The 288,358-nt window shown below is 41.7% G+C and overlaps 5 protein-coding genes and 2 long non-coding RNA genes across 12 annotated transcripts; 4 read left to right on the top strand and 3 right to left on the bottom strand.

The window, feature by feature from the left end:
• Positions 1–24,315: 24,315 nt before the first annotated feature.
• C2H1orf116 (chromosome 2 C1orf116 homolog) lies at positions 24,316–58,836 on the top strand. Of its 4 annotated transcripts, none has more exons than XM_072137445.1 (4): positions 24,316–24,456; positions 44,125–44,287; positions 55,084–55,264; positions 56,080–58,836. In XM_072137445.1, exons 2-4 carry the CDS (start codon positions 44,174–44,176, stop codon positions 58,083–58,085), a joined length of 2,301 nt encoding a protein of 766 aa, XP_071993546.1. In that variant the 5' UTR covers positions 24,316–24,456; positions 44,125–44,173; the 3' UTR covers positions 58,086–58,836. The 4 variants fall into 4 exon arrangements, with proteins under 4 accessions (XP_071993546.1, XP_071993545.1, XP_071993547.1 ...); XM_072137444.1 differs by having other exon boundaries at positions 24,448–24,586; XM_072137446.1 differs by lacking the exon at positions 24,316–24,456 and adding an exon at positions 24,728–24,858.
• A 45,163-nt stretch (positions 58,837–103,999) lies between these two features.
• On the bottom strand, positions 104,000–213,009 carry LOC140118957 (uncharacterized). Its single transcript, XR_011853290.1, has 4 exons — positions 212,831–213,009; positions 199,391–199,457; positions 106,696–106,802; positions 104,000–104,869 (listed from the first exon to the last, which is right to left on the bottom strand). It is a non-coding gene; the product is annotated as an uncharacterized lncRNA (long non-coding RNA).
• On the top strand, positions 134,712–179,184 carry LOC140118956 (polymeric immunoglobulin receptor-like). Its single transcript, XM_072137441.1, has 7 exons — positions 134,712–135,042; positions 135,155–135,475; positions 139,682–139,768; positions 166,355–166,520; positions 167,723–167,838; positions 168,576–168,704; positions 179,052–179,184. Exons 1-7 carry the CDS (start codon positions 134,817–134,819, stop codon positions 179,057–179,059), a joined length of 1,053 nt encoding a protein of 350 aa, XP_071993542.1. The 5' UTR covers positions 134,712–134,816; the 3' UTR covers positions 179,060–179,184.
• On the top strand, positions 147,806–162,164 carry LOC140119989 (uncharacterized). The gene is made up of 13 exons (XM_072139409.1): positions 147,806–148,308; positions 155,253–155,290; positions 155,464–155,562; positions 155,637–155,744; positions 155,846–155,962; positions 157,924–158,025; positions 158,097–158,204; positions 158,299–158,415; positions 158,504–158,599; positions 160,215–160,334; positions 161,053–161,154; positions 161,245–161,331; positions 162,118–162,164. Exons 1-13 carry the CDS (start codon positions 147,806–147,808, stop codon positions 162,162–162,164), a joined length of 1,644 nt encoding a protein of 547 aa, XP_071995510.1.
• On the top strand, positions 207,349–252,204 carry LOC140118955 (polymeric immunoglobulin receptor-like). 3 transcript variants are annotated; one of them, XM_072137439.1, is made up of 11 exons: positions 207,354–207,494; positions 216,554–216,646; positions 219,289–219,630; positions 238,014–238,346; positions 241,285–241,611; positions 241,703–242,014; positions 242,127–242,208; positions 246,899–247,011; positions 248,703–248,822; positions 248,947–248,969; positions 251,556–252,204. In XM_072137439.1, exons 2-11 carry the CDS (start codon positions 216,592–216,594, stop codon positions 251,631–251,633), a joined length of 1,785 nt encoding a protein of 594 aa, XP_071993540.1. In that variant the 5' UTR covers positions 207,354–207,494; positions 216,554–216,591; the 3' UTR covers positions 251,634–252,204. The 3 variants fall into 3 exon arrangements, with proteins under 3 accessions (XP_071993541.1, XP_071993540.1, XP_071993539.1); XM_072137438.1 differs by having other exon boundaries at positions 246,896–247,011; XM_072137440.1 differs by lacking the exon at positions 216,554–216,646 and having other exon boundaries at positions 207,349–207,494; positions 246,896–247,011.
• A 9,673-nt stretch (positions 252,205–261,877) lies between these two features.
• On the bottom strand, positions 261,878–267,315 carry LOC140116662 (uncharacterized). Its single transcript, XR_011852891.1, has 3 exons — positions 267,231–267,315; positions 262,526–262,600; positions 261,878–261,940 (listed from the first exon to the last, which is right to left on the bottom strand). It is a non-coding gene; the product is annotated as an uncharacterized lncRNA (long non-coding RNA).
• An 11,481-nt stretch (positions 267,316–278,796) lies between these two features.
• LOC140117071 (interleukin-20-like) lies at positions 278,797–286,647 on the bottom strand. Its single transcript, XM_072133500.1, has 5 exons — positions 286,546–286,647; positions 284,365–284,427; positions 280,564–280,716; positions 280,207–280,281; positions 278,797–278,880 (listed from the first exon to the last, which is right to left on the bottom strand). The coding sequence occupies exons 1-5, from the start codon at positions 286,645–286,647 to the stop codon at positions 278,797–278,799; spliced, it is 477 nt and encodes a 158-aa protein (XP_071989601.1).
• Positions 286,648–288,358: the final 1,711 nt, after the last annotated feature.

Raw genomic sequence — 288,358 nt, 5'->3', positions numbered from 1 at the left:
GATCGCCACGCCCCCGAACGTCATCGGGGGGCGGCGATCGGTTACCATGGTAGCCTCGGGTCTTCTCTTGACACGAGGCTACATGGTTTATGCAGGTTCGTTACAATGAGCCAGTGGCTCATTGTAATGTAAGACCTGCAAAAACGCCATATATTGCAATACTGTAGTATTGCAGTATATGGTAGCAGCGATCTGACCATCTAGGGTTAATGTACCCTAGATGGTCTAAAAAATAGTGAAAAAAAAAAGAAAAAAAAAAGTTTAAAAAATAAAAAAAATTAATAAAATATTAAAAGTTCAAATCACCCCCCTTTCCCTAGAACGGATATAAAACATAACAAACAGTAAAAATCACAGACATATTAGGTATCGCCGCGTCCCAAAATGCCCGATCTATCAAAATATAAAAACGGTTACGGCCGGCGGTGACCTCCGAGGCGGGAAATGGCGCCCAAATGTCCGAAATGCGACTTTTACACCTTTTTACATAACATAAAAAATGAAATAAAAAATGATCAAAATGTCGCACAGACCTCAAAATGGTAGCAATGAAAACGTCGCCTCATTTCGCAAAAAATGACCCCTCACACATTTCCGTGCGCCAAAGTATGAAAAAGTTATTAGCGTCAGAAGATGGCAAAAATTTTTTTTTCTTTTTTGTACACATTCGTTTAATTTTTGAAAATGTATTAAAACACAATAAAACCTATATAAATTTGGTATCACCGCGATCGCACCGAACCAAAGAATAAAGTAGGCGTGTTATTTGGAGCGAAGAGTGAAAGTCGTAAAAACTGAGCCCACAAGAACGTGACGCACGTGCGGTTTTTTTTCAATTTTTCCACATTTGGAATTTTTTTTCAGCTTCGCAGTACACGGCATGTTAAAATAAATAACATTACGGGAAAGTAAAATTTGTTACGCACAAAATAAGCCCTCACACAGGTCTGTACACGTAAAAATGAAAAAGTTATGGATTTTTGAAGTTGGAGAGCGAGAAATTAGCCGAAAAACCCTCCGTCCTTAAGGGGTTAAATATATTATACCCATGAGGACACAGAACACATGTCTTTCATCTGTGTTTTAAAAAACAGTTAAAATAGTTTCTCATTATCATGAGCAAAAATGTCTCTTTCCAGATACAAGGACATGTTAGCTAACATTCATATAAAACAAATCACTTTATTATTGTTTGCATGAATACACCCCATGCACAAAATATTTTTTTTATTCAGCTGTAAAAACAGAAGTGAAAATATCAGGAATTTCCAGTTTGAGATCAAGTTTGAAGCTGTCACACCCTGTGTTCAACAATGTTAAGGCTACTCAATATATATAGAGAGAATAAATAATGTAATGCATGATTATTAATGATAATCAATGAAAATGGCAAGTATTTAATCAAAATATACTACATTTACAGCAACAAGAGTAGCCAAAATAGGCTAGTTGTGCTGTGGAAATACTGTGTGTTAGGCCTCATGTACACAAACTGTGTGTGCTTTCAGTATGCAAACAATGAGCTGTGGACTGTTGTTTGTTGCCTGTGTGTCATTAGCGTGTGAATTCCCTGATGCACCGATGAGAGTAGGAAAAGATTACCCAAGTAGCAAACTTAGACAGGAATAGGCATTGTTTTATTATTTGCTGTGGCTTCAATCACAGCATAAGAAGACATGAATACCATCATTTACCATGAATAGCCATTTTACAGGATCTTGCCTCAGTGGGCACATATCTGTACTCTAAAGGGGGCGGCAAAATATAAGACTATGATGTGGGTGCTTTGGGTGCCCCTTCCTACCCTAATCGCCCAGATGTAAAAGCAATTTTGCATGTATCTTTAACCCCTTAATGACCGCCCTCTTGGGATTCTACGGCTGTCATTAAGGGTTCTTTTTCTGATGCGACGCCTTTCTACGGCGGCGCATCAGAAGAAGATTTCAGGACATCGGGTTAGGTTGGTGCCGGTGATATCACAGCCCAGACCCGGCACTTTCACCTGGGATCGGAAAAATTCAGATGCCGGGTGTTTAACCCCTTAAACGCCACGGTCAAGAATGACCGCAGCGTGTAAGTGTCCCCACCGTGGATCGGACCCCCCCCGGTTTGCTTACCGGAGGGATCCGATCCCTCCTGCTGCAGCCCCGGGGTCCGGCGAGTGCCCCTTCTCTCTCCGCCGGGTTCTGCCTCCTGGCAAGACCCGACTGTATGTAACAGCATGCTCAGCATGCTCAGTTACTTACACTATACACTGCGATCAGATGAATGCTTGTTCAAGCCAAAAGGTGGAAAATGTAGAAAAGTTAAAGGAAACCTACCACTTGAAGTGGCAGGTTTCCGATGACAATACCGGGCACCAGCTCAGGGTGAGCTGGTGCCGGAGCTTATTTTAGTTAGTGTTTTAAACCGCGGTATCGCGGTTTAAAACACTTTTTAAACTTTATAGCCGGCGCAGGCAGGTACGCGCTCGGCGCTTACCATGCGCGCGGCTCTCATTCACTTCCTATGTAGCCGTGCGCACGGTAAGCGCCGAGCGCGTACCTGCCTGCGCCGGCTATAAAGTTTAAAAAGTGTTTTAAACCGCGATACCGCGGTTTAAAACACTAACTAAAATAAGCTCCGGCACCAGCTCACCCTGAGCTGGTGCCCGGTATTGCCATCGGAAACCTGCCACTTCAAGTGGTAGGTTTCCTTTAAGATTAAGTCATTTTATAATTATAATTAAATAAACAATTGAAATTAAAGTCCCATAATCTCCCCAGTTACACATAAAAGGCAAATAAAGTATATAAAACACAAAAAAACTTACATTTTTGGTATCACCGCGTCCGTATTAGTCTGTACAATAAATCTAAATCAATATTGAACCCGCTTGGTGAACGACGTAAAAAAAAACACGAAAAGCTTCCCGTAATATACAATTTTTCATCAAATACCATCACAAAAAATGTTCTAAAAAGTGATCAAAAAAGTTACGTTCCCTAATATGATACGACCGAAAAGAACAACTCTTTATGCATAAAAAAATGAGCCCTCAACCAGATCTGACAACAGAAAAATACAGAAGTTATGGCCCTGAAAATTTGGCAATAGGAAAAGCAATGCGATTTTCTCCTATATTGGTTATGCTGAGTAAAATTGAGCAAAGATAAGAAAAACTATATAAATGAGGTATCACCGCAATCGTAGTGAACCAGAGAATAAAGATAAAAATTTTATGTTACGGTGAGCAGGGAAAAAAGAGTGCTAAAAATCCCAAATAAAAATTGATGATTTTGTTTGTGTCTCCCTTGAAATAGTTAATAAAATCTCACGAATAAACTTTAGACCCCCAAAAATAATTACCTATACATTGTATCTCATCCCGCAAATAATAAGCCTCATATGTTTGCATTACCAAAAAAATTAAAATTTATAGCTTGTACAATGTGACAATATAAATCTGCTGTGAATGACGCTGCTTACATTCTATCCCTGGCCGTGAGCCCATACAGCAGTTTACCACCACATATAGGGTATCAGTACACTCTGGAGAATTTGGGCATTAAAAGTTGCAGAGCATTTCATCATTTAATTTATTATGAAACTCTCAGTTTTGGCCTAAATGATTTTATTTTCCCCAAAAATTCGAAACCCATGTGAAACACTTAAAGGGTTAATAGGCTCAATAGGAGTTGTTTTACATACGTTGAGCATGCATAAAATATCATCTCAACATAAAGCAGACATTCCATAATTGTTAATTATCAAGCTTTTTGGGTAGTTTTACTTCCTGTCTGAAAAGCAGAACATTTCAAACTTGGAAAATGAACAATTTTTACAAACTTTTGCCAAATTTTCACTTTTTTTCAGACCGAAACTTATCACTGAAATTTAACAACTAACATGAAGTACAATGCGTCACGAGAAAACATTCTCAAATTCACCTGGATATGTTAAAGTGTTCCGAAGTTATAACCAATTATCGTGAGACTGGGCAGATATGAAAAATCGAGTCTGGTCATTAACCTGAAAACTAGTGTCGGTGATAAGGGGTTAAGATACAGACCTGAAGGATGTACAGAGCAGCACAGATTTGTTTGTCTGTGTTGCTCCATTGCTCTGCGTGCCTGCGCAGAGCAAAAGGCGGGAGAAGAGCCGGGAAGATGAAGAGGATGCAAGCGGCGACATGGGAGTTTGACTGGAGTTGAGGTAAGTAACTTCTTTATTATTTTTAGAAATGGCCAAATTACTACATCAACTATCACAAAGGGCTGCAAATTATAAAGTGGGCTGCATATTATGTAATATGGGACTTGAGCTGGACATTATATGACCCGGGGTTGACGTTATAAAATGTGACCATGGGGGACTTAATATTATAAAATCAGTGTGGGCTGAATAAAATATAACTTGAGGGTGAGGCTTTATATCAATTTTGAAGGGTGCTGCATATAATATAAATATAAGAAAAGGCTGTATTTAAATGGGAGGGGTGTTTACAGGGGTTACCGTTTGTAATGGGAGTGGGGGCTCTATATAGGGGCACAATTTAAATAAAATTGTATAGTGTATAGTTGTATACATTTGGGTGAATATGTATATAGGGGTCAGATATATATATATATATATATATATATATATATATATATATATATACATGTATATATATAGTGATAGTGATATTGATATAGTGAGGGGGGTATTTAGTCAGCCACCAATTGTGCAAGTTCTCCCACTTAAAATTGAGAGAGGCCTGTAGTTGATATTGCAGGTAGACATCAACTATGAGAGACAAAATGTGAAAACATATACAGAAAATCACATTATATGGTTTTTAAAGAATTTATTTGCAAATTATAGTGGAAAATAAGTATTGGGATTAGAGATGGACGAATCGATTCGAACGAAGTGGAATTTGATACGAATTAAACAGAAAATTAGATTTGTTACCAATTTGAAGTTTACGCTGATTTGTGGGAACAAAGTTCCCCCCCCCCCCCCCCCGCTTTTTTAGCTAAATGGCTGCAAGCACAACGTGTTACATGGGGCAGAGAACTCTGGGAAGGAGAAAGGAACACCTGTATGACCTGTAAGCCTATCAACCACCGGCAGGCTTATGTGAAGTCACATCCCTATAAAAACTGTCAGCAATTTGCAATCTCTACATTTCACACTGCATGTGCTGTCTGTCTGCACCAACAGGTGGTGGCCTACTTGGGCAGCACTTTACCACCCCATGAAGAGAATCCCCTGGACTACTGGGCAGCCAAACTTGATTCGTGGCAGCAACTTGCGGAGTTTGCAGTAGAGAAGCTGTCCTGCCAGGCCAGTAGTGTGGTATCAGAGTGGGTGTTCTGTGCGGTGGGGGCCATCGTGATTCCAAGGAGAATCAGCTTGTCCACCCATAATGTGGAGAGACTGACCTTTGTCAAGATGAATTCAGTTATTGTATAGTTATTGCATGATTGTATAGGTGTAAGAGTTGTGGTCACATGACCTTCCCTCAGCCAGGCTGCCTGGAAGCCTCTAGAATCTTCTGAGGGAGGAGTCGTCCAAGTCAAACCTGTGAACCAGAGGGAGGAGCCAGTTGTGACTAGATGCTGAGTAGATTTTTAGTCAGGATTTTGAGTAAACAGCTATTTAGACTGCTCTTAACATTCAGCCTAGGCCCCAGCTTCCAATTCCCTGATCTAGATAGAGATCTGTATTAAACAACACCAACATCCATTCCCAGCATTGGAGCACCAAGGTGATCACAGCACTGTGAAAGATTTACCTCAGAACGCAGCAAGCTGCCTACAGTCCATTCCTGTAGAGCGTCCTCATCTGTAACCTCATATACCAGAATAGAGAACGCTGTACAAGGATCTTCTGCTCCTCTCAGCGCCTGTAATGGTTCACTGTTGCTTTTATACTCCTCCAATGCCCAAAAATTTTATATGTTTTCAACAATAGGGGATACCAAAATAGTATTACTGGAAAATACATCTCATCCCGCGAAAAAAATTTTTCCCACACATGGCCTCACTAACGGAAAAAATAAAATTTTATAGCCTACAAAAGGAGGGCAATGTCTATAGGACAAAACTACAGGGCGCTTCTTCCCTCTGTGCTTCGTTGTGCTCCCCTACAGCAAGTAACGTCCATATATGGGGTGTTTCCGTACTCAGGATAAATTGCATAATACATTTTAAGATGGACTTTCTCTTTTTTGGAAATGTGTAAATTTATGGCTAAATAAACGTATTACCAAAAAAATAAGACCATTCTAAATGTCATCTCAATTTTGACTTAATTACTATAAAGATCTCAAGGGGTTAACAACCTTTCTAAAAGCTGTTTCTGATAGTTTGAGAGGTGCACATTTGAAAATTGGTTGATATATAGGGGATTTATAATATTTTATATTTCAAATTTCATTACAAACAATTTCATCCCCAAAAAAGTCAATTCTGAATTCTCTTTGAAACTACAGAAAACTGATGTATGATTTGTAAGCCGCGTGTCATTAAAATATATTGGGCACTTTTACTTACCCCGTCTCGTTGACGCCTCCGATCTGGAATGTCCAACAAGGATTGGGAGCTGCCGCGCTTTACTAAGATTGTGCATCCAATTTCCTGCATGATTTCACCATCTTCTTCCTAGTGCATGTAAGTGCTGATCTTGCGACACAATTTTGAAAGTTAAATTCCGTGGTTTGTCCGAATCAGTCGCACAGATGGCCACGCACCTGATTTGTGTCGCATGGAAGCCGGCTCCACAATCCGATTGCGTGCGCCAAAAACCCGGAGCAATTCTGTGCAAATCAGAAAAAGTCGGGAAACCCGACGGAAATGCGTCCAATGTGCCCCATTATCCAGACATTTAAAAAATCTTATGATATGTAAATCAGACATATGGGAAATGTTATTCAGCAACTTATTTATCTGCCTGAAAACAAGATAGTTTCAAATTTTGAAAATGGCAATTATTTAACTTTTTAAACACAAAACTTATCAGCCAAAATTTACCACTAAATTAAGTGCAACATGCAACGGAAAAACAATCTTAAAATTGTTTTGATAAGAAAAAGTGTTCAAAATTTATAACCATATACATCGACGCAAGTCAGAATACAGCAAATGGGGCTGAGCCTTAAAGGGGTATTCTCGTCTGGGCATTCACATTCAGTTTCATTAAACTGCCATAAATCAACATTTCTTCTTTAAAAAAAAAAAATGTTCCTGTGTGAAGATAAATTCTGATAAATATAGTGATATGGTCCCTTTGAAACAAGACTGTGTGCTTAGATACGGCCACCTCTGCTGAAAAAGTTTCTGAATATTAAATGTCCGAGGAGTTACTGCATGTCCCACAGCCGTCTCGTGGTAATGAACGCTGAAGCCAGGTGGTCAGGCAGGATTCAATACTCAGGACTCATGTCTGGCCACCGCTGCCAAAATGTGAGGTGATCGTTTCTAAGGGACAACATGGCTACATTTATGAGAAATTATCTTCACAGAGGAACATTTTTTTAAATAACATCCAATTGAAGAAATGTTTACATATGACAAATGAAGTTAATTAAATGTAAATGCCCAGATGGGAGGCTCAGTCGGCCCGTGCGCACATTCATCATGCAAAGTCCAGCAGAAGCCCCATCTTAAAGATGTACCAAAAAAAAAAGTTATGCACTCTGTCAGAGAAGTGCAGGGAGCGCCAGAATCTTGAGTAACATGCACCAGAAATCCTGAATCTGGCAGCCTCTGCACACTACAAAGGCAAACTACATATAGTGCAGACTGCACTGTTCTTAGTAAATGTGGACCAATATTTTCTGGGATCCCTTGCAAAAGAAATATGTGATTGATAAACAAGGATGCAAGCATTTTGGCACAGGAAAGCTGCTTTAGAGGAATCAGAAGACACATTTTAGAAAATGTATCTCATAACACCCAGATTACAGTTTTCCCATGGGTATTAGGGAACTCAGTTATACAGTCCATAGATATATATTTTGGGGAAGAGTTAGAGGATGAAGGAGATCCTCTGGAGAATGACAAGGTCTTTCTGGACATCACAGGACCATGATAGCCACCAATAGGACCTTGACAACAAATATATAGATTCAGCAATACCCGGGTGAACACCCAGAGAAGACCAATGTATCTCTTCAAGGACACAGAGTCGGAAATTAGGGGGAACAAACAGTTTCCCAATGGGTAGATTGTCAGGGCAGCATCTTGAGCATTAGGAATGGCAGTGGCTAAGTCATGGTCAATGACAGAAATTAAAATACTCTGCTTAAGGCAAATAAATTTGTGTGTCACACTACGTTCACCTCATCTTTTGTCCCTCTTCATATGGGCACAGAACTGAACTATTGGTGTAGATGCACCTCCTTGTTCAACTTTTATAGAAAAAGGGCCCATTTGGACCATAAACATCCACCTGCTGCTGTCATCATGGAAGGTTGACATGTTGGGGCTTATTTACTAAGGGTCGCGCTACCCACTTTCATAGTATCATAGTATATACTGTAAGGCCGGAAAAAGACACAAGTCCATCAAGTCCAACCTTTAAAGGGGTTGTATCACCATAGCAAATGGCTGTAATTGGGTCCAATGCATTGTAACAAGTACTTTCACCATTTACACTTATTACAAAATATGCAGGCTTACTGAGATAACTCCTTTTGTCCTGGTTGCTGGCGCACCCTGCTGGTAGCTGTGTCCCGTCCTGAGCTACAGCTGATCTGGCCGAGTCTGCGCACAAACATTCCCCCAGCTGCTCTGTGCTACAGATCACTCCACGGGCTCACAGCTCCTTTCCACACCGAGAGATCAGCTGACACACCGCAGCCAATAGGAAGTGAGAGAGGAGGAGGGGCAGAGATTATGCTGTGATGGCCACTGCTTACCAGCTCCACAGGAGCCTACAGCTGCAGATACAAGGTAACTGCCGCCAGACATGACTATCTGCTGCACAGAGGAGTCCTCCCCTAACATGGATCATAGCAATATAGCAGCCCTTGCTCCCTCCAACATTAGTCAGGTCACACAGGTGGCTGCAGAGATAACACAAGTAACAGGCTGAGCTCCGACCTCTCCTGATGCAGTCCTCCACCTGTACTCTCCTCCATTCACTGTCCCTCCATGCTACACTGCTGTCCTGCAAAGGGGCCCCTGTGCCTGACTAGCAGGGAAGTCGCTAAAGATCAGTAACATGTGAGAAGCTGTCACCTATTTATCTATCCTATTATCTATCTATCTATCTATCTATCTATCTATCCATCTCGTATCTATCCGTCCATCTATCTATCTATCTCTCTCCTATCTATCTCTCATATCTATCTATCCATCTCAAATCTATCTATCTATGTATCTATCTATCTCCTATTTATCTCTCATATCTATCTATCCATCTCATATCTATGTATGTATGTATGTATCTATCTATTTATCTATCTATCTATCTATCTATCTATCTATCTATCTATCTATATATCCATCTTCTATGTATCTATCTATCTCTCATAGTTATCTATCCATCTCATATCTATCTATCTATCTATCTATCTATCTATCTATCTATCTATCTATCTATTAGTAGAAAGTTCAAGCAGCACACAAACAAAGGTGCAGGTGGGTGCAAGCTCGCTTAGACCAGGCTCCAGGTGCTTCAAATGTAATACACGAGAATTAAGCAGCACTTCAGGGCGTCAATAGTTAGGTGAAGAAAGTGAAAATGCTTTATTCCATGTTCAGAAGTACAACAAGGTACAGCAGCAACGTTTCGGCTCCAAGGAGCCTTTTTCAAGCCAAGTGACATAGGTGAACAGGATACATGAATACCACAAGTAAGTGATCACATGATCAAAATGAATCCCACCCCCTGAATTCACATATCGTGTCTGGATGTCAAAACATAATCCCCCTTACATTGCATAAAAGATTATATACAGAAAACTGGATATAGTGCATACATATACAGTGCTAGTGCATACATATATAAATTATTTTTGTAAACTTGTAAAGCACCTATTGTGCAAAGTGCAAATAAAGTGACAAGTGCAACAAGTATAATTCAAGCAGTGTACAAAAAGAAAGGGTTAAAAACACATGTATCGGGTATCTCACCACCTCTCAGCCGCGATAGTGCACAAAAGGGCAATGTAGACGCCTAGCGCGGGCCGACCAAAAACGAATCAGGAACGTAGGTGGAACGCAAGCTGCAAAAAAAGGGGGAAGTCTACTGCGCATGACAGGAGCTGTCAAACACAGCGCTGCTAGAATGAGGATGGTCTTCGTATAACAGGGGCCGTGCCGCGTTGTCTAGGGAACCACCTACGTCATGTGTAAACATACACTGACATCCAGAGCGTCCCGGACACCGCACCAGCCATCTGTGTACACTATGGCAGAGAAGGTAAGCATGAAATGTGTATGAGAAGATCAATGGCACAGCGGAGCTTTGCAAAAACAAAGGCAGTGTGGGCAGTGTATAATTGGGGTTCACCCCCGTAAAGAGTGCAGGCATATAGCCAATGGCTTAGAGATAATATCCCTGGCACCAATTGTGGGTCCATTAGGGACTATAGATGTGTTGTCACAATGCCCCAACGATATTCTGCCGGAAATCCAATAGTAGCCACTCCCATGGCGCATATTATGATCTCTCAAAGGTATATTAATAATATAATCTTTAATGCAGTATAACCATAAAAAGAGAAGAAAAAGCATAATTTGAGCGTTCCATAAAAATGGTATTGGCGGCCGTTGGGCAGAGGGAAGGCAGCATCAGCAGGAGAAGGGATGGTTTTGTCAAATGATGCCAATAGGGCATTGCTGGGTATCCATGATTCTACCTCCTCGACCTCTGGTTTATCGTATGTACAAGACACAACAGATTTCCTTAACAAGCTCAAGGAGGTAGAATCATGGATCCCCAGCAATGCCCTGTTGGCATCATTTGACGTGGTCTCCTTATACATGTCGATAGACCACCATAGAGGCTTTGCTGTGGTTAAACGCAAACTAGCAACTATGCATTACACACCGAAAACACAACAGTTTGTCATAGACCTTTTGGAATTGGTATTGAAAAACAATTATTTTCTTTTTGGTGATGAATTTTATTTGCAGTTGATGGGTGTGGCAATTGGGGCTAATATGGCACCCACATATGCCAACATTGTCATGAGAGCCTTGGAGGAGGACGCCATCTATGTCTCCACTCACTTCAGGCATTGCCTGCGGTGGTGGAGGTACATGAGCCTGAACTCCTTGCATTCCACTCCTTCCTGAACACCATTGATGAATCCATCAAATTCACCCTAGTACATTCTAGAGAGTCTATTCAATTTCTAGATGTCCAAGTTACATTACATGACGGCATGGTAGAGACTGATCTCTACGTAAAACCCACAGATAGGAACACCTTACTTAGGTATGAGAGCCACCATCCTCGTGCGATGGTAAAAACATTACCCTATAGCCAGTTACTGAGAGTCAAAAGGATTACAAGTGACCCACACAAGACGAATACTAATTTAACGACAATGGCCAATAAATTCTCCGCACGTGGCTACCCCCGCAGAATAATTTGGACAAAACACAGCAAATCGACAGTCTCCCTATTAACTCCCTCCACTAAAAATTCCAGTGCAAATAGAATACCATTTGTGTCTACATACAATGAGCAGAGCACTGCTATTTCCAATATCATCCGGAAACACTAGTCTAAGCTGTCAGGCAGTCCTGTCCCGATCGCAGATCCCAATCCATTAAAGACAGACTAGTAAAATCCGATGTGGGCCCGACACGCATTAACAGGCAAACTTCCATATTTGGACAGTTGAACAGGGGATCTTTCCCCTGCCGCAACTGTATCGACTGTAAACAGATGAACAGAGGCTCCTCATTCACTCATAATAATACTGAGTATCGCGTTAAACATTATCTCAACTGTGCTAGTTGTTTTGTGATCTACATGCTGAGCTGCCCGTGCGGCCTTCTTTACATTGGGGAAACGACCTTTGAATTTAAAGTCAGATTCAATCAACATAGGTACACAATACGCCAATCCTAGAAGGGATTTACCGGTGTCTAAACATTTTATTGAGGCAGGACATCTCGAAAGAGATTTACGTTTCCAATTGATTGATCATGTGCCCCCATTACGGAGAGGTGGAGATAGGGAACGCATTCTCAAAAGAAAGGAATTGCAGTGGATCCACACTTTAGACACTTTGAGACCCAAGGGGTTAAATGTCGACTTTAAATTGAGTAACATCTGATGGGTTAATACTATGTATAGTTCTGTGTCTTAACTTGCGGAGTTTCCTCCTGCCCTTACTGAGATATAGGTTGACAGTGACTATAACCTGTTTTACATATCTCAATATTGTTACATGTATTTCAATTTTGTCAATTAAATTGTCATTAATTATTTTTTCTGCTTTTGCAGATTGTATCACGTCTTAAAGGCCACATCGGGACCATTCTCACCATCCCTTCTCCTGCTGATGCTGCCTCCCCTCTGCCCAACGGCCGCCAATACCATTTTTATGGAACGCTCAAATTATGCTTTTTCTTCTCTTTTTATGGTTATACTGCATTAAAGATTATATTATTAATATAGCTTTGAGAGATCATGTTATGCGCCATGGGAGTGGCTACTATTGGATTTCTGGCAGAATATCGTTGGGACATTGTGACAACACATCTATAGTCCCTCATGGACCCACAATTGGTGCCAGGGACATTATCTCTAAGCCATTGGCTATATGCCTGCACTCTTTACGGGGCTGAACCCCAATTATACACTGCCCACACTGCCTTTGTTTTTGCAAAGCCCTCCGCTGTGCCATTGATCTTCTCATATACATTTCATGCTTACCTTCTCTGCCATAGTGTACACAGATGGCTGGTGCGGTGTCCGGGACGCTTTGGATGTCAGTGTATGTTTACACATGGTGGTTCCCTAGACAACGCGGCACGGCCCCTGTTATGCGCAGACCATCCTCATTCTAGCAGCGCTGTGTTTGACAGCTCCTGTCATGCGCAGTAGACTTCCCCCTTTTTTTGCAGCTTGCGTTCCACCTACGTTCCTCATTCGTTTTTGGTCGGCGTGCGCTAGGCGTCTACATTGCCCTTTTGTGCACTATCGCGGCTGAGAGGTGGTGAGATACCCTATACATGTGTTTTTAACCCTTTCTTTTTGTACACTGCTTGCAATTATACTTGTTGCACTTGTCACTTTATTTGCACTTTGCACAGTAGGTGCTTTACAAGTTTACAAGTTTACAAAAATAATTTATATATTTATGCACTAGCAGTGTATATGTATGCACTATATCCAGTTTTCTGTATATAATCTTTTATGCAATGTAAGGGGGATTATGTTTTGACATCCTGACACGATATGTTAATTCAGGGGGTGGGGTTCATTTTGATCATGTGATCACTTACTTGTGGTATATACACTCACCGACCACTTTATTAGGTACACCATGCTAGTAACGGGTTGGACCCCCTTTTGCCTTCAGAACTGCCTCAATTCTTCGTGGCATAGATTCAACAAGGTGCTGGAAGCATTCCTCAGAGATTTTGGTCCATATTGACATGATGGCATGACACAGTTGCCGCAGATTTGTCGGCTGCACATCCATGATGCGAATCTCCCGTTCCACAACATCCCAAAGATGCTCTATTGGATTGAGATCTGGTGACTGTGGAGGCCATTTGAGTACAGTGAACTCATTGTCATGTTCAAGAAACCAGTCTGAGATGATTCTAGCTTTATGACATGGCGCATTATCCTGCTGAAAGTAGCCATCAGATGTTGGGTACATTGTGGTCATAAAGGGATGGACATGGTCAGAAACAATACTCAGGGAGGCCGTGGCGTTGCAACGATGCTCAATTGGTACCAAGGGGCCTAAAGAGTGCCAAGAAAATATTCCCCACACCATGACAGAACCACCACCAGCCTGAACCGTTGATACAAGGCAGGATGGATCCACGCTTTCATGTTGTTGACGCCAAATTCTGACCCTACCATCCGAATGTCGCAGCAGACCAGGCGACGTTTTTCCAATCTTCTACTGTCCAATTTCGATGAGCTTGTGCAAATTGTAGCCTCAGTTTCCTGTTCTTAGCTGAAAGGAGTGGCACCCAGTGTGGTCTTCTGCTGCTGTAGCCCATCTGCCTCAAAGTTCGATGTACTGTGCGTTCAGAGATGCTCTTCTGCCTACCTTGGTTGTAACGGGTGGCGATTTGAGTCACTGTTGCCTTTCTATCAGCTCGAACCTGTCTGCCCATTCTCCTCTGACCTCTGGCATCAACAAGGCATTTCCACCCATAGAACTGCCGCTCACTGGATGTTTTTTCTTTTTCGGACCATTCTTTGTAAACCCTAAAGATGGTTGTGCATGAAAATCCCAGTAGATCAGCAGTTTCTGAAATACTCAGACCAGCCCTTCTGGCACCAACAACCATGCCACGTTCAAAGGCACTCAAATCACCTTTCTTCCCCATACTGATGCTCGGTTTGAACTGCAGGAGATTGTCTTGACCATGTCTACATGCCTAAATGCACTGAGTTGCAGCCATGTGATTGGCTGATTAGAAATTAAGTGTTAACGAGCAGTTGGTCAGGTGTACCTAATAAAGTGGCCGGTGAGTGTATGTATCCTGTTCACCTATGTCACTTGGCTTGAAAAAGGCTCCTTGGAGCCGAAATGTTGCTGCTGTACCTTGTTGTACTTCTGAACATGGAATAAAGCATTTTCACTTTCTTCACCTAACTATTGACGCCCTGGAGTGCTGCTTAATTCTTGTGTATTATCTATCTATCTATTTATATAAGAAAGCGGGCAGCACTCCGAATTGTGGTAAAAAATAGTAGTGTTTATATATATTGCTGAGGGACTTCAGGTCCAGTCCCAGGACGCCTGCACCCACCACATCAACGGTTTGTGCTGCTTGGACTTTCTTTCTCTATCTGTCTATCTATCTATCTATCTATCTATCGAATTAGTTGCAATTCCTTACAAAATACACAGAAAGAGATGCAATTAACTGCCCCAAAGTAACATACAAAAATACAAAAGTTTATTAGTAAAAGTCATAAAAACAACTAAAAAGGTCCATGTTAATGCACCTAATTTTGTACAATCAATGTAGAGGTCTAGAAAAATGCAGGGACGGCAAACTCCATGCGTACCCTCACTTCGAAGTGACTTCCTCAGGGGTAAGTGGCACTTACCCCTGAGGAAGTCACTTTGGAGTGACGATACACGTGGGGTTTGCTTCCCCTGCACCCATCTAGACTTCCGCCATGCATGTCAGCCTGACCGACCATGATGCTGTGAGAATACATACTACATGTGTACTATGTGCAGTGACCTGTGTAGTGTGCAGGGGGCGCCAGATTCAGGATTTCTGGCGCCCGTTCTTCATGAATCTGGTGCCCCCTGCACAGCTCCGACAGAGTGCACCAACTTATTTTGGTGCACTTTTAACATGGGGCGTGTGACACATTTCTATTGGACTTTGCATGTTAAATCTGGAGCACGGTCCGTCATCGGCACACACTATGATATCAGGAATGATGTATGATGTTTGCATGTCGGCTGACGTCATGGTGTATGCAATAGGACAGCGCGGGAGCTGAAGACAGAAAGAGACAGGCCTTGCTATAAATGAAGAGACAGGCACTTGCTATAAATGAAGAGACAGGCACTTGCTATATACGAAGAGACAGGCACTTGCTATATACGAGGGGGCGTGAACTTGCTATATACGAAGAGACAGGCACTTGCTATATATACGAGGGGCAGGCACTGGCTATATACTGGGGACTGGCTGGCTATATACTTGGAGGTTGCTGGCTATATACTGGGGGCAGGGGGCTATTGGCTGTATACAAGGGGCAGGTGCTGTCTATATACTAGAGGGTAGAGGCTGGGTATATACTGGGGGGGGCATGTGCTGTCTAGATATATACTGGGTGGAGGCTGTGACCAATGCATTTCCCACCAAAGGCTTATACTTGAGTCAGCAGGTTCTGCCTGTTTTTGTGTTAAAATTAGGTACCTCGGCTTATACTTGGGTCAGCTTATGCTCGAGTATATACACAGACACATTATACTGAGCTTTTTATTTGCTGTGACTGATTGCTATGAACAACATAGACTGTGTTATAGTTTTATAGATGAGGCTGATATGAAAGTTTCAGAATATGTTTTTGAATATATAGGTGTACATGTACAGATATATATATATATATATATAGAGAGAGAGAGAGAGAGAGAGAGAGAGAGCTTGAGAAAGGCTCACTGTTTGGAGCCGAAACGTTGCTCTTTCACATGGAATAAATCCACTAATGTTTTTTTCACTACAATCTGGTGTGCTGCCTTTTTTTCCTTTGTCTCTATAACTGAAGGACCTGATGCCCGGCCTTCATAGGCGTGCACCCGCTTTTTATTTTTGTTCACCCATTTTCTGTTTTGATAGTGCTGCTTGGATCTTTTCTTACTGTGTATATATATATATATATATACATATATATATATATATATATATATATGTATATGTGTGTGTATTTATTTTCTTATTCAATGATATTGACAATGATTAAAAGGAGAGGAAGCAGTGTCAGGACTTCGGTAGGTTCCTACTGTGCTGGGGATCAGTAAATGCAGGGACTATTTGAGCACAGCAGGTGGAAGGAGACTCTGAAGGCTGATCACTAGGCCCCTCCCACATCTGCTTCTGTGTGGAGCAGACTAGAGGCTGAACAAGCATCATAATAACAAATAGAAAGGTATTTTTACTCCTAGGTAACCATTACAAATAGATTTCTGAAATATTTTAACCTCCTTGACAGCTTTTTGTAGTAAATTGTTTCGTGGCATAGCCCCTTTAAGAATGAAATAAATGTTTTATCCCCATAACCCGTGATATTTTTTCTCTCCAGAAAGGCATCCAGGCCCGTACACGTACATAGAGTCCGCCATAACAACCTCCTGCGGCAGAGAGTTCCACAGTCTCATTGCTCTTACAGTAAAGAACCTTTGTCTATGTTGATTGCCTCTCCTCTTGGTGTAGAGGATGCCCCCTTGTCCTGGTCACAGGCCTAGGTATCAAAAGATCTTTGGAGAAATCCTTGTACTGTCCGTTCAGGTATTTGTACATTGTAATGAGGTCTCCCCTCAGTCGTCTTTTTTCTAAACTGAATAATCCCAAATTTTCTTAATCTGTCATTGTATTCTAGTCCTCCCATTCCCCTAACAATCTTGGTTGCTCTCCTCTGCACCTGTTCCAGCTCTACTATGTCCTTTTTATACACTGGTGCCCAAAACTGTACACAATATTCCATGTGTGGTCTGACCAGGGATTTGTACAAGGACAAAACTATGTCTTTTTCATGAGAATCTATTCCTCTCTTGATACATCCCATAATTTTATTTGCTTTAGCAGCAGCCGCCTGGCCACTAAAATTAAGTTTACCATCCACCAATACCTACAAGTCCTTTTTAGCTCCAGTTTTACCAAGTAATTGACTGTTTAGAACATAATTATACTTTTTGTTTCCATGGACTAAGTGCATAACTTTACATTTATCTACATTAAACATTTAGCAACCATTTCTCTGCCCACTCTTCAAGCTTCCACAAATCCCTCTGTAATGCTAAACTATCGGCCTCAGTATTTATTACTTTACACAGCTTAGAAAAATAGAGAAAATAATTTCACTATGACCGGAGCTCCAAATATTCTTCTACTCCCTCCTTATTATATCTTAAAACATTGATGAACAGAACCAATCTTCAGTTTCTCCTGTATGTCACCATTCAGGCTAGCCCCATCGCACTCTCATTCTCCTCCTTTAATTATATTTGTAGCTGGAAGAAAAAATGCAGGCAGATGGTGTGGTACGTTCCAATAAAGTTAAAATTAATTTCAGTTCATCATACTCACAAGAGTCCATTAAAAATGTACTGAAATAAATTTTAACTTTATTGGAACATACCACACCATCTGCCTGCATTTTTTCTTCCAGCTACAAATATAATTAAAGGAGGAGAATGAGAGTGCGATGGTGCTAGTCTGAATGGTGACATACTTTCAACAGGAGAAACTGAAGATTGGTGCTGTTCATCGATGTTTTAAGATAGAATAAGGAGGGAGAAGAAGAATATTTGGAGCTCCGGTCATAGTGAAATTATTTCCTCTATTTCTGTGGACTTTTCAAAGACTGTGTGGACCGGTCTTATACCGTGAGTAGCTCCTTAAGGGGCAAACTGTGCACCACGAACAACTGTGTTTCTGTGCTACTTACACAGCTTAGTATCATCTGCAAATATTGAAAGTTGACTGTGTAAACCCACTACAAGGTCATTAGTAAAAATATTAAAAAGAAGTGGCCCCAATACTGACCCCTGTGGCACTCCATTGGTAACGTCAACCCAATCTGAGAATGTGCCATTAATGACGACCTTCTGTTTTCTATCAATAAGACAATTACTTACCCAAATACACAGATTTTCCCCTTGTCCCAGCAGTCTCATTTTATATACCAACCTTTTATGTGGCACAGTGTCAAATGCCTTTGAAAAGTCCAGATATTTAACATCCACAGTGTCCCCTAGATCCAGTCTGGAACTTACTTCCTCGTAGAAACCAATCAGATTAGTCTGACAGGACCGGTCCCTTATAAACCCATGCTGACGCTGGGTTATAAGGTTATGTACAGTGAGATACTTCAGGATAGCATCTCTAACAAACCCCTCGAATCCCCACCGCAGAAGTTAGACTCACAGGTCAAAGGACTGATTCGGAGTGCGGAATTTAAGATTCAAATGTCGCAAGATAATGCACTTACATGCACAAGGACGCGAGCGGGGAAGCGACACATGCAGGATATCGGGCGCATTATCTCTGAATTATCGGACAATGCACTTTAGGAGAAGTCCGTCGGACGGGTAAGTAAAAGTGCCCCGTTGTGTCAAAAAATTTACATTTTTGGGAATATTTTTTAGGGAATACCATATGAGTTTATGATTTCATGTTTTATATTTATGGTTGAGGGAAAGGGGTTTATTGGAATTTAAATTAGTTTATATTCTTTTTACAGGCCTCATAAGATGATAGAACTATAGGTGACGAAGAATCAAACAGAAGCCTTCAGGATTACTACACGGCTGATAGGAGGAGCTATGCACTTTGAACTCTGTTGCATGGAAAAAAATTTTACACGATGACATCAAACAGTAAAGTCATCTGTGTCCTAGAAACCTAACCTTGGAAATACAGTCTGCACACAGAATTTTTGGATTATGATTATTCTTCTATTGTACAGTACAATTCAACACAGGGACATTTCGAATTATTATAAAATATATTAACATTTTGATAAAAAAAATACAGACATTTATTTAGGATTCATATCAATCCTTTTGTATCTAAAATGTGTTTAATTTACATTTATTTACTTTATAATATTTAAAATAAACATTTAGCTAACTGTTAAATTTGTCAACCTGGACAGACTATTTAGTAAAAGATCTATTTGCTCAACCCCTTTAAAAAACTCAGAAACATTTTGACCCAGATTTACTATGCAGTCTGCTCCAGAATTCTGGTGTTAACTGTTCAGAAATACATGTACAAACTGGTGTTTGTTGATGTTTATTAAGTGTCTGTGCTAGTATTGTGTTGCGGCTGCTCTATGTACACAGTGGGGCACATTTACTTATGAGGTCCGCCGGAGTTCACCTGCTTCTTCCCGGTGCACGTGAGTGCTTGATCTTGTGACACAAATCCTTTCTGCGGTTTGTCCGAATCCATCGGGTTGTCCGACGGTGCGCCCCCCCCCCCGATTTCTGTTGCGTGCAAGCCGCCGCCGATGCGCCAAAATCCGATCGCGTGCGCCAAACTCCCGGGGCAATTCAGCGCAAAATGGAAATCGTCGGAAAAACCAACGAAAACGCGTCCGACGGACCCTTAGTAAATGAGTCCCAGTGACACAATTCACATAGAAAGGGGCATTCCAGTGTGTATTTGGTCAGTAGAAAAATACAGCACCAGAACAAAGCTCAGTACATAAATGCAGAACCAAAGACAAAGAAAACTCAGGACTTAAGAAAGCATCTGAACCAAGCTCAGTGTATTCAAATTGAGCAGTAGACTGATGGAGATGTACAGCAGGAAGCCACCCTGATCAGATGTAATCATTCATAACATGTCTGTTTTATTTAAGTGAAGTAAATAATTTAAAGAGGATCTGTCACCCTAACTAAAGTAAGCAGCTCCTAGTGCTACAGCATTTTTAGCAGTGTTAAACTGCTAGCTTTATCGGAACCCGCTCATAAAGCTAGCAGACACTACAGCACCGTATCCTTGGAGTACCCGACCAAGCTCACAGCGGTCCGGCGTATTAATGAGGGGGCGGGACTAGGAGGTGGTGACTGTCACATGAAGCCTGCCAGCCACCACTGGCCTATTGCATGGGAGGAGCAATCTAGGGAAGAAGCAGCGCCTCGGACCGCCCCCTCATGACCACTGTGAGCTTGGTTCAGCGTTCCTAGCAGTGTCTGCTAGCTTTATCGGAGTGTTCCGATTAAGCAAAACAGTTTAGCACTGCTAAAAATGTGGTAGTGCTTTTTTTGCGGTGACAGGTCCTCTTTAAATAATTTTTTCTCAAAATTCCAAATTGTGCTTCTGCTATTCCTCTGTATTTTCTTATTACATTGACTACTAGGTATCACAATTTCTTGTGTCATGAGGCTGTGCATGATACATACTATGCAGGGGTGTACACAGCCTCTCTGCTGCCTGAGAAAGACGCCCCTCCCCCATCACCCCCCCGAACGGTCAAAGAGTTATATACTGTGCTTAGTGGTAATAATGAATTGGGGAACCTAAGGATCACATAATTGATAGAGAAGCCAGTTACACATGCTCCCTGCCATATAATGTGCCATTTGCAGCAGCTCTCAGTCTAAAATGTCCCCTTTCCTGCAGCTGACCCCTTTTCTGTAGCCCCTCCTGATAGTGTTCCATTTTTCTGTTTGTCTATAAATGAAGGATCTACAGAAAAGGGGACACTTTATACATACTGTGTATACATACTACTATACATACTGTTGTACATACTGTATACATAAGTATAAGTCAAAAACTTATTGGGAAAACTTATTGACTGGTGTAACAGTCTAGGGAGGGAAATACAGCCATTACTCATTAATAAAATGTCCACAACAGAGCCCCTGTTTGATGTAATGTCCACAGCAGAGCCCCCTTTAATTAAATGTCCACAGTAGAGCCCCCCTAGAATGTAATGTCCACAGCAGAGTCCCCCTTTTAATGAAATGTCTACTGCAGAATCCTCCTTTAATGAAATGTACACAGCAGAGTCCCCCATTTAATGTAATATTCACTGCAGATCCTCCTTTAATGTAATGTCCACAGCAGAGTCTCCCTTTAATGTAATATCCACAGCAGAGCATCCCTATTAATGAAATATCCACTGCAGAGCACCCCTTTAATGAAATTTCCACTGTAGAACCCCCTTTTCATTAAACATCCCCTGCAGAGCCCCCTTTAATGTAATGTCCATGGCAGAGCCCCCCTTTAATATAATGTCCCCTGCAGAGTCTCCCCTTTAATGTAATCTTCACTGCAGAACCCTCGATTTAATGGTATGTCCTCTGCAGAGCCCCCCTTTAATGTAATGTCCCGTGCAGGCCGCTCCTTTAATTTAATGTCTCCTGCAGAGCCCTCTTTAAATGTAATGTCCCCTGAAGAGCCTCCCTTTAATGTATTGTCCACAGCAGAGCACCATTTTAATGTAATGTTCAAAGCAGAGCACCCCTTTAATGAAATGTCCACTACAGAGTACCCGTTTAATGAAATGTCCACAGCAGAGTCCCCCTTTAATGAAATGTCCACTGCAGAACCACCTTTAATGTAATGTCTCCTGCAGAGCCCTCTTCAATGTAATGTCCCTGAAGAGCGCCTCTTTAATTTAATGTCTCATGCTCATGCCCCGGATCTTTTGGCCGGTGCCCCGGATCTCCCCGGGTCAGCAGGACATCAGCCCCGCTGCCTGGGAGATTCCTTCCCTCTCTCATCACAATCTGTATCCTCGGGACACAGATCGTGATGAGAACATTTGCACTCACTGCTTTCCCTGGAGGCTGAAGGACCTTTGATGATGTCAAGGTCACATGACCTGCCGGGGAAAGCAGTGAACACACAGAGAGAGCTGCATCAGTGAGGTGAGGGGGGAGACATGACAGAGGCCAGGGAAGGGGGAGAACATGGGGACTGTGTGGGCACATTACTTACTGGGGGGCTGTGTGGGCACATTACTTACTAGGGGGCTGTGTGAGCACATTACTTACTGGGGGGCTGTGTGGGCTCATTACTTACTGGGGGGCTGTGTGGGCACATTACTTACAGGGGGGCTGTGTGGGCACATTACTTACTGGGGGAAGTGTGTATACAGGAGGGGGGGGGGCAGGGTGTATGCAGGGGGAGGGGATGGCAGTGTGTATACAGGAGGAGGGTGGGCAGTGTGTATACAGGGGGAGGGGGGATAGTCTGTATACAGGAGGAGGGGAGGCAGTGTGTATACAGGGGGAGGAGGGCAGTGTGTGTATAGGGGGAGAGGGGCAGAGTGTATACAGGTGGAGGGGGGATAGTCTGTATACAGGAGGAGGGGAGGCAGTGTGTATACAGGGGGGGGGGATGTGTACACGGGGATGGGGGGCAGTGTGTCCATATAAAACCCCTCCTTAATTTTATCCTCCCTTTACATTTGTTTTTTTTTATTTATCTCCCCAAAGATAATAATACTATCTGAACTCCTACCTATAGCCTACTGTCATCTAGCCTCCTCCTGTAGCCTCCTGTCCTCCAGCCTCCTCCTCCAGTAATCCAGTCTCTGCCTGTCCTCCAGCCTCCTCCTCCAGTCCTCCAGCCTCCTCCTGTAGCCTCCAGCCTCCTTCTGTAGCCTCCAGTCCTCCAGTCTCCTCCTGTCCTCCAGCCTCCTCCTTCAGTCCTCCAGCCTCCTCCTGTTGCCCCCTGTCCACCAGCCTCCTCCTCCAGCCTCCTCCTTTAGCCTCCTGTTTTCTCCTGTTCACAGCCTCCTTATCCTGTCCTTCAGCCTCCTCCTCCTGTTCTCCAGCTTCCTCCTGTTGCCCCCTGTCCCCAGCCTCCATCTTCTGTCATCCAGCACCCTGCTGTTGCCCCCTTTCCCCAAACCTCCTCCTGTGACCGCCTTTTTCCAGCTCCCTCCTGTAGTCACCTTTCCTCCAGCCTTTTCCTGTGTCTCCCTTGTCCTGGAGCCTCCTCCTGTCCTCCAGCAGCCCCCTGTCATCTATCCTTCTCCAGTAGCCTCCAGTCCACCAGCAGCCCCTGCCCTGTATTCTCCTCCTGCCCCCAGCCTCCTCCTGTTCTCTAGCCTCCTCCTATAGCCTTGTGTCCTCCAGTAGCCCCCTGTCCTCTATCGTCTTCCTGTCCCCCATCCTCCTCCAGCAGCCCCGTCCTCTATCCTCCTCCTGCTCCCCAGCCTCCTCCAGCAGCCCCCTGTCCTCTATCATCCTCCTGTCCCACATCCTCCTCCTGGTGCCTCCTCACATCTATCGTCCTCCTGTCATCCAGCAGCCCCTTGCCCTCTATCCTCCTCCTGTCCCCCAGCCTCCTCCTATAGCCTCCTGTCCTCCAAAAGCCCTATTTCCTCTATCCTCCTCCTGTCCCCCAGCCTCCTCCTGTAGCTTCCTGTTCTTTATCCTCTTCCTGTCCCCTAGCCTCCTCTATCCTCCTCCTGTCCCACTTCCTCCTTCTGTAGAGGACAGCAGGCTGCTGGAGGAGGCTGGGGGACAGGAAGACTATAGAGGACAGGGGGCTGCTGGAGGACACAAGGCTATAGGAGGAGGCTGGAGAACAGGAGGAGGCTGGAGAACAGGAGGAGGCTGGGGACAGGAGGAGAATACAGGACAGGGGCTGCTGGTGGACTGGAGGCTACTGGAGGAGGATGCTAAAAAGCAATAGCCAAATTTTAGTGCAACTATAATTTGTAAAGAAGATTACATGGAACAATATTCTAATAATGTAATAGTATGCCAAGGTATTTTTGACTTTTAGGTAGATGTTAAAAAGTTCTTATTAACTTTCTGCAAACATATGTCACAACCTCACTTTGCTGTACATACTGTACTAGTGGGTGCGTTGGGAGACATCTTTATTATATAACAGGAGTTTAAACAAGGATCATTAATGGGCTATAAAACAAGCATGTCATTAACAATGCTGTGGGCTGTAATGAGTTAACTGCTGGTAGCATTCCTGATATACCTGCACATGCAGCAGGTCCAGGCTGGAGAGCTGTGATTGGTTGGTGGCATCTTTCTGTCCGCCCCTTCCATGACCAGGCTCCAGGAAAGAGAGCAGGTTATGGAGGGAGGGACACAGACAGGTGAGTTTTAACCTCTGTTGTTGACTTGTGAAGAACTCAGAGTGTTCTGAGCTTTAGGAAAGGATTGCTTCTTTTGTGGATCCTCTGATAGTCCAAAACCCTTTGTCTAAATACCCTGCTCCTGACTGTGGTAAGTTAATAAGTTTTACTTTATGTGTAACCTCTACCCCCAGTATATATTGGGAGACCACCTGTCAGTAGCCCTTGATGTCTTATTTGTAGGAGACCAGACAGTTTCATTTCTTAGCAGAAAGGACATTTCTGAGAAGTGAAATTCCAGCCTCTCAGCATTTTATTCAGATACTTGAAGTTAGTGAATAAGTTCCCTGTCTGTAAAGGGGATAGTTATGTTTGTGAGAGAAGTCTGTGGTTTAACCATTTCTATCCTGGAGTGGCGTTCAGGTAAGATTTCTGACACTGTAAAAACCTGACCTCACTTTCAAAATTTTATTTCTTAAAGGGGTACAAAGCTTAGTCTACCTTTCCTAATTAGTTTTCATTAGCATAGTGTAATCTATTGTTCTCTGTAAGCAGCCATTTTATACTGGGGAAGGTTGGCTTGTTCCTTCCTGTAGCTATATTCAGAAAATTGTCAATTGTATCTCTTGTTATAGATGCCTTCATAACTATTACATGACTATTTAGTGACTTACCATGTTGTGTGTAACAGATCTAAGATTTAGAGATTTAAATTCGGTTAATTTCATTATACAGTCTTGGGGTATGTTCACACAGGCAAAGTATTTTTTTTTTCTTTTTTGGGCTTTGGAGTCTTGGGTTTGCAATAACATCAACAGATTTATATTCTGATGTGTTCATTTTGCATGGAGCTTATCAATGTGTGACTGTTCGCAGCAGTTGTGTAAATTGCGACAAGATCACTTCCAGTATGCTGGAAAAAAAAGGCCGTCGCTGTATTGCATTGGAAACAGTGTTTTTCCATTGTGTTTCTGTTGTGCATTTTGTATGAATATATCCTTATACCTACAACACAACAGACTTTATTTTGGAAGTGAACTGTACTATTATAACCTATGGTGTAGCTGCAGTCGTCTTGCGTACAGTAAGTTGGCAGGACTACATCATTTTCATAAATACTTGGAATGTTGAATTCAGGAATGGTCTGGAAACCTGCAGGTAGATCTTGTGTAATCATTTGGAATAGAGACAAGCAAGGCGGGTCACTAAATTGCTATCTTCCATTAAGCTTCCTTACAAACAGGTGACTTTATAATCCTAAACACGTCTTTCCTGAAACTTGATCGTCCACATTATTTCAAAGCACTTTGTGTAGTCCATGTCTGTAAGGCATGTGAATAAGGCCCTATGCGATATATTGGTTACCTTCACATATGGATTTTACATTACAAAAACCTTTTCAGCCATATGATATGTACAGTAATGCTCCTCTGGATGCCATCAGTCACATCTTGTGACAGTCTGAATTCCATACAGTTAATTCATTCTACTTATGAAATTTTCATGAGATATTTTAAGTCTGTGATGACTTGCTTATTGTCCTCTCTGCAATGTTCTGTCTGGTGACATTATCCTTTAGCTCGAAGTACCTGATGGCTGTTACACTGCATGCCTTTCATATTCTGTTATTTAAAGTTTGCTGAACATAGTATGTAGACAAAGGCACACTTATATCTACCATATGCTTAAATACAGGCCACGTCACTTGTCTTCAGTTTATCACTGGGCTCAGCACTGAGCAAATTTACACCATAATATTCATAGACCAAAAGGTTAATACCATAAGACCATAAAGGAGCAGGATGGTTGTGTTATTTCAGAAAGAGGGCTAAAAATAGTGTCTTATATGATTTGAAAATACTTATCAAAGTTGAATCACATATTATTGCAGACTCTGTTTCAGCTAATGTGCCTGAACTTTTTACAATCTGCAGTGCTGCTTGTTTGTTTGTTTTTTTTCAATGGATGGATAGGAAGGTTAAAGATATTTTTTTTATATCTATTCTATTTTGTTAAAGTTAAACACAGTTATTTACTATCCTGTGTGTGTGCATTGGCCGGGATAGTAAATAACTTCTTGGCATAGCTATGCCTGTCTCTCACTCACTTACTCTTCCACTCACTCATTCACTCTCTAAGTCTGTCTCTGTCTTTCACTCACTCACTCTGTCTGTATCTATCCATCTTACATTACACATAAGATGTCTTATACTCATTTGCTATAGTAACCAATCAAAGCCCAGAGCTCATATTAATGACCTGTGGCAGAATAGCAACCAATCACAGCTTCTAACTGCCACAGCAGCAGCAGACAATGACAACAGTATATGGTGGTTAATAACTGGATTTTAGAAAGCGTGGGGTGAAAATTTTTTGTCTCAAAACCTAGTGTGAAGTTCCCTGAGTCACAGCGAGCCGCTGTGCAAAATTTGGTGATTGTAAACACGACGGTGCAGATTCCTTTAGCGGACATATACACACATACACATATATCTCACAATGGGTATGTAAAGTATTGAAACCCCTTCAAATTTTTCACTCTTTGTTTTGTTGCAGCCCATTGGTAAGATAAAAAAAATAATATGTAGATATTTTTTTCTAAACAAGAAAAACTGAAATATCACATGGTCATAAGTATTCAGCCCCTTTGCTGTGGCCATCATTTTTAAGGGTGGTTTATTGGCTTTTTTTTTTTTTTTTCTTTTACATTTTGTGACTTTAAACTGAACTCATTCTGGCTTATGAACACATAGAGACTGGTTTTCTCTTCTTGGTTTCAGTGATTATTATTATTTTTTTATGATGCCTTACTTGAACCATTCATTTCAATGCGTTTTTTCACACTTCAGTTTCTTTTCAGTGATCAGTTTAGAACTGATCACTGCTATCTGCTAACACTGCTATCTGCTAACTGCTATCTTTGTGTTCACTAACAACATTGGAACAGTGGAAAAAAAAAAGGAAGTGTGAAAAACCACATTGAATGGGTCAGTTGGGCATCATTGAAACATCGGTGAAGCCAAAAAGAGAAAAATGATCTCTATGTGACCATAAGCCAAAACGGCTTCAGTGAAAAATCACGGATGGGGAAAAAAAACGCTAGTGTGAAACCACTCTGAGGCCGGCGGCACACGTGGCGTTTTGAACCTGTTTTTAGGCAGTCCGCTAAAAAACGCCTGCAAAGATTAGACAGAATTAACAAAAAAAAAATATTCAATTTTTAAGAGATATGTGTAGAAAAAAACGGGCACTGCTCATCACCTGCCAAATCATGCTGTGGGGGCATTTTTCGGCTACAGGGACAGGATGACTGGTTGCAATTGAAGGAAAGATGAATGTGGACAGGTACAGAGAAATTCTGGATAAAAACCTTTTCCAGAGTTCTCTGGATCTCACACTGGGATGAAGGATCACCTTCCAAAACGACAATGACCCTAAGCACACAGCTAGAATAACAAAGCTTTGCTTTAGAACAACTCTGTGACCGTTCTTGACTGGCCCTAAATTGGCAAAAATATCTACATTTCAGTTTTTTTTTATGTCAAGATGGGATGCAGAGTGTTCATTAATTGATCTAAAAAATGAACTTATTTGTTCTTGCCAATTGGCTGCAATGAAACTGAGTAAAAATTGTAAAAGGGTTAGAATACTTTCCTGTGTGTGTTCGTTTAGTTACGTACAAGATAGGTTCTTTAGTTGAATTTGTATGCAAGTTTGAAATATATATATATATATATATATATATATATATATAATTTTTTTTTTTTTTTTTCTGTAATAGGAACAAGGATTACTAATTATACCTAATTACAGAAACCTTACAGCTGATCATTGCAGGCTGGGAATAAGTGAAGCATCCAGAGAGCTTCACTGGAGGTCAAAGTGGACAGGTGTGTGTGTGTGTGTTTACACTAGGCCACAAAGTGATTCTTGATGATGATTATGCACTGTCCTAAAAATTTAGCACACTGAGGACACAGGGAATAATCTACTTTGAGTCAACTTGAGTTGAGCCTTTAATGCATGCTCCCCATTCCATTTGATATGCCATAAATGTATGATGGGTCTCCGAGGCTGTGTCCTCCCTTGGTCACATCCTGACTGCCATTGGTTGTTTTAGACATGAACATGTTTTCTATAACTTCTTCCTCTCCCCCCCCCCCCCCTTTAATACCCATTCACTTCTATTACGGATATGTAACAGTGTAGCTTAGTTCTTCACTGTTTATGTAAAGCAATACAGGCGGTCCCCTACTTAAGAACACTCGACTTACATACGACCCTTAGTTACAAACGGACCTCTGGATATTGGTAATTTATTGTGCTTTACTCCTAGGCTACAATAATCAGCTATAACAGTTATCACAGGTGTCTGTAATTAAGATTTATTGTTAATCCTGGTTCTTATGACAACCCAACATTTTTAAAATCCAATTGTCACAGAGACCAAAAAAGTTCTGGCTCGGATTACAATGATAAAATGTATAGTTCCGACTTGCATACAAACTCAACTTAAGAACAAACCTACAGACCCTATCTTGTATGTAACCCGGGGACTGCCTGTATAGAACTGCTAACAAGTCTTCATTTGACAAGGGTCTGCAGTTAGTGGCTTAGGGGTGTAATTGTGGAGTTTGGTATATGTCCCAGAGGTAGGACCCACATCTGACAATTGTCAGATTTCGATGTGTCAAGAGTGGAACAAAATACAGCAATTGTCAGTCCCAACCAACACCTAATGGGTTCTGCCAACGTCAATGTTTCTTTTTATTTTTTCTTCTGGACATTTTGTCATCTGTATTTTTTCCCACCTATATAGCATTATGGGTTTTTGTAACAGAAGTTCATATTCATATTCTCTTTAACACTTTGGGTGCTTAACACCCGTTTTACAGTCATTGTTCATTTCCACGGATGCCTGACAAAACCATTGTGGTCAATTGATGTCTTCACATTGGCTTATTTTTTTTCACTGATCCATTGCCTGTGGAAAGATTTTGAAACCTGTCCATTGATCTTTCACTGATGCGCATCACAGAAGGCAATATAAGTCTATGGGTCTGCAAAAAAAAAAAAAATTTGTTTTCAGGGGTTCTTTTCACTGATGAGGCTGATAAACCAGGTGTTATGTTTTCAAAGCAATGTTAAACCTTCAGTTTTTTATTTTTGGAGAACCAATGTAGGCAAAAACGCTACGTAAGCAGAGCACACATGCCAATGTGAAACCACCCTGATTCACGCTCTGAGAATTGAAAAGAAAAAACTGCACAACTACCCTGAACCCTTTAAGTGTATTTTTACAAAATTACATAACAGATAAGGTTGGAAAAAAAAAAAGCGTCCAAATCAAACCTTTAAAGGTGTCCATGAACTTAGAGTATTACCTTTAGATTTGCTGCATGTGCTTTGTGTGCTACCATGTTGATCTGGAGAAAGGGGGAGGGGAGAAAACCAACTGCACCATAACTGGAAATGGTCAGTACATCTGATTTACCTAGTTTTGCTCTTGTGCACACAAATGTTGTCTTTGTCAGTGTGCTATCCATTTATTCAATGGAAAGCACACGAGCCACTGCATTTGTATGGGCTTCTATGCATGGCTGGGGTTTTGGAGGCACATTACGGGAGTCATAATTTGGAGCACGGGAGTCATAATTTGGAGCCATTCCTATTCCTGTCTGATTTTGCAGCTCAGCATGTTAGTAGACTGCACGCCAATGACAACAAGGTTGCAACAACGAACCGTGGAAGCAGGATTCCTACAATTCTTATCTAGCTATGGTTCTTTATTGTAACTGCCTATGGCTTATTGCATTACTTAGAACTTGTACAACCATACCCTCTGAATTATCCTTCTTATAAATTTGTTGTTTGAGGTTCATCTGTTTTAGGATTGTCATAAACACCTTGCCACTTTCCAAACGACAACGTTAAATAGAGGCAAGGTCATATAAACTTGAAGAATGTAAAGCTGGCACCACTTTTGGTTCCTTTTACTAACATTCTGAAACGTATTGCTTATTTAAAGGCTCCTCCACCCTAAGTTAGTTTTTATATGCGACTATAGCAAGTCTTCTGCTCCACTATGCAGCTACACCTTTATTGTTGTTAGGCTTTCATTTTTCATATGAAGTTAAAAATTTCCAGGGTTCACACTAGGCCTATCATGACCATATTGTATGTGTTTTAATCAAGAAAGTGCACTATTTGGCATTGCACAAGCTTTTCCCACAATACCTTGGTGAAAGTGAGAATTAGAATGTCTTTTTATTTTCATTGCTAGTATTAAGCAGTTACTTTAACTGATTTGGCTAACACATTGTAAGATGGAGCTTACCTTCTGCCACATGCAGTCACATTGGTTCTTTATGGATTTAAGGAAACCAGCTTGATCACCTTTTATAATTTGTGAATAATTTTTCACATTTGTTTTATTACAGGTTAGTGTCACATCTTCCCATGGGTAGTTTCTAGCATTGTTACTTTTCCCTTACTTGGGTGAATACTGCAATAATGGACTCAGGCCATGGATAGTTGAGATGCTGGTTCTCAAAATTGATACTTTTTTTTTTTTCTTCCTAATCTTGGGCAACTTCTGTAAATACTTTGCTCCTCTAAAGTTGTGGGTGGTAGCAGAAAGTAGCAAGCAGTCCTACTATTTGGCCAAACTCCGGATGGCACTAATGGCTGACATCAGCTGTGTGGTTCCATAATGCACTTCACACAGTAAATGTATAGAGGATCTCGGCCATGCAACCTATGTGTAAAGATTTTAACGTATTTGAGGTATGTTACATAGGCACATGTATTATGAGCATTTATTTCTGTTTTAGGTGCCATAAAATGTGAGAAATGTGTTCTGCTTTTGTGACATAATGACTAACAGCAAGTTTTTGTCAAAAGTCACCGAACAACTTGCAAAATGTTCTCCAGTTTCAAGACGCCAAGCGTTTCCACACTGTATGACAACAATGTTTCAACTAAATGTTGAAGTTATGGGCGACCTCCCAAAAAATCAATCATTTATCAATCAATACATTTTTTTACATGTAATAAGATCCATACTAGAAAGTTTTAAAAATTTCCTTGTATGTCTGCCTCTCTTGCTATTTTAAAAGTGGGTTTATAGAATTTAACAGTGATGTGTTGGCTTTACTTAAGGGGGCATTTCCTTCTGAGCATTCATATCTAATTTAAGCTACTATATAGAGGGGTAGGATTCAAAGTTAAAAAAAAGACCTACTTTAATCAACACCTCCAATATTTTAAAATGAACTATATATTAATATACCATTTAAATATAACATATTAACTCGTATATAGACTTTTTTTTGGCGTAAGAAAGTCTCAAAGTCACATTTGAGGGTTTTTGAGACTTTTTTTCACTGCTAAAAAAAGATAATCCATATTAGTCCCACAGTTGGGAGATTCACAGTTGCACTATATACACCTATTCATTTAATCTGGCATAAACATAGAACTAGTGCAATACTGTGAAAAGCCAGAAACATGAATTGAGATTTTTGCAAAAAGTCTCAAGTTTCATAGTTACTCTAGTTCTTCCCTGCTGTTCTATGTGCTCAGACTTTTTATGCATTTTGATACGTTTTTGGGACTTTTTGAAAAAATCCAGAATGTAGAACGCTTACAGGACCAGAATCAAGTTAAATAAAGCATTGAGGGCCAAGAACATACCATAAATATAGCCGCATTACCAAGTTCTTTAAGTATAGCACCGGAACAAAGCCCAATACTTCGAGTAAATACAGCGCATAAACAAAGCCTGTAAACATTTACAGCACCAGATACAAGTTCAGTACATAAAAACAGCACTAGAACTGTGATAAGAAAAAATAAAGCACCAGAACCCAGCTAAGTACATAAAAATAGAACCAAGCTCAGTGTAAAAGTATTGTGTGCAGAATAGTTAGCTCAAGTACAATAGAATTCAGATAAAATCAGTTTGGAGAAGCCTCCTTAATCCTCTTCTACTTGTCTGCCATTTCATCTACTTCTAGTCACGACTCCTCTCTGCAGATTTAGCCACACAAAAATTTTAGGCTTCTCGTATCATCATGTCCTCTTCATCATCATCACAAACTTAATGCTATTCAATTTTTTTTTTTTTTTTTTTCCCGTACAGATAATTTTTATGTCCCCACAGTAACCAATATAGTAAAGGTGCCTCCACACAGTCACCAATATGGTAATGGTGCCTGGAAATGGTACCCAAGTCACATAATCCAAAAATACATTCATTCTTTTTTTCTATCTCTTGATTTATTGACCATAGTGTTACTGTGTTTTGTGTTCCATTCAGATGTTGCAACTGATGATTGCCCCCACACAGTTATTAATAATCACAGCCCCAAAGTAACACAACAGCAGCCCCGAGCAGTCAATAAACAGTGTCTGCCTCCCAGTACTACCTGGGCGGTAGCCAGTGGTGTTATGTGCCACGGTAGCCTCCAGCCCTTTCTTTCACTTGGTAACCGTTTCTCCCCCCTTCTCCCTAGACTTTTGTCACCTCCCTTTGTTTGCCTTTACATTTTACCCAGGTTGCGATCCATATACATGGTTTTGACCATATTACTGTTTTCTTGGTATCTTACCTAGGGCTTTTGTGGGTGACTCTCACAGGGACTACTGCAGAAGTCTCTGTTTCTCTAGGGCATATAGACACTAGATAGTTTATTCTTTCATTGTAGGGATTGACCATAGATATTTATGGCTGTATGTGGATCAACTTACCCGGTCTTGATCCACTTGTTGTTTGTGTATGTGTGTTCTCACACTTTTTAATTGTTTTTAAGGTTTACCTTAATGCATGTCATGTGAATAATGCTTCAATAAAATTTGTACCTTTTTTTCATGCCAGTGCATACTAGCTTTCCTTCTTTGTTATATACAGTCAATAAACACAGTGTCTGCCTCCCAGTACTACCTGGGCGGTAGCCAGTGGTGATATGTGCCACGGTAGCCAATGGTATTAAAAAAACAAAAAAAAAATGTCCTGCTGTGGGACATTCACTAGCTCCCAGACAAGGACAACAATCTCGCACATTTTTATGTGTATGTGTAATATATATGCCCAGATGAGAATACACTTTTAAATGTGCAGTATAGGTCTCTGATGGTAAATGATTCATTTACATTGTGTACTGTACATCCTATGTTTGGACATGCAGAGAAAGTTTTAAGATGCTTGTCACAGAGTGCTTTGTTGGATGAGTAATTGGCTGTAGATACACGTGACTGTCATCTGTACATTGAGCTCTTAGGAAAAAAAATGTATCTGATTGACTCATATGCATTATGTTTTGACAACCCTGTCATCCTGGTTTCATATATTACATTAACTATGAGTAATGCATGCAAAGATATTATTGTACTATTAGTTTGCATTAGGATGATTTTTAAATATTTGATTTTTTTTTCTTGCACTTTTTAAAACTTTTGTTATATATATATATATATATATATGTTAAAATTTGGACACGGATTATATAACTTCCTGTAGAAACAATTAGGTCTGCAAACTTGGGCTTTTATATAGGTCCATTTATTGTATGTGTGGTGTTGCTTTTTTTATTTATTTAATTTCCCTTCTTTTTTTCATTCCTCATCCACAAAAATAGAAGTATGTCCTCCAATTTTGCAGGTCCGCAAATATGGGAGGATGGCTTAAATAATTAGCTTTTCACTTCTATTTAGACTTGGTCATGTGGTGATTTTCTGGATGTGCATTGAAAAAACGCATAAACCTTAATGCAATCCACAAAAATAAGACTTCAATGGCACTAGGAGATTACAGCCATGCAAATTCAGAACTAGAAAAAAAAAATAATTTAAACAAAATGGAAAACTCAGTTATCTGCAAATCAGATTGCAAAATAACCCTTTGAATATTTATCTATCTTTGCCAAAGCTTGAGCTGGAGAACTCTGTACATGTGTTAGACCCATTTATCAGCCTTGAACTGACATGTTGTCTCCCTATTCTGGTTCCCCAAACCTTTAAGCCACATATGAAGGAATGAGCCCTTTAGTAATATGATGATTAGGTTGTATACAGTAACTTTTGGGCTCACAATGCTCCTTTGGGGAAAAACTATGCAAAATGGCTCAGCACAATACATTTGTGCATCATGAGTAAATATGCCTTTGTTTTATTTGTAAGTAAGAATTTATTGGGTTTGCCACTTTTCACCTATATTTAGATGTCCCACCCAGTGAGAGTACACTGAGGACTTCCTGCTATTTTTATAACTTGTAAATCCAGTCTTATTTCAGTTATGTAAGCTGACATATTTTCTTGTTTATACCTTATTCATGATGGAAGCCTGTGAAGAGAGAGTTGGTGGATAGAAGTTAAATAAGTAGTTTTAAAGAGTATATACTGTAGTAAGAAAACCCCTAAACCCCTAACCCATTACTTAAGACTTGGCAGTAGATGGATATCCCTAGTCCTCCATCACAAATTTACCAGCTACTAGGACACTATCTTGGTCCTATTTACATCAATGAGCCACAAAAGCAACCAAGGCACTCAATGGACTTTTTAAGTGTTTACTTTATTGAAGGCTATGAAGATATAGAGGAGTAGAACAAAATGTAGAGTTGTTGACAGCTGTAATCTAAAAGCTTGACTACACGTTCACAGGAGACTCATTTCAATTCTTAAAATGAACTACACTGATAACCCTTTACCACATTCCTCGAGGCATCACCTTGTGTAAATTTGAAACTTTTCATCTATAAATGGAGATGCCATCTATGCTGGGCTGTAACATGTTACGGGCGCTCCTGCGACCCATATGCCAGGTCCTTGTGCCCCCAGAGCCAGTCTACAGCCTTGCTCATCTTCCCTGGCTCCAGCGGTGGTCCCTGTGCTCCAGCGCACAACCCCATCTCCTAGTGCGTGAGCTGGCTTTCTAAGATTTAAAGGGCCAGCACTGGTCGGCAGCCTGCCCTGATAATTGCCAGCCCCTTCCTGTGTCCTCTTCCAGATATTTGTGCCTTTGCGCCTTAGAAAAAGCTTATTCCTATGTTCCTGTGCATTTATAGTGATTTCCCGTTGTGACCTCGATTTGATTCCTGACTTTGCTCCTGTGCCGCCTGTCCTGACCTTCTGCTGCGTCTCCGACTCTGATCCCGTGCTGCCTGTTCTCCTTCTCTGCCTCACGATTCTGCACCTCTTCTTAGCTAACACTAAAAGTCGTGCCTGTGGAGCGACCTGGTGGTACCACGGCGCAGCAAGTCAAACCCGCTTTGTAATGGGATCTGGGGAAAACTGGATAATACTTAGACTCTGCTCCCAGGTGTCGGTTTTCATCATCGTCCGCTGTGGTTCAGTGGGTCTAGTACCCCTGAATCCTGACATATTGGTTTCACAATAAAAATAAGTTATTAATAAATGTCTCAGATTTTCACTACATATCCTGCATCATCAGGTGCATCAGAGAGGGGTTTTAAAACTTCATTCAGTTGTAGCAGAGAATAAACCTTCTCTGAAATTTCCTGAATTAGTCACTGTTGCAGCAAGTTTGCTACAATATCCACTCGTAACTTACCGTATATACTCGAATATAAGCCAACCCAATCATAAGCCGAGACCCCTAATTTTACCATTAAAAAAAATGGTAAAAAATTATATATATAAAAATATAATATATTTATTACTCAAGTATAAGCAGAGTTTGGGGTTTCAGCACATTTTTTTTTTTTTTTTTTTGTGCTGAAAAACTAGGCTTATACTCGAGTATATATGGTACTCATCTTTTGTCATGGATTTGTGGCAGTTAGTCATTCAAAGGGATTTGCCACTTGTGTAACCATATTTAAATTTATAGACTATAACACTTTGCAATGCAGAACCTTTTTAGTTGTCTGTCACTTGCCAAATGGCAATTATTTCTATACTGTGTATTGGTTATCTTATTATGGTTTATTGCTGTCCCTGCATGGTCAAACTAAAAAATAATAAAATGTAAGTGGGTTTCTGACTACGGAAAGTTTGGAATTCACACTCTTCTAATAAGATTAACACTTTCACATTTTCATGGTTAGAGAAAATCTTTAAATCCTTTTAATTCGCAAAAATATTCAAATATATTCTTTAAAATATGTATCCTAGATGCATAAAAGCAGATAAAGGTGGAACCTTTTAACCAGTATGATTGTCTCAAACATGTGCTAAGTGAAAAAAGAACAGTCTTGCCAGTGTAGTCAGGAAAAGGGGCAGAGGGTATGCTCTTTTATAGAGTAGTAGGACCAGTCTTTAGGTGATGAAGCTTACCCTGATGTCAAATTTGTCCTCACATCCCTATCATAGCTCCTGTCCTGACAAGAACTGTCCCTAACAAGTGACTACTGTTTACCCTAAGATAAATTGAGCTCCCTGTCTCTTCCCTACACCTTTACTCAACATTAGTAGTGGTTCATAATGGGGAACTTCTAGGACTATGTATATACAGTAGAATCCCCCTCAGCTATCACCACAGTGGTCTTTAAATGATACCCTGGGTGTGCCTAATGGAAACCTGCATTCTGGGCTAGTGGGCTCACTGCAGCTATTCTATAGTCACTGGACTGGATTCAGCATGTTATTTCAGCACAGTGACTAAAGGTTTGGGAAATCCTGTAAGTGCACAGAATATCTTGCTAGTGGGCATTTAGACTGGTTTCCTGTTGCTCAGGAGAACTGCAAAATGGGAAAAAATTGCAAGTGCTAGCATGTGTTCAACTTATTAACTCAATATTTATATTCTATTTATAGCCGCTAATAGCTATGTATTTTACAGGTCAAGGTACTCCTCTCAGTTGACAGTAGATCTTATTGTATTATGTTGATATAGCTTAGCTAGCTGATCTGACAGATTGCTGTGACAAGCATAAATTATGAAGCGTATAACTCAACTATTTGAGTTTTATAGGGTTATCCATGATTTGGAATACAAATTAACCTGTGCTCTTTATGTCTGGAGTTTGAGTGTGGTCTTGCAGCTCAGCCCTATTAACTTCAGTGAAAATAATGTAAGATTCAATTCCTGCCTCTGGTGGTTAACTAAATTCTTGTTCGTATTGTTATTTAAGCAACCCTTCACTGTCCGGTATTAGAGATGTGTTAAACAGAAAAAAATTGCTTCTTTCAGCTATATTGATTATTTTGACTTGTATCCTCTCATGAAACAAAAGAAATGTAAAAGAGTTATATGGAGAAAGTGAAAATGCTCTGGATTTGGAATTGAATGCAACGGAGTACCGTATTTGTTTCTAATTGATTTACCATCTGCCTCTTGTTACTACTTGTACATAACTAAGGATATCCCCAGAATCTGGAGGAGTTGGGTTTACATTAATGTTTATTGATTATTGACTCAAGGTAACTTGTTCTCATCCTTCTCAGATTTTGGGCATCCATTTGATCAGGTGGTGCTGGATTCAAGCTTTTCTACTGAAGACATTGAACCCCTCACATCACACCCAAAAGCCACATACTGTATTAATGTCTGTATGCCTAAAGACTATTGGGCAGCTGAAGCTTTTCACTGGTATTGGCATCAGTCCCCTAAATGCTCCTCGGCAAGGTCTGGAAATGTAAGGGTTGGGGTGCAAGCAGACACGCCATGATGATAAATTTCCAATTTTATATTCTTGGTACCAGAACTCATAGGTGCATGACTTGCCGGTGTCATCCAGAAACCAGAGAAAGTGTGCTTTCAACTAGTGGTTGGGAGGCTCCAGTTAAATATTAACATAGGACCATGATTTTTATCATGGATACCTCACTGACCTGCTTGCTTAATGCTTTACTTCCTGCCAAGCAGATAACACATGGGGCTACTTTATATTTACTTTAGTGGAAATTCTGAATTCTTGATCGCTTTGTCATATGCTACAATATTCTACCCTTAAAGATGGTCAGATGACTTAAAAGAAATCGATCATAAAAATCAAGCCTGGATAAACCAGGGAAGCTTACTTATAGATCCACGCAGGGTAACTGATTATCTTCTTATATTTATCCATGGCCTAGGTCCTTCTAAAATCAACTTTCACAATTTACACGCTTTTAGACAGTCTCACCATCCTCCTATGCTCCTGCTTGCCCCCCCTCCCTTCAGACTCCTTAGCATAATTTTAACGGTTGTATTCCGATGAAAGGTGGTCACGGATAACAAATATAATATATAATATTTTATATTAAATATAAAATATAATATTATCACAGTCACCATGCCCTGGATCTAAGTAGGTGCCCATTGTTTATCCATTCTTTATTTTAATGGTAGATTTCCTTTAATAGTTGTCACTACTCTAGTGCCCTGTTATTTAAACAAGGCATGCAAAGTGTCACTTGTTTTAAAGATCTCCAGAGACGGTGGTTATTGTATAATGTGTTGTCCTGAGAGAACTTAAAGGCCCAGGAACTGGACACTGCAGCATGCAAATGGGAGGGAGTTTAGCTGGGTAAGGTTCTGCCTCCAACACTTCCATACTCCCTCCTGAAAATTCTCATTGTGCACCTTTTACAGAAACTGATTGTCAGTAGTATTGGCTTCCACATATAAATTACAATATAAGATACTATAACTTTCCGTACTTGCCCACAAAATTTCAGCTCTTGCTTTAGTCTTGACTTGTGCCACACCCAATATAACATATTTGGCACACCTACATGTGGCAGCAAAAACGCGTGTGTAATAAATACATATATATAATGTTGCGCTCTACAATGACCGATGAAGCCATTATTTCATGTTTTCATCTTCCAACCAATAACTACTTTATTACCAGTTAAATAATCTTGGTCTGGCTTACATAAACAAGGATATTATAACTTAGACATGCAATACGTTTATTAACTTGAATTCACTTCAATGCACAAGTTACTTGTCTTGTAAAAACACCCATATATGTGTGCACAAGGATCATCAGTTTTCCATATTGAACGTGGATTATTGAGGTTTTAGTCATTTAGGAGGGGGATCTATACAAATGATGTAAGGGAGAATTCTGTAGTGGTCAGATGAATCAGAACTCCACCCTACTGAAAATCTGTTATTTCAAGCCAACAAAATGTAAGGTAATGTTTTCCTGTTGTCATTAAATATATTTAAGGAGGTTATTCACCTAATGCCTTTTTGAGACAAATATGATATCACAGGCTGAGACACTGTCGTGCATGCTTAGGCCTTATGCACGTAACTGTTGTATGTTCCTTATACTAGCCAGTGGTTTGAGGTTTAGCAAACATTCCTTTGTATTTCTATGGGCTTATACACATGGCTGTGTATTCTATGGCCTCTTTCTTGAGCAAACTACATGAGCCACTTAATTCATTGGTACTGCCTGTAGTGTGCACACACTGTCCTATGTGCCTTTTGTGGAATACGTTTTACGAACAAGCAGATTGATTGATTGATTGAATCCACATGTAGAGAACGAAGCAGCACTTTTATTTGGCAATAAGGCAGGCATGAGGTTGCCAAGACTTCAGGTGATGGCGCATTTCATGCTTTCTCAAGCCCATGATATGACATGACGTAAGTGGTGCGTTCTTTTATACACTGAAAAATGCATAGCTCAGTGCAGGACATATGCTTTCCAATTTTTCAGTGTTCTATCAGCGAGTGAGCAGACTTTAGACTCTGCTCAAACACAAGTCACAGACTCACAACAGGCCCAAGAACACATCGTGGTCATGTGCATGTAGTCTTAAATGGAGCAGAACACCAGGTCTCTGGCTAATAAATTAGTACAATTGAGCTGCCAGGGTTTACAGCAACAAATCTGGAAAGTTTGTTCCTATCCTTCAGTGTAGTGATAAGGTAGAACAAGGCTTGTATACAGGGCTTCTATCTAAAAGCTTGTATACTAGCAAAATCCACCCAGGTGAAACTGCATGTGTAATAAAAGGACGCTGCTGCCAAACAACACTGCTGATATCTCTCAGAAGAGGAATAAATAAGCTTGGTTGGGGCCAATTTTTATCTCCCTAAAATCTTGCTTGAGAGGGAGAGTCAGTAATCGCACACTGGACGGTTAGCCAGAATTTTTTTTAAATTGATGGCTGAAATTTCTTTTGGTATATACTGGCAATAGGTGAGGCTGCAGCACTTTCACACTTCAGTATTTGAATCTCCGTACTCCTTGCTTATGCAGGGTATTTAAAATTAGATCTGCAACACTGGCCTTGAGATATATCCCTAATAGAGATGAGCGAGCACTAAAATGCTCGAGTGCTCGTTATTCGAGATGAACTTTTCCAGATGCTCGAGTGCTCGTCTCGAATAACGAGCCCCATTGAAGTCAATGGGAGACTCGAGCATTTTTCAAAGGGACCATGGTTCGGGAATAAAATGTGTTAATTAATTGAAAAAGAATGTCTTCTGATAAGTTAGCAGATGTATACAAACATCTGCAATCTATTCTTCACTGTTCCGCGCGTATATTATCTCCCGACAAGTTAGCAGATGTGAAGAATAGAATAAAAACAGTGAACACAGGATCATTTAAGTGAAAAACACAGTGAAAAACACAGTGAAGAATAGATTGCAGATGTTCGGCACATCTGCTTACATGTCGGGAGATACGATGTCCCGGGATCCGCTGCTCTTCTTTCACTGAAGTCTCCCCGATCTCTCCGTGCTGCCCCATGTCTCCGTTCTGCTGCTCCCCGATGTCTCTGTGCTGCTCACCGTGTTCTTCAATGTGTTCTTTATACACATATATAGTGTTCTTCACATGCTATTTTGTTCGCACTGTTCCGCGCGTATCTCCCGACAAGTAAGCAGATGTGCTGCACATCTGTAATCTATTCTTCACTCTGTTTTTCACTGTGTTTTTCACTTAAATGATCCTGTGTTCACTGTGTTCAATGTTTTTATTCTATTCTTCATTGTTCTTCACTGTGTTTGTTTTTTTAATTAAATGCTCGATCTCGAGCAGGAGAAATACTCGTCCGAGCAACGAGCCGTTTCGAGTACATTAATACTCGAACGAGCATCAAGCTCGGACGAGTATACTCGCTCATCTCTAATCCCTAAATTTTTCAGCTTTTAACTTTTGTACTTATTTGGATAATTATTAATATGCCATATGTCCAGTTTTGTGTGTGTATGTATATTCATTATTACATTATATAGGAAAACTCAAATCGCATAACCTAGATCTGAATAAATGAAATATTGTCATTGAATACTTTGTTCTGTAGTTGAATGTGCTGACAACAAAATCATAAATGGAAATAAAATGTATTAACCAATTGAGGCTCAAAATGTGTCTCATTGTTGTGGGGCCCCCTGTGCCTGTATGACCTCCCTACATCGCCTTGGCATACTTTTGATGAGGTTGCTCCTGATGATGGTCTCCTGAGGGATCTTCTCCCAGACCTGGATTTGAGCATCCGCCAACTCCTGGACAGTCTGTGGTGCAACGTGACGTTGGTGGATGGAGCGAGACATGATTCCTCAGATGTGCTCAATAGGATTCCAGTCTGATGACCTAGTGGTCCCGTCCATAGCTTCATTCCTTCATTTTGCAGGACCTGCTCACACACTCTAGCCAGTTGAGGTCTAGCATTGTACCTCTGGCGAGCACATGGAGGGCTGTCCATTACTGCCCCATTGCTAAACCTGTCATGCTGAAGGGTATTGCAGGCAGCAGATTGCTCTCAACAGCATCCTCACTCTGTCACGTGGTCAGTTAATTTCCAATCCTGGTGTTCTCTGGCAAATGCCAAGTAACCTGCATGGTTTTGGGCTGTGAGCACAACCCCCCTCTGTGGAAGTCGGGCCCTCATTCCAGCCTCATGGAGTCTGTTTCTCCCGTTTGTGCAGACACTTGCAAATTTGTGGTTGCTGGAGGTCATTTTGTAGGGCTGCATTGCAGCTTGCATTGATGTGCCATCCTGGATGAGCTGCACTACGTGAGCCACTTGTGTGGGATATAGAGTCCGTCTCATGTGGAAACGCATATCGGTGTTCTTTCCCATGTGGACATGTGAACTTCAAACAATGTGGCCGGGAAAAACGGCTTTTATTTTATTCTGCAGGAGCAGTGGATGGCCTTGAAAGGGTTAATAGCGAAACTAATTTTCTAATAAATGCATATAAAGTCAAAGGTAGATAACCGTACAAAACATTATATAGTATGGGGAGCTGTCTGTATAGAAGTAGTGTGGTCAAGGGGCAAGCAAAATGTATGTGCAGCTGCACAGCACTCCAGTAAGTATGGGCACACCTTACTTTACATTAACTTGCAAGAGACTGTACTAATGTAAAAGTCCCAATCCTGGTATTGAAGTTTTCTTTGCCCCTGTGTGTAATATACAGTGATCCCCTGAGGAAGCCCGCTAGACGGGCGATACGCGTGGGGCATTCGTGGGCTCTCCTCCTCATGCATTTCATTAGGTAATATGACGCTTTACTTTGTTTCATTCATTTGATCCTACTTGCTCATATCTTTGGCTGCTCACACTTTGCAAACTCCGCGCTTTACTTGTGCACTTTATTTTGTGTATTGTATGTCATTATTGCTGTGTCTCTCTCACTTCATTTGATCTTTCCAACTATTTATTTGTATTAATTAATTTTTTACATATGGTAGAGACATTGTTAGAGCCTATTGGCCCATTGATGTTTGTGATTTTTGGCACTCTGCACTTTGTTTCTAAAGCATCAATTTGATATCAGTTTTGTGCATACATGTTGTATTAGCAGCCTTATTTAGTAACATATTTTTTACTAGTTCTGTTTTGTTATTTGAGGTATACCTTTTTGAGGAGAGTCCTATATTGTTATATCCCCTTCATTGGGTTTTTAAATGTTTTTATTGTATTTTTTGATGAATTAATAAATTGATTTTGCTTACACATCCGCTGTCTTAATATAACTAATATACAGTGAGGAAAATAAGTATTTGATCTAGGGTCAATTTTGCAAGTTTTCCCACTCGCAAAGAATGGAGGCCTGTAATTTTATTGTAGGTACACTTCAATTGTGAGAGACAGAACATAAAAAAAAATCCAGAAAATTGCATTGTGACATTTAAATAATTAGCATATTATTACATGAAATAAGTATTTGATCCCCTACCAACTAGCAAGAATACTATCTCTCTCTGTGCTGTTAGTTTTTAAGAAGCTCCTCCTACTTGGCACTTAATACCTGTATTAATTGTACCTGTTTGAGCTTGCTTCCTGTATCAAATACATCTGTCCACACACTCTTGCTTTGGGACAATTGGCATCATCCTTGCAGGGTTTTTGTCTCCTTCTTGATCAATTCAGAATAATTTAATTGGTTGGACTTGATGGACTGATGTTGTTGTCTTCTTCTAACCTCTTTTACTATGATACTATACACTACAACCTTATTGATCCCCGGGGGATAAATAAACGAAAGATCATTGGAAAACGGCAAAGGCAAATCTGGTAAATGTATAAAGTGTTCTACACAATGTCATTTTTACTTGCGCTTCAGTTGGGAGCAGATGGACTTTAACCCGGCCTTTAACCAAACTGAGCTAAATCTAAACATAAACATGCTAAATCTAAACCTGATAATCTATTCTTGAAAAACTGAATATTCAAGTGCTGTTTCTGATCTTAATCCACCCATCTAATGTTTACACTGCACTTCATTTTCTGTAAAATAAAGTCAGTTTTTTATGTTTTTCCTCATAGAGCCTTGATTGAAGTTACCACAAGCCTTTTCAGTGATCTGTTTTGGGTGATGCCTGAAAAAACCCTTGTGACACGGCATGTAGGAATGGAAGCCTTGAATAGTGTGGGCAGCACAGGCAGCTGTGACAGCATGGAGAGCATCTCTTCCAATCATTCAGCATTTGTAAGTGTTAAGCAATGATCTTTCCATTGTTCTTGTATTTTATATAATGCATAAAAACTAATCATTGACTTCGTTGGGCCAGTTATACTACTTGATAGTATACACTGGGAAGAAATGGTTTGCAGTCATATTGGTCTTGCTATACATGAAATTCTTTCCCTACCATAATTATAGACTTCTTTGTGACTTCTAGTGACCAATTGTTCAATTATCGAACACAAAATAAACTTGGTAAAACTCTGTCATCACTGAATGGTAAAGTATACCTAACTAATGTCAATAGGATATGCAACACTTTTGATTAAATGGGTTTTCCTACAAAACAAGTCAGGCCCTATCCACAAGATGGGGCTCAACTTGCTGATCAGAGGGGTTCTCGTTGATGAGGCTCCCACAGATCACGAGAACGGAGGGGCCAATGTACCCCTGTTGGACCACTAATCATTTCCCAAGATGTGATGAGACGTGCCTGGCTGAGTTCCCCCATTCGTCTCTATGGAGGTGCCAAAAATTGGGGAGCGCTGTACTCGACAATATCCGTCAGCTCCATAGAGTTGAACTGTGGATAGGGACTAGCTTATTTTGTGGGGAAAATCCCTTTACTGTGTAATAAGGTGATATGCGCTATCTAGGGCCGATTCTAGCATATTTGCTGCCTGAGGCAAATATTAAAATGGTGCCCCCCCCCCCCTGCTCCCTGTTAAATAAATGCTGAAAACTTTACTAACAATTAACATCCCCACAGGCAGCTCCCTGACACTGTGTGACTGACTACATGTTCTGGGAGACATTAGTGGCATCTAGTACCTTATAGATTACAATCTCTTCCATCAGGAGGACTTTATTCCGGGTTCTCCAATCCATGACGTATCACTGCTGAGGTCACAGCCGGATATCTTCAGCTCCGTGCAGCATCTCCACCCAGCGTCCCTAAAAATACCACAGTCACTTACAGTATAAAGTCTCCTGGATAACAACACTGCGCTCCTAAATAATATATACCCCTCACAACACAACTGACCACACGCTCCACACATATAAAACATCCCTTCATATATATATATATATATATATATATATATATATATATATATATATATATATATATATATATATATATATTCTACTGGAATTATAGCATGCACAGGACCAATCAATATAAAACACCCCTAATTTATTAATACAGACCCCTAACATTTGGTTTAAATGATGCAAAGTAATCTATTGTATCCTATAACTAATATATCCCACCCTGTTATTATGTTACATGAGTTTACATACAGTACTCCCCTGATCAATGTAAATATATAGCCCCCCAGCTTAGTAATATACTGTATCCCATATACAGCCTCTCAGCTTAGTAATATACTGTATCCCATATACAGCCCCCCCAGCTTAGTAATATACTGTACCCTACCCCGTATACAGCCCCCCCCAGCTTAGTAATGTACTGTACCCCATATACAGCCCCCAGCTTAGTAATGTACTGTATCCCATATACAGCCCCCCCAGCTTAGTAGTATACTGTACCCTACCCCGTATACAGCCCCCCCCAGCTTAGTAATGTACTGTACCCCATATACAGCCCCCAGCTTAGTAATGTACTGTACCCCATATACAGCCCCCCCAGCTTAGTAGTATACTGTACCCCATATACAGCCCCCCAGCTTAGTAGTATACTGTACCCCATATACAGCCCCCCCAGCTTAGTAGTATACTGTACCCCATATACAGCCCCCCCAGCTTAGTAGTATACTGTATCCCATATACAGCCCCCCCAGCTTAGTAGTATACTGTATCCCATATACAGCCCCCCCAGCTTAGTAGTATACTGTATCCCATATACAGCCCCCTCCCCAGCTTAGTAGTATACTGTATCCCATATACAGCCCCCTCCCCAGCTTAGTAGTATACTGTATCCCATATACAGCCCCCTCCCCAGCTTAGTAGTATACTGTATCCCATATACAGCCCCCTCCCCAGCTTAGTAGTATACTGTATCCCATATACAGCCCCCTCCCCAGCTTAGTAGTATACTGTATCCCATATACAGCCCCCTCCCCAGCTTAGTAGTATACTGTATCCCATATACAGCCCCCTCCCCAGCTTAGTAGTATACTGTATCCCATATACAGCCCCCTCCCCAGCTTAGTAGTATACTGTATCCCATATACAGCCCCCTCCCCAGCTTAGTAGTATACTGTTTACCCCCCAGCTGAAATCTGGCCCCGTATAAATATATAACCCCCCAGGAAAAGAAGAATCTGACCTCCTATAATATATACAGCCCCCCAGTATAAAATTATTCTGGCCCCATATAATGTATAGAGCACCCCCGCCCCGGTATAAATGACTCTGGCCCCATATAATATATACAGTCCCCCCCCCCCCCCACAGTATAAAACAATTCTGGCCCCATGTAATATATACAGTACCCCCCCCCCCCACAGTATAAAACAATTATGGCCCTATATAATATATACAACCCCCCCCCTGTATAAAATAATTATGGCCCCCATATGATATATACCCCCCCCCCCTCCCAGTATTAAACGTTTTATAGTCCCTTATAATACATACAGTACCCCCCCTCCCAGTACAACATGAAACCTCTCCACCCACTTATTAGCCACATAGAATGAGATTAGCCACATTTTTCATGAGTACATGAAAAATAATAAAATATATACTCTCCTGCAGGCAGACTGTTCCCTCGGCGCGCGGCTCCGTTCTTCACACGGCTCTTCTGTGAGCCGCGGCTCCGCACAGTGACACAGGCGGCGTGATGTCATGACGCCTGTGTCACTGCTTAGAACGGAGCGACGCAGCAGCCGGATAGGTGCTGTGTCGCTCCGCATATAAATCGCGTCTGTGTTTTAGAGACAGGTGCGATTTATTTAGCTGGTGGGCGTTAACGGGCGCCCGAATCGCCCACTTTAGAGCAGCAAATTTCGCTGCCCTTTACAGGGATTCGCAGTCTGCCGTCTGAGGTGAGATTTTCATCTCTCCTCATGGCAGATGCGGCCCTGGTGCTATCTGAGCTTTAGGTTGGGACCCCTTTTATATAGCTTTGTTATCTGTAAGGCTATATTCACACTGCCGTTGCCCGCCCGTACCGTAGCGGGCAACGGCAGTGTACGGGGAGAGGAGGAGGAGGTGAGCGCAGCTCACCCCCGCTCCTCTCCATAGCAACCTATGGCGCACGGTGCCGTATTACGGGAAAAGATAGGACAGGTCCTATCTTTTTCCCGGGTACGGAACGGTACGGTGCCGCACGTGTGCTGCACCGTACCGCTCCCGTAGGGTGCCGTGCGCCCATAGAAGTGTATGGGGGACGTATATTGGCCGTATATACGTTGGCCGTATATACGTCCCCCATACGTTAGTGTGAATGTAGCCTAAGTGTAATGCTTCCACTTTGGAGCTTCATTTAAACTTTAAAGATTAACTCTAAAGCTATAGTGATTTTTACCAAATTATTAAATGTGATTCCTGCTTTGAAAACAAACGAACGATGCCTACCTTGTACTGCTCGTCCTTTTCTTTCCAAAGTTATGGCATCTTCTGTTCTGAAAGTGTTTGACAAAACTTTCTCCCTAGGTGAAGTGGGCAGAGACTAATGTCTGTCAGTCTATGCCCTCAATCTGAGGCCAGTTAGGTTTCCCACAGATCCCATGATACCTTGTGTTCTCTCTCACAGTAATTTGGCAGTAAATCCATTCAGTTTCCCACAAGTAAATCCAGTGCACATACAGGATGTATATGGTGACTAACCTGGCAGCATCCATCACATGAGGAAAGAAGGGAACAAGTAGTAAGTGGTAGAAATTGTAAGCAAATCAGTTACATGAAGTCTATAGCCTGTGCTGTGTGAGCATTAAGGGTTAATAGCTCATCTGCACAGAGCTGATACTGCCAGGGTGGGGTCGGGAGCAGCATAAGGAGAGGATAGAGACAGAGAAAGTTCTTTAGAATCACAGACTGGGGTGGAGGGACTGATGGGGAACAGTGGAGATCTTGTAACTCACTATTCTGCACAAGAGACCTCTGCATTCACATATCCAGCTATGCTACATACACTTTTACATGACCTCCTCTGTGAGCATGGAGAAAAGCTCCTCCCCTCCCATGAAACTGTCTCAGAAACAAAGTGTAAACCAAGTATGGATTCACAGGGCTTATCAGCACATGGCGAAGAAGCAGCTATTGCAGTTCTAATCTGAGGGGGACAGCAAGGAAACTGCTGCATAGAGGCAACAAAGAACATGGGCAAAGTTGTTTTGCATCCCAAAAGCTATTGATTGTGGAAAAAAACCTTTACAGTAACTCTTTAAAAGAGCATGTTTTAATATAAACAAAAAAATGTGGTGGCGTTGTTCACCAAACCACAGCCAAAAAGCTGTAGTTAGTTTTGGTGACACTTTTGGAAAATTGCAATGTCCTTATTCTGGACTACTTGGTTACATGAAGCCATATGGTATACTTGTCCATTCAATTAATGGAAAGCTTCCTCTTATGCATGAAATTTAGTTAAAGGAAATCTTTAGTGATACACATGTATGTGTTTGAGCTCTACTCTACCTACCTGAATGGTAAAATTTCTTGGTTGTTTATCAATCTGTTTATCTCTTTGCTTCATTTAATTCCATGGAAATTTTGGTTGTTTTTCTGCGTCTTTTGAGCAGACCCATATCTTTTTTAAATTTCCGCCTTCTTATAAATGGCAGTAAACTTGGGCACAGATGTGTGTTCTGTGTCTGCAGCAGCCAAGAACAAGCTTTGTTGCTCAATCATTAACCTGTTCTGCAGAAGAAATTATCATAGAATAAAGTTCAATGTCTTCATTTTGTTTTCACAGTAATCTTTAATATTTAAACAAAACTAGACAGATTAAAACAGATTTGGTTACTAAAAATAATTTGCCTTTTGTTGACGTTATACAAATAATCTACCTGTAGATATGACCTGTTGTTTACACTGCTTAGTTGCCTTCAGTGGTCAGGTCATCTAATATACCAGTAGAAAGTGTAACTTTTATGGAAAAAGGTGTTTACATCTAGTTAAACTAATAGGTGAGTCACTGCTTTGGAGAGATTTGATGTGGTCCCCATTTTTTATTATTATTATTATTATTATTATTATTATTATTATTATTATTATTATTATTATGATAATGATAATAATATTTTTTTTTTTTTTTTTTTTTGTTATGAGTGCATCCAACATTTCACATGGTCATAAAATTAAAGGGGAATATTCACTACCTATACCAGCTTCAATGCTTTACCTCCTTTGACAAGTGCCACTTCACCTGATGTTGACATAGTTACAAGTCCCAATCGATCTTGGGCAATCATTGTAAATTTTTGATATTTCTGTTAAATGGGTCAGAGCCAGAATGCAATTGCCTAGGACTACCCAGCCGAGAGCGCAATTATCATATTTTGTAGTTCAACTACCATGGAACTATGCCAATTGGGCCCTCTACCGTCAGGTGATGGTCCTAAGCTCAAGAGAGCCAAACATGACATTGATTGTTTGTAAATGGTGTCTCCCAATATACACATAGGGAAAGACCTGTCATTCGTTCCCTATGAGCAAATGGTGACAAATAATTCGTTGACAGGATCTTTTTAATGTGAATATCACTAGAATTGGATTTATGGGTATATTTTCTTAATCCAATACCTGGTGTCTAGTGATAACCATCCTGTTCAGCATCCTATATTGTCTATATCCATATGGCAAGTCCACAGGTGCAGGCATTTGCCTCACTATGCATGGCAGGAGCAGAGAGCTCTATATTTAGGGAGCTGGTGTAGGTCTGCATCCTCCTTCTTGCATACATAAAACCCCCCAATGTTCCCCTCATTTCTTTGTCACACAGCTGGCACCTCCATGTCACCCTTTCATATGCAAAATCTTAATCGCCTACACCCTAATGTCCACTTTTAGCTCAAAGTCAATCCAATTTACTGGTAGCGAAAGAACCTGCAATGATTGTGATGGTCCGGAGATCATCGGTCTCTTTTAGACCCAGTAGGAAATTGCATCTACATAAAGATGCTTTTCTATCCGCAGCTGAAGTACTTGTGATGTACATGAATCAAAGTAAAAATCACATGAAATTGCCCCCCCCCCCCCAAGTTAAAGGAAGGCAGAGGCACTTTCGCATGGATCTAGGCACTGTGATTGTGGTAATCTTCTTCTATTTGTTATCCATAGCCTCCTTCCTTCCAAAACTAACATGTAAAATTATGCTAATGAGCCACAAGGGCTCTGGGTGAGGTGTTACCAGAGCCCCTCCATTATCTAGCTTCACAGGTTGTTACACTGTGCTGGAGCACATCTCGCTCTGCCATCTGGCTCTGGCAATGCCCCCATAAATTTTTAGACTTATATTTATTACCGATGTCCCCCTTTCAAAATCAACTTTAAAAATTATGCAAATAAGTTTTGCCACAGTACTTGGAACTATGAATAAGAGTCCCTGGTTTTATCATGCTTGATTTTGATTGTGGATTTAAGTGGTGGGGTGGATCACTAGATGGGCCCATTCCTGCTTTTTACCAATGGGGCTACATAGGGGTTAACCTTGACTATAAGCTCCAGCAAATCACACACACACCCCTGTGAATTGCAGCTCACTCCCTGCTCCCCGTGAGCAAGGCTATATTCACACAACTGTTCTCACCCTAGGCATATCTTGGGTGAAGCACATGACCATTTGGATTTGGAGTAGTGGCCTCACAAACCTGGGCAGCAATAGGACCCACTGTAACAGGCCAGAGTATTCCCCCAGCCCAGACTGTACTATACCCAGGGTATAAAGTGGCCTAGGCAAGAGTATACCCCCATTAGTATCTTTGTGATATACACAAGAATTTATAAAAAAAAATTACACTTTTAATGGGAGATTCAGCTCTGGTAAGTTAAGTGAGAAACCTAAAGTGTTTCTAAACGCATAACAGTCACTGTCGGGCTTCATTCCCACATTGAGGTTTTGTAGCAGGTGAGGATCCTAATGGGTGAGAACATATAATGGAGATGCTGCTGCTCCTCCTCTTTTATATTTGCTCCACTCCTGGTTTGGACATCAAAAAAAGCTTTCTTCTTTCATGTTTACCTTGGCTTTAAAGGGAACCTACCACCACGATTCTACCTATAAAGGTAGAACGGGTGGTAGGTGGATGTAAGGGACGTGAGGATAGCTCTTTTTTTGAGCTAATCTTCACGTCCCCGCTGACTTTTGGTAAACTTTATTCAACTAATATGTAAATTTTGTTATGCGGCTACTGGGGGGTGGAGTAGCTGGGCATGAGGCTACACGGCGCGGCTACTCCACGCCCCAGTAGCCACGTTACTCCTCCTACTGCACATGCGCAGTAGCTCCGGCCTTGGAGCTGTGGCTGCTCAGCCGCGGGCCTGCGTTCTGCGCATGTGCAGTTGCCGGCTTGTCGGACGAGGGCGCGCAGCAAGGTAGGAGGAGTAATGTGGCTACTGGGGCGTGGAGTAGCCGTGCCATGTAGCCTCGTGCCCGGCTACTCCACGCCCCAGTACCCGCATAACAAAGTTTACATATTAGTTGAATAAAGTTTACCAAAAGTTAGCGGGAACGTGAGGATTAGCTCTAAAAAGAGCTATCCTCACGTCCCTTACATCCACCTACCACCTGTTCTACCTTTTATAGGTAGAATCGTGGTGGTATGTTCCCTTTTTAACGTTGCCATATATAGACATATTTTTTTTCAATGACATTTTATTATTCATTTATTACATTTTACGATGCCCGTGTTTCGTAGAAATAGAGCTTTATAACATATTCTGCATTGATCACGCAGTGGTAGATGCAGTCAAGCCATTAGCTCTTGGCATACTGTTGGCTGGTCAATAGACCTTGGGACCATGTAAAAATTATCAACGGATCATTTGAATATGTTAGAAAGCTCTATTTCTATGAAACCCAGGCATTCTAAGATATTAAACAAGGTTATTGCCGCTCAGGATTAGACGGGATGTTGAGTATAAACATCTACCATGGGATATCTGATGGTAGATGTTCTTTATGGTCTGGATGGATAGGACCTAAGTTTTTATTATTTGACCCCTCCTTACATAGAGTTTATTCCCAGGGGTATAATGTGGCCTTGGCCAGAGGGGTATATCCCGGCCCTTTGGGGGGGGGGGGGATATACTCTGGGCTGACCCTGGGGCGGGGGGGATATACTCTGGGCTAGCCCTGGGGTATAATCTTGGACAGGATTATTCTGGCATGCTACATCACCCTAAATGTTGTGGCAGTGCTGACTGGCTCTGTCACGCTTTGCCGAGACCCTACAAATTGTGTGGTCGTATTATGGCCACAAATAGTTGTGTGAATGGGGTCTTACACTCGCTGCTAATGAGTGTCCTCATAAATTTCCTCTTCCATGCAGCAGTGTCAAAGAAAAGAAAAGATCTTGTGATAAATTTCTCAATGTATACTTGTATAAAACAGCAGAGGGCAGAATCTCTTGACATTATCTATTGATATAGTAGCTATCCAATGTGAATGAAGAAGGGAGGTAGAGTGCTTAAGAGATACAAACAGCAGTGGCAGAACTACTGCCATAGCAGCTGCTACAGGACACTCTATCTGCAAACTCTATCTGTGTCCTTTAGATGCAGAGCTGGCAGCAGTGGGGAAGAAGCTGAGTGATTGGCAGATATAGGTCTCCAGATTAATTATACCTGCATCAGAGAAATGAAATGTGGCTCTAGCCTGACATAGTTGTGTGCAATAAAGGTACACACATGGACAAAATTGTTGATGCCCCTAATGAAAAAAAATACCCACATTGGTCACAGAAATGACTCGAATCCGACAAAAGTAAAAATAGATTAAATTTCTAAGAAAATGAACAAGTGAAAGGTAGACATTACTTTTCAACCATGCTTCAACAGAATAAAAAAAAAAGTAAAACTCTTGAAACTTGCCTGGACAGAAATGATGATACAAAGAGATATGTTAAATCAAGGCCTGTCCACTAATTGGCAAAAAAAAATCTACAGCTACTCATTGTGCTGTTTGGTGACCATGGAGAGTAGAACGCTTAAAAGGGACCAGAGGAAGCAAAGGAAAGGGTTGTCTCAGGAGCTCAGAAGAAAAATTTTAGACAAGCATGTTCAAGGTAAAGGTTATAAGACTATCTTCAAGCAGTGCAATGTTCCTGTGACTACAGTTGCACATATTATTTAAAAATGTAAGATCTATGGAACCTCCCTTGGATGAGGCCGCAGGAGGAAATTTGATGACAAATGGTAACAAAAGAGCTTAGAAAAACTTGGTGATTTAAAGGGGAACTTCAAGCTCAAGGAATATCGATGTCAAACTGCAGCATATGTCGTAGTTTGAGCCAAAGTGGAATCAATGGAAGATGACCAAAGAGGACACAATTGCTTAAAACAAATAATAAAAAAATCAAAACTGGAATTTTGTAAAACGTCATGTTGTCAAGCCTCTGAGCCCTTTCTGTTGGCAGAGAGGCCATCATCCCAACACGGAGTTTGGCACACAGGACTCAGGGCTTCCTCCTGCGGTCCAATACAGCCCATGGCGTGCCATGCTCGGCACCATTTTAAACCAACATCCTTGGCTGCTAGGGCTACAGGAGGAACAAGAAAGTGTGGACAGAGATTATTGTTGAGCACCTGCTCTGGGAACCTTGATTGTTCCTCTTCAGGGGGACCCTGAATCCAAGTTCTTCATCTTTCTATTGTATTGGTGAACTCAGGACACCCATACGATTGAAACCTGTGATACAGCAGGGATCAAGAAGTTACTGTTTACATTGTCATGTTGGCACTTTGCAACATATAAGTAGCTTTTGATTGTTCTTTGGGCACTCTATCTCCAAAAGGTTCGCCATCACTGCTCCAAGCTTTTGGGAAAATGTCCTATGGACAGATAAGACTAAAATCTAACTTTTTGGCATGGCACATCCACTCTATGTTCAGACGGAACAATAGAGCATATCTTGAAAAGCCCTACTGTGAAACATGGAAGAGGCTCTGTTATGTTTTGGGACTGCTATGTTCTGCGCAGGGTACCATAAAATCTCTAGGTAGATTCTAGATAGAAATGTGCTTCCCAGTGTCAGAAAGCTTCTTCTTGGTCGCAGGTCATGGGTCTTGCAACAGGATAATGACCTAAAACGCCGAGGAATGGAAAAGAGGACAATATTGGACTATAGTAGCCTTCTATGAGCCCTGACCTAAATCCTATTGAGCATCTTTGAAAGGAGCTGAAACATGCAGTCTGGAAAAGGCACCCTTCAGACCCCAGACAACCAAAGCAGGCCAAAAGTCAGTTGGTCGTTTTTTTACATTTGTCAGTTTATGATTATTTCTGTGACCATTGTGGGGGTTTCTTTCACTTAAATGAGGGGTACAAAATGTGTGTGTATATTAATTTCTAAATCTCTCTTAGAAGCTTCCAATAGAATGACAGCTATGTTTAAGTCCTGTGGATAAAATTCAGTTCCTAGTCATGTTTGGTCACAAAGGTGCACAGCTCGTTTTAACACAGAGGGCAATCGAAGCTGTGGACTATAGACCACACATCAACAGGTTTATAATGGAATTGATACAATAGAAACCGTAAGAAATTGACACAAAGTTTATTGGAAAATTTTAAATTTGAACATTTTAATTAGTTGCTGACTTTTATGCTTGCCCAGTGTACAATATACCTCTTTAGAAAAAGTAGAAGAAAAAAATCTGACAGTTTGTTTCAGTTAGTACTTTTTGTTCTACAGAGTGGAGATGGATATGATCACCTTTCAGCTGAAGAACGGGAATGCCTGATGTTTCTGGAGGAAACCATAGATTCTTTGGATAATGAAGAAGATAGTGGGGTATCCAATGATGAACTGGAGATGAGTGAAAAATCCACCAGCCATACAGATGCAGAAACTATAAAGGTTCCAACTTCAGATGGTAAGGTTAAATCACTTATCTATGCTTTATGGCACTGTCCAGTAGACTGTTTTCATCATTAGAACCAAAGGTCCAAATGATGCACTTTAGGTGATTATTATATAATGGCATAATGTGTATAAATGTTCTCCTTTGCCCACAGGATAGGTGCATACATGTTCTATGCTGGGATCCCTAGGCTACTCTTCTACAGTTTTTCCAGCAGTCCAATCGAAAAATTGTAGACCAGCAGTTTGATTCAAATCAGTTTACTTGGCTTGGGACACTTATCATACATTTCATGGCTAGAGAATATTTCAGTAGGGTCATGGAATTATTACAATGATAAAAGTTGTGTGGACTGGAGGGTGTGTCACCTACACACAAGCTTTGTCGTTTTAATCCATGTGAGCATTCTCTGTCAAAGTTGAACCCTTTAACAATGTTGTGTTGCTGTGAAGTCTTACATAAGGTGCATATCATGTTGTTCAGAAAGCCTATGTGACAAATTGCAGAGGTATGAGACTTCTAAATATATCTGCCAGGGTGTGATTAAACACCCAAAAATTTCATTTACCATCACGTCATAAGGATCCTCCCTTCTTTATACATTATGTACTATGCAGTTTGGAACATTAAGTCCTAGAAATATCCATTATTGCTTTGTATTTTAATCTTCTGCATTAGTTATTGATAAAACAATTTTTGTCTAAATATTATGTATGTATATTATGCTAGTAGGTGAAGTAAAGTAGTGTTTGGTATGTGTGGGTATATAAAGAAAATAATTAAACATTTTACTGAACACAACATAATTAGAATTTTTATTTATGCAGGTAATGATAAAACAAGACCAATGAATACAACATTTCCAAAATTGGAAGAATGGGCCTCTGTTCCCAGAGTCCCCCAGGGATACCATAGTTTTCCAAGAATAGTACAAGTGTCTCGGGAGGAAACAACGAAACATACAACAGAATCTAAGCCCCCAGATTCCAATTCTGACCAAGCCAAGTCATGGCATGGGAAACCTAAAAGCATATCTACAATTAACAGACCTGAAACAGCAGAACCTAGCATATCTGATTTCCTGATTATACCACCACCTGAACCATTCAGAGATCCTCAAGTTATTATAGATAAGAGACGCTCTGTTACTGATCCCACTGACTCGCGTGAAATAAGATTTGACAAAGTGGTATTAAGACCAGCCACAATCTCTGAATATAAAGAGATACAACCTGTAAGACCATGTAGTACGCCAATACCATCAATGCTTCCAAGGGTCTCGTCCCCAAATTCACAAGATGGTGTTGGCCTGACTCAAGAAAAATCAGTCGATAGCAAACAAGGCCCACCAACAGCACCAAAGCCACGCACACTGCCACCCCACATAATAATAAAGTCGAGCTCAGGAGTAGTATCCAATCTAGACCCACAGATGAGACAAAGAACATATTCAGCACATGATCGGATCATGGCAGATCACAAATCTCATGAACCTACAATTCCAAAAGTTCCTCATTCTAAGGAACAAGAGCGTGCAAGGCTTGAGGCATTGCAAAAATTAGGATTGGATGTTAAATCAAGTTCACAGGAAAATATTTCAATGAGGTCATCAAAGACTGATCAGTCTCCAGCACAAAGTGTAGGTGACCAAGGCCACAATGATGTTATTAGGAAAAGTGATGCTCATGAGCAAGAATCAATGGGGACTAGCTCTGCAGCACCTTCAATTATTATTCATAAGACCGATGATGTAAGAAATGAAAGGTTGAGCAGAAACAGATTTAGTGCAAAATCGAACTCATTAGAAAAAGATGAACCTATGACTGGAAAGAAAGATTCTCCTGTGAAAATACCCCCACAGCAACCTTCTAAAAGTAGTGGTTTTGGAAGGAATAGAACCAGCATTAAGGTAAATGCTCAAGAAAAAGCAGATGACTTGGTAATTCAGCAGCCAAAGCCCTTAAATGAGGTTCAGACTGGTCCTAAAAGTTCCACTAAGAACATTGAAGGAAACGCTATGGAAAATGCATCATCACAATTGCGTACCCAGTCCAAACTAGATGTGACATCTGATAATGCAAACAATCATGCAGTTAATGAATTACACAGTGGACCACCTCTAAAGGGTCCAAAGCAAGATTGTGATAGAAGTTCATCAACATTAATAACAAACCATGCAGAAAAAGGAACTGTCCTTCCACAAATTTATCCTGTACCCGTACTCAAACCAACGGAGCATTTACATATAGGTGAAAAACCTGAGGAAAAATTGGGTTCTTCTGAAAATTTAAGCCAAATTAGTACTAGCCCTGGAAAATCCTTTGGCTTTCCCCGGCCAAAGGAGCTTCATCATAAGACAGAATCCACAGTAAAAGGAAATGATAAAGTTCTTGATAAAAGCAACCGCCACAGCACTCATTTTGAACCTCTCAATGAACCATACTTGCGCTTTCCCCAAGGCTCAGTTCCTGGTCTTAGACATATAAACATCAAGGCAAACACATTGGAACGGTCTGGGGTGGGTCTTAGTGGATCTATGTCTAGCATTGAAAAGGAATCTCAAAAAGCCAGCACCTCCTTCTTCAAAAAACCACTGTTTTCAGGAAATTTCTTGCGAAGTAATAGGCCTAGGCCAGCATCCCTTGGCACTGGAGCAGACTTTGCCAACCTGGAAGCAGCTACAGCAGATGGAGAAGTGACTGAGAAGCGATCTTTCTTTTCAAGGCCAGCTCGCCAATCTGCCCCCATTACTAGTGTTAAGATTACTCCTAAGGGGACTTCTGAAGAACACCGAAAAGAGGCCTTGAAAAAACTGGGAATACTAAAGGAATAAACTGTGTACATTGAACTGAAAGGTAATTCATAGTTACACTGCACACTTTCTGACAGTGTGATCTTATTTTAGTAGTTTTCTTTTCTTGAAATGGCAATTCATCTCAACCTGAAAAACCTAATAACTGCCATGTGAAGATTAACACCTAATGCATAGTTTTAAGTTAAATATTATTGAATAAAAACTAAAATATAACTCGGTGGTACAATGGAGTTTTACTGTATATTTGTATGCTACGGCAATCCCTCTGGCACATATTGAAAGGGAGATTACAATGTAAAGCACTTCTTAATGTTCTACTCTAGTTTTGTGATGTGTTAAATATTACAATATACGAAAATTACAACATAAAAATATCCACTTCTTTTGCTAATGTTTTCCCATTCTTCAGGAAACATTTTATTTAATATGTGAATTAACCAGCTGCTTGTTGGTGCTGGGGTACCATTCAGACCTCTGAAAAGTAGGTATATAAAGTGTTCTATATAGATGGATTATTGTTTTATTTCAGGATGTGGCTTGAATTTTGAATTTGTGTGACTCACGTAACACGCCTAACTGTAGACTTTCATCTGCCAAATTACTTTGAACTGTGAAAGCCCTTCACGTTTGTGTTTTGTATGTAGAGAGATGTCTGGTTACATTGTATTAGCCAGAGATGTTCTTGGTTTGTGTATCCATTTTGTTTTATTGCACACTTAAATTGCCTGTAAATTGCCTCATTAATAAAAGTTTTAAGAAATCTTACCAATTTTCTTTGTTTGTTAAATCCTTGTTAATATAAACATGAAGACAATAACATGGAATTGATCACATGATAGCACATTGAGAGGCTCTGGTCACCTGTTATATCTGGCAGCTGGGCACAGGCTAAAGATTGCATACGGAACAGGAAGCCCTGCTGGGTACCCTCTTTTACACCACCCCCTCCCAGGGGTATGCAAGGAATTGTGATTATTTCAAGGCTTCTACACCAGAGATCTGGCTTACCAGACTTGATAAATTTATCTTTATAAATAGCTGCATGTTTTAAGGCACATTAGCTGCAAGTTCTACCCCATGTGCTGCAATTGAAACTGCAAATTTAAACTCTACATGTGTTTTGTCTTCCTGTATCCGGGCTCGGACTGGCCCACAGATGAACAGTTAGATCCACCAGTGAGCCTCCATGCCTTGCATTAGTACTGCTTTACGGGGTTCCCTCATATTTTTTCATACAGACACTCGGCATGCATCTATCCTATGTTTCTTCACTATATCAATAGATTTTGTAGCTAACTGTACATGTAGCTTTACAGTGGTGGGCCCCAAAAAACAACTGTTACTGGTGGACCCTTGGTATCCCAGTCTGACACTGCTTGTCACCCACTACAGGTCTGACTGAAAAGGATAATCAGTCATGGTATCATCATGGTTTATATGGTTGAAAAAAGACACTTGTCCATCAAGTTCAACCAAGGAAGGGATTGGATGAGGATCGGATTTAGAGAAATTCTATATAACATTACCATCAATGTTATTTAGGTGTAAAAGACATCTAGACCCTTTTTGAAGCTCTGCTGTCCCTGCTGGGACCAGCGCCTGAGGCAAGCTATTCCACATATTTACAGTTTTCACAGTAAAAAAAAGCCCTGTCTCCTCTGGTGATTAAACCTTGATTTCTCCATACGGGGCAGTGCCCCCTCGTCTTTTGATTTGATTTAACCTGGAACAACTTACCACCATATTTTTTGTATGGACCATTCATATATTTATATAAATGAATCATGTCCCCTCGTAGTCGTCTCTTTTCCAGACTAAATAAATCTAGTTGTTTTAATCTTTCCTCATAACTGAGACCCTCCATACCCATTATCTTTTTTTGTGGCTCTACGTTGAACCCTCTCCAGCTCCAGGGCATTCTTTTTATGGACCAGTGCTCAGAACTGGATGGCATATTCCAGGTGAGGCCAAACCAATGCCTTGTACAGTGGTAATATTACATCCCTATCACGAGAGTCCATATCACTTTTGATACATGACAAGATCCTACTGGCTTTAGAGGCAGCTGATTGACATTGCATGCTGTTATTCAATTTATGATCTACTAGTACCCTGCTAGATACATTTTCCTGTAGGTACTCTAGGGTAGCATACACCTTTTTTTTGGCAATGGTCTCAATATTCAGTGGTATTACTGCCATCCTGTAGATATTGTACAATGATTGAAGCATGACTTTTTTTTTTTCTTTTTAAATATACATGGATATAAAGATAAAGTGAAATTAATGTGCAAAAAAATTATAAAAATTGTCATCATAAATTTACCATGGTACTAAGTTCCTTCAGAGACTCCTCACTTTGTTTACAATGCAGACAATCAACATAGAAATATTAAATTCTCTTGGAAATAATCTAATCCTTTAGATCCAGCTAGCAATAGGTTAAAGACCTCATGAATGTTACTATTTAAATCTTTTACTTCAGCGTTTCCCTCTGCCCTTCATACATGCCTGTTTGAGAGGAGGAAACACCTTTATTAAATATGCATTAGGGCCTGGAATTTTACTGACGTGCCCCTGGGCCAGAAACACTGGCTAAACTGCTCTGGCTGGTCTTGGGTGAATGTGTTTGTAGCTGATTTTACTTTGACTATGTCGTCATTACATACGCACACAGCCATGGCTGAGTTTTTAGTTTCAACCTGCAGCGCTATTTTTCTTGGCATGCACATGGAACTGCACAGAACTGCCATTTGCTAAAGATCCATGAATTAGACTGGAAAGAAAATGTACACATGACCATCAACTTGTCCATACCTGGGTTGTTGTAGGTAACTAAGTGGCTGGCAATGACCAACCAAGCAGCTTAGCACAAGATGGCCTCATTGTTGCTGAATAGCTGTGAGATAAATTCAGAGATAATGCCCCAGCCATTTCACAATTGGCTTGTTTCTGATGCGGAAAATGCCGCAATACTGCCATGGCTGGTGGGTGGAGATCAACCTTTGCATAGCAATGAACAAACCTAAATAAATGCTATGAGTTGCTCAATATGTTCCAAAGCACATATCGTTACAACATGGCCAAAAATTGCCTCTCAACCTCACAATGCACAAAGCTAAGAAAACGGAGGAAAAAACCAACAACAATTTTCTGTATTAAAAAATATAATCTTTATTAAATACATAAAATAGTATTTGCCGGGTGAGACAAATGGGACCGAGCCAGGCAATATGTCCTCGCTTATATACCTATAGTACAATAATTAAGCAGCAAAACAATTGTATAACAATGCTTGCAATAGAGAATAACTATAACAGTAGTAGTAATAATAATAATCCCCCACTGACGTTAGTACACAAATGTATACAGTAAACTGCCCCAGGTTACAAAAATGGATGTACACGTCATGGTATTAAGAGCCTAATTAAGTTGTAACAATATATCCGACCATATGTACAAGTGACCAGCATAAGCAACTGCAGGGCAACATAAATGGAAAAAATACTACCTGTCGTTCCACCCTGACACAAGTTTTAACCTCTGCAGGTCTTTCTCAAGGGGTGACTTCAAATAGAATACTCCAGGTACTTGTATCAGAAGGGAGTGATTTTTAAGAATATCACAACACCCTATTCTCAACCCATGAACCCACCTGTGATTGTAATGCATATACATGCACCCTCCATCTGAGTAGAGGAAGGTCTCACAATGACAGAACATGGCCCCCGCGCTTGGTGACGTCCAAACAATCAACCCATACAAGCCATGGGAGGCACAGCAGTATACTACGCATGCGTATCATACAGGATATCCTTCTACTAAAAGTGCATAATAACCAACAAATAGAAAGGTAAAATTTGTGATTGTACGCATGTATGCCAATAAACCGAACCCACCATTCATTATCACACAAAGATTTAATACTTTGCTTACTACAAAACTTATCCTATATATCCCAAGTGGAAAACTTAATGCGGCTATTGTTGAACTATTTTGCAATGATCTTTCAAATTGATCTAAGTAGGGCTTGGGGTAGATCTAGAGGGGGATAGAAATTGAATGCCATCAGATCACGTTCACACAAAGCACTTGTGTTTCCTTTGGAACCACAATACAAAGCTTGTGGGGTGGTGCTTAAACTGTGCCATGTAATTTCTGTGGGATGCCATGAAGGTGGGATTCATTACAGAAGTTGAGGGAAATATGAATACATTGAGAAAATTTAGAAATTGCTTGAGTGTTAGGTTGATGGAGATGGAGGAAATTTTAGAGTCCTTGAGGAGTTGGGCAGAATCTCAGACCTTGTGGGAATTGAAAAATGTAAAGGCAAAAACTTTAGTGATGCAGTCTTGAAAGGGTTAAGGAATTAGTAAGCTTTGCTGAAGTGCAAGGTGGAGAAGTGCAGAAAGTCATCTTGCTGGCATATCACCAGTGTTCATATCATACCATCAGCCACCTCGCTGTCTCTAACAGACAGAATCATCAACACTATTTGCATTCCATGCAAGCCAAACCTCAAAATTCTTGGATGTTGAGCAACATTAAACATTGTTGAGGACCACTCAAGCTAGTACAAAGTGAGAACACTTCACCTTCTTAAACATTTTGATATAAACGTATCAAGCAATTGGTTTCATATATAACCCTTTCAGGACCTGACTGCTTTAAACATCCAATTTGTTTTGTTTTTATTTTTCGTTTCATTTAAACTAAATAAATCAAATTCTAATTCTTGTGCTGATACGCAGGCCCCTTTTTCAATCTTTGTTTCAGCCAATTGCTAAGATCAAAAAAGTTTTCCCTTTATTAACCCCTTAGCGCTCTGCGTCCTATATATCTAATGCAGAGCTGATGCCAGTTCAGCTTTGATCTGAGCCGATCCTGCATTGGCATACATGGGGCGCCGGCTGTAACTAACAACCAACACCCCAGTGTAACGCCTGCGGTTGAAGTGGGCTCCGATTGTGGGTGTTTAACTCGTTAAAAGCCGCGGTCAGCGCGACCGGGGCATTTAACCTCCCTTTAGTGGTCTTTCCTCCCTGATTGGCCCCCCGCCATCTTCAGGGGGTGCCGATCGTTTCCCTTGCAGCCCCGAGGTCCTATCAGGACCCCAGAGCTGCCTGCTGGCAGTCCCTGAAAGATGGCGTCTCTGACACTGCTCAGGCTGACACTGCTTATACCCTGCAATACATCAGTATTGCAGAGTAATATCATGAACAAGCAATCATGTTCATGTCCCATGGTGGAAAAAAAAAGTTAAAAATAAAGTAGTAAATCAATAAAAATGCCCATAATCCCTGTCAGGGGTGGCCCATATCACGGGTCGTGGGCTTATCCGTCCTCCTCTTCCCCCGCCATCGCATCCCCCGCGCAGGTCACCTGTCCCATCCCGGCCACGTCCACCGCGTGCACACGTCCCCCGACTCCTAGGGCGCTCGCGTGCCGGCTTCTCTAAATTCAAAGGGCCATTAATTGGCGCTGGTCATTTTCACAAATTCTATTTAAGCATGCCTCTTCCTGCAAACCCTGCCAGATCTTTGTGCCTCGCACCCTAGAGAAAGCTGTGGTTGATGCCTTGCGCTGTCATTCCCAACTGTGATCCTGTGCTGCCCGTCCTGATTGCCTGCCGTTTCTGTACCTCGACCTTGGCTGTCACCTCAGAAAAGTCACGTCTTTAGAACTACCTGGTGGTACCACGCCGCAGCAAGTCCAACCCGCTTTGTGGCGGGCTCTGGTGAAAACCGGATGCCACTTAGACCCCGGTCCCAGGTGTTGGCTTGTGTCATTGTCCTCGGTGGTTCAGATGATCTACTACCTCAGAGACTGAGGTTCTCTACCTATTCGGACCAATCTTGCCACTTTCGTGCCCCAGCAGTCGCGGCACAAGGTGAACAGTTGGGACAAGTTACCGCCATGTTAGCCACTCGGTGTCAGCATCGGGTCCCTGAGACTGCTCCTGTGACTTGTGCTACATCGGCTTGTCCTTCTGTCTCTGAACCTAGGCTACGGCTGTCTATGCCCGACAAATATGATGGGGGAACCCAAGCTGTACAGGGGCTTTATTACTCAGTGCTCCTTGCACATTGAACTCTTGCCATCTCAATTTGTTACAGAGTGGTCCAAGGTGGCATTTATCATCGGTCTTCTCTCCCTACCCCTCTCTGGGACAGAAACAACCTGGTCACTGCTACTCACACGGCCTTTCTGGCAGAATTCCAGAACCTGCACGGCCCTCCTCTGCCGAGACTGCGTTGTTAAACCTGCACCAATGTGATTTGTCCGTAGGAGAATATGCTGTACAGTTCAGTACTCTGGCCTTGGAACTCTCCTGGAACAATGCAGCCCTATCCGCAACCTTCAGAAAAGGGGTCTCTGCTCAAGTTAAGGATGCTTTGGTCGCTTGTGAGTTGCCGTCTACCCTGAGTGGTCTCATATCCTTAGCCCCTGGGATTGACGAGCGGTTTAGAGAACATACCAAGGACGTCTACCTCGCCTGGCTCCAGCTCCCGGCCATAACGCCTGCAGAAGAGCCTATGCAGGTGAATTCGACCAGACTCTCTTCCCAGGAGCTTACCAGAAGACATCAGGGGAATCTCTGCCTGTATTTTGCCAGCCCAGAACATTGGGACTTGCCCTATCCGACGCTAGAGCCTAGAGTTCTTGGGAGAAGCCTCCCTTGGTATAAGCAAAGCTTCTCCACGTCTGACTTTTCCTTTGCTCCTTAGCTCTCTGCTTTCTTGGACTCCGGTTCCGCGGGGAACTTCGTGGATGCCACTCTGGTCTCCTAACACCACATCCCTGTGGTCCCTTTAGAGAATCCTCTGGTCATGTCCTTGGTCAGTGGTCAAATTCTCTCCGATCCGGTATCGCCAATTTCCCTGCAAGTTGGTGCTCTGCATAAAAAAAATGGTTCTTCTACGTGCTGCCATGCTCTACCCTCCTGCTTGGCATTCCGTGGTTGCAGCTCCATGCACCGGTCTTTAACTGGAAGATGGGAGAGATTCTTCGTTGGGGACCAGAGTGTCAGTCCGGCTGTATGGTGGCATCACTACCAGTACCCGTCTTGGCCTCCTCTGTGAATCCTAAGCCTTTGGAGGGCCTACCGACATGTTACAGGGACTTTGCCGACGTGTTTTCCAAGAAGCAGTCAAAAACATTGCTGCCAAATCTTCCCTACGACTACCCATTAGATCTGCTGCCGGGTACCTCTCCTCCTCAGGGTTGGATGTACCCTCTCTCCGTTCCCGAGACTGCTGCCATGTCGGCGTATATTAAAGAGAACCTGCAGAGAGGGTTTATACGTGAGTCCTCCTCTTCCAGGGTTCTTATTTGTGACCAAGAAAGACTGCTCTCTGCATCCCTGCATTGATTATCGCGGACTTAACAAGCTCCCTGTTAAAAACCACTACCCTCTGCCGTTGATCACAGAGATGTTTGACTGCCTGCACAGCTCCAAGATTTTCTCCAAGCTGGACCTTCGTGGGGCCTACAATCTCATCCGGATCTGCAAGGGAGACGAATGGAAGACAGCATTTAACACAAGAGATTGACATTTCGAGTACCTTGTGATGCCATTTGGACTGTGTAATGCTCCAGCTGTCTTCCAGGAGTTTGTCAATGACCTCTTCAGAGATCTGCTGTATACGTGTGTCGCAGTCTACCTAGATGACATCTTGGTGTTCTCTCCAGATCTCGAGACCCACCAGTCTCATGTACGGCAAGTTCTTCCTTTCCTTTCCTCAGCTACATAATCTCCGACAAAGGTCTCCAGATGGATCCAGCTAAACTGTCTGCAGGTCTGCAGTGGCCGTGTCCAGAAGATCTACATGCCATCTAGAGGTTCCTAGGTTTTGCAAATTATTACCGGCAGTTCATCTCACATTTCTCTACTCTGGTGTCTCCCATTGTGGTGCACACCAAAAAGGGCACCAATCCCCGCCTCTGGCACTCAGCGGGCTGAAGAGGTCTTCTCAAAGTTAAAGTTTGCCTTTGCTTTGGCTCCTGTTCTTGCTAGGCCTGATACGGAGAAGCCCTTTCATCTAGAGGTGGATACATCTTCCGTAGGTGCTGGGATGCTGCTCACCCAGAAAGGAACTAAGGGCCGTACACTCACCTGCAGCTTCTTTTCCAAGACTTTTTCTTCCACCGAGAGAAATTTTTCTATTGGGGATAGAGAACTACTGGCCATCAAGCTTGCCCTAGAACAATGGCGATACCTTTTGAAGGGAGCTAAGACGGCCCAACGTCTTAACCCTAGGCAAGCCCGTTGGTCTCTCTTCGTCTCATGTTTCAATCAATTGATCCACTTTTGTCCTGCAGAGAAGAATATCAAGGCAAATGCTCTCTCTCCTGCCCCTGATCTAAGTGGGGAAGAACCGACTCCTCAGCATATCATCCCTTCCGAGCGATTGGTTGTGGCCGCTCGAGTGGACCTCCGGCAGCTCCCATTGCTCTTGTGTGGCTGGGCACCCAGGGGTGCAGCGCTCTGTAGCCCTCATTTCCCGTTACTATTGGTGGCTAGATCTGGTCAAAGACGTGTTGGATTTTGTGGGTTCCTGCAATTCCTGTGCTTGTAATAAGCCATCATGTCTCAAACCTGCTGGTCCCCTGATGCCGTTGCCGGTACCCGGCTGCCCGTGGACTCGCATGGCCATGGACCTTGTCACAGACCTTCCACCTATCTCTGGGAATACCGCCATCTAGGTGGTAACCGACCTGTTCCCAAAGATATCTCATTTTGTCCCGTTACCAGGTCTGCCGTCTGCTCCTCGCTAGCTAGCCTGTTCTTTATCCTCTTCTTTCGGCTGCATGCACATAGTTTCAGACCGAAGTTTGCCTCCCGTTTCTGGTGATCTCTATGTAATCAGCTGCAGGTGAAATTAGACTTCTCTTCTGTGTACCATCCGCAGTCTAATGGACAGGTAGAGAGAGTTAACCAAACTCTGGGCTGCTACCTTTGTCATTTTGTCTCTGCCCATCAGGACAACTGATCCACTTTGTTGCTGTGGGCAGAGTTCTCCTATAACTCTCTGGACTCAGAATCTACTGGTGCAGCCCCATTCTTTGTTTAAAGAAAAATTCCACGCCCTCTGCTTCCTCTGTCCATTCCCACGGATGTTCCTGCAGTGGAAGAATTTGTGCAGGACCTCCTTTCCGTCTGGGAACAGACTCGACAATCTCTACTTCGGGTGTCTGCCCGCACCAAAATCTTCTCTCCTGGGAACAAGGTCTGGTTGTCAAGCTTGGCCCACGATTCTTTTCGAGGTCCTGACTCGTATCAAATTGCAGCTTCCTCCCAACATGCACATCCCAAACTCCTTCCATGTCTCCCAGCTCAAGCCTGTCATCCTTAACCGCTTCTCCCGGCAAATACCTCCTCCCGCTCATGTGGCTGACTCCACTGACACCTATGAGGTAAAGGAAATCCTTAACATGAAGCCGGTAAGGGGGAAGTGGTCCTTTTTGGTTGTCTGGAAGGGGTTTGGGCTGGAAGAGAGGTCTTGGGAGCCAGAGGACAATATACCGTGATCTCCTGCAGAGATTCCTACAGCCCAAGAAAAGGGGGAAGCCCAAGGGGGGGGTGATACTGTCATAGGTGGTCCCATATCGTGGGTCACGGGCTCACCCGTGCTCCTCTGTCTCATCGCCTACGAAGATTACCCATGTCGGTCCCGTCCACCGTGCGCGCGCCCATTAATTGGCACTGGTTATTTTCACAAATTCTATTTAAGCCTGCCTCTTCCTGCAAACCCTGCTGCATCTTTGTGCCTCGCACCCTAGATAAAGCTGTGGTTGATGCCTTGCCATGTTATTGTGATTTTCGGCTGGGAACCTGGTTCCATTCCTGACTATGCTCCTCCGCTCCCTGCCTTGCCCTGACCGTCCTGATTGTCTTCCGGTCCTCTACCTCGACCTTGGCTGCCACCGCAAACAAGTCGCGCTTGTGGAACGACCTGGTGTTACCATGTCGCAGCAAGTCCAACCCGCTTTGCGGTGGGCTCTGGTGAAAACCAGGTGCCACTTACACTCCGGTCCCAGTTGTTGGCTTGTGTCATTGTCCGCGGTGGTTCAGATGATCCACTACCTCCGAGCTTGCCAATCCCCAAAACATATAAAGAGACATATAACACAAAAAAGTCTAAATCATAACACAAACCACACATATATAGTATCCCAGAGCCTATAACAACCTGTAAAGTAAAAGTAAATAATTATTGAACTTGCACGATGAATGCCATTAAAAACCTGCCAAAAATAATTTTTTAACTTTAACCCCTTAACGACTTGGCCTTTTTTAGTTTTTTCACTTCCATTTTTCACTCCCCACCTTCAAAAATCTATAACTTTTTTATTTTTCCACTTAAAGAGCTGTGTTATGGCTTATTTTCTGCGTAACAAATTGCACTTCGTAGTGACGGTATTTAATATTCCATGGTGCGTACTGGGAAGCAGGAAAAAAATTCCAAATGCAGTGAAAATGGTGAAAAAACACATTTGCGACATTTTCTTGTGGGATTGGATTTTACAGCTTTCACTGTGTGCCCCAAATGACATGTCTACTTTATTCTTTGGGTTGCTACGATTATGTGGATACCAAATTTGTATAGGTTTTATAATGTTTTCATACATTTAAAAAAATTAAAACCTCCTGTACAATGTATATAGGGTTGGGGCAAAGTTTAGACAAACTTTTACCTCCTGTACAAAAATTTTTTTTTGATTTAGCGTCTTCTGGCGGCAATAACTTTTTCATACTTTGGTGTACGGAGCTGTGGGTGGTGTCATTTTTTGCGACTTTTTATGGCATTTTCATTGCTATCATTTTTAGGACTGTGCGACTTTTTGATCACTTTTTATTAATTTTTTTATATTTTCCAAAATGGCAAAAAAATTTCATTTTTGACTTAGGACGCTATTTTCCTTTACGGGGTTAAACGCAGCAAAAAAACGTTATTATATTTTGATAGATCGGACATTTTCAGACACGGCAATACCTAATGTGTTTATGATTTTTACTGTTTATTAATATTAATATCAGTTCTAGGGAAAGGGGGGGCGATTTGAATTTTTAGGCTTTTATTATAATTTTTTTTTTTTAACTTTTTTTTACTTTTACTTTTACTATTTTTCAGACTCTCTAGGGTACTTTAACCCTAGGTTGTCTGATCGATCCTACCATATACTGCCATACTGCAATATGGCAGTATATGGGGATTTTACTCCTCATTCATTACAATGTGCTGATAGCACATTATAATGAATGGGTTAAAACGAGACAGCTCCGGGCCTCCGTGAGGCCCGAAGCTGTCATGGCAACGGATCACCGCTCCCCGTGACGTCATCGGGGAGCGATGATCCGCGGCAAGATGCGGCGCCATCTTTCTGAAGCCTCCGGCACCTTTGCCGGCGGCGATCGTAGTGAAAGCACCCGCGATCGGTGCTAGGGTGGGGTGTTACCGGTAAGCCTTTGCTGCAATAAGCAGCAAAGACTTACCGGCTATGGAGAGGGCTCGGCCATGCACCCGGAAGGGGTTAAATCCCACGAAAAATGCAATCAAAAGTGATCAAAAAACATATGTACTCCAGAATGATACTGTTGCAAAGTACAACATATCTCACAAAAAACAAGCCATCAACCAGCTCCATAGCTAAAAAGGTAAAAAATGTTATGCCACTTGGAAGACGGCAATGCAAAAATGATAGTTCCCCCCCCCCCCCCCCCGCATTAGGGTTTTATTTGGCAAATTTAGTAAAACGTAAAAAACTATTTTCAAGTATGATATCCCCTTAAACTTATTGACCCATAGAATAAAGATAACAACATGAATTTTGGTTGGGCTAGACAGTGAACATAAAAAAAAGGGGTTAAAAATTCGGTTACAATTAATTGTATACAATTAATTGTAAGTGGTGTGTGTGTGTAGAAAACCAGGCACTGCTCATCACCTTCCAAATACAATGCCAACAGTGACACATGGTGGTGGCAGCATCATGCTATGGGGGTATTTTTCATCCGCAGGGCAGGATAACTGGTTGCAATTGAAGGAAATATTAATGCGGCCAAGTACAGAGAGATATCCTGGATGAAAACCTCTTTTAGAGTGCTATGGACCTCAAACTTTGCCAAAGGTTCACCTTTCAAGACAATGACCCTACACATACAGCTAAAATAACAAAGCCGTGGCTTCAGAACAACTCTCACCATTCTTGACTGGCACAGCCACAGCCCTGACCTAAACCCTGTTAAGCATCTCTGGAAAGACTTGAAAATATCTTTCCACTAACATTAACCCTGCAACTTGAGGTAAATGGAGAGGATCCCCAAATCCAGATGTGAAAAACTTATTGCGTCATTGGCAAGAAGACTCATGGCTGTACCAGCTCAGAAGGTGATTCTAATCAATATTGAGCAAAGGGTCTTAATACTTATGACCATGTGTTATTTAAGTTTTTTTTCCTTTTTTAATAAATGAGCAAAAATGTTTCTGTTTTCTGTCGAGATTGGGAACAGAATGAACATTAACTTACCAATTGGCTGCAATGAAACATTTAAAGGGGTCTGAATACATTCCATACCTACTGTACATCAAAAGTTGGAGTATAAAATGAGAATACTACTGGGTATATAACTGGGCAAATAACACTTGCAATTATAGAAAGACATGAGAATTGGGTCAGCATGCACTGTAAATGCGTGTGAATGTTAGTTTGCAGTTAGGCCAAGTCTCATTCTGCCCTGAAGAACTTAAAGGGACTTGGTCATCATCTTCTATATGACCACTCAACATACAGCACCCATAGGTAGGTGATAAAATATTATGTTTGGTATTCTCTCAAACATTGTTAAAACTCACCTGTAAAGTCAAATGCAAATGAGTTGAAAAGAGTCATTTTTAAAGTCTGGAAGAGGAAAGCTCTACTAAGAATCATACCAAAAGGTAGAAATCATTCTCAAGCTATTTTCCATGAATTTAAAGGAAATCTGCCATCCAAATCAATTATGATAAACCAGGGACACTTGCATACAGTCATGGCCGTAAGTTTTTAGAATGACACAAATATTATATTTTCACATGATCTGTTGCCTCTGGTTTTTATGTGTGTTTGTCAGATGTTATTATCACATACAGAAATACAAGTGCAATCATATTATGAGTATTAAGAGACGGTCCTGGCACTTGCTGGTCCTTCTTGGGCGTCCTGGAGCCTTTTTGGCAACAATGAAACCTCTATCCTTGAATTCCTTGATGATGCGATAGATTGTTGACTGAGGTGCAATCTTTCTAGCTGCGATACTCTTCCCTGTTAGGCCAGTTTTGTGCAATGCAATGATGACTGCACGTGTTTCTTTAGAGATAACCATGGTTAACAGAGGAGAAACAATGATGCCAAGCACCAGCCTCCTTTTAAAGTGTCCAGTGGTGTGATTCTTAATCATTACGGATTGATCTCCAGCCCTGTCCTCATCAACACCCACACCTGTGTTAATGGAGCAATCACTGAAACGATGTTAATTGCTCCTTTTAAGGCAGGCCTGCAATGAAGTTGAAGTGTGTTTTGGTGGAAAAAGTTCATTTTCTGGGCAAATACTGACTTTGCAACTAATTGCTGTTAAGCTGATCACTCTTTATAACATTCTGGAGTACATGCAAATTGCCATTATAAAACCTGATGCAGTAAACTTTGTAAAAATTAACATTTGTATCATTCTCAAAACTTTTGGCCATAACTGTACTAGTGTGTGAGGTAGCATCAGCGAAAGGGGTGGCAGCATTTTCAATTTTTGCCTCCGGCAGCAAAAATGCTGGAATCAGCCCTGGCAATAAGGGAACGAGCCTTACAGTTTGTGAGATGGCAAGCTTATCATACAACTAGCACCTCTGTACAATGTAATAACAATAGTGCATATGATTGGTCACAAATAGTACATATTCCTTCTCAGGCAGATTTTGAGCAGCTGTAGTACTAGATGACGACTTTGCTAAGGGAAAGAGTATAATACTTTTCCCTAAAGGGGTTGGCCACTCTTTAACATAAATTGCCCCTGTGCTTTTAATGCCTTAATAATATTCCTTGCATGTTCACCAACTTATCCATCATTCCCGATTCTTGCTTGGGTGCTGTGTGTAGACTATGTGGGCTCTGTAATATGTTCGTTTACATGTCTGAGATCTTATAAATAGGAGGAACCTGTAGTAGGAGTTTATGACTTTTTTTTGGTGTCTCATCCACTGGAGCTCAAGTTTACTCTGAGGGCGCCTAATTGTACATGAGGTCCTCAAATTATAGGCCACACCATGGACTGGTGGCACAACATGCAAGTTATGTGTCTGTCTTCTGCATTCTGTGAAAAAAAGGAAGCTATGGTGCAGACATCCTGTGGGATGGCCTTTGTTTCCTGGGTCCCTGGGTGCAGGCAGCAGCAGTCACTTGTTCTGTCAGTTGCCTGTGGCTTCATGGCCACCACATTGTATTCCGAAGCATCTTTGCCTTATCAGAAGAGTCATGAAGTACCTCTCCATCCCAACATAATCAATATACATATGGCGAAAATCCTTTTTCACAGCTCAACCACTTGTCTAATACAGCTGAATCACCTGGATTGCAGCAAAAACGAAGTAAATGACTTGAAAAGATTTGAGGTCTCAGCTACATAAAAATAAACTTTCTTTTATTGGAAGTCATAGCCTAGTGACATATGCATTTTTAGGGCATATGATTTTTCGTTTGCCCCAAATGCGTCAACTGTTTAGTAGGGGTAGTTATGTTGCTGCATTTTAATATGTTTCAATAAAAGAAAGTTTTATTTTTTATGGAGCTGAGACCCAAAACCTTTTCAAGTCGTTTAATCAATATACATATATGGTTATCAAATAATACCACTATGCCTGGTTTAAAAATTAAAAACTTGACAATTACCACACAATATTAACAAACACTATACCAAAATCAATACTAGCACTTTTTATAGTGTAAATCTAAGCAAAACTGTATTTACACCAAATTCATGGTCCACAATATTTCCCATTGGATACCATAAAATAAGTATGGATGAGTATTTTCCATTATGGTCTTTTCTCTGCTTCTCCCTATGCGTCATTAGATACAACAGCTTTATATAATTTTATATAATCATACAATAATCTCAGCCAAAGTATGACAAATCCATAGCTAAGAACAGCAAACAGTAAAAAGTGTTATTGTTGTTACTAGAGTCCTGAACAGGCTTGTACTGGTAAGGAGTTTTACACCTTTGGACTTGGCGCCAGCATATTACGTTACCAACATGTTTTCTAAGTAACTAACATATGATTTTTAAGCTCACAACTTGTTGCATAGACTCATAGTATAGCGTACATACAGTACAGTGGTCTCATACTATATTGTAGCTCTGTGGGAAGTAGAATTGTTACATGTTCTCATTTTTTGGGTCTTAATAACAGCTTTGTGTTCAGATGATGTTAACTGTAGTCATTGCAGATCCTGTGCTGCGTATCTACAAGATCAAAGCATTGACCGTAGATAACAGTCTCTGGTATGGATGCTTTACCAATTCTGTCTTAATGACAATACCAAAACTGGATACTGCAAAAAATAAATAAATATAGTAAAATATTAACAATATCACTTGGAGCCTTTCAGGTGGGTTTTCCATCCTAAAATGTACCAGAATCAAATAATGACCTGTCCTGTTGTGCTATTTCTACAAAAGTTAGTTTGTGAACTTTTAAAATCTTGGGTCTTTGTATGTAAATTTATCTTAACTAGTCACATGGCACTAAGTAGCAATATCTAGTCATGCAATCATGATATTAATTTATATAAGATTTGGCAAACAGTTTAGGAGGGCACCAGTCTTATGCCAAGATAGTGATGGAAAGCTTAGAGAGGGGCACCTTAGCAACAGTCATTACTTAAAGGGGTAGTCCCATGAGGACATTCTCTAATTCACTGTTATTAACAAAAATACAGCATTTCATAGATATAATTCCGACCTGTCTCTATCAGTCCAATTTCAGTTGCCCCTGGACACGACCCTGTAACTTCTGACTTAAGGGTCAGCTGCCATTTTGCCTGAGGCTTCAGGAGCTTGTCTCTCTCTGCTCTTTGCACTCTAGTCCCGCCTCCCTGCATTGCAGGAAGAGCTCTCACTGACTCACATTCACTGACTTCCTGCCAGCATGTACAAAGCGTGAGGAGAACTACAGGCTACTACAAAAGTGTAGATAAACTTGTACCCCGATAATCTAATGACATTGTCAGCTCACAGCACTAGAGAGATCATAATGTGTCTGTTTAGAGAGTCCCTGCCCACACCCTGGATCATCATTGAGTGATAGGAGCTAAAACAGCAATAAAAATGAGTAACATTGTAAAGGAAAGGGTTCAAAATTATCTTTATTGTGTAAACATCACTAGGGTACTAAGATTTGAGAATTTTCTTTCATTGCAAACCCCTTTAAATGGACTGACTAACAGGTGAAAAAGATGGCTGTTTTCTTCCAAAAACACTGCTACACCTGACCATTGTTTTTGCCGTTATTGCAGCTCAGCTTAGCAACACTAGGCAGTACCCATAGTTAGGTGTGGTATTGTTTTATAAAATGGGGTTAGAAAACCAAGAAAAAGGCTGGCACGGCGCTATTATGGAGAGAGTCTTCTAGTACGTTTAAATTGTTTATTCCAAAAACTGAAAAAGCGTTTCGGGCGGAACACCCTTCTTCAAGTACAAATGGAAATAGCTAATCGTTGTGCGCTGGATCCATTCAGTGCTGGAGCGCCTAGGTACATGACATGTGGGGTGAGTGAACACCGTGTGAATAAAAGCTCAACTGGCGGAAGTGTCGGAGGATGAGCCGGAAGTTTGAATCTCTCGCTACAGCAACAGGTTGCCTTGGAAACCCGAGATAATTGGAGAAGTTAAACGGGATGCGCTTTAACTTCTCCAGTTATCTCGGGTTTATATATATTTACTAAACAACCATTTCAAACTCTCTCTAGTGAGAGAGCCCATTTAAAGGTGTCTCTGGGAATCATTCCTCAAAGTATTTTGCCTCTTGGTCCTCATTTAGTACCTTTTTTGGCCAATAGCAACCATGGTTTCCAGCTCTCAAAAGAACTACAATCAGCAAGATAGAAGGGCAGGACCTAACTCCTGTCACCTCATCACATGCTATCTATCTATCTATCTATCTATCTATCTATCTATCTATCTATCTATCTATCTATCTACCCACCTACTTATGTATCTGTCTAGCCATTTTGGGGGGGCTTGGATACACCAAGTCTGTATCAATTCAAGGGTCACAGGAAAACAATTTACATTTACATTTCTATTGAAGGGACAGGGGTAACCAGTTAATAAGGGGGGAAAAGGGGATAAGAGAATAAAAGAAATCACAGTGGGGGGTGGGATCCGTTGCCCTACAGCTCAGGTATTAATTACGTTATCTTATAGGGCAAAGGTAACTTCCCCTTATCACCTATTATAAGAAAGGGACCTCATAACCCATACTTTATCAGAATTTATATTCACCAAGTCTTCCCTGCCTGCCTTCCCGTGCTCCCTCCTCTGCGATGCGACAGCTTTGAGCAGTGCGGTGTGACCTCTGTAAGTCCTCTGACCCTGGCCCCGCCCCCGTCGCTTAGGTTAAGGCGCAACAGTTCCTGGGACAGAGGATGCACTTGCCATAGCTGTCTGATCGCATAGGAGGGACCGTGGGAAGGCAGGTGAGTGTAAAATATATATATATATATATATTTCAAAACAAGGAGTTATCCTCTTCTAGACATATATATGTCCACCAGATGGCAGTAGAGTACTAAAAATTATATATACTTTATTGAACTTCAAAAATGTAATACATGGATTATTCACTTTGTTTAAAAGATGCCAGTCTATTGTATAGAGAAAAGTTTAGGTGAGTACAGACAAACACTTGTTAAAAACCATAGAAAAAGATGAGAAAAAAGTTAGGAAAGTTTAAAAAAACTTATACACTGGGCAATGGGGACTCCCAGCTGGTAAATGTAAACATTACTTATTGCATCATTGTTTGCCCGGCCAAATTGTAGTTATATCTATACCTTGCTATTGCACTATTTATTATTATATGGTTGCTCACTATGGAGTAAATGTTTTTTTTACCTTCTTTTTGGTGCAAGGACGAATGATATGTGCCGGTCACCAGCAAGGGAGCCTCCGCCCGGTGACTGCCTCGACACGCGTTTCGCCAAACGGCTTCGTCAGGAGGAGTGAAGTCAGGTGATTGTGCCCTCTTATTTATTTAATGTTTTACCCAATGGGATCAGGGAACACGGAGGGGTAGGAGGGGCAGGAATGATGTGACACAAGTGTCATGTTTGAAAGCTGCTGATTGGCGCATATCCAGAGATCAAGTTCCGCTGATGTCATTGGAATGCAAACAGAGCCAGCGGGGCCCACGCATGCGCAATCGACTCGGTTAGGGGAGTGTCCTCCCCTGCCTCGTCATTGCCATGGGCGGGTACCAGTTGCGGCTGTGTCGCGGTCCCGCAGAAGTTGGATATCGGTATGCGTCTGCAGTGGAATGGGGATCGTGTGCAATGGTGTGTATGTGATCTGCAGGAATGTTAGGCCTGTTAGTGATGGAATTGGGGATTGTGCCAGGTTCAGTGTCTTGTCCATATAAATAGAGAGGTGCTGATTGGTAATTTGTGCATCATTGGATGTTAGTGTACTATAGAGAAGTGACTATAATAGGAGGAGTGATACCCTGACACCCAAACAATGCAGTCTAAAAAGAAATATGGCGACTGCCATTGTATTCAAGTGATATTTTATATTAAAAAAACGTGTATGGAAAGAGGAACACTAGATTGTCTTGTGAATGTGAATATGTCGATAGTCAGAATTGTGTGAACACCTATGTGATTCTTTCCTCTTACCTCTGAAGTCGTATAGGAGTCCCTACAAGTAGTCCCAGGTTTCTACTCAGTCTTGTTTGGAAGCTGATTTATAGTAGAGTCCTCTGGATCTGGGATAATATCTTGTTTGAGATCTTAATTGTCTTTTTCATATTTCTTCTCGATATTGAGATCTATTCTTTTTCATAAATATTTTCTCCTCCTTCAAGCGGATGGAATGTGACATTCCAGATCGTCATAGGGCTCCACATTGCCGACGTCGATCCCCCCAATCTCAGCAGGTCGCTTTCCAGGACAAAGGGTCCTAAATATATATATATTTATTTTATTACCATGCTGGGTGGAGTAGGGTGGGGGGATTGGAAGCTCCATAGGTACCGCAGAAGTGCGGTGTGGCCAATTAGGGGGCAGAGTCAGCAGGGGGGTTTTTGTGGATACCGTGTGAAATCTTCGGGCCCTCCTTCTGGTTGTAAAATGGGGGGTGGCCCTGAACACAGTTCCACTAGACCCCCCATGATAGCAGCTATGCATGTGTATCATTGACCCTTACCCAAGATTGCACAGGGAGGGCGCATAACTACAATTGTGTGTTAGGACAGTGGGTGGTTTATTAGGTGACCTTTACCAGGTTCACCTTTCTGTATATAGTGTATATTACATTTTTTTTAATGAACATGTGTATATGTCTTGCATTAGTCTCTAAATAAAGATTGTGATGTATAGATATATTTTTTTCATACCGGAAAGCCGTATTTAATGCATTCTTTTGTCTAGTTTTTTGTTGATTTGCATATGGTTCATGTATTGGCTCATGTTTACATTTGTCTGTGCATGCCAACAAACTTCTGATCATCTTACCTGTGTCATGGATGCCCTTTCACACAGAGGTAGCGCTATTCAGGACACAGATGTGGGCAGTAACAGACTAAATTTATAAAGCTACTGAGCAGTATGAAAATCATTAATAGTACTAGTAAACATACTCAAAGATTGTGGCTTAGCAGCTGTCATGTGCTGATCGATACAACCTCCACTAACAGCTGATATAGAAACTTATTTTCCAATGTGGACTTTGCATTTGTGCACTTAATATGCTATCTTCACTTATTATTTCCATGATGCCATTATATCATGGATATTTTAACCCCTTCCTGCCAATGCCCTTTTTTGTTTTTGTGTTTCAGTATTTTAAACCTGTAATAACTTTAGTATATGTCCGTTTACAAAGAAGCATGTTTTTTTTCTTAGTGTAAAAAAATTATACCTCCTAGTGTTAGTAGTTAATATTCTATTCAATGTAGTGACACATTTATGCATTTTCTTGTGTTTGTTCCAAATGCAACCTTCCCCTTGGGTCAGTGCAACCAAAAAGATACTAAATTTTTAAAGGTTTTATTATATTTAAAAAAATGTTAAACCTCCACTATATACAGCTTATTGTTAGAAGATGTCACCCCGGGTAGGCCGGGCTTTATTGGGGCAAAGAAGCTCTTTCTGTTGAGTTCACAAATGCAGAATTAGATAAGGCTTTTCTATTTTCACACAAGATGCCGCTTCCTTGCAGTGCCCAGGAAAAGAATTATTAAATCTTGTCTAGGTGGTATAGATGCCCCTCTACTCCATAGGATTTTCCCAGAAGTTTCAGATTTGTGATGGCAATGTGGTGTGGAAGTGGGTGCCCTGCTTCATGTTTGGTGAAGCTGTCCTTCGCTCCAGCCTTTCTGGAGTAGACTTTTCAATACCTACCACCTGGTCACTGGCAAGAGGGTCACCCCATCCCCAAAATTGGCTCTTTTATCAATCATACCCGGCTCTATTTCCTCTGTTAAGAAAGACCTTCTTCATCACTTTCTGGCTGCAGCTCGTACAGTGATCCCAAGGCACTGGTAGAGCCCCCAACCCCCTACGATAGTTGAGTGGCTCCAGGTGCTCGGGTTTATTCATAGAATGGAGGAGTTAGTGGCCAATGATTCTGCAGACACGGGTAAGATGAATACTGCTTGGGCCCCATGGGACAGGTATTTAAGCTGCCAGTAATTCCAAGACTTGCTCCTATCATAGTGCGCGCCACTGCTATTTCAGTCCATAAAGACATGGTCTCAAGAGCTCCCCATCCCTTATGTGTATCCCCCTCCCTTCCCTGCCCCCCTGTTCTAATGTTTCCTTGTTTATTTCCTTGTTTATTTTTTGTTTCTTCGTTTATTTCTTTGCCAACCATCTGCACTTGGCAACGGCTACTCTGATTGAGATGGCATTCTGGGGTTTATAGGCCTATATGCAATGAATATACGATCCATACTTTACCTGATCCTGCGCGATCAGTCATATACTGCCATCATTTACTTCTTTTTGTGTTTACCCCAATAAATGTTGATTATACATAAAAAAATGTTAAACTTTTGTACAAAACATTAACCAGTTTTGGCCTAGTGGGGTGAGGCTTGACGATATATTCTTTTATTTAAAATGAACCTGTCACCATGGACCTCATTTTCTCTAAAGACAGATTGTAAAAGCCCATGACACCTGCAGTGCAAAAATGCCTCTCTGCTTTTTCTAAGCATTTGCATTACAATATAATTGTGTGTTATAACTTACTCTTACATCCTGACAAAATCCTGGGGTAGTCACAGGGGCTGGGCTTTGGTTTGGATGCATTTCAAAAAACAACATGTGCCTTGTCTGTGTTCCTCACTCCTCAGAGCTTGGCCCCCACCTTTGTGCTCCTGTACAGCTCCTCCTTCCTGCTCCTTCTCAGAGGTCACAGCATGGTCAGCCTGACATCAGTGGGGGAGGGACAAGCTGTACAGGAGCACAAAGATGGAGGCATCCTGTAGCTCAGACAACTCACATGTTGTTTTTTGAAATGCATCCAAACCAAAGCCCAGCCCCTGTGTCTACCCCAGGATTTTGTCAGGATGTAAGAGTAAGTTATAACACACAATTATATTGTAATGCAAATGCTTAGAAAAAGCAGAGAGGGATATTTGCACTGCATGTGTAATAAGCTTCTGCAACCTGTCTTTAGTGAAAATGAGATCTCTGGTGACAGGTTCCCTTTAAATCAGACAGCTTTACCTATGGCACTCAAAAGAGTAACACAACAATCGCGGTGTAGCAGTGGGTTTTTACAGGGCTATGCAGCAAACACCGATTTTGTGTGGAGAAAGTTCAGCCTGTGAGCCCTCTCCATACAAGCCCTGCCATATCACAACGTAATAGTGTAAAAGTATATGATTTTGTGTTATCGGATTAAACCCCAATCAGTAAGTTTACGATATGAAATATTATCTGCTATATGAATTAGAGTCAAATTAAGTAGTAGCGAAAGAAAAAAGCAGCACTGGCACTGCTCCTACATGCAAAACTGCTCCATGTGTAGATCAGTGTTAGTGGAGTATCTATTAGCACCTGCTGCAATACTGAGGAAACCGAAGGTGCTCAGCAGGGAGTATACCAAACATCATGTAGATAAACGGGAGAACGGAGCGGCCCTCACCGGAGTAATCCTTCAGGCCTTTAATGGGTGCACGGACAGTACAGGACACCGCAATGCGGCAAGACGACGGTCCGTTTGGCACTACAAAGCGTTTTCTCTAGCCTCTGACTTTAAATTCCAATCTAACTGCTATTATAAATGCAGGGAATATTAATTAGACATATTAGAGCAGTATAAATGATTCAAGCTAATATGCACAATACAAGCTAGAATGAACAATAAGTCATCTAAATACCATGAAAGAGTTCATATAGTTGTATGAAGTGAACTCTGTGTTTCTTAGATACTGTAAATGGGTCTATTTCATTTGTATATGGACTCCTCCAAAGTTTTTCTTTTATTCTACCATTATGTTTTCTTGGTAGCTTAGCTCCCTCTAATGGTTAGACATGGTAAATAGCAGTGTTAACTACTGTAATTTGATTGCAGACCTTTTTCATATAATGCTCATAAAGAAACTTTATTATATAATTAATATTCCTGATCCATGGGCATTAAGAACATAAAAGGAAAGTTTATAGAAAAGAAAATATCCTTATAAAACGAAATAAAATGAATAATATCAAAAGAGCTAGGTCAGTAACTGTGTTTACAAACATGTAGATATCAATATAGCTCTTCAACTGTTCAAGTCAATTCAACTTTGATCAGGAGAGAAACGTGTATGTCTACCACATTTCCTGGGTCAACTGTGGATTGTCTGAAATGAACACTCAACATGACTGCAGCTTTACTGACCACAAGTCCAGAATTGAATAGTAGAGGTCAGATTTTATTATTAATTTCTGTTTGCTCAGTTCAGACGATCTGTGATCAGACCCTATACATAGAGTTTACCTTAAACAACATGTATCATCTATCTACAGGATTGGTTATAAAGACCTCCCAATCATCTAAGATTCAGCCAGACAATTTCAGATTTTGGATTCTGTCCTGCTGTCCACAGCCGCGGGAAGTATATTCTGGTACGTCAATGCCAAAACAGGTGAATACAGTGATGATGCAGAGAGCCATCTACGGCTGTGTGTATACCGTAGAGGGCGGCGGGCACTATGTGGTGACGTTAACCCACCTGCTGAATTTAGAGCTACACATAGCAGGCAGGAAATGAAATCTGCTGTGGGGCAGCGGAGAGAAGTTAGTATTTGGTGTACATTATTATTTTTTTTTATTCAGTAGCAACAAGGAAGTTGTTGGGTGAAGCTGCTAGGGCCAGGGGGGGACACAAAATATCAGGGGTAGCTTATGGGGTGAACTATAAAATATCAGGCGGAGCTACGGGAGCTGCAGGAGGGTCACAGTATGAGGGAGGCTGGGGGGGTAAAATATGAAGGGAACTGGGGAACACAATATGAGAGGGAGCTGCTGGGGGCATAACAGGGGGCCACAATGAGGGAGACATTGTGAGGGGGACGGTTGGCACATGTCATGCACGCCATTAGTGCCTTCCTCTTGAAGACCAAGCAAGGTAAAGGTGGTGACCAGCAGGACCATGCTACCAGTAAGTACGATGTAGGCTGCTGGCAACTTTGCAAGTGTCATCTAAACAGTTAACATAAGTGATCATTGCCAGCACCAATTGCATTGTTACTGGTGGGGGATCGGGTTACCAACCAAGACCTGAAAGGTTTTTAAAATTCAAATTTTAACAGGTTCGCTCATCACTTGTTACTACTCAACACTGGTTTGCACAGTAGCAAATTCATAGGGAACTTGTCAGGTGGAAAATTTATTTTTTATTATTTAAAACTCTTCTCTCTCTTTTTTTTGCTCAATGGATAACCCTTCACAGTATACAGAGCACCCAATTCAAATAACATTCTGTGTTATAAAAATAAAATGCCACTTGTTTCCCCCCAAAGACTAAGACCTAATAGTTGACTGTACTGTGTGATGAAAAATATGTCTGTAATGTTAAAAACAAATACAAAAAAAAACACAAACAATAAAAACTTGAAAACAACATTGATATTGAGGTTCCAGCTTTTATGTGTGGATTGGTTAACTTGCTCATTTAGTATTTCTACCAAACTGAAAGAATACAATGAAAACATTAAATCAGAAATATTTAGCTTATTATAATAACAATTTATTGGGATAATTATATGCAATTATACAGAAATTGGTAAAATTTTGATAAAAAAAAATAATATAATAGATATAAAATAATATATATAAATAATGTATACATATATTCATTGTCCTTATAGAGGTATACATTCAAGTCCTTAAAGAGGTTTTCCTAGAAACAAATCTCCATATCCATAAGATAAGTGATAAATGTCCTAACACTGGGACACTGATCACCTGAACAGACTAATGTGTGACTTATGCCATGGTTGCACAGGTACACTAAGCTTACATTATCTCTTCATATGGGATTACTAAACTGAAAATGAACAAGTGACTGTCTCTGGTAAGACCACAGAGATGAATAGAGCTACCACAACTTTACAATCAGTTACTAAATGAATAAAGTGAATAATACTACATATACAAGACAATCCCCCCCAAATTTTATTTTGTAACATTTATTATAACTATCACTCCTTAGTCCAGGGCTTTAATTTGTTTCTTATCTTACGGTTGAAGACAAGAAGCACAATAGGGCAGGCAGAGCCATAACACATAGTGAAGAATACCCTTATGTCTGTCACCAGTGCTAGCAAATGAGTTGATAATGTTTGGTAAAACCAAATGGTATTATCAATCCCATACAGTATGACATAGAAAGTAACCAAAGTCACCACAGCTCTTGTGGCTTGACCCTCAGCAGATGCTTGACCCCTGTTTGTAGATGATGTTCTTAGGTTCTTCACTTGCATTCTGTGTCTATGAAGCACCCAAAGAATGTAACAATTGGCCACAGCCATGAGTAATACCAAAACTAGGTCCAGTGTGAAACTTACATACCCTGAAGCTTCAAATGAGACTTTGTCTGGATATACCACTATACAGTAACCTGGACCATAAGCGTATTTAAGACCAGTAGTATTGAAAGGCTTAGTAGCATACATGCCAAAAGGTGTGTTGACTATTATACTCATCACATAGAGAAAACCAATAGCTGGTAGCATTCCATCTTGAATCTTTACCTTCAATATAGAGTTAGCTCCAGCTGAGCTGAGGATAGCACCCTGAAAACAACTCAGCAAGCAAGTGAGGCTGATAGCCATCCCACGGAAGATACGAAACACTGCCGCAGTCACTTTGCACCCAGCATCATCAATATGTTCTTTAACGCCCATCTCATAAAGGATAGTAGGGAAAATTCTTGTCAAGTATCCAAGAAGATTTGCCAAGCACAAATGAAACAGGATAAGTTCTGAGCCTGCCAGTCTCCTTTCTTCATAGGCAATCATAACGAAGGATGACAGGATAAGAATGTTTCCAATAACACCTGTAAATGTTATTCCGCTATACGTCGCAACCTTTACCAGTTTGTACAATTCCATTACTCAATCTAAAAATACAAATGGTGAAAAGAAGAAATAAAGTTTTGGAATTTTTTACAACCTTGTTTTTGAATATGGTCAAATAAGGTACCTTATATACTCGAGTATAAGCCTAGTTTTTCAGCACAAAAAATGTGCTGAAAAATCCAAACTCGGCTTATACTCGAGTCAAAAAAATAAATATATCTAAACTCACCTTTCCGGCGACCCCTGTATATCTTCTGTGCTATCTTTCCGGCAGCGGCGGCAGGCTATATACACTGGGGCAGGGGCTGGTAGGCTATATACACTGGGGCAGGGGCTGGCTGGCTATATACACTGGGGCAGGGGCTGGCTATATACTGGAGGGGCTGTGACCAATGCATTTCCCACCCTTGGCTTATACTCGAGTCAACAGGTTTTCCCAGTATTTTGTGGTAAAATTAGGGGCCTCGGCTTATACTCGGGTCGGCTTATACTCGAGTATATACGGGTAATTGTGTTTCCAAAATGCACTGTATTTGAGTGGGCACCAATAACAAGAATTCTTTCCATTCTGAGTAGTTCTAGTTAATAATTATTATTCATTTTCTATTATGAACGAAGGGTGAATAATTGTTAGACCTGGGGACACAAGTGTGTTTTGAGTGAAATAGATTATATTAACGGTTCTTATAAAACGTTTGCATTTACCACTACCATATTACAAAATAAGCCCTCATGCACACAAACATAATTTTCACATGTGTGCTAGCCGTTGTTTTTGTGGCTAGCTCCCGTTCTCATGTATTTCTATAGGCACATACACACAGCTAGGGTTTCTTCAGCCCCGTGTATGAGCCTAGTGTCTCTTAGAAAAAAAATCAGAGCAGGTCCTATTCTTAGCCATGTTTCCAGCTGTACCCTCCCATAAAATTTTATGTAAACATGAAACAGAGAAATGCCACTCAGGTACTGTCCATAGTTGCAATTCACTTGCTAGGTAACACAATCATGTCACACTCTAAGTAGTTGGGACAGCTATTGATATCATTTGGGAGCCTTCTGTTTTTTGTATGCATTGGCAAAAATAGGTAACATATGACCATGTACCATTTTGTGGACAAACGCTCATAAATATAAAAAATAGAGGAAAAACAGTTGTGTGCAGGTAGGGTAACTGCCATAAATCCACAGCAAGACCACAGTATGTGAACATAGCCTGAGTTGTACTAAATTAACAAAAAATTAACAAAATGAGAATTATGGCATATAATTCATGTGTTTCCAACAGGATCTATGTCAAGAATTCAATGCTACAGTATAATTGTTACTTAAATTTACCCAATTTGATTATACTTGCCGATTCTTTTAGTTCCAATACTGACAACAATTTGTCAAAATTTTGTCCAGAGTATCTGAATGTTACGTAAAATATTTAAAACCTTCCATCAAGAATACACCAACTGTTTTGTCAGAAAGTAGAACTATTCTAGTTGCTCACAGCAATCAATCAGAGTTCAGCTTTCATTTCCCACAGCTGTTTATAAAATTAAAGCTGAGCTCTGATTTGTTTCTGTGGTCAAATAGAACTGTTTTATAGGCACATAAAGATCAAGGCTAGTTGCGTAGATATTGGGGGTCAGTGTAAACCCTTATTCGAGCACTGTACATGCGGACGTGTGAAGTACAGTCAACTAATAATCTCTATGCTTATGCATTAGCCATATATAGTAAGATGAACGAATGGCACTCTCCATTCTTAGTGTATTCTTTATTTGAGCATGAACAATTAAAATTGTAAGGGGATAGGGAGTGATGCAGAGGTGCTGTAGAAACAGGTGACAGCTGTTTTGCGTGTCTTATACTTCTAGAACTGTTTTAAATCAAACACTTCTGATATATCTCTCCCTTTATCTTTTGTTTATGTAAATGAACTTGAGTATCCCTACAGTGCTCTTCGGGCCAAGCATGTGCAATATCTTCCGGCTCCTGCTTTCTCCTCTTGAGCATGCTCAGAGTGCCATTGAAGAGAAGTGTGCAGGGAGGTGAGACTTCAGGGGCTACAACGGCGTAGAGTAGCCTTGGCTATCAGAACACGGCCAGGCTACTCCACACCCCAGTAGATGCTGGAGTTAATTTACATAACAGAAAGATAAACCTTTTATTTGTTAGGGCAAAAGGATTAGTTAAAGACAGTGTAGAGATTATAACAGAGAAAGGAATCTACCATCAGGAATACCTCAGTTAGGGTATTCCTGATGGTAGGTTTTCTTTAATATTTAAATATGCCCCTTTGGTTAAATCCTGAATATCAACTTCCATCAGTTTAATTAATAATTAGGATGTAAATTACAGGATGTGATTATGTACAAAGTATTACTCTAGTTTAGCAATAATCAAAAAAAAAAGCATTTTAAAAGTGTTTGTTAATAAACTTTTATATATTTGTAGGCAGGCACAGCAGGCATTAATTGGTTAGAAATTGAAGTTTGCAAGAAATAGCATATATTCAAACATATTGTATTTACATATTTTGGTAATTTAATTTCTGTGTGTTCTCCAGTGGTATCACAACAAGAGACTGATGATTTTGAGCACACCAAGCTGTTTTGTACCAGTGTACTTTGATCAGCCAAACTTTGTATTGAATATGTCTTTTTTGACAATTCAGCCATAACTTTCATAATAGCAGATTTAGTTTTACCATGACAATGAAATACAAAGTGTCTTATATTTAGTTGGGCTTTTGGATTAATTTAACCAAGGGTTAAAATGAGGCATAACACTGCCATAGCCCTGAGAAGTATAATACACAAATATGTGACTTCTCACATATACAGCTAATACTGAATACGTTTATCATGAATTTCCCGGAATCATTTTTTTGCAGTTATTTTTGGTTACAAGTCAGCCCCCAACTGGTCGAGGTTCCCTTTCTGTGTGAAAGAGAAAAATGCAGAACAAGAAAATACAAATTTAGGGATAGCTACCAAATATGGGTCAGAACCAGGAAGTAAATGTGGTATAGAATTGCAAGGCAAATAGATACAGGCAAAAGGGTAAAGTATAAAAGAAAACACCTGAACACAGTTAGTCAAGTACAACACTAATGCAGGCAAAGAGTACTAGTATAGAAAACCTTATATGAGATGTCAGAGCTGTGGTCCAGAAAGTGATTGGGTCAATTCAGCAAGCAGAGTGGGGAGAGATTCTGTCAATTACAGAGGATTAACTGTTGATGAAACAGAGCAGAGTTTACAGGAGACAGATGGGTGTGGTAACAATCAATCAAGGCTGCTTGGAAAAGAATACACCATTTTTAGACCAGCAAAAGACATGATACAAACTGACAGTTGCCAGTGTATCATCAGCAATACCTTATGGACTGGGGATGGCTCAGTCACAGATGAAACACTTTGGGGGACATTTATCAAACGCCTGGCGTAAAGGCGGCGGATTGGGGAAAATAATCGCAAGTGCGAACAATAAGCTAGCATTTGCGATTATTTGCGAAATATCCCCCTTTGAATATATGTTAGACACCTTTTGCGCCAATCTTGATAAGGGCCCAAGGTTCAGTGGGTACAGGGGCTTGGTGAGGGTTGTGGATTGACAGTTATCCTGTTCAGTGACATAGTAAAATTGATCACGGCACCTAACATGTCAACTTCTGGGTGCCACCATCTTTACATGCCGACTGGGCTTCTCTGTGATGTCATCAGAGAACGTCGATCAGTGCAATGACAGCTGGAAACCTGTCAAAGGCTCCCATAGTTTTCATTAAGAGATTTATATTACAGTCTGTTGAGTATTCACTATATACAGTGCCCAGCAATCACTATATACAGCTCCCCCAGCAATCATTATATACAGCATCCTGTATTCACTATAAAAAGCTCCTAGTTATCACTATATACAGCCCCCCAGCAATTGCTATATACAGCCCCCCAGCAATCACTATATACAGCTCCCCCAGCAATCACTATATACAGCCCCCAGTAATCACTACATACAGTGCCTAGTAATCACTGTATACTGCCCCAGCAATAAATATATACAGCCCCCCCCAGCAATCACTGTATACAGCCCCCCCAGCAACCACTATATACAGCTCCCCCAGCAATCAGTATATAGCCCCAAGTAAACATTATGAACCGCCCCCCGTAATCACTATATGCAACTCCCCCAGCAACCAATATATACAGCTCCACCAGCAATCACTATATACAGCTCCCAGTAATCACTATATACAGCCCCCAGCAATCACTGTATACAGCCCCAGTAATCACCATATACAGCTCCCAGTAATATTTATAGCCCCCAGTAATCACTATATACAGCCCCCCAGCAATCACTGTATACAGTTCCCCCAGCAATAACCATTTACAGCCCCAGTAATAACTATATACAGGCCCCCAACATTACCTATATACAATCCCAGAGCATTAACTATATACAGTCCCCCAATAACTATAAATAGCCCCCTATAATAATGATATACAACCCCCTAGAATAACTATACACAGCCCCCTATAACTATATACAGTCCTCTATAATAACTATATTCAGCCCCCTAGAATAACTATATACAGCCTTCCCTAAATAACTATATACAGTCCTCCTATAATAACTATATATAGTCCCCTATAATAACTATATACAGCCTCCCTATAATAACTATATACAGCCTCCCTATAATAACTACACACAGTCCCTCTATGATAACTATATACAGCACCTATAATAACTACATATACAGTTCCCATATAATAACTATATACAGCCTCCTTATAACTATATACAGCCTCCTTATAACTATATACAGCCTCCTATAACCATATACAGCCCCCTATAATAACCATATACAGCCTCCCTATAATAACTACATATACAGCTCCCCTTTAACAACTATATACAGCCTCCCTATAATAACTAACTATATACGAACTCCTATTGTAACTATATACAACACCACCCATAATAACTATATAAAGTCCTAGGTAAAATAATAAAATTGTACTCACCTTCCATAGTGGATTTTGGAGGTTCCAAGATGGCATCACCCTGTTGCAGGCGGCCCCATGACATCGTGGTGCTGTGACGTAACATGCTGCGCTGCAGTGCCGTCATCTTGTTATACCTCCGATCATCTATGGCAGGGAAGGGAACTTATTGTTCCCCCACTCTGCCACAGACTGAAGTCGGGTCACGTCTGTTGGTTGTGGCCTGAGGAGCCCGGACCGGACCCATACAGTGTGGGCGAATCGCCTACATTTGGTGGGGTCTCGGCGTGCACACCTTAGGTGTTCTCCTATAATCCAGCCCTGTGTATAAGTCATAAGATCCCCTATGGTTGAAGAACCCTAGACAGGCGGTTGTACAGTTTTTCAAATGGTACCAATGAAAACATTCCATCACACAAACAATGACACCTAAAACAGGAATGTACACTGAAGTATAAAAACAAAAATTCTGGTGTCAGAATATGGCGACAGAAGGCATTTTTTAAAATTAATTAAATTTTTTGAATTTGTTAAAAGCTTTTAAGACATAACTAAACTAGATAAATTGTTATATCTGTGATCATACAGATGCAAGAAGAGGTGTCATCTTGACCGTACAATGAAAGCTGTAAAAATAAATCTCATGAGAATATGGCAAAATTGTGATTTTTTTGACAATTCCATCATATTTGGAATTTTTTCCAGGCTTCCCGGTACACGGTACAGAATATTAAATGGTGACACTAGAAAGTACAATTTGTCTTGCAGATAAACAAAAGTCTAAAAGTTACATCTTGTGGAAGAAGTGGAGTGAAAAATGGAAACGCAAAAAAAACTAAAATTTAGGGACCATATTTATCATCTTGAAAAATTTAATGTGGTGATTACTAAAGTTACTTTTACATGTGCTGATTATGGGTTAATGATTGGGAATGACTATTTCTAGGATTATTTGTTCCTAATTTTCACATAATGTAAAGGTGACAGTGATTGCATTGTTTTTGGTAACGTATCACCCTTTTCGTATAATAATGATTATTGGGCCATGAAAATGCAGACATTGACCAGGCAATGGTTGTAAAAGTTTTCTTAGACTATGTCTAGGTACTATGTCTAGGTGATATAAGACAGACAGCAACCCACCACATTGGGACAAATTTATTAATGCTAAAGTACCAGAGGAAGTGGAGGCCGATGTCTGTGGTACCATTTCTGGGAAGGGAAGAATGTGGATCCCTACTCCAGTTTGTGAAGAAACCCTAGGTACTGTTACTGTTTGTTATTATGTGATTGTGTCCTGGAAATAACGTTGGTAGCAGAAAGGACAATTGAGTTATTTTCAAAGCTCCATTGAAATAAATGGCAGACATACTGAACACTATGTGGCAGATTAATGGCAGATTTCTTCTAAAAATCAACTTTTGAAAGTATGCCTATGAGCATGAGGAGTTACTGTAGCCCCAATGTGATCTGGATTTACAGACTATTACACTGTCCCATCCTTCCCCCTGCTTCCTCAGACCCTCCATCCTCAGCAGGAGCCAGATCACAGAGAGTAGCCCCTCATTAGCATACTTTTAAAAGTTGACTTTAGAAGGAAGGAGACCAGGGATATAAAGTACAGAGCAATTATATATAGTACAGACCAAAAGTTTGGATACACTTTCTCATTCAAAGAGCTTTCCGTATTTTCATGACAATAATAATTGTAGATTCAAACTGAAGGCATTAAAACTATGAATTAACACATGTAGAATTATATATATACTTAACAAAAAAAGTGTTAAACTACTGAAAATATATCAAGGTTCTTCAAAGTAGCCACCCTTTGCTTTGGCTGGTGACTCTGGTGAACTTATCCTCCGCAGCAGAGGTGACTCTTGGTCTACTTTCCTGGGACGGTCCTCATGTGAACCAGTTTCTTTGTAGCGCTTGATGGTTTTTGCAACTGCACTTGGGGACACTTTTAAAGTTTTCCCAATTATTTGGACTGACTGACCTTCATTTCTAAAAGTAATTCTTTAATTTGCTGCTTTTTTTAGCCATAATACAAATTCTAACAGTCTATTCAGTAGGACTACAAGCTGTATATGCACCTGACTTCTGCACAACACAACTGATGGTCCCAACCCCATTTTCAAGGCAAGAAATTCCTAAAAGGGCACACCTGTTGTGGGAAAACCTTTTCTGGTGACTACCTCTTAAAGCTCATCAAGAGAATGCCCATAGTGTTCAAAGCAGTAATCAAAGCAAAAGGTGGCTAGTTTGAAGAACCTAGAATATAAGACATATTTTCAATTGTTTCACACTTTTGAGTTCAGTATATAATTCCACATGTGTTAATTCATAGTTTTGATGCCTTCAGTGTGACGCTACAATTTTACAGCCATGTAAATACAGAAAGCTCTTTGAATGAGAAGGTGTGTCCAAATTTTTGGTCTGTATATAGATATGGGGATTAACACAGTGATTGTGCCTGGATCTATAAGTAAGTGTCCCTTGTTTATCATTCTTGATTTTGATGGTAGATTTCCTTTAAGTTTATCCTGTCCTTAAATCCTGCCACATAGGGGCTTATTTACTAAGGATCCCGCGGCCGCATTTCCGTCAGGTTTTTCAATGTTTTCGGGGATCGCGCCGCTGGAACAGGGATTTAGAAGGGGAATGTGTCGCACATGAACGGTTTTTGGCGCATTGGCACTGGCTTTCATGCGACATAGATGGGGGGGGGGGGCGCGGGATTTAACTTTAAAATTGTGTTGCTAGCCATGCACTTACGTGCACCGGGAAGAAGATGGTGATCTGCGCGGGGAGCGATACATGCAAGATATCCAGCGCACGATGTAAGTGAATCACGGCACAGTGCATTATCGGTGGACACTCCGGATCGGGGAACACGCAGGACCAGGTGAGTAAATGTGTCCCATAGAGTTCAGTATGACTGCCATTCCAATGCAGATGTGCAAATAAAACGGATACTTTAGCATTAATAAATGTGTTCCAATATGGTGGATTGCAGCCTGTCTTATTAACCATGTTTATTTAATTACAATTCTTTTTGTTTTTTCTTCCTATGAATATGTTATTACTGTTTTAAAATATTTTATAGTTTTTACTTTTAATTAAATTAAATTTAATTATGTTCAGCAAATGAATTAAAAAATAAGTGACTAATTATAAATCATATTATTTTATATATTATAACATTGAATACGTTTTTATAGTACATATTAAATTGGCATTTTAAATTGGTCTTTAAAATTGATTTAATCTTTGCAGTTTCTGCATGCTATCTTACCTTCATCTTTCCTCATCGTTTGCACATTTCTTAATGCTGAGTATTGGATACCAGTATATATAAAGGTATGGGGGGAGGATGGATTTACTGTGCTGATTATTTGGCAAAATCCATTGAGATTGTTTTTAATTATCAGAAACTAATGTATCATTTCAAACCCAAGGGATTCACATTTGATTTGCTGCTAACTGACCTCAGTCTCAGAAAATATCCCTTGTGGTCATGTTTTTCCCTTGTTGTAATATGTTATCGTAAATTGAATATGACTTTTAGGGGGGGGGGGGATAGAAGAAGTTGTGTATGTTTTAGGACCCAAAATAAATCATTTGCACTGAAGTCCTTATAACACTGTTAATTTTTAACTCAAAACAATAGTTTACTTAGATTTTAGGCAGAAAGCTTTATGGTTATGTTAGTCCTACAAAAAGCAAGTGGTTATAAGAGTTTTAGATGGCAGCTAGCTTGTAAGTTAGGTCTGGGATATAAAGGTCTTTGTAGAAGGCTGACAACCTGTCACAGTAAAACACAACCTCTTGTAGTTGCTTCAAGAAACAGCATATTTTTAGCCAAAGCTCAAACCATCTGAAGAAGACTTTACAAGAGAATTTGGGACTTTTACAGTTTAGGCATTTACAGTCAGATTGCTTTGGATGTCTGGAAGAATGCCTGAAGATAAGGTATTCCCTACCACGAGTCTTGCAAACAGAAAAGCCTGGGAAATATGCAAATACATTTTCCAGGATGGATTAAGAAAAACATTTGCTTTAATTGCTACCTTTAAACCGCTTCCCGCTCCACGGCATATATATATCCGACTCAGAGCTAATGCAGGCTCAGCTCTGAATTGGAGCCGAACTTCATCGGGATACACGGGTTGCAGGCTATATCTAACAGCCAACACCCCAGTGTAACACCCGCGGTTGGAGTGGGCTCCGATCGTGGGTGTTTAACCTGATAAATGCCGCGGTCAGTGAGACAAAAAATGGCAACAAAGGAATATTGAAAAACGCAATGTGTTGGTCTAAATAGTGACCTATTCTTGTCCTAGGTTCTGTGGAGATGTGCAAAATTTTGTGAGTGAGATCTAACCACCAAGCAATGGATCTGCTATATATTGGATCGTAAGGAACAAATAAAGAAATTTGGAGCTCACTGTGGGGAGGGGGTGATTTAGAGGAGGAACAACTGGAGAGATTTCTCCGATCGCGGGTGTTAACCCTTAACACGCCGTGGTCGCGCTGACCGCGGCGTGTCAGGGGCATTTAGCTGGAATCCGATCAGGGGCATTTAGACTGCTCCGATCGCGGCCCCGGGACTGCCAGCGCGATCTGCTTCCGGGGAGCCGGGTCCTGCCTTCTGTGTAGCATACTTAGTGTGTCACATAATAAAGTGTAATACATCTGTATTACACTGTATAAGTGAAGAATAGCTTGAACAAGCGATCAGTGGATTGCTTGTTCAAGCTAACCTGTAAAAGTAAAGAAAAAAAGTTAAAAACACTAAATAAACACACTTTTTAATAAAAAGAATTAAAGTTAAAGTCCCCTACACAAACATTCCCTATACACTTCTAATAAAGTAAAAAAAACATGAAAATCATCAAAATACCCCACATATTTGATATCTCCGCATCCGTAACAATCTGTACAATAAGTCAGAACCATCATTGGTGAACGCTGTATGGTGAACGCCGTAAAAAAAAAAACACGAAAAACTCGCCAAAAATGTAAATTTTCATAAAATCCCTTCACAAAAATGTTCCAAAAAGTGATAAAAAAAAGTTATGTGCACCAAAATGGTACCACTGAAAAGGACAACTGAACACATAAAAAATAAGCCTTAAATCAGCACTGTCAACCAAAAAATATTAAAGTTATATCTCCAAAAAGATGGCGATGCAGAAACAAATGAGATTATCTTTCTATTCATTTTTTCCTGTAAAATTGTAAAATATATTAAAAACTATATAAATGAGGTATCACCGTAATCAGAGAGATCTATAGAATAAAAATATTATAGTATTTTTAGTGTACGACTCCAAAAATATACAACCCCCCCCCAAATTGACAATTTTCTGTTCCTCCATACATTAAAGGGTTAATAAAATCTCATCAAAAAGCTACAGACCCACTAAAATGAAGTATTTGTAAAGTGCATCTTATGTCACAAAAAATAAGCCCTTATATGTCCAAATTGCCTAAAAAAATAAAGACTGTATAGCCATTATAAAGTGACAGTGCATAATCTGCTCTGAACAGCGCAGCTCCCCCCTTAATGCCCTGGTGTGTGCCCATACAGCAGGTTACCACTGCATATGGGGTATTATTATACGTGGGAGAGATTGGGTATCTAATTTTGTGGAGCGTTTTGGTATTTTATCCACTGAGAATTTGTACATTTTATGAAAAACACATTAATTTAGCCAAAAAAATTTTTATTTCAAAATTGTATCTGATTTTGTTTTAACCCCTGTAAACCAATTAAAGGGTTAACAAACTTTATAAAAGTTGTTTTACGTACATTGAGGGGTGTAGTTTCTGTAATGGAGTAATTTATGGGGTTTTACTTTTATTTAGGCCTCTCAAAGTGTCTTCAAACCTGAGCAGGTCCCTCAATAGCAGGATTTTGCTTTTTTTTTTGAAAATGTGAAAAATTGCACCTGATGTTCAAAGTCCCTTAACATCTTACAAAAATGATAGTATGTATAAAAAACCACGAAGGCATAAAGTAGACATTCGGTGAATGTTAGTTATTACGTTTTTTGGTGTTATGACTCATGTGTGGAAAAAGGAGAACATTTTGAATTTCTACATACTACCAAAATTTTTTAACTAACATGAAGTACAATGTGTCACGAGAAAACATTTTCAAAATCACTTGGATATGTTAAAGCGTTCCAAAGTTATAACCACTTATAGTGACACAGGACAGATTTGTAAAAATGGGCAGTGTCAGGAAGGTGAAAAGTGGCTTCGGCGTTAAGGGGTTAAAGTTGTCAGTTATCTAACCTCAATCAGTCCTTGCAAAGGGTCTAGCAGGTTTTATCTTCACTGCTAAGTTATGTAGTAAGTAATATAAGCTTCATAAAAAAGGGTATGGAGGGGAAAAGCAAACTTCTGTCTTGTGTGGAAAAACCCTGGACACAATATGGTCTTTGTAAAACAAAATAGTTGATTAAAATTTAACCCTTTTATGACTTCTCTCAGATACAGAAACTATATTTAGTTCTGGTAGCTGCTCCTACATGGCTGTAACTCACTACATTGTTAAAATAAATTAATTTTGATTATCTTGACTTATCATTTCATAGATAATAAATATGGAGCATCAAATCTGTAGCAGATGTTTTCTCCAGAGCATTCATTAAGTTGTTTCATGATGTGCTATTAGAGAATATGGTTAATGAGTATGCAGTGCAGTGAGAGTCAAATTTGTTTTAATAAGCTGTTATGCTTTATTGCTTCATTTCACATCAAGTTTCTAATGATACTCAAGAGAATACCATATCCAAATGGATGCAGTATATTTATAACCATGTATACTCTCACGGAGAAGGTAAATTGTGAGATTCACTTATTTCAGATATCCAAATATCGTTTCTTTGGAAATGGTGGGGTGACAATACTCAAAAATAAGAGGGTTTCATCACACATCTAGAAAGTATTGGAATCATGTGAGAGAAAAACGAGATGCGTATAGATGACACAATACAAACTTTATTAATATAACATTTAAAACATACTTAAAAAACCCAAAACAAAGGGATTGGGTGCATATCACAAAAGCTCCCCAGAGCGACCTCATACATAAACGGTATACAGACAGTACAGTACTTAAAGAAAAAGTTGTAAACAATGCACACAGATATGAACTTGGACCAGGGAAAATAATTGGAAATAAAGAAATATATCAAAAGTTATATATTATACAATCAATGTATACCAAGGTCCAATAGCAGCAGGTAAGTACATAAAGTGCAGAGTTACATTACCAATTATAAAGGTGCAGGCTGGGGAGAAAGGGATGCCTTTCTCCCCAGCCTGCACCTTTATAATTGGTAATGTAACTCTGCACTTTATGTACTTACCTGCTGCTATTGGACCTTGGTATACATTGATTGTATAATATATAACTTTTGATATATTTCTTTATTTCCAATTATTTTCCCTGGTCCAAGTTCATATCTGTGTGCATTGTTTACAACTTTTTCTTTAAGTACTGTACTGTCTGTATACAGTTTATGTATGAGGTCGCTCTGGGGAGCTTTTGTGATATGCACCCAATCCCTTTGTTTTGGGTTTTTTAAGTATGTTTTAAATGTTATATTAATAAAGTTTGTATTGTGTCATCTATACGCATCTCGTTTTTCTCTCACATGATTTCAGATATCCAAATATGAAACCAGTATAATTGTGTACACTATGCATGTACATAGTTCAATCTTTTATTCAGCATACATTGGAGATCAAAAGTTCCTAAATGTCATGGTCATTGTGTAATCCTATGTGAATACATTATAAGATGAGTGAAATAGCAGTATTTTTTAGCTTATTTCATAATATATTATCAGATACCTGCAAGTTATTGGTATTATCTACCACCTGCTGCTGATTTCCTTAATTATCTGACAACCCTTAAAGGTAACCTGTCACCAAGAACAGGCACAGTGAAACTTACTGTGCCTTTTTTGAAAAGTGCAGTGCAGGCATCCCAGCTTAAATTTGCCTCCTTCCACCCCAAACAGGAAGGTTAGAACAGGAAGATGACTTCTTGTCTGCTCAGGGCAAGATTCGAAGAGGCAATGAGCTTTTACTGAAAGCCTGAAATAGTGTTTCTACTTCATTGGAGTCCAGCTGTGTTTAATTGAACTGATTAGACTTGATTAGGAAAGGCACGCACCTGCCTATACAAGACCTCACAGCTCACAGTGAATGTCAGAGCACATGAGAATCATGAGGTCTAAGGAAGCTCAGAGACAGAATTGTGGTGAGGCACAGATCAGGCCAAGATTACAAAATAATTTCTGCAGCGTTCAAGGTTCCTAAGAGCACAGCGGCTTCAACGACCACAACTCTTTCTTAATCTCGCTGTCCAGCCTCACTAAGCAATAGTGGCAGAAGAGCCTTGGAGAGCGGTATAGAAGAACCACAAGATCACTGTGACTGAGATCCAGAGATGCAGAAAGGAGATGGGAGAAAGTTCCACAAAGTCACCTATCACTGCAGCCCCCCACCAGTTGAGGCTTTTTGGCAGAGTGTGTCAACAGAAGCCTCTACTCTGTACCAGATATATGAAAGCCTGCATACAGTTTGCAGAAAAACCCATCAAGGACTCCCAGACTATGAGAAATTAGATTCTCTGGTCTGATGAGACGATGGGTGAACTTTTTGGTGTTAAATCTAAGTGGTATGTGTGGAGAAAACCGGGCACTGCTCATCATCTGCCAAATCATGCTGTCAGGGCATTTTTCAGCTACAGGGACAGGATGACTGGTTGGAATTGAAGGAAAGATGAATGCGGCCAAGTACAGAGATATCGTGGTTGAAAACCTCTTCCAGAGAGCTCTGGATCTCAAACTGGGTAGAAGGTTCACCTTCCAACAAGACATTGTGCAACAACCCTGTCAATGCATAGGTTAGGTAGTTGCTGCAAACAGCACCCTCTCCAAAATGGTAAACTTTGTAATTGCAGCTGTAAGTCACTGCCTGGTAAGAGAAGATTTAACATGTAAAATGTTATTCACCAATGATATCCTTTGTACCAGTGTAAAGCAAGCTGTAGGCTGATTGTAGAGCACTGCCACCTGACCAGGTGAGTATAAAAACCTGGTGGGCGGGATCACATGGGGAGAGTGAGAAACTCCATTTTGGAGCACATGTCAGTTCCAGTAAGCAGAGGAGAGAGCAGCACATAGATGTACTACAACAGCCAGTGTCATGATGCCAGAAAGTAGAAGTGTCTCAGGCCACTGCCCAGACACACAATAGGGAAGCAGAGGTCCACCATCTAGACTCGGCTCTTTACCAGCTCAGCCTGAAGCTATTAACAGGCTGTGAGCAATCCTTCCTTCGGACTATCTTTTGCCAGCTTTGCTGCTCTGCTGAATCTTCTGCTGATGTTAAGGCCGTTTCCTGCTGTTTGATGTTGAATAAAGAACCATAAGTTGATTTGCAAAGCATGCCTCCGTGTAATCCCAGGATGAGGCTGCTTCACCATCATGGGTTCTCCATCCTTCACCCACGGATTCCCAGATACACCTTATGGGTTGCCCCAGGTAGAAATATATTGCATCCGCCTCCCCCTCCATATTGCTTGCCCACACCACCTATCATAGACCTGCCATGGCTGAGGATCCCTATATCCAGGTGTGAAAAATTTGTTGCATCATTCCCAAGAAGACTCATGGCTGTACTAGCTCAAAAGATGCTTCTACTCAATACTGTGCACATGGTTTAAATGGTTATGACTATGTGATATTTCAGTTTTTCTTGTTTTACCCATTAACGACCAGGCCCTTTTTTATTTCTGAGTTAGTTTTTCATTCCCCACCTTTAAAAATCTAGACCATTTTTTATTTTTTCATGTAAAGAGCTGCATGAGGGCTTGTTTTCTGTGTAACAAATTGTACTTCATAGTGACATTATTTAGTATTCCATACCGTGTACGGCAAAGCAGGAAAAAAAATTCCAAATGCAGTAAAATATTGGAAGAAAAATGCATTTGCACCATTTTCATGTATGCCTTAATTTTACGTTATTCACTGCGTACCCAAAATCTCTCCTTTATTCATTGGGTCGGTACGATCATGGGGATACCAGTTTTATAATGTTTTCATACATTTACAAAAATGAAAACCTCCTGTACAAAAAAATAAATTCTTAATTTTGTGATCTTCTGGTGCTAATAACTTTTTCATAGTTCTGTGTACATAGCTATGTGGGGTGTAATTTTTTGATAAATGAGATACTGTTTTCAATTATATCATTTTGAGGGCTGCATGGCCATTTGATCACTTTTTATAAAATTTTTTATATGTTGAAAAATGGGAAAAAAAGGCATGTTCAACTTTGGGTGCTATTTTCCGCTACGCGATTAAACGTTGGAATAATCAATACGCCCGTGTCAGGATTTGGGATCAGTGGATCCTCTGGACCACCGTGGGAGGTGGTACTAGCCGACACCTGGGACCGGAATCTAAGTGGTACCTGGTCTTCACCAAAGCGGGGTACCAAGAGGTCGTTCCACAGCTGCGACTAGCCCACGGTGGCAGCCGAGTTTGAGGTACCTTAGCAGAGGACAGTCTCGTGGACAGGTTCAGGCACAGGATCAGGGCAGGCAGCAGAGATGCAAGGTGAAGTCCAATCCGGGGTCAGCAGTGGGTGGTCCAGGCAGATGGGAACGCAGGAATGGACAGAAACACACAGGAGCATCGGAACAGGAACGCAGGAACATGGGAACAGCAATGCAGGAACACACAGGAGGACGGGAACTGGAACGCAGGAACACACAGGAGCCTGGAACAAGAACACAGGAACATAGGTACTCAGGAGCAGGAACACACAGGAATGTAGGAGTATCGCAGAAGAGCTTTCTCTAAGGTATAGGGAGTGTAGGAAGACGCAGGCTTAAGTAATTAGACCCAGGGGATTAACACACGGAGCTGCAGGTTGCAAGCAGTGATTGTCCAAGGACACTCAACAAGGACACAGAATCCTGAAATGATCTCTCATTTATAAACTTTAGACTTTTAAACTTTTTTAAAAAAATTTATACTGTATGTTTGTGAAGTGATTTTCTTTGTAATAGTGCAATGTAGAAAAAAAAATATAGTCATATTCACATTCAAGTGACTTATATGAATTTCCTGTGCTGGCTGTTAGTAAGAAAATCACGCTTAATACGTCAATTTTAGCACTAACCTAGGTTGGATGTTATTCAGATGCTGCTCCTTCCTCATGTCTCAGGGACGTTATCGTTGCACGTAGAGGGGATCCTTTCGGTTAGTTCCAACACGTCGCTGCTACATCAAGTGATGCTCAGAAACTTGGATAAGTCAAAACCAAGTTAAGATCTTCTCAAATAATCCTCTTAGCTAAATTGTTTTTCCTGAAATAGTTACCACAAAGAAGCCCCGGCCAGTGGCTTCACTGGCAATGTCGGAGGTACCTGTGACGTCACTTTTTTGGTACGGAGAGTTGGATGGAGCAAGAATCACTGCCACCTAACGCATTTTCAAGAGCTTTGGCTCTCTTCCTCAGGGTTGGGTACATGATCCTGTTTCTGTTCTATATAAAGACTCCGTAGTGCGGTAATTGGTTTTGATAGTCTTTCCTTTAGTTTAAACTAAGCTAACATTCTATTTGTTTTTTTTTAAACTATGTTTATAAGCATCTTAAAACCTTCTTATCTTTATTAATCTTAACTATAAAACAAATAAAAATGAAAAAGGAATTTTTACATTTAATAAGATTATTAAATGATTAAAAACATGATTTCATGCTAAAAACATATAGAAATACAAAATAAATTAAAACGCAAATAGCTCAATTTCACTATTTAAGCCTGTTGGCATTAAAGTGTCCAAGTCAAATATCCAACGTCTTTCTGCCCTGAACATAGTTTTTACAAAATCTCCCCCTCTCCAGTTTCATTTGACCTTTTCAATACCATAGATTTTGGTCCCCTCTATTAGTCCTGCATGTTTTTCTTTATAATGTCTTGATAGGGGGTGACCCACACATTTTTTATCAATATTCCTGAGATGTTCATTCATCCTTGACATTACTGCTAACATTTGTGTTTACAAAACCACAGCCTCATATGTTGTCATCTCCCTGGGGTGTGACTAGAGTGCTTAAAAATGCAGGCCAAGGCCTCAAATCCCAAATTAACAGTAATGTGCACTCCTGCATAAAACCCCCCTCACATGGCTTGTGTCCATGTGTATTTGAGATATTTGCAACAAAAAGTCTCAAAAAGAAGCCTTTGCCTTTGTTTATTACATAAGTTGTCCAAAGATGTTTAGGACCTTGACCACAAAAACCAACCCCATTGAAGTCCATGGGGACCTGAATCTTAACACCCAAAAATGGTTGTAAAATGGAGTTATTAAAGAGTTGGGGCTAATAATGGGGCAGTTGCCCTGACATACAATTTTTAAAATAATTACATAACATAAAGACATATTAAAAAATGTAATTAAAAAAATTCTGTTAATGTCACTGTTCCTTGGAACGGAGACAGCTAGAATGACAGTGAAGGGGAGATAATAATTGGATTTTTCAATGCAGTTTGGAGTACTGTTTTGTTCCCAGGATGGAGAAGTCAGATTAAATTGAGGCATTTCTGAGATTGTCCTCAACTCACTCCACCTCTTTTGAGGTGTACAGCCCTCAACTCACCCTCATTCAAAACAGCAAGGACGTCTTAGCCACATGTCATGGACAAGTCACTAGTAGAGATGAGTGGACCAATGGTTCAAGTTTGGCATTTGGGTCTGGCCACCTGACCCCGCCATATTGCTTTATTAAAATCTGTTCCATTAGACATGTCTCTGCACGTATATATACCTGTACATTTGACTCCTTTGAGAGCTTCAACCTTTCCCTGTTCTCACCATGCTGCCGTATACATATATACAAAACTTCATGTTTCTCAATCCTTCAGTCCATTCTAATGGTGCCACTGTGCCTCTATTTCTCTCAAAGTCCATCTTCATGACAGACACAAGGAGAACAGCATGAGTCATCATCTCCTTTTGCAAGCCTTTTCCTATTCATCAGTGCTCAGATATAGAAACGAAGATCCATGAAGAGTTTGCAGACAGCCCTAAAGTAAGTAGCAGGAATGTAGTATCACTTGGTGAACATTCAGGGATTATTATTAAGGCAGTAAAGGGACATGGGCAAGTAATTTAGAGTGACAAAACCCTTTAAGGTTTTACTATATGATGCTGTAAATACAAATAGTATAAGAAGACTGATCATTTAAGGTATTACTATATTATACTGTAAATGCAAATAGTACTAAAACTGGTGCTCTAATGGAACACTGTATGCTACAGATAGTAGTAAGACTAGTCCTTTAAATTATTACTATATGATGGTGTAAATGAAAATAGTACTCATCCTTAAAGTTATTATTATATATAACTATTATGCTGAAAATGCAAAAAGTACTATAATAGTAGCAGTTTACATCCATGTTAAATGCGGGCATGGCTGTAGTTTCTAAGGAGCGGAAAGCTGTTTGATCAACCAGCTTGACTGCATTTTCCCTAACAAAACCCCAAATCTGAATGGCTGTTCTCCAGGATTGTGCGTGCCAAGCCTGCCATGTCTCAGGTCGCGGGTACATCCATGTGACGGTACCTCTTTGTGGCGGCTGCAGGCATACTCACCTGTGCACACTCCAGCAATGGCTCTGTGGATTTTTAAGGGCCTCTGCTTCGTTTCTCTCGATTCTCGGCCGCCTGCCTTGACTGTCTGTTATGTTCCCGATCTGAGCATGTGTCGCCGGTCCTGACCCCCTGCCTGACTTGAACTCTGACTGCTGTCTCTGAACCTTGCCTTGGCCACTACTGTGAGTAAGTCATGCCCGAGGAGTTATCTGGGTGAATACTCAATGCCACTTAGACTACGCTCCCAGATGTCGACTTACTTCATCACTTGCGGCGGCTCAGTGGGTTCATCACCACCACTGATCCTGACACCATGTTTGGTAACAACCCAAATTTAAGGGGTTCAGGTTAATCATTGATTGAATTGCATGCTCCAGATTAAAAACCTGCATCATTCTAAAATGCTGGTTTTTCATACAGCATGAAATAGAAGATGAGAGACATGTATAAATCGGATTCATTATGCTGCGACTGTTCTGGCAACTTTAGATAAAGTGACAACTCTATTTTAGCAGTATACACTTTAGAGAACTATGAATGAAAATAATGAGGCTTTGTGAGTTAAATGCAATTGTCTTTATGATTTCATCAATACTGTTAGTGTAATAAACTCCCTACAGGAAAACCCCATAAGTCTGGAAACTTTTAGGAAGAATTTCAAAAGCTTCTTTATGTTAAAAATAATATATTTATCAGGGAATAGGTTCATCAGTCAAAATATTACCAAATCTCTAAAATAAAACAAACAGTTTCACAATTTATTAAAAAAAGGTTATTGTAAATGGTTGAAACTTGTATTGTGGCCCTACTATGTGAGTACGACATTTTAATATCTTCTTTATCTTTATTATACATCCCTTCTTTTTGCTTATGTTAGTTTTTATTAAGTACCGTATACACTCGAGTATAAGCCGACCCAACTATAAGCCCAAGACCCTTAATTTTAACACAAAAAAATGGAAAAACAGGTCATCTTCCAGCCATCGCAGCTCCTACATAGTGTGTGCCGATGCCAGCGTACATAAAATAATGTCAGCGTGCGGCTGATGTCACGATCCCTGCGACGGACAGCGTGGGGACACGGAGCCAATTTCGGAGCATCACTGTATAGAAGAGGGGCATTGACAGAGTGAGTACACTGTTTGTTATTTTTCTTGACACGAGTATAAGCCAAGCAGAGGTTTTCCAGCACACTTTTGCTTATACTCGAGTATATATGGTACTAGATATATGACTAGAGGTTATGCCTGTGTCAACTGTGAAAACAGTGAAGGAGTCCTGTTAGAAAATGTAGCATGTTGCACAACATAAATTTGAGAGATGCTACTACCAAAACATTACAAAAAGTTTTGCATTTATAAGTAATAATTTATTGGTAAGGTACAGAACCTTCAAAAATCCACTGCCCTAATTTGTTGAACCAAATCCCTTGAACAGTTATGTTTGTAAGTGCACATAATTCTTGTGTCTGCAATCTTCTTGAGCTTCTCCTCTGCACTATTAAAGGGGTTTTCCCACAAACTAAAGTTAGGCCCTATCCATGGGATAGAGCCTAACTTGCTTATCAGTGGGGGTCTCAGTGCTGAGGCCCCCACAGATCGCGAGATCGAGGGGTCCGTCAGTCGTCACTGTCTAATGGAGCAGATGGCTGCTCATGAACCTTCTGCTCCATTAATCTCTATGGAGCTGACGGACAGTTAATAAAATTCTTAGGTAATATTATGGATTAGTTTGTAAAATACATAAGACAAACAGCACAATAAGTAAGAGAGGCAGCCAAGCCAAGGTTACAACAGATAGGGAATCATAGTACAAAATTACTAAACTAGAGAAGGGTCAAAAGCTAAGGTGAAGTTAGGATATAAGAAACATGGAAGGAATTGAGCTGATGAGAATTCTTCTTTAATCAGCAAAGAATGCAAACTGAGCAGGAATGATATGAGATCTGGTAAGTGGGTTAGGCTCAGAGATCCAGACAGAGCAGAGGACTGTGGAGCTGTCAGCCATCAAGGGTTAATTTATGCTGGAGCAAGCTAGGCTTCAGGACAGAAGAGGTGTGGTTCTGAATCAGAGGGATTGATTGGTTCCAGAGGGAACCTTGAGACACATTTTTTTGTTGATAACCTCACTTGTTCCTCCAACATATACTCAGGACCTGGAGACTGTTTCTTATTAGCCTGACATTATTGTGCATCTTGGGGTTTTGCCGAAGCCTGGGTCCAGACTGTGCTCAGTTGTGGAATGTTGTTTCTGGAGAAGGGTTAACAAATGTAGTGTCCCTACAAAAAAGAGAATTTGGAGTTAAACCTTTAATTACAAAATATCTTAGTAGAAGAGTTTACTCTATTACTTAGAGCAAACAAAATGCAGTAGAAAGAGGCATAGCACTTTAGAGTTTTATTAAGTCTCTATGTCTGCCCATTCATCTCTGGATGGAATGCAGAGGAAAAAACAGAGGGAGCTACCCAGACATCCACAGAATTCTCTCCAAAATTTAGAAACAATATTTTAAGGAATACCATGCATACAAAGGATATGATTGGTATAGAAGGATGCAAGAACTTAGCACTGGGAAGCTCCTTTAGGGGGTACCAAATCACATGTTAGAAAATCTATCACAAACCAAAATTAATGTTTCACCCTGTGAATCAGGCAAATCTGTTTATGGATAAATGAGTCCAGCGCTTTTTGGGAAACCGAAGTGTGTGGAGGCATTCTGGACTTAGCTAACACCTTACATGCTGTCACAAAAATCATGTACATCATGAGACCATGATGGCCACCCGTAGGACCTAGACTTCAGATATTTGGTTCCAGCAATACTTGGGTGACCTACAAGTACAGAGCCATGTACATGGAGGCATTGATTGGAGGACCAAACAGACACACTACAGGAACATTGTTAAGAGCTAAATCTTTGTTATTAACTATGGTGGTCATCATCAATGGTCATTGATGCAATAACAATAACATGAAACTGCAAGAAAGAGCATCAGCCTTAACATTTTCAGTATGACAAAATCAAAGCAGTGTAACAGAATGGACAGAGGATGACACTGACATAGATATTACAAGGGGGTTTGTGGAATATGTTGGCAGGAATTGCTAGTCTTTATTTTTCATTGGCTCCTGGTTATACTGTTTTTAGGTGCTTTTGACCTACTATGTTTTGCCTGTTTCGGTTGATAATGTTATACAACACATTATTTATATCATTGTACATTTTTGATACAGGAATAGTGTCTATATTACAAGAAGTGCTGTAATATATTTATGTGACATAATTTGTATGTAAAACCTGGGTGTTATTATCATTTTTTACTTTATATAATTCTATCAGTATTGAAGACAAAAAATAATGTTATCAAAAAGTGTGCAGTAAACAGAGGAAGTAAAACAATTTATGTTTCGATTCTGAGTAGTAACTAAAACACATTGTCAGCATCCCTACAGGGAACCTGTCACCAGATTTCCACTAATAAGCCTAATAACAAGTTCCCATAGCACTACACTAACATGTGCCCACACTGCTTTTAGCTAAAAATGCACAGTTACTATTCTCCAGAAATGAAGTTTGTAAGCTTACCTGGCACCCTATCTGAAGGATCAGGGGCAAGGGCATGTGCTATTCATGCAAGACAGTGGGGCAGATTTATCAAACTGTCTGAAAGTCAGTTTTCTAGTTGCCCATGGCAACCAATCACAGCACCCCTTTAAAATATTTATGACCACTGGTAAAATGAAAGCTGAGCTGTGATTGGTTGCCATGGGCAACTAGAAATATTCTGACTTTCAGACGCTTGATAAATCTGCCCCAATGTGTCACTCGCTTCTTGTCTCCTCTTCCTCCCTCCCTCCTGCAGTGAAAACACGAAGCAAACATGAAGCAGACATTAGCAGAGAAACACTGCTTTGCGTGAATAGCACATACCCTTGGGAACACCCTGCTCCTTCAGGCAGGGTGTCAGGTAAGATTACAAACTCCATTTTCTGTGGATAGGAAATGTGCATTGTTTAGCTAACAGCTTGTTGTGTCTCAACTGAGGTTCCAAAATAGGGAGGTATGTCTTTGCTTTTTACTAAAAGATTGTTTTTTATTCATTACCTAATTTTTGAAACAGTTTATGATCCTCATTACAATTGTTCTGACTGCAATGGTTCTTGTTGGCCTTTCATATTCAAGTACATAATGATTCAAATTGTTGACTCTTTCTTGGAAGGGGGTAGAATAAAAAAAAATATTCAGTCTCTTGTATTTTAGTTAAAACATTCGCACAATTCATCATACATTATAAACATTTGAAAATAATTCTGTAGGTTAGCATGATTATGGAGATAGCAAATATGTACAGTTTTTTAATCTTTACTAGTTTAATTGAAAAAAAACACTTTAAGAAGAAGCCATATGTTTATGTGTCACCATGTTAGTAATTTTTTTTATTTATTATTTAAAAGAGCATTCTTAGGGCTTGTTTTTGAAGATAGCAATTCTGACATGAGAGCAAAGTGGAGATGTTTGACTAAAGTTCACAGCCTAATGTTTCCTTCCTCTAAAATAAATGAATGATTATTATGACTAAATAGGCAATGAGACAAAAATGTTATTATTAAATAGGCAAGGAGACAATTTTTTTATTACTGAATAGGCAATGAGAAAAAGTTCTATTACTGAAAAGGCAACGAGACATTGTGCCTTGAAAATATAGGAAAAGGAGGAAGTATCATGTAATGGAAACTTTCATTTTGCAGTCTATCAGTAATCTGTTGTAAGGTCACATGATAAAAATGAGAAGTTTGAAGACTCCCCGTCTCCCTTCTCATTATTACTACTTGAAAAATTTGCGTGTCAACATAGCAAAAATTCAAATATCAGCCGTGCCTGAATTTGCTGTCTGGTGTACATCACCATCTTGGCTCGTAAGGTAATTTAAACATTTTTATGTTATATTTCAATAAATCATAATGCATATGCAAGAAAAAATGACAGTACTGCAAGGTTCAGAAAATGAAAAAAGTATACTTTTATTCCCACATGGCTCAAGCCAAGGCTCCATGTGGGAATAAAAGTACACTTTTTTGATTTTTTTTTAACCTTGAAGTACTGCTGTTGTTTCTTGTTATATGTGGATGGACTTTTTGTCAAAGTGGTGCACCAGAGTATATACTTCATTATTTTTGCATTTTATATATTATATATATGGAATATATTGATATCTATAGTATGTATACTTAAGTTATTGATCTGTATTCTGAGGTCAATTGGCATACTACATTAAGGATAAAATGTTAGTCTTGCACCTTTAAGAACAGCTTCATCACACATTTAGAATTTATGGTGAGGGTTTTTTTTAGGGGGTACTGTAAGTTCTTTTGTGAAATGATGTCTAGTATGTATATATATATATATATATCTTATTGGGGTAACTAAATTCTGGGTCATAAAGTAGGGTCTGGGTAAGGGGTTGGTCTTCTGAGAGGGATGGTATTTTGGAGAGATTGTTATGGAATTTGTATCTTGTACTTAAAATATCTTTAGACCTGTCCATAATTTTATAAAAGTCTGTATGTTGTTAGTATAGAGACGCAGTGGTATACATGAATTTTTCCAGAGTAAGGGCTCACTAAGACTTGTATAGTAACTAGAGATGAGCGAGCACTAAAATGCTCGGGTACTCGTTATTCGAGACGAACTTTTCCCGATGCTCGAGTGCTCGTCTCGAATAACGAGCCCCATTGAAGTCAATGGGAGACTCGAGCATTTTTCAAGGGGACCAAGGCTCTGCACAGGGAAGCTTGGCCAAACACCTGGGAACCTCAGAAAAGGATGGAAACACCACGGAAATGGACAGGAAACAGCAGGGGCAGCATGCATGGATGCCTCTGAGGCTGCTTAATCGCACCATTATGCCAAAATTATGGGCAACAGCATGGCCATGACAGAGTGACAGAATGAAGCTAGATAGCATCTAAAACATCCAATAATTGACCCTGACACTATAGGGGACTTCATGCAGAGGCAGCGGCAGCAGCGGCAGGCTAGAGAGTGGCATGGCGACATACCCTAAATGGACTCAGGCTTCAAACCAATGGGTGGCAGAGAGGAACCAAAGGAGGTGAGCAAGAAACGCTCAAATAATATCGGTACATGATAAAAGTTTGCCAGTATATTTTGTGGATTACACAGCAGGGTGGCGACAAAGTTAACATGGAAGCCATGAAAACAACCCAAAATTCTGCCTGACACAGCTCGTTTGATAAGGGGACCATGTATGGAGGCAGTGAACTAGTAGTAGATTAAAGGTGCTGCAGTTAAAACTATGTTAGTTGGATCTTGGCATGGAGCTGGCGCTCCGCTGCCAGGCGAGCTTTCGCCAATCCAAGCCCCTGTCTCTAGGCTACTCCCCAAACAGCACTTCTAAGAACCTTTTGTATAAGATCAAGTGTAATAGCGTTCTTATAAGTTTAGGATATGGCGGGTGAGGGGAATGGAAACAGATGCGCAAGAAGCGCTGAAATAATATTGGTAAATGATAAAAGTTTGCCAGTATATTTTGTGGATTACACAGCAGGGTGGCGACAAAGTTAACAAGTTTGTTGTGGAAGCCATGAAAACAACCCAAAATTCTGCCTGACACAGCTCGTTTGATAAGGGGACCATGTATGCCTACAGTTCATGCCAGACGCTGCTCTGGCTGCCAGTCTCCTTTCGAATACAGTTTAAAATAATAACCCTCATCCATAAAACTCTGTATAATGCTGCACCCCCCTACCTCTCCTCTCTTATCTCAGTCTATCGCCCAACCCGTGCTCTTAGATCCGCCAGTGATCTTAGATCAACCTCTACCCTAGTGCGGACCTCCCACTCGCGTCTCCAAGACTTCTCTAGAGCTGCACCAATTCTATGGAATGCTCTGCCCCGGACTATCAGACTAATACCTAACCTCCAAAGTTTCAAACGTGCTCTTAAAACCCATTTCTTTAGGCAAGCCTATAACACTCATTAACTGCATGAAGTTTTAACTCTTCTACTAACCCGTCCTGTGTCGTCCTCCCATCTGTTATCCATCAACCAACAGGCACCAGACTTCTATGCAGTCCCATTCACCCTGGACCTGGTGACGGCTGAGTGGTTCAAGCGACAGCAATTCCATTTATTATATTTTGTTCTATTCCCTAAGAAGAATGGCTTGACCATTAAAAATTCTTTTACCTCGTGTTACCCCATCATCTTCATAAACCGTAAGCTCTGGCGAGCAGGGACCTCACTCCTGTTGTTCCATACAAATGTTGTGCTCTGTTACATTACATTTGTATTTGTTTCCTATGATTTGTAAAGCGCTACGGAATATGATGGCGCTATATAAATAAAGATTATTATTATTATTATTATGGAGGCAGTGAACTAGTAGTAGATTAAAGGTGCTGCACTTAAAACTATGTTAGTTGTATCTTGGGATGGAGCTGGCGCTCCGCTTCCAGGCGAGCTTTCGCCAATCCAAGCCCCTGTCTCTAGGCTACTCCCCAAACAGCACTTCTAAGAACCTTTTGTATAAGATCAAGTGTAGTAGCGTTCTTATAAGTTTAGGATATGGCGGGTGAGGGGAATGTAAACAGAAGCGCAAGAAGCGCTGAAATAATATTGGTAAATGATAAAAGTTTGCCAGTATATTTTGTGGATAACACAGCAGGGTGGCGACAAAGTTAACAACTTTGATGTGGAATCCATGAAAACAACCCAAATTTCTGCCTGACACACCTCGTTTGATAAAGGGACGATGTATGGAGGCAGCTATATGGACGACTTTTGGAGGAAGCAATGGAGACAACGTGTGGAGGCTGCTATGGAGACAATTTAATTTGGATAGTGCCTGTATGTGGCAGTCCAAAAAAGTTTTCAAACCAGAGGAGCAGGTAGGTGGCCCTCCAGAAAAATGGAATAGATTGAGTGCCTGTATGTGGCAGTCCAAAAAAGTTTTCAAACCAGAGGAGCAGGTAGGTGGCCCTCCAGAAAAATGGAATAGATTGAGTGCCTGTATGTGGCAGTCCAAAAAAGTTTTCAAACCAGAGGAGCAGGTAGGTGGCCCTCCAGAAAAATGGAATAGATTGAGTGCCTGTATGTGGCAGTCCAAAAAAGTTTTCAAACCAGAGGAGCAGGTAGGTGGCCCTCCAGAAAAATGGAATAGATTGAGTGCCTGTATGTGGCAGTCCAAAAAAGTTTTCAAACCAGAGGAGCAGGTAGGTGGCCCTCCAGAAAAATGGAATAGATTGAGTGCCTGTATGTGGCAGTCCAAAAAAGTTTTCAAACCAGAGGAGCAGGTAGGTGGCCCTCCAGAAAAATGGAATAGATTGAGTGCCTGTATGTGGCAGTGCAAAAAAGTTTTAAAACCAGAGGAGCAGGTAGGTGGCCCTCCAGAAAAATGGAATAGATTGAGTGCCTGTATGTGGCAGTCCAAAAAAGTTTTCAAACCAGAGGAGCAGGTAGGTGGCCCTCCAGAAAAATTTAATAGATTGAGTGCCTGTATGTGGCACTCCCAAAAATTGTTTAAAACAGAGGACCGGGTCGGTGGCCCTCCAGAAAAATTAAATGCATAAAGTACTATAGGTAGAGCCAGTGGGCCCTGTCAAAAAATAGCCAGTTTCCTCTGCTTTACTGTACAAAGAGCAGGAGAAGGAGGAAAATGAGGAGGAGGAGGAGGAGTGGATAAATTATTCAGGTTGAGCTTCCTTAGGAGAAATCCATGCTTTATTCATCTTGATAAGCGTCAGCCTGTCAGCGCTGTCAGTCGACAGGCGTGTACGCTTATCGGTGATGATGCCACCAGCTGCACTGAAAACCCGCTCGGACAAGACGCTAGCGGCAGGGCAGGCAAGAACCTCCAAGGCGTACAGCGCCAGTTCGTGCCACATGTCCAGCTTTGAAACCCAGTAGTTGTAGGGAGCTGTGTGATCATTTAGGACGATGGTATGGTCAGCTACGTACTCCCTCACCATCTTTCTGTAAAGATCAGCCCTACTCTGCCGAGACTGGGGACAGGTGACAGTGTCTTGCTGGGGTGACATAAAGCTGGCAAAAGCCTTGTAAAGCGTACCCTTGCCAGTGCTGGACAAGCTGCCTGCTCGCCTACTCTCCCTCGCTACTTGTCCCGCAGAACTACGCACTCTGCCGCTAGCGCTGTCAGAAGGGAAATACTGTTTCAGCTTGTGCACCAGGGCCTGCTGGTATTCATGCATTCTCACACTCCTTTCCTCTCCAGGGATGAGAGTGGAAAGATTTTGCTTGTACCGTGGGTCCAGGAGAGTGAACACCCAGTAATCGGTGCTGGAATAAATTCTTTGAACGCGAGGGTCACGGGATAGGCAGCCTAGCATGAAATCTGCCATATGCGCCAGAGTACCAACGCGTAAGAATTCACTCCCCTCACTGGCCTGACTGTCCATTTCCTCCTCCTCCAACTCCTCCAATTCCTCTTCTTCTGCCCATACACGCTCAACAGTGAAGGACTCAACAATGGTCCCCTCTTGTGTCTCGCCAACATTCTCCTCCTCTTCCTCCTCATCCTCCTCCACCTCCACCTCCTCCGATATGCGCTGAGAAACAGACCTAAGGGTGCTTTGGCTATCAACAAGGGAATCTTCTTCCCCCGTCTCTTGTGAGGAGCGCAAAGCTTCCGACTTCATGCTGACCAGAGAGTTTTTCAACAGGCCAAGCAGCGGGATGGTGAGGCTGATGATGGCGGCATCGCCACTGACCATCTGTGTTGACTCCTCAAAGTTACTCAGCACCTGACAGATATCAGACATCCACGTCCACTCCTCATTGTAGACTTGAGGAAGCTGACTGACCTGACTACCAGTTCTGGTGGAAGTTGACATCTGGCAGTCTACAATCGCTCGGCGCTGCTGGTAAACTCTGGATAACATGGTCAGTGTTGAATTCCACCTCGTGGGCACGTCGCACAACAGTCGGTGAGCGGGCAGTTGGAGGCGGCGCTGCGCTGCCCTGAGAGTGGCAGCATCTGTGCTGGACTTCCTGAAATGCGCACAGATGCGGCGCACCTTCGTGAGCAAATCAGACAGATTGGGGTATGTCTTGAGGAAACGCTGAACTATCAGATTTAACACATGGGCCAGGCATGGCACATGTGTCAGTCTGCCGAGTTGCAGAGCCGCCACCAGGTTACGGCCGTTGTCACACACAACCATGCCTGGCTTCAGGTTCAGCGGTGCCAGCCACAGATCAGTCTGCGCCGTGATGCCCTGTAATAGTTCTTGGGCGGTGTGCCTTTTATCGCCTAGGCTCAGCAGTTTGAGCACCGCCTGCTGTCGCTTAGCGACGGCACTGCTGCTGTGCCTAGAGCTACCGACTGATGGCGCCATGCCCACGGATGGTCGTTCGGAGGAGGAGGTGGAGGAGGGGTGGGAGGAGGAGGAGGCATAGTAGGCCTCAAACACCTGGACCGAGGTAGGCCCCGCAATCCTCGGCGTCGGCAGTATATGACCAGCCGCAGGGTCACACTCGGTCCCAGCCTCCACCAAGTTAACCCAATGTGCCGTCAGAGATATATAGTGGCGCTGCCCGGCAGCACTCGTCCACGTGTCCGTGGTCAGGTGGACCTTGTCAGAAACGGCGTTGGTCAGGGCACGGATTATGTTGTCTAACACGTGCTGGTGCAGGGCTGGGACGGCACATCGGGAAAAGTAGTGGCGGCTGGGGACCGAATACCGAGGGGCGGCCGCCGCCATGAGGCTGCGAAAGGCCTCGGTCTCTACTAGCCTATAGGGCAGCATCTCCAGGCTTAGCAATCTGGAGATGTGCACATTAAGGGCTTGGGCGTGCGGGTGGGTTGCACTATATTTGCGTTTCCGCTCCAGCGTCTGGGGTATGGAGAGCTGAACGCTGGTGGATGCTGTGGAGGATCGTGGAGGCGACGATGGGGTTTTTGTGGCAGGGTCCTGGGCAGGGGGCTGACTATCAGCTGACACAGGGGAAGGAGCAGTGGTGTGCACGGCCGGAGGTGAACGCGCTTGTTGCCACTGAGTGGGGTGTTTAGCATTCATATGCCTGCGCATACTGGTGGTAGTTAAGCTAGTAGTGGTGGAACCCCTGCTGATCCTGGTTTGGCAAATGTGGCACACCACAGTCCGTCGGTCATCCGGTGTTTCCTTAAAGAACCTCCAGACTTCTGAAAATCTAGCCCTCGCCGCAGGAGCCCTCGCCACGGGAGCTTCACTAGTTGACACATTTGGCGCTGATGCACCAGCTCTGGCCCTGCCTCTCCGTCTGGCCCCACCACTGCCTCTTCCAACCTGTTCTGGTCGAGGACTCTCCTCCGTCTCAGAAGCACTGTGTTCACCCGGCCTCTCAACCCAGCTTGGGTCTGTCACCTCATCATCCTCCGATCCCTCAGTCTGCTCCCCCCTCGGACTTCCTGCCCTGACAACAACTTCCCCACTGTCTGACAACCGTGTCTCCTCATCGTCGGACACCTCTTTACACACTTCTTCCAGTACGTCAACAAGGTCATCATCACCCACAGACTGCGACTGGTGGAAAACCTGGGCATCGGAAAATTGCTCATCAGCAACCGGACAAGTGGTTTGTGACTGTGGGAAGGGTCCAGAAAACAGTTCCTCAGAGTATGCCGGTTCAAATGGCAAATTTTGCTGGGAGGGGGCAGACTGGGGGGGAGGAGGCTGAGGTGCAGGAGCTGGAGGAGTGCCGATTTCGGTGACATGGGTGGACTGCGTGGAAGACTGACTGGTGGACAAATTGCTCGAAGCATTGTCGGCAATCCACGACATCACCTGTTCGCACTGTTCTGGCCTCAACAGTGCTCTACCATGAGTCCCAGTAACTTCAGACATGAACCTAGGGAGTGTAGCTCTGCGGCGTTCCCCTGCTCCCTCATAAGCAGGTGGTGTCTCACCCCGCCCAGGACCACGGCCTCTGACCCCTGCAGTAGTTGGATGCCCACATCCCCGCCCTCGTCCTCTACCCCTAGCCCTCGGGTTAAACATTTTGAAAATGAGAGTTATAACTTGAATTTTTTTTTTTAACTTTTTTTGTTTTTTTTTTGTGTTTTTTAGTTTTTAAAACCAAACGATGCTATCCTATTGCTATGGCTATTTTATAGCCAAGTATGAAAGCACACTGCTATGCCAGATGAGATGACGCTGAGTTATGAAAAAAATAAACGTAAAATAAAAAAGGAAATGGCAGACTGTGCCTAATTGAAATACAACCCCGGGCCCTAATAAATTTTCCCACTTCGGTCTTTGCGATGGATATGTGCGTCACTAAAACACAGTGGTCGCAAGTCTGACTCCAAATTGCTCACAATTTACTAGTAGATGCACTGCAACAACTACAGCCACCAGCAGATCAACCAGAAATCAAATATATATAACGCTACTGTAGGCGTAATTAAGCCGTTTGTATTCTCCTATGGCTATTTTCTAGCCAAGTATTACAGCACACTACTATGCCAGATGAGATGACGCTGAGTTATGAAAAAAATAAACGTAAAATAAAAAAGGAAATGGCAGACTGTGCCTAATTGAAATACAACCCCGGGCCCTAATAAATTTTCCCACTTCGGTCTTTGCGATGGATATGTGCGTCACTAAAACACAGTGGTCGCAAGTCTGACTCCAAATTGCTCACAATTTACTAGTAGATGCACTGCAATAACTACAGCCACCAGCAGATCAACCAGAAATCAAATATATATAACGCTACTGTAGGCGTAATTAAGCCGTTTGTATTCTCCTATGGCTATTTTCTAGCCAAGTATTACAGCACACTACTATGCCAGATGAGATGACGCTGAGTTATGAAAAAAATAAACGTAAAATAAAAAAGGAAATGGCAGACTGTGCCTAATTGAAATACAACCCCGGGCCCTAATAAATTTTCCCACTTCGGTCTTTGCGATGGATATGTGCGTCACTAAAACACAGTGGTCGCAAGTCTGACTCCAAATTGCTCACAATTTACTAGTAGATGCACTGCAACAACTACAGCCACCAGCAGATCAACCAGAAATCAAATATATATAACGCTACTGTAGGCGTAATTAAGCCGTTTGTATTCTCCTATGGCTATTTTCTAGCCAAGTATTACAGCACACTACTATGCCAGATGAGATGACGCTGAGTTATGAAAAAAATAAACGTAACATAAAAAAGGAAATGGCAGACTGTGCCTAATTGAAATACAACCCCGGGCCCTAATAAATTTTCCCACTTCGGTCTTTGCGATGGATATGTGCGTCACTAAAACACAGTGGTCGCAAGTCTGACTCCAAATTGCTCACAGTTTGCTAGTAGATGCACTGCAACAACTACAGCCACCAGCAGATCAACCAGAAATCAAATATATATAACGCTACTGTAGGCGTAATTAAGCCGTTTGTATTCTCCTATGGCTATTTTCTAGCCAAGTATTACAGCACACTACTATGCCAGATGAGATGACGCTGAGTTATGAAAAAAATAAACGTAAAATAAAAAAGGAAATGGCAGACTGTGCCTAATTGAAATACAACCCCGGGCCCTAATAAATTTTCCCACTTCGGTCTTTGCGATGGATATGTGCGTCACTAAAACACAGTGGTCGCAAGTCTGACTCCAAATTGCTCACAATTTACTAGTAGATGCACTGCAACAACTACAGCCACCAGCAGATCAACCAGAAATCAAATATATATAACGCTACTGTAGGCGTAATTAAGCCGTTTGTATTCTCCTAAGGCTATTTTCTAGCCAAGTATTACAGCACACTACTATGCCAGATGAGATGACGCTGAGTTATGAAAAAAATAAACGTAAAATAAAAAAGGAAATGGCAGACTGTGCCTAATTGAAATACAACCCCGGGCCCTAATAAATTTTCCCACTTCGGTCTTTGCGATGGATATGTGCGTCACTAAAACACAGTGGTCGCAAGTCTGACTCCAAATTGCTCCCAATTTACTAGTAGATGCACTGCAACAACTACAGCCACCAGCAGATCAACCAGAAATCAAATATATATAACGCTACTGTAGGCGTAATTAAGCCGTTTGTATTCTCCTAAGGCTATTTTCTAGCCAAGTATTACAGCACACTACTATGCCAGATGAGATGACGCTGAGTTATGAAAAAAATAAACGTAAAATAAAAAAGGAAATGGCAGACTGTGCCTAATTGAAATACAACCCCGGGCCCTAATAAATTTTCCCACTTCGGTCTTTGCGATGGATATGTGCGTCACTAAAACACAGTGGTCGCAAGTCTGACTCCAAATTGCTCACAATTTGCTAGTAGATGCACTGCAACAACTACAGCCACCAGCAGATCAACCAGAAATCAAATATATATAACGCTACTGTAGGCGTAATTAAGCCGTTTGTATTCTCCTATGGCTATTTTCTAGCCAAGTATTACAGCACACTACTATGCCAGATGAGATGACACTGAGTTATTAAAACAATAAACGTAAAATAAAAAGAAACTGGCAGACTGTGCCTAATTCTACTCAAACCCCTAATAAATTTTCCCACTTTGGTGTTTGAGGTGGATATGTGTGTCACTAAGAGCTAAACACAACGGTAGCAAGTCCCCCTGCAAATTCCTCACAATATGATACTAGCTGCAAATAAAAAAAAAAAAAATTATAACGTTATTGTAGCCCTAAGAAGGGCTGTTGGGTTCTTTTAGAATCACTCCTGCCTAACAGTAAGCTAATAGAACACCCTAACGCTTTCCCTGACCAGCAGCAGCTCTCTCCCTAGCGGCATCCAGACAGAGAATGATCCGAGCAGCGCGGGCAGCGGCTAGTCTATCCCAGGGTCACCTGATCTGGCCAGCCAACCACTGCTATCTACGTGTAAGGGTACCACGTCATGCTGGGTGGAGTGCAGAGTCTCCTGGCTTGTGATTGGCTCTGTTTCTGGCCGCCAAAAAGCAAAACGGCGGGAGCTGCCATTTTCTCGAGCGGGCGAAATACTCGTCCGAGCAACGAGCAGTTACGAGTACGCTAATGCTCGATCGAGCATCAAGCTCGGACGAGTATGTTCGCTCATCTCTAATAGTAACCCTTTCATGATAATGTCCTTTTTCTGTTTTTGGATTTTCACTTGCAGAAATCCATATCTTCTGAAATTTGTAACACATGCTTCAATGTACAGAGCTATGTAAGGTGTTATTATTTAGGGAAGGATCATTTCTGCCTTTCGTGGTATAACAATTAGAATGGGGTATTATAGAGGCTTTAGGGACCCGAAGTCCATGGATTGAATTTCAAAACACTTGTTCATGTTTTTGTTATCAGCATGTCATTTAGAAGACAGAACAAAATGGACAATGAAGTTCATAATACAGGCAAATAAAATATACAAAATGGAAACAACAATGGAACAAACTGTAAAAAGATCTGTTTTGTACTGTACTGCTGTATTTGACCATATATTATACACAATTGAGAATAAATCCTCACGTTTAACCCTGTAAGAACCATGCCCTTTTCGGTTTTTGCAATTCTTTTTTTCCTTTTTCCCTTATAAGCATTTTCATTAATTCCTGGTTAATGTTCTATGCCATGTAATGGTAAGTTGGAAAAAAATCCAAATGCACGGGAATTGAGATTAAACATTCTTGTGCCATTTTCTTGGGGTCTCCAATTTTATGGCTTTCACTTTAGGAAAAAATAACACTTTAGGTCACTATGATCAGAGACATACCAGATTTATTTAGTTTTAATGCTGACAGTAATAATTTTTTCATACTTTTCACTTGCAGGATGATCTGACACTTTTACTGAAACTATGCAACCTTTTGATCACTTTTTATTAGGTTGTATATAACATATGTTCCCCTTCAGGCTTCAGAATCATCCACTGCCTGGAAAGGATGGCAGAAGATGCACTGCTGACTGATTTTGTACTTAGTTTGCTTACTGTTCTAGACTGAACACTGCTTTATTTCACCCTGAGCTGTCTTAATTGGTGTTTACCTACCTGTCTGCGGTTGACGTTGTTCTGGACTGAAGACGGTTAAGCTAGCTGTGATTAATAGATGACTCCTCCACTCACATCTGGTTTGTCTGGATGACGCAGGACTGGTCAGGACTGACCCAATCACTATCTGGACCAGGACTCTGATATCTAATTGGAGGATTGTCTACCCACTTCCCAATGCTTGCTATAAGTCTTCTTTGGAGCTTACTAGTGTTTTCTGAACTTACTTATGTATGTGATGGCTTGACACGAACAAGGACAGTGAACCCTCGATAACCAAAGCCAGGTCACAGCAAAGGTAGTAATGCTGTACAGAGTCAGAGATACAAGAGAATACTGTATTTTTCGGACTATAAGGTGCACCGGAGTACAAAGCGCACCATCAATAAATGCCTGCTAAAACGTCTAGGTTCTTATATAAGGCGCACCCGATTATAAGGCGCACCTGCTTATAAGGATGAATGACCAGCAGGTGGCACACCTGTGCACAGCTCAAGGCAACTGTTGTCTGTAAGTACGGTTCATATATAAGGCGCAATGGACTATAAGGCGCACCTTTGATTTCTGAGAAAATCAAAGGATTTTTTGTGCGCCTTATAGTCTGAAAAATACGGTAGTCAGCAACAGGGGCTAAAATCATAAAAGGAATGCAGGGTAAAAGATAGGCCAAGATAAATTTTCATCAGTACTGGACAAAACTATTAATAGGATATTTAACAGAAACTCAAACACAGGTTAGTTTGGCAGAGCTCTATGAATCTCAGTGGGTTAACTATTGCTATTCCAGAGCTAAGCTACAGAGGAGACAGATGTAATACCGATACCGTATTTGCTTGTCTTCTGTACAACTGTCTGTCTCTTGATTCTTTACTGCAATGCCTTCTTGGTTTTGACCAATATTTGCACAACTATTCCTCTATTTCTGTTTGTCCTTTTTTGTCTCTGTATTTTCACTTTAACGCTGGAAAGGAAAGTCAACCAGTTGTCACCCATCTTCTTGGGTCAGATAGGCAAGTAAGTATGGACAACTGGTTGGGTCTAGCTTTAGAGCTCACTGTCCATTTCTGTCCCTTCTGATTCCATCTTATTGTCTTTTTCCAAACCACAGCATTACACCATAATTTCAAATAATGGCCATTGGAGCCTCTAAGAGGATCCAGGTTGACATATCATCCATTTGGGCACCAATTCTGTCATGCACCAATATGGAAGAACTTGCAAAATGTAAACTTTAGCTTTTGGGTTTAGCTAGCCAACTTTTTGCCAGGACCAATCACGGCATCTGTATTATATAGCCACCCCCTGCTCTGAATGGAGAGAACTCTTGATACACCTTGACATACATTTACATAATGATGCGCTAATGGGTTAAAGAGTTCCCCTTTAAATTATTGCTATTTCTTAAACTTCATCAGCACTGTAAGCAGAATTGTAGTAAACACATAAGACACTGTAAGCAGAATTGTAGTTATTGTAGTAAACACCTAGGATAACTCAAGTCTCAAACACACTTGTTCCTCAGCCTACTGCAGCTTCCACCAGCCCTGTAACATGAATCCAATTACGACTTTCACCTTGCATAACCATTTGTCGCATTTAGGGAAATGGCAATGGCAAATCCACTCTTGGAATTGTTTCAGAGAGTTTTTAGACACCTTGTAACTGATGCGCAAAAAGAGGCGTGTCTTCAGTTATTGAGTGTGTCATTGGGAAAACTAAGTTTCATCAAATAATACAACAGTGTTTTTTAATCTGGGATCAAATTTCCTCCTATCATACTCAAGAATAGCTTTTTCCTGGTACATCTCCACAAAGCAGGTCACAAAAGGGAACCTTTCTTGTTTTTTGGGAGGCATTTTTGGAGTTTAAATGTTTCAATTAAATGTTGGCTAGTGCAATATTGTCAAGAATAACAGTCCTTTATGGCATTTTTTTTAGTTACAGTATAAACGCAAAAAAAATTATTGTTGAGTCAAAAAAGACCATTTGGAAAGAAAGGAGAAGAGAGTAAAGGGCAGACAGAGACTACACTCAAATGTATGGGTATAGAAGTAAAAGAAGAGTGAAGAAATCAGACAATATCTTTTTGAGGATAACTGAATAACTTTGGTGGTGAGCTTTATATTTGATGGCTAACAAGATACAAATCTACAGTACTGAGGATAGAAGTACATATTCTAAACATTTACTTCAAATATACTTTCTACTGTCTTCTCTTTTGCAGGTATATTTTCATCTTAGCATATAAACCTGTGAAAAAACTCAGACTTTCCTGTGCTGTTGTTTTACTTCTTGAACAGTTATTAAACGTCTGACATCAATACTCCATTTCATCAACCTGATCCATCACATATAGAAGCCATGTCTATAGAAACAACACTAACCATGTTTTCTTTACTTTTGCAAGGCAAGTATTGTATAAGCATCAATTTCAATATTTACTTTAATAATTATATCATATACTTTATATTCTCCAAATACTATATACTGAAATATCATCCTGTTACATGTTATACTGTTATGTACACAAATATGTACTGTATATGCCTTGGATTGCAGAAAGCAATGGTGACCACCTCCAATATGGTCAAGCAGACCTCACAATCGGGAAGTGGAAGGGCAGTGTAAAATCGAACAACAATTATATCAGTATACTCATCTGAGACATTTATGGCATATCCAAATGTTGTAGCATTGATATCTCAGTGGGACTACCACCTCCCTTGAGAATCTGGGTCCCCCAACTCCTGTTTCATAGCTGCGTTATGCAAACACATTACTAATATCATTCATTGCTAATAGATCTTAATAATAGTTCTAAAATGGAAGTGGAATCTAAATTTATCATGCATTTATGTCAAACCCTTTGTATCTGATTTTGGTAATAATGGTGGCATAAAGTTTGCAGCTTACTGTATTAATTGAGCAATAAAGTATAATGGGGAAGGGGCACAAAGGGGGAAGGGGAGAGAGAGAAAAAAGCTTTGACACAAGATTGGTGTAAATATAGTAAGTGAAGAAGTCTGCAGTGGTTGAGGACACAGACAAGTTCCATATTCTTTCGAACAGATGGAAGGTGTCAGTCCTACTCGCCTCAATTTTCAAACAACATCAGTAGGTTAATTTTAAACTGTTGTAAAAGACAGAACAAGTGATTTCCATTTCGCCACTATGTGTATTCTTGTAGCTAGGGCTATGAATTGAGTTAGTAGATGGGTTTTGTTTATGACCTTTGCTGGCTTATCTCCCACTAAGAGAACCGCTGGGGTCAATGGAGTAGCATTACCTAGTAGGGTTTGAAGAAGGGCTTTGACATTGTTGCAGAGAGAGGCAACAATAGGGCATTGCCACCAGATATGGGCATATTGCCCAGGGCACTACAGCCCATATAGCATACATATCAGCAAAACAGGTAGGTACCATGTAGGCCCTATGTTACAATGTGAGGTAGGTCTTTGTCTGAAAAACCTGTTGGCTACCTTTAGCTAGGGTGGTGTAGCAGTGTCTCGATCTCAACAGCCCAGAACAGCATCCCGATGTTCCATAAAGCGTGACTTGACGATCGGGGGAGGAACATTGAAGATAGAATATAAGAGGCAGATCGTCCACCTACCAAATGGATCATTTAAACAAATATTTTCAAAAACTGCACAGGAGGATGTACATCGAGGTATAGAATCTACTAAATGTGACAGTTGATTGAACCTAAAGACTTCGGAGGGCGGAAGCTTATATTTTGCACTGATGTCATTGATAGATTAAAAGCCCAATCCTCCTTTTTAAAGCTGCGCCTCATGCAACATATTTATTATGTGTCAGTGCCACAAAAACCTGTTTTCCAACACACTCTTTTGCTGGTGAGTTCTGGTTATTCAATTGTGTGACTCTAAACCACTTCTTACACTGCACGACAATGTCAAAACACCACTAAAGCCAGGTACCAGAAAATAGGCCTTGCGCCACACACTAATCAATGTGTAAATGTTTTGATCCTGTGTAAATATCATACTTTAAAAAAGCATATACAAACTATGGAGATTATTTATCATTAGGACAGTTTCTTTGGACAGTTTTGTGTGCTCTGCTGCCTTTCAGATTTATTAAAGTGGCTTTGGCCCTATAATAAATCTGTCTGCAGTGTTCTAGCTTTTTGTCAAAAGGTTGCATATAAAGTTGCAATGTTCATGTATTTCACATAGGCCAGGAGGGGTCTAGAGTGGTTGTTTGACGATTTATGTGACTTTTTAAATCTGTCACTTAGTGCTTCTAAGTTCTGGGGACAAGAATTGCCCTTGGTGACGTTTTCATACCAGAAACACCTAGCAAAACCAATGATAAATAACTCCATATGACTGTATTTTTATTCTACTTTGTTAGTGAGAAAAACCTGTGTTATAAAATACTAACATGATTCTATTATACAGCTGTATCAGGCTATCTTTTGGGCCCAAGTGAAGTAACAGGAGCAATTGGAGGTTCTGTAATCATACCATGCTACTTTGATCCCATATCTGCTAATATCCACGGGAGAAAGTTTTGGTGCAAAATGACCCGACAGAATTGTATAACAATTATATCAACTAATAACTATATTGCACAAAATTACATCAACCGGACCAATCTGGTAATCGATAGAAATTATTTCCAGATAAATATGACAAATCTTCAACAATGGGAAAATGGAATATACCGATGTGGTATCGGAAATAATAATAATCTCAATTATTATAAGGTTAATTTAACCATATCTGAAGGTAAGTCAGTTTCAATTGTCATTTAGAAACTGTTTAGCTGTTTACCTACAGTACATGTTTCTAAAAACACTGAAAAGTATTTTAGCTCAGAAATATACCTTAACTCAGCATTATATACATATTGCCAAAATACAGCAAGCCATTCTGCAGGACTTAGGAACTTAGTGGGAACCGCCTAAAATCATGGCTGTAGGTTAGCTGCAGATACACCACCCATGGCTAACCTTAAGTGATTTACATTGGATTCTGCTGGACCCAGAAATTGTTGGGTACCAATTCCATAAATAACTATGGGACACATTTACTTACCCGGTCCTGTCGCGATCCAGCACCGCGTTCTCAGTCGAGGATTCGGGTCTTCCGGCGATTCACTAAGGTAGTGCGCCCGATGTCCACCAGGTGTCACTGCTGCGCTGAAGTACGCTGGAGTTGGCCGGAGTTCACAATCCTATCCTGGGTGCAGGTAAACGTGTGTCAAGCGACACATTTTTAAAAAAAAAAATACAGCGTTTTTTCCGAATCTGTCCGGTTTTCCGACGGCCAAGCCCCCCCGCTTGCATGCCGGCGCCAATGTGCCTCAATCCGATTGGGTGCGCCAAAAACCCTGGGCAATTCAGGGAAAGACGGCGCAAATTGGAAATATTCGGGAAACCCGACGAAAAAGAGCGATTCGGGCCCTTAGTAAATGACCCCCTATGTTTTGCTTTTTCATGCTTTGTTCGGAGTTCTTGCATGAGTTACAGTGAAGAGATATTTGCAAATGTTCTCCACGTGGATGATCTAGCCCATTCATGCAGAGTTGGACTGGGATTAATTTTTAAGGTCCATTCCTAGTTTTGGCTTACAAATACTGAAGTAGACTACTGATTAGAATGCTGCTGTGTGAATAGGGCTTGATGTGTTATTGAACAATGTTAGTTTAAAGATTGATCTTTTAAAACATAACTTTCAGGTGTGTGGCATTACTGTAATATTCATTTAGGAATGCTGAATCCAGTTATGCTGTTTATTTTGTAGCTGTTGTACAGCAACAGCTAAAGGTGTCATGGCGGATGTAGTTGTAGCACAGGTGGCAGGCACCAGTCGTCATTTATATTGCATTCGCAAGGACCCCCTGTACTGCAGGAAGCTCCTGCCAATATCTTGCATAGAACTCAATGTGGCTCAAACAGGCCACTTGCATAAAAGCATGATTAGTGCAATAGGGATAGGACTTTTCCAAACATGGCTGTTCTGGGCACCGGTAGACCATACCTGAAATTATTTGTATTATATATAAACTCCCTAAATTTTTATGAATATAAATATTATATTTATTATCTGAGTTTTAGTTTCCCCTAATTAGATATTATGGACAGCTTCCACCAATTTAATTTTATTAAATTATAAATATATATATATATATATGTAATAAATTTGGAGATATATTTGGAGTGGGTGTGGTCAGACAATATGGGTGGGGTCATAACCAACAAATTGTTGGTATATATAGAATAACACATTTAATCCTGCCTTCTTTATACAAAATAAAACTACTAAAATACGTTTTCCCATATACAAGCTAACTATCTATAATCCTGCCCCCTATGTACAAAAATAGAACTACCGTACTATAATACTGCCCACTATGTACAGGAATAGAACTACTATAATCCTGCCCCCTATGTACAAAAATAGAACTACCGTACTATAATACTGCCCACTATGTACAGGAATAGAACTACTATAATACTGCCCCCCATGTACAGGGATATAACTACTATAACACTGCCCCCTATGTACAAGAATATAACTACTATAATACTGCCCCCTAGCTACAAGAATATAACTACTATAATACTGCCCCCTATGTACAAGAATATAACTACTATAATACTGCCCACTATGTACAGGAATATAACTACTATAATACTGCCCCCCATGTACAGGAATATAACTACTATAACACTGCCCCCTATGTACAAGAATATAACTACTATAATACTGCCCCCTAGCTACAAGAATATAACTACTATAATACTGCCCCCTATGTACAAGAATATAACTACTATAATACTGCCCCCTATGTACAAGAATAGAACTACTATAATACTGCCCCCTATGTACAAAAATAGAACTACCGTACTATAATACTGCCCACTATGTAAAGGAATAGAACTACTATAATACTGCCCCTATGTACAAGAATAGAACTACTATAATTCTGCCCCCTATGTAAAAGAATAGAACTACTATAATTCTGCCCCCTATGTACAAGAATATAACTACTATAATACAGCCCCCTATGTACAAGAATATAACTACTATAATACTGCCCCCTATGTACAAGAATATAACTACTATAATACTGCCCCCTATGTACAAGAATATAACTACTATAATACTGCCCCCTATGTACAAGAATATAACTACTATAATACTGTCCCCTATGTATAAGAATATAACTACTATAATACTGCTCCCTATGTACAGGAATATAACTACTATAATCCTGCCCCCTATGTACAAGAATATAACTACTATTATACTGCCCCCTATGTACAAGAATATAACTACTATAATACTGCCCCCTATGTATAAGAATATAACTACTATAATACTGCCCCCTATGTACAGGGATATAGCTACGATAATACTGCCCCCTAAGTACAGGAATATAACTACTATAATACTGCCCCCTATGTACAGGAATATAGCTACTATAATACTGCCCCCTATGTACAGGAATATAACTACTATAATACTACCCCCTATGTACAGGAATATAACTACTATAATACTGCCCCCTATGTACAAGAATATAACTACTATAATACTGCCCCCTATGTACAAGAATAGAACTACTATAATACTGCCCCGTATGTACAAGAATAGAACTACTATAATACTGCCCCCTATGTACAGGAATAGAACTACTATAATACTGCCCCCTATGTACAGGAATATAATTGCAAAAAACTGCCTCCTATGTACATGAGCACTTTACATAGAGGGGATGGCAGCAGTCCTGTGTAAGAAAACAAAGGTGGTCAGGCTGCAGCAGGCCATCGTAAAATATGGACCTATGGGGTGCAGCAGACCTGTGTAATTCATCCACATGGCTGCTGCACCCCATGGCAGCATATTATATGCAGGAATGCTGCGCCAGGCCTCCATATATTTCCTTCCACAGGACTTCTGTTTCCTCGTGTAAAGCAGAAAGTGTCACACTTTGTACAGGATTGTCAGAAGTGACATTTAGCTACTCACAGGTGATGATCATCTCCATCAGGTATAAAAGTGCACTGATTGTCCAGGCCTTCACTTGTCGATAAAGAATTCACGCTCACGTTTAGTTGCTTCCTTGCAGCTCCTCTGTGAGCCTAAAGACACTACAGTCACTTACACTATAGTGTCACCTGAATAACACTGTGCTCCTAAGTAATATAATATATACCCCTCACACCACAACTGACCACACTGTGCCCCCACATAAATCATATATACCCCTCACACCACAACTGTACACACTGTGTCCCCACATATATCATATATACCCCTCACACCACAACTGTACACACTGTGCCCCCACATATATCATATATAATCCTCACACCACAACTGACCACACTGTACCCCCCACATATATCATATATACCCCTCACACCACAACTGTACCCACTGTGTCCCCACATATATCATATATAACCCTCACACCACAACTGTACACACTGTGTCCCCACATATATTATATACCCCTCACACCACAACTGACCACACTGTGCCCCCACATATATGATATATACCCCTCACACCACAACTGTACACACTGTGCTCCCACATATATCATATACACCCCTCACACCACAACTGACCACACTCTTCCCCACATACATCATATATACCCCTCACACCACAACTGTACACACTGTGCCCCCACATATATCATATATACCCCTCACACCACAACTGACCACACTGTGCCCCCACATATATCATATATACCCCTCACACCACAACTGACCACACTCTGCCCCAACCACACTGCGACTGCAGCCATCGAAACCTCCCACCACCAAACTGTGGCTGCAGCCACCAAAACCTCCCACCACCAAACTGTGGCTAACACCACTGACACCAAACACCAAGACTGCAGCCGATGCCGCCGAACCCCAGTGGCCAGACTGCAGCTGATACTGCACATCCATGATGCTTGCTTTGTAAAAAGCTTTTTTTTTTTTTTTAAAGAAATTTTATTTCATTTTTTTTTTTTTGTGTGTGTGTGGGGGGGGGGGGGGGGGGCGTTTTTTTCATTATTTTATTAATTGAATTTGCATCTTTGTCATTTTTTGCCACCTGTGCACCCGCCAGACATGCAGCCCCACGTAACACACACTATGTATAAGAATATAACTACTATAATACTGCCCCCTATGTACAGGAATATAACTACTATAATACTGCCCCCTATGTACAAGAATATAACTACTATTATACTGCCCCCTATGTACAAGAATATAACTACTATAATACTGCCCCCTATGTATAAGAATATAACTACTATAATACTGCCCCCTATGTACAGGGATATAGCTACTATAATACTGCCCCCTATGTACAGGAATATAACTACTATAATACTGCCCCCTATGTACAGGAATATAACTACTATAATACTACCCCCTATGTACAGGAATATAACTACTATAATACTGCCCCCTATGTACAAGAATAGAACTACTATAATACTGCCCCCTATGTACAAGAATAGAACTACTATAATACTTCCCCGTATGTACAAGAATAGAACTACTATAATACTGCCCCCTATGTACAGGAATATAATTGCAAAAAAAATGCCTCCTATGTACATGAGCACTTTACATAGAGGGGATGGCAGCAGTCCTGTGTAAGAAAACAAAGGTGGTCAGGCTGAAGCAGGCCATCGTAAAATATGGACCTATGGGGTGCAGCAGACCTGTGTAATTCATCCACATGGCTGCTGCACCCCATGGCAGCATATTATATGCAGGAATGCTGCGCCAGGCCTCCATATATTTCCTTCCACAGGACTTCTGTTTCCTCGTGTAAAGCAGAAAGTGTCACACTTTGTACAGGATTGTCAGAAGTGACATTTAGCTACTCACAGGTGATGATCATCTCCATCAGGTATAAAAGTGCACTGATTGTCCAGGCCTTCACTTGTCGATAAAGAATTCACGCTCACCTTTAGTTGCTTCCTTGCAGCTCCTCTGTGAGCCTAAAGACACTACAGTCACTTACACTATAGTGTCACCTGAATAACACTGTGCTCCTAAGTAATATAATATATACCTCTCACACCACAACTGACCACACTGTGCCCCCACATAAATCATATATACCCCTCACACCACAACTGTACACACTGTGTCCCCACATATATCATATATACCCCTCACACCACAACTGTACACACTGTGCCCCCACATATATCATATATAATCCTCACACCACAACTGACCACACTGTACCCCCCACATATATCATATATACCCCTCACACCACAACTGTACACACTGTGTCCCCACATATATCATATATACCCCTCACACCACAACTGTACACACTGTGCCCCCACATATATCATATATAATCCTCACACCACAACTGACCACACTGTACCCCCCACATATATCATATATACCCCTCACACCACAACTGTACACACTGTGTCCCCACATATATTATATACCCCTCACACCACAACTGTACACACTGTGTCCCCACATATATTATATACCCCTCACACCACAACTGTACACACTGTGTCCCCACATATATCATATATAACCCTCACACCACAACTGTACACACTGTGTCCCCACATATATTATATACCCCTCACACCACAACTGACCACACTGTGCCCCCACATATATGATATATACCCCTCACACCACAACTGTACACACTGTGCTCCCACATATATCATATACACCCCTCACACCACAACTGACCACACTCTGCCCCACATACATCATATATACCCCTCACACCACAACTGTACACACTGTGCCCCCACATATATCATATATACCCCTCACACCACAACTGACCACACTGTGCCCCCACATACATCATATATACCCCTCACACCACAACTGTACACACTGTGTCCCCACATATATCATATATACCCCTCACACCACAACTGTACACACTGTGTCCCCACATATATCATATATACCCCTCACACCACAACTGACCACACTCTGCCCCCACATATATCATATATACCCCTCACACCACAACTGACCACACTGTGCCCCACATATATCATATATACCCCTCACACCACAACTGACCACACTGTGCCCCCACACATATATCATACCACAACTGACCACACTGTGCCCTAGGATAAATTATGTGTGTACTAAAAGAATAATATTTACATTGCCACTTATAATTTACTATAAAACATACAGCTCCCCACTACATTAGAATAACTACAAATATATACTGTGAATACATAAGTATAGTCTGTTATATTTCCAAGACCTGTTACAATGTGCCAATGGTACATTGTAATAGATCATGTGTTAATTCCACATATACTGCTGTACTGTCGCATTGCAGTATATGGTAGGACCAATCCAGGGGTATGAAAAAGTTAAAAAAAAAAATTATAAAAAAGCTAAATATTTAAATCACCCACTTTCCCAAGAACTGATCTAAAAATAAACAGTAAAAATCATAAACATGTAAGGTGTCCCCGCAAAATGTCCTTTCTATCAAAATATAATAACGGTTATTCTCATCTTTACACAGTCCCGTACACCCAGAGGTCGCACTAAGATATTTCTAGAAGGGTAATATTACTCCTCTTACTACTTTTGAGGAGTATATTTGGCCGGGGAGGAGTATGAAATTTTCAGTAATACATATATATATAACTCATGGCGGTATAGAATGTTGATAGACGCTATTAATATAATCATGTGTCTGTGTTTAAATTGAGGCAGTTGTAGTGATGTTACATTATGCATTGCCCAGACTGGAGCTGACGCCACCAACCCCCCCAACCACACTGCGACTGCAGCCATCGAAACCTCCCACCACCAAACTGTGGCTGCAGCCACCAAAACCTCCCACCACCAAACTGTGGCTAACACCACTGACACCAAACACCAAGACTGCAGCCGACGCCGCCGAACCCCAGTGGCCAGACTGCAGCTGATACTGCACATCCATGATGCTTGCTTTGTAAAAAGCTTTTTTTTTTTTTTAAAGAAATTTTATTTCATTTTTTTTTTTGTGTGTCTGTGTGTGGGGGGGGGGGCGTTTTTTTCATTATTTTATTAATTGAATTTGCATCTTTGTCATTTTTTGCCACCTGTGCACCCGCCAGACATGCAGCCCCACGTAACACACACCTCATGCCACCTGAGCACCCGCCAGACATGTAGCCCCACGTAACACACACCTCATGCCACCTCATCACCCGCCAGACATGCAGCCCCACGTAACACACACCTCATGCCACCTCAGCACCCGCCAGACATGCAGCCCCACGTAACACACACCTCATGCCACCTGAGCACCCGCCAGACATGCAGCCCCACGTAACACACACCTCATGCCACCTGAGCACCCGCCAGACGTGCAGCCCCACGTAACACACACCTCATGCCACCTGAGCACCCGCCAGACATGCAGCCCCACGTAACACACACCTCATGCCACCTCGGCCCCTGCCAGACATGCAAACCCTACGTAACACATACCTCATGCCACCTCAGCACCCGACAGACATGCAGCCCCACGTAACACACACCTCATGCCACCTGAGCACCCGCCAGACATGCAGCCCCACGTAACACACACCTCATGCCACCTCAGCACCCGCCAGACATGCAGCCCCACGTAACACACACCTCATGCCACCTGAGCACCCGCCAGACATGCAGCCCCACATAACACACACCTCATGCCACCTCGGCCCCTGCCAGACATGCAGCCCCCACGTAACACACACCTCATGCCACCTCAGCACCCGCCAGACATGCAGCCCCACGTAACACACACCTCATGCCACCTCAGCACCCGCCAGACATGCAGCCCCACGTAACACACACCTCATGCCACCTCAGCACCCGCCAGACATGCAGCCCCACGTAACACACACCTCATGCCACCTGAGCACCCGCCAGACATGCAGCCCCACGTAACACACACCTCATGCCACCTCGGCCCCTGCCAGACATGCAGCCCCTACGTAACACACACCTCATGCCACCTCAGCACCGGCCAGACATGCAGCCCCACATAACACACACCTCATGCCACCTGAGCACCCGCCAGACATGCAGCCCCACATAACACACACCTCATGCCACCTGAGCACCCGCCAGACATGCAGCCCTACATAACATATACCTCATGCCACCTCAGCACCCGCCAGACATGCAGCCCCACATAACATATACCTCATGCCACCTCAGCACCCGCCAGACATGCAGCCCCACGTAACACACACCTTATGCCACCTGAGCACCCGCCAGACATGCAGCCCCACGTAACACACACCTCATGCCACCTCAGCACCCACCAGACATGCAGCCCCACGTAACACACACCTCATGCCACCTGAGCACCCGCCAGACATGCAGCCCCACGTAACACACACCTCATGCCACCTCAGCACCCGCCAGACATGCAGCCCCACGTAACACACACCTCATGCCACCTGAGCATCCGCCAGACATGCAGCCCCACGTAACACACACCTCATGCCACCTCAGCACCCGCTAGACATGCAGCCCCATGTAACACACACCTCATGCCACCTCAGCACCCGCCAGACATGCAGCCCCACGTAACACACACCTCATGCCACCTGAGCACCCGCCAGACATGCAGCCCCACGTAACACACACCTCATGCCACCTCGGCCCCTGCCAGACATGCAGCCCCCACGTAACACACACCTCATGCCACCTCATCACCCGCCAGACATGCAGCCCCACGTAACACACACCTCATGCCACCTCAGCACCCGCCAGACATGCAGCCTCACGTAACACACACCTCATGCCACCTCAGCACCCGCCAGACATGCAGCCCCACTTAACACACACCTCATGCCACCTCAGCACCCGCCAGACATGCAGCCCCACGTAACACACATCTCATGCCACCTCGGCCCCTGCCAGACATGCAGCCCCACGTAACACACACCTCATGACACCTGAGCACCCGCCAGACATGCAGCCCCACATAACACACACCTCATGCCACCTGAGCACCCGCCAGACATGCAGCCCCACATAACATATACCTCATGCCACCTCAGCACCCGCCAGACATGCAGCCCCACATAACACACACCTCATGCCACCTCAGCCCCTGCCAGACATGCAGTCCCATATAAGATACACCTCATGCCACCTCTGCCCCTGCCAGACATGCAGTCCCATGTAAGATACATGTGTTCCCTGACCTTACTACAGCCATCCTATCTCCTCCTGTGAAGCCCCCTCACCTCCATACACATGTTTGCACACAGTCCCCCTACCAGTTCTTCTTGCAGGCAGCCATTACAGCTCCACTTCCTGCACTGTGAGGAGACTGTGTATAAAGTCACGCCCCTTTCCCGGAGGCTCCGCCCCCTTCCGTGACATCACTGCTGCACGGAGCAGCTCCAGTAAGATACAGTGTGGGCTGAGCGGTGCCGGCCTGCGCGCTGTACACCTTACCTGTGCGCTCCGGACCCTCAGCTCACAGGCAGCGGCGCTTCACTGCCTCTGCGTGTTACTAGTACCTGCATCAGTTATAGGATGTGGGTACTATTGATTAAAGTTGTAGGAAGTCCGAGGAGGGGGAGAGGAGACTAGCCCCAGACAGAGGAGATCGGCCCTGTCCAGCCAGAAACCGACCGGCCCACCGGGAGAATTCCCGGTGAGTACAATGGCCAGTCCGCCCCTGACAGCCATATACGGTACATACAATTAATTTGGGGGCACCATATAAAATATAATGAATTCATGGGGCACTTTTTATAACTCAAAGGGGTTTCCACTATGTCTGGAGGAGAGGTGGTTCTACCTTTATCATAGACATGGATTTCTTCCCGTAAGCAGTAAGACTTTGAAATTCCCTGCTGCAGGATGTTGCAAAGACTGATACTATGCCCATGTTCAAGAGGGGCCTGGATGCCTTTCTAGAGAGCAAAAATAATTTTTGGAATATGGATTAACAAAACTTATTGCAGACACCTTTAATAACTCTTACAGTTGACAATTGCAGCCTGGGGCTAAAGTTCAGTAAATTACAAGCATCCATAAAGCTTCACCAATGGTCTCAGTGGGCAAAGCAGTCTGTATGTAACTAGGGGTTGTATGTAAATCAGGTGTTCTTAAGTTAGGGACTGTCTGTAAATATTATATAATTCATTTGGGACACTGTATGAATTCTAATGAAACTGAAGAACATGCAAATGCAGATGGGATAAGGAAAACCATTCATCTCTTAGCTACCTTCTAAGGCAGCTTCCTTGACATTAAGCACAACCTTCATGAAGCCTTATGACATAATTAAAAACCCATCAGTATATCTATTCCAGAAGGAACAGATTCACAACTGTAGACAGCATTGTTTCAACCTGGTTCCTTCTCTTTAGTACAGCATAGGGAACTGCTTTGGGTGAGTGAGATTAGGGTCGGAAGTAAGAGTTCTCCTTACGGAGACTGCCAATTAAGGCCTCCTTGTAGGCACGTGGAGACTTATTGCCATGGACGCTCCACTAGGGGATTCTGGTAAAACATGCAAATAAGTTTTCCAGGATGGGATATTTCTATTCCAGAAGCAACAGATTCCCAACCGTAGACACCACTGTTTTGACCTGGTTGGGTCTCTTCAGTACATGTCTACAGTTGGGAATCTGTTCCTTGGTTTTGGTTTTAATATTGCATCATAATACTGTCATGCCATGCTTGATGTCAAGGGAGCGTGGTTTTCCTTATCCTATTCTGGAAAATTTATTTGGATGTTTTCTCATATTCCCCTGTGGAGAATCCATAGCTTAATTCTCCAAGCACCTGCAAGTCGGCCTTAATTGTCAGTCTCCATATAGAGAACAAATAATTTGAAGATAAAGTAAATAATATTTAAGTATTTTATATTTAGAGAACATATTATTTATAACTCTATAGTGAGGTATATGTAGGTACAAACTGTGGTCAGTTGCGTTGAGGGAATATGTTTTGACTTATGCTCGGGTCACAGCAGGATAACATTGGTTTGACAATTATTAGTAAACTTTTTATTGTTTGGAATTTTTTTAACACTTCATGAATGGTGGAAAGTTGAAATGATCACATTTTTATATAATTCTTACAGGAAAAAACATTCCCTACTCTTCAGTGATTATTATTGCAAATTTCAAAGGATCAATTACCATTAACTGCCCAGTTCATAAGAATACAACTACTAAATGGAATTACTGGTGCAAAATGAACAAAAAGGGTGGGCCAACCTGTGACATGATAGTTAACAGTTCTGGATATGTGCACAAAAACTTCTGGGGAAGGGTATTGATACATGAGGTTTCAAACACTAGTGATTTCAAAGTTCTGGTCAATAACATTAAAATAAATGACTTTGGGTTCTACCGATGTGGTACTGGAAAATTTGAAGATGGATCCAATTGGACAGATATTCACATCCATACTATAAATCGTAAGTGCTTAATATTTCATCAAAAAGACCTCTGTTGTTTTTATAATGCCATAAATTAACTGACATAACACTTTCTACAATTTTACCTACTTTACTTGTAAATACATTTCAGCTTCAGATACAATCAGACACTGGAATTCAAAGCCACTCATCCGATCTCCTGGTGAACTGTTTGAGGCACAATGCAAGATCCCCAAATCTTTTCTCTCTGTTTCTCTGATATATTGGTGCCATTGGAATGAGACTGGCTGCTTGCGTTTAATAGACTCTGATGGATTTATCCAGGAAGGTTTTCAGAGCAGAATTTCTATGAGTGACAGAACATATACTATTAAGATATCTCAGTTAGAATTGGGAGATACTGGATACTATTGGTGTTTCATCACAGATGGCAAGAATATAGAAACATCATCAGTGGAGGTTCACATTATAGGTAAGGATTTACTGAAAAACTAATAGTGAATTAAATTTATAATGTGCAAAAAGGAGTTCAAATTAACAGTTTATGGGGAACATTTACTAAACTCTGTGAAAACTGCACTATTCAGGTACAATTCAGGTACAGTTCCGACAGAGTACACCACTTTTTTTGGTTGCATCTTTACCATAGGGCGTGCAACACACTTTTGTCATACTTTGCATGGTAAATCTGGTGCACTGTCCGACTGAGCACCGGAAAGCCCCCTTCAGTGCAGATATTTGTGTCGCATGAAGAATAGTGCAGCCACAAACGTTCATGAGTGACACGAATGTGGCGCAGACACTTCTTAAATGTTCAAGCAGTTTGCACTGAAAAGAACATGCAAAATTTGCCAGAAAACTGTAAATATCTCCCTATGTGTCCTCCTAACAACTGAATTAGAAGGATGCTATGGCTATTTTCGCGAATTCCCATAGACCTAACCTATGAGTGCATGCGCTGGCAATTTCCATTGAAGCCTATAGGGGCGAATACAATAACCAGGCGTTTAGACTTGACTATTTAGTAGGGTCCTGGAGATGGGACCAACATCTATCACACATTTGTGTGACATATCTTGCAGATATTACATAAATAAACAAAAAACACTTTACACAACTTTGATAATGATTTTAATAGAAAATTTAAAACTATACAAAGTTTCTTGATTTATTAATTTTTAAATGCATTAAAATGAGAAGATCTATTGTTGTGAACTGTCCCTTTGAAAGAACACAGTACTTTTAACGTATACCAGATGAGACATGACATACAATGCTTCTACAATTAAGGCCACAGACAGAACATTTAAAGGGGTATTCCCACGAAGACAAGATTCTTATATATTCTCAGAATAACAAAGTAATATACTCTCTAATTCACTGTTATTAACAAAAGTACAGCATTTCACAGATATAATTCCAACCTGTCTCTCTCAGTCCTAGCTTTAACAATTTTGGTTGTCCCTGGATTTAACCGTAAATCTTCTATGGTCGGATTCTTCTAATGAATAGCTTTTCTTTTCTACACGGTTGTAGTGCTCTCTGTCTCCTGCCCATCCCTCTGCATTACAAGGCTAGTTTAGACACAGGCACTTCCTGCCAGTAAGCAGTAGTGTGTAGAGACTTAGGCTACAAGTTACAGACAAGATAAGGTCTTTATAGAAGGGGTGACGAAAAACGCAACAAGAAGCGCAAAACACAAGGGGCTTAAAAATGGGGAGCTAAACAGCCTAGTACAGTGTAGTGTCTACACCAGGGTGGCTAAATAATACACTGATTCTCCGCACACCAGTACATAGAAGAAATGGTCATTTATTAATAAATTAAATGATGATAGTTACAAGTATAGAACTAAAAACAACTAAAATAAATAATATAAAATATAAAAAAAAAATAAATACTTCAATGAATATATATATATATATATATATATATATATATATATATATATATATAGACAATCCCATTTAGTCCAAAAAGTTACGCATTTCAGGAATACTCCCTTCTTCTGACTGAACTATGGACAAATAATAACTAGAGCAGCACTGGGATCTAAACAGCCCAGCCTGTAATTAGCCAGAGGGGTGGCTAAACCAGCAGCAGCCTATCTTGATAGAGTAAGGAATATATTGCACATAAACAGGTGGTTAATATAGTACAATAATGAATAAAATATATCAAATAAAATATAGAATCCAACTTACACGAGTACCAGTAGTATGGAAGCTCGTGTGCTGAGAACGCTGGCGGCTGTGCACTGGAGCGACAGAAACGCGTGCGCCTGAAATGTGGCGCATGCGCAGAAGGCAGTTAGCATGACAATGTGCAAGGGGCGCCGGCACAGAGGACTGCACATGCGTATATTGGCACTCTCAGCCACTGAGCCGATGGGTGAGCACGTGCACACAGTGCAAAAAGTAAAGGATCGGGGCATAACGGGATATAGAGCGCCTAAAAAGAGTGAGAGCAATACAGATAATGAATATGCTGGAAACGAAATGTATGAACTGTAAAACGATAGATGTTATCTGTTAAGTACTACAAACAAATATAGATAAATAGGTAAAATTACTGTATTTTTCGGACTATAAGGCGCACAAAAAATCCTTTGATTTTCTCGGAAATCAAAGGTGCGCCTTATAGTCCAGTGCGCCTTATATATGAACCGTACTGACAGACAACAGCTGCCTTGAACTGTGCACAGGTCTGCCACCTGCTGGTCATTCATCCTTATAATCAGGTGCGCCGTATAATATGGTGCGCCTTATATATGAACCTAGACGTTTTAGCAGGCATTTATTGATTGTGCGCCTTATAATCCGGTGCGCCTTATAGTCTGAAAAATACGGTAATGAATGAGTACATAAAAAGTAAATAATTGAGAAGATGAATAAATAAATTAAACTGGCAATGAATAATGCATAAAAAATACATATTAGTATATGATAAGACAATAACATAGAACAGTATAATGGTGTCATCATAAGTATACAGAACATAGAAGGGAACACATGATGCATACACAGTAATTCATAAAATGAAGTAAAGTCACGTAAAATAAATTTTAAATTTTAAAGTCTTGTGAAATGAAACCTGCAAGACGTATATAAATGTAAGTACAGTTCCTTGGTAAAAGTGAATGAAGATGAAGAGATCAAGAGGGTAAAAAGAAATATTAGTGAGTTATAAATATTGTACCCTAATTCAGTAATATGCAAGCAATGTAAAAGGGAGCAGTATGGCAATGTTAAAAAAAAACTTTCTACACACATTCCAGACGTGCACGTTTCTGTCGCTCCAGTGCCCAGCCGCCGGCGTTCTCAGCTTACGAGCTTCCACACTACCGGAACTTGTGTTAGTTGAATTCTATATTTTATTTTATATATTTTATTTATGATTTTATTATATTAACCATCTGTTTATGAGCAATATGTATATCAAGATAGGCTTCTGGTTTAGCCACTCCTCTGTCTAATTACAGACTGGGCAATATAGATCCCAGTGCCGCTCTAGTTATCATTTGTCCATAGTTCAGTCAGGAGAAGGGAGTATTTCCAAATGCGTCACTTTTTGGACTAAATGTATATGTATATAAAGGTAATAGTAACAAAAAACTGCAGCACTCCGAGATTCCAATGTGAATAAAAACATACTCGTTTATTCCAGCATGTGTTTATTCCTTGATTTTTTTTGTATATAAATGTATATATATTCATTGAAGTATTTATTTATTTTAGTTGTTTTTAGTTCTATACTTGTAACTGTCATCATTTAATTTATTAATAAATGACCATTTCTTCAATGTACTTGTGTTCGGAGAATCAATGGGGCACATTTACTAAGCGTCCGCAGCCGCGAATCCGTCGGGTTTTTTCCAGAATATTTCCTCTTTGCGCTGTATTTCACGGAATTGTGGCGCACGCGATCGATTTTTGGCGCAATCCGAAGGATACGGAAAAAATGCAGAATTTAAAAAGCCATTTGTGTCGCAAGATCAAGCACTCACATACACCAGAAAAAAGCAGGTGAACTCCAGCGGACCTCGGCGCAGCAGCGACACCTGGTGAATATCGGCGCACGGACCTTAGTGAATCCCAGCAGAACCCGAATCAGCGTCGGAGAACCCGCCGCTGGATCGCGACTGGACCGGGTAAGTAAATGTGCCCCAATGTATTATTTAGCCACCCCGGTGTAGACACTCCACCGTACTTGGCCGTTTAGCGCCCCATTTTTAAGCCCCTTGTTTTTGCGCATCTTGTTGTGCTTTTCGCCATTGACTGTCACCGGTCTTTCCTTTTGATTGTACCGGGGTTTTTTTTGAGCTTTGGGAGCTGCAGGTACGACGTGGACATTGAGAACTCTAATCTTGGATATTACTCTGCATACTACCAAGTGGTAACCAGGTAAGCAGTCTTGCTTACTTTATTCACCGTTACGCTGACGTTACCACATGAGGCGCCGTCCTCCTTTGTTCTGTTTTTTCTTTTGCATTTATAGAAGGGGTGGGAGGCATATCAGAGCTGGCGCTATGTGTGTTATAGGTCAGATAGCAGAGCTAAGTGTTTTATTGTTTTTTATATTCAGTATCCTATGTATCCTATTATATTCAGTATTCTATGCAGTTTCCTAGCACAAAGTATAATAAAACTAATACAATAAAATGCTCTCCTCTTTGCAGAGACCACTACTTCTCACTACTCGCAAACGCTTAGCAGTACAGGGAATGTTTCCTTTGCTACTCTACTAACAACAAACATCAGACAGGGTGAGTGTGAATGTGGAATATCTCATTCTCATCATCTAGCTGTGAAATTATTGTCTTTATTCCGACCAGGCTTGTGAGGCAAAGAAGCAGATATATGGAGCCTCAGGTTTTGCAACCCAAAACTGCACATTGTAGCATAATGTTGTACTACCTCTATCTTATAGTAAAGAGCTATTAAAACCTAAACTTGTAAATGCGCAGATGTGTCAAACTTTATCTTAAATTTATCTTAGTTTAGAACGGTTAAGGGCTGTAATTTCAGATGAAAATACTGTAATACAATATTGTGACACAATACCAACACCCCCAGGCCACGCATAGACAGATATGAAAATGTCAAGCCAAGGGAACAACGGTAACATAGTAGATTGAAAGCCCTCATGTGCAAATTTTCATCAGATGAGTGATTAAGTTTGTGGCCGTGTTACAAGCCACAGAATGAGTATTTCAATCCCCTAAAAAATCTGGATAGGGAATCCAAAACGTCATTAGGCAACTAGTTAATTTTATGGCTGTGCTATACACAGTTCGTAAACAGAGATTTCAACCAAAAAAATATTAGATCACTTTCCCAAAATGTCATCAGACAAGTGATACATTTTAGGCAATATTACACACAGGCTGCAGAGAGGGTCTGTAAAGCAAAAATTGAAATGACAAAAAGTGGCATGTTTGTAACTTCAAGGGTAAGTCTGGAGTAACAGTGATGTTGGTGATAACAATAGTGTTGAAGGTCTTGACACAATGTGGAGTGATACAAGTTTTCTGGTCACGGGGCATGTGGCATTCTGCTATTCATATGACCTGTCCAGCATGTATAGGGTGAACTTTCACCATGTGGATACATTGCATATGATGAGATGTAAGGTAACATCATTCTACCTCTGCAGATCAACATTGCAGTTGAGTGGGGCACATCAGAAACAACCGATCCCAAAGACAAGCCACTTTGGAAGCTACTGGGGTGTATTTCATAAAGATGAATGGAGGACCCTGAGGATAATTTTTATTTAGTGGCCCCAAACAATATCAATTATTTGCTGGAATGTGCTATAAAGTGGACAATTCCTTTAAGGTCAAATATGTCCTTAACATTTTTTTTTTTGTTTAACATTTGTTTAACATTCCTAGTGTAAACTGGAATTTACTTTATTTTGCTGTCTGTGGTTGAGACGAATTGCACCACACCCAATCTTGCTATAGTGGACACTAAATTTCTATAGTGGACAGAGCCCTACGCCACTCAGCTGGGCCAGAGACTCGCCTGTTTAACATATATATCCAGCTCACAACAAGTGCAATCGCTGGTTACATTTTCTGCTGGCTGTAATGTTTGTATTTTGCGCTTGTTATATCTCTGAATTTCCTGGCTTGCATTTTGTGGCTTTCCCTTTGGACTTTGATTTTGTGCTGCATCTGCTATTTTTTTTATGACTCAGAATGCTTGTTAATCTTATGAGTTATTTGTTTGTGAGCCTAGTTTCGTATTCTCACTTTGGCGCAAGGAGGGACTGTCTTCTAGTTGTTCTGTATCACCTAGGATATGCAGAGGCAAGGAGGCAGGTAACAGTTGTGGGGCTCAGTTTAGGGCTCACTGTCCTCCCTAAGTCTGGAGTGCCTGTTACATTATAATGAGCCAAACAAAGAAGACTCATTTTCACTAGGTCTTCCTGATCTGGCTTAGTTGTTAGCTAAGGTTTTCAGTATCCAAATGATAGTCTCTTATTCAAGGTACACGCAAACAAGTATTGTAAGGAATTCCGCAAGTGCTATGTGATGTTATATTGGTGTGAAATGTTGCTGAAAGTACTCTTCAAATGACACCTGTCTGAACTCATAAAGGATGAGCATTGAAAACAAAATCAAAAGTCGCAAAAAATGACCCAGAGCTCCGTACACCAAAGTATGAAAAATTATTAGCACCAGAAGATGGCAAAATCTTTTTTTTTGTACAGGAGGTTTTAATTTTTGTAAAGCTGGAGTGTGATTGGAGAGGTGTTACCACCTGACCAGGGGGGGGTATAAAACCCCTGTGCAGTGGGAGCACATGGTCTTAGATCTCAGGTCTGATTCCAGAGAGCGAGAGAGAGAGAGAGAGAGAGTGTGTGCAGCACACCTTTAGTGCTGTCACAGATACCAATCCCAGGAACTGAATCAGGAGACTCTATCCCAGAGCTGCAGCTTCCACAGTTTGGACACAGCTCCTCCTGCATCTACTACCAGGCTGGTGCATTATTCCTGCGGACCACTCTCCACGACCACCGTTTAGGCCCGTTGCCTGCGTCCTGTTGTTCAATAAAGTACTGTAAGTTGATTGGCACAACGTTGCCTCAGTCTGGTCCCTGGATACGGCTGTCTACCACCACGGGCATCCCATCTATTACCCAGGGACTTATCTTACAGAAATTCAGGGGTTGCCCCAGGGAGAAATAGTACATCAGCCTCTCCCTCCTTATGTCTTGCACACACCACCTGCTGGAAACCTTCCAGGCTGTAGGTCAGCCCTTTGGTCCCCATACCAAGCACCGTGACAACAGCGTGCCCTAGGTCGCAATTGCCAGCCACTCCGGCATTCTGCTATTCATGTTATGTGACAAACTTTCTACCATAAAACAAACATTATGGCAGTTGTGAGTATACAAGGACACTACTGTATATATTAACTGTGATTCCTGTATGTAACCACAACCTAGATAAGACTCTCTTGTCTTATTTCCACACAGTCAAGGAGCTAAGAATGACAATAGGGGATCTGTTAGTGTTAAAGGCAATAAACATTGCTAACGTTTTTGTTCTGTCCTCCTTATGTGTGAGGGGCATAAGTAGCTAAACTACCCCGTAGCAACTAATTGATTCTGGAGTGGTGTCCAATTGAGCTTTTATTGTAGGGTAGGGTGAAACTGGGAATAGAAAGTTATATGTTAGTATATGACTACAAGGCTGGATGGCAACTACAGCATACCAGCAATGCCATACCTCCCAACTTTTGGACAAGAGAAAGAGGGACAAAAGCCCCTCCCCCTTTTTCTAAACCACGCCCATTGACCCACCCACAAGCATAGTATAATATCAACCTTGACGGTCCCCACATAGTACAGTGCCCCTTACTTTGGCCACCCCCATATCCCATAAAGCAAATCTGCAACATATAAAACCCATCTTTAATTTTATCCTCCCTTGACATTTCGTTTTCCACTTTTATTTATCTCCCCAAACTTACACATAATATTATCTGTACCCCTACCCCCACCCCTCCTCACATGGTGTGGTCCCTGTTCTCTATCCTCCTCATAATGTATCCTCCTGTCCTCCAATTTCCTCATGTAGCCTCCAGCCTCCTCCTGTAGCCCCCTGTCCTCCAGCCTCCTCCTGTAGCCCCCTGTCCTCCAGCCTCCTCCTGTAGCCTCCAGCCCCCTGTCCTCCAGCCTCCTCCTGTAGCCCCCTGTCCTCCAGCCTCCTCCTGTAGCCCCCTGTCCTCCAGCCTCCTCCTGTAGCCCCCTATCCTCCAGCCTCCTCCTGTAGCCCCCTATCCTCCAGCCTCCTCCTTCAGCATCCTCCACCTGTCCTCCAGTCCCACAGTCCCCTCTAGAATCCTCCTGTCCTCCGACCTCCCCCTCAAGCATCCTCCTGTCCTTCAGCCTCCTCCACCTGTCCTCCAGCATCCTCCTCCTGTCCCCAGCCTCCTCCTCCTGTCCCCAGCCTCCTCCTCCTGTCCCCAGCCTCCTCCTCCTGTCCCGCAGCAGCCTCCTCCTGTTCCCCAGCAGCCTCCTCCTGTTCCCCAGCAGCCTCCTCCTGTCCCCCTGCAGCCTCCTCCTGCCCACCAACAGCCTCCTCCTGGCCCCCTGCAGCCTCCTCCTGCCCACCAGCAACCTCCTCCTGTCCCCCTGCAGCCTCCTCCTGCCCACCAGCAGCCTCCTCCTGTCCCCCTGCAGCCTCCTCCTGCCCACCAGCAGCCTCCTCCTGTCCCCCTGCAGCCTCCTCCTGCCCACCAGCAGCCTCCTCCTGTCCTCCTGTAGCTTCCAGCCCCCCCTGTCCTGCTCCTGTGCCCCAGCCCTCCCTGTCCTCCTGTAGTCTCCAGCCCCCTCCTGTAGCCTCCAGCCCCCCTGTCCTCCCCCAGCCTCCTCCTTCAGCATCCTCCACCTGTCCTCCAGTCCCACAGTCCCCTCCAGAATCCTCCGGTCCTCCGACCTCCCCCTCAAGCATCCTCCTGTCCTTCAGCCTCCTCGACCTCCCCCTCAAGCGTCCTCCTCCTGTCCTCCAGCATCCTCCTCCTGTCCTCCAGCATCCTCCTCCTGTCCCGCAGCAGCCTCCTCCTGTCCCCCAGCAGCCTCCTCCTGCCCACCAGCAGCCTCCTCCTGCCCACCAGCAGCCTCCTCCTTCCCACCAGCAGCCTCCAGCCCCCCCCTGTCCTGCTCCTGTGCCCCAGCCCTCCCTGTCCTCCTGTAGCCTCCAGCCCCCCCTGTCCTCCTGTAGCCTCCAGCCCCCTCTGTCCTCCTGTAGCCTCCTGTCCTCCAGCCTCCTCCACCTGTCCTCCAGTCCCACAGTCCCCTCCAGAATCCTCCTGTCCTCCAACCTCCCCCTCAATCATCCTCCTGTCCTTCAGTCTCCTCCTCCTGTCCCCCAGCCTCCTCCTGTCCCCCAGCCTCCTCCTCCTGTCCCCCAGCCTCCTCCTCCTGTCCTCCAGCCTTCTTCTGTCCCCAAGCCGTCTCCACCTGTCCTCCAGCCTCCTCAAGCATCCTCCTGTCCTCAAGCCTCCTCCTCCTGTCCTTCAGCCTCCTCCTCCTGTCCTTAAGCCTCCTCCTCCTGTCCTCCAGCCTACTCCTCCTGTCCTCCAGCCTACTCCTTCTGTCCCCCAGCTTCCTCCTCCTGTCCCACAGCAGCCTCTATTTGTCCCCCAGCAGCCTCCTCCTGAAGCCTCCTCCTGTCCCCCAGCCGCCTCCTCCTGTCACCCAGCCACCTCCTCCTGTGCTCCTGTAGCCTCCTCCACCTGAAGCCTCCTCCTCCTGTAGCCTCCTCCTCCTGTCCTCCTGCAGCCTCCTCCTCCTGTCCTCCTGCAGCCTCCTCCCGCCTCCACCTGTCCCCCAGCAGCCTCCACCTGTCCCCCAGCCTTCTTCTGTCCCCCAGCCTACTCAAGCATCCTCCTGTCCTCAGCCTCCACCTGTCCTCCAGCATCCTCCTCCTGTCCCCAGCCTCCTCCTCCTGTCCTCCAGCATCCTCCTCCTGTCCCCCAGCAGCCTCCTCCTGTCCCGCAGCAGCCTCCTCCTGTCCCCCAGCAGCCTCCTCCTGTCCCCCAGCAGCCTCCTCCTGTCCCCCAGCAGCCTCCTCCTGTCCCGCAGCAGCCTCCTCCTGTCCCGCAGCAGCCTCCTCCTGTTCCCCAGCAGCCTCCTCCTGTCCCCCACGAGCCTCCTCCTGCCCACCAGCCTCCTCCTCCTGTCCTCCAGCATCCTCCTCCTGTCCCCCAGCAGCCTCCTCCTGTCCCCCAGAAGCCTCCACCTGTCCCCCAGCCGCCTCCACTTGTGCTCTTGTAGCCTCCTCCTCCTGAAGCCTCCTCCTCCTGTCCTCCTGTAGCCTCCTCCTCCTGTCCTCCTGCAGCCTCCTCCTCCTGTCCTCCTGCAGCCTCCTCCCGCCTCCACCTGTCCCCCAGCAGCCTCCACCTGTCCCCCAGCCTCCTCCTCCTGCCCTCCAGCCTTCCACTGTCCCCCAGCCTACTCAAGCATCCTCCTGTCCTCAGCCTCCACCTGTCCTCCAGCCTCCTCCTCCTGTCCTCCAGCATCCTCCTCCTGTCCCCCAGCAGCCTCCTCCTGTCCCGCAGCAGCCTCCTCTTGTTCCCCAGCAGCCTCCTCTTGTTCCCCAGCAGCCTCCTCCTGTCCCCCAGCAGCCTCCTCCTGTCCCCCACGAGCCTCCTCCTGCCCTCCTGTAGCCTCCAGCCCCCCCTGTCCTGCTCCTGTAGCCTCCAGCCCCCCTGTCCTCCAGTAGCCTCCAGCCCCCCCTGTCCTCCTGTAGCTACAGCCCCCCCTGTCCTGCTCCTGTAGCCTCCAGCCCCCCTGTCCTCCTGTAGCCTCCAGCCCCCCCCTGTCCTCCTGTAGCTTCCAGCACCCCCTGTCCTCCTCCAGTAGCCTCCAGCCCCCCTGTCCTCTTCCTGTGCCCCAGACCCTCTTTCCTCCTCCAGTAGCCTCCAGCCCCCCCTGTAGCCTTCAGCACCCCCCCTGTCCTCCTCCTGTGCCCCAGCTCCCCTGTCCTTTCTGAAGCCTCCATCCTCCTCCTAGCTCCTCTCCCTGTGGCCCCCCTGTCCCCTCAGTCTCTTACCTTCTGTCATTCCATCTTCTCCCCTGGACGCGCGGAGGGGGCGTGGCCAGCCAGGGGCGGAGCTCGCTCCTCACATGATTGGTGCAGACATCATGTGAGGAGGGAGCAGGGGCTGGTCCCGCCTCCTCCCGGCCCCCATGCCTTGGCTGCTCTGCAGCTCTAAACTACGGGGGCTGGAGGAGGCGGGACAAAGCGGAAAAAGTGGGCGGGGCCCAGGACATTCTCTCCCCCTTCCGTGGAAGCGTGACAGAGCCCATAAAACGGGACTGTCACGCTGAAAGCGGGACGGTTGGGAGGTATGGCAATGCTACTGCAGACTGGTGGATGGAGGATGGCTGAAGATGCCAACATCTCCACTGCAGGCTCTTCAGAAAATGGCTCCTGTATAGCTGAATGATGATGTCAGCAGGTCAAGGGTGAAAACTACAGTGGTTCCCATGGGACCAAATAGGTATTTTATAGTAAGACATTATGAGCAATTAAGGACACTGGATGGCGCTGTAACAATTATCAGGTAATGCATATTAAATTAACATTTCATGCTAAAGGCATGACAGTTTTCTTCATTAATCCCATTGAGAGATTGAGCACCTACCTAGACGTGTGCAACCACCCAGAACAAAGAATATTTTGATCTGAAATTGAGACTGCATTACATAGTCTCAGATACAAGTAACTCCTATGTTGTGCGCAGATATCATGGTGCACATTTATTGCAAAAGCGAAGAAATTGGCCAGCATTTATTACAGTGTTTGCACCAGTTTTGTCTCTGACTTTGCACTGAAAAAACATTTAAACTGCTTGTACATGATTTATAAAGTGCACCTAAAGACAAGAAAAAGACAGAAAAAATGTGCACCTAAAGGGGTGTGGTACCTTTTCTGTTATTTTAGAAATATCGGCAAACATTGCCATTTCCACCTTCAAGTTTTGCCTTTGAAGCCTTATGAGAGTAAATAAAGTGCAAACATTTACAAAAAAGTGGGCTCCGTACTATCTTGCTCCTAGTGTGTACAACGGTCTAATATAAAGGGCTCAAACTGTTTGAAAGATACTAACACCTTTTTGACCAAATTGGATGAAGTAAAGGCCTCGGATGTGACATGGTTGTGCACACTGGACATTAAGAGTTTATATACGAACATACCGTATGATGAAGGAACTACTGTGGTTCATGAAGCACTTAAGAAAGATCCCTCTTTGAATAATAGAGACATAAAATTTATTATGATGCTACTAGAGGTCATTCTGAAGAAAAATTACTGTAGATTTGGTGAAGAGTTTTACTTGCAGCTACAGGGGTCCTCTATGGGGGCCCCTGTGGCTCCAAGTTATGCTAATATTTTTATGGCATTTTTTGAGAATGAATTTGTATATACTCGAGTATAAGCCGACCCGAGTATAAGCCGAGGCCCCTTAATTTTACCACAAAATACTGGGAAAACCTATTGACTCAAGTAGTGTATATAGCCTGCCAGACCCTGCCCCAGTGTATATAGCCTGCCAGACCCTGCCCCAGTGTATATAGCCTGCCGCCGCTGCCAGACAGATCGCACAGAATATATACGGGGGTCACCGGAAAGGTGAGTTTAGATATATTTATTTTTTTGACTCGAGTGTAAGCCGAGTTTGGGTTTTTCAGCACATTTTTTGTGCTGAAAAACTAGGCTTATACTCGAGTATATAAGGTAATTGCCAGTGGGCCGAATCCATTTTTTTGTGGACCAGATATGTGGATGATGTCTGTCTTTTGTGGAAAGTACCTTAATCAATGTCATCCACTTATCAAATTTTCTGCTGAGAAAAACCAGTTTATGATACACTATTTAGATGTTGAGGTTAAGAAATCGCAAGACCAGTTCATCACCACTTTCTACACCAAAGAGACAGACCGCAATAACCTGTTGAATTATGACAGTTACCATGCCCCTCAGACGCTCAAAGGTATCCCAAAAGCGCAATTCATACGGGCCCGAAGGATCTGTAGCAATGATAGTGAATATCTGATCCAGATGGAGAAATTAATAGCGAAATTTGTACAGAGAGGTTACCCAAGGAAAGCGGTAGAGAGGGTTGGCATGGAAGTGTCTCTGTTATCTAGAGATTATGTTAGGTCATCTAAACCTAAACGTAGCCAGGAGAGGATATTCTTTATCTCTCGATTTGACAAACACGCTCATCTCATTAAAAAAACTTTTGTCAAACACTGGTCTATACTTACCCATGATCCGAAGTATGGATCACTCTTTAAAAGTTCCCCAAAATTCATTTATAAGAAAGGACGTTCTATTGCTAACGAATTGATTAGATCTGATGTTGCAGTTAAAAAGAAAACTCAACAAACATTTTTAGCTACTAATAAAAAGGGCACATTTGCTTGTTTATCTTGTCAAAATTGGTACCTTTAATCATCCCAGAAAGGGAACACCTATACCAGCGGTTCTCAATCTGTGGGTCGCGACCCCGGCGGGGGTCGAATTACCAAAACACAGGGGTCGCCTAAAGCCATCGGAGCCACGATTTTATTGCATTTTTTGGAATTAATACAATATTCTCTTACATGGTTTGGGGTCACTGCAACATGAGGAACTATATTGTGGGGTCCCAGCATTAGAAAGGTTGAGAACCACTGACCTATACAAATTAAGGGATTTTATAGGTGCAATACATGTTAAAATGCCCATGTGGCTTAGCTTACGTGGGGCAAACTATGAGATCTATCAAAATTAGATTGAATGAACACAAATCCATGATTAGACAGTTCCTTGGTAAATCAGACGAAGAGCTTAAAAACAGTAGCTAAAGGGTTTAAACACGAAACAGGAGTCGCAAGACACTTCTGAGAGTGTAGGCACAATGTCAGTGATTTAAGGTGGTTAGTATTGGAGAGTATTGAAATAAAAGAGGAAACCACCCAAAAGAAAAAGTTACTTCAACGTGAAGTTTATTGGATTACAGCATTGGACACCGTTCAACCCCGTGGTCTGAACGAACAAAGTCATTTTAATGTATTTTTGTAAATGTTTTTGTCTGCCATATTGTATTTCCATATAGGTGATGGAGATAGGATATCTGTTAATATAATAGGGTATCTAAAATAAGATAGGCGTATGAACGTATTTAATCCTCACCCAGCCAGTTCCATGCATGTCTGAGGAAGGAGGACACACCTCCGAAACGTCACACAGGACTACATGGGCGTGAGCGTCTCAGTGAAAGGCCATGGTCTCCTAGCGTGCTACTTCTTTGTGGACTATTGGCACATCTCACCGAAGACTTGGTGATGTACATGTGTTTTATGTCACTTTTTATTTTTGATATATAAAAAGTTGGATTGCAAGTTTGAGTCCGGTCATCTGTTTAAAGACGTCTGTTGCATGGGGAATGAGAGCCCTTTATATTAGACCGGTGTACACACTAGGAGCAAGATAGTACGAAACCCACTTTTTTGTAAAAGCTTTGTCCTGGTTGTCCTGTGTCACTAAGTGTGTAGTTGCTGAGGCCTAGAAGCTCCTCATGTGGTGAGAGCTGGGCCTGAATAGATCTGCTCTCTTCTGAAGTTTTTGGAACTCTCCTTCTCACTCACTCAACCTGTCTGTTCTAACTCCTCCCCTGACCAAGGGTTTAGTTAATCCCTCGTCAGGTGGTCTCCTCCTCCAATCACACTCCAGTTCACAATTAAGTGAATTGAGGCATATCATTGGATGATAACATTACATTTAACCCTTGCCTATCCAGGCAGAATCTACCGCTGCACAATTACCTAAGTATATGTGTAGTGTCCTGCAGAGGAGCTGATCCGACTCTCTATTAGGGGAACACACATATTAGGGCTTATTTGCAACAACTACTCTGCCTTGCATTGGCAGGGATGTTGCACATACACTTCAGCCACACCAGCCATGCAGTTCCATGTATACATGTTTACAGCACTTACCCTTCATCACATGTTGTTTGTTGTCACAGCACAGCTCCTCTCGTGAGGCCACAGTTTCCCACAGGTCGGGGGTCGTGGCTGGGGCTGTGTGCTGCGATCATGGGGGGAGGGCGCCGCAATCGTGGGGGGGGGGGCACAATCATGGGGGGAGGGCGCTTGGGGGGGGATACCAGTCAGTGGCATTTAGCCCGGGAGCCCCGCCTCTAATCCAGCCCTATTGGGGGGAGCACTCCAGGGGACATTTTATGGGTGGGAAGGCACTGCTGGGGCATTTTATAGGGGGGGCACTGCTGGGAGCAATTTATGAGGGTAGCACTACAGGGGATATTTCAGGGACATTTTGTTAATGGTGGGGAGGCTGCTGGGCCTTTTTATTATTGAAGGGAGGCCATCGCTGGAGATGTTATTAGGGAGGTCACTACAAGCTACAGTAACACCATATTACATAACATACACATCAGCCATGCAGTCCCATGTAACAAACAACTCAGCCTGCACCAGACACACAGTCCCATGTAACATTCACCTCAGCCTGCACCAGACACGCAGTCCCATGTAACATACAACTCAGCCTGCACAATACATGCAGTCCCATGTAACATGCACCTCAGCCTGCACCATGCACGCAGTCCCATGTAACATACACCTCAGCCCCCACCCCCCAGTCCCATGTAACATACAACTCAGCCTGCACAAGACATGCAGTCCCATGTAACATGCACCTCAGCCTGCACCAGGCAAGCAGTCCAATGTAAAAAACACCTCAGCCCCCATCCCCCAGTCCCATGTAACATACAACTCAGCCTACACCAGACACGCAGTCCCATGTTACATACACCTCAGCCTGCACCAGACATGCAGTCCCATGTTACATACACTTCAGCCACACCAGCCATGCAATCCCATGTATACAGTACATGTTTACAGCACTTACCCTTCTCCACGTGTACTTTGTTGTCACAGCACAGCTCCTCTACTTCCTGCACTGAGAGGAGGCTTCAGGGGACGCTCTGCCCCTTCTCGTGATGGCACATTTTTCCACAGGTCAGGTTGGTGTGCGATCATGGGGGTGGTGCGATTGTGGGGTGGGGGCACAATTGGGGGTGGCGCAATCAGGGGGGATGCGCTTTGAGGGGATCCCTGTCAGTGTCAGTCAGCCCGGGAGCCTCGCCTATAATCCGGCCCTGTTGGGGGCAGCACTCCAGGGGACATTTTATGGGTGGAAAAGCACTGCTGGGGCATTTTATAGGAGGGCTGGGGACACTGGGGGTCAATTTATGGAGGAAGCACTGCTGGGGACATTTCAGTGGGAGAGCACAGCTGGTTACATTTTGTTAGTGGTGGGGAGGCTGCTGGGACATTTTATTATTGAAGGGAGGCCACTGCTGGAAATGTTATTAGGGAGGCCAATGCTGGACATGTTATTAGTGATGGGAGACTGCTGCTGGACATGTTATTAGTGAGGGGAGGCCACTGCTGGACATGTTATCAGTAAAGAGAGGCTGCTGCTGGGACATGTCGTTAGTGAGGTTAGGCCGCTGCTCCAACATGTTATTAGTGAGGCTAGCTGCTTCTGAACATGTTATTAGTGAAGGGAGGCCACTGCTGGACTTGTAATTAGTGAAGGGAGACCTCTGCTGGGCAGGCGCGTAACGCTCGTGATTGCTGGGTGTGCGACCCTGGCCCGGGGGAGGGGCCAGGCCCACTGCTGTCAAAGTTCTGTATCTGCTCCATCTTCCTGTGACAGCTGCCCGGGGAGCAGAGCAGGAGTTAACCAGGAGTTAACCTGCTGAAGGGAGCTCCGGCTTGTGACGTGCCAGAGAAAGGGTGGGCACTGACCTCTTCCAACTGTATCAGAATGGAGAGGCCGATACAGTTAACCACTATAAAGCACGGGGAGGGAGCCGTAAACATTGATCCTTCGGGTTGAGTGCTTCATTGGCATGGGTGGAGCTTAGCCAGTGAGGGGCGGAGCCTCAGGAGGCCAGACGGTGAAGAGATGCGCAGTCCTCATGAATGAGAGGTGAGGGTGTGGAGCCGCAGGGCTAGCATCATGACTATCTGTATGCAGTATGCGGGACTGAATTGCATTGGTGGGGGCTAAAGGGGGGGACTATTTTGGGGGAGGGGGAGCTGTATACCATGTGGGGGAGGGGGCAGCTGTATACAATGTGGGAGAGGGGGAAGCTGTATACCATGTGGGGGAGGCGGGAGCGGTATACCATGTGGGGTAGGGGGAGCTGCATACCATGTGGGGGAGGGGGAGCTGTATACCATGTGGGGGAGTGGGAACTGTATACTATGTAGGGGAGGGGGTGCTGTATACCATTTGGGGAACGGGGAGCTGTATATTATGTGGGGGAGGGGGAACTGTATACCATGCGGGGGAGGGGGAACTGTATACCATGCGGGGTAGGGAGAGCTGTATACCATGTGGGGGAGGGTGAGCTTTATACCATGTGGGGGAGCTGTATACCATATGGGGGATCAGTAGCTGTATACCATGTAGGGGAGGGGGTGCTGTATACCATTTGAAGGGAGGGGGAACTGTATACCATGTGGGGTAGGGGGAGCTGTATACCATGTGGGGTAGGGGGAGCTGTATACCATGTGGGGGAGGAGGAGCTGTATACCAAGTGGGGAACCGGGAGCTGTATACCATGTGGGGTAGGGGAGCTGTATACCATGTGGGGGAGGGGGGGCTGTATACCATGTGGGGGAGGGTGAGCTGTATACCATGTGGGGGAGCTGTATACCATAAGGGGGAGCAGTAGCTGTCTACCATGTAGGAGAGGGGGTGCTGTATACCATCTGAGGGAACGGGAACTGTATACCATGTGGGGTAGGGGGAGCTGTATACCATGTGGGGTAGGGGGAGCTGTATACCATGTGGGGGAGGGGGAGCTGTATACCATGTGGGGGACGGTGAGCTGTATACCATGTGGGGGAGCAGTAGCTTTCTACCATGTAGGGGAGGGGGTGCTGTATACCATGTGGGGGAGCTGTATACCATATGGGGGAGCAGTAGCTGTCTACCATGTGGGGGAGGGGGTGCTGTACACCATCTGAGGGAACAGGAACTCTATACCATGTGGGGTAGGAGGAGCTGTATACCATGTGGGGTAGGGGGAGCTGTATACCATGTGGGGGACGTGGAGCTGTATACCATGTGGGGGAGCTGTATACCATATGGGGGAGCAGTAGCTGTATACCATGTGGGGGAGCGGGAACTGTATACTATGTAGGGTAGGGGGTGCTGTGTATCATTTGGGGGAAGGGGAGCTGTATATTATGTGGGGGAGGGGGAGCTGTATACAAAATAGGGGAGGCGGTGCGGTTTACCATGTGGGGGAGGGGGGAGCTGTTTACCATGTGGGGGATACTATAGTCAGGACTGTGGGCAGCTTGTCCCCTACACTGCCCACAGCCAGCACTTCCAGCAAGTGCACCTTTAACATCCACACCCCTACCTGCTGTAATGTGCATGGAGCCTCTGGAGGCCATCTGCTGCTGGTCAGCGTTGGTTATCCTTCACCCATCTGGTCCATAGCCGAGCCATAGGCGGCTCTTTCAATTGCCTCGGGCAGTGATGACAAACCTTTTAGAGCCTGTGTGCCCAAACTTCAACCAAAAGCCACTTATTTATTGCAAAGTGCAGCATTTTAAGCAGTAATGTATTTCTCCTTGTTCATTGACAACTTTCAATCCTTCAGCCTCCCAAGTACACCAACACAGTTAAAAGGAGGAGGGCAAATTCATCTATCATTGTAGGAAGGTTCTGCAGGCAGATTCGCTCCTGACGAACCATCAGTGCGAAACGCGCGTCGGGGTGTTCCTGTTGGCCCTCCCTCTGATTGCCTCTGTGCCTTTTGTATAATGCCTTTGGGTAAGTGTGGCCTGCTTTTTTGACCTTTTCACTAATACCGGATGGTACCTCCGGTTGTTTGTACTGTCTAATTACATATAGGTCTACTTTTCCCAAAACAAGTCCTACTTTCGGACATAATACATAATTGATATGTCTTTTTGGCATATTGTTTGAGGCATGTGTAGGAGGGTCATAGGTACTCTGTGTTTGTCCCATTTCCACCTGGACATATCTTGTTCCCCTCATATTCCGACTTTCAGGAATCCCATTTGAAAGCTGTTTACATGTACAATATGTGTTATTTTGAATAAAGTATAAATTATTATTTTTCCAAGCTCTTTTGTTTTTGGTGTTTGTTGGTCCTTTATCTGGACCTCCCCAGCAGGTGAGGCAGCGCAACCCGCCTTAGGGATAGTGCAGTCATTGTTAGACAACAGCAGCTGTAGATCCTGCCTGTTCAGGCAAGGGTTAAGATATGTGTGATATGTCATCCAATTGTATTCCATTATGTGAACTGGAGTGTGATTGGAGAGTGAGCCACCACCTGACCAGGAGTTAACAATACCCCTAGACAGGGAGTAGTAAAAAAAAAGTCTTAGGCCTGAGCCTTGCTTCTAAGCACATGCTCTCACCACATGAGCAGCTCTTAGGCCCCAGCTCTCCTAGAGAGCATATCTTCCAGAACACACGCTGAGAGAAAGAGAGGGTGTCTGTGCACCACTAGCACAGACACACAGCTAATCCCTTGACAAGCTGCAGCATTCACATCTGGACACAGCTTCATCCCAGCCTGCATCTACTTCCAGGCTGGTGAATCTCTTGGCCCGCTGCCTGCAGTTGTTCTAATAAAGAACCGTGAGTTATTTTGCACAATGTTGCCTCTGTCTGCTCCCTGGATATGGCTGTATCACCTTCACGGGCTCCCCATCCATTACCCAGGGACATATCTTACAGACACTAAGGGGTTGCCCCATGGAGAACCAGTACACCAGCCTCTCCCCCCATCTTTCTTGCACACACCACCTACTGGAGACCTGCCAGGCTGTAGTACAGCCCTCTGGTCGCCATACCTAGCACCGTGACATCAGTGTGCCTAGGCCGCAACCGCCAGCCACTCCGGTATTCCAGCCCCAAAGAAAAGGCTAGGCCTGTCTCCCCTATTATTTAAGGGAGACAGCTGCTCGACAGCGGCTGCTGCTGAACATGTTGTTAGTGAGGGGAGGCTGCTGCTGGACATTTTATGAATTTCCCAACTTAGGCCTATATACCAGTCCAAGTTATCCCAGTTTTTATGTAAAATTAGGTACCTTGGTTTACACTTAGGTCAGCTTATACTTGCGTATATGTGATATGCATATTTTTTCCCTCAAAGTAAAAAGCCCATAGACAAGGGTTGCTGTGGAAAAAGAGGTATTACAATGTCCCCTTTTCTGTATCCGTCTTCTTATTACAGGCAACCCATAGTTACAGACAGACCCCTCTGGTGAAGCTTTCTGAATGCTTTACTATAGTCCCAGGCTGCAATAATCAGCTGTAAAGTGTCTGTAATGAAGCTGTCAATAAAGTAAATTTTCTTTTTGTAGAAAGTCACAAAACTGTCACCTTCAGACCTAGCAATCCAGAGAACCTACCACCCACCATAATCTCCACTCACACTGCCCTGAATTCTAGCACAAATAAAGGTTTGTTACTGTTGAACAGGTCAAATATGTCAGGACGGTTTTAGACTTTTAGGTACTGATTGATTTTTCTACAGAGAACACAACATGGGATCATATTACTATTACAGAAAGAAATCAGACTGGTGGAGCCACCATTGCCCAGATAGCTACTGTCCCAATCCCTACTACAAATAGTACCCAAGGTTAGTGAGTTATCTTCTCTATATGATAATCTTACAAAAAGCTAATACCTGGTGATATTATAACTAATCTGTAGTTTTCATTTTTAATATTTACTACTCAGAAAGCTCTATTGCTACTAGCAAAATCCATATCACTGGTAAGATTGTGAAACATGTCAGCTCAGTCCTGACCATAAATAGGGACTCAGGTCTTACTCTTCCTACTCCTACCAAGCAAGGTTGGTACGATTCTGAAATATTAATAGCTTAAATATCCAGCATATAGCAATATCATATGCCTTCTGTGTAGAAACAAGTATATACCTGCACCCCAGAACATCCAGTAGATGGCAGACCAGAAATAAAATACACATTCCTTTTATATACCATATATCTACAGACAGTAGCCAAGGTGCAATATTGATAAATTTTTTTTAAGATAAATACACATTGTTGCAATAAGAATTTGAGGAACTATAGTTTTAAAACAGTTAAAGAGGGAATATAATAACCAAATTCCGTTTGGTTATTGGCATGTAAACTGTTAAAAAAGTATATTTAATAAATTCTTAAAAGGACTCATGCCTTTATGTGATATCCCTCCCAATTACCTATAAAAAAGTCTTCTCCAAATTCCTAAAATATAAAATGAGCAGAAGTCTTATTTTGCCTGTGATGAGTAAAGATCAGATGTTGCAGAATAAATCTTATTTCAAACCCATATTTTTGGTTTCATAGAACCAATACACTTTTGGTTCAGATCTCATCACATTTGTGGTTTTTGTGCCCTTTTACAGACCTGTACCTGCAAATAATCCTGTGCCTTCAACTCTATGGCTTGGTTGATTTCCCCATAAGGCAACCAAGCTGAGATCGGGGAGTGGGGGGGGGGGGTGTGGAGGCCCTACACCCTTATGTCCTAATGACAACAAAGGGGGTTGGCCACATTACTGTGTTTTGGGGGGCAGGATATAACGGAATGTACCAATATACGTCTATTAAAAGTTCTGCACCGTTTTCTTGATAAGATCAAGGTCCTGGCAGGGCAATTGTTCATGAACAGTTACAGATCACATGACCCTCCATCTGCAGGCATTTTATGGACAGAAATGTCTGGCTGATGACATAAAAGATAGGAGGCGTCACTTTACATATCAAGTCTATTGGTAAATTACCTAATATCCTACCCCCCCCACACTTACACACACATTACAAAAAACATTAGGTAAATTGGCCAACCCCTTTAAAGTTATGACAGCTGAGAGAAATAGATTCATTACTCTGCAATTCAGAGAGGTTTCATTAGGATTTCCCATATATAACTTTGTCTTTTGCCTAGAAATATCAAATCTGCCCTTGTAATTGTAAAACCTTACATAAACAGGTGGAATTTTAACAGTGAGAGCCCAGATTCTGAACATTATTGTTGACGCTAGATTTTAGTTTTTTGATTTAAATAAATTAGCAAAAAATATCTCAACAGCTATAATATACTACACTGTTAACCACTTAACTCATTCACTGACTTGCATAGTGGCTGTTAGTGGGATCATTTTTAAGTTTAAGAAGCTAGAACTTTACTATACCAGCATAGTGGTTGCCATTGTACCACATGTCAACCACCTGCTGGCAAAAACAAATAATAGCTCACATTAACAAGCTACAGTACCAGCATATTATATTATAGCTTTGAGAAAAACACATTGATTAGTTTACATGCCAGTATTTCAGCAGTGAAGTTGTCCTTTCCATATCGTAAATGTGGCTTTTTCTTTTTGCAGTTGAGGGCCTGCAAAAGGGGAGTAAGGGAACAAAGGATACAGTATTTGTACAGTTATAGTTTGGCTCTATTTAGATCTCTGTAGGGCTTTTTTCCATTATGGTGTAATAAATGAAGAATAGCATAACTTATTGTGATATTTAACATATTCTGTGATGGAGTATATTTATGCAGCTTTTGACACATGGGATTAGATGTTTCTTCAAGTTGGTGGCAAAATAGATTTCTGAATGCAAGTCTACTAAAATATTAATGACCTATAAACAGGGTAGGACATTAGAACAGACAACATCCAGACACTTCATTAATTAGTCACTATAAATATGATTTTAAGATTTTTTTTATTCTGGCAAAGTGTTTTGTAACATATTCTGACAATACTGATATTCTTCTAAACACAATTGCATTTCTATTCCGCAGAAAGGTACATAACTTTCACCCTCAGGCGTAGCAAACCAGAGAACCTACCATCCACTCACACTGCCCTAAATACTGAAACGTCCAAAACTAGCACTGAGCAAGGTTTGTTACTACTGCACAGGTCAGATATACAGGACAAAATTATATGTACTGATATATAGATTTTTGTGCAGAGAACATAACATGGGATCATATTGGTACTACTGGAAGAAATCGGACTGGTGGACTAAGCATTACCCAGATAGCTACTGTCAATGTTCCTACTATAAATAGTTCCCAAGGTTAGTGAGTCATCTGCTCTAATCTTTCCTGAAGCTAATATATTGCAATATTACATCTAATCTGTAGTTTTCATTTTTCATAATTACTACTCAGAGACCCCTAGTGCTACAAGAAAAACCTATTTTACTAGTAAGATTGTAGAAAATGCCAGCCCAGTCCTGACCACAAATAGCGGAAAAAGTCTTGCTCTTTCTACTCCAAGCAAGCAAGGTTGGCGTTTAAACAATGTACAATTCTGAAATATCAATAGCTTATATCCAACATATAGTAATATCTAATATTTAGTAATTCTGTATAGAAACTTCGAAAAACCTGCACCCCAGAACATCCAGCAGATGGCAGACTAGCCAAAAGGTGCCTTTCTTATATATCTCCACTGCAGACAGCAACCAAGGTTGGTCAAATATTTCTTCACTTATTTATATAAATCATATACATTGCATTCATTCTATCATGTGGTATAAAAGCCAAATAGTTACAAATACAATGCTAGAGTGGGTAGCTATAGTTTTGGAATTGTTAAACTGGGTACATTTTATCTAAATTCAGCTTTTATATTAGTCTGTAAACTGTTAGTAAATGTTAGATGTTTACCACTGCTTGGCACATTTGGCACACTGAAATAGCCATAGGTCTCTGGTGTTGCAAATTGTTCTATTTTATTTCTCTATGTCCAAATGTTACAGCTTCTAGGACAAATCCCCAGGTTGGCACCTGGATTTTGAGAATCTTTGCCATAACGGCAAACTCTTTAAAGTTCTGTCAGATTGGATGTGGGCTGTAGGTGAACAGCCATTTTAAGGTCTCATAAGAGGTGATGAATTGTTTTCTAGCTGGACCACACAAGAGCTCTCATAAATTTTCCCCTAAGCCCTCCTTTTTTGTTTTGGATGTGTGCTTAGGGTCCAAAAAGTTTCCAAAAATTTCAAAAACCAGTACATCAGCCTCTCCCTCCATCTTTCTTGCACACACCACCTGCTGGAGACCTGCCAGGCTGTAGGATAGCCTTCCGGTCGCCATACCAAGCACCGTGACATGAGCATGCATAGGCCGCAACTGCCAGCCATTCCAGTATTCTGGGCCCCGGCTGCCTCCAGGCCCCAACAATAGGCTAGGCCCTGGTGGGGGATGTTGCACATGTTATTAGTTAGGGGAGACAGCTGCTGGACATGTTATTAGTAAAGAGAGGCTGCTGCTGGACATGTTAATAGTGAGGGGAGGTCGCTGCTGGAACACGTTGTTAATGAGGGAGACTGCTGCTTGACATGTTATTAGTGAGTGGAGGCTGCTGCTGGACATTTTATTAATGAGGGAAGTTGTTGCTAGACATTTTATAAATTTCCCAATTTAGGCCTATACTCCAGTCCAAGTTTTCCCAGTTTTTATGCAAAATTAGGTACCTTGGTTTACACTTAGGTCAGCTTATACTTGCGTACATGTGATATGCATATTTTTTCCCTCACAGTAAAAAGCCCATAGACAAGGGGACATTTTAGGTGTGTGGGGGTGGTGTGGAAAAAGAGGTATTACAATGTCCCTTTTTCTGTAGCCGTCTTCTTATTAAAACATTAAAAGGGGGATACAGGAAAAAGGGCAACTGCAGGAAAGGGGGTATTTTAAACCTTGGGCTGCAGTAAGTGGCATATTATATGGGTTGGTGTTAAATATGGACTATTTTATTTTGCATTAATCTCCACTCCCACTGCCCTAAATACTAAAAGGTCCAAAACTAGCACTGAGCAAGGTTTGTTACTACTGCACAGGTCAGATATACAGGATAAAATTATATGTACTGATATATTGACTTTTGTGAAGAGGACATAACATGGGATCATATTGGTACTACTAGAAGAAATCGGACTAGTGGACTAAGCATTACCCATAAAGCTACCGTCCCTGTTCCTACTACAATTAGTTCCCAAGGTTAATGAGTCATCTTCTCTAATCTTTCCTGAAGCTAATACATTACATCTAATCTGTAGTTTTCATTTTTCATATTTACTACTCAGAGACCCCTAGTGCTACAAGCAAAACCTATATCACTAGTATGATTGTAGGAAATGTTACCCCAGTGCTGAACACAAATAGCGGCAAAGGTCTTGAAGCTCTTTCTACTCCAACCAAGCAAGGTTGGTGTTTAAACAATGTACAAATCTGAAATATCAATAGCTTATATCCAACATATAATAATATCTAATATTTAGTAATTATGTATAGAAACTTCCAAAAACCTGCACCCCAGAACATCCAGCAAATGGCAGACTAGCAAAAAGGTGCCTTTCTTATATATCTCCACTGCAGACAGCAACCAAAGTTGGTCGAATATTTCTTCACTTATTTATATATATGATTTGGCACAGCTTCTAGGACAAATGCCCAGGTTGGCACCTGGATTTTGAGAATCTTTGCCATATAGGCAAACTCTTTAAAGTTCTGTCAGATTGGATGTGGACAGTATTTTGCTCCATTCAAAGTTTCCTTAATCCTGACCAGTCTCCCTGTCCCCACCACTATAATCAACTAGCAGATGATGCTATTGTCTTTGAAACATTTTGCTCACATAAACTCATCCTTATTAAAAAAAACTATTTAAAATAACATCGCTCAAATAGTAGCTTTGACGCAAATCTGGAAGAAATGCCACAATTAAGAGGGATAATCCAAATTATTATGTAACACAATTTTTTTCTGTGCAGAAAATCATTTTACTGTCCCCTTCAGAATTAGATGTCCAGAGAAACCACCGCCCACCATAATTTGCAATCACACTGCCCTGAATACTGAAATGAAAAAGTTTAATATATAGGACTATGTGTACTAATACATTTTTGTGTGATTTTTGTTCAGAGAATGCAACCTGGGATAACATGTTAACTTCTGAAATAACTGGTACAGCAATCGTTGCCCAGTCAACTAGTGTCCCTTTTCCTGCTACAAATAGTACCCAAGGTTAGTGAGTTAGATAATTATATAGAGCAGATAATACATGGCAATAGTGTAGCGAATATGTTGTTTTAATTTTTAACATTTACTACTCAGAGAGCCCTATCACTACAAGCAAAATCCATATCACTAGTAAGATTGTGGAATATGTCATCTTAGCCCTGACCACAAATAGAGACAAAGGTATTACTCTTTCTTTCTTTTCCTACCAATCAAGGTTAGTACGATTGGGAAATATTAATATCTTAAATATCCAGCATATAGTAATATCATATGCCTTTTGAGTAGAAACAACTAAAGACCTGTATCCTAGAATATCCAGTAGATGGCAGATTAGTAACTAAATACATTTAATATATGACAGAAGCCAAGGTTGGTGCAGTATTTTTTCACTTTTTAATATAAATCTATCACTTTGGATACATTCAAGTGGTATAAAAGCAACATTTTACAATAAGTTAAAGTATGAATGCCATACTATTATGTATTACGAGATTGAGTGTGCTGCCACACCTGAATCAGACTCCCCAGGGTCATGTAATTTGTGATACTCCATGGAGGCTGCATGTGGATCTCTACAGCTCTATGGAATCCTCAGTATAGTTTGCAGTAAATATGGGACTGCTGGAGTTCCTGCCCTAAGTAAAGGACAAAACAACCCATACTCAAGTCTTTAGGGAGAGCCCTCAAGAGTACTATCACCTGACCATAAAGGGTAAATTCCCATCTTGCGCGGTTCTGCCTGATACAATTTATTTTTTAATTATTTTACATAATTTTATGGGAGCCATAGACTCAACTACTGTCTATGGTTGGATTTTCCATCACCTAAAAGCTTCAATAGTGTTACACTTTATTACAAGCCTAATGTACTGACATGAAATGTAATCATATGTAATGTACCTGATGTGTACTGTGATTATGTATCTTTCTCTATATGCTAATACATTGTCCTTTTGTTCTTTTAAGAAAAAAGATATCAAGGCATGGATTTTTTCAAAACTAAATCCTCATAAGTGGGTGTTGGGTTACAATTTGGGCACTCAGTCTCTAAAAGGTACTATTGGAAGGCCTGGTGCTATGGCCAACATGGTTTAGTGTACATCCGTGTATCCTGTACATATATTGTAGCAAATTGGGGATGATTTATAATGCAATGAATGCTAGAAAGCTGCTGTATAAGGCTTGCAAAAAGTTAGATTTTTTTTTTTAAAAAGTGATTACTGCTGGCAACAATGCCCGCAAAATGGATATAGCATTATTATTTTGGCTAAGGGGGTGATTTGAATTTTTATGTTAATTTTTTAAAAACTTTTTTTATTTTTACTATTTTTCAGAATCCCTAGGGTACTCTACCCTAGGGAAGGATACAAGAAATAAAAAAAAGGGGGGGGGGGCATATGCAAGCAATTTACATAGTAATGATCACAATACGGCTGGTCCAGCAAGACTGCCATTTGAAAACAAAAAACCAGCCAGATACAAAATGGGGCACATTTACTAAGGGTCCGAACACAATATTTTCGTCGGGTTTCGCAATTTTTTTCAGATTTGCCCTAAATTGCCCCGAGTTTTTGGCGCACATGATCTCTCCCTGGGACTCAGCCAGGGTTGGGCATCTATCGGTAACTGCGGGCAGGCGGACTTCTCAATTTGCGTCCAATGAGCCAAAGCGCCTGGATAGTACCTGCAACCAGGATAGAACGACCCTTCAAGTCTGCTATTGTAATGCGGTGGCAGATTTTTTGACATGAAGATGCCCACTCCTCTCTTTTTCTCTTCTTCAATTAGATGTTATTAAAACATTTTTACCGTTGTAAAGATAATTTCTCATAAATACTGTCAATTGGTCCTTTAGAAACAAGACTGTGTCCTTGGATATGGCCACCTCTGCTGGAGTGATTGCACAAAGAAACAAAAAGTTTTTGTATATGAAATGTCTGGGAATTACTGCATATCCTACAGCCGTCCTGTGGTTATGATTGCAGAATCTGGGTGCTCAGGGAGGTCTCAATAACGCATGTCTGGCCACCGCTGCCAGAAAGCAGAGGTGGTCGTATCTGAGGAAGCTATCTTGTTTCTAAAGGACAACATGGCTACATTTATGAGAAAATATCTTCACACAGGAACTTTTTTTTTAACAACCAATTGAAGAAATGTTTACATATGGAAAATGAATTAAATTAAATGCGAATGCCCAGATGGGAATACCACTTTAACCATTACCTCTCAAGGAGGTAGAGCTGAAAAAGATCTTTCAGGGACCCGCTATCTGTGGGTATGGGGGAAAGATTAAGAGGGGAGAAAAAAGGGAGAGGGAAGAGACAAACAAAACTTTCATTCACTACATAGAACCCTTAAAGAGAACCCGTCATGCAAAATAACCCCCCTAAACTAAATATATTTTCATAAACTGCCATTAGAGAGCATTGCCTCTATCCCTTCATTGTCCCTCTACATGCCTGTAAACCTAAGCAATGAGGTCCTAAAGCTGTATGCAAATGACCTGTGAAATGTCCAATGAAGCATTAGCATATTCAAGCTGTCCACTCTATTCATGAGTGGGAGGCACAGCCACACCCCCAGTGCATGACTGACAGCCTGTATAATGATGTGAGGCTGTATAATGATGTGCTTCCTGGTGCTGGTGGCCACGCCCCCTGCAGCCTGTGTGTGCATGTGTGTGTGTTTAGGAGGGATACAGCAGCTCCAGGCAGCCATGTTACAGCAGAACATGATGTCTGTGTCTCTCACCTGTGTATTAGGAGGATGCAGCATGTCAGCAGATGCAGCGCTGATACCAGCAATACTTTACTATACATTACACAGACTTCTGATGATCCTTGTAAGTAGGCCCAACTTCACTAATAGGGATTCTCCTTCTGGAAAGGTGGCAAAGCTGTAAGACTGATGATGGAAAATCAAACGAAAGGGTCATGCCCATCGGTATTTAACAATCCTTTCCTGTAGCACCCTCAGTAGCGGTTTAAGTGATCTGCACCTATGGATGGTGCTAGGTCAGAAAAGATTTGAATATCCGAATCATATAACTGTAGAGATTCCAGATCCCGAGATGCTAGCATCACCTTTTCTTTTATTGTAAAGTAATGGGGCTTCACTACAATGTCTCTCAGGAGGCCATCCACCCATGGCGTAGTCAGAGCGCGGTGCACTTGGTCAACTTCATAGAAAGAATCAGATAAGGCCGAAATGAGCAACTGAAATAAATCTTGGACCACCTTAGATGCATCCGTGTAAGTTTCAAGGACACCCCTAATGCGAAAATTGCCCCTCCTAGACCTATTTTCTAAGTTTTCTATTTTAAGTTGCATTTCTTCCAGCTGGGCACATACATCAGCAATGCGATCACAATTCTGATTCACCCTTGTTCCAGTTTCATCAACTTTACTATCAAGTGCCTCTATTCTGGACCCTATAGACTGAAAGTCCCCTTAAAGATCAGAAGTTATTTGCGAACATGCTTTGCGAGCCAGCAGTATTCTATCTGCAGAATATAGAGAGACTTGCATGCCCACTGTGGCCTGTTGTTGACCCCCCACTGACTCAGAGGACTAGTGGCTAAAAATGGCTGCCACCATAGCATGGTCCAGGGAGGAGGCTGTAGAGGCTGGTGAGGCTATAAAAAAACTCGAGATACCTGGAGGGTCTGGGGTTCCTCCGGTCCCCGTGTGTGCTGAGGCTGGGTTGAGCTTGTCGTTTTGTGGAAGCTGCAGCACGCCGCCGTCACAATCTGGTGGGAGCGCTGGGATTCTTCCCGCGCTGGAGTTGGCGGTATGGTCCCGGCTCCCTGTTATTTTTTCCTGCCTCCTCCAGGGATGATATTTTGTCTGTAGCTGTCCAACCCCCATGTAGGTGCCTCTGGTGTCTGTTTGGCACTTCTAATGGCTTGTGTATGCCGCGGACTGTCAGAGCTAGCGGAGCTCAGCAAGCTGCATCCTCCAACGAGTGTGCATGCACTCTCCTCAACTTTACCCCGAGGTTGTGTGATCGATGACGTCACGGGAGCGATCATACAAGATGGTGGCGCCATGCGCGGGTGTTACCAGTAAGTCTTTGCTGCAATATGCAGCAAAGACTTTCCGGCTATGGAGAGGGCTCAGCCCGTGAAATAATCAATGGTGGAGGGGCATATGAAATAATTAATGGTGGAGTGCAGCATATGAAATAATCAATGGTGGGTGGGGTGGCATATAAAATAATTAATTATGAGGGGCAGTCTAGTAATTAACGGGGGGGGGGGCGGCAGCATATTTAATAATTAATGGAGAGGGGTCCCAGTATATTTAAGAATTAATTGAACCAATTAATTAATTCATTGGGCCAATATATAAAATAGTTTACAAGGGGGTGCAGTATATTAAATAATTAATTGAGGGGGGCCCAGTAGCACAGTATATTATGGATGTGGTCACATGTACCGCTAGCTCTGTGTTTTCAGGAAATTTCTTTTTTTTTTTACTTTTCAACTTTAGTCCGGCCCTTTAACAGTCTTAGAGGGACAGTGAATGGCCCCCTATATAAAAAGTTTGGGGAGCCCTGCTGTAATACCTTGTGATCTTATAGCTAATTTATAGTTTTTATGCATTTATGCATGTATCATTTACTTCTCTGAGAGCCCTATTATGATAAATCAAGGAGACCATTTCAGGTCAGTGATGTCCACAAAAATAGAGAATTGTTTTACTCATGCTTCTCTCACTGAGCCGGTTAGTATAAAAGAAATTGGAAGAATAGAAGATTAGGCAGAACAAAGACCATGAGCCATCAAATCCAATCTATAATCCTGCTATGTGGATCCAGAGGAAGGCAATAAACCCTTAAGATTGGAGCCAATTGGCTCATAGTTCGACATAATATTGCAGGCAGAAGTAATCCCTCAATCAGCATCCAATTTGAAATCCAGTTCCAAAAACATATCATATTTTAATGTCCTTCTTTTGGGACTCAGCTTCTTTAAAAGCCACTTTTTTAAGTTTCTTCTTTTAACATCCAATATCCTTTTTCCCCCTTTTGGGATTCCTTCCTTTTAATGTGCCATTTCTGACCCATCATCCTTATATTGGCACCTTATATTAAAAAGTGTAATACCCCTTTAAGATGTTGATATTTCTTATTCTTTACGCTTCACTATTCTCTTTAAATCTTAAATCAGTAAAATCCTGTAATAATATGTATTTTTCTTTAGAAGTAGATGACATCATAACACAAAGTACTTCTCAAGTGCCTGGGGCAGAAGATAACATTATGATCACTCATGTATACAAGCTGAACTCAGAGGTGACAGTACTGTTAGAAAATTCTACAGTAGATTTTCATTCCAATCCAGGTCAAAACAGAAGCAGTTTTCAAAGGTAGGATAAGTACTTTGCTTTGTAATAGTTGTGCAATTTGTTCTATAAAGTTCTATAAAGCCATCCATTATTTGAGAGATCTTTATCTTTGGCTTCTATAAGACTGACCAGTCCATTATCACTACTACATCTAAAAACTCCTGAATATTCCATTGCTGGTCTATTCTTACCTTTACTGTTAAAGAGGTTGGCCACTTTCAGTAAATAATTGATATTATTTGTGTGATAAAACAATGCAATTTTTGAATATACTTTCCGTATCTATTCCTCATGGTTTTCTAGATCTCTGCTTGCTCTGCTTATAGAAAGCTTCTCTTGTATTTACTACTAGTAGATATAATCTGTCGGTGGTGATGTGATGGACATGCAGGTGCATGAGCCATTATTATCACTGAGGCTACATTCACACGATGTATGCATACATTCCGTTGAAAAGATAGGACATGTCCTATATTACTATGGGCTACGGAGCGGTAGGGTGCCGCAAGTGTGCTGCATTGGACTGTTCTCGTACGGCGCAGTGGGGCCATAGAAGTGTATGGGCGATGTATATACGCCATATATATGACGGCCGTATATATGCGTCCCCCATACGTTCGTGTCAATGTAGCCCGAGAATAATAAGAGTTGTGTGATAATAACGGCTCATGCACCTGCATATCTATCACATCACTATGGACAGATTATATCCACTGGAGGTAAACTTAGAAGCTTTCTATAGAAACAATGCAAGCAGAGATCCAGAAAAAGTATATTGGAAAATTGTATAACTTTTCTTTATTTTGTGAACTTTTCCACGTTTGCTGAAACCCCTTTAACTCTCTACTGATACTCTTCCAACTCATTACATACCTTCCCCATGCCTAAACAATTGTTATAACCTGTAACCGTTCAATCCTGATGTATATGGCAGCATGGGTGGGGCAGAGTTTTATCATATGATAAATTATCCTATGTTAAATCTCTTCCTATGCAATGTTTAATACCGTAGACCAGCAACTCCTCACAATGCTCCATTCTTTTTCACCCAACTTATCTTTTTATCCAGAAGCTTATCCAGATATCTAGAGTCTTTAGAAACTCTAAAACCTTCACTTGACGTTATATTTCCTAACATAGTTTTTCCTTCAATATTGTTGTTTTTTGCCAGTATGTTTACATTGTACAAACATGGGTTTTTTATCTCATTTTTGGATACAAAGTCAAGTTTCAAGTACCAGGAATCTTCTCCTCATTTTGATCCCTGTACTAGTCATTAGCTGTGTTATTGGCTTTGCAACACTGATTCCTGTTATAAAGCATGTTCGCAAAACAAGAGGTAAGAACTAAAAACATTTGATTGATTTGTTGGGATCTGACTTTGATCTGTGGATGCAGCATGGCTTAATAATAATATCAGATCAGCACCTTCAAGATTGGATGTGCAAGTTAAAGGACTAGTGCATGTGCAAGTTAAAGAACATCTACCATCAGATTTAGGCTACATTCACACAAACGTATGAGGGACATATATACGGCATATAAGCATCCCCAATACACTTCTATGGCCTCGCGGCACCACACGTGCGGCACTGTACCGTTCCATAGCCCTTAGAAAGATAGTACATGTCCTATGCCGTGCGCTGTGTACTCCTGTGGAGAGGGGCGGGGTGAGTGGCGCTCATCCCCTGCTCCTCTCCCTGGCACCGATGTATGCCTGCCTTTCTACGGTATGGCGGGCATACATCGTGTGAATGTAGCCTTACTAATGGTAGAAGTCCCAAACTTACTTGCTCATCTTGTCTGTCAGGGGATGATCTTGCTTTTATGAAGTCCTGGGATGTCAGCATTGTTCTAAAAAGACTTTATAAACACATTCAAATGAGCCGGAGACACTCAGGGCACCACCTTCTGTTAATATATGTACGCCCCGCTCTGTGTTCATGGCACCTGGTCCCGCCACTAGTCGTAACATCATCTGGTGGAACTAGGTCTGCATACGATATACAGATATGAGTAAGTGCCTGAATAGGCATATTTTCATTTAATGGACTTTTATTCTGCTTAATTGAACAGCACAAAACAACTCTGAGCACCAAGAAAACCATTCAATGTTAGGAAGAATGACAGCAAGGGATCAAAAAACAAAAGAAAAAGATCCTTCAACTGTTGAGTTGACAAATTCTTATCCTTTTGTAGAAACAGGTATGTATTCCTAGCCAGAGCAGATTCTAGCCTTTTTGCTGACTGAGACGAAAATTAAAATACCACCCCCTCACCCAAACCCTGATGCCCTGCTATGTTTGGACCAACAAATATACAGGCACAAAAAAGCAGCTACATCCTGATCTGAAAATGCTGAGAACATTCCCACACAGCGCCACCAGATCATTGACACTACACATGGTGATGCTGTCTCACACTCCAATATCAGTCAGTGACACAGACATTTGTGGTGTCTGGTACTTTACAAGATATGATCTGCTACTTCCGAAAGATAACTTCATTACAACTTCTCCCGGCCATGGTTTATCACTGCTGATACCTCCACCATATGTCTTCAGATCCATGCAGCACATCTCCATACTGTGCCCCTAGTCCCTTTTAACCCTTTCAGTACCAATGGTCATTGGTGTAAGAAAGACCAAGTAAATTTATGACGTTCTGCTATGCACTTCTTTAAATGATGATATCTCTGGCAAAGCATTACATTGCATAACAAATGTATGTTTTTTTCAAGAAATGTCAGTATTCGTGGAGGTAAAAAACAGGACGTAAAACCGCGCTTCTCAGAGTCAATAATGCTTTCATTCAAAATTTTGAATGAAAGCATTATTGACTCTGAGAAGCGCGGTTTTACGTCCCGTTTTTTACCTCCACGAATACAGACTATCTATCCCAGCTCAAGCATTGCCGGGATACTGGACAACGCAGCTTAATCTCAGCTCGACCTACTACTTGGAACCCCCGGACACACATTACTGTATTACTTTACCCACTCTTTGATGCGCTGTGTTTTTTACCAGTGACTTTATGTAATTTTTTCAAGAAATGTGAGACTTTATCTTGATATAATAGTTTTAATGATTACATATTTAAAATTAGGATTTTTTGGTCATTTTTCCAATTAAATTGTCTTTTTAAAAAGCAGTAACTTTTACCAAACTATGTTCTAAATATGTACAGCATCATTACATCACCCTTTCCCAGGTTCAGCTGCAGATGCAGGGGGTGCATGTACTTCTGCAATAATAAAAAGTTAAAGTGTTTAACTAAAAAGTTAAAACAAATTGTAATAAAAAAAACCATACAAATTAAAATCACCCCCTTTCCCTAGAACTGATATACAGTGCCTACAAGTAGTATTCAACCCCCTGCAGATTTAGGAGGTTTGATAAGAAGCAAATAAGTTAGAGCCCTCAAACTTCAAACAAGAGCAGGATTTATTAACAGATGCATAAATCTTACAAACCAAAAAGTTATGTTGCTTAGTTATATTTTAATACATTTTAAACATAAAAGTGTGGGTCAATTATTATTCAACCCCTAGGTTTAATATTTAGTGGAATAACCCTTGTTTGCAATTACAGCTAATAATCGTCTTTTATAAGACTTGATCAGGCCGGCACAGGTCTCTGGAGTTATCTTGGCCCACTCCTCCATGCAGATCTTCTCCACATTATCTAGGTTCTTTGGGTGTCTCATGTGGACTTTAGTCTTGAGCTCCTTCCACAAGTTTTCAATTGGGTTAAGGTCAGGAGACTGACTAGGCCATTGCAACACATTGATTTTTCCCTCTTGAACCAGGTCTTGGTTTTATTGGCTGTGTGCTTTGGGTCGTTGTCTTGTTGGAAGATGAAATGACGACGCATCTTAAGATCCTTGATGGAGGAGCGGAGGTTCTTGGCCAAAATCTCCAAGTAGGCCATGCTATCCGTCTTCCCATGAATGCGGCCAGATGGCCAGGCACCTTAGCTGAGAAGCAGCCCCACAGCATGTTGCTGCCACCACCATGCTTGACTGTAGGGATGGTATTCTTGGGGTCGTATGCAGTGCCATCCAGTCTCCAAATGTCACGTGTGGTTGGCACCAAAGACCTCGATCTTGGTCTCATCAGACCAGAGAACCCTGAACCAGTCTGTTTCAGAGTCCTCCAAGTGATCATGAGCAAACTTTAAACGAGCCTTGACATGACGCTTAGAAAGTAAAGGTACCTTACGTGCTCGTCTGGAACGGAGACCATTGCGGTGGAGTACGTTATTTATGTGATTGACTGAAACCAATGTCCCCACTGCCATGAGATCTTCCCGGAGCTCATTATTTGTTGTCCTTGGGTTAGCCTTGACTCTTCGGACAAGCCTGGCCTGGGCACGGGAGGAAACCTTCAAAGGCTGTCCAGGCCGTGGAAGGCTAACAATAGTTCCATAAGCCTTCCACTTCCGGATGATGCTCCCAACAGTGGAGACAGGTAGGCCCAACTCCTTGGAAAGGGTTTTGTACCCCTTGCCAGCCTTGTGACCCTCCACGATCTTGTCTCTAATGGCCTTGGAATGCTCCTTTGTCTTTCCCATGTTGACCATGTATGAGGCTGTTCACAAGTTTGGGGAGGGTCTTAAATAGTCAGAAAAGGCTGGAAAAACAGATAATTAATCCAAACATGTGAAGCTCATTGTTCTTTGTACATGAACTACTTCTTAATACTTTAGGGGAACCAAACAGAATTCTGGGGGTTTGAGGGGTTGAATAATAATTGACCCACACTTTTATGTTTAAAATTTATTAAAATTTATCTGAGCAACATAACTTTTTGGTTTGTAAGATTTATGCATCTGTTAATGAATCCTGCTCTTGTTTGAAGTTTGAAGGCTCTACCTTATTTGCTTCTTATCAAACCTGCTAAATCTGCAGGGGGTTGAATACTACTTGTAGGCACTGTAAATATAAAAAAAATATAAAAAATCATAAACACATTAGGCATCGCCGCGTCCAAAAATGCCCGATCTATCATAATAGTTTAACCCTGTAATAGAAAATAGCACCCCAAGTCGAAAATGGTACTTTTTGCCATTTTTAAAAATATAAAAAATTCTATAAAAAGTGATCAAACAGTTGTACCTTTCTAAAAATGATAGCATTGAAAGCGTCATCAAAAGTTGCAAAAAATTACACCATCCACAGCTCCGTAAACCAAAGTATAACAAAGTTATTAGCACCAGAAGATGGCAAAAAAAAAAAAAGAATTTACAGGAGGTTTTAATTTTTGTAACTGTATGAAAACATTATAAAACCTATACAAAGTTGATATTTCCGTGATTTTAACAACCCAAAGAATAAAGTAGACATGTAATTTGGGGCGCACACGAAAGCCGTAAAATCTGAGCTCACAAGAAAACATTGCAAATGCGTTTTTGGATTTTTTTTCCCAAGTACACAGCATGAAATATTCAATACCATCACTATGAAGTGCAATTTTTTACGCAGAAAATAAGCCATCATACATCTCTGTACATGGAAAAATAAAATAGTTATAGATTTATGAAGATGGGGAGTGAAAAATGGAAATAAAAACAAAAAAGGGACAGGTCGTTAACGGGTTAAATGTTTAAAAAGCTTCCTATATGCTATTTTAATTTGTTTGAAGGGATAGGTTTTTAAAATGGGGTGCTGAAAGTTTGTGTTGATAGGACTTTCAAACCCCACTTACAACCAACTATGCAAGCTACACAAAAAAAGAAAAGACACTCCATTCTAAAATATATGATGATCTTTATTAAATTGTAGTTGAAAAAGCCCAATAATACCATAATTGTCACCTTCTGATGAAGCTGAAGGTTGGCGAAACACACGTCAAGGTGCGTGTATCCTGTGCTCCTAGTCGCAAATGTTACACTTACAACTTTATATTGTTATCTTTTGTCCCTTGTTAGGGAAATTGCCATTTTCCATAGACCATTACAATTTGTATAAAATGGTTTATTTTATGGTATATAACCTGATTGTTTTAAATATTGAAGTATATGGGAAGGGGTGCACATGCCAGATCTTTTCATATACATCAGTGCATTACATAGAACTGCACTATTCCTCACCCCCCTTGCCTTATCTTGAAGATGAACTGGATAAGGGGAAGAAGTCTCAAAAGCCTACTTCACACCTAGTGTAAACATTTTGGCACCAAGAATCTTCATAGATTTCCCTCAAAAACTTCAAAAGTGCATATGGCCAATAACTACACATGTAGTTATGGAATTATGCACCACCCCAGCCAAATATCAGAAACATTTCTGGCATCGGGCTAGTGGAGCAAACCCACACCTGTGTCTCAGTCTATTCTAGGGGTCCTTGGATGAGGAGATATGCGGAACTATCTATGGGAGCATAGCAAGTGGGTCATGTTCAGTCTCAATAGGTACTGGAGATCCGAATGGTTCTGATGATTCCAAAACCATAGTCCTTTGAGCTCCTATTGAGATGTTAAAATTCATCTAAGGTTCTGGATCTGATCCATGCAGGAGGTACTTGCATCCAGCTAGGTCCAGGGGTGTGTATACACAACCCTAAAAAGCATATGAACCCCATGGCCATTATTCATTTTCTGGGGAAAATCTTTAACTTATGTCCACTTGTAACTTGCACTCTTCCTGTGTCTACTGTGCACATATTTTCTTTTGTGTATTGTATTGTCTACTTTTAGGCAAGTAATTATATAAATTTAACCTCTTAACCTCTTTTATCTTGATCCACAAAAGTATTGGCACCCCTGCAATTCTATCAGATATAATACTCATTTTCTTCCGGAAACGATCACAATCACAAATTCATTTATTTTGCTTGCAATGAAAAAACACAAAAGAGAATGAAAAAAAGTCAAATCATTGAGCATTTTACACAAAACTCCACAAATGGGCCGGACAACAGTTTTGGCACCCTCAGCCTTATACTTGGTAGCACAACCTTTAGACAAAATCACTGTGAACAACCGCTTGCAGTAACCATCAATGAGTTTTTTACAATGCTCTGCTGGAATTTTAGGCCATTCTTCTTTGACAAAAGAAGGTCCCTGAGATTTGAAGGCACCTTCTCCAAACTGCCATTTTGAGATCTGTTCACAGGTGTTCTATGGGATTCAGGTCTGGACTCATCGCTGGCCACTTTAGAAGTTTCCAGATTACTCTCAAACCATTTTCTAGTGCTTTTTGAAGTGTGTTTTGGGAAGACCCATGACCTCTGAGGGAAACCCAGCTTTCCCACACTGGGCCCTACATTATGCTTCAAAATTTGTTGGTAATCTTCAGACTTTATAATGCCATGCACAGGGGTAAGAAGTCCAGTGCCCACGGCAGCAAAGCAATGCCAAAACATCAGGGAACCTCCGCCATGTTTGACTGTAGAGACCATGTACTTTTCTTTGAAGGCCTCTTTTTTTCTGTAAACTCTATGTTGATGCCGTTTACCAAAAAGTTCTACTTTTGTCTTATCTGACCAGAGAACATTCTCCCAAAATGTTTTAGGCTTTCTCAGGTAAGTTTTGGCAAACTCCAGCCTGGTGTAAGAAGTGAGGTCTTCCTACCATATAGTCCATTTTCATTCAGTCACCAATGAATAGTACGGGTTGACATGGTTGTACCCTAGGACTGCAGGGCAGCTTGAACTTGTTTGGATGCTAGTCGAGGTTTTTTATCCACCATTCGCACAATCTTGCATTGAAATCTCTCCAATTTTTCTTTTCCGCCCACATCTAGGGAGGTAAGCTATAGTGCGAGGGGCTTTACACTTCTTGATGACACTGCGCACGGTAGATACAGGAACATTCAGGTCTTTGGAGATGGACTTTTAGCCTTGAGATTGCTCATGCTTCCTCACAATTTTGATTCTCAAGACCTCAGACAGTTCTTTGGTCTTCTTTGCTTTCTCCATGCTCAATGTGGTACACACAAGGACACAGGACAGAGGTTGAGTCAACTTTAATCTATTTCATCTGGCTGCAAGTGTGATTTAGTTATTGCCACCACCTGTTAGGTGCCAAAGGTAAGTTACAGGTGCTGTTAATTACACAAATTAGAGAAGCATCACATGATTTTTTAAACCGTGCCAATACTTTTGTCCATCCCCTTTTTTTGGTGTGGAATTATATCCAATTTGGCTTTTTGACAATTCTTTTTGTGGTTTTCCATTGAAGACAAATTAAATGAACATAATAATACCAAAGAATTTCTGATTGCAATCATTTTTTGGAAAAAAAAAAATATTTTATATTAACTGATAGTATTGCAGGGGTGCCAATAATTTTGGCCACCAGTCTATACATTATCTGGGTTGACTTGTGACTTATATAAGCCCATTACGGACCAGGCTTATATCTAGAAAGTTATTTGCAGACTACCATACTGACAAGGCTCTGTTTCACTGAGGCGAGTGAAAGGGGCTGTTCAGGGGGTTGCATGGACTATTCCGTCTCCCTACCCGGGCCTCCTGGAACCTGTGTGTTCAGGGGGTGTTTGTAAAAATCAATAATTAATTGATCTTTTGAAACCTCAAGGGGTCCATAAGGTCATACTGATCATATTTATTTTTGTATATGGTTTATATTTGCTTACTCTGCCACATTTTTGAGAGTGGAGTTTTCAGAGATATATCTGAGTGATGGGGATATAAAGATATATTTGGATTCTTTAAATATACCTGGCATGTGACACCAACCAGTGGTCAACTATGAGAGTACAGGACAACTCTCTTTCTGTGCCTTGATCTGTTACTAATTTAGGAAGCATTTTATGTAGGGTAATTCCTATAGTAATAAAAAATGGAAAAATGCTGTTTGATCTATAATCTTTCTAGCATTTTAATGTTATAAAGAATATTTTAAAAATAATGACAACACAAACCAGACATATGGTAAATGTTAGTTAACTAATTTGGCTAGTAAGATTTGTTTCAAAAGCAGGACATTTTGAAAATGGATAATGGTGTCACAAAAATTTGAAAATCACTTGGGTATGTTAAATTATTCTAAAGTTATTTCTAGATGCTAGAGCTACCCATGACCCTTGTACATGCCTGATTGTCAAACCCTGCACAAACCCACACATGGCAACTGGTCAACAGTTCCCATTCTGACTATGTGCTCAGGACAGATGACAAACAGAGAGAGACAAACAGACAGATAACTAGACAAACACAAGCAAAGTCAGGATAATCTTTTCAAAACCAAGATGGCAGCGAGGTACAGAATAGTTAGGTAAAAGAGTAGTCAGCTAGCAAAGCAAGGGTCAGAATACAAGCAATATGGCAATAGAAGAAAAACTAAAAGTGTAAAAACATTAGTATAACCAGCAGCTGGAAGGTGGAGGAGCAAGTATTGGAGTAGTTTCCAGATGCCACCCCAGATGCTGATTGGCACAACCATCCACCACTCCACTGGTGCCTGAAACAGACTAGCTCAAAGACGAGACCAGCCAGTTTTCACACCCTGCTCAACCTAGATAACAAGGCAGCTGTCAATTACAGCTCCAGCAGAGCAGCCTTGGGTGTGGTATACAAGCTCAGAACTCTGCAGCTAAACCCCATTTACAGGGTTCTGACAGCCATCAAGGCACAAATAAGCCTGGTCAAATATATCCAATAAATAATAGAATTAAAATAGCCTATTTTTAATTTAATTTGGTTAAATGTGTTGTCTGCATCAAGTAAACTACAAACTACATCTATAAACTAGCAGTTTGTTTCCAAAGTTAAAGGTTATTTCATTAAATGGGTTTTCCGATGAAAGAAAATTCTCACATTTTAATCCCCTAGTGATGTTAACACAATAAAGATAATTTTAAACCCTTACTTACAATTTTACTCAGTTTTATTGCTGTTTTAGCTCCTATCACTCCTCGGCTCCTCAGTGCAAAATCCCAGAGTGTGTGCAGGCACTCTCTAAGCAGTTACATTATAACCAATCTAGTTCTGTGGGGTGACAATATGGTTACATTATCAGGGTACAGGTGTATATACACTGTCATCTGCCATTGTACTAACACACTGACACATAGAAAGAGAGATGAGACAGATCAGAGATGCATGAGATTGCTCAGAGGCATGACAGACAGAGGCTGACAGAAGTTTACACTGTTACACTATGAGCTCTGCTACATCTCACAGATATGTGCCTGCCTCTCCCTTAACCTGGATCACTTATTTGCTTGTAGTTTGCAGTTTGCAGCCTCTCTCTCTGCTCACGATGTCCTGACAGGAAGTAATCAGTGAGTGTCTCTGAGCTCGGTTCAGGCACTGCAAGGTTCGTGGCTGCAGGCTCAGCAGAAAGAGACACAGAACTCTCATCTGCACTATTTGACACAGAAATCCAAGATTGCGCCTGACCCTAAGTCAGAAGTTGTGTCTAGGGGCAACTGAAATTGTATACACCAGGACTGATAGAGACAGGTTGGACTTATATCTGTGAAATGCTGCATTAGAGAATGTGTTATTTTCTTATCCTGAGTACATATAAGAAACTTGTAAAGGGAAATACCCCTTTAATTGTATTACATCCTGAAATGTCATCCACAATATTGATCTATTTGAAGTTTCACCTTACCAAACCACTAATCTCTGTAGATGATTTGCTAAAAGGTAAACCAAAAAAATCCTATTTCACACAACTGTAAACAACAGTTGGAATATCCCATTAAAAACACACACACACACACCCATATATATACTACAGACCAAAAGTTTGGACGCACTTTCTCATTCAAAGAGTTTTGTGTATTTTCATGATTTTAAAAGTTTTCCCAATTTTTCTGACTGAATGACCTTCATTTTTAAAAGAAATGATGGCCACTCCTTTTTTTCTTTACTTAAATGCTTTTTTCTAGCCATAATACAAATTCTAACAGTCTATTCAGTAGGACTATCAGTCTGTATCCACCTGACTTCTGAACAACACAACTGATGGTTCCAACCTCATTTATAAGGCAAGAAATCCAACTTAATAAATCTGACAGAGCACCTGTTATGTGAAATCATTTTCTGGTGACTACCTCATGAAGATCATCAAGAGAATGCCAAGAGTGTTAGGTCCGTTCCACACTTGCGAGTGTAATGCGATGAACTCACATCACAATCGCAATGCATGCTGCCCGGATCGCAAGGCCCGAACACTGTGAACCGGGAGTGAACTGACATGCTGAGTTCACTCCCGGTTTGCAGCGTTCGGGCTGTGCGATCCGGGCTGCATGCGTTGCGAGTGTGATGCGAGTTCATCGCATTACACTCGCAAGTGTGAAACCGGCCTTAAAGACAATAATCAAAACAAATGGCGGCTACTTTGAAGAACCTTAAATATGAGACATATTTTCAGTTGTTTCACACTTTTTTGTTAAGTATTTAATTCCACATGTGTTAAATTCATAGCTTCGATGCCTTCAGTGTGAATCTACAAATTTTTATAGTCTTGAAAATACAGAAAACCCTATGAATGAGAAGGTGTGTCCAAACTGTCCAAGCACATGTTCACTATCACTGTGCTTGATACTTTTGTATACTGTTCAATATTGAAAAAGAAGAGCTTTTTAACTGGGGTATAAAATCTTGAGGCAGAGGGTCTCTTTCTGCTCTTTGTGTGTTTGTTTTCAGCCTTTCTGTTCTCTCTTTTCTATATTCAATTTTTTTAATTTTCTATGAGCATTACCTTTAAAAATATTTTTTCTATCCCTGTCTCTTACTTTCACTTTCAGCTTGATAAGGAAATATGGCCTAAAAGTGGTTGATAAAATCTTTGTTAGAAAATAGTTCCAATAGAATATCAGCAAGCATAAAGCAGAAAGAGTTACTCATCAGTAGAGTTGTGTAATCAAAAAGGAGATTAGATGTAATCCTATAGTCTTCCTTCATTGTTGCTAAGGAGGGAGTTTTGATTTTTTTAGGCACTCTTGCAAATGAACATGCCCTGCCCATAAAAATGGACCTGTGTACTGACCAGATCCCACAGACCAAGCATAGTGCAGTGTATGGGAGTCATTGGATTACAATGGATAATGATGCAAGGAGTCCCTGCATGATGCTGCTGTTCGGCTGGCAGTTAGGGAGTCAATGTACCATATTTCTGTATGATGCAAGGGCGCCCGTCCAGTGCACTGTGCTTGGTCTTTGGAATCTGACAAATCTTTAAAGAGGAACAGTATAAAGGAAAAAATTTTATCTTTATGCATGTAGAATCCATTTTTCTTTTATTTTGGCTTCCAAATACTGATGCAAAATACTACATACAAACAAAATACACAATATACAAAATATTACATACTGCTGTGGGAAACTGGCCTAACAAGAATTTTTACTGAGGGTGTTCCTTATTAGATCATGTTGCTGCTTCCTGATAGATATTTCCTTCTAGAATACGTGAACATATTCTTTTTTTCAGCTGTCTCCATTTGAGTTATATTTCATTTAAAAGTAAGAAGGTTTGCATACTAAATTAGCGCAATGCACAAATATTTTTGGCTTAAAAGAAAAAATGGGAAAAATGTAAAATACTTATTTTTATACTTTCTATATATTTTTTTGCAGAAGTCTGAAGAGGACACCCTAGAAAGTAACTGAAAAAAATAAATGTGTTTTTCTCTTCTCAGTGTGGATTTATTTATTAAGTATTAAGGCTATGTAAGGGTCAGGAGATTGCATGTGATCGGACTCTTTTGTTACCTGTAAAATTGATTGTATAATATGTTTCTTAATGATGTATATATATATATATATGCATATAACCAAAAAACATTGCTTGTATGAGTAGTACTCTACTCATGAACCTTAGTGGATTATAATATAGGAGGTTTGGGCAGCTTTCTAGGGCTCAAGGCTTCTAGGGGAACCATGACCAGCTGAAGCAATTGCCAAGTTTAAATACTGCCCTATAGAGATAATAAAAAGAAGTACCTCCAGCCATGAAATCCTCATGCTTTCAACACATTCTTATATAACATATCTTCCACAACCTTCAAAGATCCTCAAACTGTAGAACTAAAAGTGTAATTGAGGGACTCTTCCTCCTTGCCCAAGTAACTTCATACTAGTACATTATGAAGGAAGTAAATGCCATTAAAAACTAGACTTTTAATGATTAACATTTTTTTTACAGCTAAGGTCACATGGGCATCTTAATCCACCCCTGCTCATGAACTATATACAAAGACATACTTGCAATAGTTCCTAAATTACCTACAAGTAGATACAACCATGTGTGGTACATACTTTGTACACTTTCCAGAACAGGGCCGATTCTAGCCTTTTTGCTGCCTGAGGCGATAACTGAAATGCCGCCCCCCCATATTAATATATTATACATCACTCTCTTCATCAATTGAAGTGTACAGCACCGCTCATTTAAGTATTATTCTCTTCAAAGGTTGTGAAGGACCTTTCCTGATGCAGTGAGGTACGGAACAAACACTGTGCACGCCAGTCTTTTTGAGACTCACACACCGCTTTCAAAACTATCAAAGTAGTGCAAGACTAATACATCCCGTACACAGATAGTGATTGCCAGCATATGAACCTTCATTAAGTTGATAGCTATTTCTTCCAATACCCATATACACATGCATGATCGGCTTGTTTTAGCATGTAGGTGTAATAAATGGAGAAAAAGCAGAAGAGCATCAGAACATAACACTGAGCCCCATATGTATGTTGGCAAGCCAGACCTAATTGTGGCGAACGTTCATTAAACTGAGTGACCATAAAAGAAACTGCTGCGCTCAGTTTATATGAGTTTTGCCCATGCAGGGAGCGCCACATTTTTTCTTCCAGTCTTCATTTATCTGGTGCACTTTGCCTTATAGTGAGTGCCATGGGCCATTAAATGCACATTTACATCACACTAAAAATGTACACATTCCCCAGACACTCTTACTACATGCATATACACATTCCATATATATTCATATTATACACAGATACATGCAATACACTCAGATCAAAAATAACTACTTACATTTTTTCTAGATCTTGCAGATGATGCAGCAGATGGGGGTGTCATAAGATAAGACTGGGCCACTGATGAGGAAGGGAGCAGCTGAGGTGGGACACAAGTTTGGGCTGCTGGAGGGATCAGCTTCAGGGAAGGAGTTGGGCATCTGTTGCATTACTTTCCTGTCCTCCTGTTCGACTTCCTGTGTCCCTGTTAATTCTTCCCCTTCCCTCCTGTCACTGCTGACTACACAGTAAACTACTAGAACAGTGCAGGAGAGGGAGGGGAGACAGCAGCAGCACACAGGACAAGTCTGCTGAAGCTCCGAGCTGGTGGGCGGGACTTACTCTCCCTACACTGCAGAGCGCAGGAGGATCAGCTGTATGTGTAACCTCTGCGCCTAGCAGCACCATCCCTCCCGGACATCACAGGCAGCCAGCGGGGCATCCAGGAAGCCAGCGCCGCCCATACGCTTCCCTGAGAGAACTGATTGCAGTGCCTGGGCAGCACTGGTGCTAGAAGCAGCAGTACACATGCAGGTACACAGTGGTTGAGCTGTGAACCGCCGCCTCCCTCAGAGCTATGCCATCTGCCGCCTGAGGCAGGATTTTCATCCTGCCTCATGGCAGATGCGGCCCTGTTCCAGAAATACCTTGTTTTTGAGCCATTAGTAATTATAGAGAAAAATCAATGTTTATATTTATTGGTATTAACTAGAGATGAGCGAACATACTCGTCCGAGCTTGATGCTCGATCGAGCATTAGTGTACTCGTAACTGCTCGTTGCTCGGACGAGTATTTCGCCCGCTCGAGAAAATGGCAGCTCCCGCCGTTTTGCTTTTTGGCGGCCAGAAACAGAGCCAATCACAAGCCAGGAGACTCTGCACTCCACCCAGCATGACGTGGTACCCTTACACGTAGATAGCAGTGGTTGGCTGGCCAGATCAGGTGACCCTGGGATAGACTAGCCGCTGCCCGCGCTGCTCGGATCATTCTCTGTCTGGATGCCGCTAGGGAGAGAGCTGCTGCTGGTCAGGGAAAGCGTTAGGGTGTTCTATTAGCTTACTGTTAGGCAGGAGTGATTCTAAAAGAACCCAACAGCCCTTCTTAGGGCTACAATAACGTTATAATTTTTTTTTTTTTTTATTTGCAGCTAGTACCATATTGTGAGGAATTAGCAGGGGACTTGCTACCGTTGTGTTTAGCTCTTAGTGACACACATATCCACCTCAAACACCAAAGTGGGAAAATTTATTAGGGGTTTGAGTAGAATTAGGCACAGTCTGCCAGTTTCTTTTTATTTTACGTTTATTGTTTTAATAACGCAGTGTCATCTCATCTTGCATAGTAGTGTGCTGTAATACTTGGCTAGAAAATAGCCATAGGAGAATACAAACGGCTTAATTACGCCTACAGTAGCGTTATATATATTTGATTTCTGGTTGATCTGCTGGTGGCTGTAGTTCTGTAGTTGTTGCAGTGCATCTACTAGTAAATTGTGAGCAATTTGGAGTCAGACTTGCGACCACTGTGTTTTAGTGACGCACATATCCATCGCAAAGACCGAAGTGGGAAAATTTATTAGGGCCCGGGGTTGTATTTCAATTAGGCACAGTCTGCCATTTCCTTTTTTATTTTACGTTTATTTTTTTCATAACTCAGCGTCATCTCATCTGGCATAGTAGTGTGCTGTAATACTTGGCTAGAAAATAGCCATAGGAGAATACAAACGGCTTAATTACGCCTACAGTAGCGTTATATATATTTGATTTCTGGTTGATCTGCTGGTGGCTGTAGTTGTTGCAGTGCATCTACTAGTAAATTGTGAGCAATTTGGAGTCAGACTTGCGACCACTGTGTTTTAGTGACGCACATATCCATCGCAAAGACCGAAGTGGGAAAATTTATTAGGGGCCGGGGTTGTATTTCAATTAGGCACAGTCTGCCATTTCCTTTTTTATTTTACGTTTATTTTTTTCATAACTCAGCGTCATCTCATCTTGCATAGTAGTGTGCTGTAATACTTGGCTAGAAAATAGCCATAGGAGAATCCAAACGGCTTAATTACGCCTACAGTAGCGTTATATATATTTGATTTCTGGTTGATCTGCTGGTGGCTGTAGTTGTTGCAGTGCATCTACTAGTAAATTGTGAGCAATTTGGAGTCAGACTTGCGACCACTGTGTTTTAGTGACGCACATATCCATCGCAAAGACCGAAGTGGGAAAATTTATTAGGGGCCGGGGTTGTATTTCAATTAGGCACAGTCTGCCATTTCCTTTTTTATTTTACGTTTATTTTTTTCATAACTCAGCGTCATCTCATCTGGCATAGTAGTGTGCTGTAATACTTGGCTAGAAAATAGCCATAGGAGAATACAAACGGCTTAATTACGCCTACAGTAGCGTTATATATATTTGATTTCTGGTTGATCTGCTGGTGGCTGTAGTTGTTGCAGTGCATCTACTAGCAAATTGTGAGCAATTTGGAGTCAGACTTGCGACCACTGTGTTTTGCGCTTAGTGACGCACATATCCATCGCAAAGACCGAAGTGGGAAAATTTATTAGGGGCCGGGGTTGTATTTCAATTAGGCACAGTCTGCCATTTCCTTTTTTATTTTACGTTTATTTTTTTCATAACTCAGCGTCATCTCATCTGGCATAGTAGTGTGCTGTAATACTTGGCTAGAAAATAGCCATAGGAGAATACAAACGGCTTAATTACGCCTACAGTAGCGTTATATATATTTGATTTCTGGTTGATCTGCTGGTGGCTGTAGTTGTTGCAGTGCATCTACTAGCAAATTGTGAGCAATTTGGAGTCAGACTTGCGACCACTGTGTTTTGCGCTTAGTGACGCACATATCCATCGCAAAGACCGAAGTGGGAAATTTATTAGGGCCGGGGTTGTATTTCAATTAGGCACAGTCTGCCATTTCCTTTTTTATTTTACGTTTATTTTTTTCATAACTCAGCGTCATCTCATCTGGCATAGCAGTGTGCTTTCATACTTGGCTATAAAATAGCCATAGCAATAGGATAGCATCGTTTGGTTTTAAAAACTAAAAAACACAAAAAAAAACAAACAAAAAAAAAAAGTAAAAAAAAAATTCAAGTTATAACTCTCATTTTCAAAATGTTTAACCCGAGGGCTAGGGGTAGAGGACGAGGGCGGGGACGTGGGCGTCCAACTACTGCAGGGGTCAGAGGCCGTGGTCCTGGGCGGGGTGAGACACCACCTGCTTATGAGGGAGCAGGGGAACGCCGCAGAGCTACACTCCCTAGGTTCATGTCTGAAGTTACTGGGAATCGTGGTAGAGCACTGTTGAGGCCAGAACAGTGCGAACAGGTGATGTCGTGGATTGCCGACAATGCTTCGAGCAATTTGTCCACCAGTCAGTCTTCCACGCAGTCCACCCATGTCACCGAAATCGGCACTCCTCCAGCTCCTGAACCTCAGCCTCCTCCCCCCCAGTCTGCCCCCTCCCAGCAAAATTTGCCATTTGAACCGGCATACTCTGAGGAACTGTTTTCTGGACCATTCCCACAGTCACAAACCACTTGTCCGGTTGCTGATGAGCAATTTTCCGATGCCCAGGTTTTCCACCAGTCGCAGTCTGTGGGTGATGATGACCTTGTTGACGTAGTGGAAGGAGTGTGTAAAGAGGTGTCCGACGATGAGGAGACACGGTTGTCAGACAGTGGGGAAGTTGTTGTCAGGGCAGGAAGTCCGAGGGGGGAGCAAACTGAGGGATCGGAGGATGATGAGGTGACAGACCCAAGCTGGGTTGAGAGGCCGGGTGAACACAGTGCTTCTGAGACGGAGGAGAGTCCTCGACCAGAACAGGTTGGAAGAGGCAGTGGTGGGGCCAGACGGAGAGGCAGGGCCAGAGCTGGTGCATCAGCGCCAAAAGTGTCAACTAGTGAAGCTCCCGTAGCAAAGCCTGCTGAGCCTAGGCGATAAAAGGCACACCGCCCAAGAACTATTACAGGGCATCACGGCGCAGACTGATCTGTGGCTGGCACCGCTGAACCTGAAGCCAGGCATGGTTGTGTGTGACAACGGCCGTAACCTGGTGGCGGCTCTGCAACTCGGCAGACTGACACATGTGCCATGCCTGGCCCATGTGTTAAATCTGATAGTTCAGCGTTTCCTCAAGACATACCCCAATCTGTCTGATTTGCTCACGAAGGTGCGCCGCATCTGTGCGCATTTCAGGAAGTCCAGCACAGATGCTGCCACTCTCAGGGCAGCGCAGCGCCGCCTCCAACTGCCCGCTCACCGACTGTTGTGCGACGTGCCCACGAGGTGGAATTCAACACTGACCATGTTATCCAGAGTTTACCAGCAGCGCCGAGCGATTGTAGATTGCCAGATGTCAACTTCCACCAGAACTGGTAGTCAGGTCAGTCAGCTTCCTCAAGTCTACAATGAGGAGTGGACGTGGATGTCTGATATCTGTCAGGTGCTGAGTAACTTTGAGGAGTCAACACAGATGGTCAGTGGCGATGCCGCCATCATCAGCCTCACCATCCCGCTGCTTGGCCTGTTGAAAAACTCTCTGGTCAGCATGAAGTCGGAAGCTTTGCGCTCCTCACAAGAGACGGGGGAAGAAGATTCCCTTGTTGATAGCCAAAGCACCCTTAGGTCTGTTTCTCAGCGCATATCGGAGGAGGTGGAGGTGGAGGAGGATGAGGAGGAAGAGGAGGAGAATGTTGGCGAGACACAAGAGGGGACCATTGTTGAGTCCTTCACTGTTGAGCGTGTATGGGCAGAAGAAGAGGAATTGGAGGAGTTGGAGGAGGAGGAAATGGACAGTCAGGCCAGTGAGGGGAGTGAATTCTTACGCGTTGGTACTCTGGCGCATATGGCAGATTTCATGCTAGGCTGCCTATCCCGTGACCCTCGCGTTCAAAGAATTTATTCCAGCACCGATTACTGGGTGTTCACTCTCCTGGACCCACGGTACAAGCAAAATCTTTCCACTCTCATCCCTGGAGAGGAAAGGAGTGTGAGAATGCATGAATACCAGCAGGCCCTGGTGCACAAGCTGAAACAGTATTTCCCTTCTGACAGCGCTAGCGGCAGAGTGCGTAGTTCTGCGGGACAAGTAGCGAGGGAGAGTAGGCGAGCAGGCAGCTTGTCCAGCACTGGCAAGGGTACGCTTTACAAGGCTTTTGCCAGATTTATGTCACCCCAGCAAGACACTGTCACCTGTCCCCAGTCTCGGCAGAGTAGGGCTGATCTTTACAGAAAGATGGTGAGGGAGTACGTAGCTGACCATAGCATCGTCCTAAATGATCACACAGCTCCCTACAACTACTGGGTTTCAAAGCTGGACATGTGGCACGAACTGGCGCTGTACGCCTTGGAGGTTCTTGCCTGCCCTGCCGCTAGCGTCTTGTCCGAGCGGGTTTTCAGTGCAGCTGGTGGCATCATCACTGATAAGCGTACACGCCTGTCGACTGACAGCGCTGACAGGCTGACGCTTATCAAGATGAATAAAGCCTGGATTTCTCCTAATTTCCAATCTCCAGCAGGTGAAGGAAGCTCAACCTGAATAATTTATCCACTCCTCCTCCTCATTTTCCTCCTTCTCCTGCTCTTTGTACAGTAAAGCAGAGGAAACTGGCTATTTTTTGACAGGGCCCACTGGCTCTACCTATAGTACTTTATGCATTTAATTTTTCTGGAGGGCCACCGACCCGGTCCTCTGTTTTAAACAATTTTTGGGAGTGCCACATACAGGCACTCAATCTATTCAATTTTTCTGGAGCTCCACCTACCTGCTCCTCTGGTTTGAAAAATTTTTTGGACTGCCACATACAGGCACTCAATCTATTCCATTTTTCTGGAGGGCCACCTACCTGCTCCTCTGGTTTTAAAACTTTTTTGGACTGCCACATACAGGCACTCAATCTATTCCATTTTTCTGGAGGGCCACCTACCTGCTCCTCTGGTTTAAAAACTTTTTTGGACTGCCACATACAGGCACTCAATCTATTCAATTTTTCTGGAGGGCCACCTACCTGCTCCTCTGGTTTAAAAACTTTTTTGGACTGCCACATACAGGCACTCAATCTATTCCATTTTTCTGGAGGGCCACCTACCTGCTCCTCTGGTTTAAAAACTTTTTTGGACTGCCACATACAGGCACTCAATCTATTCCATTTTTCTGGAGGGCCACCTACCTGCTCCTCTGGTTTAAAAACTTTTTTGGACTGCCACATACAGGCACTCAATCTATTCCATTTTTCTGGAGGGCCACCTACCTGCTCCTCTGGTTTGAAAAATTTTTTGGACTGCCACATACAGGCACTATCCAAATTGAATTGTCTCCATAGCAGCCTCCACACGTTGTCTCCATTGCTACCTCCAAAAGTCGTCTATATAGCTGCCTCCATACATCGTCCCTTTATCAAACGAGGTTTGTCAGGCCGAAATTTGGGTTGTTTTCATGGATTCCACATCAAAGTTGTTAACTTTGTCGCCACCCTGCTGTGTTATCCACAAAATACACTGGCAAACTTTTACCATTTACGGATATTATTTCAGCGCTTCTTGCGCATCTGTTTACATTCCCCTCACCCGCCATATCCCAAACTTATAAGAACGCTACTACACTTGATCTTATACAAAAGGTTCTTAGAAGTGCTGTTTGGGGAGTAGCCTAGAGACAGGGGCTTGGATTGGCGAAAGCTCGCCTGGCAGCGGAGCGCCAGCTCCATGCCAAGAACCAACTAACATAGTTTTAACTGCAGCACCTTTAATCTACTACTAGTTCACTGCCTCCATACATGCCCGCCTTATCAAACGTGCTGTGTCAGGCAGAATTTTGGGTTGTTTTCATGGCTTCCACAACAAACTTGTTAACTTTGTCGCCACCCTGCTGTGTAATCCACAAAATATACTGGCAAACTTTTACCATTTACGGATATTATTTCAGCGCTTCTTGCGCATCTGTTTACATCCCCCTTACCTGCCATATCCCAAACTTATAAGAACGCTACTACACTTAACTTGGTGCAGGCTGGGACCGAGTCTGACCATGGGGCTGGTCATATACTGCCGACGCAGAGGATTGCGGGGCCTACCTCGGTCCAGGTCTCAAAGGCCTACTATACCTCCAAATCCTCCCACCCCTCCTCCACCTCCTCCTCCTCCGAATTACCATCCGTGGGCATGGCGCCATCAGTCGGTAGCTCTAGGCACAGCAGCAGTGCCGTCGCTAAGCGACAGCAGGCGGTGCTCAAACTGCTGAGCCTAGGTGATAAAAGGCACACCGCCCAAGAGCTATTGCAGGGCATTCCACATCAAACTTGTTAACTTTGTCGCCACCCTGCTGTGTAAGCCACAAAATATACTGAAAAACTTTTTTCATTTACGGATATTATTTCAGCGCTTCTTGCGCAGATGTTTACATTCCCCTCACCCGCCATATCCCAAACTTATAAGAACGCTACTACACTTGATCTTATCCGAAAGGTTCTTAGAAGTGCTGTTTGGGGAGTAGCCTAGAGACAGGGGCTTGGATTGGCGAAAGCTCGCCTGGCAGCGGAGCGCCAGCTCCATGCCAAGAAACAACTAACATAGTTTTAACTGCAGCACCTTTAATCTACTACTAGTTCACTGCCTCCATACATCGTCCCCTTATCAAACGAGCTGTGTCAGGCAGAATTTTGGATTGTTTTCATGGCTTCCATGTTAACTTTGTCGCCACCCTGCTGTGTAATCCACAAAATATACTGGCAAACTTTTATCATGTACCGATATTATTTGAGCGCTTCTTGCTCACCTCCTTTGGTTCCTCTCTGCTACCCATTGGTTTGAAGCCTGAGTCCATTTAGGGTATGTCGCCATGCCACTCTCTAGCCTTCCGCTGCTGCCGCTGCCTCTGCATGCCGTCCCCTATAGTGTCAGGGTCAATTATTGGATGTTTTAGATGCTATCTAGCTTCATTCTGTCACTCTGTCATGGCCATGCTGTTGCCCATAATTTTGGCATAATGGTGCATTTAAGCAGCCTCAGAGGCATCCATGCATGCTGCCCCTGCTGTTTCCTGTCCATTTCCGTGGTGTTTCCATCCTTTTCTGAGGTTCCCAGGTGTTTGGCCAAGCTTCCCTGTGCAGAGCCTTGGTCCCCTTGAAAAATGCTCGAGTCTCCCATTGACTTCAATGGGGCTCGTTACTCGAAACGAGCACTCGAGCATCGGGAAAAGTTCGTCTCGAATAACGAGTACCCGAGCATTTTAGTGCTGGCTCATCTCTAGTATTAACATATATAGTGCACTCAATGTGTTGATATGACTTCTGGTGGACCCTTTTTCTTCTGGAATGTTTCTTGATACAATGTTGGTGTGCGGTAGTTGGGAAGTTGGTAATTTGGCACTTTTTGTAAGGGTTTCCTCATTTCCAATTCTTGGGAGAAAATAGCCATTTATCAGTACTGTACTGCAATTAATAAATGTGAAGCACTGTACAGCATACCCTCTTTGACAACCATTCCATACTCCTTCTCAATTTTGCTTAGAACAAAAACCAATTCCTTTATTTATATTTAATCTATGCATTGAGCTAGTAATAGGTACATGATATCCTGTTTCTCGTTCTGAGTCCATACACATATTTCATGTGATACATGATAAATGTGCCTTCATATTGCTTCAAAGTCTAAAACATTGTATGACCACAGACCATGTGCCCTTTATGACCCTAGACCAGTGATGGCGAACCTTTTAGAGGCCGAGTGCCCAAACTACAACAAAGACCCGCTTATTTATCGCAAAGTGCCAACACAGAAATGTAATTTGTGATTTATACTCCCTTCTCTGTCACAGTTTTCATTGATACCAGCACCCTGAGGACACCAATAAAGCAGAAAATAGTCCCAGGTAGAGCTGTCACTTTAATATAGCTCTGTGCACAGCAAGTCCTGGGCTGTCTGGGACTGCAGGAAGATACCTGGAGTCATCTCTGGTGATAGCCTGAGTGCCCACAGAAAGGGCTCTGAGTGCCACCTCTGGCACCAGTGCCATAGGTTAGCCATCACTGCCCTAGACCATTCAACTATTTGTCTAAATTTTTATGTACTATCGGAATATGCAACCTGAAGAAGAGGTTTGTTACATCCCAAAACATGTGGTTTAAGCAATTGATTCAAAATAAACATCAGCTTTTATTCAAGATACAGACTTGAATCATTGGTCCTAACGGGAAGTGTGTAGAGATGAGCGAACATACTCGTCCGAGCTTGATGCTCGATCGAGCATTAGCGTACTCGTAACTGCTCGTTGCTCGGACGAGTATTTCGCCCGCTCGAGAAAATGGCAGCTCCCGCCGTTTTGCTTTTTGGCGGCCAGAAACAGAGCCAATCACAAGCCAGGAGACTCTGCACTCCACCCAGCATGACGTGGTACCCTTACACGTCGATAGCAGTGGTTGGCTGGCCAGATCAGGTGACCCTGGGATAGACTAGCCGCTGCCCGCGCTGCTCGGATCATTCTCTGTCTGGATGCCGCTAGGGAGAGAGCTGCTGCTGGTCAGGGAAAGCGTTAGGGTGTTCTATTAGCTTACTGTTAGGCAGGAGTGATTCTACAACAGCCCTTCTTAGGGCTACAATAACGTTATCCTTTTTTTTTTTATTTGCTTGTGGCTGGGCTTGCTGGCACTAGTAGTGCAGCTAGTACCATATTGTGAGGAATTAGCAGGGGGACTTGCTACCGTTGTGTTTAGCTCTTAGTGACACACATATCCACCTCAAACACCAAAGTGGGAAAATTTATTAGGGGTTTGATTTCAATTAGGCACAGTCTGCCAGTTTCTTTTTATTTTACGTTTATTTTTTTAATAACTCAGTGTCATCTCATCTTGCATAGTAGTGTGCTTTCATACTTGGCTAGAAAATAGCCATAGGAGAATCCAAACGGCTTACTTACGCCTACAGTAGCGTTATATATATTTGATTTCTGGTTGATCTGCTGGTGGCTGTAGTTGTTGCAGTGCATCTACTAGCAAATTGTGAGCAATTTGGAGTGAGACTTGCGACCACTGTGTTTTGCGCTTAGTGACGCACATATCCATCGCAAAGACCGAAGTGGGAAAATTTATTAGGGCCCGGGGTTGGATTTCAATTAGGCACAGTCTGCCATTTCCTTTTTTATTTTACGTTTATTTTTTTCATAACTCAGCGTCATCTCATCTGGCATAGTAGTGTGCTTTAATACTTGGCTAGAAAATAGCCATAGGAGAATCCAAACGGCTTACTTACGCCTACAGTAGCGTTATATATATTTGATTTCTGGTTGATCTGCTGGTGGCTGTAGTTGTTGCAGTGCATCTACTAGCAAATTGTGAGCAATTTGGAGTGAGACTTGCGACCACTGTGTTTTGCGCTTAGTGACGCACATATCCATCGCAAAGACCGAAGTGGGAAAATTTATTAGGGCCCGGGGTTGGATTTCAATTAGGCACAGTCTGCCATTTCCTTTTTTATTTTACGTTTATTTTTTTCATAACTCAGCGTCATCTCATCTGGCATAGTAGTGTGCTTTAATACTTGGCTAGAAAATAGCCTTAGGAGAATCCAAACGGCTTACTTACGCCTACAGTAGCATTATATATATTTGATTTCTGGTTGATCTGCTGGAAGCTGTAGTTGTTGCAGTGCATCTACTAGCAAATTGTGAGCTATTTGGAGTGAGACTTGCGACCACTGTGTTTTGCGCTTAGTGACGCACATATCCATCGCAAAGACCGAAGTGGGAAAATTTATTAGGGCCCGGGGTTGGATTTCAATTAGGCACAGTCTGCCATTTCCTTTTTTATTTTACGTTTTTTTTTTCATAACTCAGCGTCATCTCATCTGGCATAGTAGTGTGCTTTAATACTTGGCTAGAAAATAGCCATAGGAGAATCCAAACGGCTTACTTACGCCTACAGTAGCATTATATATATTTGATTTCTGGTTGATCTGCTGGAAGCTGTAGTTGTTGCAGTGCATCTACTAGCAAATTGTGAGCAATTTGGAGTGAGACTTGCGACCACTGTGTTTTGCGCTTAGTGACGCACATATCCATCGCAAAGACCGAAGTGGGAAAATTTATTAGGGCCCGGGGTTGGATTTCAATTAGGCACAGTCTGCCATTTCCTTTTTTATTTTACGTTTATTTTTTTCATAACTCAGCGTCATCTCATCTGGCATAGTAGTGTGCTTTAATACTTGGCTAGAAAATAGCCATAGGAGAATCCAAACGGCTTACTTACACCTACAGTAGCGCTATATATATTTGATTTCTGGTTGATCTGCTGGTGGCTGTAGTTGTTGCAGTGCATCTACTAGCAAATTGTGAGCAATTTGGAGTGAGACTTGCGACCGCTGTGTTTTGCGCTTAGTGACGCACATATCCATCGCAAAGACCGAAGTGGGAAAATTTATTAGGGCCCGGGTTGGATTTCAATTAGGCACAGTCTGCCATTTCCTTTTTTATTTTACGTTTATTTTTTTCATAACTCAGCGTCATCTCATCTGGCATAGCAGTGTGCTTTCATTCTTGGCTAGAAAATAGCCATAGCAATAGGATAGCATCGTTTGGTTTTAAAAACTAAAAAACACACAAAAAAAAAAAAAAACACAAAAAAAAGGTAAAAAAAAAATTAAAGTTATAACTCTCATTTTCAAAATGTTTAACCCGAGGGCTAGGGGTAGAGGACGAGGGCGGGGACGTGGGCGTCCAACTACTGCAGGGGTCAGAGGCCGTGGTCCTGGGCGGGGTGAGACACCACCTGCTGATGAGGGAGCAGGGGAACGCCGCAGAGCTACACTCCCTAGGTTCATGTCTGAAGTTACTGGGACTCGTGGTAGAGCTCTGTTGAGGCAAGAACAGTGCGAACAGGTGATGTCGTGGATTGCCGACAATGCTTCGAGCAATTTGTCCACCAGTCAGTCTTCCACGCAGTCCACCCATGTCACCGAAATCGGCACTCCTCCAGCTCCTGCACCTCAGCCTCCTCCCCCCCAGTCTGCCCCCTCCCAGCAAAATTTGCCATTTGAACCGGCATACTCTGAGGAACTGTTTTCTGGACCCTTCCCACAGTCACAAACCACTTGTCCGGTTGCTGATGAGCAATTTTCCGATGCCCAGGTTTTCCACCAGTCGCAGTCTGTGGGTGATGATGACCTTGTTGACGTAGTGGAAGAAGTGTGTAAAGAGGTGTCCGACGATGAGGAGACACGGTTGTCAGACAGTGGGGAAGTTGTTGTCAGGGCAAGAAGTCCGAGGGGGGAGCAGACTGAGGGATCGGAGGATGATGAGGTGACAGACCCAAGCTGGGTTGAGAGGCCGGGTGAACACAGTGCTTCTGAGACGGAGGAGAGTCCTCGACCAGAACAGGTTGGAAGAGGCAGTGGTGGGGCCAGACGGAGAGGCAGGGCCAGAGCTGGTGCATCAGCGCCAAATGTGTCAACTAGTGAAGCTCCCGTGGCGAGGGCTCCTGCGGCGAGGGCTAGATTTTCAGAAGTCTGGAGGTTCTTTAAGGAAACACCGGATGACCGACGGACTGTGGTGTGCCACATTTGCCAAACCAGGATCAGCAGGGGTTCCACCACTACTAGCTTAACTACCACCAGTATGCGCAGGCATATGAATGCTAAACACCCCACTCAGTGGCAACAAGCGCGTTCACCTCCGGCCGTGCACACCACTGCTCCTTCCCCTGTGTCAGCTGATAGTCAGCCCCCTGCCCAGGACCCTGCCACAAAAACCCCATCGTCGCCTCCACGATCCTCCACAGCATCCACCAGCGTTCAGCTCTCCATACCCCAGACGCTGGAGCGGAAACGCAAATATAGTGCAACCCACCCGCACGCCCAAGCCCTTAATGTGCACATCTCCAGATTGCTAAGCCTGGAGATGCTGCCCTATAGGCTAGTAGAGACCGAGGCCTTTCGCAGCCTCATGGCGGCGGCCGCCCCTCGGTATTCGGTCCCCAGCCGCCACTACTTTTCCCGATGTGCCGTCCCAGCCCTGCACCAGCACGTGTCAGACAACATAATCCGTGCCCTGACCAACGCCGTTTCTGACAAGGTCCACCTGACCACGGACACGTGGACGAGTGCTGCCGGGCAGGGCCACTATATATCGCTGACAGCACATTGGGTTAACTTGGTGGAGGCTGGGACCGAGTCTGACCCTGCGGCTGGTCATATACTGCCGACGCCGAGGATTGCGGGGCCTACCTCGGTCCAGGTGTTTCAGGCCTACTATGCCTCCTCCTCCTCCCACCCCTCCTCCACCTCCTCCTCCGAACGACCATCCGTGGGCATGGCGCCATCAGTCGGTAGCTCTAGGCACAGCAGCAGTGCTGTCGCTAAGCGACAGCAGGCGGTGCTGAAACTGCTGAGCCTAGGCGATAAAAGGCACACCGCCCAAGAACTATTACAGGGCATCACGGCGCAGACTGATCTGTGGCTGGCACCGCTGAACCTGAAGCCAGGCATGGTTGTGTGTGACAACGGCCGTAACCTGGTGGCGGCTCTGCAACTCGGCCTGGCCCATGTGTTAAATCTCATAGTTCAGCGTTTCCTCAAGACATACCCCAATCTGTCTGATTTGCTCACGAAGGTGCGCCGCATCTGTGCGCATTTCAGGAAGTCCAGCACAGATGCTGCCACTCTCAGGGCAGCGCAGCGCCGCCTCCAGCTGCCCGCTCACCGACTGTTGTGCGACGTGCCCACGAGGTGGAATTCAACACTGACCATGTTATCCAGAGTTTACCAGCAGCGCCGAGCGATTGTAGACTGCCAGATGTCAACTTCCACCAGAACTGGTAGTCAGGTCAGTCAGCTTCCTCAAGTCTACAATGAGGAGTGGACGTGGATGTCTGATATCTGTCAGGTGCTGAGTAACTTTGAGGAGTCAACACAGATGGTCAGTGGCGATGCCGCCATCATCAGCCTCACCATCCCGCTGCTTGGCCTGTTGAAAAACTTTCTGGTCAGCATGAAGTCGGAAGCTTTGCGCTCCTCACAAGAGACGGGGGAAGAAGATTCCCTTGTTGATAGCCAAGGCACCCTTAGGTCTGTTTTTCAGCGCATATCGGAGGAGGTGGAGGAGGATGAGGAGGAAGAGGAGGAGAATGTTGGCGAGACACAAGAGGGGACCATTGTTGAGTCCTTCACTGTTGAGCGTGTATGGGCAGAAGAAGAGGAGTTGGAGGAGTTGGAGGAGGAGGAAATGGACAGTCAGGCCAGTGAGGGGAGTGAATTCTTACGCGTTGGTACTCTGGCGCATATGGCAGATTTCATGCTAGGCTGCCTATCCCGTGACCCTCGCGTTCAAAGAATTTATTCCAGCACCGATTACTGGGTGTTCACTCTCCTGGACCCACGGTACAAGCAAAATCTTTCCACTCTCATCCCTTGAGAGGAAAGGAGTGTGAGAATGCATGAATACCAGCAGGCCCTGGTGCACAAGCTGAAACAGTATTTCCCTTCTGACAGCGCTAGCGGCAGAGTGCGTAGTTCTGCGGGACAAGTAGCGAGGGAGAGTAGGCGAGCAGGCAGCTTGTCCAGCACTGGCAAGGGTACGCTTTACAAGGCTTTTGCCAGCTTTATGTCACCCCAGCAAGACACTGTCACCTGTCCCCAGTCTCGGCAGAGTAGGGCTGATCTTTACAGAAAGATGGTGAGGGAGTACGTAGCTGACCATACCATCATCCTAAATGATCACACAGCTCCCTACAACTACTGGGTTTCAAAGCTGGACATGTGGCACGAACTGGCGCTGTACGCCTTGGAGGTTCTTGCCTGCCCTGCCGCTAGCGTCTTGTCCGAGCGGGTTTTCAGTGCAGCTGGTGGCATCATCACCGATAAGCGTACACGCCTGTCGACTGACAGCGCTGACAGGCTGACGCTTATCAAGATGAATAAAGCCTGGATTTCTCCTAATTTCCAATCTCCACCAGGTGAAGGAAGCTCAACCTGAATAATTTATCCACTCCTCCTCCTCCTCATTTTCCTCCTTCTCCTCCTCTTTGTACAGTAAAGCAGAGGAAACTGGCTATTTTTTTACAGGGCTCACTGGCTCTACCTATAGTACTTTATGCATTTAATTTTTATGGAGGGCCACCGACCCGGTCCTCTGTTTTAAACAATTTTTGGGAGTGCCACATACAGGCACTCAATCTATTCAATTTTTCTGGAGGGCCACCTACCTGCTCCTCTGGTTTGAAAACTTTTTTGGACTGCCACATACAGGCACTCAATCTATTCCATTTTTATGGAGGGCCACCTACCTGCTCCTCTGGTTTGAAAACTTTTTTGGACTGCCACATACAGGCACTCAATCTATTCAATTTTTCTGGAGGGCCACCTACCTGCTCCTCTGGTTTGAAAACTTTTTTGGACTGCCACATACAGGCACTCAATCTATTCCATTTTTATGGAGGGCCACCTACCTGCTCCTCTGGTTTGAAAACTTTTTTGGACTGCCACATACAGGCACTCAATCTATTCCATTTTTATGGAGGGCCACCTACCTGCTCCTCTGGTTTGAAAACTTTTTTGGACTGCCACATACAGGCACTCAATCTATTCCATTTTTATGGAGGGCCACCTACCTGCTCCTCTGGTTTGAAAACTTTTTTGGACTGCCACATACAGGCACTCAATCTATTCCATTTTTATGGAGGGCCACCTACCTGCTCCTCTGGTTTGAAAACTTTTTTGGACTGCCACATACAGGCGCTCAATCTATTCCATTTTTATGGAGGGCCACCTACCTGCTCCTCTGGTTTGAAAACTTTTTTGGACTGCCACATACAGGCACTCAATCTATTCCATTTTTATGGAGGGCCACCTACCTGCTCCTCTGGTTTGAAAACTTTTTTGGACTGCCACATACAGGCACTCAATCTATTCCATTTTTATGGAGGGCCACCTACCTGCTCCTCTGGTTTGAAAACTTTTTTGGACTGCCACATACAGGCACTCAATCTATTCCATTTATATGGAGGGCCACCTACCTGCTCCTCTGGTTTGAAAACTTTTTTGGACTGCCACATACAGGCACTCAATCTATTCCATTTTTATGGAGGGCCACCTACCTGCTCCTCTGGTTTGAAAACTTTTTTGGACTGCCACATACAGGCACTCAATCTATTCCATTTTTCTGGAGGGCCACCTACCTGCTCCTCTGGTTTGAAAACTTTTTTGGACTGCCACATACAGGCACTCAATCTATTCCATTTTTATGGAGGGCCACCTACCTGCTCCTCTGGTTTGAAAACTTTTTTGGACTGCCACATACAGGCACTCAATCTATTCCATTTTTATGGAGGACCACCTACCTGCTCCTCTGGTTTGAAAACTTTTTTGGACTGCCACATACAGGCACTCAATCTATTCCATTTTTATGGAGGGCCACCTACCTGCTCCTCTGGTTTGAAAACTTTTTTGGACTGCCACATACAGGCACTCAATCTATTCCATTTTTATGGAGGGCCACCTACCTGCTCCTCTGGTTTGAAAACTTTTTTGGACTGCCACATACAGGCACTCAATCTATTCCATTTTTATGGAGGGCCACCTACCTGCTCCTCTGGTTTGAAAACTTTTTTGGACTGCCACATACAGGCACTCAATCTATTCCATTTTTATGGAGGGCCACCTACCTGCTCCTCTGGTTTGAAAACTTTTTTGGACTGCCACATACAGGCACTCAATCTATTCCATTTTTATGGAGGGCCACCTACCTGCTCCTCTGGTTTGAAAACTTTTTTGGACTGCCACATACAGGCACTATCCAAATTGAATTGTCTCCATAGCAGCCTCCACACGTTGTCTCCATTGCTACCTCCAAAAGTCGTCCATATAGCTGCCTCCATACATCGTCCCTTTATCAAACGAGGTGTGTCAGGCCGAAATTTGGGTTGTTTTCATGGATTCCACATCAAAGTTGTTAACTTTGTCGCCACCCTGCTGTGTTATCCACAAAATACATTGGCAAACTTTTACCATTTACGGATATTATTTCAGCGCTTCTTGCGCATCTGTTTACATTCCCCTCACCCGCCATATCCTAAACTTATAAGAACGCTACTACACTTGATCTTATACAAAAGGTTCTTAGAAGTGCTGTTTGGGGAGTAGCCTAGAGACAGGGGCTTGGATTGGCGAAAGCTCGCCTGGCATGGAGCGCCAGCTCCATGCCAAGAACCAACTAACATAGTTTTAACTGCAGCACCTTTAATCTACTACTAGTTCACTGCCTCCATACATGGCCGCCTTATCAAACGTGCTGTGTCAGGCAGAATTTTGGGTTGTTTTCATGGCTTCCACAACAAACTTGTTAACTTTGTCGCCACCCTGCTGTGTAATTCCCCTCACCCGCCATATTCCAAACTTATAAGAACGCTACTACACTTAACTTGGTGCAGGCTGGGACCGAGTCTGACCCTGGGGCTGGTCATATACTGCCGACGCAGAGGATTGCGGGGCCTACCTCGGTCCAGGTGTTTCAGGCCTACTATGCCTCCTCCTCCTCCCACGCCTCCTCCACCTCCTCCGAATTACCATCCGTGGGCATGGCGCCATCAGTCGGTAGCTCTAGGCACAGCAGCAGTGCCGTCGCTAAGCGACAGCAGGCGGTGCTCAAACTGCTGAGCCTAGGTGATAAAAGGCACACCGCCCAAGAGCTATTACAGGGCATTCCGCATCAAACTTGTTAACTTTGTCGCCACCGTGCTGTGTAAGCCACAAAATATACTGGAAAACTTTTTTCATTTACGGATATTATTTCAGCGCTTCTTGCGCAGATGTTTACATTCCCCTCACCCGCCATATCCCAAACTTATAAGAACGCTACTACACTTGATCTTATACAAAAGGTTCTTAGAAGTGCTGTTTGGGGAGTAGCCTAGAGACAGGGGCTTGGATTGGCAAAAGCTCGCCTGGCAGCGGAGCGCCAGCTCCATGCCAAGATCCAACTAACATAGTTTTAACTGCAGCACCTTTAATCTACTACTAGTTCACTGCCTCCATACATGGTCCCCTTATCAAACGAGCTGTGTCAGGCAGAATTTTGGATTGTTTTCATGGCTTCCATGTTAACTTTGTCGCCACCCTGCTGTGTAATCCACAAAATATACTGGCAAACTTTTATCATGTACCGATATTATCTGAGCGCTTCTTGCTCACCTCCTATGGTTCCTCTCTGCCACCCATTGGTTTGAAGCCTGAGTCCATTTAGGGTATGTTGCCATGCCACTCTCTAGCCTGCCGCTGCTGCCGCTGCCTCTGCATGCCGTCCCCTATAGTGTCAGGGTCACTTATTGGATGTTTTAGATGCTATCTAGCCTCATTCGGTCACTCTGTCATGGCCATGCTGTTGCCCATAATTTTGGCATAATGGTGCGATTAAGCAGCCTCAGAGGCATCCATGCATGCTGCCCCTGCTGTTTCCTGTCCATTTCCGTGGTGTTTCCATCCTTTTCTGAGGTTCCCAGGTGTTTGGCCAAGCTTCCCTGTGCAGAGCCTTGGTCCCCTTGAAAAATGCTCGAGTCTCCCATTGACTTCAATGGGGCTCGTTACTCGAAACGAGCACTCGAGCATCGGGAAAAGTTCGTCTCGAATAACGAGTACCCGAGCATTTTAGTGCTCGCTCATCTCTAGAAGTGTGGCAACAACAAGCTTTACCTTTTCCACCCAAACTCTCTGAATTATTTACACCAGCGTCGCAATTGAAGGATCTGGTATTTGCTCAGCATAACACAATAAGGTGACTGCACATCTGTGTACAATCACCCCTGCTATACTTAAAATACAGAGGTTACCTATTCCTGTTTTTCCTTCTTCATTTTTTGTAACATTTAATAAGCAGGAGAAGGGATGATGTGGCTGATGAAAACTCAGGAACTGGCTAACAAAGGTGAAAGTATACTTACTGTATACCAATAGCTGGTTGGTAGTATTGTGGGTGAGACTTTTCTTTGATATCCTGCCTGGATGCACCTGAAGGGTTAAAACAACCACATGATTATTCATGCTGTTACTTGGCAGCATTAAAATGAAACAATAGAGACATGTTTGGCAATGGGTGTTTATTCTAGATTTCAAATAATTGCGCAAAGTGCTCTTGTATTGTATTATTGTTCTTTCCTTTGAACCTACCTGTAGGTGCCAGAAATTGCATTGCACTATTTACTAATAATAAGGTGAAAAGCATTGCCACTCTAAAGCAAGATGATATTTACACTGATAGTTAGCTGGGACATAAAACCGAAATTAAACTTGTACAAATACAAATCAACGGATAAAGTTCATTGCAGTCTTTTTTCATAGCATTAGTAAAACAGTCCACATTATTTTTAGGTTACTTAGAAAAGATATGGAGCATGTGAGATTGTGTAGGTAAACGTTGCCCCCACCCTTTTTACCGTGTCAAAAATGAATACTTATCGAGTGGTATTGTGTACGTTGAAATTTATCTCTCATAAATGTCTATGATTTGTAAATTCCAGGGGCTCACATGGTTGGATCTCTCAATTCCAGACAAATACACCATATTTCCAAGACTCTACTGCGAATATATTAATGCAAAGCCGATTCCAGGGGTGTACCAAGCCTGTCTGCTGCCTGAGGCGAGCCATAGAGAGACGCCTCCCCCCCCCCCCATATATGTAATATATCGGGGAATGTCAGATCCATCATATTGGTTTGGTGTATAAATAAAGAAATGCAAAATGCATACAGCGTGCTGCCATATAGTATAAGATAGATAAAGCATATCGTACTGCCATGCAGTATAAAATGCATACAGTGTACCTCCATGTAGTATAAAATGCATACAGAGTACTGCCATGTAGTATAAAATGCATACAGTGTGCCGCCATGTAGTATAAAATGCATACAGCATACCGCCATGTAGTATAAAATGCATACAGCATACTGCCATGTAGTATAAGATAGATACAGCGTGCTGCCAGGAAGTATAGAATAGATACAGAGTAACATCATGTAGTATAAAATGCATACAGCGTGACACCATGTAGCATAAACTGAATACAGCGTACCACCATGTAGTATAAAATGCATACAGCGTGACACCATGTAGAATAAAATGCATACAGCGTGACACCATGTAGAATAAAATGCATACAGCCTGCCGCCATGTAGAATAAGATAGATACAGCGTACCACCAAGTAGTATAAAATGCATACAGCGTACCCCCATGTAGAATAAAATGCATACAGGGTAGAATAAAATGGAAACAGCCTGCCACCATGTAGAATAAGATAGATACAGCATACCGTTATGTAGTATAAAATGCATACAGTGCCCCCCCCCATTTAGTATAAAATGCATACAGAGTACCGCCATGTAGTAAAAAATAGAAGTCCTGATAAATATTACAAATACAGTATATACATACAGCATATATACACATATACAAACAGTAGATATAGCATATACACACACTGCACATACATATAGCAAATATACACACACACACACATATATATATATATACACAAGCATATACACATACAAACACAAATATATACATATATACACACACATATATATACATATATATACACATATACACAGATATATATACACACACATATATATACAGATATATACACACACATATATACATATATACACACATATATATACACACACACACATATATATACACACACACACATACATATATATACACACATATATATACACACATATATATACACACACACATACATACATATATACACACATATATATATATACAAACACACACATACATATATACACACACATATATATACACACATACATACATATATATAAACACACATACATACATACATATGTATATATATATATACATACACAAAGATAAAATACCATTACCTTATTTTTATGGTCTTGGGGTCTTGGTAAGCTTGCTTCCTTGTCCAGCGGTGGCGGTTTCAGGCCGGGAGCGAGGGTTGGGGGGGGGGAGTCGGGGGAGACCGGACCCCCCCTTGTCCAGCGGTGGCGGTTTCAGGCCGGGAGCGAGGGTTGGGGGGGGTCGGGGGAGACCGGACCGCGGGAGCGGGGGGCGGAGCCGTGAGCCAGCAGCCCAACAGCGAGGTTTGGGGGGGGGGCCGGGACCGCGGAAAGGGGGGGGGGAGCCGGGACCGCGGAAGGGGGTGGGGGGTCAGGGGCCGGGAGCCGTTAGCGAGGGTTTGGGGGGGTTGAGAGCCGGGACCGCGGGAGTGCGGTCGAAGCCGGGAGCTTAGTTTGGGGGGAGTGGAGCCGGTACCGCGGGAGCAGGGTCGGAGCTGGGAGCTTGGGCTGGGGGGACTGCAGCCAGGACCGCGGGAGCGGGAGCTATCGTTGGGGGGAGTGCACCTGGGACAGCGGGAGCGGGGCCGCGGGGGAGCAGCGGAGTGTGGGGGGCGGGAGCGAAGGTATGCGGGGAGCCGAGGTATGCAGGGGTGGGAGTGTCGGCCAGCGGCCGGAAGCACAGAGCTGTACAGAGCACTGGAGTGCCGGAAACAGCGGGGAGCAGCGGGGGCGGGCGCACAGTGCCAGCGGGTAGCATGGTCCTGGACCAAGGGCTGCAACAAGGTCCTGTCCAGCGGTAGCGGGGGTCAGGCACACAGTGCCGGCTGTCGGGTTGTGGGAGCACGGTGCCGCCCCCTCGTCGAGCAGGAAGCGTGCCGCCTGAGGCGAGATGCTCAACTCGCCTCATGGCAGGTACGCCCCTGGCCGATTCAGAATATTTTATATGTATTTTTCCTGTTGGTCAGGCTTAGAGCTCAATTATACAAATGGTTTAGGGGCCATGGCGCAGCTCAAGTCTCATTGATGGAACACAACTAGAGATGAGCGAACATACTCGTCAGAGCTTGATGCTCGTTCGAGCATTAGCGTACTCGCAACTGCTCGGTGCTCGGTTGAGTATTTTGTCTGCTCGAGAAAATGTCATCTTGCGGAGTTTAGATTTTTGGCGGCCAGAAACTGAGCCAATCACAAGCCAGGAGACTCTGCAGTACACCTAGCATCACGTGGTACACTTACATGTCGATAGCAGTGGTTGGCTGATCAGGTGACCCTGGAATAGACTAGCCCCTGCCCGCGCTGCTCGGATCATTCTCTGACTGGATGCCGTTAGGGAGAGAGCTGCTGCTGTTCAGGGATAGTGTTAGGGTGTTCTAGTAGATAACTGTTAGGCAGGAGTGATTCTCCAAGAACCTTACTGTTAGACAGGAGTGATTCTCCAAGAACCCAACAGCCCTTGTTAGGGCTACATTAGCGTTTTTCAAAAGTTAAAGTGACACAAAATCCTTTTCTGTGCTGTCAGTGTAGGTTAGAAACTAGCCATAGCAATCATCTTCTGTGGTTGCAGTCTGATTTCTTCTGCACGTTTTGTTCTATAAAAAAAAAAAAACACAAAAAAATAAATAATATTTAAAAAAAAAACACAAAAAAATTACAGTTTATATTTCTGTTTTGTCTATATAATAGACTTTAATTTTGAAAATGTTGAACCCGGGGGCTAGGGGTAGAGCACGAGGGCGTCCAATTGCTGCAGGGGTCAGAGGCTGTGGTCCTGGGCGGGGTGAGACACCACCACCACCCCGCCATAACCAGGCCAATTACTTATAAGAATAGTACTACACTTGATCTTACACAAAAGGTTCTTAGAAATGCTGTTTGTAGCCCCTGCCTGCTTTGAAAATGATAATTTTTCCAAAGTAAATGCTTCTGGCCCCCAGGCCCATTTTGGGTGGGGAGGAGCCGAGAGGCAGGGGCTTGGACAAGCGAAAGCTCGCCTGGCAGCGGACCGCCAGCTCCATCCCAAGATCCAACTAACATCGTTTTAACTGCAGCACCTTTAATCTACTACTACCTTACTGACTCCATACATCGTCCCCTTAGCAAACAACTGTGTCAGCAGAATTTTCGGGTGTTTCACCAGATACATAATGGAACTCAGCCCATCTGTTGCCGCCATGCTGGAGACCTGAAGTTTCAATCAAACGCTTCCGGCCACCAGGCCCATTTTGGGTGGGGAGGAGTCAAGAGGAAGAGGCTTGGACAGGCGAAAGCTCGCCTGGCAGCGGACCACCAACTCCATCCCAAGATCCAACTAATATCTTTTGAACTGCAGCAACCTTCAACCTACAACCTATAACCTTTTACCTCTAAAATCTATCTTTTCACTCCTCTTTTCCCACCTTTTTACGTTCACCTCGGGTGCCATAACTATCCCCATTGACACGTCGTCTCCATAGCAGCCTCCAGACGCCATCTCCATAGCTGCCTCCAGAAGACGTCTCCATAGCTGCCTCCACATGCTGTCTCCATAGCTGCCTCCACACGCTGTCTCCATAGCTGCCTCCACACGTTGTCTCCATAACATCCTCCACATGTTGTCTCCATAGCTGCCACCACACGTCTCCATAGCAGCCTCCACACGTCGTCTCCATAGCTGCCTCCAGAAGACGTCTCCATAGCTGCCTCCACATGCTGTCTCCATAGCTGCCTCCACACGCGGTCTCCATAGCTGCCTCCACACATTGTCTCCATAACATCCTCCACATGTTGTCTCCATAGCTGCCACCACACGTCTCCATAGCAGCCTCCACACGTAGTCTCCATAGCTGCCTCCAAAAGTTGCCTCCATAGCAGCCTCCACATGTCATCCCCTTAGCAAACGAGCTGTGTCAGGCTCATTTTTCGGGTATTTCACCAGATACGTTATGGAACTTGGTCACTATGTCGCCATCATGCTGTGTTATCGACTAAATATACCGTCAACCTTTTGTTCACTTAGGAAATCATTTTAGCTCACCTACTTTGGTTCCTCTCTGTCGCCATAACCAGGCCAAATACTGATACGTACCGTGCTACACGTTTCCCTCCCCAAAAGAAATTTTTTAAATTGGTTTAAAGCCTGATTCCATTTGGGGTATGTCGCCATGCCACTCTCTAGCCTGCCACTGCTGTTGCCGCCGCATGCCATCCCCTATAGTGTCAGGGTCAATTATTGGGTGTTTTAGATACTATCTCGCCTCACTCGGTCACTCTGTCATCGCCATCCTGTTGCCTATAATTTTGGCAAAATGGTGCGATTAGGCAGCCTCAGAGGCATCCATGCATGCTTCCCCTTCTGTTTCCTGTTCATTTCCGTGGTGTTTCCATAATTTTTTGAGGTTTCCAGGTGTTTGGCCAAGCTTCCCTGTGCAAAGCCTTGGTCCCCTTGAAAAATGCTCGAGTCTCCCATTGACTTCAATAGGGTTCGTTATTCGAAACAAGCACTTGAGCAACGGAAAAAGTTCGAGCACTCGAGCATTTTAGTGCACGCTCATCTTTAAACACAACCTATTTAATTGAATATGGCCACAGCACAACAGAGGACTCTAAAAATATAACAAACTTGGACTGATGTGCTGACATGGAAAAGTTGGTTGTGGGGTGATGTTGGGTGGGGGTTATTCCTCTATTGCAACCTTCTTTTTACTTTTTCCTTTTACTAAAATATTAAAAATGTTATTATAAAAATATAAAAAACGAAAACTGAGTTATATACTGTTCTGACCAAAATAGCATGTTATAATGTGCAGTCTGAGATTTGCTGGAGTTGAAATTTCCAGAAGCATGTTAGTTCAGTTAAGTGTGCAGACATTGGGGCATATTTATCACAAGCCAGCATATTATTTCCCCGATGCTGCATTTTTGCAGCGGCATACATCGAGAGACTTCCTCCTCACGATGTATCGCGTATGTGGCTGCGCAGCACCCTGCCTGGCGTAGAAAAAAAACGCAGCCGGTGACTTTTCATTTATGAAAAGTTGCCGGCTGCAGCGAATAATGCCCTGGGCCGCCTCACTCCTGGCTACGCCCCCCCCCACACTCCTTCATGCCTCACCGCTGTGAAGGTGGCAGAGAGGGCAAAATGATCGCAAGTGCTAGCAATAACCTTGCATTTGTGATTATTTCAGGGCCTCCACGTCACTGACGGGTTGCAGAGGCCCTGATAAATATGCCCCATTGGGTTTAACTTGTGAATTCATTAAAATCATGAGCACTAACATTCTCTACATACAAAATGGCAACATAGGGGATCCCATTACCACCTAAATGAAGCCAAACAATAGGCTAAACCAGGGCTCAGGAACTCCTCACCGCTCCCATGCTCTTCTCTGGGACCCAGGCTTATACGATGGTGCCTGGGTCACACAAAGTACGTAGTCAGGGGTAACATCGCTGCTTGTGTCCAGTGATCAGTCTAAGACTCACAGCAGCCATCACTATTTGTTAAAGATCTGTCTGAGAGCCAGATGCAGCCAACAAAAGAGCCATATCTGGCTCCCGAGCCATAGGTTCCCTATCCCTGCGCTAAACCATTACTAAGAATACCCTAAATAAGACACCTATTCATACAGCCGCAATAGTGAAATATATTTTATGAAGTTCACACTACACAGTGGCAATAAAAAAAGTGCACAGAGAAGGGTAGTACAATTTCTACCATCAAGGGTAAATTTAAATATTTTAAAGCAGTTTTTTATTAGTTTGAATGCAGAAGCCCTTGCGTGAATGACTAGACTTGTCAACATAGCCACCAACAGATTGCTACACTAGAAAGCAGAACTTGGTGCATGCTTCCATCACTCATGTATCACAAGCATTCCTTATTTTAAAACAAAGGTTAGTATGTAGCTAAATATGAAGTTACATAATGGATGACAAATAACATTACAACTTATGAACCTGGGTCACAATGGACTTTTGCTGGACATATTTTTAGGAGCCTCTTTGCAATTAAAACCTTAAAACTGTAAAACAAATTAAAACAATCATTAAATTAACAATGGGTACAGTTGATACAATCTAGAAAAACCATGTTGGTGCAGATTTCTGCATGGAGTTACATACCCTCAAAGCCATGTATTAAATTTATCATAGGGTTTGTGCCTCGTCATAACATAGGCTAATGACTTCAGCAGTTTAGGGGTTATCTTGGGTCTAAAATAATGAAAATGTAAAGAGGCATACAAAAAGCAATATAAATAGCAAATTGTGCAATGTTTTTTTGTATAAAATGGAATTACAAGATGTAATATGTCAGGGGCACTTAGACGTTTACCATATTGAAATAATGTAACTTAATGATGTGTTACCTTTCTGACTTTTAAGCTAGTGACCCAAATATATACCATTTATTGCTTAATAATACATAGTATGTTGTCCCCATTCCTTGTGCCAGAGAGAAGAACCTAGGGAGCAAGATCCAGCACTTGATTTTCAACCATATCAAGCAACATAACCATCTGATTTTCAACCATATGGTTTAAAATAATGGAAATGGCATGGTGAGACTAATAAAAGCTATAGGGTTTGCAGTGGTGGCAGTCACACATGGGTCCTGGAACCTAAGCCTAAGGATTTATCTGTCACATAAGTGTTGTATTATCAGTGGCACATGGTTGATGGGCCCCATTACAGTTTTTGCATTGACCATCACAGGTATGCAACTTGTGAGAATGAGGGCTGGCAGAAATGACCAATTTCAGTGTAGCATATTTTTCGGACTATAAGGCACACCGGATTATAAGGTGCACCATCAATAAATGCCTGCTAAAATGTCTAGGTTCATATATAAGGTGCACTGGACTATAAAGGCACACCTATGATTTCTGAGAAAATCAAAGGATTTCTTGTGCGCCTTATAGTTCGGAAAATACGGTAGTTTCAATAGCTGACTAACCTTAATGTGGTGTGGAATTTCTGCATAACATTATCCAAAATATAACACACCACACATAATAAAAACAATAGTTGTAATATTGGTGAAGGCCAGAGGAAGACATTGAGCTATCAGTGGCATCATGAGGAAGGCGTACCTGGGCACTCCAAAGGAAAGAAAAGGACTTGATGCACTTTCACTTCTCAGAACATACAGGACAGGGCAGTGCAAAAGAAGCAGATACGAGGAGACTAACAATTACTTTGTCCTCCTGGGAATCAGAGAACAAGTGCCCCTTGTAAGTAAATATATAGCTTTGGTATTATGCATCAATTATTATAAACTCTCTGTGTCACTCTCTAGTATTTACTTATACTTTGCTTTCTTTTAATATATTTATTTTAATTACCATATGTTGTTAAGTAAGGATTTGTTATTTTATTCCAGATTTCAGTATATAACATGCACAGATATACATAATAGAGTACAGATGTATCCAGACTCAGAGATACAGTATTATAACTGATACAGGACTTTGAGGACTGTTGCCCACTTGCACATATGATGTATATAAACATTAATAGTTATCATTTATATATAAAGAAGTCATTTTATATGCAAACACTTGTGACAACTTCACATTTGCTGTTTCTTTATTACTTTCATACATAGTTATGAATTAAATGGACTGTCTAGAAATGAAAATCGCTCAAAGGGGATGTCTACTCATAGAGGGCACCTTCCATAAAGTATAATGAACTTAAACAATTGAGGGGTTCTTTGTAATAGAGAGGTTATATATGTACGGTATATATATATATATATATATATATATATATATATATATATATATAATGTATATGGTGTTTGACTTTTACGACATAGTTAACAATTATATGGAATGTCTAGAAATGAAAACTGCTTTACCTTAATGGCATGAATTTATTGAAGTTTCATCCAAATTAATGAGGTGATTACAGAAATCCTGCAACAGATCTACTGTGAAAATTTACCTTTATGGTATAATTCCCTCTCTTTTGTGTGAACTGATCCTCCTTTTTGATCTATAAATTTTTTTGATAAAGTGTAACAAGACATGTATTTACAGTTAAACCTCTTTGAGTAGACCACCCAATTTTGACAGAAATGTGGTCTTTTAAAGGGGTGGTATGCTCATAGGGGACAGCTTCTATAGAGTATAATAGACTGAAAAAAATTGGCCATTTAACGAGGGATGTCTTAGCAAAAGAGCGGTCTTTTAGAGAAGTTATGCATATATATATATATATATATATATATATATATATATATATATATTTACGTTGCACATTAAATATTTGTCATTTTCATTTTCAGATTTGTCATATTGTACAAACAAACTATCATCCAAAACAAACATTGTATCTATTGTTTGTTGGCCGCATTGAATAGCATTGAGAAAAATGAGGGCTAAATTTATATCTATTGAATTTTTTGCTGTGTTAATTTTATTTACTGTTTTCCCAAATGCACAAATTCAGAATGAATTTTCTTCACATTCCCTGTGGAAAAAAGTGGGGGCATTTATCAATTATATTGCATAAAAATGTTGCCAATTATGCGCAAAATATATTTGTTGCTATAGTGTGCGCCTAACTTTTGAGTTATTAACACCTGTTTAGGTTACAGGTTCTCTTGCTTTGTCAGTTTCTTTTTTGACTACATAAGCAGACATTTTGTTTTGCCAAAACCCAGCAGTGAAAAACTGTGGAAGACTGTAGATGAAATCTCCACCATTTCAGAACTGAGATTGAACAAAAAAGGCATAAAAGTAAGCAATCCTACGCATTTCGGTTTAGACATTATTCATAGCTTTATTGTAGTTAAAAGTAAGCATTGATGATTCCATCAGTTGAGCAGTGAGGGTGTAAAATCTCTGAAAACCATATAAACAAAACTTATTCTACTTGTTTATAATGTTGTTCCTCGTGCAATTTTGCAGTAAGTACCACATTAAACTTTACACTGTGCTGAAACATAAATACACAAAGAATAGAAATGTTGAGAGTATCACTCTTAATCCCTTATAGATGTTCCCATAATAGTATGTCAAAGTGCGAAGCACTGCACTATTTGCATGCAGTTACAGCACCAGCCCATGACCGAAATTGATGGCATAAATAGCATGTGTCAACAGCTATCATAACCAAGATCAGAGTTAACACTCCAAACAACAGCATGTAAGGGGTTTACACTTGCTATTGGTTAAGATATTAGGGCACATTTTCTAATGTTAGAATTAGGGCCAGTTTTCCGTTGGACTTTGCACATTTTTCTAGTGCAAACCTACATTTGTTTCACACACAACTGTTTTGTGGAGTTGCTGCACTATTCTACATAATTTTATACACTATTCTATACACAAATTTCTGCACTGAAGGGGGCGTTTTGGGGCTGAGTCAGACCCTGCTTTAAATTAAACATGCAAAGTCCAACAGAAATGCACTGTTTTTAGTAAATGTGTCTGTTTGCTGGCAGGAAGTGTCTGTATCTGTTTTGTAATGTGAGGGGGAGGGGCAGGAGGCAGAGAGCACTACATTGTGCAGACAGAAGAAGCTATTCATGAGAAGAATCTGTCGTGCCCGACCATAGTCAGAAAATTAATGGTTGGATGCTGAGTTAACCAAAATTGAATACACCAGGACTGAGAGACAGGTTGGAATTATATATGTGAAATGCTGTGAATTAGAGAATGGGGCTTATTTACTAAGGAGTTTGGCGCAGCTGCGCTGTCTTTCATGCGACAGAAATTGGGGGGAGCGTGGTGTCGGATGATCTGACTGATTCGGACTGAGCGCAGGATTTAACTTTCAAATTGAGACAATTTGCACTTATATGCACCACAATGCACTTACATGCACCACATCGGACAGTGGACTTGGAACTCCGTGGACTCTGTAAGTAAATGTGCCCCAATGTGTTATTTTGTTATCCTGAGTATATTGAAGAATCTTGTCTTTGTGGGAATACCCCTTTAAGGGTAAGTTTTGGGACTAGTACAATTCTTTATGTGTAAAGGTATCAAATGATGCATTAGTCTTCATATGACAACACAGAATAACCAATATTAATTCTTTTAATGAGAATTTTTCACACCCAGGTGTTGCAAAAATATTTCCAGAAATTAATGTGTGGCAGATACGGCCTTGGCACAATATATTGGACACTACTCTTAAGTTTCCACCATCCACTGTTCATTAATTCAGAGATTAGTTTTGTTCAATTTTAGATCTAAACGTCCAGCCAGGGGTGTATTGGGCCCCATGGTGAAATTATCTGTATGTTGTGGGGTGTGATTACACTATCCACCACAGCGTGCAGTTACCCCTCCATTAAAATACATACAGTACCTTAACCATACCCTTTTTTTAAACCTTTTTTTAATATCCCCCTACTCATAATGGTCTTTTTAGCATTTCCTATTCAAAATTACCTCTCTTTGTGGGTCCCCACTTAAAATGCCCCACTTTTTGTAACCTTAAAATTAATATACCAGCTATCTTAAGCCCCAACTTATGCAGGCAGGTTTTATCAGCTCCTTTCTATTCACCCCCATCTTATCATCCACTTTCTGTAACCTTATGCCTTTATACCTTCCAACTTCATGCCTCAATTTGGGTAGATTATTAACTGTAATATCCCTCATGGTCCTCTTTCCTTATCCTTGCAATCAAATTGAAAAACATAAAAATGTAGCTTTCTCTGCCCTCTACACATTTCTCCTGTTGGCATACACAACTACAGTACAGCCATGTCGCTAAGCAGGCCAGGGATAGATGCTGCAGTCTTTTAGAATCTTATCATTCCATCCTATGGTTATCAGAGAATATATCAGTTTGACACTACTTTACCAAATGTATATAAAGAACATTTTATGAAACCAAAAAAGGATGCTAAGATTATTCCCTTCTGTTATTTATTATGGTAATAATAGAGATGCAGCCCTCATAAGTTGCCCTGTATAAATAAGTGAACGTGGTGATGCTATCCTTCTTTACATGTAAACCTATAGGTGACAGAAGGTGAATGGATGACTATAAGGGAAATGTGAATTGTGTGTGATTTTTAGACTTGAGACTGGAACTCCTTGATTCTTAAGAAATCAATCGATTATCACAATCTTTTCAGTTCAAGTCATGAAGGCTCTGTTTGCCAGTTACCAAATCGGTAAAGTATTTGAAAAGTATTGTAAAGATATGGAGTCTGCTGGAGCTGCAGGAACCAAAATTGCACTAATCAAACAGACTCCAGTAATAAAGTTGTTTGTTAAAGTCTTTTTGGCGAGCCTCAACAAATAACAGGGAAATTCATAGTGCAACCAGGAAGAAGATTGTGCCAATGCAAATTTATTGTATGAACTGGAATGACTGTGTATGTGGCGGAACTTCTAAGTAGTTTACTTGGCAGAAAGGATACCATTTAACATTGTTTAAAGAGATTACAGGATATTATGAAATATTATGAAACCTATTTTGCTTTCATAAATGTACCTTGCCCTATTTATGCCTTCATTAGCACATGGGCTAGCAAGGCAGTTAGTTATATAATGCAAGATTTAATATTAAGAAGCCAAACAGCAAAAACAGTATGCATTATTTATTATCACCACACCTTGAAGTACCACCTTGAACCATGTAGTAAAACATGTAAATTGCAATGTTCAAAAGAGGTTTTGAAAATTCAAGTAAAATTATATTGCATGAGTGATAAGACTTCTTAGGGTTTCCCTGTATACTACACAATCTTAAGTGGTTCCCCTAGGTAGCACTATTCGTCCCATGGATAAAAAATAAAACCTTTATAGGGCTCTGTAAACTGGAAAATGAAAAAGTTATGACTTCCAGAATAAGGTAGCTGAAAAACAAACTAAAAAACTGAAAATTCCTGGTCCTCAATTAGTTAACTTGTATTTCTACTTCATTGAAACTATAGATGTAGTAACGGATAATGGATTTCTTGCCCCCTTGGTTGTTTCTGATACTGATGACTTGTTAATTCTACCCCAAGACCCTGCACTGATCAGCTGCTTGGCATGCCTCTGGTAAAAGAGACTACAAAGCAGATTGAGGCAAAAGCAGAAGTAAAAAGGAGCAGGGCTACGGTATGGAAGTAACACCAAACAGCTGGTCGTGCAGACTTCAGAAGCAGGAGCTCCACCAGTCTGAAAATGATGACCTAAATACAGCCAAACAGTAATGCATATCAATAGCAAAAGAATGTAATATAACAACATATTTAAATATTGTTTATATAATAATTAATGTGACTTATACTATATTGTTTTAAGGTCATGCAATGTTTTAACATGTTTGTATATGTTCTCAGAGAATGAGAACATTCACTGTAAAACTTTCCTGTTCTTATCCGAGAAGAAAATGCATTTGGAAAAAATTCTTTCAGTATGCAGGGCTGACTAGTGACATCCAATATCTTGAAAATGGTGAGGAGGTGAAATGTAAAGTATATTAGAAAATTATATAGGCATTAAAAACATCTGCCGTAAAAATGTTGTCACACTATTAGACATTTTAAAGTGAAAGGGAAGCTATATAACCTTAATACATCTATATTGACATGTAAAATTTAGTAATTTACCTTGTATGGTATGTTCTTAAAAGGTAGTAAAAGTGTCCATTCTTCCATTCATTTTTCTTCTGTACCTCTGAATGATTATTTAATCTTTGGTATATGCTGGTAACATGGTCTTTCCTGTATACAAATGAAATGCATCACAAAGCTATGATGGACCAACTTTAAAAATGGAATTTCCATGTACTCTATGTTATAATTGAGAAAAAAGGTGGAGAGAATGACGCCACTCAGCTTTAAACCTCGTGGAAGGCTCTGTACATATGGCAAGCTGGGGCTTGAACACAGAATCGATACTTAAATAACTAGCAGCCACTTATCAGGAGATGAATTAGCACAAAATGTAGGGTTGTATATGGCTGTGGCCAATCAATAGACAAGGAACAGCACATATTTGGAATAAAGTTGCTCTATAAACAGTCATAGTAACACACAAGTTCAGGTACTGATTTTATACTTTCTGTATAAGACATCACGTCAGTTTTCCTATGGTGTGTTCATAAATTAGTTAATGGTATTCCCTGGACTTTTGGACCAACAGGATCAGGCACTCCATCAGGACAATTACCACATTACCCCATGTGACCCCATCACATCACTACACAAAGCCAGCAGGGTGGATCACCTTTGCTTAGCTCTGTGACTTGGGCTGTAGTAGTACTTGAGTGGCCAATGTAAAAATGTTCTGCAAAGAGTTGAAACCTTATGGGGGAAAATTCTGCAGCAATAAGTTACAGTGGGAGAAGACACAATTAAAGGGGTTTGACCCATACAAGAAAGTCCTCAAATCGTAATCCATTAGAAAGCTCTTAATCTTCTAATTTGCATTTTAACTTTTTGTTGCTGCTTTTGCTCCTACTGAATATAGGCAGTCCCCGGGTTACATACAAGATAGGTTGTGCAGGTTTGTTCTTAAGTTGAGTTTGTATGTAAGTTGGAACTGTATACTTTATTATTGTAACCCCAGTCAAAACTTTTTTGGTCCCTGTTACAATTGGATTTTAAAAATGTTGGGTTGTCATAAGAACCAGGATTAACAGTAAAGCTTCATTGCAGACACCTTTTTTTTTTTAACTTGTTTTTATTTATTTTTTCATAAACAAACATATAATATTCCAATATAAAAATTTGTACATTTGGATTCTTGTCTTAGCCAAAGCAGGTTGTTTTAATTTTATTTAGAGCTGTTTATTGTAGCCTGGGACTAAAGTACAGCAAATTACCAAAATCCAGAGGTCCGTTTGTAACTAGGGGTCGTATGTAAGTCAGGTGTTCTTAAGTAACATTCAGCCCTGTGGGCAGGCACTAGCTGAGCAGATACTTTCTGATGCCTCTGTGCTGAGCTCATGCACATCCTCCTATCCACATCCCACCAACCATAGCAAAAGAGAGATGATAAAGATCAGAGTCATGAGATGGATGTAAGATCTCTGATAACAAGCTCAGCACTCCTGCCTTGCTTTGTTTGTGGAGCTGTTCTCCTTTTGACGCTGCTAGACATGAAGTGCATCTGGTTCTAGTGATCTCTTCCTTCCTCTACTTCACACATGCACGCACTGGGACATACGTTACCTTAAAATATTCAAATAACATATAAATATTTAAAAAATAGATGAAAATGTACTATTATATAGCTTAATACCGCATGTTTACATGCATAGCAAGATCATGCTACACATAATGCACGAGTGTACGATACACCCCTCATAATTAAATGGGAATTTCTCTGTTGGTTGTAATAAAAAATATAATAATATTATATGATAAACAAACAGAGACCGGTAGTGAAAGGGGGTGCCACAGGTGAACGGAAGCAACAAAGTGAATATTATACAGCTGTATTGCAGTACATGGTGGATTTGCTGATAATCTGTCGCCCACACTTTGCCAGTGGCATTTAAATAATTTACACTCGCAATTGGTGCCTCCCCATGAGTCCTTTTTATGCATCCTTAACAGCCCAATGAAGCTTAAAAGGGGTTTTCCCACCAACAGTTGTTTAAACCGCTTTAAGGAGTTGAAGGTATGTCTGCAAAATAAAATGAGTAGAATACTGACCAGCAAGTCATACATATTTATTTTGAGGGTCATTGGCAATATTTTATTGAGTGGCGAAATTACCGTTTTAGCCATCTTTTATGTTTGTTGGCAGTGGACGAATGCAAACAGTACAGGATGGGAACAATTCATAGTGATTGCTGCAATGGACCTTTTAAGCACAAATGATAAATAACAAATCATGTGAGTCCTTCTACTCATGTATTCAGCAGCAAGTGAACAGTCAGGAAAAGTCATCCACAAGCAGAAAACATAACCCATACCTGACCACTGTAAGACCTGAGTCTCACATGAACACTTTAATAAACAGATGTTAATAATTGGACATTGTACAAGGAAATAATAGGATCCAGGGAATTACCCAAGAAAGGGAAGAGTGTTAAACACTAGGTTGTTTGCATTGTTTTTGGCTTGCGTTCTGCAACCGTCTTGTATTCTTCATTAATCCAGGGATGTTTCTGGCAGAGCATATCTGATTTAGCAACTTTGTTTATTCATTGTTACCAGCCCCTCTAATCGATTATTGAGTATTTCTATGACAAAGTGAATATCCTTTCAAAATTACTTTTCTCACAATTCTCCCTTGTTTTGCTTGACTTTGCAAAAATTTTAATTTTGTCAATAATCAGGCATTCTTTGATGGTTGCAAGTAGTTACTGTGTATAAATGTAATCTAAACAAGTATAATTGCATTTTCTCTGCCTTATAGTTTACACTAATATCATTATTGTGATTTCATATTGAATACAACATTGTATAGAATTTTTATGGAGCTTGTTCATATCTATTTAGGTAAATGAGTTGAAAGAAAACTACAAGTCCGCACAGTGAAAAAATGCTCCTTTGTTAAGGAGTGCAAAGCCTACACAGGTCCAGGCAGGGTCATTAGATAGTTGTAGCAATGGAAAAGACGCCGGCAGGACTCCAATAATACAGAAAAGTTCAAATCAAGATGTGATTTATTGTAGAAACTTTTCGGTGTTGATAACCTTTTTCAAGCAACTAACAACTGTACCCTGCTGGGTTTTTATAACAAGTGCTACATGCGAGGAAATGCATAAAAGTAGATGCATAAATAAAGTGAAAAGTTCAAAGTTTGCATAAAATGAGTGGAAATTCATCATACCTTGTATACATCATCATCCATATTCATATTGTGATATATCAATGTGCAAAATAATTACCTTCTGAATATGTGAAGGTAATCGTGGTGTGAACAAGTGGTTAAAAACCCTAAATAGAACTGGACAAACCGCCCCACGTGGGAAGAGGATGTCTCAGAAATAGGACAAATGCACATTGGCGTTGCTCGCCGCTCAACTGCGCATGGGGGAAAACTCGCGCCTGCGCAGTGGGGTTGGATGCCAATCGTGACGTTATATTGGAATAGTGCAACAGGAAAATAACCTGTTATTTATGTAAATGAAGATACTGTAACCCAGAGGAGATAAATAAAGCATCAAACTTCTTTTGTTACCTTTTACAAGAATGGAGCCACAACAAACTGAAAAATTCCAATGTATCTGTGAACAAATATAGAAAAATAAGGAATGCTAGGTGCAGGATATAAAATATAAACAATTGATCATGTGCATCGACTTTGTGTTTACTACTGAAAAATCAAACCCAACTTGACCCTAACTATAAATCTTTTTGTTATTATCACTGCAGATTTAATTACACGGTGAGGAAGTGGCCAGCAGCTCATTATGAATCTGGCACTGTTTTTCTTTGGCCTAGCATTTGCCATAATCCAAAATGTTGGTAAGTCATCCAAAATAATCAAGCAAAGGGAAAGTAATGGGAGGTAAAATGCCATAAACAGACAATGGGGGTCATTTACTAAGGGCCCGATTCGCGTTTTCCCGACGTGTTAAACGAATATTTCCGTTTTCCCCTGAATTGCCCCGGGATTTTGTCGCACGCGATCAGATTGTGGTGCATTGGCGCTGGCATGCACGCGACGGATTATCAGGGGCGTGGCCGATCGAAAACCCGATGGATTTGGAAAAACCGCCGCATTTTTTTTAAAAAATGTGTCGCGGAGCTTGCACTTACCTTCACTCAGCCCGGCGCGGTGTATTCCAGAGCGTTCCGGGGAACTTCAGCGCAGCAGCGCCACCTGGTGGACGTCGGAGGAACTGCCTTAAAGGAAACCTACCATTTAGAATGGTAGGGGTAAGCTGTAAGTACCGAGCACCAGCTCAGGGTGAGCTGGTGCCGGTACTTACTTTCGTTAGTGTTATAAACCGCGGTATCGCGGTTTTAACACTTTTTAAACTTTAGAGCAGAAGGGGCTTCGGCGCTGTGCGCGACCGTGCGCGCGCAACATCTCCGCTATTTCCTATGTAGGCCCGAAGCCCCTTCTGCACTAAAGTTTAAAAAGTGTTAAAACCGCAATACCGCGGTTTATAACACTAACGAAAGTAAGTACCGGCACCAGCTCACCCTGAGCTGGTGCTCGGTACTTACAGCTCACCCCTACCATTCTAAATGGTAGGTTTCCTTTAATGAATATCGGCCGGGCGAAGAGAACGCGCCGCTGGATCGCAAATGGACCGGGTAAGTAAATCTGCCCCAATGTATTAACACTTGACAACGCTAACTACTGAGAGCTTCTTCATTACATTTGGCATAAGTTATATTATCATTGGCACTAATACTTAGATTTCTTAAGACCAAGACCTTTGTATTCTCATATGAATAAACCATTTCTGTCTGGATATACTTTCCCTTATTTCACATTGTTTAAAAGCTGATACATACCTTAGAATGAGAGTCTGATTCATATCTATTATGAAATACTGTCTTAGTAAATGGTCAATTAGAGTGGACCTGGAGGAAGCAGCAAGACCATACATTTCAGAGACTATTACTACATAAAAACAAGGTATACTAGACACTAGGTACACTACATTTCACCAGATTTTATCACTAACCAGCATCAACTGCTGTGATATAATTGGCATATTTGAATACTCACTAACCAAAGTTCTGTAAAAAAAAATCCACAATAACTTTCAGAAAAATGGTGTGCTTTTGTCTCATGATTTTTTAAAAAAAAATGTTATAAAAAGTGATCAAAAAGTTGCACAAACCCCAGAATGGGACCAAGGAAAATTACACCTCATGATGCAAAAAAAAAACCCTCAACTAGTTCTGTGGGTTGAAAAATAAAAAAGTTACAACTTTAGGAAGATGGCGATGAAAAATGAATGACTCTTATTGTCTAACACATGCAAAACAAAATATATAAATTAGGCATCTTCTGGATGGCACTGAATTGCAGAATTAAAGCTAACATGTTAATGTTGCCATATGGTAAATGGAACAATTAATCAAACTAATTTAATTAAATAATAAATGCCAAACTTCGTGTTTTTTTCTTAGTGTTACTTAAAATTCAATCAATAAATTATAGGCACCCCAAATGAACACCACCAAAAATTGCAACTGGTTTAGCAAAAAGCATGCCCTCAACCAACGACATACATGGAAAAATAGAAAAAAGTTATGCTTTTAAAATTCAGTGTTAAGTTTAGCAGTTCTAATGAGTATAATTTCAGCAATGCTAGCAGTTTAAGCTGCCACAATTTTCTTTTGAATTTCCAAATAATTCATTCACAATGTGCTGTTCTACATGTTAAACATTTCGCTGCATTGGCCGATATAAAACTGCCACCTCTGTGCTGCTACATGCAGTATAACTTTCTCATTTATTTTTAAATATATACTGGGGTGTTCTGTTCAGGAATGTCATAGCTTAGAATTACAATCAGATTAAAACAAGAAAGAAGCAATTCGGGTGCCACATGTGTAAAATACGTTTTGCATTAAAATAAGGTGTTTGGAGTAATGCTCACCTTTCTAGGTCTACAACACATTTGAGCGCGATTTTTAGTTGAGTTGCTTTGGCAGCCGTCCTGGATTCCGTGGCTAAGCGTTTTTACCACATTTGGTCTATCTATTGGTATCTTCCAGGTTGGTTATCGGCGCTAATAACTCAGTTTAGTAATGATAGTATATCGATTGCTTTATTAATAAACTGTGTAAAACGTGTTTCAAGCCTGTACTAGGCTCTTCATCAGTTACATATAGCTTTACATCAGCTATATGTAACTGATGAAGAGCCTAGTAGACAGCTTAGAATTAGCTAAAGAAGTCCTGATTTTCATAAGTATTGTCAATGCTTTGCTTGGTATGTTGTAATGAAACCCATACTGACTGATCTAAGCTGATAGGTAGGTCCGGGTAGGAGTACACGGTAATTTAGGACGATTAATCTTTAGTCACAGGTCTTTCTAACCAAATAGGGATTGTCGAAAGCAGTTGAGACCTTTTTTAAATATATTACATGCATTTCTAGATTGAACAGATAACTTTATGTTGTTATATTTTCTTTACAGAGTCAGATGAAATTGTGTGCCCTAAACAAGTGATTGGAAAAGTAGATGGGAGCGTAACCATTACTTGCTTATACTCAGTTGTTCCTAAGGCTAATAGGCATGTCCGCAAGTATCTTTGTTTACAAGGAACGAGGCTTGGAAGATGTGGCAGCACTGTGACATCTACATCTGGATTTATCCATCCTAACTATGTCGACCGTGTTTCACTTGAAGATGATAGAGAAGGCACGATTGTCATGATCATATCTAACTTACAGAAGACTGATGGAGGCACTTACATATGTGGCATGAACAATGATATGAATTCATTAAAAGCTGTGTTTATTGTGGCCATCACTGAAGGTAACTATCAATTAATTTTTATCACAATCTTAATAATATAATATTTTTCTTAGGCCGAGGGACGGGGACCAGGGGCTGCCACTATGCTTCTCTGAAAAGGGGGGGAAGGAGGGAAATGTTGTAGGGAAATGTTTGTGATGCCAGTCAGGATAATGGTTGCTGACTTCAACCCTGGGAGATAGGTGTTGTGGGTCAGCGTGATTTTATGAACTCTTCTCGACTAGGGCTGGCTCCCAAGGGAATAGATGGAGGAGGGGTGAGTCACTCCTGCTCAACCTCCTGCTTGTCCCCGACCATGATCTTGCCTTATGACTTTGTACTACGCCTTTGTACTACACCTGGTGGTACCACGCCACGGCAAGTCCAACCCTCTTTGTGGTGGGCTCTGGTGAAAACTGGGTGCCACGTATACTCTGCTCCCAGGTGTCAGCTTACGTCTGAGGTGGTGGGGGCTCTGATATGATATATCCCTCTCTCCCCTTCCCTGTTGAAACCTTAGCTATGCAACTGATTTTATGTCAATGCAATATCAGATTGCATATTCTTACCTCTAAATATTATAAAGCTTTTATTCATATCTTACCTAATCACCTCCTCATATTTTTGAACGAAGCAGCTGAAGCAAACAAATTCCCTTTTGAGAATCAACTGGCTCTGATAATCAACATCCCCAAGCAAATCGCCAGAACCCCTTACCGACACAAGACATAATACTACGTCACATGCCGGGTGCATGGAGAGGTCTCAAGGGCAAGTTGCAGCAAAGGCTTACCTGTAACACCAGCAGTTGGTGCTGGCACTGATCGCAGGTGTTTTATTGCTGATCGCTGCCGGCGGCTTCAATAAAATGACATCATCGGGGAGCGGCATACTGTAGTATGGCAGTATATGGTAGGATCTATCAGACAACCTAGGGTTAAAGTACCCTAGGGAGTCTGAAAAATAGTAAAAATAAAAAAAAATTATCACCCCCTTTCCCTAGAACTGATATAAATATAAATAAACAGTAAAAATCATAAACACAATGGTTCCGCGGTCCGCACTATCGTCGGAATATCTGACGATTTCCGATGTACTCCACATTTAGAAAGGGTTTTTGTTGCACGCGATCTGATCTTGGCGCATCACATTTCACGTGACACAAATCGGCGGGAAGGCCGTCGGACAATTCGGCAGATTCGGACAACACACAGGATTTAACATCTCAAATTGTGTTGCAAGACATGCACTCACATACACCGGGAAGAAGAAGGTGAACTCCGACGGACCTCAGCGGGGATGCGACACTTGCAGGATCTCAGGCGCACAATCTTGATGAATAGCAACGGACTTCATCTTCGCCTGACCGTCCGGATCGGGGATTGCGACAGGACAGGGTAAGTAAATTAGGTATCACCGCGTCTGAAAATGCCCGATCTATCAAAATATAATAACGGTTTTTCACTGCATTTAAAATGGCACTTTTCTGCCATTTTAACCGGTTCGCGACCGCCCGCCGTGTATTCACGGTGGCGGTCGCGTCGCGCTGCATGGAGAGGGCTCACGGGCTGAGCCCTCTCCATAGCCGGTAAGTCTTTGCTGCATATTGCTAGCACCGATCGCGGGTGTTTTTACAGCGTGGGCTGCCGGCAAAGCTGCCGGCAGCCTCAATCAGATAGCGGCGCATGGGCGCCGCCATCTTACCTGGGATTGCCGCTCCCCGTGACGTCATCGGGGGGCGGCGATCCGTCTCCATGGTAGCCTCGGGTCTTCCGAAGACCCGAGGCTATTTCATTTAACCCCTTCATTACAATGTGCTGATAGCACATTGTAATGAATGAGGAAGAAAATCCCCATATACTGCCATACTGTAGTATGGCAGTATATGATAGGATCGATCAGACAACCTAGGGTTAAAGTACCCTAGGGAGTCTGAAAAATAGTATAAATAAAAATAAAAAAAAGTTTAAAAAAAAAAATTATAATAAAAAAACCTAAAATTTTAAATCACCCCCCTTTCCCTAGAACTGACATAAATATAAATAAACAGTAAAAATCATAAACACATCAGGTATCGACGCGTCCGAAAATGCCCAATCTATCAAAATATGATAACGGTTTTTCAATGCGTTTAACCCCGTAACGGAAAATAGCGCCCAAAGTCGAAAATGGCCCTTTTTTGCCATTTTGAAAAATCTAAAAAAATCTATAAAAAGTGATCAAAAGGTCGTACAGTCCTAAAAATGATATCATTGAAAATATTATCGCAAAAAATGACACCACCCACAGCTCCGTACACCAAAGTACAAAAAAGTTATTAGCGCCAGAAGTTGGAAAAATCAAAAAAATTATTTTTGTACAGGAGGTTTTAATTTTTGTAAATGTATGAAAACATTATAAAACCTATACAAATTTGGTATCCCCTTAATCGTACCGACCCAAAGAATAAAGTAGACATGTCATTTGGGGTGCTCAGTGAAAGTCGTAAAATCCAAGCCCACAAGAAAATGGCGCAAATGCGTTTTTTCACCATTTTCATTGCATTTGGAATTTTTTTCCCGCTTCCGAGTACATGGCATGGAATATTTAATACCATCATTATGAAGTGCAATTTGTTACGCAGAAAACAAGCCATCACACAGCTCTTTACGTGTAAAAATAAAAAAGTTATAGAGTTTTGAAGGTGGGGAGTGAAAAATGGACATGAAAAAACAGGAAAGGGCCCGGTCCTTAACCGGTTAAAAAATATAAAAAAAATTCTATAAACAGTGATCAAAAGGCAGTCCTAAAAATGATAACATTGAAAACGTTATCAAAAGTCTCAAAAAATTACACCACCCACCGCTCCATACACCAAATAATAAAAAAGTTATTAGAGGCAGAAAATGGCAAAATCCCAAAAATTTTTGTACAGGAAGTTTTTAATTTTTGTAAATGTATGAAAACATTATAAAAACTATACCAGGGATTTGGTATCCCTGTAATCATACTGACCCAAAGAATAAAGTAGACATATCATTTGGGGTGTACAGTGAAATCCGTAAAATCCAAGCCCACAAGAATATGGCGCAAATGCGTTTTTTCACCAATTTCACTGCATTTAGAATTTCCTGCTTCCCAGTACAGGGCATGTAATATTAAAAAGCACCATTATGAAGTGTTATTTGTTATGCAGAAAATAAGCCATAACACAGCTCTGTAAATGGAAATATAAAAAAGTTGTAGATTTTTGAAGGTGGGGATTGAAAAATTAAAACGTAAGGAAAAGTTCAACGGCGGAAAGGGGTTAAATTGTATGCCTCTATAATAGCCTCTAGGTTAATGCCTTTTATTTCACAGATAGTAAGTGAAGACCAAGTAGGATTTATTAGAGGCCGACAAGCCTCGGATTATAATACTAGCAGGGTGCTAGATATAGTATATTATCTTCACTCCTCCAAAACCCCTTTGTTTTGGTTACCTTAGATGCCGAGAAGGCATTTGACCACATACCTTCTCGACACTATGGGGCTAGAAGGCAGAATTTTAAACGCCATCAGTGCACTATACTCCTCTCCATCAGCTAAGATATTTGTACATGGCTCACTATCAGATAATTTTTCCATTACCAATGGAATGCGACAGTAATATCCCCTTTCCCCTCTAATTTTTATCTCATCAATCAAACCACCAGGACTCTACAAGCAACTGCTGGCATATCGGGTGTTCAAATAGGGGGAAAACATATACTACATCCCAGGGGCGTCACTAGGTCAAAACAACTGGGGCTCGTGCCCCGGATCTCCCTGGGCCGGCAGGACATTTGTCCCACTGCCCGGACATCCTCCCCTGTCTCATCACGATTCGTGTCCTCTGGACATAGATCGTGATGAGAACGAGTGCACAGTGTACACTGCTTTCCCTGCAGGACCTGTGATGATGTCACAATCACATGGCCTGCAGGAGTCAGGTGAGAGGGAGAACATAGGGAGATCTATATGGGCACATATACAGGAGGGCTGTGTGTGGGGACATTACTGGGACACATTACAGGGGTGCTATGTGTGGGGACATTACTGGGGGACATTACAGGGGTGCTGTGTGTGGGGACATTACTGGGTCACATTACAGGAGGGCTGTGTGTGGGGACATTACAGGAGGGCAGATGTGGGGACATTACAGGATGACACTAGAAGGGGGCTGTGTGTGGGGACATTACTGGGGGACATTACAGGTGGACATTACAGGGGGGCTGTGTGTGGGGACATTACTGGGGGACATTACAAGGGTGCCGTGTGTGGGGACATTACAGGAGGGCTGTGTGTGGGGACATTACAGGGGTGCTGTGTGTGGGGACATTACGGGGGGACATTACAGAAGGGCTGTGTGTGGGGACATTACTGGGGACATTACAGGGGGGCTGTATGTAGGGACATTACTGGGGGACCTTACAGGGGTGCTGTATGTGGGAACATTACTGGGGGACATTACAGGTGGACATTACAGGGGGGCTGTGTGTGGGGACATTACTGGGGGACATTACAGGGGTGCTGTGTGTGGGGACATTACTGGGGGACATTACAGGGGTGCTGTGTGTGGGGACATTACTGGGGGACATTACAGGAGGGCTGTGTGTGGGGACATTACTGGGGACATTACAGGGGGGGCTGTGTGTGAGGACATTACAGGGGGCTGTGTGTGGGGACATTACTGGGGGACCTTACAGGGGGGCTGTAAGTGGGGACATTACTGGGGGACCTTACAGGGGGGCTGTATGTGGGGACATTACTGGGGGACCTTCCAGGGGGGCTGTGTGTGGGTACATTACTGGGGGACATTACAGGGGTGCTGTGTGTGGGGACATTACTGGGGGACATTACAGGAGGGCTGTGTGTGGGGACATTACTGGGGGTCATTACAGGGGTGCTGTGTGTGGGGACATTACAGGAGGGCTGTGTGTGGGGACATTACTGGGGACATTACAGGAGGCTGTGTGTGGGGACATTACTGGGGGACCTTACAGGGGGGCTGTGTGTGGGGACATTACTGGGGGACCTTACAGGGGGGCTGTCTGTGGGGACATAAATGGGGACATTGCAGGGGGGGCTGTGTAGGGGACATTACAGGGGGGCTGTGTCGGAGAGACATTACTGGGGGGATCTGTGGGGGACATTTCTTGGGGCGTGTTCACACGTGGCAGTAGGATGGGGCCTCGGTTTGCTCACACATGAGTTTCCAGTGATGGTTATGTGATGGATAACGAGCGCCTGGCGTCTTGTATTTGTTGAAATGCAAACGTGTGAGCGCAGCCTTAGGGTGCGGTCACACGTTGCGTTTACCGCATGCGTTTAAAAACGCATTGGAATAGCTGAAGAGTGATTTACCTAATTAGACAGCTGTTAACAGGTGTGTTTACAAAATGCAACCATAAACGAATTGTTAACACATGCGTTAACATAGCGGTTAACACATGCCTTTGTTAACATAATGTTAACCCCTTAACGCTCTGCGCCGTAGCTCTACGGCGCAGAGGTATAAGGGATGTATGAAGAGGGCTCACGGGCTGAGTCCTCTTCATACAGAGGTGGGGGTTTTTGCATTTTGCACAAAACCCCCACCGCTAATAACCGCGGTCGGTGCTTGCACCGATCGCGGCTATTAACCCCCTAAACGCCGCCGGCAAAGTCGCCGGCGGCGTTTAAAAGACGGCGGCGCGTGGGCGCCGCCATCTTTTTTTCGATCGCCACGCCCCCGAACGTCATCGGGGGGCGGCGATCAGTTGCCATGGTAGCCTCGTGTCTTCTTTTGACACGAGGCTATCTGGCAGCTGCATATTCGTTACAATGAGCCAGTGGCTCATTGTAATGAATGTGCTGCAAAAATGCCATATATTGCAATACAGAAGTATTGCAGTATATGGTAGCAGCGATCTGACTATCTAGGGTTAATGTACCCTAGATGGTCTAAAAGATAGTGAAAAAAAAAAGAAAAAAAAAAGTTTAAAAAATAAAAAAAATTAATAAAATATTAAAAGTTCAAATCACCCCCCTTTCCCTAGAACGGATATAAAACATAACAAACAGTAAAAATCACAGACATATTAGGTATCGCCGCGTCCCAAAATGCCCGATCTATCAAAATATAAAAACGTTTACGGCCGGCGGTGACCTCCGAGGCGGGAAATGGCGCCCAAATGTCCGAAATGCGACTTTTACACCTTTTTACATAACATAAAAAATGAAATAAAAAATGATCAAAATGTCGCACAGACCTCAAAATGGTAGCAATGAAAACGTCGCCTCATTTCGCAAAAAATGACCCCTCACACATCTCCGTGCGCCAAAGTATGAAAAAGTTATTAGCGTCAGAAGATGGCAAAAAATTTTTTTTCTTTTTTGTACACATTCGTTTAATTTTTGAAAATGTATTAAAACACAATAAAACCTGTATAAATTTGGTATCACCGCGATCGCACCGAACCAAAGAATAAAGTAGGCGTGTTATTTGGAGCGAAGAGTGAAAGTCGTAAAAACTGAGCCCACAAGAACGTGACGCACGTGCGGTTTTTTTTCAATTTTTCCACATTTGGAATTTTTTTTCAGCTTTGCAGTACATGGCATGTTAAAATAAATAACATTACGGGAAAGTAAAATTTGTTAAGCACAAAATAAGCCCTCACACAGGTCTGTACACGGAAAAATGAAAAAGTTATGGATTTTTGAAGTTGGAGAGCGAGAAATGAGGCGAAAAACCCTCCGTCCTTAAGGGGTTAATGCAAGTGTTAACATTAGCATTTTGTAAATGCAAGTGTTAACAGCTGTTTAATTAGGGAAATCACTCTTCAGCTATTCCAATGGGTTTTTAAACGCATGCGGTAAACGCAACGTGTGACCGCACCCTTACAGTATTTTGGGAGAGTGTTAGGGGCAGCAGCAGGATAATGCTGTCAGGGTGTGTTTACATGATGCAGTTACAATCAGGTTTGAGGTGGTTTTAGGTGCAGTTTTGTCAATTTAATAGGTGAAAGACCTGATCTGAATGGGTGAATTTGAGTTTGAAGGGGAAACCTTTTCCACAAATGTTGTTCACGTAAAATAACAAAACTGCACCTAAAACCACCTCAAAACTGATTGCGATGCATTTTGAACATGTGAACGCACCTTCAGAGAACCAAGACATTGGGACAATGAAGGACATATGGTGATGCCTAATAGTGAAGTGGACATGTCACCAGCAGTCACTGTCTGTAACACGTAGGGATTTCTCCTGTGTTTCTGTAGCTGTATATACCCTCAATAACGTTGTTATTGGCAGAACCAAATGTTAGGGAGGGTATGTACAGTAGTGGGCATTACTGAAAGTGCGATACACATGCATTGGGGCCCGTGCCCGGGTCTTTTACCACCCTAGCAACGCCCCTGCTACATCCTTATATGCAGACGTTATTATCCTTACATTAGAAAAACCTGAAACCTCTCTTGAAACTGCTATTCAGGTCATTGAAAGATTTAGTCAGATCTCATACTATAAACTCAATATCCAAAAATCTCAAGTTCTCCCCATACACATCCCTTTTGACTCATCCCTTTACTATTTAAAACAAAAATTCTATTTAGATTGGCAAAAAGTACTTAGTACAATACTTAGGAATCCAGGTTACGAATTCCCCAAATACCTTATATTCACATGACTATGTTCGGCTCCTGAATTCACTCACTAAAGACTACAGTTCCTTGCAAAAGATAGAAATATCGTGGCTAGGCCTTATAGCAGCTATTACAAAAGGTCCTTTATCTTTTTAGGACCCTACCTATACCCCTCCCCAAATCTTATCTCAACAAAATTCAAAGAATGATTTCTCAATTTATCTGGGTGGGGAAAAAACTTGTATTGCAAAAAACATTATGATTAAACACAATTTGGCAGGAGCATTTGGACCCCTGATATTACGGCATATTACTATGCAACTCTTCTATTACAGGCAGCCAAGGGGCACAATGCTTCAATTTTCATTCCATGGATGCAAATAGAAAGTTTTCTCACTAAGGGAATAAATATTCGTCAATTAATTTAAGAAAAAATAGGGCAAATACGTATGCCACTACAAATCTCTCCAATTGTCAAAGCAATTATTCTGTGTTGGAATACCTTGCATACGATAGACAACAACTTAGAGAGTCTTGACTGGAAAGATTTTTCCATCTTATTACTCACTTACATATATCCTTCATTACCCGTCAATGCTTGGCTGGATAAAGGGATGTTGTCTCTAGATGTTTTTATCGAAGACAACAAAATAATTGCACATCAAATATTTAACATTAAATATGGCATAAAAATTTAAGATTTTCAAAAGGATTAAAATTAGAGATGAGCGAACACTAAAATGCTCGGGTACTCGTTATTCGAGACGAACTTTTCCCGATGCTCGAGTGCTCGTCTCGAATAACGAACCCCATTGAAGTCAATGGGAGACTCGAGCATTTTTCAAGGGGACCAAGGCTCTGCACAGGGAAGCTTGGCCAAACACCTGGGAACCTCAGAAAAGGATGGAAACACCACGGAAATGGACAGGAAACAGCAGGGGCAGCATGCATGGATGCCTCTGAGGCTGCATAATCGCACCATTATGCCAAAATTATGGGCAACAGCATGGCCATGACAGAGTGACAGAATGAAGCTAGATAGCATCTAAAACATCCAATAATTGACCCTGACACTATAGGGGACGGCATGCAGAGGCAGCGGCAGCAGGCTAGAGAGTGTCATGGCGACATACCCTAAATGGACTCAGGCTTCAAACCAATGGGTGGCAGAGAGGAACCAAAGGAGGTGAGCAAGAAGCGCTCAAATAATATCGGTACATGATAAAAGTTTGCCAGTATATTTTGTGGATTACACAGCAGGGTGGCGACAAAGTTAACATGGAAGCCATGAAAACAACCCAAAATTCTGCCTGACACAGCTCGTTTGATAAGGGGACCATGTATGGAGGCAGTGAACTAGTAGTAGATTAAAGGTGCTGCAGTTAAAACTATGTTAGTTGGATCTTGGCATGGAGCTGGCGCTCCGCTGCCAGGCGAGCTTTCGCCAATCCAAGCCCCTGTCTATAGGCTACTCCCCAAACAGCACTTCTAAGAACCTTTTGTATAAGATCAAGTGTAGTAGCGTTCTTATAAGTTTAGGATATGGCGGGTGAGGGGAATGTAAACAGATGCGCAAGAAGCGCTGAAATAATATCCCTAAATGGTAAAAGTTTGCAAGTATATTTTGGGGATTACACAGCAGGGTGGCGACAAAGTTAACAACTTTGATGTGGAATGCCCTGTAATAGCTCTTGGGCGGTGTGCCTTTTATCGCCTAGGCTCAGCAGTTTCAGCACCGCCTGCTGTCGCTTAGCGACGGCACTGCTGCTGTGCCTAGAGCTACCGACTGATGGCGCCATGCCCACGGATGGTAATTCGGAGGAGGAGGAGGTGGAGGAGGGGTGGGAGGAGGTATAGTAGGCCTTTGAGACCTGGACCGAGGTAGGCCCCGCAATTCTCTGCGTCGGCAGTATATGACCAGCCCCAGGGTCAGACTCGGTCCCAGCCTGCACCAAGTTAAGTGTAGTAGCGTTCTTATAAGTTTGGGATATGGCGGGTGAGGGGAATGTAAACAGATGCGCAAGAAGCGCATGATGCGCATGGAGCTGGCGTTCCGCTGCCAGGCGAGCTTTCGCCAATCCAAGCCCCTGTCTCTAGGCTACTCCCCAAACAGCACTTCTAAGAACCTTTTGTATAAGATCAAGTGTAGTAGCGTTCTTATAAGTTTAGGATATGCCGGGTGAGGGGAATGTAAACAGATGCGCAAGAAGCGCTGAAATAATATCCCTAAATGGTAAAAGTTTGCCAGTATATTTTGTGGATAACACAGCAGGGTGGCGACAAAGTTAACAACTTTGATGTGGAATCCATGAAAACAACCCAAATTTCTACCTGACACACCTCGTTTGATAAAGGGACGATGTATGGAGGCAGCTATATGGACGACTTTTGGAGGTAGCAATGGAGACAACGTGTGGAGGCTGCTATGGAGACAATTTAATTTGGATAGTGCCTGTATGTGGCAGTCCCAAACATTTTTCAAACCAGAGGAGCAGGTAGGTGGCCCTCCAGTAAAATGGGATAGATTGAGTGCCTGTATGTGGCAGTCCCAAAAATGTTTCAAACCAGAGGAGCAGGTAGGTGGCCCTCCAGTAAAATGGAATAGATTGAGTGCCTGTATGTGGCAGTCCCAAAAATTGTTCAAACCAGAGGAGCAGGTAGGTGGCCCTGCAGTAAAATGGAATAGATTGAGTGCCTGTATGTGGCAGTCCCAAAAATTGTTCAAACCAGAGGAGCAGGTAGGTGGCCCTGCAGTAAAATGGAATAGATTGAGTGCCTGTATGTGGCAGTCCCAAAAATGTTTCAAACCAGAGGAGCAGGTAGGTGGCCCTCCAGTAAAATGGAATAGATTGAGTGCCTGTATGTGGCAGTCCCAAAAATTGTTCAAACCAGAGGAGCAGGTAGGTGGCCCTGCAGTAAAATGGAATAGATTGAGTGCCTGTATGTGGCAGTCCCAAAAATTTTTTAAAACAGAGGACCGGGTAGGTGGCCCTCCAGAAAAATGGAATAGATTGAGTGCCTGTATGTGGCACTCACAAAAATTGTTTCAAGCAGAGGACCGGGTAGGTGGCCCTCCAGAAAAATTAAATGCATGAAGTACTATAGCAAGAGCCAGTGGGCCCTGTCAAAAAATAGCCATTTTCCTCTGCTTTACTGTAGGAGGAGGAGGAGTGGATCAATTATTCAGGTTGAGCTTCCTTCACCTGGTGGAGATTGGAAATTCTGAGAAATCCAGCCTTTATTCATTTTAATAAGCGTCAGCCTGTCAGCGCTGTCAGTCGACAGGCGTGTACGCTTATCGGTGATGATGCCACCAGCTGCACTGAAAACCCGCTCGGACAAGACGCTAGCGGCAGGGCAGGCAAGAACCTCCAAGGCGTACAGCGCCAGTTCGTGCCACATGTCCAGCTTTGAAACCCAGTAGTTGTAGGGAGCTGTGTGATCATTTAGGACGATGGTATGGTCAGCTACGTACTCCCTCACCATCTTTCTGTAAAGATCAGCCCTACTCTGCCGAGACTGGGGACAGGTGACAGTGTCTTGCTGGGGTGACATAAAGCTGGCAAAAGCCTTGTAAAGCGTACCCTTGCCAGTGCTGGACAAGCTGCCTGCTCGCCTACTCTCCCTCGCTACTTGTCCCGCAGAACTACGCACTCTGCCGCTAGCGCTGTCAGAAGGGAAATACTGTTTCAGCTTGTGCACCAGGGCCTGCTGGTATTCATGCATTCTCACACTCCTTTCCTCTCCAGGGATGAGAGTGGGAAGATTTTGCTTGTACCGTGGGTCCAGGAGAGTGAACACCCAGTAATCGGTGCTGGAATAAATTCTTTGAACGCGAGGGTCACGGGATAGGCAGCCTAGCATGAAATCTGCCATATGCGCCAGAGTACCAACGCGTAAGAATTCACTCCCCTCACTGGCCTGACTGTCCATTTCCTCCTCCTCCAACTCCTCCAACTCCTCTTCTTCTGCCCATACACGCTGAACAGTGAAGGACTCAACAATGGTCCCCTCTTGTGTCTCGCCAACATTCTCCTCCTCTTCCTCCTCATCCTCCTCCACCTCCACCTCCTCCGATATGCGCTGAGAAACAGACCTCAGGGTGCTTTGGCTATCAACAAGGGAATATTCTTCCCCCGTCTCTTGTGACGAGCGCAAAGCTTCCGACTTCATGCTGACCAGAGAGTTTTTCAACAGGCCAAGCAGCGGGATGGTGAGGCTGATGATGGCGGCATCGCCACTGACCATCTGTGTTGACAGGCATGGCACATGTGTCAGTCTGCCGAGTTGCAGAGCCGCCACCAGGTTACGGCCGTTGTCACACACAACCATTCCCGGCTTGAGGTTCAGCGGTGCCAGCCACAGATCAGTCTGCGCCGTGATGCCCTGTAATAGCTCTTAGGCGGTGTGCCTTTTGTCGCCTAGGCTCAGCAGTTTGAGCACCGCCTGCTGTCGCTTAGCGACGGCACTGCTGCTGTGCCTAGAGCTACCGACTGATGGCGCCGTGCCCACGGATGGTAGTTCGGAGGAGGAGGTGGAGGAGGGGTGGGAGGAGGAGGAGGCATAGTAGGCCTGAAACACCTGGACCGAGGTAGGCCCCGCAATCCTCGGCGTCGGCAGTATATGAGCAGCCCCAGGGTCAGACTCGGTCCCAGCCTCCACCAAGTTAACCCAATGTGCCGTCAGCGATATATAGTGGCCCTGCCCGGCAGCACTCGTCCACGTGTCCGTGGTCAGGTGGACCTTGTCAGAAACGGCGTTGGTCAGGGCACGGATGATGTTGTCTGACACGTGCTGGTGCAGGGCTGGGACGGCACATCGGGAAAAGTAGTGGCGGCTGGGGACCGAATACCGAGGGGCGGCCGCCGCCATGAGGTTGCGAAAGGCCTCGGTCTCTACTAGCCTATAGGGCAGCATCTCCAGGCTAAGCAATCTGGAGATGTGCACATTAAGGGCTTGGGCGTGCGGGTGGGTTGCACTATATTTGCGTTTCCGCTCCAGCGTCTGGGGTATGGAGAGCTGAACGCTGGTGGATGCTGTGGAGGATCGTGGAGGCGACGATGGGGTTTTTGTGCCAGGGTCCTGGGCAGGGGGCTGACTAGCAGCTGACACAGGGGAAGGAGCAGTGGTGTGCACGGCCGGAGGTGAACGGGCTTGTTGCCACTGAGTGGGGTGCTTAGCATTCATATGCCTGCGCATACTGGTGGTAGTTAAGCTAGTAGTGGTGGAACCCCTGCTGAGCCTGGTTTGGCAAATGTTGCACACCACAGTCCGTCGGTCATCCGGTGTTTCCTTAAAGAACCTCCACACTTCTGAAGATCTAGCCCTCGCCGCAAGAGCCCTCACCACGGGAGCTTCACTAGTTGACAGTGGCGCTGATGCACCAGCTCTGGCCCTGCCTCTCCGTCTGGCCCCACCACTGCCTCTTCCAACCTGTTCAGGTCGAGGACTCTCCTCCGTCTCAGAAGCACTGTGTTCACCCGGCCTCTCAACCCAGCTTGGGTCTGTCACCTCATCATCCTCCGATCCCTCAGTCTGCTCCCCCCTCGGACTTCCTGCCCTGACAACAACTTCCCCACTGTCTGACAACCGTGTCTCCTCATCGTCGGACACCTCTTTACACACTTCCACTACGTCAAGAAGGTCATCATCACCCACAGACTGTGACTGGTGGAAAACCTGGGCATCGGAAAATTGCTCAGCAGCAACCGGACAAGTGGTTTGTGACTGTGGGAAGGGTCCAGAAAACAGTTCCTCAGAGTATGCCGGTTCAAATGCCAAATTTTCCTGGGAGGGGGCAGACTGGGGGGGAGGAGGCTGAGGTGCAGGAGCTGGAGGAGTGGGGATTTCGGTGACATGGGTGGACTGCGTGGAAGACTGACTGGTGGTGGACAAATTGCTCGAAGCATTGTCAGCAATCCACGACATCACCTGTTCGCACTGTTCTGGCCTCAACAGTGCTCTACCACGAGTCCCAGTAACTTCAGACATGAACCTAGGGAGTGTAGCTCTGCGGCGTTCCCCTGCTCCCTCATCAGCAGGTGGTGTCTCACCCCGCCCAGGACCACGGCCTCTGACCCCAGCAGTAGTTGGACGCCCACGTCCCCGCCCTCGTCCTCTACCCCTAGCCCTCGGGTTAAACATTTTTAAAATGAGAGTTATAACTTTTTTTTTTTTTTTTACTTCTTTTTGTTTTTTTTGGTGTTTTTTTGTGTTTTTTTTTTTTTTTTGTGTTTTTTGTTTTTTTTTGAGTTTTTAAAACCAAACAATCCTATCCTATTGCTATGGCTATTTTCTAGCCAAGTATCAAAGGAAGCACACTACTATGCCAGATGAGATGACACTGAGTTATTGCCTAATAGAAATCCAACCCCTACTGAATTTTGCCACTTCGGCCTTTGCTATGGATATGTGCGCCACTAAGCGCAGAACACAGCGGTCGCAAGTCTCACTACAAATTGCTCAGAATTGGCAAGTACATGCACTGCAGAAACTACAGCCACCAGCAGATCAACCAGAAATCAAATATATAGAACGCTACTGTAGGCTTCAAGAAGCTGTTTGTATTCTCCTCTGGCTATTTTCTAGCCAAGTATCAAAGGAAGCACACTACTATGCCAGATGAGATGACACTGAGTTATTGCCTAATAGAAATCCAACCCCTACTGAATTTTGCCACTTCGGCCTTTGCTATGGATATGTGCGCCACTAAGCGCAGAACACAGCGGTCGCAAGTCTCACTACAAATTGCTCAGAATTGGCAAGTACATGCACTGCAGAAACTACAGCCACCAGCAGATCAACCAGAAATCAAATATATAGAACGCTACTGTAGGCTTCAAGAAGCTGTTTGTATTCTCCTCTGGCTATTTTCTAGCCAAGTATCAAAGGAAGCACACTACTATGCCAGATGAGATGACACTGAGTTATTGCCTAATAGAAATCCAACCCCTACTGAATTTTGCCACTTCGGCCTTTGCTATGGATATGTGCGCCACTAAGCGCAGAACACAGCGGTCGCAAGTCTCACTACAAATTGCTCAGAATTGGCAAGTACATGCACTGCAGAAACTACAGCCACCAGCAGATCAACCAGAAATCAAATATATAGAACGCTACTGTAGGCTTCAAGAAGCTGTTTGTATTCTCCTATGGCTATTTTCTAGCCAAGTATCAAAGGAAGCACACTACTATGCCAGATGAGATGACACTGAGTTATTGCCTAATAGAAATCCAACCCCTACTGAATTTTCCCACTTCGGTCTTTGCTATGGATATGTGTGCCACTAAGAGCTAAACACAACGGTAGCAAGTCCCCCTGCTAATTCCTCACAAAATGGTAAAAGATGCAAATTAAAATAAAAAAAGTAGAACGTTATTGTAGCCCTAAGAAGGGCTGTTGGGTTCTTTGAGAATCACTCCTGCCTAACAGTAAGCTAATAGAACACCCTAACGCTTTCCCTGACCAGCAGCAGCTCTCTCCCTAGCGGCATCCAGAGACAGAATGATCCGAGCAGCGCGGCCAGCGGCTAGTCTATCCCAGGGTCACCTGATCTGGCCAGCCAACCACTGCTATCGACGTGTAAGGGTACCACGTCATGCTGGGTGGAGTGCAGAGTCTCCTGGCTTGTGATTGGCTCTGTTTCTGGCCGCCAAAAAGCAAAACGGCGGGAGCTGCCATTTTCTCGAGCGGGCGAAGTATTCGTCCGAGTAACGAGCAGTTTCGAGTACCCTAATGCTCGACCGAGCATCAAGCTCGGACGAGCATGTTCGCTCATCTCTAATTAAAATCACTTTCTTCTGCCATCACTAATAATTAAATTTTTTCAACATCACATCCCTTAAAGGAAACCTACCACCACGGATCTACCTATTAAGGTAGATTGGGTGGTAGGTGCCTCTATTGTACGTGAGGATAGCCCTTTTAAGGGCTAATCCTCATGTCCCCTGTATCTTTTTCTAACATTTATTGCCCTAATATGCTAATTTTCTAAAGAGGCTACTGGGGCGTGGAGTAGCTGGAGCTAAAGGCTACACAACGTGGCTACTCCACACCCCAGTAGCATCTTTGAACCTCCTATATGCGGCATGCGCGCACTTGTCGGTAAATTCGGAGTTCTGCGCATGCACAGTTGCTCCAGCTTCGGATCGGTGACCTGCAGCATCGGCGTCGGGGGCACCGGTTGTGAGACAAAAATATGCTGGTTGGAGGACCATAGAGGTTACTGGGGTCTGGAGTAGCCATGCCATGTAGCCTCAGCTCCGGGTACTCCATGTCCCAGTAGCCTCTTTAGAAAATTTGCATATAAAAGTTAGAAAAAGATACAGGGGACATAAGGATTAGCCCTAAAAGGGCTATCCTCACGTACAATAGAGGCACCTATCACCCGATCTACCTTAATAAGTGGATCCATGCTGGTAGGTTTCTTTTAAAAATTTTGGGGAAAAAAAGAATGGATCAAAACTTTTTTGTTAATTCATAAATCTTTGAAAAGTTGCTCACACGTTAAAGCGGCCATCAAAACTATGCTTAACTGGTATTATCCCACTGACAGGCTTTGCCACATGTATTCTTGTACCTCCCACCTTTGCTGGAGGGGTTGTGGAGCTAGAGCAACCCTGTATCATATTTTATGGTCTTGTACATCTCATTTTTGCCACAGAGTATTTCAATTATTAAGTGAATTATTTCAATGCATACTTTCTGAAAATCCCAAAGGTGCACTGCTGTTAATAGATTTGCCACTACGTTATACCAATAAAATGCTGGCAACGACAGTCCTTACAATTGCTAAGATCCTGATAACAAGGAGATGGAAATCTTCTTCGATTCTTACACTAGAAGATCTCATAACTGAAATTAACCAGATATACTCATATGAAGCGGCATTGGCATATGGTTTCCTGAAATTCCACAATCCCTTCAAAATATAGCATCCCTGGATGTCTTCCACATGCGCTGTTTAATTATAATATAATACGTAGACCCCCCCCCCCTACTTTGGTCTGTAAGAATTTTCTCTCTCCAGACTCAAACTGGAAGAATAACTCCCTGGAACAGTTTCTTGTTTCCTTTTTGTTTTAGTTATTATTTATTTCTGATTATTCATTTGAATATATAATTTTAAATAGACAAGCAACTTTTAGAGATATATGTATAGCAATTCTATGAAAACATATAGCGGCTTTTTCACTTACCTGGTCCCTGTGCGATCCCCCATCCAGATAGTCCGACGAGGATGAACTCTAACGCGATTCATGACGATTGCGCGCCCGATACCCTGCATGTGTCGCTTTCCCGATCAGGTTCGCCGGAGTTCACCTTCTTTTTCCCGTTGCATGTAAGTGCTTGGCTTGCGACACAATTTTGAAGTTAAATCCCGCAATTCAATAATATATTCAAATGGAGAAAGAAGTATGCTATAAGACCCAAATTCAAAGTATAAACATATTTATTTGTACCGTGGTACACCACAACACAAAAACACATATAAAAACATTTAAAAAGTGTGGAAAACACACAAACACAATACGGTAGGAAGACCTAGCATATGGTGATGCTGGTCCTCCTGACAGCCGGCAGCCCCCCCCCTACTCTCAGCGACCTCTCCTAACTACATGTATATCATAACAGTATAAATTGAAAAATGATGGCAATACATAAAACCAAGATGGCAAAACCCACAAACAACTATATGAAGGTATGAAGTACTTAATTGACAATAGAACCAAATCGCTATCTGAAAATAAATAGTATCAAAAAAATACTGATAGGTCAATGAGGGTATCTACCTGTCATGTGAAGGATCCAAACCAAGGAGAGGTTAGGGGAAGCTGGGGCACAAAGCCCCACGCGTATCGCCAACCGACTGGCTTCCTCAGGGGTCTCCTTTTGAATATATTATTGGTTTGTTTGTGTATGACTTTTGACCCTGCCATATATATTTAAGGAGTGCTAGTCCCGCCCCTTTTGTTTCTCAAATCCCGCAATTTGTCCGAATCCGTCGGATTGTCCGACGGCCCACCCCCTGATTTGTGTCGCATGAAAGCCGGTGCAGTTGCGCCAAAATCGGATCGCGTGCGCCAAAGCCCCCTTTTAAATCCCTGTCCCAGCGGCGGAAAACAGAAATCGTCGGGATGTTCGATGAAAGTGCAGCCCGTGGGGCCCTTAGTAAATGAGCCCCATAACATCAGATATGTAACCTTGTGATTTAAAATGTATGCAACCAACTATTCAATATTTTGTACTTACAAAGTGTACTGAATTTCATGCTTTAATTTGTTAAAATCAATAAAAACACCCCAATCTATGCATTGTTGCCCCTTTTGATAAGGTTAGAGTGTGTGACTATGGAGTGTGCATGGCTGCATGACCTAGCATCTTGGTCTCCAGGGCTCTGGATCTTACACACTACCCAGAGCAATTCTCCGCACCTACCTGCTACCTCTGTTCACCTTCCCCTCCAGCTGTCTTCCAAAATCTCCATGCTTCCTGGAAATTGGGGAGGGTTGGACGAAAGAGAGCCCAAAGGGAGAAGGGAAATGGGAAATGCCTCGGGGAGGGCATGTAAGAGCCAGAGCCAGAACTTCAGGATCTATATTTACCCTGCTACTACCTAGCCAGCAGCATAAGGGTGAGTACAGCTACAAACCAGTAGTACATTTTCTTTAATATTTGCAGACTGCAATGTAAATCCTTATTATTGTTGTTTTTTAGACAATTCATGATTTTAGATGGAGTATGGCACTTTTTCTTAATATTTACATTTTTCTTGGTAGACTCAACCATCCCAAATGAAGCACAACTTCTCTATGGTCAGGTACATGGAAAAGTAAATTTTCATTGTGAGTTTGAAGATCAATATGCTGAAGAAAGGAAATACTTGTGCAAAATTGAAAAAAATGGTTACAAGAATATTATTGACAGTTCTGGAGCAATTGATCCATTATACCTTGGAAGAATCATTTTGGAAGTAGATGAACAGAGATTGTCAAGTTTTACTGTGAGAATGATACAATTGAAAAAGGAAGATTCTGGGATATTTTTATGTGGTGTAGGTAACTGTGGAACAGATGGAGACAACACAGAGTTTGATTTACGTATCAATGAAGGTGAGAAAAATTTTCATTTCACCGTTCCTTTTTTATACCGCTATACGGAAGAACTCAAGTTTCTTCTCAGAATATTTAATGTTGAGATTAATTTTCATAAGGATTTTAATCCTTATACTTAACCCTTCATGATTATAGGTATTTATTATACAGTAAACACCACTGACACCCAGGGGTCTTAACCATTTACCTGCTGGCGGAAAAGCTGCCAGCAGAAGGTAAATGCCGGCAGCACATGGAGCGAATAGTCGCTCCCCGTCATCTCTTGTCCAGATCCATTTAACATGTATTCTTATATGGACTGTCATTACCTTTACCTATATGGACTAAATGTTTATGGCTGTATGTGCAGAATGGTCATTAACCAGAAAATAATTTGCCAGATGCATATCTATAATTTTACTTTTATATAGGAAGTGTTTAACCACATTTATGCACAGTAAATGTTTTATCAAAGTTACCAGGTGTCACGGGCGCTCCTGCGATCCCTGTCTCAGATTGCAGGCGCACCCGTGTTCCTCTGCGTGCCCCCGCTCGGGGCCATGCTGTGGACTCACCTGTCCCTGCTCCGGAACCCAAGCCAAATGGCGTGTGCATGTCCCCATCTCCTTGGGCGCGCGCGCGCCAGCTGTAAGACATTTAAATGGCCAGTGCACCGCTGAATGGTGCGCTGGCTGAGCACCTCCACTATATATTTCAGCCCATTCCTGTGTCCCCTGCCGGATTTTTGTGTGCCTACACCTTTGTGAAAGCTCCCTTGCGATGTGCCTGTATGTTCCTGCTCCTGTGTTCCTGATCCTGAGTTCTGTGTCCTGCGTTCCTATGTTCCCATTCCCATCTGCCTGGACCTCCCGTTGCTTACCCCGGATTGGACTTGACCTTGCATCTCTGCCACCTGCCCTGACCCTGTGCCTGGACCTGACTACGAGACTGTCTCCTGCTACGGTACCTCGGCTGCCACCACGGGCTAGTGGCACCTGTGGAATGACCTGGTGGTACCCTACCGCAGCAAGTCCATCCAGCTTTGCGTCGGGCTCTGGTGAAGACCAGGTGCCACTTAGGCTCCGGTCTCAGGTGTTGGCTAGTACCATCTCCCACGGTGCTCCAGAGGATCCACTGTCCCTGAATCCTGACAGTAAGATCTGGCCATAAATCCCGCTGAGGTTCCACTCCCTGAGCTGGCAGGTATCACCACGCTTCTGGCTCGACAGTCCCAGCAGATCACCGTGCAAGGTCAGCTGCTCGATCAGATGACCGCAATGCTGCAACATCTATGGACTTCCCAGCCGCATCTGACCGTTTCTTCTGTTTGCTTGGCTCCTGCTGAACCCAGGTTGAGACTATCCTTACCGTCCAAATATGACGGGGATCCCAAACTGTGCAGGCTTTATCACCCAGTGCTCCCTGCATCTTGAACTTATGCCTTCACAGTTTGTCTCTGAGCAGTCCAAGTTGGCGTTTATTATCAGTTTTCTTTCCGGGAAGAACACCTCTCTGGGTCAAGAAGGGCCCCATTACGGCTGAAATCTCTTCCTTCTTCCGGTCAGTCTTTGAGGAACCTGCCTGTTCTTCATCGGCGGAAACAGCACCGTTGAATCTGATGCAAGAAGACGCATCTGTGGGTGACTATGAGGGGGGGCGTCTCTCTGTGGCTTGGGTGTAGCAGTTTCATCAGAAGAACCTTCCATTCCTCTGCTTCATAATCTCTGATAAAGACTTGCAGATGGATCCTGCCAAGTTGTCTGCTGTTCTTCAGTAGCCACGCCCAGTGGGACTAAGTGCCATTCAGAGATTTCTTGGTTTTGCGAACTATTATTGACAACTCTTGACAATACATTTCTCGTCTCTGGTAGCTCCGATGGTGGCGCTTACAAAGAAAGGTGCCAATTCTCGTGTCTGATCTCCAGCTGCGGAGGAGGCCTTCACGAAATTAAAGACTGGCTTTTCCTCAGCATCAGTTCTTACCTGACCTGATACCGAAAAGCTTTTCCTTGTGGAAGTTGATGCCTCCTCAGTGGGAGCTTTGGCAGTCCTTACCCAGAAAGAGCCTAAAAGACTGAACTCTCACCTGCTGCTTTTTCTCCAAAACGTTCTCTCCGCCGAGCGAAACTATTCTATTGGGATCGTGAGCTTTTGGCAATCAAGCTTGCCTTGGAGGAGTGGCGCTATCTTCTGGAGGGAGCCCTATTTCCAGTTAGCATTTACACGGACCACAAGAACCTTTATTACTTTCAGACGGCTCAGTGATTGAACCCGCGTCAAGCCCGGTGGTCCCTCTTCTTTCCCACTTTGACTTTTAGATCCATTTCCATCCTGCTTAAAAAAACATCAAAGCTGACGCCTTGTCCCGTGCTTCCGATGTTATGGCGGAGGATTCTGCTCTGAGACATATCGTTCCTCCAGAGAGACTTTTGCTAGCAGCGCTGGTGGACCTACAGCAACTACCTCCCGGCAAGACTTATGTGCGACCTGGATTTCAAAAGAGGATCCTGACCTGGGGACATCTGGGTGGTGACTGACCGCTTTTCCAAAATTTCCCAATCCTGACACCATGAAAGTGTAAGTAATGCTAGTAGATAGAAGCAGGAGAAACTGTTATTTTTGTACTTTGATCAACACCACTTTACTAATGTTTTTGAATTACAAGTTCAAAATTCATGTTTGACAGGTAATTTTTATCAGGTTGTTGATGCTATGCTAAATAAAGTACATCAGTTTTAGATATGTGGGGACTGATATTCATTGACCCAGACATCAACAATGAGAATTATATTTAGCATAAAAGTATTGCCTAATTGAGAGGAGACAACAGAACCATGCAACAGGCTCCATATGTGACCTAAACCTTTCTTTTGATTTTAGATGATAAAAATGGTAAAATAAAACATATTTGAGTTCATGATCAATTTTAATGTGATACTGATATTTTCCACAACAGACACTGACATACCTCAAGAATCTAGATCTCTATCAACAAAAATAAATGGATCAGTATCTGCTCAGTGTAAATATAATCCTCAAAAGAACTACACCCTTAAATTTTGGTGTAAATGGAAAGATTCAGCTTGTGATCCACTCATAAAATCAGATGGCTATGTCAAGTATGATTTTGAGGGAAAACTTGTCTTGCTTGATGACCCTGTAAATGGAACCTTACATGTTCTTATGAACCAGATAACCAAAAAACATGAAGGATGGTATTGGTGTGTGATGACTGATGGAAAACAGGATCAAATTTCAACTGTGCAAATCATCATTTCTGAAGGTACAGGACCTGAACATTTATCATATTCTGGCATGGTTATGTTTACAAACTGCTTTAATCATATAATCATCTCACTGTTATTTATTGTTAGGAAATAATCAAGGATTGGCTGGTGGCAAAACAATGATAGTAAATAAAGGTGAAACAGTTCAAATTCCATGTTACTATCCATGTAGATATAAATCCTATAGAAAATATTGGTGCAAATGGAACAACCTTAATTGCAAAGAAATTACCTCTAATGTGGATGATAATGAAAATGGTATGAGTGTGTCATGTGGTACTCACCAATTGGTCCTCACAATTGAATCAATATCCCTGAAAGACAATGGATGGTATTGGTGTGGAGTGCAAAAATCTGGAAGATATGAAGAGACTATAGCGGTGCAAGTAATAGTGGAAGGTCAGTGCTTAATGTTACACAACAAATTTCTGTCATAAGGCAAGTGTTTTCATCGGCTTCAAAGTGATGCTCTAAAATGTAAAATCAAAAATGTGTTTTTATTATATTGTAGAACCATCAGGACATGTTCCTAATTCTGAAGATAGGATACCTGTTGACTCTCGGAGTAACGTGAATGTTGTTAACCCTCCTAGGTTTGTATTCAACAATGTTTATGTAGACACTCATTCACTAAAATCATTTTTGTTCTAGTATCCATGAAAAATATTCTAAATGTTTGATGTATTACATTACATTATATAATTTATGCAGAATTTGCTTCCCCATTAAACACACATTAAAACATTACTATAGAAGTCAGGGTTTAAAATAGGTAGTCAATTACTTGTTCACTTATGATACATATCCACACAAGGAAATGAATCTACACTCCAAGGGAATACTCACTCTGTCACATTGTTCCACTGGATTTTACCATCCTTTACAATAATGAAATAATGATTATGCCTAATACCTTCATGGGTGCGAGGCCATTAGGCTACAAATTACATTAACTACATTGGTTGGTTACACAAGCATGTAAGTTGTGCTATCACTGTAGTTTTGATTGGATGGTGCCCTTTTGAAATGTAGTCTCTGGTGCTTTGTTGTTGGACTGTTTCCAAAAACAGGTATGGCACAATGAGTGAAGCAGTTGCAACCAAACTGTAGAACTCCAACTAAAATGAAAAAACCCAACAACCAAAGCGTTGTCACTCATGTAACCTGTGCAAGCCACAGAAAAGTCCCACCAGAAGGCAAAAGGCTATCTTGAACTCTTAGAAGCTCACTGACAGCTTTGTCACCTGTCACTTGTGGGACACACCATTGCCATTAGGCTTACCTCATGCTTTTTAAAATATGCTGATTGCCCCAAAGTGCTACTGGGGTTGTCACCGTACCGTCTGCAAACTTCAGGGACTAATACTGTTACGCACCATGCTGGGCTAGTAGATTCCAGAGGGCAGATTTGCTTTAAAAATCTTCACCATGGAAACTCAGTGCTAGTATTTATTAATAAAAATTGAGCTCACTGCTATTCCTGATATTTCATTGTGATTGTGCTGGCAACCTCACTCGGAGCAGGTTGATCTTTAACAGGAAGAATAACAAAAAGCAGCTTCTGTACCAATTGCAGATTGAAATACTTCCAACATTATTTGAAAATTCCAGTATAAAAATACAGTACATCTCATACATCAGACCATAAACAGACTGTGGAAAGGTTGTCCAGTCTTTCCATGGTCTTAGGTAAGATATGTATTTTTATACTGGAATTTTCAAATAAAGCTGGAAGAATTTTATCTACAATTGGTGCATAAGCTGCATTTTGTAGTCTTCGCATAGTCTTTATAAACCCCTTTCCACAAACTGCTGTAATACTAAGTTAGGGAGGGTTCATGAGCTGCGCCCACTTCATACAACAAGGGTGTTTTCTGCTTATTGCAACAAACACCTGTGGCTGAGACTCACTATCTGTGCTGTCATTTATGCAGATCTATAACAATGCGCCACTTGTTACAAATGCATTGCAAAACTGACATAAACTGCAATAGAGTAGTATTGAAGTATATAGTAGAAACAATCAGACCCATTGGAGTAAAACTACCCTAGGGGGGACTAAATGATAGTAATTAATAAATAAAAATTAAAAAAACATAAAAACTGGAATCACCCCCTTTCTCTAGAACTGATATAAAGATTAACAAAAAATCATATACATAGGTACCGCCACATCCCAAAAGTCTTGATCTATTAAGTTATAAAAATGAATACCATAGGAAAAAGGAGCCACTCAGTTCTCAAATATAAAATTACATAGAAATTTTATTTAGTTAACATATTAAAACAAAAAAGATTACAATCAATTCCAATAATATCGGTCCAAGTTAGCTTCCTAACTCACTAACACTACAGGGTATGTCCACCATGTAGCTAACACAGTAAATAATTTAAGGTATATTCCAAAGTGCATGTATCACTATTGAGATGCACCTATTTAACTAAAGTAATTGCATTTGGTGGGGATGTAAGTAAAAGACTAGTGTCTTACCCATAATGTGGTATGGCAGGAAAAGCTCTCGGACACCCCAACACGCGTTTCGCCCACGCTTCCTCAGGGGGTATGAAACATACGCTGGGGAGCCGGAATTTGTATGTTTCTGTAGCCAGACGATCAAAACTGCGCATGCGCCTCGATCAATTCCCCGGGCACGCCGGCACACCCCGTTTCCGACGTCCGGGAGCCAGTGCGCACGCTCGGAGCCCGACAGTGCTATCGGACTTCCGGTCATGCGCCCAAAAGACGTCGCAGGGGGATGCCGGCCGGCCGGAGACATCTACTGCGCATGCGCCAATTCATCCGTGTGGTTACCGATAGGAGGAAGAAAAAATATAAGGATGAAGGAAAGGGGGAAGAGATAGAGCTGGAAAGCCCCGAAAAAATGGTAATAGTAAGCAAATAAGTGGCATTTTGCATACATGTATCAAGGTAGAACGTATTAGATGGTATAAGTTGCCCAAAGTGAAATCACAATATTCTGGGTTTCTTATATAAATATACTTCTCTGTGACTATTTATATATATCTCAAATAAAGTGCCAAAGCCAAGCATTACTATAAAAATATAAATATGAATAGTGTACAATTTATATATATAAAGTGCAAAAATTTTATAAAGTGCTAAAAAAAAGTGTGCAAAGTTCAATATTTACAAACATACAAACAATTATTAAAAGTGTATATACATATATGCTTCAGTTATTTATTTAATTAACATGGGGAGGTGGGGTGATAATCCCCCTATCCTCTCCAGAAAAAGTGCTAATAATAGTACAACCATAAACTTTTTACCCTCTATCTCCTGACACTGTATAATTGCATATTTTTCTAGTTAGGAGGATATTCAATTTTCAGTAAAATACTACATTTTACAAATATACCAATATACGAATGTAGTATAGTCTCCTCCAGCAGTCAGCTCTTTATTAAACTTTTTACCCTCTATCTCCTGTCACTGTATAATTGCATATTTTCTATTTAGCGCGCGCACTGGCTCCCGTACGTCGGAAACGGGGTGTGCCGGACTGCCGGGGAATTGATCGAGGCGCATGCGCAGTTTTGTTCATCCGGCTACAGAAACATACAAATTCCGGCTCCCCAGCATATGTTTCGTACCCCCTGAGGAAGCGTGGGCGAAACGCACGTTGGGGTGTCCGAGAGCTTTTCCTGCCACACCACATTATCGGTAAGACACTAGTCTTTTACTTACATCCCCACCAAATGCAATTACTTTAGTTAAATAGGTGCATCTCAATAGGGATACATGCACTTTGGAATATACCTTAAAATATTTACTGTGTTAGCTATATGGTGGACATACCCTGTTGTGTTAGTGAGTTGGGAAGCTAACTTGGACCGATATTATTGGAATTCTTCCATTAACATCCATTGTAATCTATTTTGTTTTAATATGTTAACTAAATAAAATTTCTATGTTATTTTATATTTGAGAACTGAGTGGCTCCTTTTTCCTATGGTATTGATTATGTTTGGGAGTAGTTCCGTACTTTGAGGGTAGAGGGCTTGATGCCTGGCCCCATTATGTAGCAAGATGAAGATGTGGTTTTTGATTAAGTTATAAAAATGGTTGCTTGAGTCGTTGAACCACAGAAAAGTGTCCAAATGTCTGAATCTCCACTTCTTCACCATTTTGTAAATTATAAACATTTAACAAAAAGAGTTCAAAAACATTCCTCAAAATGGTAATGGAAATGAAAATGTAATCTCATCCCACAAAAAAATTACACCTCTCATAGCTCTGTACGCTCCAGTAATATTTAGTAAAAATTAAATAGCATCTGAATACAGTGGGGGTTCGTACAAAAGATAAGATCCCTGTAATCATACCAACCCAAAGGATAAAGGAGAGGTGTCATTTGGAGTGAAAGCCATAAAAACATGACAAAAGTGTTTTTTGTCAATTTCACAGCATTTGGAGTTTTTTTCCACATAAAAGACTATGGCATGGAAGGCTGTCACTAGGAAGTGCAATTTGTTACACAGATAATAAGCACTCATAGAGCTCTGTACAAGGAAAAATAAAAAAAAGTTATGGATTTTTATAGGAGCAGAGAAAAAATGAAAATGCAAAATGAAAAAAGGGTGTCAATGTGTAAATGTGGTCCGTGCCCCTCTCTTCCTCCACTGTGTGTTAAGCAAGGGGTCCAAGATCACCTTTTCATTGGTTCTCCTGGTTAACAAGTTCACAGCATGTGACTGCAACAGCCAATCACTGGACATGGCAGCAACATGCTATACTACTCACATAGGGGGATATTATTTACCCTGAAATATTCCCCCCTTTACCCATCTCCACATAAAGGGGGCATGTAGGGGCATGTAGGGGCATGAAGGGGGTCGGGTCAACAGCAAAATGTGCCGGTGTGTGGCGTATTAGTCCTGCACACTCGCTAGAATTAGCAACCATTGAAGCTGAACAGTTGCTAATTAATTGAGCAATTAAGGAAATATACGTTGTGTAGTCAGCTGTCGGATACATTAAGAGCTTTTTGATGCATCCAGCGGTGCTGGAGGGGTGGGGACCATCATACCCTGGTGCATGTTGACATATGATTAATATCTCCCATTGTTTCTGTATGATGCAAGTTCTATGTTTCACTTATTGGCTGTAGAGGCCACATGCTTAATGCATACAGTTTTTTTATTTTATGAATATATTTTTTTGGGGGGCTTTTCTAAGGGCAATATTTCAATTATCTTTGGACAACTATAACTGTTAGATAGAGCTAATATTTATATTTTATTTTTGTCTCTTTTTAGCAGCAGTGATAACAAACAAAACAGTCTTCTTCCAGTCCTTCTGTCAATTTGTGCTGCAATCTTGGTGGCATCTGCAGTTTTTTTCATCATTCGGCTAAAAAGAAGAAATAATACAGGCATGTATAAAAAAATCTATTAAAAATCAATGTCAGTGGTTGAAAAGGGTAAGCGGTGCTTTGTATAAATAATACAACTACCTTTACATGGTCAGAACTAAGGCACTAGGCAGTCATTTACTCTAAATTCTAGGTAATTTAATGTACAAATCTAGAATATTAGAATATATACTATGCCCCTGATTTTAGCACAAACAGTCCCCCGTATTAATAATATTAAATACAGTTCTTCCAGATGTATCAATTATATAGCACATGTCAGGCAGACAAATTCTTATTGCAATCGTTGCTTTAGAAAAAATGCAATATACATAACGGGGGTACATGTATTATAGTTTTTTTTGCCTTTGGTGCATAATTGAGGCATTTGGAAGGTCTTTTTTGCTCCTTTTGTATGCTCGTGTCTTTTTCTTGTGATACATGTCCAGTTTTTCCTATCCTGGAAGGCGCAACTTTTGGCTTCTTTTTGAGACTTTTTGTTGCAAATGTCTCAATTCCACATGGACACAAGCCATGTGAGGGGGTTACATAGAGGAATGGACACTACTGTAAATTTTGGATTTGACCTGTGATCACACTTGGTATTAACACATGCTTTTTCAAATGCATCACAACAGCTGAGAAGAGGAGCACAAAAATTGTGCTGAAAAACTCGGCTTATACTCGAGTATATACGGTAATTCAAACATGTTCTGTTACACAGGGAGAGATATATGTCAGCAGGAGAAAAAGAGAGTGAGAGGGACGAGCTTCTGTCATAGCACTTCTAAACTGCTAGGGCTTAGACGGACCTTAGTGAAAACTTGGTTACAGGACAAAACACATGACTAGGATTGCACATCATCCACATGGGTGTGGTGAAAAATTTGAGACGTATCCCATGAGAGGAGGCTACAGGATTATTCCGTCTAAGCCCTAGCAGTTTAGCCCCGCCCACCTAGAGTGTGATTGGAAGAAAGTACGCCAGGAGTGGCCGCGGTGTAGCTTAGATTACACATTAAAAAGCAAACTTAAGTCTTCCTTCAGGTCTGCTGTAGTCTTCCAACCCAAAACACACCCACCTCTTTTAATTGGATAGAATAATTCCGTAGCCTCCTCCCATAGGACACGTCACAAATTTCTCACTACGCACATGTTGATGACGTGTAGTTCTACTGTTATTTGTCTTGCAACTAAGTTCTCACTAAGGTCCGTGTTAGTTCTAGTGGTTAGCCCCGCCAACCTGTATAGTGATTGGAGGAAAGTAGCAATGCAGTTTCCCTTCTGGTCCGACGTAACATTTGGCCTTTTCAGGGGTGTAGCCTAAATTTACTCCACCCCTTGTCTATGTTTTTAACAAAATGTAGCGTGTTAATGTTGTAGGTAATGTGATGACGTCAGTGAGTTGTGCATGGCTGCCATTTTAAATTGTTTTGACAGGCCATGCAAAAGTAGGCAAGAAGAAGCACTGGCACAGCGTGAAATGACGCGTCCCTCTTACTCTCTTTTTCTCCTGCTGTCACATATCTTTCCCTGTGTAACAAAGCATGTTTTAAGGGTGAGTGTAACGGAGCGTGACAACTTTTCTCCGCTTACTACATTTTTTGTAATATTACCTTGTTTGCATCCTACAAACTACTCACATTTGTATGCATGAGGCCTTACATGTACATTATTGATTTTTAAAATTTTTGCATTCCGTGATAATGCAGATTTGGTGTCTGTTGGAAGCTACAGGACTAACATCAGCATGACAGACCTGGATAATGTTGTAGGCAAGGAAAACCCTGCAGTTTCTGATATGCAGGAAACTGATATCAGTGGCTCTAAAGGTAAGAATTTAATAATTTAGCTGAATCTTTGAAAAATGATGTATTGTACGTTTTGATATTCAGCACATTTTATTGTACACGAGTATATATGGCACTTAAAAAACTGTTATTGTTTGTATTGTAGATGGAGTAAAGATGAAGAAAAAGGTAAATTACTAAAACTATAATAATTACAATAATTACAATAATTACATTTGCCCGTGGTTTTGTGTACATTGTGTGTACTGATACCAATCAAAAAGTTCATGAAATATCACATAAAGCATGTGGTTAGTGTTGTTTAACCCCTTGTGACTGAACGTCATTGGTGCCTGAACGTCCAGGTTAATTTTTTCAGTTCTGTGCTATTGTCTTTAACCCTTTGGCCCAATAGTACTACATGTACGTCAGGAAATGCTGTCTGTTGCCGCATCGCAGAGTACATGTACGTCACAGTGCAAGGCACAGGGGTGCTGACCGCTTCCATGACAGGCCTGGTATCCTATTAGGCAGTAAGTGCTTGCAGCACAATCAAACACTGTGCCTCTGAGCTTATGCAGAATGCAAAGTGTGACTTAGGTAATATACTGCAATAAATTAGTATTAGTAATACATAAATCAAATTTTCCATTAAAAAAGTGTCAATCACCACAAGTGTTCGAGTTGCCCATGGAAACCAATAAGAGATCAGCTGTAATTTTATAAACAGCTGTGGCAAAATTAAACTTGAGCTCAGAGACTGCCGGCCACACAGATTGACAGTCACGGAATGAGACTGCCGTCTATACAGACAGTCAATGAAAGAGACTGGTAGCTAAAGACAGACAGTCACTAAAAGAAACTGCCGGCCACACAGACAGTTTGAGACTGTCTGAGAGAGCCTATAGATACATATAAAATATTTTTTGTTAACCCATTCTATTTTGTTGTAGCCAAGAGCAGTTGTTTACTATCCCGGGCAACGCTGTGAGCTACATCTAGTTATATATATAAATTTGTATTATATGATGCATTATAGTCAAATGTATTGACAAGTGCTTTTTAGAAGTCTTGCCCTTAATTAATTTATGTCTATCAATAAATGTATTTTAGTTTACAAGTGTATTTTATAAAGATTGTTTAAATCATCTATTGCGGTGACAGTATTTGCTTTGATCTACATGTCCTTTTTTTGGTTGGTGAAACCCCAACGTACTAGACAACATAGTATAAAGATTTACAGAAAGCTTCTGCTCAGAGTGTGGGGGAAGGAGGAGGTAGGACGGGTGAGCTTAGAGGTGCTATGCAGTGCACCTTAGGCTCATTTCAATATTTTAAGAACCTTTATTTCTTCTAAATGCAGCCATTCCTATATATACTAAAATCACATCTAGGGGTAGGTGAAATTAAATTATCTACCATCAGGCAATCTTATGGTATATGTTCCGCGATCAGACCTTTGAGCCCTCTCCATACTTCAGTAACAGACAACGGATGTACTAGTACATCACACATCTTTAAGGGGTTAATATGTATGTATATTTTATGTGTTGAGTGGGTATCGGTTGTATGTGGACGGGATGAGCAGCATCTGTAAAATTTAGGTAATAGGCAGGGTGGTGCACCTGACAAAGTGAGAGGGCTGGCAGGGGAAGATGGGTGAGATGGGCTTTCACCATGTACATATACTGCATTAACTGTAGCAGCTCTAAGATGGTCATTTTTATTGAGGCATAAAAGGGGTAATAATAATTACACTACCCACCTTTTCACCCCCTGCATAATAAAAATGCTTTTCTGTATTTTATTATGGAGTAGTAGTAATTACGGTGGTCACTGTTTAGGGTGAAAAGGGGCCCTGTTAGGAATTTTGCCCAGAGACCCAGCGAATTCTAGTTAAGCCACCAGTATAGTATTTGTCACTAGTATAGTTGAGTATTTGTCAAAGAATTTCAACAGTTCTGAAGTTTAAGATATCTGTAACAGTCACACAGACGACAGAAAGTACTTGGGAGTACCCGGGAAGAAAGTCTCTATGGGAAGAGTCCAGAGGGAGGAGTCTGTTGACCGGTGGACCCTCTGGACCACCAAGGGAGATAGAGAGAGTACTAGCAGCAACCCGGGACTGGAGTCTAAGTGGCACCCTGTTCTTCACCAAAGCCCGCCGCAAAGCGGGATGGTCTTGCTGCGGCAGGGTGGCAACCGGTCATTCCACGGGTGTGACTAGGCCCGCGGTGGCAGCCAGGGATGACAGGGATGTAGGACACAGTCCAAGCCTGGGATGACAGCAGGGAAGTGGCTTGTAAGGATGAGCTGGAACACACGGCAGGCAAGCAAGCAGCAGCTGGCACAGGACCCAGGCGGGTTGGAATGGAGAGGTCCTTGGAGGAGAGTTGGTGGCTTGGGGGCATTTTGAAACACTGGAAGACGGAAGCCACCAGGAGCATCTGGGAACGCTGGAGACAGGAAACCCGGAGGCATCTGGAAACGCTGGAAGAACACAGGAAACACGTAGGCATCTGGAGACGCTGGAGGAACACAGGGAAGCACAGAAGTGTCTGGACACCCGTGACAATATCTAGTATTGTAAATTAAAATGTGGTACATCAATAGTACAAGCAAATCTATATTATGATGTTGTATATAACCAAGAAAGACTAATAATTTATGATTGTTAAATACATTTAAAACAAAAGAAAGTATGCAGCACAGCTTGTATGAATTTATATAAAACAATTTTAATCATCTTTATAACATTGTTTTGTGTCTCTACAGGGGTCTCAAGAAGATATTGATTACTCTTGCTTTCTGATCCATCAGAACGGGTCTCCAAATGAAGAAAACACTGTTTAAATTCCTTTTTATTTGCCAAAATAGCCATACACAATCACGCAATAATCAATCACACGATAACATATATACAGTATAACACATATAGATCAGTCATCACTAGTGATTTAAGCTGCAGCAACATTTCTGTGTCTCTATCCCATACATTTGACATTATATAGTTACTGACACAGTATAAATACCTGTATTATTTTAGTGTCAGATTAGTTTGAACAAAAAGAAGAATTAAGAACATGAAAACGGTTTACACTGAGCAAAAATAAAGACACCACATGGGCGCAAACAATGAGGTCCATTTGCAACAAAGACAACAACCTCAAGGCCAGAGATTAAGTTGCTCACACAAATATTTGAGGGCAGTAGTTCAATCATAAGTTTACAAAAGGACAACCCCCAAAGGAGAGATAAATATTAGCATTTATTTAAGAGGGACTGTCACATCAACTGACAACAGTTTTAGTAAAGAATTGTATTTTCCATAAGATTTCGGGAACACTTTTATAAAGAGTTCAGTGTTGCTTTGTACCTTTTATTCCTGCTAGAAATGTATGAATAAATTGACAACTGTGTATTACCATTTAACAAGGTTGTCCAGTTTAAGCAAGTAATTGATATAGTTTGTGTAATGTAAGGTTACACAATTTACCAAAATACTTTCTGTATCAAACCCAAAGTATTTTCTAGATATATCCTCGCTTTCATTGAAAAGGAATAGAGATGGGCACTAAAATGCTCGAGTGCTCGTTACTCGAAGGGAAATACTGTTTCAGCTTGTGCCCCAGGGCCTGCTGGTATTCTTGCATTCTCACACTCCTTTTCTCTACAGGGATGGGAGTGGAAAGATTTTGCTTGTACCGTGGGTCCAGGAGAGTGAATACCCAGTAATCGGTGCTGGAATAAATTCTTTGAACGCGAGGGTCACGGGATAGGCAGGCTAGCATGAAATCTAGCATGAGTTCACTCCCCTCACTGGCCTGACTCTCCATTTCCTCCTCCTCCACCCGAAAAGTTGAACGCTGCGCATGGAGACATTGGTGGACGCTGTGGAGTATCGTGGAGGCGAAATGGACAGAAAACAGCAGGGACAGCATGCATGGATGCCTCTGAGGCTGCCTAATCTTGGGATGGAGCTGGCGGTCCGCTCTCGGCTCCTCCCCACCCAAAATGGGCCTCCCCACCCAAAATGGGCTACAAACAGCACTTCTAAGAACCTTTTGTATAAGATCAAGTGCAGTACTGTTCTTATAAGTAATTGGCCTGGTTATGGCAGGGGAGGGGAACATAAACAGATGCGCAAGAAGCGCTGAAATAATATCGGTCAATGATAAAAGTTTGGCGGTATATTTTGTGGTTAACACAGCAGGGTGGCGACAAAATTAACAAGTTTGATGTGGAAGCCGTTAAAACAACCCAAAATTCTGCCTGACACAGCTCGTTTGCTAAGGGGACGATGTATGGAGGCAGCTATGTGGATGACTTTTGGAGGCAGCTATGGAGATGACGTGTGGAGGTAGCAATGGAGACAACGTGTGTAGCCAGATATAAAGACGACGTGTGGAGGCTGCTATGGAGACAATTAAATTTGGCTAGTGCCTGTATGTGGCAGTCCAAAAAAGTTTTCAAAACAGAGGAGCGGGTAGGTGGCCCTCCAGAAAAATTAAATACATAGAGTACTATAGCTAGAGCCAGTTGGCCCTGGCAAAAAATAGCCAGTTTCCTCTGCTTTGGTGTACAAAGAGGAGGAGAAGGAGAAGAATGAGGAGGAGGAGTGCATACATTATTCAGGTTGAGCTGCTTTCACCTGGTGGAGAATGGAAATCATGAGAAATCCAGGCTTGATTCATCTTGATAAGCGTCAGCCTGTCAGTGCTATCAGTCGACAGGCGTGTAGGCTTATCGTTGATGAAGCCACCAGCTGCACTGAAAACCCACTCTGACAACACACTAGCGGCAGGGCAGGCAAGAACCTCCAAGGCGTACAGTGCCAGTTTGGGCCACATGTCCAGCTTTGAAACCCAGTAGCTGTAGGGAGCTGTGTGATCATTTAGGACAGTGGTATCGTCAGCTACGTACTCCCTCACCACCTTTCTGTAAAGATCAGCCCTACTCTGCCGAGACTAGGGACAGGTGACAGTGTCTTGCTGGGGTGACATAAAACTGGCCTTGTAAAGCATACCTCTGCCAGTGCTGGACAACCTGCCTGCTCGCCTACTCTCCCTCGCTACTTGTCCCGCAGAACTACGCACTCTGCCGCTAGCGCTGTCAGAAGGGAAATACTGTTTCAGCTTGTGCACCAGGGCCTGCTGGTATTCATGCATTCTCACACTCCTTTCCTCTACAGGGGTGGAAGTGGAAAGATTTTGCTTGTACCGTTGGTCCAGGAGAGTGAATACCCTGTAATCGGTGCTGGAATAAATTCTTTGAACGCGAGGGTCACGGGATAGGCAGCCTAGCATGAAATCTGCCATATGCGCCAGAGTCCCAACGTGCAAGAATTCACTCCCCTTACTGGCCTGACTCTCCATTTCCTCCTCCTCCAACTCCTTTTCTTCTGCCTATACACGCTGAACAGTTAAGGACTGAGCAATGATCCCTTCTTCTGTCTCGCCAACATCCTCCTCCTCTTCCTCCTCAACTTCCTCCACCTCCTCCGATACACGCTGAGAAACAGACCGGAGGGTGCTTTGGCTATCAACAAGAGAATCTTCTTCCCTCATCTCTTGTGATGAGCGCAAAGCTTCGGAATTTTTCAACAGGCCAAGCAGCGGGATGGTGAGGCTGATGATGGCGGCATCGACACTGACCATCTGTGTTGACTCCTCAAAGTTACTCAGCACCTGACAGATATCAGACATCCACTCCTCATTGTAGACTTGAGGAAGCTGACTGACCTGACTAGCAGTTCTGGTGGAAGTTGACATCTGGCAGTCTACAATCGCGCTGCGCTGCTGGTAAACTCTGGATAACATGGTTAATGTTGAATTCCGTGGGCACGTCGCACAGCAGTTGGTGAGCGGGCAGTTGGAGGTGGTGCTGCGCTGCCCTGAGAGTGGCAGCATCTGTGCTGCACTTTCTGAAATGCGGACAGATGCGGCGCACCTTCGTGAGCAAATCAGACAGATTGGGGTATGTCTTGTAGAATCACTCCTGCTTAACATTAATCTACTAGCACCCTAACACTATCCCTAACCAGCAGCAGCTCTCTCTAGACAGACAGAGAAAGATCTGAGCAGCGTGGTCAGGGGCTAGTCTATTCCAGGATCACCTGATCAGGCCAGCCAACCACTGCTATCGACATGTAAGTGTACCACGTGATGCTGGGTGGAGTGCAGAGTCTCCTGTTTTGTGATTGGCTCAGTTTCTGGCCGCCAAAAATCAAAACGCCGCGAGATAACATTTTCTCGAGCACCGAGCAGTTGCGAGTATGCTAATGCTCGAACGAGCATCAAGTTCAGACGAGTATGTTCGCTCATCTCTAAAAAGGAAGCTTTGTTGATTACTTCCAGGGCCGCATCTGCCATGAGGCGAGATGAAAATCTCAGCTCAGGTGGTAGAGGAGCTGGGGGGAGCGGCATGTTCCCATATTTGTGGGTGATTCACTTGCCCACAGTCACCCTAATCACCTTACAAAAATATTAATTGCACCTATGCCTTTAATGCACAGGCGCAATTAATGAAATGAGCGTTGGAACTTCTATTCATCGCTCAGTTTGTAGTGCAGGACACAGGTGGCATGTGTAGACGTCACGTCACCTGGGTCCCTGCAGAGAAGACGCTAAAGATGCCGGAGGAAGACCCGGGAGAAGAAGAGATCTGATATTGCAATATCATGAGGGGCAGGATACTGGTTAATGGGGGGTTTATTAATAATTTTTGCATCTATATGTAGGGGCTGGTTTGTAATATGAGAGGGGACTATTTATTATAGACTCAAGGAGGGGGAGTCTGTGTATGGGGGCTGAATGATTATATGAGAGGGTTCTGTATATAATATACCCATGGGGGTATTTTTTGAGGGGGTATCATGGCTGTGTATACTGGAGGGAAGCTGTGTATACTGGAGGGAGGTAGTATATACTGGAGGGAGGCTGTGTATACTCGTGATAGGCTGTGTATTTAGGGCGGCGACTGTGTACTACTGGGGTTAGGCTAAATTAGGGCACCTAATAAATTACTGTGGATACTATAATTTATTCGGGGGAACTATATAAAAGATGTTTTATGTGAGAAATAGTATGTTCATGTCATGTCGTGTCAGGTCATGTTGTTAGGATAATTTATATAAGGAGCTCCATTGTACTGTAAGTGACTGTGGTATTTTTAGGGGCACCGTGTGGAGATGTGCTGCATGGAGCTGAAGACATTTGACTATGAATTCAGCAGAGAAAAAAAAAATGGTCGGGAGAAATCCTGATGGAGCAGATCATCACCTGTGAGGTACCAGATACTAAATGTCACTCACGTTTGTGTCACTGACTGACTACTAGTATGTAAGGTAGCATCATCAGGCGCGGGGGGCAGCATTTTCAAGTTTCACATCAGGCAGCAAAAAGGCTAGAATCAGCCCTGATTACTTACTGTGGACCAAAACAGGGCCATGGTCCTGTGTCACACAGGTGCACGACTTGTTAAAACATGAAGCTCTGAGCTGTGCGCTTGTGTGACATCACATGAATGTGGACTGGTTTTTGTACACAGGAAGTAAATAATGAAGATTCCTGTTCAATTATAACAAGCAGACATCTAGAAAACAGTGAGAAATTAATACACAAAGCACTGAGATGACAAATTGGAATGGTTTCATAGGGTTGGACTAATATTCCTCAGTTGTACCCAATACCTAATGCTCCTATCATTACACCCCATTTATAATGTCCTCTCTCATTTTCCCCTATTTATAATGCTATTCTTATTAGTCCCCTCTCATAATGTAACCATTTTATTATGCTGTCTCTTAATAGACACCCATTAATAATGGCTTTGAGTCAGGGTTTTCAGGTAGAAGGGCATGTAAGTGTGGATGGGAAAGTACCAAGAGAGGTAGGTCTCCCAGGTAAGGACTCACTGCAGGACTCATCTCAAGGACAGGATCAATCCTGTTGGAGCGTTGTAGCACCTCTGCAGTTTGACGACTTCCTCCCTTTTGACCAACTGGCTGCCAAGTCTGATGAAGACCAGGATCAAGGGAAACTGGCAGAAGATGTGGGGGTCTCTTTTATTCCCACCACTTCGTGTCATTGGGTTCAGTAGGGTCTGCAAAGTAGCGCAAAAGCAGGAAGCTCAGCTGGTCTAGCGCTCAGGGTTCAGAAGCGGGACACATTGAAATTCTGGAGATGGCTGGGGCGACTGAGTGCGAACCAACAGAGAGGACTCTGTAAGCCCTCAATGGGACACGTGCCATAGGTTCACCATCACTATGCAAGGGTCATGCATGTGGGTTGTTCAGACATAAAGCAGGGTTCAGTAGACGTGGAGCATTATTTGTTTTTTGGAACCCAAGTATATGTGCAAGATAGATCCTTATTTAATACTTACATGTTATTTTTTTCATACAACATCCATTTTTTCCTAAAGGACATAACAATTTTTGGGGGGTCAATTTTTGGGTTTCATTGCCATATTTTAGCAAGAGTGGCTCAAATATGGCAATAACCGATTTTTTTTTTTTATCTTTGGCTTTTTGCAGGTAGCACATCACAGTAAATCTGAATATAAACAGCTGACATAAAACTCACTTGGAGCTGTAAAAAAATGCATTGTGCTCCCTCTAGTGGAGGCCGCAGCAATCAACCGATAAGAGAACCAGTTTATTAAAGGATTAAATGGGAAAATACACTTTCAAGTTTGTCACTCAGTTTCTCTCAAAAATAGAAGTATCCAACACATGGTCAGAAACCACCTTAGGGGCACAAATTGTGGCTTTGAAAAAAAGGAGCCTCATTGGCTTTTGGATGGCAAATTTTTCTAGAACAGATTTCAGGTACTATATTGCGTTTACAGGGTCCCTATTTTGGAAACTAAACATGTTAAGGAAATTATCAAGCATTATGAGCAGACCCTATAGATGTTTCAACGAACTTGTGATAATGAATATTTTTTTAAACATTTCTTTAGACCAAAAATTATCATTTTCACATGGGTATGATAGAAGACATTCACAAAACGGGTTGTTAAACAATTGCTTCAGAAATACCCCACATCTGGTCATAAACTGCTATAAGGAGAACACAAAGGGAGTTTGAAAGGAAAGGAAATTGTTTTTTGGGAGGCATATTTTTCCATAAAATATTTGCCCCTGACTATCATGGTCCCTGCTCCAGGCTGTATGGTATGTTATGAAGTGTTATGGAGTTAATCAGTCAGATACAAAAATACTGTATAAAAAAGTTCAAAAGATCAGATGTTTTCATAAATGGTGCCAATAATAGCAGCTGGTATTCCCTCAAAACCAACTCCCTGGTGAAGCTCTCTGGACACTGTTACACTTAAAGGGTAACCATCCCATTTAGAGCAGGTGTCCCTGGAAATCATTCTTCAAAGTATTTTGCCTCTCAGTCCCCATTCAGTACCTTTTTTGGCCCATAGCAACCATGTTTTCCAGCTCTGAAAAGAACTACAATCAGCAAGAAGGAGGGGTTGAACCTGCCTCCTGAGACATCATCACAAGCACGTGATGCTGACCAATGAGACCTTTACTTGTACATCATAGACACACCCACACAGGCGAGAGTGGAGCTTGTAGCTAAGAGGCTAAATAATTTACATACATGAAAATGTTCAATGACAAGAAAAGTTTCAGTGTTATAACTTTTGCAACCAGAGAAAAGTGAACACCGATACAAGTAATATGGGGCACTGACACAATGACACCCACTAGAATAGATAAAGTCCACCAATGGTCAAATAACTAAATCTACATAATAAATAGATCAAAGTAGTCTGTATAGAGATATAGAAGGTCCTCAGAACAAGGTATTTGCTTAAAGACAAGTATTACATAGTACCCAATGGAATAACAGAGGGCAATTGACACATACACAGGCTACATACACACATATCTGTCACGGTTACACCCGCGATCCTCGGTAGGGAATGCAGGTGCACCTATCCCTGCTGCCGCAGTCCTCACTTACCTCTCCTGGCTCCGGCCTGTACTCTGGCTCCTGGCGTGTAGGCCGCATGCTTCTTCCCTGCAGTTGCGCGCTCTTGCCACTAGAGGGGGCGCATGCGGACTTCTCCCAGCAACGCGTTTCAGCCCCAATCCGGAGCCTTTATCAGGCGTTGCATCATCATGTCAAGCCTGATAAAGGCTCCAATACGGGACCGAAATGCGTTGCTGTCTTCACAATAAATACCATCTGTTATCCATTTTCATCGGGTGAGAGTCTTGAATCATTCATTCGATTCTCCACTCTGTTTTTACAGTTTTATATGAGGTGTGTGCTTTTGTCTTCCTCTCTCTTCACGGGGTTTCTCCCAGGCTTTGTCGTCTAAAGCAAGGCAAGAGCACACACTAACAATGACCCCAAAACAAATAATAAACAGTAGGAGAGGACTAGATAGTGTTGATCACTTGTCATATGTGCTCTTTTGCTATTCTGGGTCCTGATCTTCTTAGTCTAGAATCAGGACCCAGAGCTCAGCCATGCAAAGAAGAAGTTTCAGTGTTGAGCAGTGAGCAGAAGAATAGCCAGGAGTGGTGAGGAGTAATAAGCAGACTCAAACTGTAAAGTTCAGGTCTGTACAGAATTTCCGACAGTCTCTATATGCAATACGCAGCAGCCCGTGGCCGCTCGCAAAGCTTTGAGACAAAGCTGCCTTCACTGGGGGAGATCGCCAATGCACTGTTTTGGCGGCAGCAGGTTGTGATGGGGCGTCGGCGGCGAGTGATGACGTCACGCTGTTGGCGTCTGATCACTACATGCTGCTGCCAAAACAGTGCATCGGTGATCTCCTCCAGCAATGGCAGTGTCTTCAGCGGCCGGCGTCTGCCTGAAGAGCAAGGAAAAACCTGCAGCGTTGTGGGATCACTGGAAGGGAAGGTGAGACAAGTATGAAGTTTATCATTTTGTGGCCATTTTCTAAAGGAGACTGGCGGCTAAATTCTATAGGAGGCTGGTGGCTGTATGCTACAGGGGGTTGCAGGTTATATAGTACAGGGGCTGGCAGGCTACATACTACAGGGGGCTGGCAGGCTATATACTACCAAAAACATTGTTGGAAGGGCCCCCACCAGTTTGCGCCCAAGGTCCCCCACCACCCTTAATCCGGCCCTGAGTGTACTTGAGGGGCCCAATACACCAGCCCGTGAGCCCTCTTCATACTCCCCCATGCGCAACAAGACGTAAGGGTACGTCTTATTGCGCTATGGGGTTAAGGAGCAGCTCTGGAAGGTCACTATAGTCAGCCTGGCAAAATCCCAAAAAATCTCTGCCAAATGCTGTGACAAAACCACTTTTCTAATGCACATAATAGTGTGCGTGATTCTGTGAAAACACCATTTTTCTGTTGCACATAATCAATCATTTGTTCCATTCTGTGACTGTCAGGCGTCTGGGAGCCTCTTGACCAACGCAGGAGATGGTACTAGTCGACACCTGGGACCTGAGTAAGTGGCACCTGGTCTTCACCAGAGCCCACCACAAAGCAGGATGGTCTTGCTGCGGCGGGGTGCCACCAGGTCGTTCCACAGGTGCGACTAGCCCGCGGTGGCAGCCAAGCTAGTATAGCAGGATAAAGCCCGTGCCCGGGATAAAAGTGGGAGTACAGCGCAGGAAGGAACCCTGGAACACACAGCAGGAACACAGGAGCAGGCAAACGGAACAGGAATTCTGAAACAGGAACACAGGAACGGAAACACAGAGGAACACTGGCAACACAGGAACACGGAGGAACATGTATAGCAGAGCCAGAATTGACCAGCGCCAATCCGGAGGTTGCTGACCCTTTAAATCCTGAAGAGTCGGCGGACGCACACCCTAGGGAACGCGAGTGCGGCCTAGTCTGGTCCAGAGCAAGAGCGTGGAGAGGTAAGTCCTGACCTGGGGCAGTGGGGACAGCGCTACAGAGAGGGGTACTGGTTTGCCTGCGATCCGTGACATGGATCGCAGGGGCACCTGTGACAGTGACAACACTACTTTTGTGATGCATGTATTTGTGTGGGACAGGAGAAACTTTGCAATTGTGGTTTGATTGATGATGAATTTTCTGGAGCTGAATACTATACAGAGACAGGACCTTAACAATCTTGCTGGATGATGCAATAAATGCTAAGAAACCTGTCTGATCTATTCAAGTATTGCTGTATAATCCTGTATAATCAGTAAGAATATTGATGCAATTCTTTAGGGTGCTCTTATAGGGGCAATTATATCAGATTTACACCTGTCCCTAATAATTAGAGCCTCTTCTACACACCTGACAAGGTTAATTGCTGGCTTTTCCAAAGTAACTGCCTGTCTGCCTATAGAGGAAAGCTTCACACTTTTTCCCACACACAAACCCCTATCCCGAAACGTGACTTCGCAGTTTGGGTCCACTCATCACTATTGAAAGTATAGATCATTTGTAATTGATTGTACTGATGCAGTAAACATCCATACCACACCACACCCATCAGATTAAAGAGATTAAAGCAGACATCCTCATCTGTATTGAACCTTTCCTTGCAGATGTTGAAAAGACACATCAAGACACAGCTGGTTTGTAACAATATAAATTTACCACAAATGGACTTGCAGCAAAGCTACCATTCTATCACACACTGGCGCGGTGGCATAGAGATGCGCTAAAACCTGTTCTTGAATGAGAATGACCTATAGCTACTCTGCAGTTGGCCCACTCTGTCACCAGGCAGGCATTGATTTTGATAGTAGATTACCTTTAAATGGTAAAGCATTTTGCGCCTTCTGATACTTATGATATAAATCCATTTATTATATCCCTATGGTTCTAGGGTAAATTCATATCCTGTAAGTGTAGTCAGTCAATGTAGCCTGTCTTGTTTTAAATGACTACTACTGTATAAGTGGTTTAGTAAAAAGAAGAAGAAAATGTGTATACTTGCTGTTTAATAAATATAAAATATTTATTAAATATAATATATTATAATTTATGGTTAATAAATTAATATTCACAGTATAAATAATACAGCCATAAAGTTTATAATTAAGTGTTAAATAAATAATCAATATTTGCTAATACTTGAAACCAATTTACAGCAATATTCAGGGAAAAAAGTTCTTTTCTATCCAATGGAAAATAATATTCAGTTCCCCTATGGCCTTAATAGCAGCATCTGTCGTAACCATCTGTTAAAAATAAATAAAACGTATGAAATGTTAATATTAATATGCTGGAAATAAAGATAAATACAGGAAAGAAAAGTGCTGTGTAACACTACTAGGAAGAGATTTTCACATAGCTGTATGCTGTATTGTATCAGACATCCCCCTCTGGACATTACCAGTGTCTCTAATGATACATACCAAAGGACTGTGAGAAAAAACCTTTTTCAGGTTTAGCACTGTTCATTGATTTATTCGGTACAACAGTTAAAAAGAGTATAATTAAAGGATGAATTAAAAAGTTTTAATACGGGTTTCAGATCCGTAATGCATACTTCCTCCATTCATTATAATAAATGAACATAGGAGTGATCTTTTTTGGATCCAAAAAGTGTAATCAAACTTTTTCAATAATCCTTTAATAATTCTTATTTTAACATTTGTTTTGCCAATCTCTGTGAAGGTGTTTTTTACTTACATAACTTGTAATTGTGATATCTAAATATTACAATGAAATACTGATTATGAAACAAATCATAACATAATAATCTGACTTATGTTACTAAATAAAAAAAAATACTAAACTGAAAAGTGAATATAAAAGATTACCTTAAAAAATTGCTCTTGAAATTCTCTAAAAATTGTATGCGACTGCTGATCACAAGGGCATTTCAATGCAGCATGCTGTTATCAATATATACATACATGAATTAGAATTTTAAAAAAAATGTAGATTAAACTTTATCAACAAGGTGTAATATGTATGTATATGCAGTATTGAAATCAACTCAACATGCAAGCCAAATACAGCTACATTCAGGCAGGGAAATAGGGCTTGTGTGTCATCTCAACAAAACTAAACATACTGCATCATACATCTCTACGTGGATGTATAGTTTTAAGAAAAAAATGCAAGAGGCAAAAAATTGTCTCAGAATGGAGTTTCTTTTTGGGCCCATTATTAGCATCATCTTATCAGTACCTAGACCAGTGGTGGTGAACCTATGGCACAGGTGCCAGAGGTGGCAGTTGGAGCACTCTCTGCGGACACCCAGGCCATCACCCCAGCACAGTGTTTCCAGACAGAACTCAAAACTTCCTCCTGCTGTCCCTGGCCACACAGGATGTGCTGTGATCGGTGCTATTTTAAAGCTACACATCCTTAGCTGCATGGAACTACAGGAGGAGTGGGGAGGTGCAGACAAGGCTACGTTATTATTGGAGCTTCTGCTCTGGGCCCCGCCATTCTTCCTGCTCAGGGGACCCTGAAAGGAAGCTACAATGATAATTTGATTGTCTCCTCTTTCTTTCAACTGTATTGGCGTCCTCAGGACACTGATACAATTTAAAGCAGTAACAAAACAGGTAGCAACATGTTACTGCTAAAAATTGCCATGTTGGCACTTTGCATTTAAATAAGTGGGTTTGGTTGTAGTTTGGGCACTCTTTGAAAGGTTCACCCTCACTGACCTAAACAAACTGAAGTATCACTTAATACACTGATGGATTTGTCAAATTTTAAATAGGACTTGTCAAATTGAGTTATTAACCAGTTAACGACCCGGCTCTTTTTTGCACTTCTTACTTTAAAAATCTATAACTTTTTTTATTTTTACAATTAAAGAGTTGTGTGATGGCTTGTTTTCTGCATAACAATTTGCACTTCATAGTGATGGTATTTAATATTACATGCCATGTGCAGGAAAAAATTCCAAATGCAGTGAAAATGGTGAAAAAAATGCAACGTTTTCTTGTGGGCTTGGATTTTATAGCTTTCATCGTTCACCCCACATGACATGTCTACTTTATTATTTGGGTCAGTGTGATCACGGAGATAACTTTGTGATAAATTTGTGTAGGTTTTATAATGTTTTCATACATTAAAAAAATTAAAACCTCCTGTACAAATATATATTTTTTTATTTTGCCATCTTCTGGCGTCACTAACTTTTTCATATTTTGGTGTATGGAGCTGTGGGTGGTGTTTTTAGGACTGCACATCCTTTTAATTCCTTTTTATTGAATTTTTTACGTTTTTCAAAATGGCAAAAAAAGTGCCATTTTCGACTTTGGGCACTATTTTCCATTACAAGCTTAAACACAGAGAAAAACAGTTATTATATTTTGAAAGATTGAGCATTTTCGGACGCGGTAATACCTAAAGTGTGTATGATGTATACTGTTTATCTATATTTATATCAGTTCTAGGGAAAGGGGGGTGATTAGAATTTTTAGGGATTTTTAATATAACTTTTTAAAAAACTTCTTTTCTTTTTCATATTTTTCAGACACCCCTGAGAGATTTTAACCCTAGGTTGTCTGATCGATCCCATCATATACTGCCATACTATAGTGGAGGGATGTTCTACCTCATTCATTAAAACGTGCAAATCATGAATGGGTTAAAACGAGACTTTGGAAGACTGTCCGGCAACCACCATCTTTTTTAAGCCACTGGCAGCTTTGTGGCATGCGTCGGGAAGGGGTTAAGCATATATAGTGAAATGCCCCCTAACCCCCCCCCCCCCCCCCCGTGGGAAATACACCTTCATTTCTAGTGATTAACAATGGGACCATTTATTTTAGTTTTTATTCTTATTAGTTTCCAGACCACACTAAAAGAAATACTGTGGATAAACAGTAATAGATAATATTCTGTGTAAATTGCAATTTACCACCTGTCTATTTTGTCAAGTATATTGTATATTGTTTGAATGTTTGAAATATATCTCTATAAAAATCTATTAAGTTCTGTGTAAGAAAATTCCAAATAGGAATAGCTCCCACAGCCCGTCATCCAGTATTTCTCATCTGAACTTCCAATACTTGGAGCCAATGCTGCCTGGAATGCAGCCATAAAAATTTCCAGCACCAGAAAGTTTAAATATTAACTTCTTTTATTAGTTACATCTTAAAATAACAGACAAAGGGTACTGCCACCCTAAGTTGCTGACATGCTTCAGGCAGTGATAGTGTCGCTCAGGATTGTGTTTGTTTTTGAAAGCCGCAACAAGCACCACACAAATGCAGTGGCGTAACTAGGAAATTTTTGGCTGGGGCCCCCTCCAACCATAGGTCCTCAGTGTTAAATTGGTTTCCACCATCTTTTTCTATAATGGAGGGGAATAACAGAGAGCAGCAGTAGATGAAGCTCTGCAGAAGGTTTCCTTATACCCCGTCTACTGTATTAATAGCTGTAATAATAATGCTGGTTGCTGCAGATGTTATTCTGTTATAAATAACGGTATCAGTTCTGGCACTGAAGAACCCCCTAATACCTTGGCCACCAGCCGCAGAACCCCCCAATACATGCACCTACCGCAGAACCCCCGAATACACGAGCCAACTGCCACAGAACCTCCCTATTTACACTTAAGCTGTTGCAGAACATTATAATACACAACTCAGACAGAATAATGTCACCTAAAGGGACTGTTACTGCGTAGTCTGAACATGGGCCACAACATTTATTACTGACTGCATCACATTTATTACCAACTGCTCCACATTTATTACTGACTGCATCACATTTATTACTGACTGCTCCACATTTATTACTGACTGCATCACATTTATTACTGACTGCTCCACATTTATTACTGACTGCTCCACATTTATTACTGACCGCGCCACATTTATTACTGACTGCACCACATTTATCACTGACTGCTCCACATTTATTACTGACTGCATCACATTTATTACTGACTGCTCCACATTTATTACTGAATGCTCCACATTTATTACCGACTGCTCCACATTTATTACTGACTGCTCCACATTTATTACCGACTGCTCCACATTTATTACTGACTGCTCCACATTTATTACTGAATGCTCCACATTTATTACCGACTGCTCCACATTTATTACTGACTGCTCCACATTTATTACCGACTGCTCCACATTTATTACTGACTGCTCCACATTTATTACTGACTGCTCCACATTTATTACTGACTGCATCACATTTATTACTGACTGCTCCACATTTATTACTGACCGCACCACAACAGCTGCTGCAGAACCTCATATTAATGCAGAAATGCAGTGGGTGGTGAGGGAAGATATGAGGGGATGATGCATGGGGGTCTGTAAGGGACACTTAGGAGCTTCTTAGCTGCTCCTGCACACAGGACAGTAAGGGGTTAAAACAGAGTGTGAGGAGACACTTGGGGGAGGCAGCACTTATCTCTGGCTGATTCCGTTCTGCTACAAAGGAGGCTGCTGCTTCAGGTGCCGACATCTCCCTCAAGTTCAGTCTCCTGCGCTGCTGACAGATGGAGCAGGGATTGACTGCAGGCAGTCTCCTCCCCTCCCTCTCTCCCTCCTGAGCAAGATCCTCAGTGTACAAAGCAGAAGAATGGTGCCCGCCCCTAAATTCAGCCCTCTATCTCGCTGCCCATTACAGGGGCGTAACTACAGCCAGGGGGAAAGAGGAGCCATGGACACGGCCGAGTACGGGCCCATGACCCTGCCGGGCCCCGTAGCAGCTGAACCGTCTGCTACGGCTGTAGTTACGCCCCTGCACAAATGGTTTGTGTGGCATGCGGGCACATTCACAATTGAAACACATGAATGAGTGCCTCCCATCGTCATAGCCACTGCTGCGCATGACCAAGAAGTCCTGCAGCGAAGTACAGGTCCTGATCTGATAAAACAATTTTTTTTTTTCAGAACTGCAAATTTCCCATACTTAGAGCCAATAGCTTTATTGCTTGTTTTTAGATTTTAAACCATATGAGGAATAGAGTTAATGCCCAGAGAACCCCTTTAATTATAGCATGTATGAAAAATCACCTAATATACTTCAGTCAAAACTTTATATAAACCATGGTTCATCGTGATACTTTATATAAACCAGAAAGGCGCAATATCTAGATATACTAACAAAAAAACTTCTACATCAATATTTACTCTAAAAATCTTATGATTTTTATTGATGATCTTGTGTTTTTCTGATCTTATGATTTTAGTGTAAATATTGATGTAGATGTTTTTGAACCTAGTTTTATATTACGTTTCGACTGAAGCTTCTCACGTAGTTGAATACGCCCCATTTGGAGGTTGGACATTTGACCCGTCAGTTTCCAGTCATTGATATATATATATATATATATATATATATATATATATATATATATATAATTTTTTTGACCAAAACACGTCAGACGCTTGGGTTGGTAGTTCCCTTTGTCTGTTATTTTAAGATGTAACTATTAAGTTCTGTGCATAAAATATTATAAAACTATTTCCTTTTTTTTTAACCATTAGTTTATACAGTTATTAGTTGATACTATTAATTTATACATACACATTTGTGAAGCTCTTTAGTGAGGCTAAGTACTGAGTTTGCCAAGTGAAAAAGCTCACGGTGTTGTTTCATCACTTTTAGTTCCAGTACAGGAAAAACAGTAGTCACATAAAAGTTTCCCAGATTGTATAGAAAGCAACATTGTTCATGGGGCTGTAGGTAAAAAGTGAGAAGAATTATACGATAAGAAGCAATTTTATATGGAATTATCAGCACTGAATCTCTAAATCTCTTAATATATATTTAACAAAAATTTATTTAAGTGCCAAAACACTTGAATACATCTAAAACAACTGATATGAGCAGATCAACTTAACAAAATATATTCCTCAAAATTATCTTATAAATACGTTTCGGACTATTCTGAAAAATGCAAACCTATATGTCTCCATGGCAACAGAAAGAAAATGGTTCATTTTAACTATGTAACAATGAAGATACAAAGAACTCCATAGGAGTATGTAGATGCAGAATAATAGGAGATTTTTAAGAAGTATAAAGAGACTGAGAATTGTAGTTTTATTGGTCTTCTATTTCAAGCTGCTTAAAGGAAATCCACCGTTTGATTTATCTAATATATAAAGCTGAGTGTACGTGTGTATATGTATGTATGTATGAATCTGTACCGTCCCGTTTACAATCACGCAAATTTTGCATAGCCTCTCTCTGTGACTCTGTAGCTTAGGTTTTCACCTGAACTTTTTTGGGAGTATATCCAAAATACAACTATTAACCACCATACACAGGAGCCATTGACTGCTGCTACTGTGGCAGTTTGAAGCTGAGCCATGATTGGTTGCTATTCTGCCAGAAATCATTAATATGAGCTCTGAGCTTTGATTCGTATAAGACAACTTATGAGTGAGGTAAGATAGATAGGGATACAGAGATAGGGGAAGATTTATCAGAAATGTCTGAGGTAAAACTGTTCCAGTTGCCAATGGAAACCAATCAGAGATCAGCTGTAATTTTATAAACAGCTGTGCAAAAATGAAACTTGAGCTATAATTGGTTGTCATGGCCAAGTAGAGCAGTTCTGCTCTCAGACACTACTGATAAATCTCCCAAGACAAAGAGACAGTCAGAGACAGTCACTTAAAAAGAAGGTCAGAGACAGAGAAGGTCTGGGACGGTCAGTGACAGAAATGGTCAGTGACTGTTAGAGATGGTCAATGACAGAAATGGTCAGTGACTGTCAGAGATGGTCAGTGACAGATACAGTCAGTGAGACACAGAGAGAGTCAAAGAGAGAGAGACAGTCAGAGAGATAGATACATAGAAAATATTTTTTGTCAACCCATTCTATTTTGTTAAGAGCAGTTATTTCCTAATTACCGGAATCTACAGCTAGTACATTAAACCAGCATTATTGACTGAATCCACTTTACATCATGATCCAGGATCTTCCACTGTGGTACGTTTTTATGGTCTCCATTTATTTTTCTAAAAAGATTTTAAAAATATGCTAATGAGCTGCAAGTGCTCTATGGTGCATCACAACAGCCCCTTCTGGCTCTGTGCTTCACAAACAATAACACATCCCCTCCTAATTGGTTGCAGAATACCAGTAACTTAAGCAGTTGGTGGCAGAGCAGACACAGCAGGGATCATGTAGTTAGTGCTCTGATGGACATGGTATTGCATGAGGAGCTGAAGCCCAGAAGGGCACTTGTAACTTCCCCTAGAGCACTTCAAGTTCATTAGCATGTTTTTAAAACATTTTTTTAAGGAAAATGAAATCATTAAAAAGAGTCCAGATGCTGCTTTATAAATAAATCAGGTATGAATCAGGTGGTAGATTTACTTTAAGGTAGCCTGTAAAAACCTACTGGAATGACAATGTCAGAGATAATTAGTTCCTCTTTGTCATAACAACCTAACAGTCTCCATTCAAAGTTCACTATTGTCAAGATTTCTGCAATGTTCCCTGAGTTATCACTTGATTCCAGATGTTAATGTTAAGACTTTTTGTAAAATGTTGCAAAAAAGTTGCAAATCCATACCTGCTGTTGTCAGGCACAGAAAAGCTGGTTGCAACTTCACTCGAGACCTTAAATGGAACCTGTCACCACATTTTCACATATACAGCCAGTGACAGGTTCCTATACAGCTCTATTAACTATCGGACACCCTTCTTTTAGCTAAAAGTTCTTTCCCTTACATCCACATAAATCACCTTTTATCTAATGTTATCTGGCATCAAAGATGGGCTATCCTGCTTATCTGGCCCCTTACAGATAATACTCCCCATGCCTTATGCCCCCTTATTGGTCATAGTTTATGACATCATCTCAGGTACTTTAGCCTCTTAATAATAGCAAACTGTACCCCATAGATGTATCTGACCACATGAAGTCACATCAGCCTCCATGAACTTCTACTCCTCTCAATTCTCTATGGAGGCTGCTGTGATTTCATGTAATCACATACTTGGTGTAGTTTGCTATTCTTAGAAGGCTGAGAGACCTGCGATGATGTCACTGGTCACATGTCATGAATGTAACACAAGGCACCGTGTAAAAAAATGTAAACAATATTTCCCATCTGTACATAGAGCTTTATATGTCTATAGTTGAATATTAGCCTAAGTACAAGGAGGCAGAGCAGAGATTTGAAGAGACACAGAGTTGTCATTTGCAATAATGGGGTGTGGCTCACTGGCAGCCTGAGAAAGAGAAGAGTTACAAACACCAGACCTGAGTCACAACATCTGATTTGCATATCATAAAAACTGGTAGCTAATTTTATTATCAGTAGGTATTGTGAGTTAGGGTGGTAAAAATCTGGTGACAGGTCCTCTTTAACTCAAATGTTTTAAAAAGGCAAAACTCCTCTGACTCATCTAACCAGCATAAAAGATGAAAAAGAAAATAAAAGCCTGGATCACATAGCAAAAACAAAGATACATGTGCCCATAGATAGAAGCTAACTTACAGCAATAAATTTTATAAGGTTTTATGTCATTTTTGAATGCTTGTCATATTCTGTCATAGGTATTTCATTGATACATTCGATTTACATTTTGCGACAACAGCATGATAAATGACTTACTTGAATATTTTTCAGAACTTTTGCTTTAAGTAGTGTAACATCTGTAACTGTATCCTTGTCATACTAAAAGAAGTGAATTTAGAGTAATTATTAAATATATGCAATAGACATTTTCATTTTTCACACACAATATGGTAATAATTTCAGAAATACTATTGAAATTATACAAACATCAACCTAGGAAAGAACAAATACAGTAATTAAACAGGTTGCCTTGTATCTCTGCCTCCCTCCGCATCTTTCAAACAAATGTAACTTATATCACCTATCACAATGTTGCGCCAGAAAATTATTCTTTCTTCCATTTTTGGGGTGTTAAATAATTTGTCCATATTTTGTGTTAATTTGCAGCAGTCTTTATCCTTGTATAAGATGTAGTCACAGTGGAATAGTCAATACGGACATCCCTCCACCTAATCTACTATGATAAGTTGTGGCTTGGGGCAGCTAGTATTTCATAAATTAATCTTATCAGGAAAAGTGGAACTCTGAAACAGTAAATAGAGCTCCAGCAAACTTTAAATTGTATTTAAAGCTACTAGCTACTGTCTAAAATGTCTATATATTTTTTAGATTCAAGTCCAGTACAGAAGGTTTTAGGAATTAAGCTTACAAAAATCTATTATTTACATAAACATTAAATCTCACCAAGAAATTTTTCAGTTTTTCAAATGATCTTTTAAATTCATTGATATTAACGGAAATGGAGCACTGATTTCTACTAGTCGCGGTGCTTGGAAATGCCATTGTTAACAGCCAGAATGCAACAATTGGCAAATATCCAAGCAAACATCTCATGATGCCAAATATGTAGATACCTGTAACAAAGAATGACAAGTAAAATAAAAAGGTAGTAAAATCTTAAATTATGAAGGATAATGAACTTATAAATATATCCCAGGTAGATTCAGTGTATTTGGTCTAAGAAATGGATGCTACTTACAATTATCCTCTGAGTAGAAAAGGTTTATAAGCTGATATGAATTCTTGTCTTAGCTTGTCTCCTTATATACTAACAGTAGTTTACTTCCTTCATTTGCTTAGGAACAAAAAAAAGTCTAAAGAAATTTTCTACCTGCATCCATATCAGTTGGCTTTGAAAAACCCCATTTATGACTAACACATTTTTTTCTTCATCTTATGTTAAATATATGAATACTTAGTTTCTTTTTCTTAAAAAAATAAATACACTGTTTATGAAATTCAGAATAATTCCCAATATGGCATTATTTTGAAAATGATATAAAAAATGAACAAGGTAAGATTTAATATGCAATTCAATTTGCTGATATCAAATTCAATTTGATTTTGGTGGCCATTTGAATAATACAATTTTAAAATGTCCTTTTGCACTATTTCTGATATCTGACATATCAGATATGTCAATATCACATTCAGGATTTCTGTTATTGTATTCATGTATAGCGTTGATTACTTTTGAAGACGCCCCAGGTTGGAAGGTAAAGGTGTTGCCCTAAGTGATCGCCTACCGTCACTAATTTTTGTGCTGTGCAGCGTTTAAAGTACAAAATGTGCATGTCCATAACTCTAGAATTTGCTACAAGCTGATCATCTTATGAATATGCATATCAAGAGATTATTAACTGCGGGTGCATCCTGACTATGTCTGTGAGAAGTAGAGACAAGGAGAGATTTATTATATGTATTATAGAGGCCACATATTATAGAGGCATCCTGCCAGATACTTTGGTCCCCCGATGCAAGTGGTGGACCGCCACCAGGCAAAACTATGCCAGGTCTGTCCACAGGATTTTACAAAACTATGCAGGCACAAGGTGGGGACGCCCTGCATCCCGCCCATTCTGCCAACCAACACACCCCTCAATGCCCCCTCTACGCCTCTATCTGAAAAAAAAAGTTACAGCTGTCCCCATTTTACAAATTCACTTTTCACCATTCCATCGAAACATAATTCTTTTTAACTGACACTTGAATGAGTTTCTAGAAAGACAAAATTCAGACTCACTACCCCACATTTACTAAAAACAGTGCATATTGCGCCAGATTCATAATATCTGGCGCACATTCCTCATGTATCTGGCGCCCTCTGCACTGCTCTGACAGAGTGCAACACCTTTTGGAGCACCTCTCATGGGGGGATGCAAAACATTTCTGCCAGAATTTGTATGATAAATGTGCCGCATGGTCTGATTGAGCACCAGAACGCCCATTTCAGTGCAGAAATTTGCTGCATGAAGAATAGTGCAGCCGTCAAACAAAAGGGTCACATGCGACACAAATGTGGTGCAGACACTCCTTAAATACACGTGCAAACAGTTTGCACTAAAAAGAATGTGCAAAGTCCACCAGAAAACAGGTGCACGGCCTTTAGTGAATGTGTTCCAGTGAATGTCAATTAATCAAAATTGAAGCATGTAAAATGCTAGATGGTAAAGAGACACTTCATTAAATATTAAAGATATTTATAAAAACTTATACTAGGCTTGTACAATGGATCTAAGTAAAAGAAAATCTGAGAGAAAACTGAATGAAATGCCATTTACACTTAGTCATATTCCAATTCACAACAATGTTTCCAACAAGCTAAATGAATATCCTGATATCACCTACTGTCAATGGATTTCCTATAGAGAGAAAAATATTTTTACATGACAAATATTTAAATGCTTGGAGATGTAATACATATGGAGGTTATGGGGTTAAGAATTATATCTGATGTTTGTAGGTTCCTCCACTTTAATGTATCAAGTGCTTACCCAAAGTGAACCAGAACATAAAAAAAAGTTTAGGGGGAAAAAAGCATGCATTTGTGTAAAAGCACAGATGTTTCAGAATACTCTTTCATATTTTGATAATTTGTGCACAAGCCCTGGAATATGTTCATGATATGGACCTATTTTTTTTTATTAATATGGTTGGCCAGGCTAGAAAGTAACTATAACTTGGTGTCATGTTGTGGCATGTTGTGGCTATGTGTGACAGAGGCCTCCAGGTGCAGTGTGGCGATGCCATTGTGCCTTGTGGCTCCAGAACTGCGCAATACGACATGTATGCTTTTTATTTGACTAAATAAGGCAAGAAATGTTGGGAGGGTGGCAAAGGAAAGGTGTGGAAGCTACCTAAATTGGAGACATAAAGTGTGAGACATAAAGGTAGGCATAAGGTGGGGAAAGGCTAAAGATAGAGCTACATAGATTAGAGAGAGAGTATTCAGAAAAGGCAGCATAATTTGGGGGAAGCTACAGAAAGGGCATGATAAGTGGGGGTAGTTATAGAAAAAGAAGCATAATGTCAGGGCAGCTGAAAGGGCAATATAATGGGGCACATTTACTAAGGGTCCGCGGACTGCATTTTCGTCGGGTTTCCAGACTTTTTCTGTTTTGCGCCGCATTTAACTGGGTTTTTTAGAGCACGTGATTGGATTTTGGCGCAATCGCACCGACATTCATGAAACACAAATAGGGGCCGAGGCCATCGGACTACCCGATTGATTCGGACTAAGCGCGGGATTTAACATTCAATATTGTGTTGCAAGCCATGCACTTACATGCACTGGGAAGAAGAAGGTGAACTCTGGCAGACCTGAGCGGGGAAGCAACACATGCAGGAAATTGGATGCACGATCTTAGTGAATCGTGGCAGCTCCGAATCCTCGTCAGACAACACACCTCGGGGATCACGACGGGACGTGTAACTAAATGTTCCCCAAATGTGGAGGGGTAATGGAATGGAGGACATAACCAGGGTCAAAAAGTAAGGGAAGTATATGTTTGGGCCATTAAAAAGGTGATCATTTGAAGTGGGGGTACTGTAAGGAGTGGGAGGTTAATATAAGTATAACTGTATGTCATGATAGCCAGTATATTTACACCACAACATATGGTTAAGGAGTGTGGGCGATGTATATACAAAAGGTTGCTGTGGAGCTTAATCAATTCTAGTAAGTCCCCATGATTAAAATTTTTGTTAATCAACACAAATATAAAATATTAGGGCAGATTTTTCTTTAGGCAAGAACTTACTCCATTTTGTTAGACTGTCTTAGGAGCTATTTTGCACATCAGATTTTTTTAAAGTGACATAGCCACTTGAACTAGATGCATGGGAATGTTTGCTGTTTTTCCTATTTCATATAATAAAGGTCATACATTTCCTGTGATGTAACCTGGAAACACATATTTGCTTAGAATATTGCAGTTTGCTTGTTATTTTGGCACCAGTATGTTTTCCTGCTAAAATTACTTTCCATTTAAAATACAAGATGACGTAAGATAAAATCTACAATGAAATGCCTAATACAAGTTAGATTTTGGGATATGTGCAGAACGTAAGCAAAAAATAAATATAGTAGCTAAACCCCGCTGTTACATACAAGGAAACATCTGGGCAGATTGACTTATTCTTTGTCTAACTTACCTTGATGAGTTATTTTTTTTTGTTAGCTGTAATTGTCATAAGTGACTTTTATGTAAGATTTTTATGGAAGATGTTATATGATTAAATGTTATATGATTTCTTGATCTCATGTAAAGTGTATTTTGGGTAAAAAATATTTTTTTTTGAGATTTAATACTTTTTTAGGATTTGTAGGGAATAAAAAATGAAATCCTTCTATATTCTAAAGGATAACGTTTTTTTAACCCCTCCCCGACATTTGACGTACTATTATTGCATGGCAACGGAGCCGGTGCCAGAAGCTGCGGGTGTCGGCTATATATTATAGCCGACACCCGCCTCTAGCACCCGCGATCAGAGATTTCTCCAATCGCTGGTGTTAACCCCTAACACGCCGCGGTCAGCGCGACTGCATTTAACTGGATTCGGACCCCCCTGTGGCGGAGGGGTCCATGGCTCTGATCTTCTCCCAGGGAGCCAGGTCCTGCCTTGTGGATGGCGCAGCATTCTCAGTGTGTCATGTAATATAGTGTAATACATCTGTATTACACTGTATTAGGTGAAGAATAGCTTGAACAAGCGATCAGTGGATCGCTTGGTCAAGCTAACCTGTAAAAATAAAGGAAAAATAAATAAACACACTTTTTAATAAAAATAATTAATTAAATAAAGTTAAAGTCCCCTAAACACAAACATACACATCTAATAAAGTAAAAAAATCTGAAAATCACAAAACCCCCCACATATTTGGTATCGCTGTGTCCGTAACAATCTGTACAATAAGTCAGAAACATTATTGGACCCGTACGGTGAACGCCGTAAATACAAAACTATGTAAATTTTCATAAAATCCCTTCACAAAAATGTTCCAAAAAGTGATAAAAAAAGTTATGTGCACCAAAATGGAACCACTAAAAAGGACATCTCAACACGTAAAAAATAAGCCTTAAACCAGCTCTGTCAACCAAAAACCTATATAAATGAAGTATCACCGCAATCGTAGTGATCTATAGAATAAAAATATTATAGTATTTTTAGTGTACGGTGTACGACCCCCAAAATATACAAAAAAAGACACCCAAAATTGACAATTTTCTTTTCCTCCATACATTAAAGAGTTAATAAAATCTCATCAATAAGCTAATGACCCACAAAAAATGAAGTATGTGTAAAGTGCATGTCATGTTGCAAAAAATAAGCCCTTACATGTCCAAATTGCCAAAAAAATAAAGATTTTATAGCCATTATAAAGTGACCCTGAATAATCTGCTCTGAATGGTGCAGCTTCCCTTCCATGCCCTGGCGTGTGCCCATACAGCAGGTTACCACCACATATGGGGCATTGTTATATGTGGGAGGAATTGGAATCAAATTTTGTGGAGCGTTTTGGTATTTTATCCACTGAGAATTTGTACATTTTATGAAAAGCACATTCATTTAGCCAAAAAAAAATTTTATTTCGAAATTGCATCTGATTTTGTCTTAACCCCTGTAAAACAATTAAAGGGTTAACAAACTTCATAAAAGTTGTTTTACGTATGTTGAGGGGTGTAGTTTCTATAATGGGGTATTTTATGGGGTTTACTTTTATTTAGGCCTCTCAAAGTGACTTCAAACCTGAGCAGGTCCCTCAATAGCAGGATTTTGCTTTTTTTATGAAAATGTGAAAAATTGCACCTGACGTTCAAAGCCCCTTAACATCTTACAAAAATGATAGTATGTATAAAAATCCAGGGGGCATAAAGTAGGCATTCGGTGACTGTTAGTTATTACGTTTTTGGGTGTTATGACTCATGTGTGGAAAAAGTAGAACATTTTGAATTTTGAAAATTGAGAATTTTTCCAAATTTTCACCAAATATCTGATTTTCTCATAAATAAATGCAAAACATACCATAGTTTTTAACTAACATGAAGTACAATGTGTCACAAGAAAACTATTTCAAAATCACTTGGATATGTTAAAGCGTTCCAAAGTTATAACCACTTATAGTGACACAGGGCAGATTTGAAAAAAATGGGCCGTGTCAGGAAGGTGAAAAGTGGCTTTGGCGTTAAGGGGTTAATGGTAATCATTATTTTAAAAAAAACTGTTAATTTAAAATAGGATAAAGAGTTGACTTGTATACTTTTACATTTTGAAAGTCTTCAGTTTCCTTTTTTTCTCCCACAAGCATTAGTTGTGGGAATATACAAGTAGTGACTTGGGGATATGTAAAACATTCTTTTAATGTAATTTTTTTGCAGGACAAGATGACATTTTCATTTCTACCATTTTGGGGACTGTACAACCTTTTGAACATTTTTTATTAAACATTTTAATAAAGTGGCAATTCAGACATTTGGCTGCTATTTTCCATTAAAGGGTTCACTACCCAAAAATATTTGTTTTTATATTTTGATAGATTTGGAATTTGGAATGTGGTGATATCTAACATGTGTATGATTTTCCTTTTTACATTTTTTACTGCATTTATAGACTCCCTAGGGTACTTGAACTATTGGGGGACTGATCACTCCCACAATATATGGTAGTATTGCAGTAGCACTGTAGTATATGGGGATTTTGCAGTACATATGTAACATGAGTATCTGCTACTCACAGATCATTATAGAGATCTGCCTAGAGACGAGTCTGGGATTTTAATGCAAGCTCCCGGCTGATAATTAAGACCAAGCCGGTGGGGGTTGCCTCCATTCTTAGTCTACACTTGAATCAACAGTATTCCAATCTTTAAGATGAGGATACCATTGATTATGAGAGCACAGCACACGGCTCCCTTTCTGAGCTCCTCTGCAGTGCCATTGCTGTGACACTCTGAGCAAGAGTCAGACAGAAGAAGGAAAAGGACACAGTGGGAGTTCTGGTGTGGTATTCCTGTATAGGGTCTGGTTCTGATGCTGTACATCTCTACAAAACTTGTTTATGGAGCAGCATTTCTGAACTGTGTTTGTCTATGGTGCTGTATTTCTGTTTTGATTACAGTTTTGGTGCAGTTTTTCCGTTTTGAGTGTGCTTCTGCTACCGTATTTATATACTGAGCTCAGTTTCTGGTGCTGTATTTATGTACTGAGCTTGGTTCCAAAGCTTCATGTACTAGCAGTTAATAATTAATTCTGGAGGACTAAAATTATCATTTGGGGACCCTGTACATATTTTATTTAGAAATACAAATAGTGTACTGTTCTTAGGTAATTGGTGGTGGGGGTTTACACAATTTTTATGTTCTAATTCATTTTGTGGGGCGTTAAATTTATTTTAATGACTTCTGAGGGAGCAGTCTTTCTCCAGTAAAGTAATGACACAAAAGGAACTGGTAGAATTAAAATACAATTAAAAAAAATATGTTACAAAATGGACAGTTGAAAAAAATGTACAAGAAACTTTGAAATGCATTATATAGGGTAACATACTAGTAATATTGTCTAAATAAAGACACTTTTTTTGCATTTTAGTAGGTTTTTTTAAAGAATTTTTTTCTTTAATTTCCAAAATTCCAAACTACTGTAGGTTTGTCAACTTTACCCACCCCCTCCAAAGTACTGCATTTAGTAGAAATTACCTCACACTTACAATATATATGTAGAGTAAAGTAGTATTGCCCTATGTGTAGGATTAGGCAACAGATCAGTGAATAAAGAGCATCAACATTTAATAATAAACACATTTTTATTCAAATAGCACCATTATCTTAGTAGCACTTTAAAAACAAGTGTTGCAAATTGCATTTTAAATATATTTTTGTCAGATATTTTATAATAAATAAAAATAAATTATTTTATTTCAAAAGGTTGCACTAATAATACCAAATTAAATATAACATTTCATAAATAAAATAAATATTAAATACATTAATAATATAAATAGCAAAATGTCATTAGGATGAGTTGAAGGGTTATCCAGTCTTTTTTCTAGCTTATTTTTATGTTATCAAATATGAAAACCAACCACTCTTCTAATATACATATTCAATGCAATCCGCAGGACATATCTTGGAAGTGTAACTCTGATGTAGAGGCTACAACACTTCTAAAATTCAAATATTTGTAGACTAGAAAATTGTTTGGTTTTCTGTTCTATAACAAATAAATCAAAAGATCAAAAGGTTGGAGTTTCCTTTATGAAATATTTAGCTTTCTCAGCTTTTGAAGTTCTTCTCTATCCAGTGAAATATAATGTTCATCTCTCCAATAGCTTTAAAAACAGCTTCCTGTGTTTTCAGCTGTAAAAAAATATGTAAATCTGTAAAAATTTATCATTCCAAGTTATCCTCTAGTTAAGGTTCTGCTTAGCAGAACTCACACCTTGGGCCATTAGTACTTTCAGTAGATAAATAATACAGAATTACCCAATTGTCATCAAATAAACAATTTCCAGTAATGCTTTGCATTTAAATTGTTATATATATATATATATATATATATATATATATATATATATATATATATATGCCAGTAAAAATAAATTAGTTAAAGCTAAAACAGTGCCCATTTCAACAACATACCATATTTTTCGGACTATAAGACGCTCCTTACTACAAGACGCACCCCAGATTTAGGCTTCCAAAAAGGAAAAATATATTTTAAACCAATTAAAATATCCCTGTTGGTCACACTAAAGCACAGCACACATCCATACATTTACACACACAAAAAGAATTAGGAACACACTCACCACTCCTGCATACACCCTGCATTGCTATACACAGTGGGCAATGCAACATACACACACACTGACCGGGTGCTACTGTACACATGAATACTGTACACAGCTCTACTATACATATATAAGGAATACACTGGGAGGTACTACACACATGAATACACACACAGCTCTACTATACACATATAAGGAACACACTGAAAAGTACTGCACACATAAATACATACACAGATCTACTATACACACCTAAGGAACACACTGGAAAGTACTACATACATGAATACACACACAGCTCTACTATACACATATAAGGAACACACTGGGAAGTACTACACAAATGAATACATACACAGCTCTACTATACACATATAAGGAACACACTTGGAAGTACTGAACACATACAGAACCCTTCCCCCCTCCCCTCCTCTTCTTCTTACCCAGTCCCAGCGAAGTACATCCCCATCAGACCTATGGTGATGTAAGAAGCTTCTGACATCACCGCAGGTCTTGCAGGTCCTGCTGAGGCTCTCCTCTCAGGGAGATCGGATGAAGTGTTATTTCAGGGCATCATCCGATCTCCATTACAGCGGTCAGGAGGGTCTGGCAGTGCTGGATCCTCCTGAACTTCGGTTTATAAGATGCAGGCACTTTTAGCAAGATTTTTTCTTGTGTCTTATAGTCCAAAAAATACAGTATAAAGATGAATACATTCCCAGAATGGGCAAGTTCCAAGTCAAAGCAATAAAATAAATATGTAAGTAGCACAGCATATCAAATTAACCACAACCATGACCAGAAAAAAATATATTTATTTTTTAAAACAGCTTTTAATAAAAGAAGATTGCTATTATCTACAAAAATATCAAAATCTGCAAAAGTCAAATACCTTGTAATAGCCATTCTTGAACTCTTCCATAGTAGTTTGTGCTTGTTCCCCACATGGGCACCTCATTGTAGCGTGCTATATAATAAAAAAAAAAAGATTACTATTTCTGAAAAGAAGATTGTACATTACAGTATTCCATGCTTAATGTCAAAATTTTCTTGCTTACGTGTGGTCTGAAGTGTTTGCCACCCAAATTAGTGGTGGTAATCTTAAATAATACATTAATAAAATATTATTTATTCAAAAATATTATTTTAGGCTTCTTCTGCCTTAATAATTAATAATAGTATTAATAATTTATATTTGCTGTATAAATTACCCATGCATATTGAAATACAAATATACAAAAATACATACACATTGTTTAAGTTCTATCTTCAGACCAAGCATAGAATTGGCCAGATTGCTGAATTCTCTCTGCATTTTGCTAATGGTAAGATGCACTTGAGGAAAAATGTTGGTCACATAGAAAGTTCCAAGCTTAAGGAGAAAGCAACATCTTTCAGATGCCTGAAAAAAAATTAAAAAGATTATAATCAAGAACTAGATCATCATGTTCAACCACAACCACCAAATAATTGCTAGAAACATGTAACCAAGCCTTGGAATTGTGTTCTGCATGCAAAGTTTTACTCCTCTCTTTCTATTACAGTTATTTAATAGTAAATTACCTATGCTTTTACATTTTATTTAACAATCATACCTGTAAAAATACAATTTTGTGTATATTTATTTACAGTAATAGGCACGTTATCTTTCATAGGTATCAATGGTTGTTCTTCCAGAAATTAATAGCATACACAAAATAAGGGTAAGGGAGAGGTTGGTTTCTACTTCTAAGACAAACTTATGTCATAAGAATGGTCTTCTTGACAATGTGACAGTGGAGGATTAGATACAGCTTCATATATGTGGCTGTCTCTATTAAAGGGGTTTGCCCATGAATGGAAGTTCTCAAATTTAAATCCCCAAATGATGTTTACACATTAAAAATAATTTTACCTTACTTTACAATTTAACTCAGTTTTATTGCTGTTTTAGCTCCTATTACTCAGTGATGGTCATTGTAAAATACCAGTGTGTGGGCAGGGATTCTCTAAGCTGACACTTCATGATTTCTCTGTGCTATAAGATGGTGTGTGCTGACAATGTGCTTAGATTATCAGAGTACAGGTTTTTATCTACACCTTTATTTAGTTTCTGAACATGGAAAAGCTTCTACAAATAGAAAAAGAGAGATGAGGCAGATCAAAAATAAAAGATGAGATGGATATAAAAACAATGACATTCTCAGCTCTGCTACCTCAATTAATCAATAAAACACAGAGTCATCTCTGCTCCCTCACCTAAATAATAAAACACACAGTCAGCTGCTATAAAGAGCTTATCTTTCTGTAGCTTGTAGAATAATTCCCTGAACACTGCTGCTTGCCGGCAGGAAATGCTTATGTTTGAGCTGGTGTTGTAATGCAGGAAGAAGGGGCAGGAGGTAGAGAGCACTGCAGTGTGCAGATTAGAGAAGCTATTCATGAGAAGAATCTGACCATAGTCAGAATATTTACAGGACAACAGGACTGATAGAAACAGGTTATAATTATACCTGTGAAATCTTTGTTAATAACATTGAAGCAGAGAATTTGTTATTTTGTTATCCTGTGTATATTTAACCCCTACGGGACTCAGCCTCTTTTGGCCTTAAGGACGCGCTGCCATTTTTCAAATCTGCCTTGTGTCACAATAAGTGGTTATAGCTTTGGAACGCCATGAGATATCCAAGGGATTTTGAAATTGTTTTCTCGTGTCACATTGTACTTCAAATTAGTTTAAAAATTTGGATGAAATCTTTTGCGTTTAGTTATGAAAAAAAAACAAAATTTGGCAAAAATTTTGAAAAATTCTTTACTTTCAGCTTTCTAAATTCTCTACTTTTGATGCAGATAGTCATAGCACCCAAATTAATTCATAACTTACATTTCCCAAATGTCTGCTTTATGTTGACATGGTTTTTTAAGATTCCACATATTTTACTAGAATGTTATAAGGCTCAGAATTTAGGTATCATTTTTCACATTTTTTGTAAAATCACCAAAACCTGTATTATGTGGACCTGCTCATCTTCTAATTGACTGTGAGAGCCCTAAATAATAGCGAGACTCGTAAATTACCCCATTACGGAAACTACACCCCTCAACGTATGAAAACCACTTTTAAGAACTTTGTTAACCCTTTAGGTGTTTTATAGGGGTTAAAACAAAATGGAGATGCAGTCTGCAAATTGTAATGTTTTTTCACAATACACTCGTTTTGGGTGGAAAATTAAACATTTACAATAGATTAAATGAAAAAAGGCTCCACAAAGTTTGATACCCAATTTCTCCCAAGTACACCGATACCTTATATGTGGTGGTAACCTGCTGTATGGGCGCACAGCCGGGCATAGAAGGGAAGGAGGTGCCATCCAGATCAGATTTGCTATGTCACATTGTACAGGCTTGAATTTTTTTCTTTTTTTAATGTGGACCTATAGGGGCTTATTTCTTTTGCCACATGAGATGCACTTTTCTGGTACGTAATTTTGGGGAATCTATAGCTAATTGGTGAGATTTTATTAACTCTTTGTTGATGGAGGAAATGAAAATCATCTATTTCTGGGAAAATTTTTATGTGTTTTTTTGGCTATTAACCATACCATAAAAATGGGTCACCACGATTACAAAAAGACCTCATTCATATAGATTTTTTATTTTTTCCCATTTTTACTGAATAAGAAGTAATTTGGCAAAAATGTTGTTAATTTTAGCATCAAAAGTCATAACTTTTTTATTTTTCGTCTCACAAATCTGGTTAAGGGCTTATATTTTGCGATAAGGATTGTTCTTTTTAGTGGTATTATTTTAGAGTGCATAACGCTTTTTAAATTACTTTTTATAGATTTTTCTATAGGGTATTTATTGAAAATTATCTTTTTTTTGGAGCTTTTTTTTTTATTTTTTTTATGGGGTTCACTTTGCAGATCTAGTAATGATACTGTTTTATCATGCAGATTGTTACGGATGCAGGGATACCAAATATGTGGGGTTTTTTTGTATTTTATTCAATTGTACTGAATAAAAACTAATTTGGAGAAAATCTTGTTCATTTTAGCATCACCATCTTTTCATATGCATAATTTTTTTATTTTTCGGCTGACAAATCTGGTTTGGGGCTTATTTATTGTGAAAAGAGTTGTCCTTTATAGTGGGCTTATTTTAGAGTGCATAACATATTTTAAATCACTTTTGGAGCATTTTTAATAGGGTATTTATTAAAAATTATCTTTTTTCGGTACGTTTTTGCGTTCTCTTTTCTCTGGTGTTTACCGTGCAGGTCCAGTAATGATTCTGTTTTATTATACAGATTGTTATGGACGCGGCAATACCAAATATGTGGGGAGTTTTTGTGGTTTTTATACTTTATTAAGTGTTTTTATGAGAAAGTGACAATTTAGGGGCTTATATTTTAATTTATTATAATGTGTAGTGTTCAGTGTTTTTCACTTTTTTTTACTTATACTTACTTGAACTTGAACCAGGGATGCTCTGATCACTGGTTCAAGTTCAATACACTGCTCTACAATACTATTTTATTGTAGAGCAGTGTAAACTGTCTGAGCATGCAGGCGCATGCTCAGACACTTTACTGTCAGACCCGAAAGGGGTCTGACTGCCAGGGAGACCGGGCAGCTCCGGGGCACATGCCAGTCCTCGGAGCTGCCCAGAATTGGATCGGATCCCCCGGTAAGCGGCGCGGGGGATCCGATCCACAGCGCAAACACCCTTACACGCCACGGTCATGCTTGACCGCGGCGTGTAAGGGGTTAAGCCGCTGCTTCTGGTGACGGCTCCATTTGTGAGCCGGTGCCAGAAGCAGGACGTTATTGCATGTCTCCGTGCGCTTAACATGTAGCCCCGGGGACGTACTATAACGTCCTGGTGCACCTAGGGGTTAAGAAACTTGTCTTCATGGGAATACCCCTGTAAAGTCTGGGGTGCTATGGTAAAGAAGAGTTGATTGGTTGAGGTCCTAGTTATGTGTTATATGTTATTTGTGACATTTAATGATTTACCTATTTGCTAAAATTAGATCATATCAGGGATGATAATATTTTCTCATACTTACATCTATTTTGTTGAGTAAGCCTGCTGAGAGAAGATTGATGTCTGTGATTTTGTCGTGATCATGCTATAGAAACATAAAATCAAATACACAGGTTGATTTAAAAATTAAATGTGGCATTTACATATAAAAGAGTATTTTATTGTATCTTAGTGCATATTAAGTCAACCTATAAACATCAGAAAAACATCTTTTTTTCCTTCAATAAAAACTGAATAATTTAGCAAATGTTATGTAGCTTATTTAACTATATAACCTACAAATTCCTCAAAGTGCTTTGTAAATGCATTATTAAAGTAAATTATGCCCCAAACCAAGTTACACAGGGAGTCCAATTAGCACACATATGTAAAAGAAATAGACAAGGAACAATATTAACCCCTAAAGGATGCAGCCATTTTGTAGCTTAAAGCTCAGCTCAGTTTTTTGTAATGTGTCACATTTTTTATGGATATAATGTTTGAATACTGTAACTTACTAAATTGATTTTGAGACTGTTTATTTGTTACAAGTTGCACTTCATTGGTGTTTGGTTGATATATTTTGCATTTATTTGTAAAAAAAAAATGAAAATTTGGAGAAAATTAAAAAAAAATTGCAAAATTCTAAATGATCTCTTTTTAAGACCGATAGTTTAACCACCCAAATTATTTACTAACACTTCTCACATGTATGCTTTATGTTTCATAAAATTTTTTGAATGTCTTTATATTTTAGAATATATATATATTCAAGGAGATTTGAGAAATTGACTCTTTTGAGTATCATTTTTGTTTTAAATGAGCTTTGAAATATATATTTGAAACCCATTATATATCTCCCCATTTATAAATATGCACCCCTCAAACTCATCAATTACATCAATTCTTTATAATTAACTGGTTAATACGGTCCTATTTCCCTCTTACATGTGATTGGTCCTGACCTATATTACAACTGATGCTGTTTTTTGTGCTTGTTTCATCTTTTCATACTTTGCATTTACCTGCTCCGCACGGACTGCTGTACTCTATTCATTAGTTTCATCGGTATGTTGATATATATTATGCTCGTACTTATTGCACTCTCCATTGTCATACTAATCTATATTAATTTTTACAATTAATATACCTTTTTGTTTATTATTTTTGTGTTTTCATGTGATCTGAGCAGGAAATTGGTCCTCATCTGTGGAACGCATATCACTCTGATTGACACGCATGACTTGTCACCTTGATGCCGTTTCCGGCCTTCTGGCCAGAAGTGGGCGGGTCCTTGTTCAGCGTCTGTGCCCAGACACTTATTTAAGGAGGTGAGCTTGTCTCACCTAGCATCCCCCTGAGGAATCCCATTTGGCGGGCGATACACGTGGGGCACCTGCGATCTCCCGTTTTTCCCAGGCCTGACTCCTATTAGTAATGTAGCTTACCTCATTTCTTTACTATCGTCTTCACTGCATTTGGGAACTTACTGATTGTAGCATAATACCTTGTACCTCAACATTACCTTAGTCGAGTAATACTTATTTTTGTTACATCTTACATTGAGTATCATTCATTTCTATTACATTAACTGGGTTTAGGGGGATCTTTGTTCTGTCTTTCCCTATATGTGATTTTTAATTGGTTTTATAATGTATATTTCTATTCAATAAAGATTGACAACTTTTGTATCACATCTGCCTTTTTCTTTTTCTTGGTTTACACCCCTCAAACTCTTAATAAAAGCTTTTGCAAAGCTTGTAAACCGTTTGTGAGCTTCATAGTAACTTAAACAAAAACAAGGTGAAATTAAAATTGGTCTAATATTGTCAGTAACACATTTATTTAGTCTCAATTTTATGCATTGACAAAAGATAAACAGGGAAAATCCATCTTAAAATTTATTATGCTATTTCTCCCGAGTATGGAGAGACCCCACACGTAGAAATTACTTGTTATATGGAATGGTGCAGAAGAGAAGGAGGGCAATGCAGTAGCCACTTTTTACCTATAGCATGTTTTAAGTAAGCAATAAAATATTTGTTTTTCCATTAATGTGAGGTCTTATTTTTGGGATGAGACGCATTTTTAGTGATACTATTTTGAGGTGGCTATGATGAAAAGTAATTAAGATTTTTGGGGGCTAGGAAAAACATAAATTATTATTTTTGACTTTTTTTGGTGTTCATTGTGCAATAAACCAAAGATGATATAAATTACTCACCACAATATCCTTTACAGCTTCAAAATATTTCTTCAACTCACGAATATCTTTTGATACTGGGCAACTCTTCTTAGCTTCCAAAGATGGAATATTCATTACCATAATTCCAACCACAATGATATAGAGCCAGGAATGTTCAGTTTGCATGATATAAATAATCCCTAATGAAATAATGCACAGAAATGAATTGTGATGTTTTTAAATAATCAACTTTTTATATTGCCGTATTACTTTAAAATAAATAAATAAGCTGAAAACCAACTGGCACTGTAAATTCCAATCTAACCTTTAATGAATCTAATTAAAATCAACACCTAATGCACTTTCAAGTGACCTGTGCCATCAAAATGGCTTACATCAAGTGTGACAAAGCCACTAACAAACAATAGGAAACAAAGGAACAGTAAATCCACTGATAGATAGTGGGCCCAGCCCAGAGCCATGTAGGTTCTTCTCTGAACTGTGGTAAGAACAATGGTTAATTAAATTACAAGCTGCTTGGGATACATCAGACATGATGATATCAAAATATTGATGATTTTACGTTGGCTTTGTTGGTGTCTTGGTCAGAAGTGAAGTAAGCCATTTTGATGGCAAAGGTCACTTGAATTTGCAATCGAAGGTTGTTTTTTATTAGATGAATTAAAGTTCATGTTTTAGTTCTCTCTGTTTTTGGCTCATTTAACTTTTGAAGTTCTGAGTGATGGATTTGAGTGCATAACAAATAACAACTATATGCTTTCACTTTAAAATAAAATGTAAAAAATCAATTTGGCAACCAATAAAAGTCAGCAAGAGCAATTTCTTACATTTATTTTATTTATTGGTTAGTAAAAATAATGATGCAAAACTTTTGCAGCTATATCCCAGAGATCAAATCTATCACTTACATTGTTATTAGACATTACTAGATAAAGACTTGACCATAATATTTACAGTAGTTCTTTATTATTAACCCCTACGGGACACAGCATCTTTTGGCCTAAAGGACGCAGCCCCATTTTTCAAATCTGGCCTGTGTCACTATAAGTGGTTATAGCGTGGGAACGCTGTGAGATATCCAGGGGATTTTGAGATTGTTTTCTCGTGACACATTGTACTTCAAATTAGTTTAAAAATTTGGATGAAATCTTTTGCGTTTAGTTATGAAAAAAAACAAAATTTGGCAAAAATTTTGAAAAATTCTTTATTTTCAACGTTCTAAATTCTCTACTTTTGATTCAGAAAGTCATAGCACCCAAATAAATTCATAACTTACATTTCCCAAATGTCTGCTTTATGTTGGCATGGTTTTTTAAGATTCCACATATTTTACTAGAATGTTATGAGGCTCAGAATTTGGGTGCCATTTTTCACATTTTTTGTAAAATCACCAAAACCTGTATTTAGATGGACCTGCTCAACTTCTAATTGACACTGAGAGGCCTAAATAATAGCAAGACTCGTAAATTACCCCATTGTGGAAACTACACCCCTCAACATATGAAAAACCACTTTTAAGAAGTTTGTTAACCCTTTACGTGTTTTATAGGGGTTAAAACAAAATGGAGGTGGAGTCTGCAAATTGTAATATTTTTTCACAATACACCCATTTTGGGTGGAAAATTTTACATTTCTAATGGATAAAATGAAAAAAGGCTCCACAAAGTTTGATACGCAATTTCTCCCGAGTACACCGATACCCTACATGTGGTGGTAACCTGCTGTATGGGCGCACGGCCGGGCATAGAAGGGAAGGAGGCGCCATTCAAATCAGATTTGCTATGTCACATTGTACAGGCTATAATTTTTTTCTTTTTTTTATTGTGCACCT

The sequence above is a fragment of the Engystomops pustulosus genome, chromosome 2, assembly GCF_040894005.1.
Source record: "Engystomops pustulosus chromosome 2, aEngPut4.maternal, whole genome shotgun sequence".
Classification (NCBI taxonomy): Eukaryota; Metazoa; Chordata; class Amphibia; order Anura; family Leptodactylidae; genus Engystomops; species Engystomops pustulosus.
The sequence above is the reverse complement of the archived record's forward strand: the minus strand, read 5'-3'. Positions and strand labels throughout refer to the sequence as shown.

Coding starts and splice junctions, on each gene's coding strand:
- C2H1orf116 (XM_072137443.1), top strand. CDS start 31,166: ATGTATAGAGGATCTCGGCCATGCAACCTATGTGTAAAGATTTTAACG. Junction 31,222..44,124: donor AAGATTTTAACGTATTTGAG/GTATGTTACATA, acceptor TTTTCCTCATAG/AGCCTTGATTGAAGTTACCA. Junction 44,288..55,083: donor CTTCCAATCATTCAGCATTT/GTAAGTGTTAAG, acceptor TTTGTTCTACAG/AGTGGAGATGGATATGATCA.
- LOC140118956 (XM_072137441.1), top strand. CDS start 134,817: ATGAACAAAAAGGGTGGGCCAACCTGTGACATGATAGTTAACAGTTCT. Junction 135,043..135,154: donor TCACATCCATACTATAAATC/GTAAGTGCTTAA, acceptor AATACATTTCAG/CTTCAGATACAATCAGACAC. Junction 167,839..168,575: donor GCATGTTCGCAAAACAAGAG/GTAAGAACTAAA, acceptor TTAATTGAACAG/CACAAAACAACTCTGAGCAC.
- LOC140117071 (XM_072133500.1), bottom strand. CDS start 286,647: ATGGTAATGAATATTCCATCTTTGGAAGCTAAGAAGAGTTGCCCAGTA. Junction 284,428..286,545: donor AAGCTGTAAAGGATATTGTG/GTGAGTAATTTA, acceptor ATGTTTCTATAG/CATGATCACGACAAAATCAC. Junction 280,282..280,563: donor AGATAGAACTTAAACAATGT/GTATGTATTTTT, acceptor TTTATTATATAG/CACGCTACAATGAGGTGCCC.
- LOC140119989 (XM_072139409.1), top strand. CDS start 147,806: ATGTGGATGATGTCTGTCTTTTGTGGAAAGTACCTTAATCAATGTCAT. Junction 155,963..157,923: donor TCCTACTCCTACCAAGCAAG/GTTGGTACGATT, acceptor TCTATTCCGCAG/AAAGGTACATAACTTTCACC. Junction 158,205..158,298: donor TACTATAAATAGTTCCCAAG/GTTAGTGAGTCA, acceptor ATTACTACTCAG/AGACCCCTAGTGCTACAAGA.
- LOC140118955 (XM_072137438.1), top strand. CDS start 216,592: ATGAATCTGGCACTGTTTTTCTTTGGCCTAGCATTTGCCATAATCCAA. Junction 242,015..242,126: donor GGTGCAAGTAATAGTGGAAG/GTCAGTGCTTAA, acceptor ATTATATTGTAG/AACCATCAGGACATGTTCCT. Junction 247,012..248,702: donor AAAAAGAAGAAATAATACAG/GCATGTATAAAA, acceptor GTGATAATGCAG/ATTTGGTGTCTGTTGGAAGC.